Consider the following 210,530-nt stretch of genomic DNA (forward strand, 5'->3'; position numbering starts at 1 on the left):
AATCTCTCCCCTAAATCTCTCCCCTAAATCTCTCTCCTAAATCTCTCTCCTAAATCTCTCTCCTAAATCTCTCTCCTCTCTCTCCTCTCTCTCTCCCCATCTTTACTCTGCCTTTGGTCGTCACCCTAAAGGAAATACTTGGACATGGAATAATAATGATGGATTGGACTTTGAAAGTGTCTGTTAAGGTAGATATTGGGCAGGATCAAAAGGGTTTCAGTTTAGGACAAGACCTCATGTAAAAGTCTAGCCATGGCGTACCTACTGGGAATCCTACAAGGCAGGAAGGATCATCAGTCAAGTACAAAAGTACTTTGGTAGGTATATAGCAATTGAGGTTTTCACAAAGACACAAAGCCAGCCCCGGGGCATCAAAATATTCCAGGCATTAGTCTGGGCTCTACAATGATTAAATTCCTCCCCTCACGTCGGCCAGCCATGCCCACAACAAATCAAGTTAGGCGGTCAAGGTGGTTTGTAACGCCCCCGCAGCTCCCAAGACAGCCCCTCGGCCCGTCTGCCCACCGAGGCTCTCAGCTGTTAGTACCCGCCAGACCTTCCTCCAATACTGGTAGCAGAAACTCTAGTTCTGACTTCCAGTTACACCCTGGAACAACACGCATCATGACTTGGTTAACTTGCTCTTCCTCTACTATTAATCCTCTCTCGCTTTCCCAACTGTCCAAAGCCACGAAAGTAGGTAGCCTTGTCGAGAAGGTCAAGACGCCTTGGGCGGTTGCCGCGTCACATATCATGGCCGCGTCTCCAACAGTGTGCCTACATGGCAGATCCCCAGACAGGCACGACAGCTGCCAGAGGTCATTTGCAGCATCCTATGGCCGAGGTCTCTCAACCTGAAACAGGCACTTAACTATGTACCTAAGGATTTCCATGCGAAGGGCCAATAGGTTCTGGTCAAGGCGTTCAGAGTTTTTTCCAATCGAGAATTCAAGCAGGATCTGGAACATCGGGATGCGTGGTCTTTGATATACGCAGCCAGTCCCAGGCGTCTTGTTGTGATTATCAGCAAGTGACTGCTGCACCGTGTCACGGACGCTGTCAGGCAGATGACCTCGAGGTAGGAATGACAGCTCGAGACAGCTGGTGACGCCGTCAGATCCAGCGCATGGACCGTCTTTTGAAATTATCTCGGACAATCCACTGGGGAATCCTACCAAAAGAGGAAGTGACACGTCCACAAGTGGAAGCGACGTCCTGTCTTCTGGCAGGTACATTGATTGCACATATGCTTCTTCCAAGCTTGCGGTGGCTCTTCTCATTTCCCGTTCCACGTGAGATCAACTCTACACAGACCTTCTTGTCGAGCTTCGTCCTTCACATCCACCACACTCTCCCGTTGCGGTCACCAATCATGGCCTCCTCCAAGGCCGGATTTCTCATTCCGTCCTCTCTTCCTCTCTTCATCTCGTCGACCGCGACCACTTCTCCACGAGGCGCTGGCAAATTACCTTGACGTCTTATCGGTCCCCACGGACTTTCCCCTGCACCCATCCCCTATCTTGCCCTGGTGATCGAGCCTTTGTTATTGAAAAGCAATGTTCTTCCCAATCTGCTTTATCGATTGTTCCCATCAGCACTTTCAAAACAGTCCACAATAACAATAACATTGATCTGCACAGAGCCTTGAGCACCGCTCCCACCGACTCGTGCCCAGTCACGCCGGCTTCCCGTTCGCTGCTCGTTCGCTACGTCCAGCGGACCATTCGAGCATGGCCCAATCACACCAGAGCGGCTTTTCCCTCTTCCCTCTGCCGCCCACGCCCCCCGCAAACAAACAACGTGCTGTCAGGCTGTGGAGAGATCAGCAGCAACAGGCCATCGAGGCCCTGCCTCAAGTTGAGGACGATCTGATGGAGGATTCTCATGAGAAGACTCAATCCCGGCTCCGACCAGCTCCACTGAGACTACGGAAGAGACGATCCGCTCAGCAGAAGCACACGAGTGCGAAGCCAACGCTTAGGGTCGTCAATCCTGACCCAAAGACCCCAGACCAATCCGTTGTCGACCTCACTGCTCAACCTGAGCCAGCGGTCCCTGCACAGCCTTTCTCTTTCCCGGTTCCCGGAATCATTCCTCCAACGCCCCTCAGCTCTCCATCTTTGGGAAATGACGATCTGACGCCATGGCCCACGTTCGTCACAGAGGATGATCCCCTTCGATCGACCCCATCCGCTCCACCTTTGTTAAAACGCAAGTCTTATCGAAATAGCCAGTGGATTGATCCCAATGGTCAGGTGGACCGCAAAAAACTCTCCATCTATCTCACCAAAGCTTTGGATTCTTCTTTTCAGGTCATCGATACCGTGGACAGTGACGATCTCTTCCAGACTCCGGCGCTTCGAAGTCCTCGACCAGAAAGCAACTATGGCTGGTGTAAAAAAACTCTTGGTGGCGAACCTGAAGGCTTGAAGATTACTGCAAGCGAACCTGCGAAGCGAGCCCTGAGCTACTACGAAGATGTCGCCCCTCAGTTTGCAGCCTCGAAAACTCGTGCGCAAGTTCCCACTCTGCCATCATCGTACTCGGCGTCGAGATGCGAGTGTCCTCCTGGTGTTCTACTCTGCAAGACCTGTTCGTCCCAGGAATTCGAGAACTTCCGACGGCGACAGAGTGAGCACAAACCAAAGCCTAGCGTAAGCTCAACAAAGTGCTTGTTGGCTGTGCCTCGAGCCCGTTTCAGAACCACGCTGACGAATGTGGATGAATCTCCGTCGGCCTCATCTCCACCAGAACTGATGTTTGATTCTGATGAAGGTGAAGATTCGGATTGGTCGGTACCCAGCTCTCCTGACCGGGCTGAGACACCGATTCCAGCGATGCAAGAGACTCCGACGCCCGCTCCTCGGCCGGCTGCGGCTTTTGCTCGACCTAATGCCGTGTCAAGACCCAATGTTCCATCGTTTTCTCTACCCTTCAGTCACGGACGTCAGATTCGTCCCCGCATCTATCAGGCCGAGTCCAACAGAACTTCGGCACGCCATACCTTCTCATCCTCTCCTAGCTCAACGGTTCCAACCTTGGCTAGTATTTCTACCATTTCAACCTTTGCATTTGACTTCTCCAACACGGATACCCAGACTGATTATGATCCATTCGACGAAAACTATGAACACGGCGAAATCCGAACATACGAGCCTGTTCAGAAGGCGAAGCCAGTGTTGGTTCATTGCCGTGGACCAAGTCCGGTCACGATCAAATATGGAAATGCCACAAGCTTTCGCTCCCGTGGGCAGCATTCCGCAGACAGTGGATACAACACTCTATATGTATGAACAATTAGCATGATATTTGGGGACATGGCGTAGATATAGGAAAGGCGTTGGGCGATGGGGTAAGAATTAGATCTACAGATGGAGTCTGGGCTACAGCCCACAAAGAATTGAAGTAGACATGTATAAATATATAAGAGCAATCACTGCAAAACGTTGTATTCTATGGTGGCACATTCATCGAGTACCATCAATTCCTTGCTGGACACAACCGGTTCTTGACCGAAGGCCAGCGAGAAGCATCAGTATTATTGGCTGAGGGAAGGTAATTGCCGTCCAGCCAATCAAGTTGAAGAAACAACCACTTGGACACGCGACGCGACCGTAGACGCGTTGGTGGACGCGTTGGTGGATTCGCCGTCGTGCCTTTTCCCACCAACAAGACTTGAGACGGTCCAGACATCAATATCAACTCACAGACCCGTTTCGGCAGCGGCGGGTGCCACATCATTCGAATATGATGTTGTCTAATTCAAGGTCTCCTGACGATCCAAAGCTGTACGGCACTGTTGGAACTACCGCCTCCCAAATGACAAACACGACCCCGTCATTACCAAACGAAGTGCTCCAACTCATTGTACAGAATCTCGAAAAGGTCGATCTGAAAAATGCTCGCCTTGCCTGTAAAACGCTTGCCTCAATGGCTGAGCCAATCCTTTTCAGAGAACTTGTTCTCGTGCCTTATCAAGACTGTCTCGAAGAATTCATTCATTTTGACAAATCCGGTGTCACTAGGCATACTATCACTTTGATCTATGACACCAGATGGCGATTTGTATCGCGAACCCTGCGCAAACCTCATGTTCGCCTGGACTCTGACATATTACTCGAAGATTTAGCCTTTGTGGGGTTTCGCAACAGGGGCGATCAAGCCCTTGAGATACTCTTTCTGGTCAGTTGCCTCCAGGTACTTCCTGCATTACGAAGCATCCGAATCTTAGAGTCAGACGTCTCCACATGGCCTCGCCATGATACCACTCTGGCTCCTTCTTACTTTACCCGCATGTTGGGGACAGCCCAAATAACGGCCACAGTACCCTGGGCGCGAGATACAAACCCGCTCGGATACTCGGGCTCCATGGTGGCTCTGCTGGCTCTGTCGGCCAGTCGCAAGCCAATCACCAACCTTCACATGATGGGAGTCGATTCAGAATTGTTCCACTTTGGAGTATCTTCTGATGATAGTAGAGAACTCGCTTTACTCCGTAATCTCCTATCTCGAGTGGCTGTACTCGATCTGTCGTTTAAGTTTTGCATGGCTGGGGATATGGAGGAGGATTTCGATCGCATTGCATCCATTCTCCAATTGGCACGCAATCTTCGTGTCTTACACATCGAGTTTCCAGATAGAGATCCTCGAATCGCACATGACAACCCCGACGGCCACTCTTGCCTATCATCGCTCGTCCGCGACTTAAACTACGATCTTTGCGTGACTCCGAGATTCCCCAAGTTGGAGCATTTGTCCTTGGGATCCATGTTCTGTCAAGAAGAGGAGCTACTTGCACTTGTGCAAGGGGTCCAAAAAACTCTGAAAACTCTATCCCTCTCCACAATCGTATTATTGCAACCAGATACATCTGATCGGGAGTCTTGCTGGGTACGTTTCTTCAAGGAGTTGCGGAAATGCAAGATACCCGACGTTCAGGTTGGGGGCCTTCTCTACAATTGGAAGGCCGATGAGATGCCTAGTCAACGATGGGCGGTGAAAAAATCTCCCTCGGAACCGACCAGCCTCAAGTCTCGACTACAACGATGGGTGACAGCAAAGATCGACGGCGAATGTCCACTACATCCGTTGGCTGTCCGGAACTACGAAGAGGGATACACTCTGCGAGTTGAAGATTCTGCTCAACAACCAAGGCTAAGCGATTCTAGCTGGACTGTCATCAACGATCTTACCGAGGAGTCGACATGCTTCGTGGAAGAGGGGTTAGCGCCAACCGATCCTTTCGCGGACGCTCGCTCAGAAACGGGAAGCTTACAGTTGGATCGACCATACGACGAAGAGTACGGTTATGATTTTGATTTCAGGTTTCCTCTCCACCCAGAGCTTATGGATGAGCTGGAGGAATTGTATGACTCTGAATTCGAAGATCATCGAACACTTTATTTCTGAGTCTGAGCAACTGTTTAGATCCTGCGGTACGGAGGTGGCGACAAGTGCAACAAGTGAGATGCCACAACCGACAGGATTGCCAAGTATCAGAGAGGGGATTTATATAATGTTGATCATCCAGGCTGGCAGTGTGATAGGGAAGGGTACATATTGACAGCTGCAGGAACAGCAGTCAAGACCCAAGAGACCATGGAGATCTAGGGACACATACAGAAGGTGCTATCTCCCTTGTCGTTCAAAGGATCCAGCAAGACAGTTGGGCTTTGAGCCCTGCTTGTCTGCCTTTTATTAATCTGCCCACATCCAGGCATCTTACTACATTTCAGGGAAAAAGAGGTCGTTCGCCTTCCAACGTGTGAGCTGTCGATGCTTGGATGTGGTTGGGTGGCGCTTTTGGTCTGGTCTGGCATGTGCTGCAGCAAGAAGTTGGGTCTTGCAATGACGATCGAACCACGTTCAAGGTGAATTCGATGTCCTTTTTTTGTTATGTACTCATAAGAAAGAGACGTCTACCCACTGATGTCAATGTGTGCATATTGACAGTTGGTGATATTAAAAGCGGCGCGGGGTTCAGGTCGCGCCCACGTGAGTTACCACGCGCTTCGACGCTTGACGCGCAGTACTGCCAAGATTGTTTTGTTCAGTGACAGGACTCATTTCCATCAAAGTGGCTGCATAGAGCCAACTACCTATCTACAAGCACCGACTGGGAAGTACTCTTGCCTTGCAGCCTGCTTCATTAGCTCCCAGATATTGACCGCATACATGGCCTTGGGTAAGAAGTATGCTGGTCTACCAGATCTGGTATGACATCCAATTCACCCTGCACCCGCCTCATGTCAACCCTCTATCTGACCTCTTCGTAAAAGGATGCCGCCCCCGAGGTCTACGAGACTCCAGATCTAGCAGATGATGTCTCGACAGCACAGGTAAGCCCGGGTTGCACTTCCTTCTGGTCCAAATGTCGATATTGAATCTGCCTTCACTTAGACCACTACTCTCCGCACCCTCTCTTCAGATGGGTCCGACGCCTCCGACGATGACCAAGGCGAACGAGTCTCCAACCGACAAAACCTCGACAGAAGACCTCTGGATCGCGAACAAGCACGACGTCGATTTGCCGGGTCACGGGTCGATGCTCGAAATGTCGATTTTTCTGATCATGTCGGTGGTACGAGAGGGTCATATCGCACTCGAAGCTCGAGGCGAAGGAGGCGGGCAAGACGAGCCGACATTGAAGGCGAGGACATTGTCGAGTCCAGCGATAGTGAAGAGGAAGAGACCGTCTCTAGAAAGATCGCTAGATTGAGGAGAGAGGCTGAGGAAGTGCGGCTTGAGTTGGACAGGTTAGAGGCAGGAAACCAGAAGGACGCTGAAGGCGAGTTTGTGGATAGCCTCGAACAACAGCAGCAACAACAAACCCCCACAGTCGATACCTACCCAGAAAGGGATCAGGTTCAAGAACTCAGTCGACTTCTCGATGGATTGTCCTCCAAGTCTGGATCCGGCGGAAGAAAGAGCACAGAAGATCGGTTTCTTTCCCGGTTGAACGACACTTCAAGGTCAACAAAGCCCGAATCCACCAAACAGCCCGATTCCGAACTGTCCCCCCCTCAGTCTGATGCAGACTCTAAATCATCCGCCATGTCTGCAGTTGCAGCCTTTGCGGACCGACTGACGTCCTTGGAATCTGCATTGGGTGTCTCTACAGCCAGCACCGACTCACCCGCGACTTCGATCCTTTCCACTTTGGAACGGCTTTCGACGCAAATCAACACGATTCACACAACACTAAACCCCAAAGATGGCAATGGCGCTACTACCAATACCACGACCTCAACACCTACGACATATGACCCTGCCTTTCTCGAATCCATCTCGGCCAAGTTACGGACTCTGACGCGTGAATCAGCCGAATTAGATCAAAGCCGGCGGAAAGCACGTGACACGCTGGACGAGTTGCAGGAAAAACGGGCCGGTTTACTCATCTCAGCTAGCATTCAGCACGGTATGCAGCCTCGACGAGGCTACGGAGGTGCCGGCAGCGGGGCCGGTGTTGGTGGGACCAGCGGCGACGATGACAAGAACAGGGACCGAGGTCAAGAGACAATTGGCGAGCTGAACAGACCCGACGCCGAGTCGCAAGCCTTGACATCCAAATTGTTCCTCGAGGACCAATCGGCGCGTATCACGGCGCTGTACCAAACCTTGCCGTCAATCCAACGTCTTCAGCCTCTGCTGCCAGTGGTGCTAGAGCGGCTACGAGGCTTGAACATCGTACACGTTGGGGCCGCCGAGGCTAAGAACTCTCTCGACGAGCTGGAGAAGAGACAGGCGGAACTCAAGGCCGAGGTGGCCCAATGGAGAGAAGCCGTGACCGGCGTCGAAAGCGGCATCAAAGACCTCGAGCATACCATGAGGGATAATGTTAAGGTCGTGGGCGGTATGGTGGCTAACCTCGAGGAAAGGATGGGGGATTTGGACAAGGGAGCAAAGGGGAGGTGACACATAAGCATATCCTCGTGGTCTCCTTTTCATTTTCTTCTCCTTCTATATACGAATGACAGATGCCTGACTCCTGAAGTCAGTTCCTACCTGTTGGGAATCACAATCAAATCATGAAATTCGCAACCAAAGATTGTCCCAGTTGTTATCCAATCCAAGACGCAAACTTTTGTCATTCAAAATGGTACGACGTTCACGCTGGTTTGATTCCACTCTGTGACTTTTTGAGGATATATAGCTTTGGCTCCAGACTGCAATGAAGCCACCAGCCGGATGTCCAACTGAAAGGGGAGGGAAGTCCATAGCCTTCCCTCAGTAGATCGTGTACCACTCCGTAGAGATACTTGGGCCCTTGCCCGTATAGTTCGGCGACAAGCATGGCTAGTCCGTCGTCACCTCTCCTAAACTTGGTCTTGTCGTCGCCTTGGCTTCCATCGAAGACCAGCAGGCCTCGACCGACGTCGGGCGCGAGAAGGCGCATCTTGCCTAAGCCAGGCACACTGCTCACAATATCCCAGGCTCCAATGGCGAGCGCGGGGTCTTCGACCACGACATAGTCAAATTGATTCCAGAACGCCGGCGTGTGTAACGACGTTTCGTCATCGGTCTTGTCATAGATCCACCGTGTGCGGCGCATGGGCGCTGGAAATGTTAGTGGGGGTTTGCTGCCGTCGGCCGAGCCTGGCATGGTGAGCAGGGGACGGGATGAAGACGTCTGTTGGAACGGGTATGCCGGAGTCAGGAAATGTGTGACGCCAGTCTGTAGGGCGAGGTTGCTTAGGTGTACGTGTATTTGTGGCTGACCGGTGGTGGGTTCTTGGTGTTCGACGCTAGTGTGCAACAGCGATACAGCGTGGCCGCCGGGGTATGTTTGAGCTGAAAGTGGCAGCAGGACAAGGTGGGAGACGAGAGCAGTTAGGACGGTGCTACTGACTAGGATGTCGGAGACAAGGGTGTTGGCAATGCTGGTCATGGCGCTGACGGGCTTTTTGGCGTCAGATTGTGGAATTCGGGTTGTGATATGGCCGACGATGATAGCAATGGAGGCTGTCAGCGGCGGTACAATGGGGAATAGGAACCGTGTCTCTTTGTGGGGGAGGAACGAGTATAGAACAATGTATACCAGTGAAGGGGTGAGGGAATGGGCGACAGAAGATGCCACGGGCGTTGTCATGCCATAAGGGATCAACAACAACAAAAGGGGATTGAGGACCAAACGGGGAATGGCTGATGTAAAGTACCAATGCCATGGAGAAGTACCCCATGCAGAGGCTCCGAGACTGTGGTCCGAAGGAAAGATGTTGGAGACAAAGGATGCCAATTCAGGCCATAGGAGTGATTTGGACTGCCAGAAAAAGGTGTCGATTGACACGGTCAGACAGAGCCCAACGACCATGGCGGCGGCGATCGCAGGGATAAATGTCGTTCGCACCAATGAGACAGCATTGGCGATTGTGCTGGACCGGAACAGGATGTAGCTAACATGGGCGGCGAGCAGTAAAGCCAGCTCAGATCGGAAAACAACGGTGGCCAAGGTGAGGAGGTAGAGTGCGAGCCGGGTTCGTTTTGTAGGGGACATTGTTGATGTAGGAGATGGGAGAAAGAATCGAAGAGCGATGGTGCCTGTTCTGTTTTAGTCTCGCAGGCCTCAACTTGAAAGAGTGAGACTAGCTTAAGCACGACGTACTGATGCTAAATGCAAACATATTTGGAAGGGTCCGGGAGGAATAGTACATGATATGGAATTGGCTGGCCTGGAGGAAGACAAACCATTTGGCCGCTGCTTTGCCGAACGACTGTCTTACCCCAGAAGTATAAACGATCAAAGCGAATGAGTTGGAGAGCCCAAGCAGGGCACGGACTATTGCGGATGTCAGCAACACATGATGATAGACATAATGGTGGTTACTGACCCAAGAATTGTTGCTCTTGGTCATTGAGGTTGGCTAACCACACAAATGGCCTCGCAATCGATGCCAGGATGAGAGCCCCGACAAAGGTCCTCGGGACGGCACCGGGAAATGTCATATGGTCATACTGGGCCTTGAGTCGAAGATGGACATTCTTGGTTGGGACACCAAACGTGAGGATGTCATGGGTGGCTTGGATATTGAAGGACTCCTCGACTTTGGTGTATGGGGAGATGTAGAGGTGAACAAGGATGGAGAGGGGGAATATGACATAGGATAGATGCCAGCCCTCGAGCTTGACCATTGTGACAGGTGCTGATTGAGTGTAAATTCACCACTTGTCCAAAGGTGAGGTGAGGAAAGTCAATCAGAAGTCAGCAAGTGTTAAAAAGGAGTTGCAACTTGATATCACGTGATGACTTGACGATCCTGAGGCAGACCGCGACCTTCTGTCAGCATAATGGTCTGGAGCTGGTGATAACAGATGGTGGTCAATTGTGCTAGATGATGAGCATAACGAGGACTTTCGAAGAAATATGACGAGATTCTTTGTGATGGTAATGGGTGGACAAGTGAAATAGGTTGTGGACTTTCTTGTGGTGGTTAGATGGGGAGAGTCACGGGGTCTAACTTAAGTACTCCAGAAACGGGAAGCTGCCTGGAGGAACATCAAAAGTGCCGCCAATCTGTCCTTCTACCAACATCATTCTTTGATTCAAGTGTCACAATTGATCTCGACTCACTCACCCACTATTCTATTAGGAATTACATTGCCCTCCTCTGGCATTCACCGTCCAAAATCCCTAACCGAGGACAAAATGCTGAGTCTCTTTGGCTTCGGCCCACTAATCTATGGTGAGTCCGCTGGAACGGCTCCTTACGACCATGAGAGTCTTACCCGTCGACCAAACACTCAAGTCACTGACACTGTTCTTCTTCGTCTAGCGAGCTGTCTCCTCTTAAATGCCGTCGCAATTCTCTCCGAAGACCGTTTCCTCGCACGAAGTAGGTCCCTGCTCGCACCCCGCCTACCGTCCGTCCCTGTATAAGGTCGCAAGCGCGGCAAGTACTAACATGACTCAAAGTTGGCTGGGGCAAATCCTCTCTCAATGATCCTTCGAGCGGAGTTTCCTTTGGTGCAGTGGGCCAGGACCCTGAGAGTTTTCGTAGCAAGGGCATAAATCTCATTTCCAGTATTCGCACTCTGTGTCGAGGTTGGTTTCCCCCTCTCTGCCTCAGCTGTCCCGTCAATTAGGAATCAAGTTAACACGGAGGGTTGGTTTCTTTACTGCAGTTCCGCTCATAGGCGTCAACTTGGTCATCATAATCTACGAAATTCTCCTGGGGTAACATATAAGATGCCATTGTCGACCTTGGCCAAACACCCTGGTCTACACACATCAACCACAGCCAGGATCACAAAGTCTCCCTCCAGGCCTGGAGCGAAGCCCGGCGACTTTTTGCCTCCTCCAACTCGACTCCCTCTTCAATTCCACACCTGGTGATTCGAAAAGCGAGACCATACGGGCAAGTCTAAAGCGCACTGTCGCCTAGAATCTGTCGCTACTTCGACAGCCATCCTCTTCACAGATCCATATGGAAGGACCGCACCAGGACATCGAGTGCAGAAGTTAGGGCAGGATGCGACTCCATCCGACGCCAATAACTCGGTGGTTTGCCCACTTCCCCAAGTCTATCAAGAAGAGATATATGTCGAATACGCACCAACGCCCTGCCTCGTCCGTGGGGTTCAGGTAGCAAACACACATGGCAACTGCGAGGGACTCACGAGATTCGTCTGCGTAGCAGACTGACCTAGGCCCCGGAGACAGCAAGCTGAGGACTACGGATTCACTGGGCCAGGATGAGGCGTGCCAGGGACAAAAATATGATGGATAAATCTTCATTAGTTGATATGGGCACTGAATCCCCTCTATTCATCCCCATCATTAGCCTAGTCTTCTAGCCACAACATGGTCCCTCCTGTCACGCTGTCCCATGAGACACCCAATACCATCAACATTTTCCTCTCACTCTCCAAAGACGCCTGAATCGTAATAATCCAGTCATTATTGAGCCATTATACTTGTCATGGCCGAATCAATTCGCGCCGCCCTGACGTGATTTTTGAAAACAGGTCCAGCCTTGGTCTCCAACTGTGTCTCAAAAAAAACCGCCATGATGAATGCTGTCTATTCGTCAACTCGACATGGACGTGGCTGGAGAGACTCTCTCTCTCCACCCTCCCATTGATGCGTTGGCGATGTCAAAATTCGATATGGCATTTCGCTCAAGCTCGCTGGGTTGTATGCTGGTAATTGGTGATGCATTCGCCTCGTCAAGTGGCGTGCGAAGTTAGAGTGCCATGATGCCACAAGTTTTCAGGGGAATTTCCCCGATGACTTTTTCCGAATGCTAAATCGACTTTTCTTTTCTTTTTCCTTGTCCTTAGGATATTCCACGTCCTTGTCTTTGCCGAGGGAAGGCCCGTCGACATCCACCGACGTGCTCCCGCTGTGTTCCTCGCTCGATTTCTTCTTGGTTAGCGATCCAAAACGTAGGCTCTTCGATCGTTTGAATCGGTCCAGCCCTGACCCGCTCGACCCGTTGGGTTGATGCGTCTCGGCCCTTTCCAAAGCGAAACGCTGATCTTCTTCCGCCTTGGAGACTTTGCTCGCGTCCAACGCGGCCTTGAGCTCGGCCTCCTGCCGTCGGTGTGCCTCCTGTAGTTTGGTCGACAGATCCTTGCGGCGTTGTTTTTCTGCCTCTACCCTCTCCTTTTCGGCCTGCTTTTCCGCTTGCTTCCTCGCCTTTTCGTCTTCCTTTCGGGCTTTTTCCTCCTTGACCTTTTCCTTCTTGCTTTGCATCACCGGACTCGACGGTCTCACAGCTGCTAGGACTGGAGATCGTGGCGCCTCTACATGTCCATTGTACTTGAGCTGTGGTGGAGCGGTCATGGCATGGTCGAGGACGGCATATTGTGCCGCCTCTCCCGAGGTTGGCGACATGGTTGGACTCACCGTCTGAGTGCGATGGAGGTCGGCCAAGTTTTCAATGGGAACGCTGATTCCATTGGTGAGACTTTGCGAGGCCCGTCGCTTGCCCTCACTCATCTGCTCTTTTCGGATAGCTTCAATAGTGGTCTCTTGGTAGAATAGGACATATGCGCAGGCAAGACCTGGTTTGTCGCCAAAGAAGTTCAAGACGAAATTTCGGTCAACCGGTTCGACCATCTCGTCGTCGAAAAGAAGCCAGCCTCGATCTTGTGTCTTGATGACAGCAACATAATGACCGTGGTACGGGCCGCCTCCAATGTGCACGACTATGGCGTACAGCTCATACAGTCGATCGGGGTCTTCGGCATCATCTGTCGTGTTGAACAGTCTCATGTGATATGGATACACCACTGTGTGAAACAGCTTTTGGAGACGCTGTAAATCTTCCGTGTACTTGAATCGTTTAAGATGAAGGGCCAGGATCTTGGGCAGTCGTTTGATTTTCATCCTTTTCTCGGCCTCCTGAAGACCTCCGCAATTATCACAATGGAACTTGTTTCTCTCGCAAAGCATTTCCTCTTCGGAGAATCGTCGCAAGCATGCTGTGACGGATGAGTGCTGTTCTAAATCGACCGACAGGTCGAGGAAAGGTTCGTCACGCTGAGAGACATTCTCGCAGGTTAGGCACCTGGTCTCGGAGGTAAGTTTACCTTCGAAGAGCTCGTGAAGCCATTTGGTGGGTGATGTCGTGGAGGGCATCGGGAGGATGGAAGGGAAAGAGACGGTGGCCGACTCATTCTGAGCGTCCGTTGAAGGTTCTTCGGATTCCGGCGGAGGAGCTGGCTCCAGGCTCTTTTGTTCCTTGACAGTTTTATCGTGTACCTCTATATCTTCGACGACAGAGTTGAGTAAAAGGTTGAGGAATTCATGGGCGTCTTGATGCATCGCTGAACGAAACATCTCGTTGTCCTTCCTCAGAGTTTCGAGGAAGCGAGATGGACTGATGACGCCACTCCTGGATTGCTGAAGGACAACGGCTTCGAAGATGTCCTTCAAAGCGGTAAAGAGTGTTTCGGGCATGCCGTAATCTGCGGAATTCTCGTAGCTCATGTTTAAAATGGGCCCAGCCAACAATGCTTGCTTTTTCTTGTATTCGGGAGAGTCTTTGTCTTCTGGCTTCGGCTGCTGGGGTTGAGTACCAGCGCTTCGTGAGGAACTAGGGCCAGGAGGCTTTTTAGGTGCGCCATTGGACTGGGTACTCGGAGGAATCCTCTCTGGGGCGTTAGCTTGGGCTTGGGCGACGGATTCGGCTTTGGAGCGTCGAGGATATGCGAGGACACTTTCTCGAAAAGGAACAGAATAATAGAGGCACTGCAGTATCGAATTGCAATAACTGTTCGGGGTTAGAAATGAGGTCGGAGGATGCAATTCAGCACTGACCAAGTGTTCCCAAACTGTAGGGTCACGGTTAGCCACAAGATGATCGGGGAAGCAAGGGAGGGGTGCATACATTTTCCATGCCGAAGAATTTGTCACTTCCATCGTTACGGATTGGACCAGCATTGATGAGCATACGCTCGAGGGGTGTGGGGACTGGCGCATTGAGATTTTTCGCGGGGTTGGCACCGACTGCTAGAGTGGTGGCATTCTATACAGAGATATTGTTAGCCAGGCGGCAGCGGCAGGTTGTTATCTGAGTCGAGTCGACAAGTCACACTGGAAATGACCTGGACTGCATGCAGTCCTGGGCACAGGCAGAATATAGACAAGACGCACCTGGCTCTTCCGTTTCCCAAAAAAAGACGACATGGTGAAGGTGATTTATCTGCAGAAGCCCGTGGACATGTGCGGCAACGGTGACACCTGAGACTGGTGCATCTAGGAAGGGCGCAGGAGGAGACGGCGAGTGCGGGACTCTGCGGTTGAAGAACGCAGGTCAAAATGGAGTCGAGAGAAGGGTGGCAACTGTAACAAATGTGTAGGAAGAAAACTGAAAGGAGCTGGGTCAGTCGAGGCTGGTGTGATTAGAGGTGGATGGGTAGGAGTGTGATGCTTGTAGCTTCGAAATGTGAGAGAGCACAAGGCAAATCCAAACGGTCTTGGGAGGCCATCTTGTTGGTAGCGGTAGGAGTCGTCTACGCGACAAGTGGACCAATACTGCGACTGCGGCTGGACCGACCAACAGTTGCACCACTAATCCTAAGTTAGGTACTTTTACTGCTACCATACGGTAACCATGATGATCATGGTTAATGGCGGCACTAAGTAGAAAGGCCCCATGATTTGGCTCTTTTGCCAAAGACGTGGTTGGTGTGGGCGGGGGCGTCCAGGGCACGAGTGCCGCTCACGCTGTGGAGAGAAGAGGCCGATGGGGGCACGAGGGGGGATTCGGGTTGGTTGGTTGCGGGCTTCGACTGCAGCCTGCAGGCGACCTTGCCACACGTTGTCAGTAGTGGCCCGTGGCAAGCTAGGTAGGCTTTGGGGGCACAGCGTGGCAGATTGGCACTCTGGGGCGGCTGTCCCCTCAACCCCCTGGAGCATTCGACCCAGCTATTGGGGACGGGCACGACGGGCTGGTCTATTACGGCTAAAAGAGGTGCTTAGCGTCATAGCCCGCACATCGGCATATGCGTGTGGAGCTTGCCAGCATTGCTAATCGGTTCCCTCAACAGCCCCTCGGCCCACCCGAGTGAGTACCCATCCCTAGAAGTCAGCCCTTGTAGTAACGACAGAGCACGATTTGAGTACAAATTATGAGGAAAGCTACCACAGTTGATTAAGAAAGTCGATGGTCCTGCATTCCTCTTGTTGAGGCATTTGCTGTGATCGTGTTGCAGGTTGTCAACTAGACCCTGAAACTTCGTCGACGGACACTCCGAATGAGGGGAAGCACATCAGCCCATCAGCCCATCAGAGGGGCATAATGAGGAGCCCGCATACAAGGCGGTTGGATGTCGCGACTAAAGTGCATGTAACTAGAACCAAGAAAGATTGATGTCCGCGTTTGAGTGCCTGAAAAGCCACGGCTTACGGCTTGATTCACCGAACGTGGTTGAATCTAGCGCCCTAGCCAGTGGTAAGCGAGCATCTGAGCATCTCTGGAAAATGTCGGGACCTTAAGGATCGTTGATCACTACTGGTGAGGGGCATGATTTGCCCATCATTGTTGCCCAGGGTTCGTCATAGCGTGAATTCGACCGAGTGTCCGCCCACTCTTTCTAGCTGCAGACCACTTCGTGCAAACGCTTGTGGTGCAAGGTGGGATTATCAGAGCACCTCGTCACATCTGCATCACTATTCAACGCTCGTTTATCAGAAAGGATATTGGCCAACGGCCCAGCAGGTCCAGCAGGGCCAGCAGCGATGCCGACCTTCGGCCCAAGAATAGCCAAACTGGCATTCTTTAACCTGGGTGCCACACCAATTAACCCCCGGTCTCCCCCGTGACCTTCGTCACCTGAGTACGGAGTAGTTATCCCACTACCACTCGTGCCGTTCAAAGTCAATTCCATGGGGTCCTTGGAGTTGCGATTCACCTTATTTCCGTCTAAATTACAGTATCAAGCCAGCAATACAACCCCCACGGTAGAGGTTCGGGCATCTCTACTAATTCCCCCAGCTGTGTAGGTGTGCGGGTTGTACGTCACTCGGTCGGTGGAGTGTTCTGATGGCACCCAAGGAAAGAGACATGCCTCACGCGAGTCCCGACATGGCTCTAGTGACTTGTTTTGGGGATGACGCTTGCCCAAGGCTGTGAAGGTTCTACCGATGTTGTGAACGTCAGAACCCGGCCTCGAAAGCTGAGACGGACAGAGCCTTGGTCGAGCGAGGGCTTCCCATCATTGGTCCTGTATGGAACTGCTTCCCACAACGCATCCAAGCAGGAGCATCTGGGAATGGTTTCGATCATGGGTTCAACCCTGGTGCAACAATTCGGCACTCCAGCATCCGTTGTCAAGAAATGGCATGCTTGCGTCGTCGAGGGTTACTCCACAACTAGCCATCCGATGCTCGATCGAAACGTGGTGAGGAAGAGGCTTCTAGAGTGATTGGATCAGTCTCTCAGGCGGAGGATCTCGGTCAGAAACTCTTCAAAACTCAAGGTCACGTATCCATCACGGTCATCATCATATTTTTTGAACACATCCGTCATACGTTTCAGACTGATGCAGGCTTGCACAAACAGGTCAAAGTTCATGCCTTGACCTTGCGTAGGACTTCGGTCGTTGAAAGTGTTGTATAAGACTCCGACGAACGGCTGTGACAGGCGATAGCCAAACTCTTTCATTGCAGTGGAGAATTCGGCCAACGATACTCGGCCGCTGCGGTCTGAGTCAAACCTTTCGAACAGTTCGCGCCACTTGGCAAGAAACGCCCACAAGCTTTCAAATTCAACAAAGGTGATGGTGGGGCCTTGGGGGTGTCCTGGCGGAGAGGAGGTAAACATGCGCATCAAGGAAGTGATTGTGCGTCCGTCAAAGGGAGTGAAGTCGGCGTTGTACAAGGCAGAACCGAGCTCGGAGGTGGTCAGCGAGCCAGTGCCTGAGGCATTGGCCGCTCGAAACAGAGGCACAAGGTCGACTGAATCTGGGTCGAGGGGGCGCGATGCTGGTGGAGGTGGGGGATGGCCGTGCTCGTTAGAGGGACGACGGCCAGCGAACGAGTCGTTCGGTGGACGGGAGCCATAGTTGTAGCTTGGGGTGCCAGGCGACCCCGATGTCAAACGGTTATATTGACCATCGCCATATGACTGGTTTGGGCTTGGTCGTTGTTGATGGTATGTCTGAGGGAGAGGAGGTCGATATGAGGATTGTGGCGGGGGCACGATCCCTGCAGGAGATGGTCTTCGGCCAGTGTTCGCCTGCGTCTGAGGAGGACTTTGTTGCTGTCGTCGATTACCATCGAGCTGGCTGAGAGCTTGTGCAGCCTGCTCCGGTTCTGCGTGACTATGATCAAGGTGTTGTTAGCTGCGGGGGATCACATGGGAGATGCTGTTGGAACATGGAAGGCTAAGTAGCGGGGTTGATGACATACGCAGGGAGGGCGTCAGGATTGAAAGCCTTGTTGTAAGCCATTAGGAATATGAGAGAATGGGCAAAGGGCGTGAATCAGAAGAATATGTAGAAGCAAGAGATGGTGGATTTATGGACAAGTCATGGCATGGATTGTTTCACCTTCGCGTTGGGCTAGAGTGCACAGAATAATCGCTGTGACTGATGTTTGAACGTTGGCTGTTCGCTGTTCTTGTGTAGCGAGCAGAAAGTCAAGAAACAATGGTACGGATGCCTTCAGCAGCCTTGCCCCCGCGCGCCAATCCACTGAGTCCACAGCTGAGCCACTCTGGGTCCACGGGGGGTCACGGGGGTGCTGAATTAGGCGAGTCGGGGCTCCTCGGGGCCTCTCAACCATCATTGGGGCTTGTATGGTAAGCCGCATTGACGCAATGTGGACTCGAAACCTTGGATGATTTCATGGCGCCGTGGCGCTAATAAGTAGCAGGTACCTGAGGGAGGGCAAGCTGTTGGCAGTTGACAGTGGGCAGTGGGCAGCAGACAGTCACGACAGGAGAGGGCAGTGAAGGGCAGCCTGTGTCATCAGGTATTTTCATGTTTTTTACCCTAAGGTTACCTATATTGCAACATTACCCAGGTAGCCTACCTTAGGTAAGTTACCTAGTAAGTACGGAGTACTGACGCAGAATCAGACCAAATGAATACGGAGCAAGTCTGTCTCGTCCAAAGGAGCTGCCTGAGGTACTACTCACAGTACTACTACTTAAATCAGGTACCAAGTAGGTACCTACCAAGTTGGTACTTCTCTTGTGTAGTATGCATACATTCTCTGTAGGTCATAAACTGAGTCCTGAAGCAGTATATTAGATCTCTACCATCATAGCAATTATTAGGCATGTTTATTAACGTCAAGGTGGTGGGAACTTTCTCGAGAACTTCTCAAGAACTTTCTCAAGGTCAATGTCAGAGCCAGTCGATTAAGCAAGGCTGTCATAGTGATAGCATCAGTATACTCACCTCACATTCAAGATCTCAGGGTAGATTCGATCATCATTCATACCATGCCCTGGCTGGCTTGCGGCTCAGGCGTCACGGCAGAGATCCTTTCCCTTGCCCTTGGGCATGCTGGTTTAGTTCATTTCGTTGTGTTGTCCTCGACAAGACAATCCTCTGAGATGCGCAGAACCATGCTCCAAGAAGGCGTGCCGCTGTGCTCGTGCATAGGAAGTATGCTTCCGCGATGGCGGTTGGCGTTTCCGTGTGCCTAGGCATCAATTTCGGCCACACAGAGCCGAATATCTCTCAGGTGCTCCTCGCTAAATGGTTAAGCCTGCATGCCATGGCCTTAGACTGATCTTGCTGCATCTTCCATGACATGTTTTCCTGCACCAACATGGCCTCATCCTTCCCCAGTTTGTACACATTACAGATACGAATCCCAACCCCAGCCACTTTGTTTTGTGTTTCAGATCAATTGTTCTTTTCATTCCTACCATAGCTTCATCGACCCTTCGACTCCTCGACGCCTCGACGCCTCGACGACACCTCAACGCTCTTTCCACCCATCCCATATTCGCCCAGCAGAGGAAGGGCTGACCATGACCAATTCTTCAGAGGACTTTTGGTTGTTTGGCTACGGGTAAGTCAGAAGCACCAGAGGATGCCACCATCAGTGATTGCCTTATTGTGTCACTACAACTCTTGTTGCCTTTGCTACACAGCTGCTCATTTCTTGTCACATTCTTCAGGAGTTTGATCTGGAAACCGCCTCCATATTTTGGTACGAGCACTGCTGTGCACCTCTTAGGTACTTTCGACCTGTCACAGCTGCTTACATTCCTGTTTGCGTTATAGACCAGAGGGTTCCTGGCTACATCAAGGGATTCGTCCGTCGATTCTGGCAGGTACGGAGGACGAGCAACATCGTCGATCTCGTTCGAATGACTGATCCAAATGTCTTAGGCTAGGTGAGATTTCTCAGGCATCCAGTCTCGCTCTCGTCGCTCTGTTGAACCACTCTTAGTGAAGACCATCGCGGAACTCCCGAATCTCCAGGGAGGGTGGTCACGTTGATTTCAAGGTCGCTTTGGGAAAAGCTTGACGACCCTGTACGACCTCATCATGCCCCCTCCACACACCTCTGCGTTTGCGTCCCCTCCTGCTGACCTGAACCAGCAACGCCTCACTGAAGGCGACCGGGTCTGGGGTGTTGCTTATCATATCATTCCCTCCAAGGTTGCTGAAGTCAAAGAATATCTTGACATCCGCGAAATGTGAGTTCGTTGGACCCGACGCCCTGACGCCCCTGTCTGCCCCACTTGGTCAACCGCGCTGTACTGGCAACACCTCGTACCAATCTTACCTGGCTCCAAGTCTTCTGAGGTTGGTGATCTAATCCTCATCGCAATAGCAACGGCTACAGCATTCAATATACCCCTTTCCACCCAGCTGATACGGCGTCGCCCGACCTGAACTGCCTGGTCTATATTGGCCTGCCCAACAATCCTCAGTTCCTTGGGCCATTACTCCCCGAGACAATTGCCGAAACGATCAATGCGAGCATAGGTCCGAGTGGTGAAAATAGAGAATATCTCCTACATCTCGAAGACGCACTAGAAAACCTCAGTCCCCTCAGTCACGATGAGCACATATCTGATCTTGCCAGACGCGTCCGAGCCTTGACTGCTCCGGACCGCAACGTCTCCACGTCATTTCAAGTTGACAACACCTTGAGGAGAGTTCACAGCACCGAAGAACAAGAAGAAATCGAAAAAGCTGAAGGAGAAGATGTGTCCCGAAGTGATCCTACGAATGCTCACTAGCAAATACCGACTTGATTGCCACCACCTCGGGGTCACGATTTGCAAGACTTTGAAAGAACTGGTGCAAGCCAACCAATGCAGCCATGAACCAGGAAACGTCTTTTCATCACCAAATGACCCAACATTCCGCCCTATCCTACGCATCCACTCCTAATTAGGCTCCTGTTGATCATGCGGATGACCGGGCCCACGAGACTGTCCACCTCCATATTGAGGACCTGGCTGGGGTTGCTGCGTGTATGGTTGTCGGTACGTGGGTGCAGATGCTGTTGTTCGACCATGGGGATAGGGTGGCGGGTTGCGCCCTGGAGGAGTTGAGGGCATGTAGCCGACGGTGGGGCCTTGATGTGATATTATTCCACCTCTTCCAACGAAAGTGCTCCCACGCGTTCCGGCGGTGTTTCTGTTATTGTCCTGCGCGTGGTCTACACGGATCAGTCGGCCGTCGAACCTGAACAAAATGTCAGTATACCTTCGAACGGGTCGTTCAACCAAGTTGGCCCACTGTGTGCTGTGCATCCCTTCCAGCGCCGCGTCAGCCTCAGCCCTGGTAGCAAAGCGCACAAATCCAAAGCCACGACTACGATTGGTGTCTCGGTCTTTAACCACCACCTACTCGGACGTCAGCGATCATGTTAGAGAATATGAGACGATTCAAGGACGGCGCACGGCTTCCTCGACTTTGCCAAATCTTTGAAACCCCTCGAACAGCGTCTGATCTGTTGTGTGCCATGCTAATCCACTGCAGCCATCTGTTAGCTCGTCCGACAGAGTCGGGATAGCCTGAGCCTACCCGATGAACAGTTTTGCCATGGTCTCTGCAACGCAGACGTGACCCCGAGCTGACGTTGAGAATCTTTGCACCCGCAGTGATTGATGATGTGTGCAAATCGTCAGACCTCGATCAAGGCGTGTGGGTATTTGAAGATGGAGGGCAATACCGGTCAAGCCTGATTTACAGCTCAGACTGATTGGCCGAGCATTGTGGCGGCTGCTGCAGTCTTCCTGCTAGGTCGACTTTGCTTAGAACCTATTTGGAACTCCGGTGTCCATTCCGTGTTCGACGGCCGCATGATCATCATGGTGGCCATCAGCAGAGTATACTGGATCAGCCTGGCCCTGGCACTGGCCCTGGTGTGCCCCAGTCCAACTTTTGTTGATAACAGTAACTATCGGGGATTTCTTTACGCCCCCCGAAATGACGCGTTGGTAGGTTTCGGGAACGATATTATTCCTGAACAGGTCATTTGTTGGCTGCAAAAGCCGGTCGTCCACCAAGATCTTGACAGATCAGAAGATTTTGACACCCTTTGGAAGGTCAAGAATGCCGATTCGTCTTCCTCCCCTCATCTAAGCTACTTTGTTGCACGGTGTGCCCTCTCGCGGGGGGGACAGGGAAGACGCATCCACTGGGGTCGCTTCTAGCCACTCCCAACTGCTCGAAGAATGAAAAGGCAAGGCTGACAGAACATTTACTTTTGTCATAGCGCTGCGCAGGATGTGAAATCTCATTCCAGACTATGGGTCTCAAACACTTTGCCCACATGGGTCTCTTGCCTGGAACCCCATGTACACCCTATTTACCAGCCAGTCTCGCTCACACAAAAGCATCTATTCAACACACGGTGGGTCACTATCTATGGTTGAGAAATGGAGGGGTAAGGACACAACCGGGATAAATATGGCCTGGGGACAGCGTCATGTGACGCACACCAAGCCGAGTGCAATTCAGCAGATGCGCTAGTGATGCCCGCCGCGATGGCGCGAGACGGTCGCTGTCCAAAGACCCCTCCGGGGAACGCTATCGTGGAGCTTGTGCAGATAAATTTTCCCTCGTTGGCCTTGTGTTGTGTCGACCCGGCCATTCAGAGGTCGATCATTTAACTAATCGGGCCAGAGGGAAGGTAGTTCCGTTCCAGAATGAACGTGAGCGCCGACCATTGGGCATCTTGCGACTTGCTATATTGACATGTCATCCGTTTATAAGCGAGACGCCATCGCCGTTGAAAGGCGTTGGGAAAAGGTTCAAGTTGAAAGCTATTCGGCAATAAACAGACTCATGATCTCAACGGCTGGATATGAATGGGGATTGGCGGCCTCTCCTGATCGCTAGTTGTCGACTCGACCGATGGATTCGAGGAATTATTGCTGAGGCTCATGTAGGCAATTGAGCCCACTGGACCTTCATGCCGTCCTTTGGGCGAAAATCCATGCAGACCTTCGAAGCTAAAGATGTTTGGTCTTCCCACTGATCTTCCAATTGCAGAAGCGAGAGTGTAGGAAGAGTCGTATCTGGGGCTTCGCTTCGAAAAGTAGCTCCATCAAATGCCGCCACTAGGTTTAAATTGGGAAAGGTCGTGCCCTGTCCCCATGAATCAGAAGAATCAATTCATCATGGGAAACCGGCTAGATGCTAGGCGTTGTTGGCATCAAAATCATTTCGTCTGGCCGGGCTTTTGCCCGAAAGAAGGAAGCACGAAACTCTCCACGAATGACGATGCCCAAGTTGTTTCTGTGAGACGCATTGCTAATTTTAAGGACGTCATATTGATTGACACGCTCGACATCAAACCGTCGGCTTCTTCAACTCGTCAGAACCAAAGACGAACAAGTTGATTCGCCCTCACCCCCTGCGGATGGCGTGATTTCGTCAGAAGTCACCGCCGACGAAATATCTCGCAGGACACCATAATGCCCATTTTGTCCTGTATGTGCTCTGACGAAGGAGACAGCTTTTGATAATTTCTTTCATATACGATAAAATGCTGGAGATACAATGAGTGCATCGATCCAGGGAATCGAGTGGAGTGAGTGATGCCACGTCATATATCGCCGACGATGACAAGAGCTGGAGTCATGAAGGGAAAAGAGTCTTCATTTGCAAGGTAAACAATCGATGTATGCGCTGATATATGTTGATATAGGCTGATATATGCTTGTGGGTGTGCTGTTTTCATGATTCAAACGAAGGCAGCCACCAACGTGACATGATGCATTCGCACCTTCCTACACCCACTTGGGCCGAACACGCTTCAAGTTCTTTCCCATTCTTTGGAGGCGACCATCACATCGTTCAACATGCGTCCCTCAAGATGCCTGTATCTTCCTTTCAACACCAATCTCTATTTCGCGCCTCGCTTACTAGGGAACCCTCCTTACCCGCACGTTCCTCATGATGTCGTCCCAACATCGCCAGCCTCCTTTTGACGCGAATGAATTCATTGAGAGATGGCTACACACATCCATGAGCAATGACTTTCACCCCAACAGCCCTACCGACCACTGCACTGTCCGTACAGATGAGCATTTTGGTCGCAGAGACCCAGATCAAAACTCAGCTAGGAGGCATGACAACTCACCGGACCGGCACAATTTCCAGAAGCCTGCTATCTTAGGTAATCCTCATCTCCTGCGAGCAATACTTCTATAGCGATTGATTCATGCCATAGACCCCACAACCACCGAACATCCGAGCCACCAGCTTCCCGATGATCAGTCTGCGAATATCCCAGATCCTGCAGCCAAGTATGCACGTCAAAAAAGACACCCGACCAGAAAAGACAGATATAATGTCCAAGAAGTGAACAAAATGCAACCGACCAACCCCGGCGCTAGGAGAAAGAGGCGGAAGAAGTCTGGGCCCGAGCTGATAGACCATTTTGAGGCTCCCAACATCCACACGCAGCGATTGACATTGAAACCGAGTATTGGACCAGGATTGTTCAACAAGGCTCGGTCGTCAGCACAGGTTGGCCAGAGAGGTCTCCCAGACCTCATCTTTTCTGAGATGAAATTCCTCGCCAACAAGTTCAATCTCGTCCATACCAACAACACAAGCTCCGTTAGGCAGCCACAGACAGTGACCCGGAACAAGTTGCCTGACGAAGGGGTTGACCCTTTCTCTTCCCGATCGATCGATGCTTCTTCAAGAATACGAAATGCGCCTGCTTACACAGCTGATAACCCCACCCCGCCAGCGATCACCAGCAGGAGGGACTTTATGAATAAATTATCATCGGTTCATTGCATGCTTCAAACACCCCATTCGAGGCCGTCAAACCCTCAAGAACCAGTGCAGGTCGCCCCATGGTCATTCTCACCTGTTAAACCAATGAATCATCGATCACCACGAAAGCGGCCTGACATGCTCGATGGCAATGCTTCAAGATTATGGACGAGTTCGGTGGCAGATCGCCCAGAGACGATTCATCCAATGAGTTCAGCGAGCAACCAAATGGTCAAGGACCAGGTCAACAAAATGCTTTTTGGCGACATCAGTTCCAGCACTCAGCCCTTGAAGAGATATCTCTCCTTGGAAGACTTGTTCCTCCTTGCGAGCAAGGAAGCAGAGGAACGTCCAATGCTTGTTCCCGTTTTAGGGAGTCCAGGTTATCCATCAAAAAGCAAACAACTTAGGCCTCCCTCAGTGGGTTTCAGAAGAGACGGCGACCACTACAGATCTAGTGTCTATACTGATACCGGCAGTAGCATACAAGCAGGTAGGGAGTATCGACGCGGAGCACAAGGAATCATTGAAACGTCAGGTTTAATTGCCTACCGTCCTGATAGAGCCACAGCCGAGACGCAAACTCACCACCAGGCGCGTTATACAGGCCAAATGGGTCTACCTTTGAGTTACACCAGACGTCTTGGGGCCGTTGATACACCCGAGCTTCCTCCATTACGATCACCATGCAGGCTCACATACGGATATCAATGTCCATCCATCGAACAAACTTCAGAGATGTCCTGCTGTCATGATATTGAACAGGATCCAGCACTGGGTATGAGCCCAGGTCACGATAGTTCTAACAGCTTGGATTTATTTGACAAGCAGCTGCTTGATACGGAGTCCGGGGAACATTTGGAGGTCCAAGTTTCACCTCATTTCAACACAAGGCCTCGCGACGAAGAATATCAACGGCAATGGACTTCCAGTCAACCGAGTATAGTTGAGCCGGAAATCGGAAGTAAGCTTGATAATCATGACGATTACGATGAAGCTGGGCATCCTGGAAGGAGTGGTAGACAGATATTTCCTGGACTTGAGACGAAATGGGCACCTGACATCGGTGTATTGGGATCCCCAATCAGGACACCATTTAGAGGGTTTGATCGGCCGCACATTCTCTACTGATAAACACGCGATCACTCTGGTACAGCAGTTTCAATCTCATTTTGCTGGTGAGATTTTGAGCCATCTAGGCACCAACGTGAAATTCGACTACATGAAACAAGCACCCATGACAAAAGGATGAGAATCTAGACCATGGGCCCAACCACAGCTCTTCTATGCAATATGCAGTCACCATCCGTGAAAACCAGGAAAGAACCACGTTCAGTGGCTAAACATCAATGCCACTGAATAAACAATTTTGACTGCGACCATCGGGCGAACTTGACCACGGCGGCATCGACCCTGGAGTAATAATCCGAAACAGTGAAGATTATTACAAAGGCCACAACAATGCCTGGGAAAAAAGCGAGATAGCTGCTGCCCAAGGTCGCCTCTCTCCAGGGAACGAGAAACTTGTAATAGGTGTGCTATGATGGTGGGCACGTGGGTGACGTAGATGCCAAAAGATATGTCGCCGAGGTACTGGCTGAAGCGCCAATGCAAGGGACGTTGTAGAGCAGGATAGAACTCCAAGGCATAACACAACAAAAAGGCGCCGGGCCCGACGCAGAACATGCGTTTGCCGGAACAGTCCCACCAGTAGGGTTCCCAGGTCCTCAGGTAGCCCCAGGGGAAGGCACCCCATATGCCGAGTCGGTGTAAGTCGGTCTGGCCGAGGAGAAGGATGCCCAAGACTAGGAGGATGATGTGACCAACCTTGGAGAGGAGGCTTTGATGGCGTGATGAGGTCGAAGAGGAGGCTGCTGAGACGGCGGGATTGCAAGGTAGATTCGAGTAACGTTCGGGGTGGCGGCTGAGGGAGAGGTCGGCGATGAAGAAACCGCCCATGAATCCCGAGATGTAGCAAGCCTGCCAAATGTAACAGAAGACGATGATGACCCAGGTCGAGATCATGCGGGCCCGGGTAGTCATTTTACATGCTCCTGTGCAAAAGGCAAAAAGGGCGATGCTGCCACGGTACTCGACAGGGATGGACCACAGCACGCCCAGATAGCTTGAGTCGAAGACGCCGGGGTTGACCCAGCCACGGATGTCGCCAAAGGGGTTCATAAAATGAATCACGTCACCCATAAAATCCACGAGTTGTAGCCACAGAGTATCGCGATACATGGGCTGGTGCATTCCATTGTACAGTTGTAGCCGGACCAGGACCATGGCGTAGAACATGGCGACGATGGAGGACAAATACAGGCGAATGTACCGGCGAAACGTCGAGGATGCGAGCGAGTTGAGGAGTTTTTCCGACTCGTTTCCGGATCATCATCAACATGCGGCAGCCCAGGGCCTAACCCGAGATGACGAAGAAGAGTGCGACCATGCCAGCCCCGTTGAAGACGATGCTGACAAAAGGCTGTCGGCGCCAGGTAGGTGCTTCGGAGTTGAATGAGTGGGATATGAGACGCAGCAGGCTGCGTAGCCCCGCAGAGCGTCCAGATACGATGTCGGGCCAATCTTGCGATGTCTAAGACCACCAGGCTGTGCGAAGCGAGGTAGTGAGGCGATCAGTCGTGCCTTGAGACGATTTCTCCTCGATACATATTTCTCTCCGACGTCAATGTCCAGGGCTCGACCATATCGCCACCCGAAGCTAGACCCTGGTTCACCAGAGGCACATAAGCCGCCATCGTACCCACGGCCGCCTGGTTGTTGTTTTGAAGGCTCAAAGGGTGGGAGGGGCGGTGAAAAGCCGAATATGGAGGAGATTCACGGAAGAAGGGGACTGGGAACACAGATTAATACCATGTTGTACATTTGCGTACCAGGAACCACAGTGTTGGGCGGCATCCAATTTGAATCCCTTTCCTCGAGAGACGGAACTCTTTGCATGGTCGTTAGGGGGTGGTGATCCACCAGCAGCGATATCATGTGTGGAATTGGACATGTCAATCGGCTGTCAAAAGGCTTCAGCTTCTCAAGCTCGATGAACGAGGGGCTGAGGACGTGAAGATCCGCGTGCTTGAGGCTTTCATTCTCGGAACTGAAAGGCCATGTCCTGATGGGAAGACGCCGAGATTGTCCATAGCAGGAGTAAGCGTTGTCGATCTCTACACGAATGTCATGGTTGAGGAATGGGATGGAGAGGGACGCTAGGGGAGGACTTTTTTTGCTTGTATCGAAACAAGAAACGGACAAGAGTATGATCGTCTGCAATAATTAGGGACGCACAGAAGCTACGAGGGTAAGGGTTTAAGCATGTCTCAAGCATTGTGACAGTGGTGTCAGGAACTGTCAACCAGAAACAAGGTTGGATGCTTGTCCTCTGTAGAGTTGAGACAGGACTGTTTGCACGGACCATGGGCAGAGGGGGCCCCTCAGGAGTGTTTTGTGGATCATATTTCGCTCTCTGTCATGGACACATGGGATATGAAGAGGCAGAGTTTGGCGGAGTTTTTCTTGCCAGTTCAATTTTGTGGTTGAATTGATGTCGACAGAGCAAGTGCGAAGGACATGAGACAAGCAGGAAGGAGCGGCAGGGGGGGCAGATGTGTCAACCGAGGAAGGTACATCATTGGAGGCAATGGGACACTGCAGGAGCAGGAAGCTGGCGTTAATCACGTGATTTACTCTCACCCTTTATCAAGACATTGCTTGACAGCACCTGTCATCCCATCAAAGGGATCATCGGAGATTCTGTTCCCGTTCAGCCCATCGATGCTCTGGAGCTCTAGAATTGACCATGGATGAGTCGCACCACATGGTATCTCACCCCTGTGAAAAAGCCGAAACAACACCAAACATGCATCAAGCATCGCAGAGCAAGTTGGTCAAGTTATAGCGTCCGCATCACCCTGATGGCCGTCCGGATGACTTTTGCCAGCGCCGTACCGTGGCCCCATATATCATTATGGGCACCGTTGATTTCGATGACCTGAAACCCAATTGGGACAGATTGCTCGCCAACATTGAGGTCGCTACCCTTGGGATGACCAAAAACTTTCTCAATGGCTTCGACCTGTTTCCAGTCCACCAGGCCATCGTCTTTGCTATGGGCCACGATCAGGGCCGTCTTCTTGCCGCTGTGTGCCCAGATCTCGTTGTAGTCGGTCAGAGGGTATCTCGCTGGGCTGGCAAGGTCTATGTCCTCGGGTCGGCGGATAGCGTTTCGGGTCAGTTCGTCGTATCCACTGTCTGGGTTCGAGTCGTGCAGCAGGCCAAAGTCGTAGATGCCCGACACAGCGAGGACGGCGAGTGGAGGGTGGATCCTTGGCGAGCAGACCGAGATGTCGGAGGTCAGAGGCTTGGTCGAACTCAGCGTGCTGAGCAGGGCCATGGTCGCCCCAACGCTGTGTCCAACCAACAGGTAACGATCCTCAAATCCATATTTATTCTGCAGGTGCGCAATGGCCATGAGGACGTCGTGCACGTGGTCTGGCCATTCTGCGTTGCGAAGTTCATACGCCGGAGTCTTGGGTCCCTGTGGCGATTTCTGGGGGCGTGGACTCAGCCGGTAATTGATGCTTGCGTATGCCGCCACGTACGAAGATATGTCTTCCTGATCGTCGCCAAGCTTGGCCAGATGTGACAGCGAGAGACCATATTTTGGAGTCTTGATGAGCTGGGCGAGGGCAGGCTGGAAGCTGGCGGCCGTGACACTGTCATCACGGAAATAGCCTCCGTGGATATACAGGATCCAGAATTGAGGGCTCTGGTCGACGGTGTGGCTAGGAAGGTATAGTTCATACGACTGCCAGATGTTATCTGCGGCATATTGGTGGCGGGTGATGTCCCGGTGCAGTCGTTCCAAGGTCGACGCTGAGACGGTTCGGTGGTGAGTGTGGAATTGTTTGGCATGATCCAGCGGCCGATTCAGAGGTAGAGAGGTGTGATTGGTTTGGGGCGGCACTCGATTGGAGTGATCCGTAGACGTGGACGTCTCGTGATGGGGAGGCCGAGAGTCATGATCGGGCTCTTGTTCTCGCGGCGACAGGTATGCGGTGCCAGAGTGCTTTTGTTCAGCAGCTTGAACAGCTACAACATCCTGTTAGTCATTGTTCTCTCAAGGGGGAACCATGGCAGAATCAGATATGGTCCACGGTCCAACAGTGAAGTCCATGTTTAGTCCCAGATGGACTGACTCACCTTGGTCTTGCATGTAGCGGATGATCCTCTTCATGGCTGCTGTTCTACACTTGAAGCTTTATGGGTAGACAGTCGAAGCGAAGGCGTTTGTTACATAGTGTGTCGGCGACAACGAAGAATAACGTGCCCCGAGGAGATGGAAACCTTGTCAATTGTCATGATACTTGAGTTGATGCTGAGAATTGACGGACCACGTCAAGTCACGAGGTCAGCCGCCGAATCGAATCACACAACAGCTCGTCTAATTGTCAGAACTAGGATTCCATCAACAACAGCATCTGACCAGCCCGAACAGAGTAGGTTGGTACCAGACAACCGTGGCAAGTCTTGTTTGATCAAGAAATCAGATGCCCTCCCGATGAGTGATCACTGCCGGACTCGTCCTATAGGCTATAGGCTTCATTCCACACACTGAAGACTAAAGATTACGAATCAGAATGACGACGAAACGCCCAAGGCAACTCGATCTTGAGATCAATGTGACGTGCTTGATTGTACCAAGGCCTCCTTTTGAAAAACAACAATTACTGATCTGATCATCCCTGCTTATGGTTGTGGAGGTATCCGTCCAGAACCACATCCCCACGCATCAGGGCAACAATCCTTCCAACGGCCGTTCTGCCCTCTCACGAGACTCTGAGCGGGTCTCAATTCTTCCAATCGATCCAATCTGATTGATATTCATTCGCAAAAAAAAAAACATCTTCCACACTCCACGCTATGCATAGTAGAGCATCCCTGGTCCAGACTGGAGCTCTTGATGTAGTGCCTTGTCACAACGCATTCAAGACAACCTCGCCAATTCCTTGGTGAACAAATATCCAGTTGAGTCCTCCAATTCCGCATGTGCAAGTCGTAATAGGTCGTCATCGCAGTATGTTTTCAATATCCCACCACATATCATCAACGTTGTCGCTCGGCAAACCAATTCTAAGCTTTGACCTTTTTCGCATCGCCTTCTCGCTCATCTACACTCCCTTTCCTTTTCTCTCCGCTGCTCTCATTTGCCTGGTCTCGACTGCCGAAACCTAGGCCCCGATCATTCGAAGGCGTCGGGAAAACCAGTGGGCTTGGCAGGACTGCAGAATTCCGACCATTGTCATACCACTCACTGAAGAAATTGCTCGGACTCGGGAGGAGGTCGTTGTTCATATAACGACTAGGCAGGGCTGAGATGGGTGTCTCGATGTTATTACGGTTGTCCCCATATGCATCTCGGTTCTGATTAGAAGCTGGCGGAGGGGGTCGTGCAAATGGATTGGGCGGGCCACTCGCTCCAGCCGACATAACCGCCGACGCACTCGGCGACGGAGGGGGGAGGACAATATGATCTCCACTCCGGGCCGGGTTGGCGGATGGGCCCGCTGACTGCAAAGGTGATCCTCCTGTGGGAGAGTCGTTGTCCTCGGCCTCTGAAGGTATCTGTAAATTCAATTTGGGTCGAGCGCCAGACTTGGACCCTGTTGTGTTGGTCCTTTGTGGGGGAGCAAATTCAGGCACAGAGGTGGTATGAGATCGAATAGCGGATTGAGTGGTGGGAAGGGCTATCTGAGGAGATGGGATGCTTCGGGGCGGAGGCTTGATATCGAGGGACGGCACATCGTCTTCGCGTTGGCTTCTTGGGGGATCAGGGGCTCCGAAGAAATGTTGAGCCAAGACGGAGCCTCCCTCGTCGATGGGTGTGAAGATACTCCTAGACTTGGACGATCCATGCTTCGACTGAGGTGGGCTTGTCTGTGGAGGCGGCCGCAGGGACTGGTTTTCTGGTCGAGGTGAGGTGCGGGCTTGAGGGAGAGCAGGGGGCTGGAGGGTGGGTTGAGTCACGGCGGGAGGCGGATGGATCTGGCGCTGCTGCTCTTGTAGATACTGTTGGTGGGCCTGTGGCATCTGGGTTGGGGGTGGAGTCGGCTGAGGTGCATGTTGCTGTTGGGGAGGGAACTGTTGGTATTGAGGCTGAGGTGAAGGGTGAGGAGGCAGGCTGGGACCTGCGCTCGGGTTGTAGATGGGCGGATTGGGAGTGTAGGCATATCCGTTTTGGGGCGGGGTTGGCGTCGGGTGCTGTTGCATGGGCACCAGAGTCGAACTCGTTCTTCGAATCATGTTTTGAGAGGGCGGCCTCGAGACCATCAGCTGGGGTTGAGGGGTTGAATGTCGCTGGAAAACGCCATTGGGCATGGGCGGTGAGACTGAAGCCATTGGTTGCTGGACATGGGTAAAAGCGTTGTGGTGCGAAACGTGCGGCATCGCCTGCGCCGGTGGTAACGAGTCTTCCCGGGCGTGAGAAGGCTGATCATCATCCTCATCTTCATCGTCATCATCATCTCCGCCTTTTCCTTTGAAGTCTCCCGGACCCTTATGTTCATGAGGAGGACCGTAATATGAGTAGCGTCGGAGGGTTTCGTTGATGTCGCCGGAGGAAAACTCGTATAGTTTTTTGTTATGACCGAAGATGATGACGGCGACATCGACGGAGCAAAGAACGGAGAGCTCATATGCCTTTTTAAAGAGACCTCCTTTGCGTTTGAGGAATGTCCTAAAGAGTGGTTAGCATCGAGGTTTGAGGTGGCTGTTCAGGTGATTCATCATACACTGAGCGATTGCGATCATCCTTGATGGCTCTGATTTCAATCTTCCTCCGACCCATATTTGTCAAATATTTTGAGCATGCGCGTCAGGAAGGAATATGGGGGGCGAGAAAGGATGTTACGAGTCGTGTGTGGATGAATTCTCTCAAAGCAAGTGCCGGTTGCGGGGATGGGCTCGAGGGCTCTTTTGGAACAGAGTGAAACCCAAAGCGGTTGCGACGAACAAAGAGGTAGCGGCGGAAGATTTGACAAGACTGTTGCCACGATAGCAAGCCGAGATGGCTTTGTGATGGGTGTAGTTGGAGAGCGCAGGAGTACAGAGAGCGGCAGGACAAGGTAAAATGACGCTTTGACGACCAAGACCCTGGGGTGCGGCAAGGATGAATGGCGTGGTCGAGGCAAAAGACCAGAAGCTACCAAAGCAGCGGGTCTAGATGGAGGGGCGTCAATAAGAAGCAAGTAGGATAGGAATGGACGAGTTTGGTAGGCGGGATATGCGCGATGAGTATTGGAGCGGATGTGGGTATGAAGGATTGCTAAAGATAGAAAAGAAGAGTTGGAGGAATCGACGTGGAAGGAAAAGAGGGAAGACGAGGTGGGTGGAGGATGAATGATGGGAGGCAAGCGGCGAGGAATAATGGGCCTATGAGGGTCGGAGGGTATGAGGGCAGAAGGGTAGGAGGAGCCTATGGGCGCTGAGCAAGGACTTTGCTCCGTGCTCAATACTGAGGCTGGCACCTGGAGGCCCTCGGCCTTCTTGAGTATCGTTGAGCTGAGATGCTGCTTCTGTTGTACTGTAATGCTGCAATGCATGCATCTCGTCCCAACTAACCAAAGTCTGCTAAGACTGATGCCCGGAGGGTCTAAAGAGCCCGATGGCCCCCTCGGCCCCTCCGCCCCTTGGTCCAAGCGCAAGTTGCAGTGATCAGATGTGGTGCTGGACTCTTTCATCAGGTTCGCGTCAGCTTGGACATCTCAGCATCTCGCAGACAGGTGTTGACGGTGGCTGTGGTAATTGGTTCCATTGGGCCCCTAAGGCCCACCACGGCCCGGAGGACCCAGAAGCACCCGAGTTTCGGGGCATACTAAGGCTTAGAGGGTGTCCTTGCTGGTAGGCGGTGCCAACTAAATAATCCCAGCACGACCAACCACAGTTGCGCCCGTTGGGTAGGCACGTACTTGATTCGTTTGTCATGGACGACAACCATGGGTAAGACAGTGTCAACAAAACTTCCCTCCATTGCCGGCGTCGTTGTCGCCCATAGGGTATACTACTGTGCTAACTAGAGCGTTAAGTTCTAGAGTTTTACGAGTAAAAGTAAGTCGTATGGAGTGGAGTGGCTACCTAACGAAGAATTGATTGAAGATGTGACTCTGAGGAGATTTGCACTGCACCACTTGTCGTTATCAAGCACTGGCTAGCTGGCCGTTAGGCCCCTCTGACACCCTCTGCCACTTTCCCGCTGGACGCAGGTGCCCGGAGAATTCTTTCCATACGAATCTCGAACCTCCTCAACTTCACTGAGGTTGGCCCACACAAGCCACCATCACGATCCTCTGATTCGAACTGTTCGAGATTGTTGGTAGCCTCGAGTGTGATTGCAGGGGAGCCTGCCCACAGAGTACTCTCTTACATATTCGTACTTAGATAAGGCGTTTGTTTCAGCATCTCGGTATGATGGACAATCATTTCTCAATACGTACACATAATAATGGAGACTATAGATGGCCACTACATGCTGTGGTGGTACGAATAACGAGCACATACAGCAGTACCTTGATAGGCATGTACCTTATGTGCAGAAGACTGATAGGTAACACCGACAGGCTCCCAGGATTCGTCGAATTAAGCGCCTGAGCATGCCCAGCAAACTTGTGCCGGTGACCAAGTGCTGCCAGAGTGGCTTGTGGTGGCTGTGAAGCCAAGTGACCCGCAACTCTCACTAGCGTTTCAAGTTGGTGACGTGGTCGATAGAATGCGTTCACCTACCATGTCGTGTCGTGTCAGGGTGCTTCTCGTATGTCGAGTAGGGTGGCATCTGCGCCTAGGAGTCCGAAGTACTGTACCTCCTCTAGGTACCTAAGGTAGTCTGATGCTCCAGCATCTTATTAGTAGGTGTATGTACCTAATTCACACCCATTGTTGCACTTCCGTCAGCCATTCATCGACTCATCACATTGTCCCTCATGCATTTCCCGGACCTAGTACCTGTCAGACTGTCATATGTAGCTGTCATCTCAAGGCCCAAGAATCTTCGTTTCTGTCAGCCATGCTTAACTATCCCAAGAGAGGCTCTTCTCGTACGCTTTCCCTAACGTGGGAATGCACGGGATGGATCCCACCATGCAAGAATCAAGAACCTTTGCAGTTGGTATCAGCAAGCTTGTACCTATTTAGCCCTGTTTTTAACATCCCATTCCTGACCTCATCCACTCACATCCATCTCACACCACCACCATGACCGCCAGTGCCGCACAGTAGTATCGTAGTATACTCCTGTGTGTCGTCCAACTTATCCTTAGACGAATCGGATATTAACATTCATATCGGCAAAGCCGCATCTGTACTTCTTTGTATCTGTGCTTCTGATTCCGCACCTGACTGTGTGCACCATGTCGTATTGTATTAATCTCACGCTGCTTTATCATGACTGTGCGGCTACCCTCTATCTTAGCAGCAGACATGGCTCTAACTCATTATTATTACTCCATCAACATACTCGTATGCACCACCGTATCATCCACAATATCTTGGACGATAGTAGACGCATATCTTGGCTTCTCTTAAGAGTCTTCAATCGTCTTGATTTGCATCACCCGTCTCGCACATTGCTTTCTCTAGAACTGATCGAACCCCATCTCAAGCCCTCCGCCCACTTCCTCCACAAAAACAATCAAGCATGCGCTAACCGGTATTTGCTTGCTGGACAGAGAATTCTACTTTGAGGGCGTGGCTGTTGAATGCATCAATGCAAGTCTTGCTCAATCAATCAATGCACGCGCAAAGGTATGTGACGCTCAAGGTGGTATCTCTTGTACAGCAGACATGAGCAGAGCAACCAACTCTGAAATATAATAAGCAATGTCCCAAAATACAAGGAAAGATAACCGTCATCTCCGCAGAAACGCCTCGCTGTTGACCGTCGGAAGCCCATCGGAAGCCTCTTGTGCCCGGTCAATGGGAATTAAAATGGTCAGCAAAAAAGTCATCGTTGCTGTCGATGAAGCCATCCAAGGTGTGGTGTAATTATCAAGTCGCTCCGTCGTGAACCAATTACAAGTCGGCCTCAAGGCAGATATGCTACCTTCTGGCCGCGTCCATGTTCCCTGTCAACTCTGCCACACGCGCTTTGATGCGTGCTACGCGCGACTCGATGGCTATGACTGATGTTAGCCAACCTCCTCGATACGCCAGTTTAACGTATACTTACTTTCTTCACCGCTCGTCTCGCCGTCATCAGTACGAGTCTCAGTGCGACTTCGTGTCGTCTGTTCTTCCGACTGCCTCGCCGCGCGATCTGCCGCGTTTTTGCGGATTTGCGCCCACCGGTCTGACGGATTCACCTGCTTCTCAAACTCGGGCGGCTCTTCCTCAATCACCTCAGGCTCTCCTCGCTGGTACGAATGCACGCTCGCAGACGTCTGCCGAGGTGGAAACTCTTCCGCCGGCGTCAGGAACTCACTTCTTGGTGGTGTCTCAGATGGTACAAACGCGGGCTGGTCCAGCAACGGGCCTTGATCGAATGTAGAGAATTCGCGATCAGCATGCTCGCGTTCGTTGGTGTCCACCCTTGACAGCTGGTCGTATTCATCATCGCGACGAGTTCGTGGTGGCTCGGGCGCATCTCTACTCAGTTCTCCGTAATGCGGAATACTCTGAGCAGCTTCGACCTCAACCAGACCTTCTTGGTCATCTGCCTTTGTCACCTGTGACGCTTCTCTCTCGTCCACTGACGCCGGCTGAGGAGTGCTCCCTTTCGCCGTCTTGAACCGGTCAAAATGATTGGGACTTAGAGGCGGCGATGTTGGCGCGTCTGACGGCAGTGCAGGCTCGCCCTCGAGTGCTCGTCTCGCAGCAGCTACGGCTGCTTCGTCCTCTTGTTGGAGGACTGTCGTGGACGCTCTTGACTCCAAGTGCTTGTTCTCTTGCGATCTTCCTCGCTTTGTGCCAAAAAGCCGCCTGATTCCGCTACTCTTTTGCACAGGAGGCGGCCCAGGGGTTGCCTTGACTCGAGGCTTCTTCTGCTCGGGGGACGTTCTCTTCCCATCTACCGATTTGCGCAATTTTGCTGGTTGATGCTTGACATGTTTATGGTCTGCCGGGTCTGGTGTGGCAAGGGGCAAAGGAACTTCAGCTGCTTCTGTTGCGGCAGTCTCGTCCACGGGGATACTTTGCTCCACAGGCATAGCGGCACTTTCGATCACGACCGGCCTGGTGACCGCTTCCGAGGAACGGCTCTTCTCCAGTGCCGGGTGCGAGCCATTTTCTTGGGGCGGCACTGGGAGATCCTTGTTCCTGCTCACATTCGAAAGGGACGAGGCAGACCGAGTGACCCCCAGGCCATTGGAGGGGAGATTGAGGAGCTCTCGGGAGCCTCTGCCCGCCATCGAATCACCCAAGTACTTGGCTCGGATTGCCTGCTTGTCGTATCGACTCGCCCATTGCAGCGCCGGAGAAGCCTCATCTTTGATCAGAGGGCCCAGGGTAAAGACGCTATTTGTTTTCGAGGCGTAATCGGTGTCCTGGTGGCGACCACGACGAGCTGCGAGCTCTGCCTTTTGACTGCTCTCTTCTGCAGCTTTTCTCCTCGACAATTCTGCTGCGGCTTGCTGAATCTTGGCCTGCTGATCTGGAGCAAGAGTGGTTCGGACGCTACCTGTAAGCTGTGGATCAGGTGAAAGCGGGCTCTTTTTGTGTCCAGATCTTCTTCGGGTCAGACGGCCTCGTCTAGTCGTGAAGCCCAAAAACGTCTTTTTCTCCGCAATGTATGCTCCGACCGCAGGTTCTGGCGCAGCGCCTTTGACCTGCTCTTCCATGACCATCCATTGACCATCTTCCAAAGTAGTCTCGATCAATGCACATCGGCCAAATACAGCCTTTCTACTCGTGACTTCTTCCGGGGCCAAGCTACTGATCCATACCCACCAAAATGCATCGTCCATGTCAATCTGTGTGATGCTTGCAAGTTCACCGGGATCCAGGTTTGCCTGAGTATCCAGATTGCGTCGGTGAGACTGAGAACTCTGTCCCCTGGGCATGATGGAATCGATAGGAGGGAGAATTTTGTCAGGGGGCAACAGAATGGGTGGTTGAGCTTTGGAGCCATTCTCATCGGCAAATCCAGAAGACAAGAAGTCGGCCCACGATGGCGTTGTTGGGCGTGCCAGGTCTTGAAACCCCCCTGTATTAGATTTGCGTGGTGCTTTGCTGACGATGGGTCTGCGTCCAAGTAACCCGTCACCATCTTCATCATCCTCGTCAGTCAACGAGCTTGAAAAGCCGATATCTTCGAATCTAGACCAAGAAGGGTCTGTCAGGCTGGTTGAAGTCTTGGAGTTTGAGACGTGCGATTGATTAGCGGAAGAAATGGATTTCAAGACCCGCCTACATTCGTCCGTCAAGGCCGCGACAGGGTCATCGAAATCTGAAAACTGCTGCAAGGCGCGATCATCGTCGCGGTACTCAAAGTGTTTGGTCCTTCGTAACAAGGCATATGGAGTAGGAGACACAACATCGACAATCATAACGACCTTTGTTGTGTGATATGAGAGAAGAGCACTTTTTGGAGGATAGATTGTGGCATCCAGCAACTGCTGAAGGGAGCGAGGCAATGTCATTATGCCAGACTGTGTTGGTCCCCCAGAGAGTGACCTCAGGTAGGCGAAGAACAAGTGCGAGGAGGCATCGGCGGCACTGGAGACGGTTAGCAGGGGAGGATGCGACGTTGAGGCAGCGTACCTTGACCAGGATTTGTATCCCGATTCGAAGCCCTGCCCATCGTCATAGTGGTCAAATGCCCACCAGCCGGCAAATCTTGAAAGTTTATGACCGCCAAGGCCATTGGCTTTACCGTGTGCTGCTACGGCAGCGAGCAGGTCGAAAAAGTCCTGAATGATCTGGACACGGGCAGGCGAATCTGTGCTCAGAGGGATGAAAGTGCTGAAAGCATCGCGGGCAAAATTCGAGTCTGGGCATGGTCAGCATGTGTTTTGCGGTTCGCAGGCGACGATATTTCACCTTTTTCTCCAACCCTGAAAGCCTCGTAGACTTCCCAGGTGACAATACCTCCTGGAAGTCGTGCCCAACACCATTTCATGACACTGATCAAGACCTGAAGGAGTTAGCGGGTTGGTTATCGCAGAATACCAAACAGCCTACCATGACTTCTGTCATCCTCAATTCATTTTCCAGAAGAGTTCCTTGTAACTGCTCTCGATCTTGTGGGGGAACGAAGAAATTGCGCACAAAAGTCCTGGCGGCGGAGGGGTCTGAGGAGGGCCTAAAGGGAAGGAGAAGGAAGGGAACGTCCAACGCTGAAGAGATATTAGTATAGATTGCAACTTCAAGGCACGATCCACTGACCCCTTGACTTTAATTCCACGGTGCACAAATGCAACAACTCGACAACCTCTTCTGGGTCGATCCTCGTCCTAATCCAGGCATCGGACCATTGGGGTATTTTCTGCGAGTCTCCCTTGGCCAAGGGCACAGTGGATTTCTTAACGCCGACATCCCTGCTTTTGAAAACTTTTGAGAAGAAGGGCATCCTTTCAGGTGGTCTCGAGAGGGATCGATCGAGGGTCCTAGCCGGTCCTCATTACAGTTGGAGAGCAGATTGAACGAAGCGGGATGGCTGCGGAAAGGGTTTGATGTGATCTGTCGCGGGAGAGATTGGCGAAGGGTAGAATTAGCGGACTGCGGAGATAAAGGAGCAGTGAGTCTGTGAAGTGTTTGCGGTCTGGCAAAGGTGTAAATTTAGTTGGAGGGCGTAGAAAGGCAGTCGTATTGGGGCTCAGGGGGTACGCTGGAAGCCCAAGCCGGGGCAGATGCAGTTGCGCAAGATGAGGCGCTTGACTGGGGAGATGTCGAAACTCGCGAAAGGAGAAGGTACACGAGGTAAATTGAGGAAATGAGATCAAAGTCGCACGAGGGGTGTTGATGTTGATGTTGATGTCGAAGTCGGGGCAAAATGCGAAGGAGTGGATGCTGGCAGAGTGGACAGCGCACAAGGCAGACGAGACAAAAGGATGGGCTGGCCAGGCTGCGAATGAACTGGAATAGATGATAGTATGAGAAGACGAGAAATGGCCGGCTGCAAGGAACAAAGTGAATGGCTGCACTGCTGCAGTACCTTTGGAAGGATGACCAGGGCAAGGAGAAACGAGAACTAAACAGGCAAGGTGAATGGATGGAAGTTGGATTGTGTGGTTGTGTGTTGTGTGTTTGTGGTCGTGGTCAGGGTCGGTGGTCAACGGTTCGAAGATGAAGTTGCAGGAGTCGCGTTCGTTCATTTGACGTGTCGACCTGACCTAATGGTTTGTGAATTTCAGGGATTCTGATGGACCTCAAGCCTCCCGGAACGCCCCCTCGGCCCTGGGCCTCGAGGCTAATCATAAGTGGGCCGAACCTAAAACCATAGAAGTGTAGCAGGCGATCAGAGGGGCATCGAGGGGCACCAACGCAACCCACTGGGCACCCACTGGGCACCCACTGGGCACCCACCAAGTGCCACCAAGTGCCACCAAACACCAGGCACTACCAACCAGAGCCCGAAGAAACCCCAATCTGGCACCCTAACAGCACTCAATCAGGCCAAGTCATCTTTTGGATGCCCAGGCGAGCGGGTGCCCGAGGTGCTACTGGTGCTACTGGTGCCCAGGCAGCCAGGAACAAATGAACAACGTCCATCGGCGCCCAAACAGAGGATCAGGATCAGTGTCCAGGAGTTCTGCTTTCCACAGCTTGGTGGATGATGTTGGGACTGGCCCAATCAATTGGACAACATGGTCTGGGCAGCATCGTGGCTCCAGGGACCAGAGCGGGCTTTTCCCTTTTTCTCCAACCAATATTGTTTTTCGACAAAGATGGCTAGGTCATATGGTACCTACCTATAGTAGCTACTGTGCTAAAGCACTCGTGCGAGGATCCCTTTTTTCCCCTTGCCTCGTCAGTCAGTCGACATCCGAAGACCCTGAGTGTGACGAGACGGTAGGTAATTATTAGACCCATCACGGCCCCTCGCCCACCTCGAGGCTGCAGAACAGAGTCTTGGACTGGGGCGGTTGATGGTGGTAGGTCAGCTTGACTAGGATTGTCGTCATGTCATCAACAAGCCGAAGAAGCCTCTGACCCAGACCTGTCATACGCATGGCCACGGCGTGGTTGTGGTTCGACACGAGCTCCAGCCACATCCCGTCACGTCACGGTTTGATGTTTGCGGGCGCCACATCCGTCTCATACTACGACAGGTGGGACTGCACGCGGCTGCTGAAATTGCTGTCGGACAACATCAGCCGCCGACTTCAGCACATTGCCGATTTCTGTCGACTTGTTGGCAGGGCTCAATAATGAGAGTCATGATGATGTTTGTTATATACAAGAGGCATGAATTTTACTATCCTTGACGAATGTGGGTCGACTCCTTGCCTCAAGTTTGCACCCATGTCATGTGATATGTGTCCTCTGACATTTATCATAGACAACTTGTATGTTAGCAGCCAGGGCGAAATCATAAAGAGATTCAAGGCTGTGGCATGCATCGTGCACACGGTATACATGCCACAACCAAGTATAAATATTCGCAGTGCTTTGACTTCATCACTGACTTACGTCATGACTCGATGGGCCGTGTCACGGATTACATTACTAGATACCCGATGGAGGTCATGGGTCCATACATAAATTCATCTCCAGGTATCTGACTGCCAGATCCCACATACTACCTGTATCCATACCAAGCCTCCTATCCGCGGTACTTGTAACCGCGTACACTCCAATATGGTGAAGAGCGACCAAGATGTCATCAAGTAAGTGAAACGTGAACGCATCGCTGTGGTATCCTGCTAATGAGTGATACGACAGGGATTTCAACAAGACTGTCAACATGACAGCAGACGAGCTGGAGAAATGGCTCAAGCTAGAAGCATCTCAGAATTCTGGTTGGTCCAAGGATGACGGCTCGGGGGAAAGTGTCGGACACGAGAGGTAGGAACGACCAACCACAATCCCAGCAGTGCTCCTTCCAGAATTCAGCGTGGAGTGACGTGATGATACAAGGTGCGGTAAGATATCTTCTGGTGACTTGGAAAGGCTGACTTTGTGTACAGCGGGAGAAAAATCATCGCAATCCTTCAAAAGAACCCCAAAAAGGATCCATCCAAATACGACCAGGATGACATTGCCCACATGAGAAAGGTCGCAGCTTACAACAAAAGACATCTCGCTCAGGAAGAGAAGGCCAAGCAGGACACAGAGAGCAATTCATACAAAAGTTTGAAGAACTGGGGCCATGATGCCCAGAAGTCATAGAGTCCGCAACGACATTAGAATTAATTAAACGGGATAATAGTGAATGACACTGGAAGTACATCAGTGCGTGAAATCGTCAAACCTGGTCCATGCATCATGTGGTGTGCTCAAATGAATCCGTTGTCTGTTTTCACAGATCTGGTGGGAAGATAAAGTCCTTGACAATAATTGATCCCGCATACTCGGGGTTGAGCATAACACAGTTGAGAAAATAAGCCAAACCTTGGCGTCTCTGTTCCAGAAATTTAGGTCGGAACTTGTATATCGCACTTTTTGGAGGCAACGGGGGCAGAGATGACTTTGTTGAGAGCGGAAAGGCGGCGACCAGCTTTTGGCGCAGTTCATCAAATTCCGAGTATCGCTTTCGGATCATCATGGGGCCTCCGTCGAGAGTCTGCACTTTGCAGTTCCAAACGACATAGGCTCCAATCGAGTGACGGCCGTGGACAATGACATAGTCGTCGATGGTTATGGATCTCGCCCACAAGCCACTACTCGACGTGGGCTTGGTCAAAGTGTTGTCCTCAAGAATGATGGCGGGGAGATGGTCCGAGGTGGAATCGTTGCTGTATGACGGTCCCCTGCTGTGTTGCCAATAAGGTGGAGGAGTATGGTTTGATATTGGTGTCATTGGATTGTTGGGATTCGGAAAACCGGGGCCTGGATCGGCATCATTGGGAGTAGAGGTTTTGTCGGCCATGCATGTGGCTGATGCATGAGTTCGCACCCGCTAGAGACGTAACAACCTGTGTTGGGAGTGGGTCGACGAGATCGTGTTGGCCATGAATTGGGTGGACAAACCAGGAAGACAGACGTATGGTATGCGTGTGAGTGGTTCGGTGGCGAAAGACTTGGTCAGACGTGCCAGTTCGTTCTGGCGGAGATGATATTGTCTGGCTGAGAGTCTGGAGTCTGGACGGAGGTTTGGGTCAAAGAGACACTTGAAAACTAAAAGCATGGCGTCGCTGTAAAGGACAAGACAGTCTGGCACAGCATGGATGAGCGAGTCTCGCCACAGATGCGGGAAGCTGAGTCCGACCTCGGGTCTAAGCCTAACCTGGCGCCAAGCCACCAGACGAGGTCCACTTTACAATTGACAAGCAAGACAGTCAAGACGGTGTGACAGAGTGATGAAGTTGGGAGCGTTTATAATAATAATAATAATAATAATAATAATAATAATAATAATAATAATAATAATAATAATAATAATAATAATAATAATAATAAATAAGCAGTCCGTCGACGTCTCCCTGCGCCCGAGGGCCCTCTTTTCCCTTCCTTTTCCCTAATTTCAAGAACTCATAATCCACCACGTCCAGTAACTGTAGGCTGAGCTGCTCTATAACGCCCATTCACACACATTTTTCCTTATTCAAATACCCAGCAGATCACATAGCATATACGTCTAATCTGATCAGATTCCATTGACGTTCGCCACGTCTAACTTCGTATGCATATAGCACGTCAAAATGCCGCTGGGAACTAATTTTGGCGAGCCTCGCGGAGTGGTTGAGACTAGTGGCCGGGCGGTGGGATCCAAGAAAAAAGAGACTCAGGCAAGCCTCAGGCCTAAAGCCAATAGATCTTTGGGCCTAGAGCCACTGGCTTACTGGATTGGAGGGCCGAGGTGCCCCGGGGGGCACGACGGGGGCATCCTTATTATTTAGCTTCCCCATGTCACCTACTCCGTAGAGTGATTCTCGCCGCGTCTGTGGTGATTGGGTCTAGACAAATGACTTGACTCGATATCATGTCCTCACAACGTCCATCTGCATGCAACTGTCTACAAAAAGTCTGACGGCCGACGCACGACTGAGACAAGTCACCCTACCGCCACCACATACACCACATCCACAATGTTGCCGTCCTCTGTTCAGTGTGCTTCCTCGATCCTTCAAAACTCTTGTCTTTTTATGATCTGGAGTCTGGAGAGCCGGGTGGCGGGTCACCATCTCTCGCCTAACCATTGAATGGGGACAATTTGATCCAGGATTATCCCATGCCAGTAGGGTACGTTCTCCTTTTCTGTTAATATCCGAAGGTATTTACGGAGGAGTGACTGTACGACTTGCTGTATGTAACACCATCTGCTGTCCATGTGCTTCAAGTTGCTCCTTCTGCGTCCTCTTCCCTTGCTCATTCCTTCCACAACATCAACATCGTTAGTAATTCTTCATTGCCTCTTCTCATTCTTCTGCACCAATACTCTTTATATCCTTAAATCTCAACGCCGTGTCTTCTATCTACATCAGTCGAATTTCTAAACGTGATCAATCACCCTCTCGACATGCATACTTCACTACCTTCAATTCTTCTGGCTGCCATGGCCACATTGGTGGTTTCACAAACCATCGACCCCAACTCAGTATCCCTAGACCTAAGAGGTATGTACAACCTCATCTCTCCACGTTAATCATCTCGCAATTTGCTGATATCGATGACAAGAGGCTTGGTGCAGTTCCCAAGAAGCCCAATGTCCCTTGATCTGTCTACAAGAGGAGGGTAACAGCGCAGGCACCTTCTCAAACACGTGTGATCCAGTGACCCTGTCCTACAGCTGCGTCTGCAGCAACGGCTTGTCTCCCAATGCTTCTGGTAGGTTGGCCGACTGTCACCCACCAAGACCCCGTTGCTGATACCGTTTACAGAATATTCCCTCACCATTCCCTACTATATTTGCACTCAATACAATACCAATTGTCAAGAGGCTTGTGGCCTGGACAACACTTGTGCAGCTGCCTGCATACAAGACCACCCCTGTGGTGCAACGAACCCGACAAGAGTCAACACCACATCAACCTCAACCATGACCACTTCCACTTCCACGGCACAAGGAGCAGCGTCCACCGTGTCCGATGGGGTGGTATACACTGGTTTTGGCGGCAGTAGTACTGCAACATCAAGTCCTGCATCTGGGAGCTCATCCAACTCGGCTCCCACCAGGATGTTGATTGAAGCAGGTCGCATGTATGGCATAGCCACCGTCGGTGCCGTCATCTTTGCTGGCGTCATTTTCGGTCTATAGTCTGGAGAGAGCAAAAGCGTGGAATCCTCAATTTGTCATCAATGTCAGGTATGGTTGGGGCAGTCTGACCAGTTGAAAGCATCTTTTCTTGTTTGAGCAAAGCGTTTGTCACAGCATTTTGGCGGAGGCGCAGGCATATTCTGGTTATTGACTGGGTGTCAAAGGCCTGAGTCTTTGCATCCGGACTCGTTGTCGAAAGACTAGGCTAATTAATGGATGGCAACAACATAAGACTGTTTCCGGTATTCCAAGTGCCTGTACATCTTTCGTATATCTTCCGTGGTGCATGCAACTGAGACAGACTGGTGCATGCATTTACAATAAAGCCTGAGGTGGTTGCCGTGACAACGTATGTTTTCGGAGAATTCCGAAGATTATCCGCCAGTTCCTCGCCCGAGTCGACTCCACGTCTCAGCTTTCTGGCCTTCTCTAAACAGAATTGATCGCGTCCGATGCTGATGTATACCAATAGAACCAACTTGCGCGCATGATGAGCTTTAGCACTGCTATCACTACTGTTGAATTATAGTCTTACGCCATGTCAGCTCACTTGTCGCCCACTCCTGCTGCCCTCGCATCCTCCCTCAGTGCATCACGAAGGTCTCATCCCAGGGCAACCACGCGCACAGCTCCTTTCCACCCACATCCAATCCCTCAAACCACCACGATACCTCACAATGCACATATGCGCTCCAATTTGACGGGCGATAGCTCCGACGACGACGATCTTGCTCCAATAAAGCTGAGTGCCGAAGCTCAGGCAATCTTGGGTGAAGACAATGCCCGCCTCGAATCAGACAAGGAAAACCTGGAGCCCAGACCGCGACGAACAAGAATTAGCACCTCCAAAAGGCTGAGCAGAGTAAACCCCGTTGACATTGTACAAGAATCAAGTCCCCAGTTACATCACGACGGGAGTCCTGCAGCGCGGGATATCCGGCCTGCACCACGATTAAGACCTGGCCCTCCCTCGGCACTTGCGAGAGATGGATCTTTTATGTACAAGATTCATGACAGATCAGCAACGCGTCCGCACGATATTTTGCATGCTACGGAGACGCCAGCGCCCGGACCACGAAGAATTCGTCTTAGCGATTCAAGACGGCTTTCGCGATCACCACCGACAGAAAAGCCAAACAGTCCAACAGCATACGAATCGCCAATCCAAGAGCCTCATAGTGGCGCTCGCAACCGCAGCCCACCTCAAGAAGAGTTGCAGGCCAATCCAGATGACGAATACGGCGCCGTTCCATCGACCGTAACGCGCCAACGACGTGGTGAGGACAATGGACCTCAAAGCACTATGCGTGTCCGACGTATTGGAGGTGCATTGCTCCACCGGCCTGTCCGTAGGGGAATGGTTCGACGACAGAGTGAAGAGGAGGAACTAGAGGCATATCAGCCAGAACTCGAGCAGGGCACTCCTGAGATGGAAGTCGGTCGCAGGGCGAAGGAGATGGATCTGCAGGACCTGCCAGACGACCTCCTCATATTACAAGGAAGCCCTGTACAACCCAAGCAAGTCCCATTTCCCTCACGACCAACATCTCCAGAAGGACAGAGCAATCCAAGACTCCCTCGGTCGCTGCCAGACACAAATGGAAGGCCGACACCAACACCGGCAGGCCCATTATCATATCGATCCTCCAAGTCATCAAGCTCATCAAAGAGGCCTATATTCAAGGTTCCACCATTGCCTAATCCAAGCAATCAAGACCAGGAAAATGAACCACCACCGACATTTCGCAGAACGAAGCCGACCCCTGATGTTTTGAAGATACACGAAGATGAGCTACAAGTTGAGCAAAAGCCCGCCGACCTTGTCGCCACTCATGCCTCGCCCTTGAGAGCGCCCTTGGGACAAAGGTCGAGCAACACTCCTCACAGGCCGGCACCAGCCCCACCGCCGAAAATGTCATTACTCGACGCGGCCACTTCGAATGCCGGCTCGCGCAACAAAAAATCAGTCCACTATGTCCTCAATGGCAAGACTTACCGACGACTCGACTGCATTGGAAGGGGCGGATCGTCACGAGTGTTCAGAATCATGGCGGAGAACTACAAGATCTTTGCCTTGAAACGGGTCAATCTCGAAGACGCAGACATGGCAGCGATCGCTGGGTACAAGGGCGAGATTGATCTGCTGAAGAAGTTGGAAAATGTTGATCGCGTAATTCGACTGTACGATTACGATATCAATGAAGAGAAGGGGATTCTAAGTGTCATGATGGAGCTTGGAGAATCAGATTTCAACAAGATGCTCAATGAGCAGCTGAAGAATGATGGCTCCAGGTTGGACATCACTTTTACCCGACACTATTGGAAAGAAATGTTGGAGTGCGTGCAGGCCGTCCACGACTATGACATTGTGCATTCGGATCTCAAACCGGCCAACTTCTTGCTGGTCAAAGGGCAGCTCAAGCTGATCGACTTTGGCATTGCCAACGCCATTCAAGACGACACAGTCAATGTCCACCGAGAGAATCAAATTGGCACGCCGAACTACATGTCGCCCGAGTCGCTTGTGTGCCACACGCCCGCTGGTGCCGCACCAGGGACGAAACTTCTCAAGCTCGGCAAGCCCAGTGATGTGTGGAGTCTGGGCTGTATCCTCTATCAAATGACATATGGACAGCCACCCTTTGCACATATCACCAAGCAATTCGAACGCATCATGAGCATTCCCAATCCCAAAGTGGAAATTCAATTCCCCACGACTGGGGTGGGTGGCGCGGTGGTGCCGTTCGGTCTGATCAAGACGTTGAGACGATGCCTGACACGGGAGCAAGCCCTACGGCCGACCATCAAAGAGCTGCTGGGTGACGCGGACCCGTTTCTCAACCCGGTCGCCATCAGCCCAGACATGCTGGGTCGCGTCATAGGCAACGTGGTCAGCTACTGCAGACGCCGGGAGGATGCCATGCGTGCACGCGGCGAGCTGACCACCGCCGATGGGGCGAGCTGTTTGCCAAAGGACGAAGAGATGAAAGGTTGGCCCTGGGCGTTTTATGAGAAACTGAAACAGGCTCAGGAGGAAGGGACGGCTTGGTGATGTGGTTGTTGTTTTCTTAGGCACCTGTGGGTGGGCAAGTCAAGAGACGTGGTGGTTTGGTTAACGCGCACCTTTCGTTCTATGATAATCGAGGGTCATTCATGCTTCATCAGCCCTTTGGTAATTGCTGGTTTGAGGAAGCACAAGATCATGATGGGCGGCACTTTCTGTGTGTCTGTCTGGTTTTCTTTGCAGTACATATAGCACTTTGAGCGTAGGCATAAGTAAGCGACTTTTTCGAAGTTTTTGATCATCAGCCACAGCGATGATTCAAAATGAATAATTTTTATTCACAACACCAGAAATTTCTCCGGTAGACCAAACACTCCACCACACTCAAAAAAATTAAAAACATGACACCCATGACATCTATTCGCACCATGAATACTCCTTATGTCGACGGTAGAAATCAACGAGTCACAAGCCAGGCGTCCTCATGCAAGCCAGCTGCCAAACACATCACAATGGTACAGTGACAGCCTCCTTGTTCTTCGTTTGTCGATCCGACACCTGCTTCACAGTCCAAGTGACCAGGCCTCAACGGAGCAACAACAGCAGTAACAGTAGCATTAACGGCCTCTAGCAAGGTCCGTGGTAACATGTCCCTCTCAAATATATAGTAAAAACCTCGCTTAGCATACCTACACAATAATCATAACGAATCGCCGACGAGTCATTGCTAAAGCAACGGCATCGTCTCATCTTCGGCATTGGCATTAGCACCACGCTTCTTGCGCCTGCGTTTCTTCTTTTTGGAACTTGAATTCGTCGCCTCGTCTAGGCCACTGTGAGCTTCAATCTGTGGGTTTGAGTCTTTGCCTTGAGAAGCTTTCCCGTTCTCAGTGTTGGAGTGAGCTCTGTTGGCCCCGCTATTATCTTCATCTTCATTAGAGTCACTGCTCGACGTTGTTTCGAGAACGACTTTCCGAAACCCATTCGTATCCACGATGCTCTCAGTAATGCTTCCGCTTCGGGCAGGACCCTTGCTATGGTAAGGGCTTCGAGACCTTGGACGAGCTTCAGGAAGGCTTCCGAGCGTACTCTGGCTGGCAGACTTTTTCAGATTGGCTTGTGTCGGCGGAGAAGCTCCTTGACTCCGTGATCTGACATCGGTCGGCGAGAGTAGATCTGCCTGGATACCCTTGGTCGCATGCAGAGGCCGTTGGTGATCTGGCGAGGCATTTAATGTGCCATAGCCTTGTTGGAGCGCCTGAACACCATCGCTGGCCGGCTTTCCACCCGACTTCAACAGACCTTGGCCGATGCCACCCTGATAATCCGAAAATGTTTCAGAGACCCTTCGGGCAGGAGTCGCGACTCCGTCGATATTCGATTTAGTCGTGCTATTCTCTGCACCTGGTTTGATCTTGACCGCGGAATATCTAGTGGTCTTGGGTCGGCTTGCAAGATTGGATGGACCAAGGTGTTTGAGATGTTCCTTGATTTCATCGGTCGAGGGCCGTTTGATACCCTTGATGTCACTGCCGACGCTGTTGCCCGCACTGGACCGGCGACGAAGATTGGACACGACCTTGTGTTTGACAAGTTGCTGATCACCGGTCGTGGTCGTCCGTTGGAGGTCTTCGGTCAGCAGCGCGTCGCTCTCATTGATGTCGATTAGGTCAGCACCAGGGGCTTGGACACTGGGTGGATCTGCAACAAAATGATTTCTTGAGATCCTCCGGGTGGGAGCAGGTTTAGCTCTGCGGATTGCACGATGAACATCAATGAAGACATCGGACTCGTCCACGATCTCCTCCCCGATGAGTTCTTCGATGACATCTTCGAGGGTGACCACGCCTAAAGCGCCGTGATCATCGCCCGGAAATTCAGAAACAAGGACCATGTGCGACTTCCCTTCTTGGAAGAAATTGACGATGTCGAGGCAGCTTGTAGAGGGACGAGTTTCCGGTAAGGTTGCCAAGGCAAAATCTCGGACGGGTTTGGCATCCTCTGGATCATAGGTAATCAACATCTTGACCAGCAACATTCCAACAAAGTCGTTGTCGTTGTCGGGGTGGTGTATTGGAATCCTGGAATAGCCTTGAGACAGAATATCATCCATGGTGGGTTCGTCGAGAATATCATCGAGAGACAGCGTAAAGACATCGTCCATGGGAGTCATTATGCTTCCAACAGGCTTATCCTTGAGATCGAGTACGGCACTGATGATGGTGACCTCGTCGGCGTTGAGTTGTTGGCCGACCTCTCCGAGGCTTCGATGTAATGATACGAGTGTTTTAAGTCCTGCCTTTTTGTACACCGTTCCGTGGTCCTCGCCCAAAAGATAATCAAGGAGTTTGGCGGTGGGCCAGGCAACGGGTGCCATGATGTACATGAGTGTGGAGACAAAGGGGGACATCCAGGCTCCGATCGGAAGTCCGAATCGAACGCAAATGGACTGTGGAACGATTTCTCCGAAAATGACTGTCAAGAGTGAGTGGGGATAATGAGACGAGAGAAGGAAGCAAACATACCGATTAGCACAGTGGAACCGAGAACGGCAGGCCAGCCGCCGCCCAGAGATCGATCAAGGACAATGGGGAGCGTTTCATTTGTGATGACGTTGCTCAACAAGAGGGTGACCAAAACCCAGTGTTTACCCTGTTTCAGTAGTCTTAACACTTTGGCCGCGTGAATCTTCTCGGCCCCCTCGCCAGAATCCCTGATGACTTGAAGATAGATCTCATCCTGCTAAAGGTCAGTTTCTGCTTCTAAGGCCCAACGGGTTACAGTGGGGGGCTGGAGTAATACCTGTCCCATGAGAGCAATGGTCAACCCTGCGAAAGCGCCTCCGAGGAGGACTAGGGCCGCAGCAACAGTCAGGTAAAGCCATAGTTGTTGGTTTTGTCGTCCATCTTCCTCAGCCTCTCTTTCTGATGAATGGAACAAGGTAGATGCGTAGATGGGTGCGGCGTTGGCGAGAGGTAGTTGTGTGATGAAAAGAGAGAGGATTTTGGCTAGACCGAGGACGAGGGGCCGCGCTGCCAGATAAGAGGCCGTAGCTGGCTTTGCCATGACTTGAATCGGCCTAAGACGACTATTTGGACATTGTGACGTGGAAAGCTGCATCTACCAAAGACCCTCCGCTGCTGTCGTGAAATGTGAATAGGGCCGGCAAATTCGGGTGGCGGATTCGTGGTGAGAAAAGATGGCGAGTGCAAGTGATGTGGAAGTGAAAGAAGCGAGGACAGTAAGAGTGTAGAGGCTTGGGGGGAAAAGGTGATCAAATAAGAAAGAGTCGAGGTTGAGGGTTTGGTTTGGAAGTGAAGAGAAGCATCAGGTCCGCATACTTTTGTCTACTCCGTAGCCTCTCGCAGTGGATGGCAAAGGTGCAGCTGCGACGGACACCAAAAGATCGTCATTCTTGCGCTTTCCCCGATACTCTTTCAAGCTCAGGACTAGTCAACCAATACTCCGTAGTAGGCCTAAGCCTTAGTTTGCGTCGTCAAATCAAGGGGCTCGTATTGTGATCCGCCGTCTGACATCACAGCCTTTAACTTTGGCGTGGCCGGCATCTCAGTCTCGCGCACTCTCAACTGACATGCGGACAGGTACAGGTCCCATTGATTAAACCTTCATTAAGCAGAACAAAATATATGAAATGGCTGATACATTGTAAGAAGTTTCTACCACAAGTTGCCCTTCCATAAGGACTCTCGGTGTTCAAGAGATCTTTCAGAAAGCTTCGTCCAGCCTTTGACCAGCCTTGTTGATAAATGAGTCGAGAGCGATGTCAGACCGTGGAGATTTTCCTGCATGATGAGGAGGCCCATGCACTAAACTTAGATAGGTAAGATCAATAGTGTCGAGCATGTGTGACTCTACTGCAGCTTTGGATCACGTGAATGTCCTCCCGGTCTTTGTGCCGCGTCCCGTCATCCGCAGTCTCGCTTATCCTCGGATGCACCACAACAAGGGTACTTTCTGATATACTACCGGCCTCTTCCAATGTCTCTTTCGTTTTTCTGGACTCATTTTCGTTGACTTCATGGTCAAATCATCTCTGGGGCTCTACGCACACGATGAATTGTAGCAGGATTCTATCGAGGAAGGCGACAACGCTCAAAACGGGTGGTTCAGTTCGTTTTGCAAGTCAAACCACGGGAGCCCGTCTGAACAAGCCGATCGACTTTAGGAAAACTCCCATTATCCACCAAACCCAGGCCAGTGCGAGGACTGCCTTTGGGTTGGCGAACGACGCGCCCGTGGACTTACTGAACCTACACGGCGCCATCAACAGTTCATTACACCACGCTCTCAAAACCGACGAAAGCGTCTTATTGTTTGGAGAAGATGTCGCTTTCGGTGGCGTGTTTCGGTGCTCCAAAGGACTCGCCGACGAGTTCGGTGCTAGCAGAGTTTTTAACACACCGCTGTCAGAACAGGGTATTGCTGGGTTTGCCATCGGCTGTGCCGCAGAAGGGATGAAGCCGGTGGCAGAAATCCAGTTTGCCGACTATGTCTACCCTGCCTTTGACCAACTTGTCAATGAGGCGGCCAAGCTACGTTATCGAGAAGGAGCCACTGGCGTCAACTGCGGCAATCTAGTGGTTCGCATGCCCTGTGGCAGTGTGGGTCATGGCGCTTTGTACCACAGTCAAAGCCCCGAAGCTTTGTTCACGCATATCCCTGGTCTACGGGTCATCTTCCCCCGAGGACCAGCACAGGCTAAAGGCCTCCTCCTTGCCTCGATCCTGGAATCAAAGGACCCGGTTATCTTTATGGAGCCCAAGATCCTGTATCGAGCTGCGGAAGAATATGTCCCCAGGGAAGCATACACCCTCCCTCTGGACAAGGCCGACGTGGTCAAACAGGGGAAAGACATCACCGTCATCTCCTATGGCCAGCCAATGTATCTGTGTTCTGCCGCTATTGAGGCCTTGGAGAAAGAAATCAAGGGGCTCAGCGTGGAGCTGATTGATCTCCAAGCCATCTATCCGTGGGATCGAAAGACAGTTATGGAGAGCGTCAACAAGACCGGGCGAGCCGTGGTTGTCCACGAAAGCATGTACAATGCAGGCGTTGGGGCCGAGGTGGCGGCTAGTATCCAGGAATTGGCGTTTCTTCGACTGGAAGCGCCTGTGGCACGAGTGACAGGATTCAGTACGCATACTGGCCTGATATTTGAAAAGTTCAACATTCCCGATGTTGCGAGAATTTATGATGCATTGAAGCGCACCCTGGAGTTCTAAGAGTATTATTGAGGTTGCTACGACGTTTTATACAGTCAACGAACGGTCCAAGAGTACCTATTAGGGTCAATTACATCTTCACAAATTTCTGGATTGTCTTTCTCTCAATTTAAGCAAAGCTATCGTTCGATGGCATTGATGCGACGATTGCCGCGATCGGCTCGGCTTTCCCAGAAAGCGAGATGAACAACATCTCATCCCCTGGCAAAGAGAACTTCTATTCTCTTTGGCGCCAATCTTACTGAGTGTGATGGAACATGGCCTCTTGCATGGCCCATGGCACTCGAGACGTGAAAGCAGAAACGACGATGACCAGATGAACATCAAGGACATTTGTCGCCGGATGCTTTAGCAATGTACATAGAGACTAAGACACGAGCCCTGACAAAACGTGTGCCCAACTTTGTCGTAATTCTCTGGATGAATCCATTATCCTTGACCACCTCCCCCCCTCTCTTGGCTATCTACTCTGCGTGTTTCTTTCTGCAATCAATAAAGTGCCCTCTCCTGCTTTTACCAGTCCTTCCCGTCATGCTTCGATTGCACCATAGGCATTGCTTGGTAGTCTTGGAGACGACTTCGATCAACGCGTCGGCGAGGCTTGGTTTTGATTGAACATCGGCGAAGTTGAGGCCATATTGTTCAATGAGGGATCTGTCAAGAATGATGCCTTTGTAATTGATCGAAGGATTGGAGGCTGAAGTCATTTTGCGCTTTGGAATTGGCTGTGTCTGCTTGCGTTCTTCAGATGATATCGATGTTCGTGTGAGGCTGGGGGCTGGCTGTGGAACAGGGAGGGGGCGGTATAGCCTTGTGGTGAAGTTATCGTCTCAACAAGAGCTGAGATAAATGTGACGAACGAGCTAAGATGTACTCGTCAGTGATGTTGGATGTTGGAACAGAGGTACAGATGTCTGTGGGATGAATGTATGAGCTCTTAAAATGATATATATCTTGATCGTCAAACAAAGGCAGGAGCTTCACACTAGGCGGCAGGCGCGAGTGACGCGGTGCCACAATGCATCTCTTTGTCTTAACAACACGTCTTGCATCAAAAGTGAAGTCATGGCCATCATATTGCTGTGTTGCTGTTGGGAGTGCCAAAGATAGCCCGTGAGACAGGTATGCCGCAAACAAACACCTACACACATGGACTCACCATAGTGGTCAGACATCAGTACTCGTCCCGAAACACACCAACACGTGGCACTTCTTGACCCTTTTCATTGTCTTGATAGTACGCCCTGAACAAACCACCACAGTTGAAGTCAAACACAATCTTGCCTGTCTTCCTAGCGCCATGGGTTTCCAATCCTTGGTCGATCTCGATTCCGATGATGCCGCCCTGGCCTTCACCTGTCCGACCCCATCGTTCTCTAGCAGAACGCTGCAATTCACCACCTGGTCCTGCAATCGATGTGACGGCATGAGAAAGAGAATACTTATTGGAGGAGAATCGAGATATGGATGCTGCCGTGCGAACGGCATTGGTGCGGAGGAACGAGTCGCCGTTTCCAGTGCCGGACATAGCAACAGCGCGACGGCGTAGCGCAAGACCAGGTTGGTCCGCGAAAGACATGTGTCTTGGGATGATCGCGGGTTGTTGAGTCACAAAAGCATATGGAGGAGGCAATTCTGCAGGGCGGTGGGTTTTAATCAAAGGGTTCTGCCAGACGTCAAAGCACTCGGTGGCAGCCCGAGCATTCCTTAACACAGTCTCGGAGATTTGTCGAAGTACAGATATCTCGGAATTTGGCGACGCATGGGCAAAACAAGATTCTGCATGCTGGTCCCATGACTCTGCCCAGAACCCTGCACCGACGGTGGGAGTGTCACCAATTCGCCCGGCCTTTTTATTGGTCAAACCACCAGTCGAAGTTGCTGTCGCAAGGTTTCCCCACGAGTCAAGGGTGACGGCGCCCACAGTACCTTGACTTGGAATACCGATCACGTCCAAATCAATGTCAGAAAACACAGTTTTGTACTCCCCATTCTGTTGTGGTGCGTTAACTGATTCGAGCAGGTCTTCGTATGTGTAGAGGTCGGGAGATGGTGACTTTGACAGTCCGCGACGGTGCTCCTCCCACCGTTTCTTGGTCCAGAACCAATGATCTGGTTTCCTCTCCAGACCTTTCTCATTCCAACCCCATTCTTCGAGTTGTCGACCACTGAGATGAGTGTGCATCGCAGCTGTCCCGCCCAGACCCTCGTCATCATCAGAAGCAATCAAAACTTGCTTGGCGAGGAGAATGGGGTGCCGAGTGTTCTTCACCAAACTTACCGCTGCAGCGCGCTTGACGTAGCCTTGCGGCGGTCCTTTGGGGTCAATGGAAGTCACCATGAGACTGGCTTCCATTTCGATGGATCCACTCTCTGTGAAGACGGCGCCTCGGCCACAATTGAAGAGAGGATCATCTTCGAAAAGAGTGACGGCATGGGTAGCCGCATCCAGCGCGTAAGCCCCTGCATCTAACAAGTCGCGGGTGCTTGTCAGGTACTTGAGTAGAGATGCCTTGTATTGAGCCCAAAGAGCTGGAGGGAGGTTGTCTCTCGAGAGAGCTCCGGCGCCACCATGAAGGATGACCGTCGGTCGATAAGGACCGGAATCAAGTGGTCGTTTCCTTTGTGAAGTCATGGTGGCCTGGCATCAAAGCAGTGAGGCAGAATTACTATAGCGGTGTAGATGGAGCTTTGGCCCAACGAGATTGTTGGATGATTATCTCTGGGCCAGGACCTGAGCCAGGACCTGCTGGGGGCCGAGGTGTTAGGTAGTAAAAAGTACTTAGTCTAAGGGATGTGACTCGGTGCAAAAGAATGTGCAACCTGAGGCGCCCATCACGCCATCGCCGGGCTCAAGGCGGTGATTGTTAGTGGCTCAGGGGGTAGCCAGGGCTTGTCAGATACAAAAAAATCAGCGAGGCTCTCGAAATCCCTTTGGTTGGCGATCTCTGGGAAGATGCAATGTATCAACGTCACGATCAACTCGAGCAGTAGTACAAGGCTATCTTCCTTCTAGGTCAAGTTGTGATGAAGTCGTCCAAAGAAGAGTGAGAAAAGCATGTGTCAAATTGGCGAATCACAGTCGGCGCCGCGCCAAACTCAGTTAGACGGGAAGGTACGACTACAAGATGGAAATACCAGCAAGAACGACTTGGTTGACATCGTTCATTAACGTCCATCTTCCCTTTTTCTTGTTATAACAACTCATGTGTCTTGATTGATACTTGATGCCATTCTTTTGGGATGGCCACGGCTGACAGAGACTTTTCACAGGGGTTGCCACCCATCCGCACCAGCACCACTCGTGAACCAGCCTCGACATCCCCATCCCCATCACCATCGCCATCGTCATCCTCCAACTCCTCCACCTTGTCCCATCAGCGGACCTCTGATAAAGCAGATCCTCGACTATCACCGTCCGTAGCTGCCTTCCATGAGCTCAGTGACAAAGATGTCATCCACCGCATCCAAGCCCCCGGCAGTGTTCAGGCCGTCGTGGTTGATGACGACGTCCTCTTTGCCGGCGTCCAAGGGGGCAACATTGTGGCATGGTCGCTCGACACGTATGAGCTACTGGCAACCATTCCCGCCCACCGAGAAAGTGTGCTAGCCCTCGCTCTGTCTGATGATCGCTCCTTATTGTTTTCGACTGGTGTTGACTCTGTCGTCAATGTGTGGTCGACTCAGACGCTACAGCGTCTGTACTCACTTCATTCGCCCTTTGAGATTGGCGACATCTTTTCCGTGGTCCACTCTACCAAGAACCAAACCTTGCTGTGGGGGGCTCAGAACTCAAGTGTACAGTGGTACAACATCAGCACCGACTCTAATACTGTTAAATCTCCCACTGCCACCTTCTCCCCGGGCGCTAGGAAACACCGCTTTTTTGACTCCCTTGGTCCCGGTGGAAGTGTCAATGTCATTTCAGACGAAGATGGCACCGCCAGTCTCTTGCTCAACAGTCACGGTGGTCGAGTCTTAACCATTCCAAATCGGAATTACCTGCCGTACGCACACAAAAGCTACGTCTACGCCATGTTGTTGATCAAAGGACTCTTCACTCACGATCGCGAAGAAGAGGTCCTCGTCACTGGTGGTGGCGATGGCACCATCAAAATCTGGTCATTAGATTCCCTCGCATCTACTGGGCCCGTTCAGATGGCCAAATTCAAATCCCCCGGCTCTAGTGTCTTCAGTCTCTCGTACAGAGGATCCTTCCTCTACGCTGGCTTGTCCGATGGAGTGGCCAATGTCTACAACCTCGCCTCCAACCAGCTTGTGCAGAGATTGCAATTTGAATGTGGCGATATAAGCCAGATTCTCATTAGCACTGACGGTATTCTCTGCGGCACAACTCGAGGCATGATCAAGGTTAGTGTCCCTGCCCTGACCCAATAAAATGTTCGTTGCTGACTTGACTAACTCACGACAGCGATTTAACGATCACTTTTCCCAAACCGAATGTTGGAAGGCCGCTGAGGGAAAGGTCCTGGCGATGGCCTTGACAACGGATCGGCAGCATCATCTTCTGATTACCGGGGGCAACGATAATATCTTGTCATTCTGGGATGCTCAAGGTGCTTCGCACACCGCTCTGGCAAATCCTGCCCGAAGCAATGGTATGTCATCCGCCCTCGCTAGATCGAGTACTTATTCTCTTAGATGAATTGGTCAACACTCTCCGGGAGTTTGTCTCGTTTCGTTCTGTCGCAGCCAACCCTGGGTGTGTTCGTGACTGTCACGACGCCGTGGCCTTCTTACGCAAGCAGTGCAATGCTTTTGGAGCTACCACGACCCTGTTGTCTCCCGATCAAGGCGTCAACCCCATCTTACTTGCCAAGTTTCCAGCTTCTCAGCCATCACAATCTGTCAAATCAGTGCTTTTTTACGGTCACTATGATGTCGTCGACGCAGAGTATGATCCAACCAGCCAGAATCCAAGCTGGACTGCGGATCCGTTTGATCTACAGCCTCTCAACGGGTTTTTATATGGTCGAGGCGTGACCGACAACAAAGGACCTATCCTGGCCGCAGTCTACGCCGTAGCAGACCTGATTCAACAGCGTGCTCTCTCGTGCAACGTGACTTTTCTAATCGAAGGCGACGAAGAGGCAGGATCACGAGGATTCCGCAAGACGGTGGAATCCGCGCACAGGGCAATCGGACCAGTGGATTATATTCTTCTGTCCAACAGCTACTGGCTTGACGACCACATTCCGTGTCTCACTTTCGGCATGCGAGGGGTGATTCATGCATCCATCACCATCAACTCTAACAAGCCAGACCTACACAGTGGCATGGATGGGAAATCCGTCCAACATGAGCCCCTCAAAGACTTGACGCTTCTCCTCGCAAATCTCATTGGTCCGTCTGGAACCAAAGTGACAATACCCAACTTTTACGACACGGTCGATGAACTGTCGGAAGCGGAGATGAGGGCATATGCTGCCATCACCTCGTCTCTTCTTCCGGGCCACCCAGAGATTCGCAACGAGAAGTCATTTGCTTTGTCTCTCATGCAGCGGTGGCGCTACCCCAACTTGACCGTTCACCGCATCGAGGTACCTGAAGCCAAAACAGCTGTGACAATCAGCGGCTCAGCGACAGCAACCATTTCAATCCGCATCGTTCCCTCTCAGACCGCAGAACAGATAGCCTCTAGCCTGAAGGATCATCTATATGATCAATTCTCCCGACTGCAAAGCTCCAATACCCTCAATGTCAACATTCGGTCCAAGGCCGACCCGTGGCTGGGAGACGTCAACTCGGACCTTTATACGGCTTTGAAGTCGGCGATTATTGACGCGTGGAACCCTAACGGCTCGGCTGCTTCACAACGGTCGTTTCCAGAATCCCGATCATCAACCTCGTCTGCTGGAGCGGCTCCTATGGCCAGTAGTGGGTCCATGTCCCAACAAGTGGTATCGACCAGCAATGTCAAGTCTACCACACAACACGCTTTACCGCACACCGACTTGGCAGGGTCTTCGACATCCAGCTCGACCTCGACCAAGGGCACTCAATATGATCAGCAGCAACCACATCGGCCGACACAACGACGAGCGTCGACACTTGAGTCGCACGGGAACTTCACCATGAACAACTTGCCACGAGAACCGCTGTTTATCCGCGAAGGGGGTTCAATTCCGGCAATTAGTTTTCTGGAACACGAGTTTGATGCGCCAGCGGCCATGTTTCCCATGGGCCAGGCCAGCGACAACGCTCACCTGGACAACGAGCGGATGCGGGTCGAGAATCTGTACAAAGGTCGAGAGGTGCTGAAGCGGGTGTTTGCCGTTTTGTAACATGGATAAGGGCCCAGCAGGTGGGTCAACAAATGACTGCAGCGATCAGAGGCTCTCTTGTCTTTGACCATGGGGAAAATGGGCAGGAATGACTTCGGAGCCGGGTTTTAGATGGCGGTCTCAACGATTGAGATGGTTCTACGGGCGAGACAAGAGCATCTCAAATAGACACGGTGTGAAAATAGACCGAAATGGCATAAAGGACGACAATGATCGAGCAAGACGGACGTGAAGTGTGCTAAGCACTGAATAAGGCTATTGAGGGCATGGTGATATTGTTGTGATCACAATGGTTTTCCCTCAGCAAACAGTTTTGAATTAGCATGGTAGGTTATAGCCGGATAGGTATATATATATATGTGAGGCTGTAGACAGCGCACATAGGTGTCACCTGATCAAGATGATCTCGAAAGTTGAAGTGGATCTCACAAGTCGTGCTCGTGTCGGCTGAGCTGACGACGGATGGTCAACGCTAGAACCGAGAATATCATGGATGTGTATGTCATGAAATGAGGGCGTGTCGGTTGTATTTGTATTTCCCCTGATGACCAAGTCTCCGAACTGCTTCTTACCCAACTCCCCTCGAGTGTCGAAGCGAGTGCGGGTATCCGTGTCAACATCTCTGTTACCAACGCCGTTGCCATGCTGATGCCAGATAATCGCAGACCTTTTATATCGTGGGTGGCGCTCCGAATGTGACTTTTTTGCTCCAAATTAGAACCAACCCTGCCGAGCCATGACCGGCCATTCGAACACATCAAAACGGGTCTTTGGAGCAAACCTGTGATTTGCCCCCTTTCCAAGGCGGCATCGCCATATCATAAGGTCATCATAGAGAATGTCGGCCAAGGACAAATCCCCCAATGCTAGGGCTGTGGTATCTCTTGCAAGCCCGAGCTTCATGAGAAAGAAGCGGCCCCAAGGATCCATGGAAGAACTCGGATGGAACAATCATCACTTCTTACCCAAAACATTACCACCACTGAGGTTGATGCCACCAAAACTCCATCTCCCAGCGCCCCAGATCCAAGCTCCCAGGCTGGGATCTTCACCATTTTGGACCTGATTGTTCAGGTCGACGACACCGGCAAAGGAACGTTGCTGGGCATCGCTGACGCTGGAGCTATTTTCTCGGGGTGGGGGCTCGGTTCTTCCGACAGGTGTGATTCCATTTATGGTGTCTACAGCTTCAATGGCAGGGCCTTCGTTGAAGAAATCGACCAAGGTGAAGGTGGGGATGCGGCCATATTCGGAACGACAGGCGGACAGGGCAGCGCCAAGCATTCCTTGTTCGGAGCCTGGAGCGTTACTAACGGTGATGTTGTCCACAGCGGGAATTTGGATATCGAACAAGGCCTTTTCGTACAAAAAGTGGTTGGTAAAGGGCATGCGGTTGGAGGCGACAGCAGCTTGGGAGTTGCCGCGGACGGATGAAGGGCGATCAGGGGTACAGCTAAAGTCTGACATGGCAGTGTTATCAAAGGAGTTCTCAAATATGAAGGTGAATTCGTCCATGAGGTAGTTTTCTGACGCCGAGATCTGCGATGGTTCGAGCGAGGCGACAAAGACCATTAAGCGAGTATCAGCGTCGATGAGGCTCTGGAGGGTGGGCCATGACTCGGGAGCGACGGTGGTGGAGGGGGGTCGGTAAGCGTAGTCAACGATGTTGGCCGAGGTGAAAGACTGAGCAAGATCCGAGGGGCTAGCATCATCAGAATTTACGAGGAGGATGGTGACGACGTCGTTTGGGTTGTTGTCCAACCAGGCCTTGATTTCTTGTAACCACTTGGAGAGGGTTCCGGCGTCAAGTAGGTCGCAAGAAGAGTGACACAGATGGTAGCCTCCGTTTTGTTTATGGACTTGGCCGGAGAGAAGGCGAACGCCGGCGCTCAATTGCACGGTGGAATTGTAATATTGATTCCCCGAAGTCGAGAAGCGGGTTGAGGAGTCTCGTCGGAAAGGTGAGTTGTGGGCTCCCAGATGTAAGATGTTGTTGTAGGCCCTGGAGCACAGGTCGGGTGAGTTGTTACAGGCAGTGGACTGGCGCTTGAAGGGACTCAGTAAGGAAGCGGAGGAGATGGAGAGAAGGGCGACGAGGGCGGAGAGTGGTCGGAGCATGGCTGGAGGTCAAGGATCTTTGAAAACAAGGAGGAAGGGCGGATGTATGTGTAGACCGCAAGGACTTGGTGGGATAGAGGGCGTTGTGGCAGTAGTTCAATGAGGTTACCGCAGACGGGCTATGAGCATGGCCGCACTAGAGAGATTTGATGAAGTTGGATGTCAAGAAAGAGAGTCTAAGAAAGAAAAGACTCAACTGAACATTGTAGGTAGGGGAGTGTGAGTGTGTAGGGTGTGAATGGTGAGTGAGATGAGTTTAAGGATGAAACCTGGGGACGCGTGGACTAGAGGGCAAGAGCAGACGTCAATTGTGGATATGGGAAGGAACGATGAGGGAAGTGGATTGGCAGGAGTGGTCCTTGATGGTCCAATTCGAGACTCGAAGAGCTGAAGCAGGAGCGATAGGAGTGGCATAAGTCTCAGGATTGTGGTTTGAGAGACGAGGCGCAGTCAGAGACACGAAAGACACCAAAATGCACCAAAAAAAGACAAGAATCTATTCCAAGCCTTGCCTGACATGCCTGGTGCCTGGTGACTGGTCAGTGGTTAATGGTTGTCAGGCACAGGATGTTGAGGTGGGGTTGAGGGGCCTTGGGCCTTACGGAGTATGTAAGAGTCTAGGGAGTGGCAGGGAAGAACGGACGCCTGGTATGCACCGAGAGGACGAACTACCTGCCCACTGGGACAGACGGTAGGCGTGCATGGTGCAGTACTCCGTACCTACCTATACTCCGTAGGTACCTTAGGTCAGGTACCTACCTAGGTACCTAGTAAGGACCAGTGCTCTCAGTCGTGGCCAAAAGAGCGATCTCCAGGCCCTGAAACTGGGATTTGGCTGGCAAATGAAACAAACAGATTGGTGGATTCTGTCCGTATATGCGGAGGTACGTGGGTACCTAACACCGCCCTCACGGCCCTTAAGCGTACAGATTTACAGCTGGAGCCGCACCCTGACGCACCCAGACGGACAGAGCCTCAGGCCCAGGGTCTCCATACGAGGCCCTCGGCCCCCGGCCCCCTTCTCCTTCGCCTTCATACGAGAAATGTTGTGACTGTCCGTTGGCACGGCCACCTGGACCCAAGGATCCGTCGAACCAGCATGAGCCTTAAGTCTTCTTCCCACTCGGCGATCCTTTCTGTCTCCTATTTTTGGGTCGACTGGTCTTGTCAGTATACTCCGTAGCACTACGTGTCGTGCTCGCTATTTCCCGTCCTTCTAAGCCCTGCAGATACGAATAGTGACTGAAAACCGAGGCCCGTCAGTGTATATCACACAAGTCACAATGTCCTGGTTAAGGATTATAATGTAAATAAATCCACCCATATTTCAATCAATCTGTGTGCACTTCTGGCCTGGCAGCTTGTTGGTTCTTGTCTGGCGGCTAGTCGTGGCATCTTTACACCTGACGATTATTTACTTTTGGTTGCATTCACGCTCACCATTCCACCGACCTTGTTTTCCACAAGTGGATGCTCTCCCCATCAGCAGATCAACCTCTCCGAGTCATCTTCTTCTCCTGCTTCTTCCGCTGCTTCTCGTTCTCGCGATCCAAGAACTTGCGTTGTTCCTCCGCGCTCATCCCTTTCATCTTGCGATCTCTCTCATCCTTCTTCATCTTCTCCAATTGTCTCTGTCGTTCCTCCTCGGCCTCCCTATCGCTGACCTTCTTCAGCTTGGCCTTTTCGTTCTCGCGCGTCGCATTGATCTTTTTCAAGACCTCGGGTCGTAGTCGGCCCATGCCCACAACAAAGTCGGGCAGGCGGAGGAATGCTTGGAAGATGGGCAGTGTAGGTAGATAGTCTCCGTTGGAAGGGAGCTTCAACCCAAGTTGGAGGCGCTTCTTGGGCGTGGTCTCACTGAGCGTTGTCGGCTTGTCAGCTGGTTGATCGCTGATGATGAGGTATTCCAAAAGATCTCCGGCCTTGGTGACCGCAGACACCAGATCGGGGGTCAGGAAATTCTCCGTCACTTCGGCACTTTCGCTCATGACCGTCGCCCAGTCGGGTAGCTTGGGGTGGTCTTTTGTAAACGTCAACGACAGATCGTATCGTTCGTCCCTCAAACGTCGCATGCTCAGTTTATTGACGATGCCAAACACAAATGGATCATAGACCGAGTTTCCAACCGATTTGAGCTTGCCAGTTTCTTCAGATCCAGGCACAGCGGGAGGGACAAATTCCTTTTCCTTGCCATCAAAGGTATACATGACAATCTCCACTCTCTCGCCCTTGGGTTTGAGAGACTCGAAGAAAGCGCCCGTGATCTGTTCGGCAATCAACATTGGGGGATTCATCCTCCTCTTGAGCAGTATCTTGGCGTCGAGAAATGCCACGTTCAAGCGGCCTGTGGCATACATCTCATACTCCCAAGCCGCCTTTTTCTTGTACAAGTCCTCTGACACATTGTCGCCAGTCAGCTTGGCACTGGCCTCCAGGAAGCTGTCGCCTTGAACTCCCTCGGCGTAGGGAGTCACCTTTGCTGTGTGGCCGTAGCCGACCAAGGCGAATTCACGCTCCAACAGAGGAGCATGGACAGCAACCCACTTGGTGGCCTTTTTGCGGTTCTTGGTAGTGCCCCACAGATGGACAAGGAGAGCGACCAGGAGGATGGGGATCATAATGGCCTCCATGTAGAAGTCGGACGGCTGTGTGCGTTCCCATACCCGGTACCATTTGGTGTAGACTCCACGAGTGCCCAAACCTGCTGTGGGTGCGGCGGCCTGCGCATCCGCGGGGGAGGCTGGAATGGATGAGGGAACTGGGGCAGGTGCTGCGGCAAAGTCTGCAAAGTCTGCAAGATGGCATGGTTAGCTCGTCAATCTTAATCTCAGTCTGAATCTCAGCGAGAGGTAGTTGATATTGTCATGGGCAGTCCCAGTCCAACACAAGGGAGAGACCTACCAGAGTCTTCGGCGGCGAGTGGCGCCTGCGGGGGCTTGCCACCGAACAAACCCTGTACAAAGTCCATGTTGGACAATTTGAGCAGACAAGTGAGCGGTCAATCACTAGGATGCAAGTCAATGATCCTGTTGAGCCTTGACGCTTGAAGTCTGGAATCGAGCAAAAGGATGGCTTGGAAGAGATGATTAAGCTTGGTCTCGGTGGTCTCGGTCGAGTTGCTTGAGCTGCGACCTGGGACTGGCGACTGGCGACTGTGGGTTGCATTGCCAGATTGACTACGGAGTACTACTGACAACTAACTACCACTGACTACCGACCTAGGTACCTAGGTACCTACCTAGGCACTCCCCACAATCACTTTGCTTAGTTGCCATGCTTCCACCCACGCCTCTCGGCCTAATCAAAGTATCTAATCAAAATCGACCACCTGGCAAAATGAGATGAAATGTACGGAGTATGGGGCTTCGACCACATCTCGATCGAATTACATAAATCTCCGTCCTCCATCAGCTGTACTTTTGTGACTACTGTACTCCGTACATCCTCAAACAGTTTGTGCCTGTATCTATGTTTGAGTATAGCTCCAGCCATGCTTTACATACTCTGTACATCGACAGCCACTCGACAAGCATGCTGCCCACAAAACTTGACAGCCAAGGCTTTTCGCACATCCCACAAACTTCTACACACTGACACACCCCAGTGGGCCCCTCAAAACGCAACTCTTCTCAATCTCATCTTCAGTCATTATTCGCCCCGCATAGGCATCCCACACATGTTCTCATCGACAAATGAGTGGCACAGGGCACAGTGGTCATTCGCTGGGTACCTAGGTAGGTAGCTATATTTATGTAGGGATGTTCTACTCTTCCTACCATGACAACAATGTCGCTTACTGCTCGTGTAACAAAGACATCCTGGACACCAGCCACTCAACATGGCTACAAACACTCGTTGTCAGACCCAAGGTCGCTGTCCATCATGCACACTATATAGAAACCCCAATCCTTTCAAACCAATCCATTACGCATACATCGCTGCCCCACACATACCCATCTACACGCATATGCCATGATATCGTATGCCTCGTTAAACTTTTATTACATCCAAACACGCTCAATCATTCAAATTTCAACGCCTCCTGCCTTTTGTGACAATTCCGTCTCACCTCGCATATGCTGGTGGCGGGTGTCGCTCGTCAGCAGAAGGTGAAAAGGGCCCAAAACTCCCTTTGCTTCTCTCCTCTTCATATCTCTTGGCCATTTCGCTGGCCATCTTCATCATCCACGCCCTTTCAGCGATGCTGCTCCCATTTGAGGGGTCGGTCACAAATTGAAAGAAGTTGGGGATCGGCGCTCGTGATGATCCGCCTTCGCCCTCGCTCTCGATCGGGCTCTTGTCACACGAACCTGTAGCCCTTTGGCTCGCCATCTGTCCGCTCAACTCTGTGTGCTCTGGCAAAAGCATTGATCCTCTTGGTGTGGGGTCGTCATCCAATGTCATGGCTGGCGGTTTCCTCGACCTTACACGTATCGTCGCATCGCGATGAAATGCCCTGGGTGTTTTATGTATGTCCACGGCAGGCTCTTCGACCAAGGGCGTCGAGGCTGTCCCATTCTGACTAACACTTCGTGCTCCCCTCATGTGATCGTCATTCAAAGACAAATTATGCCTCGTGGCTGCCGGACTTTGGGGCGGTGTCACGGGGTTTGGAGATCGTGTAGGGTCTGATGCCGTGGTAGCTGCCGGAGCCGACAACACTGATCGAGGTGCCGACGTACTATCAGCGACGCTTGCCGTATCTGCCGTCGACCCGTCTTCGCTGATCAGCTCCATCTCACCAGTCTCGGGCTGTCGCCGTAGATTCACTACCCTCTTCTTCCTCTTGCGCGGGCGATGACCCTGTCCATGCCGGCCTCCGCCCATGCTCAGCCCATGACTTGCTGATTGGAAGCTGGACAACCCAGGCCGGCTCTGCGGTGAAGTGTCAAATGTAGATGTTGTAGCCGCACTAAGACTGGCGGCATACGAATGTGTCCTCGATAATGCCGGTGTAGCGCTCCGACTGTGTAGACCAGTCATCTCGCCTCTTTCCAACGGCCCAGTACACGCCCGGAATACGGCTTCCCTGATGGTTGGCGTGAAGAGCGATAGAGTGCGGTTGGAATCCGTCAGTGTGGCTAGTCGAATCAAGTTCTTTTGAGAAAACAACGACTGCGTCTCGAGTGACGAATCTAGAGAGAGTGCGGCGATCTCTGACGGACTTAATACGGCACCAGTAGAATCAACAGGATCCTGGGGAGGGCTGGCCAAAGGATCAATCACCACTTCGTCATTCGCCTTGTTGGTTGTGTTCATTTCCCGTTCTTCCCGTGTCTCGTGGTCTGGCACCCAGAGGCGCAGGGATAACCGGTGTATAATAGCTGGAAGCTCATCCATCAACAGGCCTCGCAGTTGATTTTCAATCTCCTTTTGTAGAAAGTTTGCGACGAATGGGATCGAGTCAAAGGTCGAAGAAACTCGCAGCGATTCGAGCGGATCATTTCGAAACACCAGCGTCAAGCCCTTTTGTCGAGAAAAGACCAGGATGATGAAGCCAGAGAGTCGAAATTCCGACAAGGTGATCTGAAGTGGGATCGTGAGTCCAGTGTCAGCAGCCAATGGTTGGGGAGCGGCAAACGGCGACCTAGTTCCCAGGAAGGTGTTGAGAGGGTTTGCTTGGACTTTAGTCTTCAATGTCAAAAAGGCATTGCCTCGATACATCATCTTGAATGTGCCGCGGAAGCGGTCTTCTGCGAGATCGCCAATCTCGAGGATCTCCAGCTCTGGAGGAACATCGCCGAGGTTGAGTTCATTGACAATAATGTCGTCGACGATGATTGCAGGCTTCGGATCCGCCCGGTTGAGAGCATTGGTGAGAAGTTCTTGGGCCCGGGGAAGGAACCCGACATCTGTCGACAGAGGAGACCAATTAAAGTTGAAGGCCATCTTGGGGACGATCTATGACCAAGGTCGTTGGATTCGTGCCCAAAATCAACGATTGTCGATAATGGTCATGGCGTTCAACGACGACAACCCTATACAATAAGGAATGAAAACGAGGGGCCGAAGGATCGTGGGAAACTATCGTCCTAGGCTGAGCACATGTCACGGTGGTCAGTGTGGTGTGATGATGATGTCGCGTGATAAGCGGAGTGACAGAAGCACCGACGAGATTGGTGAAGAATCACGTCCTGCAAAGTCTCTGGACAGGTTGGGGCAAGTGGAGGGTGTGGGTGTATATGTGCGTCTCTTGTGATAGAAATTTTGAGAACGTTGACACGTTATCGAGCGCGGTTGTTGCGTGGAAGATAGCAAACAAAAGCAAAGAAACCGGAAGATCTGCCGTGGAAGAGGTTGGCGCAGTCAGAGCAGCAAACCCAGTTTCCTCAATAATGATGGTGCAGTTCCCCTGGATTATCGTTCCTCCGACGCGGCGTGAGAAAAATGAAACCACGGGAAACTTCGGAGGAAAGGGGCAGATTTGTGTCGGTCGCACTTACCCCGAATGAAGGTAGGTGGATTCTAAATCTGGGGAAGGAGCGACACTATAGAACTGTACGATACTTGTACTTTCCACTCGTCTCAGGAAAAAGAAACCAAATAAGAATGAATAAGAACAAGGTATCTTGATGGGATTTCACCACAGCCATAATTTATCCAATCTGCGACTTTGTTGTGGTGATCGGCACTTGGTCAATCTCACCGTGGCTATGGAAGTGATGCCAGTGCTCTGGGTTCTCACTGCACGTTCGTGGCTCCACTAACGTGTCACGCACCGCAGTTCCTCCACTGTCTAGATGTCACATTCCCTCTTATCTCAAGCCGACTGGCGATGTTCCACAGTAGGCTTTTCTTCAATCGAATATTCCCCTACTTTGTCAATGTCAATGCGTGCAACCTCAGCGTCTTCGCCATCAAAGATTTTGGCAATCTCCTCGAGGGTCGGCCCGCGTGTCTCCACGTAAAGGAAGTAGACGAAGCAGAGTTCAAATGCAATCCAGCACTATTAATGGCAATGGGTTAGCAAAGACTCGATGCATGTTAAGGTGCTGACAGATCAACTCACAGTATATATCGTATACAGTTTCCAATTCGGATTAAGATGCTGGAAACCCAGTGGGTTGACATATTGGTTGATGACAAGGGCGACCTGGATCCAGAAGTTCAAGATCATCAAGCCTTTGGCACGGATCTTGAAGGGCAATATCTCTACCGTGTATCCAACCAAGAGACCAGACCAGGCGAGAGCGTAGGCGACCCCGAAAATCCAGATAAAAGCCACCACAGCTTGGCCCGCAGCCTTGTTCTGGTCCTCCTGATATATAGCCGAGCAAATGGTCCAGGGGATGAAGCAAATCAACATACCAGCTGTGGCAGCCAGAAAGAGAGGTCGTCGTCCGAGACGGTCGCACAGCAAAGCACACGTGACTGAGACGATGAGGGCGAGAATGGTCTGCCCACCGTTCAAACCTAGCTGCGTGTCGGTGGAGGTGATGCCAATGGACTTGTAAATGTCGGTGGCGTAGTATGAAACAAGCCCGTTGCCAGACCACTGGGAGAAAAGACCGAGCGACACAATTAAAAGGGTGCGATATCGATTACCCTTGGTCTTGAGGAAGTCAAGGTAGCTTGACGATTTCCTGTACTGGAACTCGAGCCGCAACGTTTCACGGATCTCGGCGTATTCGAATTGGACGGTTGGATGGTTGGCGTTGCCGTTTGCATGATACTTGGCCAATATCGCCAGCCCTTCGTCAGCGCGATCCTTCGAGATCAGCCAACGGGGAGACTCGGGGCAGAGAAAGATGAAAGCTAGTTGAATGATCGAAGGTAGTCCCTGGACAATGGTGGGAATCCGCCATGACCATTCCGATCCGATTCGCTTGGTGCCAAACGACAGCCACGTGTTGACAATCGCGCCCAGATTCCAAAGGCAATTGTAAATGGCTGTCACCTTACCGCGATGCTGGGGATGGCAAAGTTCCGTCAGAAGAAGAGGTGACGACAGCTGGGCCATGGAATTGCCAAAACCCATCAAAAACCGTCCACCTTTGAACATGGCCAAGTTCTGAGATGCTCCCTGGATGGCGGCGGCAATGATCATGATGACGCATCCGACCACAATGGCGGCCTTGCGACCCCATCGGTCGGCAATGAAAGGGCTAATATTAGTCAGTCACTACTGATGATCATCACAGACCAGGGCGTTACTCACGCAAATGGCAGACTTGAAATGCTTCCAATGCTGTACAAAGCCGTCAGGAGCCCGAGATTAGACCCCTGAGGGTCATTGAAATAATCTGTCCATTGAGGTAAGATTCGAATATTGTTCAACATGGACCTAAACAATCATCTGGTCAGCCTAGGGACAGCTCGTTAGTATGCTATGAACTGTATGCATCTCACCCATCATAACCAGTGGTGGCCGATGCCACACAAATGATGGCAGCATAAAAATAGAGCTTCCTCAAGCCGGGGTCCCTTCGCCAGTTGACACGCTCGAGCTCTGGTGCTTCTGCTTGGGCAACTTGCGCTTCTGCGGTGTGGGCTGGTGTCTTCTGGATCTTGATCTTGACCATGTTTGACAGATGGCCGAGGTCGTTCGTTCTGACAGAGACAGATTATAGCTTTCTGCTATTGAAATGCTGGTGCTAGAGGCTAGAGAATTGACAAAATCATCTCTCAGGAGCACGAGGAGTTTTTATAGTAGGCGGACTCTACAGGCGAAGTCCACCATAAACCCAGAAACATCCTGTAGGCTTCCCTGATGGAGACGGCCTTTTACCCAGAGACGCTGGTCCGGGTGAATTGCGGCGGGGAGATCTGGAGAACTAGCATTAAACATGGAGAGGTACAAGACCCTACGCCACGTAGAGACCTCTTTGACCACAGATAAGGCATGAGGTTCTATGTGGCCCGGCATTTATAAGAGTATGCCGAAATAGGAGGAGTGCAACGAAAGCCAAATTAGCTGAAGCATGCCGCTGACAGTCCATAGGAATGCTTGCCGTGGTTCCATTCGAAAGCTAAACACGAGGTGGGGAGGTGCTTTGGTAGGTTCAGTTCATACAAGGCGACTAGGATCAGTGGATTACAAGAGACATGTATGGCCAATAAGTTGATCTTTGTGGACCACACGCCTCCACCAAACACTCGAACAGTGAAGTGCGGGCTCCTCGACACGACCAGCCCCTCAACATCCCTCTTTGCCGTTTTGGACGATGATGGGAGTCAAGCGTTGCGAACGAGCGGGAGCAGTCAAAGGTTCAGAGCGATAATAGGGAGCTTTCAACACCTCGATTCAAGCATTTTAGAGGATCTTGGATTCTGACAAGGTCATACGCTAACCATGCTTGGCATGGCAGGATCTAAGCATCGGTCTGCATTATGCAATGCGTATGCATCCGCCTTGGGATTTAAAGTAGAAGAGAGGTCAAGCAAGTAGAAGAACTTCATCTGATTGATGAGCCTAACTAGGTCCAGCTTCGCCGACACACCCGTAACTCCAGTCATTGGACGGTTTAGGTGGAGATTTGAAGGCAATCTAGAAACTCAATGTGCTTTGTAGTGCCTGCACGCACTCAGAACATTCCTGATTATTATCTAGAGCTTCACTGTTAAACTTTCAACCCCGGATCACCAACGTAAACTCTGGGTCTTCACGTCCAAGAGGTAGGATAGAGGCTAAAATCCAAAGTCAAAATGTTGCGCCACCTTCGCGGCCATTTTGTTGTGTCCAGTTGATACCGTGCAAATGTGGCTGGAGGCATGGCGTTAAGATTCCAACCGACGTGAAGGAGGCTTAATGCGTGCTCACTATTTAATCGGCTGTTCTGATCAGAGGAAACAGTTTCGTTTTCGGCGCTGGGCTTTCAGGAACCCTTCTCTCACGATCCTGCTTTCGGCTCCATTGGCCGAGAAGAGAAGCGTGGCAACCGGTTAAATTCGTGACCATGTGGATAAACTCCGGAGGGGTGTGCAGGATCTTCCGAAGCTTTCTCTGACATTCATCTGGAGTAAGGGGTCAAGACTCTATTCTTTTCGTAATGATACAGTGCTCGGTCAGAAGGGATCACGTTGGCAAGTTCGTAACGCGGACAAGACTGCTCACCGATCACGTCACTGGAAATGCCGTGGCCCATGCTCTATAGTCATCATTTTTCTCGAGGCTTATCTTACACGAACGCCGCTACTATTAAGGGAAGTCCGTCGATGGACGCTGAGGGCCACCAAGATCTAGCTCGATCGACCCTATACAGTGCATCTCCCATACTCAGAGATCCAATATTTACCCTCGGCATTTTTGTATCGGTACGAGGCTGTGATTCAAGGGTCACCCGTTGATCACCACACAGGGAGCAAAGCTTGGACAACGAAACTAGCATAGGACGATCAATTTTCAAATCTATGGAGTACCGTTGATGACAGTGATGATTTAACAGAGATGTTTATCATCATATTATACCTAGTTGTAATACCGCTTGTTTGGTCGAACCCACATCATCGACCACACTCGATCTATACGGTCTCCTTGGATGGCGGGACGACCTCAGACTTTGTGATTGGTTCATTGGACTCGGGAGTTGCAGCGCGATCGTCTTCGACATTCTCTGGGGTATCTTCAAACTCCTCGGGTAGAATCAGGTTGAGGATCATAGAGATGAATGCCGTAATCGCAAAACCAGTCTCCATGACAAGGGTGATGGCATCATAAAACCCTCGCAGGGAGTGGTTATCACCCGAATAAGTGAAAACACCGTCGAACCAGGTAGGCACCAATGTGGCACCGTAGCCAATCGCCAGCGACGCAGTTAGGATGAATCGAGTGCGTCGGTTGAATGGTACTCGGTTGACAATGGCCATACCAGACACGGCGACGGCACAGAAGAGGAAGGTTGTCATTCCTCCCAAGACAGGACTCGGAATAGCAACTAGAGCTGCGGAAAATTTGGCAAATAGTCCCATGACAATCAGGAAAACTGGAATCAGGTCAGCGTCATTCATGACTCAGTCGCCTGGACCTCGACTTACAGCAACAGCAGTATCCAGCTTTTCGATTTGCGCAGCGAGTCAGTGCAATCACACCGTTATTCTGGGCAAATGTTGACATTGGGGTAATAGTACCTGTGATAGTTGTGTTAGCGACAGCCAGACTGATCGGTGTTTTGAAGGCGCTTACAGAGGGCAGCGATCATGCCATTAAGGCCATCTGCCAATACACCACCCTGGATGCGAGACTCAAACTCAGGACCCGAAACTTCAAGACGGGAGACATCGCAAGTTGCGGTGACATCACCAACAGCTTCGCAGGCACAGATGATAAATACTGTCATGATGGGCAAGACCAGAGGGCCGTAGAGTGACAGATGGAAGGTCTTGACCCAAATGAAGGAAGCCACAGGAGCACTGGTGATTCCCGAGTCGTCAAAGTAGCCAGTGGCGGCAGCAACGATACAGCCTGTAAGCAGGCCGAGGATGACACTGGTGGACTTCATGATTGGAGAACCAAATCTTTCACAGAGTATAATCGTGACAAAGACGAGGAATCCAAGCCCGATGAACTCAGCACTACCCCAGACGAGCGCGTGAGGAGCAGCGATGTTAGGACACAGTCGGAAAAAGCCGTCATCCGGTTTGGCGGCACAGAGGCCATTTCCACCAGCCCAATTCATAAATCCAGTCTCGATGAGGTGGACTCCGATCAGCATGACGGTTGGTCCAGTGACAATGGGTGGGAAAATTTTCTTGAGAAGCTTAGGTGGCATGAAAGCAATGGCAACTTCGGTCAACGCACAGATTGCGCAGGTTCCAATGAGGGCGCCATATGCATCTGGGCAGGGGAGACGAGTGCCGTCTTCAGCAAGTTGGCAAAACCCATTGGCATACATCTGATTGAAGGCACCGGTGGCGACGGGAATAATGGCAAAAGATGTTCCAACCACGGAAATCAATCCTGTGCCGATGAAATAACTGTGGGAGGATCAGCGCATTGTTGAAGGGCCCGAGATGGTAACACTTACGGAGTCTTCCAAATATGGAAACGGGTGATTTGGATGGACGAAAGGATACCACAGACGATTAAAGACGTGGACACCAAATACTGCTGGTAGTCGGTATCGAGATTGACACCGCCTTGTCCAGAGAGAATGATGGGAGGGGTCATAACGCCTGCCAACATGGCGAGAGCGTGCTGAAACCCTAAAAGTAGAGCCAGAAACACCGGCATACTATCGTGGAGGCCGAAGAAAGGGCTGGCGCGTCGAGCCTTTTTGAGAAAGGGGATGTTTGGTCGGAAGAGGAAAGCATAGTCATAGTTGCCAATAAGGCCTTCCTTGGTGAAGAATGCTTTGCGGACACGATTTGCTCGGTCGGCCAGAGTTTGTTTAGGGCCTATGTTAGGGCCGATTTGATCTGCTTCGCCCATGATTGAGATTTGACGTTAATGCTTGGTAGAGAAGAGTAACTACGAGAGCTAGATGCCGTCGTTGGATAGGTAATGGATACAACTCGAGGGGTGGGAGGCATGGAGAGGTATTATATGTCGTCTTTACAGGGCTGGCCAGCAGAGTCGACATGTCCATCGGACACTGCCAGGGTCCGCCTATCCACAGAACAACCTCTCCGGTATCTAGACTGGTGGGGTAGATGCCGATCAAAAGCCTCGTGGTGTGTTCGATTCAACAACCGGGGCAAGCCATCGCGGGCAACGGCGACCAGTCACAAGAGCGGCAGACCCATACATACATAGTTTTCACCTCCAGATCCAGTGTCGGGGCCGGCCATGAACGTTGGTCTCGAGGCATCGCTTAGGGAGGACCCTTGACCCTGGATTGCACGGTAGGGGTCGATTTACGGTCTGTGATTGGCCCGGCGCCGACCGATAGGACCAAGCGGAGCCCAGGGCTTGGCAAGTCTCTTATCTTTTTCATCACCAAATCTTTGCATCTGCTCTTTATCAGAAGCATTTCACAGGCTCCATCTACTCCGCCTTATCTTGCTTTACGCATAGCTTACACCTTCTGGGCTTAATCTTGTCTGGTCTAGAGTCTTGGACAAACGAAGAGCCAGCCACATGTCCACTCCGCGATCTCGTTACTCGCAAAAATTCTGTCGGAGCCTCAAATCATATCTCGTGATATGTGATGCATGCTGCGTGAGCACTTTGTTTCTTTAGCAGAGGTTCGCATGCGATGTCTTGGATTTCCTGCTATTGCCGCAAAATCCTGCTAGATTTATCAAATTTTCGACCGGGGCCCCCTTTGGAGCCCATCTGGCATCGTTGAAGTGTGAACGATGAAGATCTCCAGAAGTAGAGAGGAACTTGGGCCAATCACCAACCTCTCACTTCCCTGACTCGGTCTACCCTTCTTCGGATAGAACTTGTCCCTTTGCGCTAGTACAAAACCGCTGCTTGCTTGCACCTAAAGCGAAAGATTCATCTCGATCAGAGGTTGATCCTTGACGCCGAGAACCAAGATCTACATTTTGAAAGTGTTCGCTTATCATGACTTTCTGTCTATCCCTGTGCACCCACGACGCCGTCGCCCTCCTATTCACTACGAGCCCCGCGACCAAGATCATCATTTTTGGTAAACAGCCACAACATCGTCAACGCTTCCCATGATGTGAGTAGGACAGTATGTGGCAAGATTTAATAAGCTACTCGGCATCCGGCATAGTACTATCTTGCCCATATTGACAAAACGACGCTATCGAATGTCAAGCAGACTTGAGGGTCTTGACCTCGGCAACGAGTTCTGACAATGTCTTGGTCAAGGTGCTCAGCTGTCTGGATTGCTGTGCCACCAGGGCTTTTAGATTCTTGATCTCTCGGTCGATCGAGTCTTGGCTTTCAGGGTGAGCAGTGACCTCATTCACGTCTTTGTCGGTAGTCGGTTCTGCTTCCGCCTTTTAATCCGTTAGCACTTTGCGCTTAATTGCGTCCGACACAGATACTCACCTGAGATGGGGAAGATGGCTTTGGCTGTGGCACTTCAACAGTAGAAGCTTTGACTGGAGAAAAGGCTCGGGGCTCCTGCCTGGCATCAAGAGGTGCTGGCTTGGCGGCACATGTACGCTCGACCGGCTTCTGCACTTCCTCAAATGGTGACTCGTCGCCACTTTCCTCTGCTGGCTCGGCGTCCTGGAACTTACTGGCAGCAGCCGCCATACCGACGCCTTGCTCCTTCATCGAAGGTGGCGGCGATATCAAAGCAGGCTTTGAGGCTGGTGCTGGCTGGACAATTTCCTTTTTGGGCTCCGGTGCCTTGACAGGCTCGGGTGCCTTTTTGACGGGGAGTTGATCCGCTGGAACTTCTTTGGCCCCGCTGCCATCGTATAGACCTTCTAGGGAGATCTTAGGAGGAACCCCATCGGCGCCACCAAACCATTCCTTGCTACTAACTGCAGGTTTCAATCCAACAGTCGGCGGATAAATGTCTTCCTGGAACGTCTCGGCTCTCCGAGGAACGATGAAGGAAATTGGTTCGATATAGCTGTCATTGACCGTCTTATAGCCGCGAGCGATCTCATTTTCGTGGAGATTGACCCCTCGTTTCGGGACAAATGCAAAGCCCCGTTGGGCGTCGGCAGACTTGTACTCTGACAGGTACTCGAACGCGTCGTTCTCGTACTCGTAATATCGGATGTTGCCGTCTCCTTTGCCGGCGAGGAAGAGCATGCTTGTGCCATCATCCCAGAAGGGCATGCACACTCCAGAGATCGAGTCCAGCATCTGGAACCCGCCAAGAGGTTCGCCGGCTGCCCGGAAGTCCCATAATGCCAATTGGCGATCACTCATCCGCGAGAACCCAGTGGTGGCAATTCGATCGTGCTCACCAAGCCAGACAGCTCGGCTGGACTTCGCCCCAGCATGTCCAGGCCCTTCGTGCGCTGGCCTTTCTTGTCGGGGATCCCAAATCCTTAGTTTCTTATCTCGAGAAGTCGTCACAAGGTGCTTTCCATCAGCGCTCCAGGAGAGCGACTGAATGACATCGCCGACCTTGATCGCAGATTTGGACGATCCAGCCTCAATATCCCAAAATTTGACGGTGAAATCGCCAGCAGCTGAAGCAAGAACATTCTCGGCTGCAGGGTTGAACAACACATGACCTACTTTTCTGCGGGTTGTCAATTTATGGTACATCACCGTGGCAACATGACTGACTTTGGATGTCCGCTCAATTTCCCAACCGGGGCAATATCTTCAATTTCGTCGGCAGGAATGTCTAGGTGGAGGGTAAAGTCGTCGGGAACTCGCCATAAGAAGACCTGTAACTGTGAGCATCAAGATTATTTGTCGCGGAATCACCATGTACCTTGCCGTCATCAGAGCCTGAAGCGACCAAGGAATCGTTGAACGGATTCCTATCCCATGTTAGCATTGCCCTCCATCCTCACGTGCCAATACGCCTACCAGTCCGTGTCTAATACCACAGCCGTGTGCCCTCGAAACAGTGGAATCCGTTCTGGTAGACGGCCTTTCTCTCGCGTGGGAATCACAGCAAAAGCTCCTCCTCCACTGCTGTCCCAGTTGACCGCGAGATATTCGGGATTCGCCTGGAAATAAAGGATCAGGAGAGCGCTGTAAGGGTGGCCGTGAGGGGGTGTACCTTGATCAAATTGGTATCCCAGGCATTCTTAGAGATCCTCACGTTGTCATAACATTGTTCCTGAATCTCTTAGCGCGGTGTCTTTTAACCTCTGAGCGAAACAAGGCAACCTTTCGAGTCGGGCGGCCAAACACGTGGCGATACTTGGAGGAGCGGACGAATCGACCCGCCATCTTAGGAGGTATTTGTTGGGTTTCGCGGGATAGGTTCAGTGTGTAGCGATGGAAAGAGTCGACCTTCTCTTGCTGAGGACAGCCAGAACTCGGGTTTCAGCGGCTGATGCTGCTCAAGGGGCCATTTGCTCCATTCCAAGCTGACCGCAGGGTGGTTATTCGCAGCCTGCCCATGGTCGAGTTTCCAGGTCCAATCCGGCCAAACTCTTGGCATCATCTCATTTATGGTTTAGTGGATACGGCGGAGTACTTTGACGATAAATAGTCGTCACGTGTTTTATCTGTTCGTCTAGATTTGTTGTCCCTTAGGCTCGCAATCCATCATGCGACATTCGTTGCAGAAGCATTGTTGTCCAACGCCAACTTCTGAGCAAGCTGTAATAAGCGTGCGTGTAACATAAGTGCTTCAAGGAGAAATAGCATGACAACCTTCTTCCCTCCCCGCTCGCTCCACCAAATCCACCCCTATAAGGTCTCTAAGATTGTGGAGTTCCAAAACCAGCTCACGTGTCGCGAAACTCCGATCTGAGTACCCGGAGAATTGTGGAGCCTCTATGGATGCCACATATGGATACCCATTATGTAGTGACACGAGTGGTAGGTAAGATTGTAGGAATGAGATAATTCCCGTGATCACCAGCGATGCATTTCCATTGCTCCGGTATACTGCATAGTGAATGCAAAGGACAAAGGACACAGGTGGTTCTTCTCAACACATCCACCGCTCACTTCGGTATTTTCTTCCTCGACCGCGAAGAATACATCTACGAAGAGCCATGTCTTGGTTACATATCGACGAGGCCTCTGACTTCTCCCTTCAAAACCTTCCGTATGGAGTATTCTCATGTGAAGGGCGGGATCAACGAATTGGGGTTGCCGTGGGGAGCTATGCTCTCGATATGAAAGTCCTGGCCGAAAATGCCGTCTTCTCAGCAATAGATTTCGATGTTACTGCTCTGCAAGAAGAGAATCTCAATCGATATGCAGCACTGGGTAGGCCGATCCACCGCCAAGTTCGCAAGTTATTACAGAACTTGCTGGATGTGAATACTTCTTTGGGCCATGTGCTGCGGGATAACGAGACCTTGAGGAATCTTGCATTCCTTCCACGAGCGAACATCAATCTGCACCTCCCCATGGCCGTGGGTGATTACACTGATTTCTTTGTGGTCCCATACCATGCACAAAATGTACGTCTGATGTAGAGCAGGTCGCACTGACACATGAGCTAACCCATACCTGGGCTGTAGTGCACAAACATCTTTCGACCAGGACAAAGCCTGCCTCCTGCTTTCTTCCAACAGCCTCTAGGCTACCATGGCCGTGCATCTTCTGTTGTGATATCCGGCACGCCGATTCGAAGGCCCAAAGGACAATTTGTGACAGAGGACGGCAGGTCTGTATTCGAACCGAGTAACAAGCTGGACTATGAGGTAGAGTTTGCTGCCTTTATTGGACAGGGAAATGCGTCAGGTGAAGGAATCAATGTCGAGGACGCCGAGGACTACATATTTGGGCTGGTCCTTCTCAATGATTGGTCAGCCAGAGACATCCAACGGAGAGAGGCGGCGCCACTTGGCCCGTTTAATGGGAAGAACTTTTCTACCAGCGTGTCGCCATGGATCGTTTCACTGGATGCCATCGAGCCTTACCGTGCATCTTCACTGCCAAAGGTATGTAATGCTGGCTCAAGTGACATCAACCAAGTCTAATTTCTTCCAGAAGGGACCTCTACTAGGATACTTGGATGAAAAGAAAGAGGCTTCTGTTCATGATATTCCCATCGACGTTCAAATCCAAGGTGCGTGATCCTGACGGTTTCGACTTGTCGACGCTAACACTTTTAAAGCCGACTCCGAGACCTTTGTTGTTGCACAAGCCAACGCCAAAAATGTTGTCTTCTCCTTCGCCCAAATGCTAGCCCACCACACAGCCGGGGGATGTCCCATGCGAACGGGAGATCTCATCGCCACTGGAACGCTCTCAGGTGTTCGGCCTTCAGAGTATGGCTGTCTGTTAGAGGTGACTCGGGATGGCGTTGACTCTGCAGAGTTTCTCGGTCCCAACAATCAAACTTTGAAGCGGACATTTCTGGAGGATGGGGACAACGTAATTTTCACTGCTCACCTACCTGGCCGGGATGGCTTAGGTGCTGTTGGCTTTGGATCTTGCGAGGGCAGGATTCTTGCTTCTCAACCATGATGAAGGGAACCGATCTCCTGCCTATGGCTGCTTATATCCTCTTCGGCGGATCAGATACTGCCTAGAGTAAGTACAAATACGATGGAACCGTGGCAGAGCCGGTGCTCGTGAGGTGGGGTGTCTCAAGTGTAACTGACACGCTATATCCATCTAAGATGATAGACCGAATAAAACGAGCCGTCAAGCGGGCCGAACTTGATCGTCATTTGACCTAAGCAAAGCCAGCATTTGTGGTGAATAAACACCTCTGCCTATCTTTTTGTAGATTTTCTGTCTCTGACGTCCTGAGCACACCCACCTTAAGTTTGGGAAACAACTCCAGGGCATTCATCCGTCCAATTTTGGCGACATCTGTATGGCTGATTGGTAGAGTATCTAGCCACGTCGCCCCTTCCGTGATGTTTTCATAAGGAGTATCCACTGAGAAAAGCACCCTTCCAACCCCTATCTCCGTGATTGCGTGGATCAAGGCTGGTGTTGAAAAATCCCCTGCTGTGGTGACGTAGATGTTCTGCTCGAAGTATTCGCGGAGCGTCTTCTGAGATGGTAAGTTCCGCCCTCGGTTCCTCTTCTCTAGCCAGTGGTCCATTCGGTGTAAGTGATTGAGAATCATTTCCCCTGAAATCTGTCAACCATGGAACTTGGACCTCCCATATGCAAAAGGGGACAGCAAACTCATGCACATACCCATGTGACCCAAAATAATCTTGACACGCGGATGTTTATCGAAAAGCCCACTGGTAAACAAGGCTAAAGCCTGAAAGCTGGCATCTCTCGCAAAGCTGTAAGTGGGACCAAGAAGCCACGGTCGGGTCTTGAACAGTCTCATGTCTCGTGGAAGTGGATTCTTGGGATGTAGGTAGATAGGAACTCCCAATTCCTCAACCTTGTCCCAGAAAGGCTCATACCTAGGCTCGTCGTAGTAGAATTCGTCAACTTGCCCATCATCTCCAATAAACTCTTGCCCGCCATGTAACATCGCTCCCAGCATTCCCAAAGTCTCAACACACCTGACAAGCTCCTGTGCAGCAACTTCGGGATCATGCATGGACAAACAGGCAAAGGCACCGAACCTCTCGGGGGCTTTCCCAACTAGGTCCGCGATGTAATTGTTCGACTTGACTGCGAACCTTTCTGCTTCGACCCTGTTATGAATGCCTTGAGGCCCGGCTGGGCTTTGCGAAATGATGGCGTACTCGACGCCGTTGGCGTTCATCTCTTGCAACCTCTCGCCATGCAGATCGACCAATGCCTGAAAAAGATCACTACCGTTGCGAGACGCCCGGCTCAAACCTGGAATCAGGTCTTGATCTGGAAGGCAGACATGCTCTTCGAGAATGATTTTGCCACGCATTGTGTGTGTCCTACGGCAAACCAATTTCTCGTAGTCAGTGACGAAATTTCTATTGCAATATTTCATGGACAGGAGCCTTTCACAAGCCATGCATTTTGATGGCTAGGTTGCCTATGATATCGCTTAATGAGGTTTCTAAGTATGATCCTACATGAGAAACCCATATGCCTAGTCCAATACCATCTCGGCTGGTCTCCTAACTACAGATCCCGCTCACGTGGCTGGAAAGCAGACGCTCGGCATTATTTGACCGATCTCCCAGGTGGAATCTAGCACAATGACCGCGGTCTGAAAGGGGCACATGTAGTCTTCGATTCAAAACATTTCTGATGAACTTAATAGTATCTTTAGTCGATTCTGATCAAATGACCTTGGCTAACTTGGAGATATTCTGGAACCTCGGGGTCACACCCGTTCCTCCGCGAGATTTCAGATTGACTCCACAATTCTATCTGGACTATAACCGAATGCCTTTAGCACCGCTGGTTTTGCAGCTGCCAAGTCGATGCGGTCGATCTTTGTTTGCAGGGTGCTTCTCGTTTCCAGGACTTTCTCAGCCAGCTCTGACCATTTCAGGGTTGAGTTCGATGTACCTGGGGACCAGTCGAGGCCTGAGTCGATTGTGTGAATAGGCTCCAATCGGCCCGATTGTTTCCTTACAATGCCATCGATCATAGTCATGACCACATCTGCCGGGGTTGAGTGCATTACAATAGCCGTGACCGGGTCTTGCTGGGCACCACATATCATGTTCGGTGATAAGCCATCCAGGACAATGATGTCTGCGAGTTTCCCCACCGCAAGGCTTCCTACCTGATTCTCCATCCCGATGGCCCGAGCGCCGGCGATTGTTCCTAGAGCATATGCCTCTTGGACCGTCTTGTAAACTCGGGCTGGCTTCTTGCCGTGTTTCAAGAACTTTTCGTTGTACAGGCCTCTGCTGGTCTGGAGTGCAGCTCTCATTTCGGCTGGTACGCTGGCTAATGTAGCGTTGTGACAGTCGATGCCCAGGGAGGAGGATCCTTGAAGATCTCTGTCGTGGTCGAAGCAAGCTGGAACTCCCATGCCCATCTGTAGCTCTATTGAAGGTGTTGATGATACATGAGCATTGTGCTGCTTAATAAGACCAACGTCCGCTTCAGACAGCATGTTTGCGTGCGAGAGAATAGCGGAATCCAAAACCCCGCAATCTTTCATCTTCGAGATTGACGATGGGACGCCTGGCAAGGGGCATTAGAGCAGGCACACTGACAGAGAAATCGATATAGCTTTTACCTGGTCGTCCTGGAGAATTGTGGGTTGTCAAATATTTGATGCCCATTTGCCTGATGTCGTCGAAAAGAGTTGAAATACTTTCCTTTGGCAAGAACCAGGCATCAAATGCAACACCCAAGGATACACGACCGTTTCCTAATGGAACCTTCTCGGATAAATCTCTTAGGGTTTCAAGCGCCCAAGGAGCAATGAACTCTGGGTAGGTGGCGAACGGAGCCCAAGAAGCGACGCGAATATTGAAACAGTAGCCATAGATGGATCGTAGACCAGAAGAGACTGTCGCAGACAGCGCTGCCTTGGCTGTTTAATATTAATTTTCAGCTTGAACGTTGGTCTACTGAGGACAAGGCCATGACTTACGGTGGTCTGGAGAATAGTTCAAATGGCTGTGATCAACAACAGTGGTTGTTCCCGCATTGATTGCTTCCACGCATCCTGCAAGTTGGCCCCAGAATATCTCGCTAGGGTCAAAACTCGAGGCCTGAAGAATACCTAACTGAAATGAACCGCAAGAACGGTATCAAATTGATTTGAGTCTCACCTTCGACCATGTAGTCCTCGAGCAAATTGTCCCCATGTCTTCCCCTGAGACCAATGGTGTACATGTGGCGATGGGTATCGATAAATCCAGGAGCAATGATTTTGTTCTTGCAGTCTATTATCTGCGTACCTGGAGAAGGGTCAATATCCTCTGAAATCTGGTATATCTTATTGCCTCTGACAAGAACATCAAGCCGTGAAGGGATGGCTTGGTCTTTCTCATCATGGATGACAGCGACACCGCCCTTGAGCAAAATCGAGGTGTCCATGAGTCGGCTCTTGGAAATTACACAGGATCGCGAAGAAACGGGAATAAGTTGGAGATATTGGAAACGTTGTCTATACTTCGCGACGATTCCAACGATTCTACAGATTGACAAGACTCCTGGGAGATGAGGATCTGTACCTCGATAGTCCACCTGCGTAAGGTCACGTGAGCTGAAAATCAAAATCCTCCTCCGATGGGGCCAACTGCGGAGGTTGAGGTTCCACCATTAGTGACTTCAAGAAATAAAGCCACCGGAGGCCGCCTAGTAATGTGCTTGCCTCTCAAGACCAATTTCCTGCGGGGAAATGCCTTGGCTGAAAGGAGTAGTATGGCCAGCGCTTTGTGAGCCATCCATGCAAGGATTGTGAATTTAAGATGAAGAGAAGCTATTGTTATAAGGCTCCGTGTATTTCTCTCCGGGGATCTCACAATCGACGAACACGAAATATTACTTTCTTGACTCACCGTTTTCTACCCATCAGTATTCGCAATGCCTTCGACTCTGCCATCATCTTCATCACCCTCGGATCTTCCCACCGTACATCGACACATTACTACACACAACGATGCAGGCAAAGCGATCATTTACTCCTCCGAACCTGGTCATTGGCAATCAATGCGAAATGATACAGTGGCTTTGGACCTTGTCTACACTACGTCGGAGTTTCCCGCACAACTAACATGCGAGGCTGATATAAAGGCACACGAAAGTCGAATGGTTAAGGGCGGCACCGGGCTGGCTGTGTCTGGCGGGAGCGTATGCCGGCTGGTGGACTTTGGGCCCGATAACGATCCCATGATGCACCGAACGAAAAGCCTCGACTATGGGGTGGTGTTGGAGGGTGAGGTTGAGATGATCCTGGATTCAGGGGAGGTGCGTGCGATGAAAAGAGGTGATATTGCAGTCCAACGTGGGACCATGCATGCCTGGAAAAATCCTAGTAAGACCCAGTGGGCACGAATGATGTTCGTTTTGTTGGACTGCCAGCCTATTGAGACGGGCGGGGCGGCTTTGAAGGAAGCTCTCGCACCTGGACAGCACGAGATACCCGCGAGTGGCAATGATGGGTGAAAATGAAGACCAGGAAAAGGGTATGCGTAATGTGGTGGCAAGAATGAGGTTAGCGAAATAGATAGAGAACAGTGGGTGGAATCCTCGATAGTCGGAGGGAGAAAGGGGTTCTATGCTAGGCCACTTTACTGTGCTAGTCGAAGTGGAGTACGGCCTTACCACATGTTCTTGACCATCTTTCGCTCTTCATGGACTGTCTGTGCTCTTGCAACTCTTAACAGGACGTGATTTGGACTGTATGTATCAGCTCATTGTGATAAGACTCCGGCCAGATCCAACTGGAGCGAGGGAGTCTTGACAATACTTGACGCTGGATACAGTGATGTGCAACCCTTCGCCATGTCCACCCATTACAGTAGTAACACCATGTCAACCTATCACGTCGGCAATGCCACACACAAGACGAGGTGTTCGCTCAGGTGGCACGCCTTGGTTTGTGTACAACCGTGTACGAAGTTTGCCCGCCTTGTCATGCTACATAGTCGGCTCCCTAATTGAATCCGATCACGTGAGCGGCACTTTTGTCAAGCCAAGGAGCGTAGTCTGTGTTCGGCAAGAATAAGCTTCTATGCTGGAGGCATACGCGAGTCGGGGGCATCGCGAATGAGGGTTGGGGAATGGATGCAATGTCATTCGCTGGTTCCTGCTCAGAGGCCTAGCCCTCGGTGCCATGTAAAGTGGTCCGGTCATACGAGAACTTTGATGCTTGGCGAATTCTAGATATTCTGGCTAATGCTCCATTGTCAAGTGGTGCAATAGGCCAAACAGGAACTCTTCAACCGATACAATGTCCGCACGAGTTATATACATCTGACGGCCACTGCACAGGGCAAAGACTAGAATCGCGACCTCGAATCCATGGTCTCATAACCAGGCAGGCATTTGTGGTAATCATTATGTTGTCATTCCTAGGCTCCTTTGCGCTCGCCCTCTTCAGCCTTTTCGCCTTTCTCGCTCTAAGGACACTCTACACGGCGTTCCGTGCCGGCATCAGACAGGTTCCTGGGCCATGGCTCGCCAAATTTACTATCTTTTATCGCATCTCCATGGTCACAAAGGGGAAAGGAGTCCAGGAGTACCGTCAGCTGCACGAGGAGTTTGGTGATGTAGTCAGAGTTGGTCCAAGTCATGTCTCCGTAAATGATCCCCACGCCATCCAACAAATATATGGTATTTCAAGCAAGTTTAGAAAGGTAAGCCGTCATGTCAGCCTCAATCTACTCTCTGACCCCATTCAAGTCAGACTTCTACAGTGTCTCTCCTCCGTTTTACGAAGGGAAGCCGCTTGATAACATGTTCACTGTCCGAGATTTCAAACAGCACAGACTTCTGCGCAGTGCGACTACCCAGGTCTATTCGATGACCAATCTACGCAACTACGAGCCTCATGTGGACGAATGCACCAGAATTTTCATAGAATTGATGAAAAAAAAGCAAGGGAAACCGGTGGATGTCGTCACGTACGTCCACTGGTACGCCTTCGATGTAATCGCCAGCATAACCTTCCAGAAACGTCTGGGATTTCTCGACAATGAGGGCGATGTTCTGGGCATGGTGTCAACGCGCACATTCAGTGCCAAATACTTTGCCTTTATTGGGCAAGTGCCGTGGTTACATCAATATCTGCTCGGCAATCGACGCATGGTTTTGCTGATGAAGAAGATGTTCCCCAACACTCCAGATCCTCACGGCACTCTTTTTGCCGTAAGTCAATTGCATGATCGACGTGAGACGTGCGGCTGTGGTTGACATGCATTTTAGACTATTTCTGAACAGATTGATCAATACGACCGCGAAGAGAGACAAGGTCGCACTGATTTCCTGCAACAACTCAGAAGAAAAGACGACCCTGACCGATTAAATCACAAACGAGACTTGATGAATCATCTGTCGAACAACATGTGAGGACCTTTAGTTAAGGCGCGCTTCATGACTAATCCCTATTCAGATTGGCTGGTAGCGACACCACGGCAATCGCCATTCGAGCGATTTTCTATTTCTTGGTCAAGACACCTCAGGTATATGCGCGTCTTCGGGAAGAAATCGACCAAGCAGAGCGTGATGGGAAGCTATCTGAGCTCGTCACATACGAAGAAAGCCAGACTCTGAGATACTTGTATGTCTGCCTTTACAGCTCATGAACTGTCATCGCCTCTGATCGGTAGGACTAACAATTTGCAGGCAAGCAGTCATTAAAGAGGCTATGCGATTACATCCGTCAATAGCTTTCCCATTGGAGCGAGTGGTTCCTCAAGAAGGCGCCAGAATCGGCAACTACAGTTTGCCACATGGTACAGTGGTTGGCGTCCTACCACCTCTGATCAACCGCAACAAAGCTGTCTTTGGCGATGATGTCGATACTTTCCGACCAGAGAGGTGGATAAATGCTGATCCGGAACACCTCAAGACCATGGAAAGATTTTATACCACGGTAAGTCCACACCATATCCTACCGTGCTGGTGGTCGTGTGCCTGAGTATGATTAGTTTGGCCATGGGTCTCGCGGTTGTATTGGCAAAAACATAGCTTTGCTCGAGATCTGCAAATTCGTTCCAGAAGTGTTGAGGAGATTCGACTTGGAATGGGCGTCCCCATCTGATACATGGACACTGACAGCAGGATGGTTCTGGAGGCAGAAGGACATCACCATGCTATTCAACCCACGCGACTAGTCAAGTCGCAGGTGTGGGTTCCTCTTCTACAAATTTCATGACTGGGCCAGAAGCTATGACTCACTACATTGGAGAGCACAGAAGCGCCCACCAGGATGAAGGCATCCGGGTTTAGCGGCGCACCGCCCAGCAAGCGCAACCCAAGGATTGGTTATGCAGGGAACTTTGGGCAATTACTCCGTAATAGCTAGCAATCCCCCCAACTGGAGCTTGTGGGGCCTTGGGGCCGAGGGGGCCCCAAGGGTACAAATGTTCCCTTTGTCCTCGGTTCTTTGGTTCTTGGGCGTAGAGTCACCCGAGCCCCTCGGCCGCCTCGGGCCCACGCTCCCCTCTCCCAAACCCTTAGACTTTCAGAGATAGCGTCCACGTGCACGGATAATTCTACCCGCCCACTGGCATCTCCCGGACCCCATATCCCTCAACAACTACTCCGTAAATTGCTGTTTCCACTCCGGGGCACGATCGCTGATCCTTGACCTTGACGACGACGGCAACACGCGGGGTAGTCACTATCTCAGTCTCCCAAAGTGCTGTACGATGACTTGCATATGGTGACAGATAATCAGACGAGAAACAATCGAACAGCATACCATTCCTGGTCAGTCACCATCATGGCAACACGTCGTCCAAGAACGAGTTGCAACCCTTGTCGACTTGCAAGAATTGGATGTGATGCAGCGTTACAGAGGCCATCTCGCTGTAGCAACTGTATTCGACGAGGACGACTGTGTGATGTCGCATCTCAATCTGAGTCGATCGCTTCAGATCCACGCAACAGACAAAGTGTTGTGAGTGTACCTCAGCCGCACTGGTCTATAACTAATAATTGACAAGCAGGTACAGATTCGAGCCCAATCTGATTTCCGAACCAGAACCCCATCAAATGGGCACTATCCTGACGAAAGAGACACGACGTCGCAGCTCCTGGAGACCATGACGCCGCCCGACTTTGACGACTTCATGCCGTTGACGCCGATTTCGTCCGGCATAGAAGGCTCGGCTTGTCATCGCCTCCAAGCAAACATGTTGAACGACATGCTATGGAGCATATACTTCTATATCTTTGAAATGCGTTATGCTATCTGGTTGGGTGATAGCTGCTGCCCGTACCTCGAGATGACACCTGTGAGTCCGCTACGTTTCACACACCCAGAAAATCCACTCAATGACCTCTTTTACAGAAGCCTCGGGCAGCGATTTCTAGATTAGTAATAGAAATGGATGCCTATGAGAATGCCCATGAGCCCAATTCGCTGCCCTACCGGTACCAGGCACCGCATCATCAGGAGCGTGATAAACATAACAATGCAGAAAGCAATCTACTGCTGGACGATGCACTGAGATATGCAATCTACGCTTACTCAATCCGATGGCTGCACACCCGCTCAGGGCATGGCACTTCGGTATCGTCGAATATCAAGGAAAACCAGCAGAATGAACAAGACATCCGCAATTACGTCTGGCGCCGGGCTAAGCGTGCTGTTATGCCTGCGTTGACGAAACCTAGCTACAGGTCGATCTTGGCCTTGCTCTTACTCACTATAGCAGAAGTGCCTGCTCAAACTGACGACATCGGATTTGCTCAACTCTGTAATCATGCCCTTTTCGGACATCTGAACACCCTGAGATCACCGGTCAAGTGGAGAATGTCACAGCAAGTGAGTGCGGCATCATTCCCACAGTCAATGCCTGAGCAGTACAAAGGTAATGTCCTCCAAGGGTGCACTCAACAATACAGCGAAGAGCACCAGCATAATCGCGATGTCGTCTTCTGGCTGTGTGTGGTCAGCAGCTGCAGCCGCACATTGGTCCAGCAACTTCCTTCAGTCATTCTCCCTGCTCGTTCCGCCAATCACAAAGTCTGGCAGTTTATACGCCAGAGAACTGTAATATTCGATCAGTCCTTTAAAACTCTTCAAGGTTCTCAATCTCCACTGCCAGGTGATGTTGCCGAAGTGGTCCTTCAGCATGCTACTGCCTGCAAGACTATGTACTTGAGTGTCATCAACCAGCTATGTGATTCACTCTTCTACCACAACGTGTGGTCGGTCAAGGACGATGCTCAGGATGTTGTGGATGAATCTCGACGATTTCACCAGGTGTTTGATCATCTCCTCTTCATGTGTGCAAGAGACTATACGCTCCTCAAAGAAGAGGCACAGCTGAATTACCGTAGGCTGTTTTCTTTTTCACCTTGAAATCATGCTCACTTGGCTAACATTCCCCTCTTCCACAGTCCTGCTGATAGCTCACTACAACCTTGGCACTTTGATTCTTGCCGATATTGTGGAATCTTTGGACTCCTCCCCTGAAGAGCTGAAAGAACCTTGTTTGTCTCGATTATATGCCTGTCAAGCAATCACCAACACGCTCAGCCTCGTGATCAACAACGATAGGTACTCGAATGGTGGCTCAACAAGCAAGAGCAAACTGCTTCTCGACCCTGCCCCAGACTTGATGGCGGAGGTCCTGCTGCGCACTTGCAACGCCATATTCTCTATGCTTGGAGCGGCCGAAATTCTACCGCTCGTTGCTCAAACCATGTTGTCAGTCGTGTTCAATGCACTACATGTCTTGTCTGAAGTGTCTAATAAGGCTTCATATGTGCTCTCACTATGCGGGAATTTGAGCACCGCACGAGGACTCAAGGTTATGTACGACTACGGGTCTTCGGCCTCGTCTGACATCCAACCTGCTCACGATTTCGTCGCCAGCAATGATTACAGCATAGATATTTTGCATGACTTTCTGCACTTGATGCAGATTCAAGCAAGTTTGGACCCGTCACAGTTTGAATCCATGATCAGAAAGGGCGAAAGCACCCACATGCATGCCAAAGACAACCCAGTTATGTAGAGTATGGGACTACTAGATACTCAATTTTCTACATCAACTGCTCGATGGGAATCAAACAATGCTAGTCTCGTTGTCGAGTCCGATATGATAAAATTGACTGAAACGATACTTGCTGCCTGCATAGCGCCAAACCCATTTCTATGTCCGATTTAGCGATCCTCCACCCACGGTTATATTAGGCACCTGTCAAAGATGTCCATTGGATGCGCCGTTGGTAGGAGGAGCATCAAACAGCTCTGCAACCTTGGCCCACTGTGGAATGGTGGCTCGACCAGTTGGAATCCGCATGCTCTTGGGTCGACTGTACTCTCGCAATGTCTCTATGCAATGTTCACGTCCGTAACCACTATGCTTAGCTCCACCGAATGGAGTTCCCAACGCCATGCGGCTATAGTTGTTGATGAAAGCCATTCCAACATCGATCTCACGTGCCGCTTGCAAAGCCTTTGTCGTGTCTCGAGAGAAGACGGCAGTCACAAGGCCGTAATCTGTGTCATTGGCAATTGAGATGGCTTCGTCGTATGTCTCGAAAACATTGACAGTCACAATCGGACCAAACATTTCTTCTTTTGCAATTCTCATGTCGCGTGTCACATTAGTGAATAATGTGGGTTGCACGAAAAACCCTTGTTGCAAAGCCGGATCGGTGGGTAGTGGCGCCTGTGCCTCAATCTTTGCTCCTTCGGAAACCCCTAGTTCAATGTATTTCAGTACCTTCTGTTGGTGCTCCTTCGTTATCAGCGGTCCAACATGAGTTTCTTGGTTTGCTCCATTTCCAACCTTAAGTCGCCTTACTGCACCCGCCATCTTTGAGATAACTGACTCGGCGACGCCTCGCTGCACAAGGATCCTTGAAGCTGCGGTACATGCCTCTCCTTGGTTAAAGTAACCGCCGTCGACGGCACTTCGGACGGCAGAATCGATATCAGCATCATCGAAGATGATGAAAGAGTTTTTCCCACCTAATTCAAGAGACATATGGGTGATGTTGTCAGCGGCAATTTTGCTCACAGCTGCCCCGCCTCGGGTTGAGCCAGTGAAGGAGATTTTCCGGACATCTGGATGCCCTGCAAGGGCAGCTGGAACTGCTGTACCGGCGGCGGGAATACCTTGGATAACACCAGGAGGCAAAACACTCGAAATGATTTCGATGATTCGCATAACTGTCAATGGCGCCTGCTCGCCTGGTTTGATGATGATGGTGTTTCCTGCTGCTAGCGCCGGTGCGGTCTTCCCTCCCACATGAATCGGCGGCCAGTTGAACGGCAGAATGCCTACACATACACCGTATGGCTCATGAACAATAGAAGCATAGATGCTGTGCTGGTCATACATCTCATTGGGGATTTTGTCCACGAGAGAGGCGAAGAAGCGGTAGACACCTATGACGAAGGTCACGTCGGCTTGTCGTGCTTGAGATACTGGTTTGCCATTCTCTAGCGACAGCAGACGCGCTAGCTCATCGGCATGTTCTTCTAGGCGATCCGCTGCCCGAAGAAGTAACTGCGAGCGCTCTCGAGCTGACCTCCAGCGCCAATCCTCCTGGAATGCCTTTTTAGCAATTGCGACCGCCTTTTGTACTTCTTCTTCCCCACAACCTTGCACTGTTGTGATCACTTCCCCCGTGGCTGGATTATGGACGTCGAAGAGATGGGCTGGGTTATCCGAGGAGAGAGGAAAACGAGTGATGGCCTCATATCTGAGAGGTGATTTCTTGGGCGCGGGCACTTCGGTAGACCCCATGACGATTGTATGTGTCAGTCAATGGCAGAGAAAATCGGGCAGTCTTCGTGTCTAGTCCAAACTGGCTGAGAAGCTGGAGAGTCATGGTAATAATATAAGGGCTCCCTGAGTACTCCGGGAAATCACTAGGATCGTCCTGCGAGGCGCCGGTCTTGACCTGCTAGTAGGTGCTCGGCCAAGTGTTGCGGTCCCGCATTGCTTCTACGTCGATACAGTCCGTATGAGCGCCCATTGAGGAAGAAAAGATAACGGGATTCGTGCATAGAGTACTCGTTTCCAAGCACGTGAACGGAATTTGTTTGCGAATATTCAGTCGCCTGGTCAAGTGGGACGGAGTCTGAGAAGGTCCTCCATGTGGGTCACTTGCCTCTACCATATGGACCGACACCACCCGCAGTGTAAATTATCCGAGGCACAATTTACAGTGGGTTTCTGAATCCACCCACCAGAAAGTTACCTGCCGAAATTCCAGAGTGGCTTCGTACAGCACGAACCTTGAGATTCGTGTCCGCTCGCTGTCCCGGCACACCAAATTGATAAGCTGATTTTCCGTTGCTTCTTTAAAAACAAACAGACTGGTATTGCCTTGTATATGACGGCGATGTGGCACTGGACGATCACCTGATATGTCGGGAGAACAACCCTCAGACTGTGCCTGAAGATCTCTGAAGAGCTTATAAGGTCAAGAGGCGGAAGAAGGTATCGACATTTCAAGTCGTCTCCAAACGAACAGAGCGCAACTCGGAACATCATGGCGGAGACTTACGACTTCATCATCGTCGGCGCTGGTAAGTTTCCGAGACGCCAAAGATGAACGAGACTGACGGGCTCTAAGGAAACTCGGGTGCTGTGATTGCTGGTAGAATCGCGAACTCAAAAAGCCGCCCAAGGGTCCTCTTGATAGAAGCTGGCGGCGATAATCAAGATGATGATCTCTATAGGCCATGCGACAGATTCACTAATGTTTATCTTCACCCTGAAATATCATTTGATTACTCAACAGTGCCCCAGAAGCATCTCGATGGGAGAGTCTTGGGCTATCTTCGAGGCAAGGGACTGGGAGGGTCTAGTCTTGCCAATTTCCTTGGCTATATTCGTGGCGCCGCATCCGACTACAACACATGGGCTCATATGGTTGGCGATGATGCTTATAGCTGGGAAAATGTCCTGGAACGGTACAAAGAGATCGAAGCACTTCATTTCGAAGACGATGGAGATGAAGAGCAATGGGTGAAGCTGAAAGACGGCGCCCACTCTTTTGATGGGCCTCTTGACCTGGAATTGTTCTCGAGGAAGCAGTGGCCTAAGGGCACCGATATCTTGATGAAGGCTGCACGAGATTATGGATGGCCAATCAATCGTGACCAGAACAGTGGTCATCTAGTTGGTGTTGGCTCGGTCACAACAACAACGTATCGCGGGAGGAGGACGACGAGTTCCTCGGCATTCCTCGCTCGTGCTCCAAGTAATCTCGACATATGGACAAACACCACAGTTCATCGCGTACTTTTCGATGAGACACTGGCAAGAGGCTCCTGTCAAGCCATTGGAGTGGTTCTCTCGGATGGCCGGGAGATCCGTGCAAATAAGGAAACAATCTTATCACTAGGAACAGTTGACACGCCAAAGCTACTACTCCTCAGCGGCATCGGCCCCGTCCAGGACTTACAAGCTTTGGGAATTCCTTGCCGGCAAGATCTACCAAATGTAGGCAAGGAACTGATCGACCACTCCTATGTTGTCCTTCGTTGGGGCACCACATCGGAGCTGTCAGACAGGACAGCATTTGAATTCAACCCCAAGCTTGTCGCTGCAGCACGAGAACAATGGAACAAAGACTTCAAAGGTCCTGATGGCACTCGTCATCTGGGGAACCTGATAGGTTTTCTAAAACTCGATCCTCAAAAATACTCTACGGAGGAGCTCGACAAATTAGATCCACAAACTAAGAATTGGATTGCACAAGAGGACACGCCACAATTCGAGGTGTTCCTCGCAGGAGCATTGCCTTCAACGTGGGATAAGAAGAACGGAGACGAAGCCCTTGGAGTTGCAGTCATGCTGATGAACCCTCAATCCCGTGGTTCAGTGACGATCAAGTCAAAGGATCCTAGCGATATGCCCGTCATTGATGTCAATTTCTTGGCACATCCTTATGACCGCAAAACTTGTGTCGACTCAATTCGGGAAGTTATTGATTTCATCAAATCATCCCACTTATCGAAGTACATCGTTCAAGCCGTGAACGTGCCCGGCGTGGAGTCAGATGAGGAGATCTTAAAATGGGTCAAGACCAACATTATGTCAGTCCTACATGGCGTTGGAACTGTCAAAATGGGCCGTGACGATGACCCTAGCAGTTGTGTAGACACGGACATGAATGTTCGAGGGGTAAAAGGGCTTCGAGTTGTCGATCTGAGTATTTGTCCGGTTATCACAAAGTAAGTTTCCCTTCGTGACAAGTACATAAATCAGTTGGTGGACTAACCCTTCGCAGTAATCATACCCAGTCGACTGCATATCTGGTAGGACAACTTGGTTATAAGAAGGTCGCAGAAACATACGGTCTTCAAGAGGTCGCCGCAGCCCGTCTGTGAACGACTCCGGACAATGTGATATAAATATATTTGCAAGACGCCACTATGAACATTTCAAGTATGCTGCGAGGAAATGAAGATGACGGCTACATGAAGGCGCGAACAAACACTTTTGCGTGAAAGTGAATAGAAGAGGACTGTCAACATCAGCTGTCATCCCGAATGGGCTAAGTTTTAGCCAGAGACCATCTAACCCTGCAAAATTTTGTAAACAGGACCGATTGGAGATTGATAGAATTCTGAGATGAGTCGAAGCCCAAGATAAAGCTTCTAGAGTGACGAGATGTCCCACGGACTGACTTTGAACGTACCCTACAGACCTTAGATAATTGCCGCTTCCTATGTATGGCGAGGAGGCAGACATCAATTACCTCTCGAGGACTGTCTCGCTAGAAATGATCCACCCCTCATGTTGATGAAGTTCAGGCGCGTCTGAAATAATATCGTCTTACCACATAACCACAATGGCAGGTACCGAGACCTATGCACCGGAAGTGGCCCCACGAGACTGTGAAAGAGGAACAATGCCTTCATGTGGCGATAATTATGATGTTCGTCTAGGTGCAGTGGCCAGGCCCTGCATGAGTTCTTACTCCACCAGCCATGAGGGAGACTCACTCTTTCCGCGGTTTGTCAGCCTCTAGGGGCAATTCTCCATTATCCTTTGCCACATTCCTAGTATTGTCCGCGGACAGTATGGAAAATCTGCGGGACTCTTCATTGTCCGATCTGAATAAAGCATTTCGGGATTTGCCTTGATCAAGTGCGGTTTCAGAGACACCGACACTGCGGGTGGCAACGTGGCTTGTGCCTTGCAAAAATCTAGAAGACATGTCAACAAGCAAAGCATTGGCAGGACAAAAGTAAACTATGTCTCTCTACTGATCCAGGAAATGGCACGCACTATCTGGGTGGAGATGAAAGTTGTTCAACATAAGTCGCTTGAGCCCGGTCTCAACTTGGGTGCAATAGGGGCAAGAGCCTTATCACGTGACAGCATCGCATAGAAGACAGTATGCAGCCATCTGTGTAGATTTTCTTCATTTAAAATCCCTTACGATATCGCGAGCCGGGAGAATTGGGGTATGTAGTTGAATACACACTGGTCCACGGTTCCAGTGCCGGTCAGTAACTTAGAGTATCTTCTGTGGGATAGGTCATGGCGGCTACGAAAGAGTATTCGTGCAAGTGACACGGATGGACAGCTTGACTTCTGTGTTGGAGAAAAACCCAACGGCTCGCGGCTCGCGTCTCGCGAAATGATGCGAGTCCATTTGACCATTTTGGATGATTGTCGGTCAGTGGGGATGAAGATGCAAGCCCTGCTTTGGTAGGGTGCCGTGTCCGATAGAGATTCCGGTCACGTGCTCGGCACCTATGCGGTCTTTGAGAGGTTTCTTCGTCTCGCTTCCTGAATAGAGCCCACTTTTACTCGCACTACTAAAGTCTAAACAAACACAAGGTCGAGTGATTATTGTGAGGTCGGCAATGACTCTGTTCTGGCCAAGGAAAGTCCGGGGCAAAACGCAGACAGCCGTCAGACAAAATTTCGTAGCAACTTTTGAGATCTTCTCCCTACCTAATAATGTGTACAACAGGTCGTGGGGACTCCATGTAATCTGGGGTATCAAGTGAATCTTATGCGGAATATTGTGGAGACGCGCCTTGGCCAGCTTAATTGACGACTTGTAACGTCTTCCTTGACCACAGCATACAGATCTTACTAGAAAGCCATGTCGCAGCATTCTGTCTATATATTAGTTTCTGTCTGAGAACCCCGGGATTTGAAATCGCACAACTCCTCTAAACACCCAACTAAAACAGAGCCGCAATCATATTGCATCATCTTCGCACCTGTCAGGATGTCCTCTCCGGACAAAACAGTCGAAAAAGAAGGCGTGGACCTCAACGTCGAAGAACAAGAATATGGAACAAAGGGGGCAAGTGGAACCTCGCCAGAGTACTCGGATGCAGAGTCCAAAGCATTCGATAGGAGCCTGATTCTCAAGCTCGATCTGCTCATCATTCCACTTCTGACCATGGTCTAGTAAGTGCCTGTTTATTTGAAGGATGAAGTCTTGTGCTAGATTCTTACTCATTTCTCAACAGTCTCCTGGCATTTTTGGACAGAGCAAACATTGGAAATGCACGCGTCGTGAGTGTCTTCCTCTGAAATCTCTTGATGGCCTGTCCAGCGTAACTGACCATCGTACACATTAGGCGGGCCTTCAAACTGACCTGGGCATCTCGGATCACCAGTACCAGACCGGTGAGACGATGTTTATGATCACCACAGAGTACATTTATGGCTAACTTTTGAATTAGCCATCACTGTGACTTATGTTCCCTATATTGCTTCCGAAGTCCCATCGAACTTGATAATCAAAAGGGTTGGACCAAGACGCTACATTCCCTTCCTTTGCTTTGCCTGGGGCATCGTGACGACACTCCAGAGCCAAGTGCACAACTACAGCGGCCTTCTCGCTTGTCGGTTCTTCCTCGGATTGATGGAAGGTGGCCTATTTCCAGGTGAGCATCGCTGCCAGTCTCTGTGCTTAGCAAATACTCATACATGCAAAGGCATCATCCTCTATCTCAGCAGTTTCTATCGCCGTCAAGACTTGTCGCTCCGCATCGCCTTGTTCTGGTCCGCAGCGTCCCTCAGCGGTGCCTTTTCAGGCCTCCTCGCCGCAGCGATCGCTAAAATGGACGGGATTGGGGGAATGCGCGGGTGGCAGTATATCTTCCTCCTTGAAGGCCTTTTCACCGTCGTGTGGGCTGTCGTCGTCTATGTATTCCTCCCCAACAGTCCTCATTCGGTAAAACTGTTCACACCGGAACAAGCTGCTCGCTGCGTGGAGCGCCTTAAGCTTGACGTCGACATTCTCGAGAACGAAAAGGTCACGACTAGGAAGGTTTTGTCTATTTTCAAGGATCCTCAGATCATCCTCGTTTTACTCTGCGCCATTTGCTCTGGATGCGTCATCTTCGGCCTGGCTCTTTTCACGCCATCTATCGTCCGTGGCATGGGGTACAGTCCGATCCGTACACAGTTAATGACTGTCCCCCCTTATGCGGTTGCATTCGTCCTTAGTATCGCCGTGGCTTATTTCTCGGACAAGTACAAGATGCGTGGCATTCCCATGATCCTGACACTGCTGCTCTCCTTGGCCGGGGTCATCATCTTCTACGTCGGCCGATCAGTCCCGGTACGGTACGCAGGGCTTTTCCTGCTCCTGGGGGGCATCTATGCGAATGGACCGTGCCTGATTGCATGGATGCCTAATAATACAGCCGGACATACACGACGAGCCACAGCTATTGCCATGAATTGCGTTTGCAATAATGTTGGTGGTATCATCAGCACGTGGATCTTCCCTAGTCGTGACGCACCGTACTACCTGTTTGCGGCCAGATTCATGCTTTCGATGAACGTCATTTTCCTATTCCTTACCGCTGCGGTTATGTGGGTTCTTCATCGCGAGAATACAAAGAAGGAGGATCCTGAGTATAGGCAGAAGCTACTGGGTGATATCAGTGATCTTAGCTTCGCGGATCAACTCGACAAACTGGGTGACCACCATCCAGACTACAAGTATGTCTTGTGATCTACTTGTTAGACTAGTCTGGGGATGTCGGAATTGTGGCAGTGTATGGCGACTTGCATGCAGTCACCATATAAAATGGATACAATCACTACGATCTCATCCTTCCAGCTCTTCACTAAATGTGATATCCTTGTGATGCAACCACCTGAATCCTAGATTCCTTCGCTTCTTCTGGTTGTCTATTGAGACGGGAGCTATCAAGTATCTTCGAGATCTCGATTGCACCTAGAAGCTAGTGAACAGGTCACCGGTGGTTAACAGTTTGATCTATCACGCGATGTTTATGGCCTTACCTTTATACCTGACAATAGCCACACTTGCCAGAAAACAAAGCCATTTGCTATCCGAAATGATAGACCTGTAAAGCATGTCACCAGAATACGATAAGTTGACTTCTCGGCGCTTAAGGCCAATGGAGACATACAGGGTCGCCCTTGTCTGCTATCTTCACAACGCAGTGAGGTGTCTTAGTGAGTACTCTATGTGTCAGAGTACTTGATTTGTTTGCGACCAAGATACGGAAATGCGTGCGCGGATATTGAGTGTCAGTGAGTGCGTTTGGCTATCCTGACTAATGCACATCTTGATATAATCCCTGATTGATTTGCCAGAAGTTTTTTGGGTTTAAAAGCGTGCGTCTCAAAAAGAAGCTAACATTGTTCTTGAATCCTAATAGCTCAGAGACTTTTCGTGGATTCCATATGTCGACACATTATGATTACCGTGACCATCCGCCGCGATATCAGACACCGTTGAACAAGATGGCAGAACGAATCCCTTCGACGAGACCCATGTATCCACTGAATGTGGTTGACCCCGAAACCAATACTGTCTGGCTTCCTGAGAGACCTGCCAAAAAGACAAAGTATGAAGTTTTTTACAAGATCGGTTCCATCGTGAGCTGGATCATCATCATCATCCTAGTAGGGGTGATTGTGGTGCAAGCATTGGTGAGGGGTCCATGATCATATCTGTTCAGTCATGCGATGGATTCGAACTTAAGACTCATTGAGTTCTAGAAACGACCTTCCACGGCTGAAACAAGTCTTGCATCGGTGTCCGGGCCAAGCGTGTCCACAGTCACTGTCACCAGCTCAGTGTTGGAATCGCAAGTTGAACCAAGCACCTTGATCACAACTCAAGTTGAGACCACCACCGCCACCTCTCTGGCGACATCATGGTTGACCACTGTGTCCCTATCAACGGCGACCTATACTCCACCTCAGACCGTTGTTGTAACGACGCGAGAAACCATGACGAATACCGCAACAGCAATTAGCACCGTGGTCTCCAGTACCACATTGAGCTCGACGCTGACCACAACAGCTTCAAACCCAGACAATCATGGTATGTACATATCTCTTATTTGGATCCCTGGCTTCTCTATTCCTATCGCTTGAATTTCTCCGTATACGCCCTTGTGTCGTTGAGTTTGAGTGGAGATGAAGGCGATCAGGTGTATGGGTTTTGGACTAGGTGGGTGTGTGCGTGTGTCTTGGTGAGGTTCTGCTGTCGCAATACTAACATAGTCCGATTAGTGACAGCGATAGAGATTGTTTCGTCCACGCAGACCTTCATAACCACGGCAATTGGAGTTGGTAACTTGAGAGGACCACGAACACAGGACAGTTAAGTCTGGGTGGTTGTTGGGCTGTGTTGAAATCGGCACCTTGGACGCGGATTCTGATGGAAACTCTGAGTGTGGAAACATTGCGGATCTTGTTTCTGATCTTTCATTCATTATCTCGGCTTGCTTGGACATGTCTTGTCTTGAACTGACCGATAGTAGTTACAATAACGATGTCGATGTCGTCAAAGCCTCCAGAGACCACTAAAGTGATGACGAGTACCCGCACCCAGGTGGTATCAACGACACTGGGTGCGGAGGCAAATGAATGTCGGGCCAATCCTACCGGGAGCAGATGCATCTCGATTTGCAAGCGATTGGATTGCAACAAGCTGAATCAAAGTGTTCTGACGGATGAAGAGATGTGCTGTATGTTTTGTCGTTGTCACGAGGTTTCCAATTGATGATAAAAGACACAGCAGGACCAGGTGTCGAATCATGATCTAGCCCTCCCAATGGAGAGAACTAGCTTTTGTACTTCCATCTTGTCTCCGTGGCATTGTTCAATGATAGAGGAATACTAATGAAACAAAGTCACTGACAGTGACATCAGTATATTGGCGTTCCCAAGCGCCCTGTCTCTTTTGTACCAACATATCTGGCTTACCTGATATAAGGAGGTACAAACTTATAATATACATGTACATAAGTAGTTCTGTCGATATGTACAAGAATGGATGTTCCTATGGAGGAGTAGCACGGCCAACGAAATGCCTGGACGGAAGCAATTCTAACCGAGATAGTGGGGCTAGTCAAGCCACTTGTGGCGAAGTGGTGTGTGGCTGTGTGGCTGAGCAAATCCTGCTCTGGAAACACTGTCGCTCAGTGGCTGCTGGTATTGCCGCTGGGCTGATCCAACCGCCAAAGGGACACGAGGGGTTCCGGGGGCCGGGGCGAGCCTGCGACGCCTGGACCAACCCCCAGGCTATCGCCTGACGATCACAAAGCCCAGGCTCAAATGGATGGTTTTGTCACTCTGTCAAGTGAAGCAACGCGCGTCATGCCGTGGAATGGCTCAGGGTCTATACCTCGATCGTCATGGTCGACCCACGCCTATGCGGATTCGCCCTGCCACCGCCTAGCCTACGAACCTTAGAACACTCGTATCTACAACTCAGCTGTCTCCTCTCAGTCGCCTCGTCACCTTGTGCCCAAACCAAAACGTGCCAGAACAACTCGAAGCGACCACTACAGTGTCTCCATTTTCCTCTCCCAATGACACCTCGATCCCAAGCCTCAAGCAATCAGCCTGCGACAACTCATGCCAGCATTTGATTTCTCCAATCCGAACGTTTTATTCGTCCCATCTTCCTTCTTTATCTTGCCGCCCGACTCCTACGTTGAATTTGCCTTGTGTGGGAAAAAGAACCGCAGGCCTGCTTCTCTTTGTGCCTGCGCACCAGCCCCATCAATGTTCATTGTTGACTTTGATTGAAAGTCCTTAATGCTTCACCGCCCAACTCCCGCAGACATGCTATCCTAGACCCAACTTCAGATTGCCTCTTATCAAGAATAACCTGAGCATTCCACATCACCAGACTCCTATATTCTCCTCTACTGCGTCAGCATCTACATAAGCATCGCCGAACGTTGTCTGTGCCACCATGGCGGCCATTCACCAGACCATTGCAATTGTCGATCGATCCAATAAAGTGGTGGGCACAAGCAAGCAATTGAAGAATGTCTTCAAAGAGGCCAAGATGGCCTACCTCGAACGAAAGGCTGAGATCGTCGCCGAGAGAAGAGCTAGGGAAGACAGAGAATTGAGAAAGGCACTCAAGGCAGCTTCCATTGCGGACGATGCCCGGTCACAAGATTCCCGACGGCCGACAAAGCACAGGTCTCACCGAAGAGAAGATCATCGTCACCATCGAAGCCCCTCAGAACATACCCGTCGCCCACCAGAATTAAGAAGACGAAGCCATCAAAGCGATTATCACGAATCCCACCGCAGCCATTCTGGAAGTGTCAGCCCCTCCATTGTTCACGAGCAACCTAGTCGTCATGTCGGTCTCGCTGACTTCAACGAGGATTTGCAAAGAAGCACACGTGCTGCACCAAGTTCTCCACCCGGTCCTCAACTAGTTCGCCGCAACACAGAGATGCCGGTCGAGCTTCACCGAGCATATCCTCCCTTGGCTCGTGCCAATTCGACCTCGGAACTCGATCATGTTGACATGGATCTAGCCTATGGTGAATATCATGCCGACTCACTCCGCCTCGCCCCACAAGTCGAACAAAAATTGCAAAAACAGGAGATGTCTTCCCTTGTGACAAAGTGCAAGATCCTCCTAGATGAGGCCAATTGTGCTCAGCATAGTGTCAAAGCAATCGTCGCACATTTGCAGAAGAACCCCGATGCCATGGCTGCGGTAGCACTAACTCTAGCTGAAATCAGTAACCTGGCCACCAAGATGGCTCCCGCCGCTCTAGCCTCGTTCAAAACCGCAGCACCCGCCGTTTTTGCCATCCTCGCCTCGCCCCAATTCCTTGTTGCCGTTGGCGTCGGTGTTGGGCTCACCGTTGTCATGTTTGGCGGTTACAAAGTTATCAAGAAGATCAAGGCAGCCTCTGGGAATGAGCAAAATGAGGGGGCTGACGAAATGTTGGATGTCCAAGAACTCGAACGGATCGACAACTGGAGAAGGGGAATTCCGGGCGCTGAAACTGCCAGCGTTGCCACCAGCGTCGAAGGCGAGTTCATCACCCCACTGGCAGCTGCTAGCGTGCGAGATCTCCGCCAATCCCGGCGCGATGTCGATGACAGTCGTGAAAAGAAGCGGAGTGACAAGAAAAGGCATCAGCATAGAGCCCGAGATGATGATGGAATGGCGAGCATTGCGGACTCGGAGAGCACCTCACACTCTAAGCATAGCAGCCGGCGCAAGGCCGAGAAGAAAGAAAAGGCCTTGGTCAAGGTCCACAAGCCGAGCCCGCTGCGCAGGATATTTTCAAGTAGGGACTAGAAACGGTCAAATGAAAAGTCACGGGTGGATGCCTTGATCTTAACACCTCCTGATGGTGTGCCCCAGGACCAGCGGATATGATGACGGCGTTCCGGATCAGGTTTTCATTTTCCAAGATAGGTGGATGAGGTTACGAGATTTATGAAGAGCGTTGAAAATGCCCAAATACCTTCATACGATTTTTCAGTAGCGTACCACGATATAGATCAGCTGGTTAGCATTGCTCAACCACACTAAAATGTTGATAGGTGATTAATACAAAAACTTGTCTGGGGATGGCGATTCCTCGGAATGCCTGATTGGTTGTTACCTTGGGCTGGTTCGAATGATCTACCGTATCTATCACGTGATCAGATTCGGCTGAATTTTTTGATGGGCGCCGTCAATCAAAGAAGATTCCGAGAGAGCCTCACCATACATTGCTCTGGCTTTTCCTCGCCATCTAACCAAGTTGCTCTTGTGGCAGATCTTCCACTACCGACTTCTCCAAGGCGTCCTTAAGATATTCAGAACTTCCCTCGGCGCCTGAATCAGCAGTCTTGCACCACCCCACCGACCCAGCTTTTGGTTGGTACACCCGACCACCGACTATAGCATCTCTGTCGAAATTCTATCCACCCTCTTTGCCCTTCATTCCCGTTCCAAGTCAAGATGGATCATTCAAGAGACCCGTGTCCATGGGTGGCACTATCGGATTTTGGAGGTGCTTTCTCAATGGGTGCACTTGGAGGTAAGAGACAAGAGTGCCATCTACTGAGCTGCGGCAGATTCTAACACAGCCAAAGGAACGTTATGGCACGGTATCAAGGGCTACAGAAACTCCCCATACGGCGAACGGCGGATAGGCATGATCACTGCTATCAAAGCACGCGCGCCAGTTACAGGAGGCAACTTTGGGGTCTGGGGCGGCATGTTTAGTACTTTTGATTGCGCCGTCAAGGGCATTCGAAAGAAGGAGGATCCATACAACTCCATTATTGCAGGGTTCTTCACCGGAGGAGCCCTGGCTGCAAGAGGAGGCTACAAAGCAGCGAGAAACGGCGCCATCATGTGTGCCATCTTCCTTGCTGTCATTGAAGGTGTAGGCATTGGTATTCAACGATTTATGGCTGATAGTACGCGGTTGGACGTAAGCATCCACCCACAAGACGACCATCAAGTTCATCTGTCGCTAATCGAGAACAGCTTCCCCCTCCCAATTCACCTGACGCTGGGCGAGTCGCGGCATGACTGGAGATCGCCACCATTCCACATTTCATCTAGGAGGCTTTCCTTCTGGAACACCAGTCACATCTTGAAGCATTCGCCGCTCACTTCTCTACTCCATTTGGTTGATGAAATATTTGCATGCATAGCGGGCGTACAGACGGTTTGTTTCCGGACGTGGGTTCAGAGCAGCAACGATCCCAGGTGTGGTGGTGACATATTGGGTGGTAGAATTCCGGCAGTGAGGTCACGCTCCGTTCCGCCGTTGTGTTGACAGCACAGAACCCTTGGAGTGGACATTGACGCTGTACAAGTGACATCTCAAGAGAATTGTCGTCTGTCCCACATTCAGTGTTCATGTATAATAATGTATCAAAGAAGATATTGCGGAACTGCATCCGGTTGTCCAACGGCCTCACCAGCACAATCCCTGTGAGGGATTCTCTACACAATGGAAGTCGCATCTCAACTAGCTATTTGATTATAGGAAATATGTGTGCGTGTGCTGTATTGTTGGATTCTTGTCTATAACACAAATTAAGGACTCGATGGGGCAGGAGCAGGTGCAGTGAGGCTGGACTGTCGTGCCTGCCTTGATTGATGTGCATGTGACTTGTAATGACCTGCTGCGGCAAGAAGTCACCAATGTGACTAAACGGGCAAGGGCGATCCATACCTGTCCATCCCATTGACTCTCTCCTTCGCCTTCAATTCTGTGTATATTCTGTCAACCTAATTTCTCACCAGGGGGAAACCTGCTCATCCCACATCTCACCCTCTCTCTCCCCAAATGCTTGCCATTGATTGCTTGACTCCTTGTCATGCATTATGCGCAGCCGACAAGCAAGTCCGGGACCCACGATGACCACGTCCCCGAACCCCACGACTCCAAGTTCTCTCGAGCCTCAAAGATATCGGCCGACCTAGGTTTCCACGTCCCAGATCACTTTTTATCCGATATCATCCCTCTACCCGACCCGAAACTTGACTACGTAGCCCATCACGCGCAACGTGATCGAACGCTACGTTTGCTCATCCGACGTTACACAAACCAAGTTCAGTATGGCTGCAGGAATGTCAATTGCGCCACCCCGACATGCCTAAGCTACAGAAAGAGGAACTGTGCAAGTCCCTTGAGACGGTACACTGATGTGTCTGCCCGTGCCTTGGCCTGCCATTTGATCGATGACTTTGTAAAGTCTGGAGCCGATGCCCGCGGTGGCTTGTGCCAGAACGACCCGGTGGTGCCCTGGTATGAAGATCCTGCATTGTCTAAAAAGAGACGGAGCAATGTCGAGAGGCATGCGCGCCTCCCTAGCAATGCCTCTGAGAACGGTCATGCAGCAAAGTCATTTCCTTCATCCAACACCCATCGTCTTAAGGACACCCGGAAGCTTTCGCCCTTAACCGAACACCCCATGCGGAGATCCAGCCAGGAGGACATTGTCCAGGCAGGAAGACGACTACGCAACCCAGACATGTCTACTGGCGCAACCCGGCTCAATATGGATCATGCTTCTGATCCCCTGAGTCTGCCAGCCGACGACCTGAAAGAACTCGATACATCGACTCTTGATACCCTGCGCCACGCCCAATCTTTTGATCATGCCACGATTTCGCCTCCTGCAAAAACAAAGGATCTTGCCTCCTTCACTCAGACACTTTTTGACTTGCTACCTCTACGAATGCTTAATTGGCTACCCAGCGTTAAACCGATGGCTACACAACAACCTCCCCAATCGCACGAGCACACCTCTGCCCAATCCTCAATCGGGGGCGCTGAAGACAAGGCTCCCACACATGACTTAAAACAGGCCAATGTTGATGAAACTCAACCATGCAAACTTCAAGCCAAGCAGCACGAGTTAGCCCCCACAATGACTGCCGCCTGTCCACCGACGTATACCCTTCGAAACCTCGAATTCGGCCACCTTGTGTGGCTACAATCATTTACCAAGTCCTCGAGCTCGCAGGGAACATATGATCGACAAGTTCTTCCTTTTCTTCAGCAGAGTCTCATCTACTGTTTGAGTGACCCGGAAAGATTAGTCACGACTGTCAAAACCTTGCAGGCCACTTATGGACGATCCACGCAATCAACCCGACCTGACGACCTCAACCAAGTTGAGGAAGTGAGCCAAGGGGATATCGACCCTACGCCTAGCAAAGATGCCCCTAAGTCGCTACTCCGTCGCTCTCTCCCCACCCCATGGCCGGCATTCAAGTCCTCAACAAGGACCGAAGTCAAGTCGCTGGTAAAGTCTCTTGCTCATCTGGACCAACTAGAACAGCGGGATTTGGTCATCAACAGCATATTTACTGCACTGCAGTATTCGTATGCTCTTCCCACTTGGCTACAAAAAAGCACCCGCTTGAGTAGTCCTGCTTGCAGTACCGGCGGTGATCGGTCGCCCAAACCAGCAAAGCGTTTCAACCTTGATAATGCGACGAAATCTGCGAGCTTGGACATCTTGCACAACATTTTGTCGCAAGATATTGAGAATCCACGGCCCGCACTGAAAGATATTCAGGTCTGCGAGTTGTGTTTAGTGGGGTTGATGACAATCGCCTCGTTGATAACAGCTGACAACTACTGGGCTCACAAGTTCACCTTTACTCAGCTCAGAATTCTCCGCAATAAAGATCGTGCTCATTCGCACTGGCCCAAGCTGGCGAACAGAGGTCCCGAAAGTTATAGCACAGATGTCTTACGGTTTGCCGGTCTCATGATCAGATCTATCGATACATTTGATGATTGGAATATTCTGCGCTTACTCAAGGCAGTCATGGATGTCATCAGTCATCGACTCACAGTGTCCAAGTGGGCCGCCGCCGTCAAGGGCGCGAATTTGCCAAAAGAGAGAAAGACAACAATTGTCGATCTTCTAGTTGCACGCCTAGACAGAGTTGCTCTGACAGATGATGAGAGTGACTATGGCGACTCGCTTAGCTGGATGGGAACCGCCATTGTTGAGATGGTTAGAACGGTTATGCTGAGAATCTGGGATCGGAAACCCGTCATTCAGCGTGCTGGCTCAGTCAGCGGCGCCCTGGAACTCTTGGCCGGTATCTACAGGGCTCGATTGTCGTTGAACTTGGACGAACAAGTCTTCACAATGCCTTTCATTGCCGACAGTTTTGACGATATTGCTATGCCAAATGACTGGTTGGCGTTTCGACCCGACACTCGGCAGACACACTTGCTGTCCTTCTCTTTCCTCTTCGAGCCGGCGACACTGGTCAAATATTTCCGAGCCATCAACGTTGAAATCATGCGCAAATCACATGAGCAGGCTACCCTCGTTTATACTGAAACTAGGCATTTCATGTCGGCCTCATCCATCCCGTTGTACGGCGGAAAAGAGATTCTTTCGCATCTACGCCCCCACATGGCAAAATATTTCGTCCTCACGATTCGGCGGGACGACATCTTGAAAGATGCAATCGATCAAATTTGGCACAGGGAACGCATGGAGTTATTGAGACCCCTACGCGTCCGGCTAGGCCAAAATGAAGGGGAAGACGGCTTAGATCATGGCGGTGTGCAACAAGAGTTCTTTCGCGTGGTGTTTGCGGAAGCTTTAGACAAAAACTTGGGCATGTTCACCATCGACGATACCACTAGGATGGCATGGTTTCAGCCTGGCTCCCTGGAACCGCTCTACAGCTTCGAAGCCTTGGGCGTTCTCATGTCCGTGGCTGTCTACAACGGTATCACAATCCCTGTCACCTTTCCTCTGGCATTCTATCGCAAACTGCTCAATCTCAAGGCCAAAAGTCTTGATCATATCTCTGACGGCTGGCCAGAATTGACCAAAGGTTTGAGGACGCTACTAGAATGGTCAGATGGGGATGTAGGTGATGTGATTGCGCGGACATACGAATTCAGCTACGAGGTATATGGAAGCGCTGTCACTATCGATTTATCGCGTGTTGGGCGTGAGGATCCTTGGCCGCAGTTGCATGGTGTAAATGGCACCAGCGCCCTCAAGAAGCGAACTAAATCTACTTCTTTTGAACTTCCACCTCCTACAAACCGATTCGGACCCACGCCTCATCTGTCTCCTCCTCACCAATGCACTCTTGACACTGGGCTGGCTCATGTTTCCCGGGCTGCTTCACTGAACCTCAAAGGCTGTGGCACTCCTAACAGTCTCGAAGAGTCAGACATGCCGACATCTCCACAAGATGATGAGGCGCCACTTGTGACGAACGCAAATCGCGAACAGTACGTTCTCGATTACATATACTGGCTCGTTCACAAATCCGTTGCTCCCCAGTTTACTGCCTTTGCCCGAGGGTTTTACACATGTCTGGACCGCAATGCTTTGAGCATCTTCACTCCTGAAGCACTCAAGCTGGTGATCGAAGGGCATTCGAAAATCGATATCAACGAGCTGGAGCGCACAGCGACTTATGACGACTTTGAACGGGACTCGGAATACATGCACTGGTTTTGGGCCATTGTCCGCAACATGTCACCCGAACAGCACAAACATCTGCTCGAGTTTGTGACCGCAAGTGATCGTGTTCCCGTCAATGGTCTGGGCAGTGTGACGTTTGTGATCCAGAAAAATGGCGACGGTGATGTGGATGGGAGGCTGCCGAGTAGTAGTACCTGTTACGGCCGCCTGCTGTTGCCGGTGTACAGACAGCGGGCGGTCTTGGAAGAGAAACTGACCAAAGCCATAGAGAATCATGTAGGCTTTGGCATTTTGTGATGCAGAATCAGGAAGAAAATTCCGTGGTTCCTTTTGCAACCAATGGCTGCGCCTTGGAGATGGAAATGCAGACTCAGTGGCCTTTCACTCGCTAGGTCTGGTCATACACTGAGTGCGAGTGAACTAGTATAGAGTGGGCTCTGGTGGAGACCTGTGGCTTTTGTTTTGTTTAATGAAGGAATGAACTAGCTCAGCCTCGTTTTTCTCACTGCTAGGGTTGTTCTCCGACCGAGTGATATTGGACGTGGTGACTTTCTTGAACATTCGAGGTTTTGTGGGGCAGTCTTCTGTGAAAGTAGAAGCCACTCCGTCGAGATTCGGGCAGAACTAATCCTTCTGGTTCATCAACACCCAGAAGACAATAGTGGTGATCAACATTGCCCCGCTCACAACAACGGCAATCCAACCAACGGCCAGGCTGTAAGCAGCAATGCTTAAGCTAAGAAAGACAAAGGCAAGACACACAAGGAGCATCAGCCAGAGACCGGCCCCGAGCACCACGATACCAAACACGACACCTCTCTCGCCAGCAGTGCGAGTGCCTGCGCCACCGCGCCAGGATTTGTACCCTCTTTCGAAGGCGTCCTTGACATGATGGCGCTGGAACGTCAGTGCCATAGAGGTGAGGGTCGCCAAGGCCAGTGAGAGGACGAAGAAGAGCCAGGCCAGCGAGATAAAGGTCTGCAGCTCCGAGTAATAGCGACGAGGACCGCCGTAGATGCCCACCGCCGTAGTGAAGGTGATGAGTCCTCCAAAGCCGGACAACATGTAGATCCCAGGCAGCAGAGTCTCGAGCCAGCGCAGACCAGCAGGGTCATGCGGATCAGATGCCATTTCGAATCGTTGCATTGGCTTCTGTTGAGGAAACGAAGGAATGAGGTAAGGGGTATAGATTCAGCTGTTCCTGGCGATGGTGCAAGTATTTGTATCGTCTGGTCATGAACTCACGATGGCTTGGTAACAGGATTGATGTTCAGGTGTCGCAAGAAATCGAGCAAGACCATGAACTGTGGAATTATAGACAGCAATAGAGATTCTCGAGAGCAGATGGCGTGGTCATGATTGTTCTTGGGGTCGGGCACGACCACCGTACGTGAGATAGGCCAGGAGCGACCATCTCGCCTCATGTGACACGCTGGGTTGCGGCAGATTTGCGTTTCCCTGGTGCAAAAAGAAGTCCTTTCAATAGGACGTGGTCTTAAGCTGGAGTTTTGCTCGTTTGGGTAGAATACGAAACCGGTTTCTTTCGGGCGCGCTGCCCAATATAAGCCCGAACAGACTAGGTATCGTACAATGCTTGACACTTTGCGTTTCGAGACGGTCTGGCAGGGGCCGAGATAGGCGTTCGTTTACTGGCTGCTGGGTGACTCCCTTTAGAGCCTGAAAACAGAGACGAATCCGGGCAGACAAAGGAGTCCCTGTTAAAGAACCTCACGCAGGCAGGCAGTTCGTGGTGTACAAGATAGTGAATGATAGCCTGGACATACCCGATTACCAAGGACTCTGGGTTCAGTATGATCCACATCTCTGCGATAATAATCGAGAATTGTGCGGACAAGATCAGGGTTTGGATAATCACTACTTACGGCAGTCTTGATGAGGTGAGTTTTATTTTGTTGTATTGCTGAATCCTTCCTACCTACTATATCTCTCTCTACATACTGTACATTCCTGAGGTGAGTGCCACAAGTCCAATGTACTGTAAGTTCATGTTGCAGATATCCCGCCTTTATCTCCAAATGAATCATATCGCAAAGTCAAGCGCACAGCTACCCAAATACTCTGGCATTGTATAAGTGCCCAAGGGAGCCCAAGTGTAGGCATTTAGAAAGTGAGATCAAAGGCAATCATCGACTGATCTAGGTATTCACGAAGTTAGTGCGACAGCGAGTCATGCACAGTCTTCGTTTGGCATTAACAGGAAACCTTGGAAGCCAATCCATTTACGCGTCCAGAAATGCATCGTGCACGTATTACACAAGAAAAGCAACGTGAAATCAATAAATCGCCCTCCCTTCGTCCCATCGTCGAACGTCGGTTATACCGCTGCCGTCGTCGGGACCAACGCCAACCGCAGAACCAGCGTTCTGAATGAGTCCACCAGATCTTCGACCTTCCAAACCTGGAGCGAGATCAAGAGGTCCAATCCACTCCCACACTCGACTCCATTCCCCTGTTTTGCCACCTTCGCGGGTTGACGCTCTCACATTAGAATTGCCTTCGACAACCTTCCTCACATTCTGCCATACCCTCTCTCGCTCATTCGGACTAAACACGTTTCGAAGTACATCGTCCCTCAGCTGGCCCACACTAATGTATGGCTCTGAAGTCCGACCGTCCTCCTTCAAGGCAGCCTGTGTCGCAAGACGATCCAACGTCGTGGCTACCAGTCCCGGGATTTGAGCCGTAGCCCGCTTCCGGGCGTCGGCTTGACTGTACAAGTATGTTCCCGCTCCAACGATGACAATCAAAAGTCCAAGAGGGATTCGATTGTGCGAAATGGTTCGAAGAACCGATTTTCGGATGGCACAGGAGAATGGGAGTCGGGCGAGAGAGGAGCTGCTAAGGAATCGGGTTCCAGATCTGCAAGGGAAGAAATTGGGACACTTGGTCAGTCAGTGAATCGCAAATGAGATTGGCGCTGGGCTTGAGATGACAGGAACACCAACTGCGGACGTGGGAAACGACAGGGATGAGAACAAAACTGCTTGAGTGAACAACTTACCCGTCGTGAGTAACATCAACCTCGTCTCTTTTGAGAACATTTCCCAATGCGCCTTCCCACAGGGCGTCAAAATCCTGGTCAGTCATCCCCTTTCTTCGCTGCTTGGCGATGGTCTTCTTGAGTTCTTCATCCGAGATTTCAAGCTTCGCTGAGCTAGATGAAGCGACGGGCTGTTCTACTTCTATTGACCCGGTGCCGATCGACTGTGCATTAGGCACTTCCCCTCCGCACTCATATGCTGCTCTCCGCTGACGCAGCTCCTCGATTGCCTTGTTTGCCACAGCTTCAATCTTCCTCTCTTTCTCGCTGTCGGGTTCACATGTTGGAGGAATAGGAATCAACCCGTTCAGCGACAGTGGGTGCGGTTTAAGGACGAAGTCGCTTTCACATTCCGCTACCATGTTCGGTGAGCAGTAAGCATGCTGAGGACACGGTTCGCAGCTTGGCTGCAGGTCGTGGACCCAAGGTGGGACTTGAGGGTAGTTGGCCAAGGACCATTGAGCGTCACCGACGTCGCAGTAACCAATGTTGATCTTCTCTTGCCTGTACCAGCCAGCCGCCGCAGCGAGCACTGTGGTGAGAAATGCAAATGGTGCAGCCTTGACAACTTTGTTGGTCGCCTTTTTCTTGGGTCTACGCACCAATTGCGATCTGCGACCGGGCACAACTTGTCCATTTCTCTCTTGCTCCGCTAGCTCCTGACTCTCCTCGGCCGTGAATTCCTCGGTCACTGGAACATAGTCATCAGACTTGAGTCTGGAGATGGGAAACTCTACCGAAGTGTGTTGTGGCGATGCACTTTCTTGCTTGATGATGGGAGAGCTGGTTTGTCGACGTTTGGAAGGGCTCTTGTTGGTGGAGGTGGAGGCGCCTAGGGACTTTCTGCTGCGAGATGAGGAGGACAATCGCTTGGAGGTAGTTGTAGGACTGGAGCCGGACTGGAAAGGATTGTCATCTGAGAATGGACTAGTTCCTGTCTCCAGAGACTCTCTTTTCAACCTCGCATCCGGCTCATCAAGTGTAACAGCTGGTGCCAGTACGGCTTGCGCGGGTGCACTTTTGCGAGACTTGCGTACCGTAGTTTCCACATCAGGCTCTGTGTCTGAAGCGCGTGGCGTCCTCGTCGCCCGTCGGCTGGGTGTTTTTGATCTCCGAGAGGTAGATGGTGTTGCAGTTGTCGAGGTCGATGACCCCGCAAGGTCAGACTTTGATTTTCGGCTGCGCGGGGTTTTGGGACCAGGAGGAGGCATCAGCTGTCGATCGAGCCCGCCTTCATCGTCCGCGGTACTATCCTGACTGCTGGGAACATCTGTGATGCCTCGACTAGTCCGACGAACCCGATCCTGCGCCTTAAGCAACTTTTTGGCTTGTGGTAAAAGGTCATGCTGTATCACTTCAACCAATTGACCCTTCTTAGCTGAGGAGGGGAAATCGATATCGTGCTTGACCAGGATATTGCGCAGCTTGGGGACGGTGAGGCTATTCAGGTCGTAGCCTGGTTGGAGATAGGCTAGGTCATCTTCGTCGGCCATGGCGACCACCCACAGGTATGGAAGGCTGTTGCGATTGAAAGTCGCGGGAGCGTCGCCGGTCAGAGGCGGGAAACCAAAGGCGCTGAGGTGGTCGTAAGACGAATGGCAAGACAGGGTAACAATGACGACGTCGCAGGTTGCCAGTTTATTCTGCACCGCCTGAGTGTCGAAGAAGAAGACACTGAATGTAAACAAAGAAAGCAAGGAAACCCCACTGCGGCGATGCCTGAAATCAGCCAATCACAGAGACCATGGACCAGTCATGTGACTGTGATATCCACGTGATAAATGGCGGTCTTGGCAAATGTGGCGAACTCGAATGACGTATTTCATACAAACCGATCGGCAGAGAGAGGAGGGGCGAACGTGAACGAGAGTGACGAGATACAAGGAACGAGTTGCACGAAAGAGGGGTGTGATGATGTTTACACCACGGATGAAGTCAGTGGACTGAGACTTCTCATGACAGAAGTCCGTACCATGGTGCTTCGACTCAATTGAGGCGATCTAACTAGTAGATTGTTACCTAGATGACGGAGAATACTGTTCAAGTTCTATGCCCCTTCAAATGCACCCGTCTTGATCATGACTCGACGACATAAACACCACTGATAGACAATAAAACCGTGTCCGAGTCGTTAAATGATGCCTGTTCATACAGTCGTAAAGTGCTGCAACAGCGATAAATGCCCAAAATGTGAAGTGTGAGAGGTGTGTCGCGTTACCCATGTGCGATGCAGGTCGTGCCCGAAATAGATCATTTATACCTCTCCCCATGCCCCTCCACTGGCGAGAATGGAAGTCCCCGAATTGACGCTACCTCCAATGTCCCAGTAGTTCCGGCTCGAGCTGCTCCTGGCGAGAGATGCCTTCCTGCTGCTGAGTACACTTTCGCTCGCGCAACTACTTTGAGGTCGCCGCAGACTGGCCCGAGAATCTTTCCTCGTCCTCACGGGGGACCGATGAGCTCGGGCAACTAGTGGATGATGCTGGCGGATAATGGCAGCCCGTGTCGCAGCATCTTCCACCACCTGCTGTGCTGCTTGCTGAGGCGGTGCTGCAGTTGATGACCTAGGGACGAACCGGTCTTTCAGATAGCGGAAAACCATCTTAAGGTCCAGTTCCCGCTCCCAATACGCACGCTCCTTCTGTAGATTCATGGCTGATTCAAGAGGAGAGGTTGTTGGTGATGGTTCTTCTTCGAATCCCCAGTTCTCGGCATGCGCAACGTCACGGACGGTTGGGGGGAAATTGGGCGTGAGAGCTGAAGCGGCTGTTTCTCTTGTGGAGACGCGAGCCGCTTCTGCCATCTCAGGTGTTGTCGAGGTTTGGGGAGCCAATGAGACAGGCATGCCTGCATAGTCAGGGCTGCTGGAATATGAAGTAAATGCGCCAGGATGGGGGGTAAGCTGATGAACGTATACACCGAGCTCCCGGGCTATCCGCTGCAGTAACCGATCCCTCCATGAGTCGTCGCTCGTCTGTCCCTCTGGTCCTTGTTCGAGGATGGTTGGTAATGTGCCACCAGATGACGGGGGTCGACTTTCCACGTCTTCTGGCAGGCTCTCCCCGAAAATAACCGAGAGCAAAGGCTCGTCAATGCCGACAACGTCCCTGATGAACCTCCTAGTGATGCGGCGCCAGAATGGCTCGTCTTCAGCAGTTTCTCCTTCAGACATTGGTAGATAACTGCTCTGCTTCGGCGTCGAAGCAAGCAGATCGTCATTCAATGACATGAAGGACTCCTGATTCGAAGAGACCCGAGAGCCTCGGCGAAAACGACGCCGTGTTTCTCTTTCTACCTCTTCCATCAAAGCCTGACTCTGTTCCAGTCGCCATTTTTCTATTCGCATTCTCTTCTCCTCGTTGGCTTGAGCCTCCATCTCATCAATGGTGTCGAGTCGTCGCTGGATGCTTGAAGGTCGACGATGGAAGCCATCGTGTTTTCTTTTTGGGTTGAATTGTTCGTGCTGCCAGAGTTGTTCCAGTACTGGTGGGCTTGACGCAGGAAACGTCCCCAAACCATCATGGGCAGGTAGAAGGGGACCTTGAGTCTGATGTGAAGTGGAGGGGTATAAAGGGGGGTCTCTGAACGCATGCAAGCCATCGTCCAGGCTATCGAGATCGCCATCTTCTGTGGCCTCGTCTTCCAACACCGAAGAACCAAGCCGACCTGACCTTGCAGCCGTATTCAGTGACGCCTCGCTGGCTCTGACCGAAAGGCCAATGGTATGATCTGTACCAGTGCGAGTAATGGTTGACTCTGCGGTGGATGGTGTGAAAAGCACCCATTCTTGAGAGTCTTCGATGGTAGAGTGAACTTGAGAAGTTGAGGATGCATTTTGTGATCGTGGTTGGCTGATGACAATGGGACGCGGGGCAGCGGATTGTTGGAAAGCCATGGCTCCCAACTGGATCTTGCCAAACAAATGTGAGGACTATCGGGCGACGAGTAGGAAATAGCGGCGATCAAAGTAATTAGAAGCTCGTCGCGAGAGTTGAAGGGCGGTAGGATGGCTGGAAACTGAGCCGAATCAAGGAGTGAGTCAGTTGTCCACCTTATCACAATTGCTTGCCTATTGTAAAGAAGCAGAGTGCATTAGGATGAGAATTAGAGACGGAGTGCCAGCTCCTATGGGTGCAGGATAACAAGGTCGTGTCAAAATCGACGGTGAGAGTTGACTGTGATAGATGATGATGGTGACAGGGTCGAGGATGGACGTTGAGGACAGACGGAGGGCGTACGGCGTTTTGGGGAGTCGGAAAGCGATAGTCCACAGGTGGAACTGTCACACGGACAAAGTCGATGGGTGGGGATGATAAAGACGGAACTCTAAATGTCGCGGTGATCTCAACCGCCTTGGAACAAAGAGGTCCAAGTTTCCAACTCAGCAGCTCGAACTGAAGTGGAAAGAATAGAGAAAAGGACGAGGCTCAAGACACAAAGGAATAATGAGATGTTGAGGATGAGTTGATGCCATTCAGGTCTCAGTCAGGGGGGGTGGGATGGATATCGCTCCATCTGTTATCTTGTAACCGGTTGGCGGCGCCTTAGTCGTGTCGATATGACAAGGATTAATCAGGAATATGGTGACACGTCGCGAGGCCCAGGTCCGGCTGAGCTAGCACTGGGTGACTGGACAGTCTGGCAGCCTTTCTCTAATTAATCTCATTCGACCGACATCGCAAGCAAATCCTAATAATTATTACATCAACCCTGGTTGCATCCGGCGCCTTACGGATCTCAAGCGGATATTTGTCAGATTTTCAACTGACATGACAATATTGATCCTTTTGAGCCAAGCAGGAGTCATCTTGAAAGCATCTTCGCATACAAATATACTATTCAGCTTTTCGAAAGTGGGAAAGCGGGATAAGCAACCATCAAAGGGCCAACAAAAAGCAACATGGGGCAACAAAGTGATTTGATCATGAGCGACTCGCATTCTCAATAATTAGAATGCTGCACGGACAGCCGGGGCGAATAGGCAATGGCCCGAAGGTGCCCCGACACCTAATTTGGGCGTGGGTACGGGCGCGGGCGTGGTCACCCCCAACATCAACATGAAGGAGCCTGAACCTTCAAGGCCTGAAGAGGCATGAATGACCTATAGGCTATAAGTGCTACCTAATGGAAGCCGAGGGGCCTCTACGTTAGACTAATTCTCCCGCTGACCCGTAGATTGCATGGCATGGGCAATGACGGAGGGCACGTCATGCTTCCCAAGTGGCACTCTAAACAGATCGAACGCAAACCTCTAATGTCGGTTAGCAGCTGTGACCATAGGCAAGCCTGCGCTGCCTACTAATATCGTTATCGTTGGAGCCTGAAGGGGTTTGAGAACCTTGTGGCTTTGCGCCTATCTTTGGGCAGGCTGACCCCCACAGCGCCTGGGTTTGCTATCCGCTAGCTGTACATATGCATCATCTTCAAGTTTCGTCCTCGTGGCCATTGACCTCATCGAGATAATCATAATCAGTAAATGACATCGCTGCTACTCGACATGAATTTCTCATGCTAGCACTTGGGCCTTTGCCTTCTCGTTTTGGAAAGGCATCTTCCCTCACGCCATTGCCGTTCGAATCATGTCACAACCAACCTCTCATGTACACCCATCTGGCTCATCAGATTGTGGCGTGCATGAAAGCAGATATCACACAGTGGAACAACATACAGCACGCCTTGTCATCACCTGTGTTTCTTTAGCAGGATAGTTGTATCAATTTCTCAGTGGTACATCATTGTAGTCTAGACTACTTTTGCACATCCTCCGACACAGTCCTTAGGGAGAGAATCTTCGAATCTGGTACATCCTGGAATTGAACTTGATGGTAAGCATGACTTCGTTGTGTGATAGTCTCCTCGAGCCAGCGCATCACTATCAATGGGGTGATGACCGACTTCATTGTTGCGCTATCTAGTCCCATCGTACCACCCCATGCCTGCCAATCTGTCCTGGCGCGATCTCTCACTCCCATAATTTCATCAGAATCAAGGTCGTGCTGAAAATCTATGCCTCGCTGGCGGTCTCGTAGGCACCGGGGAATCGCTTGATGTTCTGCTCGATGCTTCCCTTGTTCCTCAAGAACTGGACATATGCACCATCAATCAAGACGCGGCCTTCCTGCTTCAGCTTGACATACTCGTCACGTCGCAGGGGAGTGAAGCCCCAGTTCTTGCTGACGATGATCTTCTGGCGACCGGGGAACTTGTACATGGATCGGCGAAGGGCTTCAATGGCTGTGGCTCGGTGGGCATCTCGGGTGCGGACAGAAAGGAGAATTTGACCAATGTTGACACGAGCAACAGTACCGTTGGGCTTACCCCAAGCACCTCTCATTCCAGTTTGAAGTCTATCAGCGCCGGCGCAAGACAACATCTTGTTGATGCGCACAACGTGATAGGGGTGGGCTCGAACACGAAGATGGAAGCCTTCCTTTCCGGCAATCTTGACAAGATACCTGGTTGAGATCTGTTAGCTACGCCACTCCTCCAATGCTTGATGGTTGTGGGTTTGTCACATACTTGTTGGCGCAGATGCGGGCGGCTTCGAGGGCCTCAGAGCTCAGCTGTTCATATTCGTTCGAAACCATGTGGACACAGAGGGGGAACTCGTCGACATTGGCGCGCTTTCTTCCAAGATCGAAAATACGAATCTTGGGATCAGGGACACCACGGTTGAATCGTGACTTAGGGTAGGGCTATTACTCGTTAGTTCATCAGCACATAAATGCCGATATCATCATTCCTGACCTTGTTTTTGCAGTAGCGGTAACATCTTGCGGGTCTTCTGGCCATCTTGACGGTGTTGTAGATGGGTTTCGGTTTAGGTGGTGGTGATGGTGAAGAAGAGAGAATTGGAACAAGGCCAATTTATGAGGGGATCGTGGGCGGCGAAAGCCAAAGTGCATTTGTCAGAACACTGTTGTGTGGAAGATGGACAATGCTTGGCGTCTCACGTGAGTCATCCCATGTTCAAATGTGGCAACAAGGCCGAAAAACTGGCCATGTGAGCCAGCCAGTCGACCTGCATTTGATTGCTATCTACGAACTACATATGGATTTGAGCAATCGAGCCATGCCGAGTAAGAGAAGCCATGACTCGTGCGGTCAGCTCAGACGAGCAGTACGAACCATATGTTCCCGGCCGCTCATTTGAAGTCGCAAGATACGAATCTTCCTACAGAATGAAAAACATCGAGCAGTGAAGAAAGTAGACGCATGGTGTTGGAATTGCCTGCATTGAATTCGCTACAAACGGTGAACAAGCTCACCCTTCCGATGCAAGAGCGCTCGGGACATTCCTCTGAGATAGTGGAAGTGTTGCAACCCATGACTAGGTCTCGGCCCACAGGCCTTCCCGATTGCTTGGAGTTGGATCTGACGCGAGGAGTTGCATCCCGCAATCCGTACTCGCCATGCATTGATCAAGCTGGCTGAACGTAGAAGCACGCCATGGGATGCGTCTATGCAACGGTACCGCTGAGGATATCGGAGTCACCGGCGTCGAGAACGGCCAAAGTTGAGCATCGGTAGAGCTTTCCGCAGGCAGTGCCGAGTTCGATCTGATAGACAGAAAAGGTCAGCTGCTTGTCCCTCCAAAGCCCGAACAAGGCTTCTTCGCAGGGGCTTGTTATTTTCCACTTACGTTGTTTCCAGCGAAATGATGAACATTTGTCTTTGCCAGCATGGAGTAGTACTCGAGTTCCGACTTTCGCAGGGGAGGAGTGTTGCCAGCAATGATCACCAGCTTGGCCTTGCCAGATCTGAGGGTTTTCAAAGTCGATTTGTAGCCGAGTGTGACTGGCAGCCACGTTAGCAACAATGTTGAAATTAACGATTTCAGATTGTCCACTGACCTTTGCCAGACTTCATCACAAGCGCCAGGCGCGAGTTGATGCTGTCGGCCGTCTTCTTTGACTTTTTGGGTGCCATCGCTGCGCGCTACTTGTTCAAGTAGAAAATAGTTGAGTGCGCTCCGGTCGAGGAATTTGGGTGTGAGAAGACGAGGGAAGGATAACGCAACCAGCAGTATTTTCGAATTTTGGTCGGATGTGGCCAGTGGAGTGGGTCTCCCAGCCTTGGCATATGTCGGGTTGACTCACGTGACGGGTGCAGTCCCCTTACGGTGGAGGAAATGCGGTGATGATGCAGTATGGCAGACCATTACTACAAACCTGGTATGTGCTCACTACACGATGGTCCTAGAGCATTGGATAGCCGGTTGATGGCGCAGGTGACACTGGTGAAGATTCTTTGAACCTGGCATTGTCAATGGCTGGCACCCTGAGACCATAGATAGTTGGTAACAGGTAGTAATTTATTCCTTTGGGGTCAAGGGTTCCAGCGAGATGGTTGAGATGGTTGAGACGTTTGAGTTTGGAGATGCGCCGTCTGGCGGCCGGGGGCGGGAGTCAGGGCCCAGGGCGCAATCCCCTTTGATCCAAGTGGCATGTGCACACACCTCGATTTGGATGTTATGTCCCAAGTCTGGGTTGCTCTCTCTGTTGATTGTCCCTATTCGCAATTAAACACCTTGTTTGAAAAACTCGACTTCATCACCTTCCCAATTTGCGTAGTAGACAGACAGAAAACGCATCGCAGGTCTCTAGGCAATTGGCAGTGTTTCTCTCCCTTCGTCACCGGACGTGACTCTTGAGGCGCAGGGGTCGAGCGAGCCAATGACATCGACGACTTCTATTTGATTTCGCCCTCTCGACTGCCACTTGCCCATCCTTCATTCTTATTATTTCTGGGTCGACTGCCGTTCTTTCATCTGCGGCCATAAGTTAAGCTTGTCCGACCGATGCACGCTACGCTATAGAATATCCTCTCTGCCCCTGAACCCATTCGACCATGTCCTCTCCAAGCGCAAAGAAACCTATATCCGGCCCTACCAATGGCACACCGAGTAGCCGCAACCACGGTGACAAAAGCCCGAATCGGCCTGCGATTGGCAGCGCGGTTCCGGCAAGCACTGGGCAGGGTCTCGCCCGCACTCCGTCGCTGCGACAAACTCGGCTTGCCAGGAAGCCAACTTCACGCACGAGCAGCACGTTCGTCGCGCCAGACAGTGAACAAGAAGATGAGGAGACCAAATCAGCCAATGCACAACTGATATCAGGCTTGAAGGAGCAGGTCGATCGTGCCGAACAGGCGTCGGAACAATACAGAAAGCAACTGGAAATCATGCAGCGACGGCTCGACGAAGCCGCGGCCGAGCAGACTACGGGAGAAGAACGAGACTATAAGCGGCAAACGGAGATCGACAGACTTCGCGCAGAGATAAGAGATTCGGCGCGTGAACGTCGCGAGCTCGAATCAACACATGAGCACGAACGCAAACTTTTTGAGCAAGAACGCGAGAGGCAGAGCAGCCGAGAGCTTGAGCTACAAGATAAAGTTCACCGGCTGACCGAGACGCTGCGCACGAAAGGGTTAGAGAGGAGTAGTGTCGATCGAGTTGGTAAGTTTCCGATTGTTTTGCCCTCCATGGATCAACTACTGATACCTGACAGCGTCGTTGCCTGAGAATGAGAACGAGGTCGACGATGAAAGTGGCGCGGCTGGGACATCGTCATCTTCAGCTATGGTCCAGGCTTTGCGGCAAAAGGACGCTGCGATCGAGAGCCTGCGACTGGAGCTGGCGGAAACGCAACTGAAAGTTGCGGAGCAGGAACAGTTGGGCGATGGACAGGTGCAGGGGTTGGAAAAAGCCATTATGGAGATCAAGATGCAAAATGCACGACTCATCGAGGAGAATGAAAGCTTTCAGGTGCTCTTGAGTGAGAAGACACTCAAAGGCGACTTCCTACGCGATCACAGTGGTGAAATGGCCGGCATGAGCTCACTTGCAGACGAGCTGGCCGGCACCGGAGAAGATACCGAGGGTCAGACTGACCCTGACCGGCGGCTTGAAGCTGAAGTACGAGCTTTGCGAGAAGAAAACAAGGCTTTGACTCTGTATGTGGATAAGATTGTCGGTCGAATCCTCCAACACGAAGGCTTTGAGCACATCATCACAGGGAGAGAGAATCTCCCTGAGCCACCCAGCAAACAGACTCCATCTGAGAAAGCTCTACCGGCTATACCGGATCACCAAGCCGCACCTGCAGCTGCCGCCACTACTGCCACAGGGGTTGCCAGCGGATTCTTGCAACGAGCTCGATCAGTAGTTTCACGACCAGGGGGAAGGGGCCGGCCCATGTCATATGCCCAGCCTACAGCGTCAACTCCTATGGTGCCATCCGCAAACGAAAACCCAGAAACGGCGCCCAGCATCCCCATGGGGCGATCACGACATCGTCGAGCGCGATCTGATCAGGCACAAACAGATCTGGGAGCGGCAGCGGTGGTGCATCAAATGAACCGAGGATCGCCGATGAGGACGGTGTCTGGAAACCCGTTGAGCCCTGGGATTCGCCCATTGAGCCCACAACAATCGCAAAATCGACAATCATACTTTGGAACTTCGAGTGCACGAGCGGTTTCAGGCTCTGGAGGCACCGGTGGTAGTTCAACCAACAGTGTCAACAGCGAACATAGTGAAGAGCAGCGATCTACGACCGAGGTCAGCTCCACGGGTCCCGGCAGTTCTCAGGGCCAGGGCCAGGGCCAGGGAAGCATCCCTGGGGCAGTGATTAAGCAGAACCAGCTCCGGCCATTGAGATTGGTCCAGGAGCAGACGGCCGAGGAAGAGGCCCAGAAACGGGCGAACCGGGGCAGTTGGATGGGCTGGCTGCGTGGAGGTTCAATTGAGGCGCAGAATGACTAGTATTCATTTATAGTCCGTCCTGGGGCATGACTGACGAACATGGATAGACCACGACTGCGAGGTAGACCTGTCAGTTTCCTGTTGAATAGAAGCGTCTGAGTCTTTTGGCGGACGCATTACAACTCTCTGAAGCCATGATTCATGTTGTATTGTCGTGAACGACGGGCCAATGTCCGGCGCAATAAAGTCAATCGCCCCGGGGGCCGCCGCGCTTAAAGTAATGGGTGACTCTCGTGGGAGACTAGGCCCGAGGGCCACCATTGCGAGTGTGTTTGGGGGTTGGGGAGGGTATTGGGACCCCCCTAAATCAGGAGGTTGCATCCCTCGCCAGACTGCCTAAGTTGGTGCCTACCAACCTACCTACCTACCTAGGTACCTTAGGTATGTGGGTAGGTAGGTTAGGGAGACAAGGTTTGCTGAATAATATAGTCATGGCCGTTCCTTCCATCGTTCTTCGTCCTGCGCCGGTCATGTCCGATTGATCCGACGTCCGACGTCCGATATCATTTTGAGTCATCATCAAATCACGAGTCCCCAACATTATAGATTTTAACAATTTTATATCAATCTTCTCTCCTGTCCCACTCCCTCTTTGCAATTCTCGCCACTGTCCTCCTTGTCAGCCCTGCTCGCCGAGTCTTGTCTTTGATCGCTTGTATCGTTCGTGGCCCCAATCAGGTCCGCATCTGGTTGCTGGTCCACAAGTGTTTGTTCCATTCATTTTTCTCCCCAGAGTGTGTTTGGTTGAAATAACATCTTTCGAGACAATCCCTGACCTCAACCTCCATCAAGGATGTCGACTGCCGTCATTCATCTCGTGCGACATGCTCAAGGCTTCCACAACCTCGGCCTCGAGTTCTCAGACCTGCTAGATCCGCTGTTGACACCTCTTGGCGAATCTCAATGTGCCCAACTTCGAGATGCACATTTCCCACCAGAACGACAACAGTCAATTAGTCTTGTTGCTGCGTCACCAATGTCCCGGACATTGCAGACCGCACATGCGACCTTTGTCTCAGCACTATCCAATGGCAAGTGTCACCCTCATATTCTTGCTATTCCCGATGCTCAAGAAACAACCGACTGGCCTTGTGACACTGGGAGTGATCTGCATGTGTTGAAAGACCGTGCAGCAGAGCGCAGCTGGCCGGTCGATCTTTCTCTCGTCTCTGAAGACTGGAATGTGAAGACAATCTCCAATCGCTATTCCCCCGCAGGCCCAGCTATTCAACGGCGCGCTCGCGATGCTCGAGCCCTTCTACGTGAAAAGGCTCGAGAATTGGCCAAACAGGGTGATGAGAATGTTGAGATTGTGCTTGTTGCTCATGGCGCATATATGCACTATATCTCGGACGACTGGGAGCACGCCGACAGATTCTTGTCTACAGGCTGGGAAAACTGCGAACACCGGACGTATACTTTTGAAAAGGACTTCATGACAGACGATGATCCTGAGGCGTTTCTGACCGAGACCATGGATTCACGCAGGAGAAGGGGCAAGGAGCACCCAATGTTCGACCACGATCAACAGGTGAGCTTGTGCCAGGAGATGATGGTGGCCTGGGAAGGTCAAGGTTGCCAAAACCCAATGAAGATACCAATCCCCTCCTCATTGCAGCTGGGCAATGCAGTCCCCTCGGGTAACTCAAAGAGCTTTGACCCATATGGGCAGGATACCGCCCCTCAAGGATCTAGCCATCAGGAGACTGGTACCGAGATTGAAGTAGAGGCCTAAATGTCATGATGGAAAAAGCGTACCACCGACATATCTCCCTGATCCGACTCACCTGGGCAGTATCAAGACTGCATTGGGCTGTTGTTACGCTTCTGTCATGGCCACCAAGGAAAATAGACATACATGGGTCGAGCCAAAACAGTATATATTCGACTCCCCAACTCCCTTTGTACATATCCTGACCTGATTCTCCTTGAGCATATCAACTGGATAGAACGCGTCAAAGGGGATAGTGACTTCCTCGGTAGGGGAGCCCTGTTCAGAACAATGTTCACTTTCAGAATTGAGGATTTGCTTCGGCCAACTGACCTTTTCGCTTCACACTCTCTATCCCACACTGGTTCCTTCCTGGTACAAGTCCAAACACGCGTGGTGGGTTTGATAGGGAAGGTGCCATGTGTGTCCGCCTTCAAACTCCCAAGGATTGTTGATTTTGCTTCTTCTTCACCATTTACCCAGTGCTCCCATAGCCATCAGACTCGAATCAGCAGCACGACACCATCATCAACTCGCGATCAGAACATCATGGAGGATCCAGGTTATTAAAGTCCTCCTTCCACCATCTCTTGCGTTAACAGGTGGACGAACAGTGACCGAGATTCGTGACCTTCTCCCTATCCTATACACTGAAGCTCCCGATGTCCAACGCAACGTCGTAGCAAACTATTTCACTTCAGATGCCTCTTTTACTAATCCATTCTTCCGGATTCAGGGATTCCCTGGCTCAATCTGGTCCATCCACATGATCTATCGGTGGTGCAAAGTCCTGAGTTCGCATCTCAAAGTTGGAGTGGAAAGTGTTGGTAGGCCACCTCGTCTGTCTCTTGCACCTTCTCATCTAACAGTCATATAGCATTCGACGAGGAAAACCTTCTGCTCTACGTCTCATTCCGCCAGAATATCAGGCTACGCTTTGTCCCCTTCTACAATTCTTCCGTCAAGCTCACTACGGTCCTTCAACTCAGCACACAGCCAGATCCGCAACCTACCTATGATGACCTAGCAATCATCCAGGACTTTGTCGGCACAGATACAATAGAGCTGATAGGGAGCGACGTCGTCAGCGCTTCCTCCCGCCCAAACCACACGAAGGGAAAGAATAAGAAGAAGCACATGGCGGCAACCCCAAACACTGCAAGGAAGCCATCAGGGTGGACTGGGGATCCATACAGTACGCTCCCATCAGCTGAAAATCCGCTTACTCCGCAGGGTCCACAGCCCAAGGTTAAGTACTTTATTCAATCGCAGAATGATGTCTATCAAACCGACGAGTGGGTCAAATTGTTGACACCTTGGGGCGTTGGCGCCTTTGTGGTCATCGTATTGCAGACATACCTCGCCATCTTTGGCATCCTCGGCACTTTGATGCACGAGTATGTGACTTGGGCAACACTGAAGTTCTCTTGGTCTTCAGACGAGACGGATGATCCTATCAAGCGCGAGGAACAGTTTGTTGAATAGATTCGAACGCCTCGCGTTGGCTCAACCTCGAAGGAAACTATTATGGTACCATACTGTGTCAATACGACCTGGCCGGGACTCAGGTTAGCCCATAATTTGGGGGTATTCCAACATTGCAACTAAGGTTGTGGTATTCCAGTATGAAAAGTCTGGCGCGACTCGGTATCTAGCTGAGGTTCATCGCTTGAGAGGGGTTCGGGTACTTGGTGACGGATAGATCCCCTTACTGCTTAAGTAGCATACCTAGTCCATCTTAGGATTGCAGAATAGTAGCTGTATCAATCCGGGCTAGAAGTGTATGTCATTAGATGACTGCTGCTCGCCGTCGATGCGCCTATGTCTTTCACAGTCATCTGGGGGATGATTGATGTGGAAACAGGGTATGTGGGGAAGTGAGTTTGAAGTCAACGTCGATTTCGATGGCGTCACTAAATAGTACCTTAGTATTGTCAAAGTTGAGATGACATTCTAATCAGTCATCACTGATTACAGAGTCGCTACCTATCACAATCCTTTCCACAGTATACCATCAGCTTAGCATTACTAGACTGTCTGGATGCCAGGCTCAAATACCAGATCCTGAAAGACGTGGAGGAGGCAAAATTGAGGCACCTGTCCAAACATTCAGACACCCAGGGCATGTCTTCTAACAAACCCCTGCCCTCACAAGAAACCTCTGATAATGTGCTGGGTGCTGTGATTTTCTTTTCGTATATTGCCGCTGCATTAATTTTGTCTACTTTTCTCATCAATGACTTGGTCATTGTGCATGCAAGAAGACAGGGCCTTTCTCTCCTCACGGAAACGGAAACGGCTACGACCAAATCCGACTATGGCAAACACATTGGTGACAGCAAATATTCCCACACCAATTTCAAGATCAACATGCTTTGTGTTATGTCAGGCCTCAGCTTTGCGAGCCTATCCTTTCACATGCTGAAATTTCTCATCCATTCATACGCACGGTGGCGCAACGGAGAGAGCATATTGGTTGGAAATGAGTTCCAATATCAAATCCACTACAACCCACGAGAAATCCGGGATACGATCCGAAGCTTGGAGATCTGGAAATGGGCGACAGGATCGACACTTTTCAAGGACTTTGCGGAGGCCATTTGCAACGACCCCAGCCGGTTCTGGTGGACACAGCTTGTACTACTGTACTCCATAGCATGGAACTTGTATATGAGCTTTGAAGGTGAGGCGACCTTCGACCACTGGCTGACCATGCTATGACCAGCTCAGCTGACGGTGAAAATGAAGGCACAAGACTTGCGATCCCACATCTCTGGGCATATTTTTGCCTCGATCAGATTTTGCCGGTCTCTTTTGCACAGAACCTCTTTCTCACCGCGGTGGTGCTCCGGGCTAATACAGAATCTTACGATGATGGACAGACGCTCAGACGTCTACACACACAGCCTGCGGCATCGGGATTGCAATTCTTTGTAATCCTGACTTATGTCGGTGGCGTTGCCTCTGCCCCTGCGGCGCTCCGGAAGAGTTTGCCATTATTTTTCCTGGTCCTGTTCACAATCCGTGCTTTGCTGTTTGCCCCTGTCATCATATCGCAGCCTTCATTGCGGCAGTCCGGCCCAAAGGTTTCCAATTCTCGGGTTGCTCGCGTCCTCCACGGTTACAAGCGAATCTTTGTTACCCATGGGGTGCTCATTGTGGGTATGCAGACACTACAATTGCTCCAGTTGCCGGGAAACAAAGTTCCCTGGGCGGCTCTGGATGATAATTCCGCCATCAGTGCAATTGGCTACGATCTTTTCATGGCTATTGGGGGGCTGGTTTTGTTTTGGATGTGACCGTTGCTCTGTCCCATCCACCATGTCTGCGACTGCCTACTTCGCTTGGGCTTTGGTCTCGTTCTGCAAAACCCATAGAGTGTTCGCTTGTCAAGTGAAGGCCCTGGGGTTTTTGTGGGGCAAGGAAGATATCTGGACCTGGCGCATGACAAAAATTACTTACAACGAGCCTGCGACATCTTTCGTGGTGGAGATGCTGTGTACTGGGCTAGAGGCCGCATCATCCATGAATAGTGGTCACCACTTAAGATCAACCTCCAGGGGTTTCAAGGAGCCTGGGTGCCTGAGGCCCATATTTAGGCTGCCCAAGAGCAGAACTACATCTGTTCAGTCTAGATGCAAGAGTATCTCTCATCATGTAAAGAGCAGGCCCAACCCTTGCCTACGGCGAGGACAACCTATGACCGGGGGAAACTGGTTGGCCATCAGTGATAGCAGATCCGTTACACATTTGCCCACAATGACGACACGTGTGAATGTGACACGTCCTGACGCAAATGAAAATTGCGGCCGCATTGTGATTCTTGACATGTTGTGTCATTGAGAGCAACTTCATTAGGCTTTGATGATTTTAGCCGACGTACAGTAACGGCTGTGAGGAAACCAGAAAAGGAGGGGCCTTTGCGTGGCTTCAAGGAAGCAAGGAAGCCCACTGTGATGTAATACCGGCGACCACTTCCGGTATCTGACGACAAAAACAATCCTGCACAAACAGGGACGTTTTGCCAAGACGGAAATTCCTGTTTTGGTTTTGGTGGATAATGAAGATTGCTAACTATGCTCCTGGATGTGGCAGCCTTTCGTGCATGGCTAGGTCTTCAGGTTTGGATCACTAGGGCCTGCCATACCTGAGGAACAATGTCCAACTGAGCATCGTCAAGGTTGTCCCTCGGTAAGCCATTTTTTGTGTCAATTTCAGTCAAGCTGGCCCATCATTTTCTGATATTTTGTTGTCGTCTTTAGTATAGTGGATGATGAAAGGATTCACATGGTCGCACTTCATATGTCAGAGCGAGGCTAGAGTCGGCGTCAGTTGGTCGAACTTTTGAAGCTCGATGGCTCTGTTATCCCCCTGGGCAATCGTGGCCATTTAGATGTGCTGTGAATCATCTGCGGATCTCTGCTAGGGAATTGTGAGGGTTTGAGGAGAGGGGCCGACCGAATATATCTGCCGGAAAAGTTTTCCAGATCCTGGAAGCAGACTGCAAGTCTGGAACCACTTGTTCTCTCTCTCGCTTGGTCTGAGGCCTAATTTCAAAGCCTTTAGACTCGTCAACATCCACATACTCTCACTTCCCAGCGACAGTCCAGTTGGACAAGGCAGACCAAAGAGCGCTTCGTCGTTCGTCAACAAATCCATGACATCTACCATAAACTCCACAGGGAGCCCTTGTGGTCTGCATGGTGTTCTGTATTGACCAACGAGCTAGACTTGAAGCTCAGCAATGTCCCTCGTGGTCGTGTCCACCGTCTCATCTCAGCACGACGACCAAGGCTATATGTCCAGATAGACGTTTTTATCTTGTTTCGTCACTCGATTCTCCTATAAAGGTGGTCATGCGATTATCACTGTTTGACTCGGATTGGCTGCGATGCTTCAAGACTGGAGGGTAGGTTTCGTTGAGCAATTGCCCTGGTGAAGGCAATTCCTTGGGCCGGTCGATGACGAATTCGATCGCTTCAAATGCCTCTTGGATCATCATATCGGCGCGACATTCGTTCCGAACGTGAGCTGCTAATTGTGAAAGGTCCACGCCGCTTCTGATGACACGAACGAGGTCCGCGTTTGCTTCAGCGTTGCCGGCTCTAATCGTGGCGAGGATACCTCCAAGAAGGTGTCGATGCTTTTCGAGGTCGTTTTGCGTGGATGCGAGGTCTTGGACGTTACGCTGGTTCGCGATCTTGCGCCGTTGATCCGAGCTGGCATCGTAGTGACATGCGCTTCTTCTCGTTGTACATGCTTCGCATGGAGTACCACCTGTACACTGTGACCTGTCAGGCGCTTCTTTGGGGCACAACGTGCGCTACTGCTTTGTACTCACTCTTGTTTTTCGCTGTTTACACGCGCCGCAGGCGGTCGAAATCTTGCGAGATCGCTGCGAAGAAGGGATGTCGGAAGCGTGTATGCTAGTTTCATGCTGCGGCCTAGGAGCCAATGGTTGAGACATTGAAATGGATGGACACTTTGGACATGGCTCAAAGAGTCTCAATTTGTAGACGCAAGAGCGAGGTCAGGCGGCTCGGTTGTAGGGATATTCAGCGCGGGAGATCATGAAAAGAAAAAGGAAAATAGTGCAGACTTTCTCTTCCTGGTGCCATGGCTTCCCAGGAATGGGTTTGCGCAGTCGAGCAGTGTGGCCGCAAGGACAAGAGGCGGCAGAGAAGCCCAAAAACTACCTCGGACCTGATATCCGGTCAGAGAAGCCCCCCCTTGTACTAAGCAATAAGAGTACCCACAACCGCGACTCTCGGTGGTGAATCCCATCCAATGGATCAAGACAATGAAGATGTCCCAAATTCCTGTTTGCCACAGCCAAGACGGGCCTGGGGTCATAAACTGCGATCTTTGTTGAGCCGGTCTCCATTCCATTGTCCTGGTCCGACAGGACCGCTTGGACTACATTGCTTCCATGCTGTCCATTTGAGAGAGCTTTGCTGTAGCCGTATCGCTCCATTCTGCAGTGGCACAGACACATGTTGGAGCGGTAGCTGGATATCACCATAATTTGCATCGCGATTCGCCTGTACGAAGCACAATGAGCTGAATAGAGGTTTTCCTTGCCGCTTGTGAATTTGACGTGGTGGCAATGAAACAGGGTGTGTCCGTGACCAAGGCACAGAAATGAAAACCTCACTTGATCTGTCCCAGTTGACAGGTCATGCACCGAATATGGGATGTTTCGAAGAGCATGACTATTCTTGACTGATGCTTGCTACTCTGACTCGGTTGCAGTCCAATGACGAGGACGAGTGGAGGCGATCCCAAGGAGACACAAGGCCCCTCGGCCATAGCATTACGATGCACTTTGGGGAGATGGGCACCCGTAACTTGGAGATACACAGATCAGATGATCGGATATATATCCGGATAGTTAGTTTGATTTGGATGAGGTTCGATATGAGCCGAAAGTCTAGATGCTGAATGGCGCTTGGAACTGATCGACGAGATCCCTGCTTGATTCTCTCACATGGCTCTACGTATTGTACCTCCCTGGGAAGAATATTCTATCCCACCCTCGGGATGTTGGCACCTTGTAGATGCCGGAGAGAGTACATTGCTCGCGCAGTCCTTGAGATCACATGACTGATATAGACCTAAGTCGACTTAGGTAGGGTCACTTGCGGATAGTCTGAGCTCTCATCTAGATGTCTGCAAAACCACCATCACTGAACCGAGACTGGTCACTTCATATGATGCAGCATAGACATTTTGGGCTGAACATACATGCCCATTCTCGAGCAATAATTGAATGTGGCACGATCTGAATATCTATCACTGCGGGAGGCATTTGGTCTTTGAAAGAACCCTCAACTGATTATGGTTAGCGTCTTGAGGCCGGAGCGGATAGCATTACCTAAACCCCAATAAGGGACACCAAGGAACGCTAGGGAATTAGCAAACTACTATAACCAATGATAATGCTACCGTTGACGCTGGTCTTGTTAGTACATACTACGGAGTACATAGACGATTAGAATTGGGTTCCTAGGCCCCAGGCAAAGTGATGCTCCAGTGTAACTGCCAACAGACTGCGGTCCATTATTACGTCGCATTGTGATTGTAGCCCAAAATATTTTTTCTCCCCAACACTGGGCAACTTTTTGCTGCAATTTCATCATTTCCTTCACTTGACCAGAACCTCGTGTTCCCCCGAGGGCACATTGCTTTTTCCTGATCCTTGTGGTGTCTTTGCATTTGCGGATTCACTTTGGATCTTTTCTCAGTCAATATCCCACCACCTCTCTTCCACCTCTGAACTTGATCCCACTAGCAGCCCAACCCTCCTGGGTTGAGGGTAGATTGTTCTTGCACAGGGCCGCCATGGACCAACAGAAGTTCCTTGAGCAATTGGCGATTGTCCTTGACCCCAAGAAAGGCAATCTTAAGACTGCCACAAATATCCTCCAGAATGAGTTCTACAAGCAGCCAGACTCCCTTCTTTTCCTCATCCAGCTCATCATCTCTCATGATAGCCCGGAGCTGAAGCAACTCGCTGCCACTCAAGCAAAACCTCTCGTCTCCAAACACTGGACGAAAATCTCCCCCAACCAGCGTCAGCATGCGAGGTCGCAGCTGTTCCAGGCCACCCTCTCTGAATCTTCCTCCTTGGTCAGGCACGCTGGCTCCCGCTTGATCAGTTCGATCGCCCAGGTCGATCTCGACGACGGAGAATGGCCTGAGCTGCCAGGTCTTTTGCAGCAGGCAGCAACAAGCGCGAATCCCGCCGAACGTGCCATCGGCGTTTATGTGCTTTACAGCATTCTCGAAACAATGGGTGATGGATTTAGCTCAAAGTTCAAGGAACTCTTCGCCTTGTTCAGCAAGACTATAAAAGATCCAGACAGCCTAGAAGTTCGTGTCAATACCCTGTTGGCAATAGCCAAGATGGCTCTCGTCATTGACGCCGACGAAGATCCGGCCTCGATCAAGTCGTTTCAAGCCATCTTCCCTGACATGGTTGCCGTCCTCAAAGACACCATTGACTCTGGCTCTGAAGATAAGGCCATGTTGGCTTTTGAGGTCTTCAATACCCTCCTGACAGCCGAGTATCAACTCATGTCGAAACATTTCCAGGATCTCGTGGCCTTTATGAATCAGATTGCAACCAATCTTGACGCTGCTGATGAGACGAGGACTCAGGCCATCAGTTTCTTGATGCAGTGTGTCGTCTACAGACGTCTTCGCGTTCAAGGGGCCAAGCTGGGCGAGTCCCTAACCAAGAGCATGCTCCAGATTGTCACAGAGATTGATCAAGAGTCCACCGATGTTGACGATATCACTCCTGCTCGCTCGGCTCTAGGTCTGATTGACACCATGGCCCAGAGCCTGCCAGCAAGTCAAGTGGTCGTTCCCCTTCTTGACGCCCTTCCACAATATTCCCGCCACTCTGACCCTAAATACCGCCAGGCGGCAATCCTCGCCTTGGGGTTCGTAGTCGAGGGCGCCCCAGACTTTTTGAGCTCTCAATTAGCCTCAGTCTTGCCGATTTTGTATGCCTTGTTGGAAGATTCTGATGTTACCGTGCGGAAAGCCGCACTGCAAACTACTGCGAGACTGGCGGATGATTTGCCCGAAGACATCACCAAACAACATGAGAGATTGATGCCGCTGCTGATCAAGAACCTTACCGCCGCTATGAGTGCCTACAATGGAGAAGACGAAGGCCCATCTATCGATATCATGAAATCTGGTACTAGTGCTATCGATGCCGTGGTTGATGGTATGGACGCTGCTGATGCAATTCCATACTTGGACAAGCTTGCACCCTTTCTGCAAAAGCTTTTCAAGCATCCCGACTTCAAGATCAAGGCTCTTGCTGCTGGTGCTCTAGGTTCATTGGCCTCTACCGTCGAGGCACCATTCTTACCTTATCTCTCTGACTCTATGAACGCTATGCAAGAATACATTGTCAAGAAGGAGAATGAGGACGAACTTGAACTCCGTGCTAGTTGCACCGATGCCATGGGCGAATTTGCCGTGGCTGTCGGTGCGGCAGAATTCAAAGACTATGTGCAGCCTCTGATGCGCACCAGCGAGGAGGCGTTGCACTTGGACCATTCGAGGCTCAAGGAGAGTACCTACATTCTTTGGGGTTCGCTTGCAAAGGTCTATGAAGAGGACTTTGCCCCGTTCCTTGGGGGCGTTGTCAAGGGTTTGTTCGAATGCATCGACCAGGAAGAAGCCGATCTCGAGGTTGAGCTAGGTGACAGCGCCAAAGATCTTCTTGGGAAAGAAGTCACCATCGCTGGCCGTAAGGTCAAAGTCGCTGGCCCCGAAAGCGACGCTGAAGATGACGATGGCGATATCGAAGACGTCCAACTTGATGATGACGACGACAGCGATTGGGGCGATCTCGCAACCGTTACTCCACTTGCTCTCGAGAAGGAGATCGCCATCGAGGTCATTGGGGATCTGGCATCCAACACAAAGACTGCATATCTCCCGTACATCGAGAAGACCATCGAAAAGATTCTTCCCTTGACTGAGCACAGCTACGAGAATGTTCGCAAGGCTACCCTGAGTACCTTGCATCGGGCCTACGCCGCTCTGTACGACATCTCAGAAGAGTCTGGCCAAATTCAGAAATGGAAACCCGGACTACCACTCCAGGTTGAACCTACCAACGAGCTGAAGAAATTTGGTGAGGTATTGATGGCGGCAACCCTCAACGTTTGGCCAGAGGAGGAAGATACGTAAGTGGCCTGTCTCCATTCTCTGTTATCCTTAGGCTCCCACGCCATCATGATGAATACTCTTCGTTATCCCAGCTCACTCCGACACAATTTTGTGGATGAAGCGAAAGCGATCTTCAACCCTCTGAAACCTTATTCTCATTTCCTCCTCTCCGTCTCGCTAAGGTTGATACCTGAATGCTGACCACGAACGCAGTGCCACCGTCACCGAAATCTCCCGAGCGCTGTCCGAGAACCTGAAAATGACTGGTCCGTCGTTGCTTTCATATCCTGACGTTTTGACCAGCATCGTTCAAGTTGTCGGCAACATCATTACCAAGAAACACCCCTGTCAATTAGATCTGGGAGAAGATGAATTCGATGACGAAGACGTCGAGGGCACGGAGCTGGAGTGGGTAGTGGTGGACAGTGCAATGGACGTTATTTCTGGTCTTGCCTCTGCGTTAGGGGCCAGCTTCGGCGAATTGTGGAAGATCTTCGAGAAGCAGATCTTGCGATATGCAAGTGGGCCAGAGTCCCTTGGTCGGGCTTCTGCGTGCGGTGTCCTAGCCGAGATCATCACTGGCATGGACGCTGCGGTTACGCCATACACACCTCAACTCCTGAACATCCTCATGAAGCGTTTGAGTGATGAAGACGCACAAGTCAAGTCAAATGCTGCATATGCCATCGGAAGGTTGGTTGAAAAGTCCAACGATGATACAACCATCACAAAGGCATACCCACAGATCCTTCAAAAACTCGAGTCTGTGCTTCATATTACTGAAGCCCGCTGCACAGACAACGCTGCCGGATGTGTGTCTCGACTGATTCTTAAGCACAAGAGCAAAGTTCCCGTGTCTCAGGTGGTACCTGTTCTTGTCGAGAGCGGCATTCTACCGCTCAAAGATGACTTCCAAGAGAACGAGCCAGTTTGGAAGATGATTATCCAGCTGTACCGTGATCAGGACGAGACCGTACAGCAGTTGACACCGAAACTAGCTCCCATCATGCTCAGTGTGCTCGGAGAACCTGAGGATCAGTTGACAGATGAGGTCAGGGAGCAGTTGCAGGCACTAGTCGAGCACTTAAAGTCCATCCACTAGTAAGGGTTCGCACTACGTTTGAACATCGGTTGAGGACTACGGTTATGTTTCATGATTGAATGACCACCTTGAATAGAAGGGGAGGAGAAGAAAACAATGACGAGTGATACTAATACAACCGAAAGACCTTGATTCCACTAATCCAGTGATTGTGTGCTGAGGTGGACTTTTGAGGTGTCAGTAATTCTCGGGCTCTTTTACTGTGCCAACGAGGAGTCATGTAGAGGGATGGATTAGCATGCTTCGCGAAAGGAACATCTCGTCTTTTGAGTTGGCGATTACCCTCGTTTAGAAGCCAAAAAGATCCATGACCTTGACATTGACATTCTTGGTTTGTTACTTGTGTGTCGCAGTATAGAGCCACAGTGAAGTCTGGTCATTACCAGCACAGCACCAACATGAGACAACGGCATCCCAGCCTATGTTGATTCATTGGTCACGAAATCCTGAAGAAAGACGATGACCCATACCAGACATGGCAAAGCAGTCACAGATAGATACCGGTGAGTATATCTCGCTCGATTCATTGAAGTGGGAAAGCAGCCTCAGCCCGACAGGTTAGCTATCTCGAAGGCTCCTCTATTTGACCTCAGAAAGCGACAACCTCCTGTAACGATGATCCAACTTGTATATAATCGAACTACGTCGTGGAGCTGAATGCTATCGCCATCTATTCGAAAGACAGTGTCGCATTCTGAGTCTGATCAATATGAAACGTACATCTTTGCTCTGAAACTAAATAGGCACCATGTCTTCTACCAGGCGAACTGTTCTCTCTTGGACGATTTCACGATCAATTTCTGGTAGACTGTAGGATAAAGACATTAGAAGAGGTTCATAGTGTATTAAAGAAACAGTATGGACTATAGTTAGACCCGAAATTGGGAAGCTAGGAAATTAAAGAAAAGGTCGTAAGTCGTGCCATCGAGATTCATCAGGCCGACCATTAATCTATTTCGGAAAAAAATGTGGCGATAGAGTTCCAACCTGTTCCAAGGGTTTCAAAGAAGTCCTGGGTCTTGGGGCCACGTGTGCCACCTCGCTGACGTTTGTCCACATCCCTTCCTTGCAAGGAAGAGCTTGCGCCCCGTGGGCCTATTTGTTGAGTGGTGGCCGCCCACGCCGCCTTCATCAACCGCGTGTTCTGGAGCCAACAAAGCAAGCGAACTGCCAATTGCAGTCTCTGCTGTGGAATACCAAGGCGCATTATGTGAGACTGACCTTAAGAGGAATGGTAATGCCTTTATGCTGACGAGTAACCTTCTGATTAAGGTGAGAAGAAGCTCGAGTCGTCGATCTGTACCATGGTCGCGGTGACCGCTTGTTTGTGCAACTGTGACTATCCATATAGAAGGGACAAGCGCTGGGAAGGTTGCACAAGACCGACGCTTGTTGCGCAGGCTAGGAAAATCATTCTTTGGATGGCGATCTGATTGTGCGTCGGAATACGATAAACCTTGCAAATCAGGTCACCAGGTGCCGCTCCAAATGCAGATTGCGCAGGCAATCGTATCCTCGGCTTGAAACCCAATGGTGCATGAGTTGTTAGGGTGTCAATCCTTTCATTACAGGGTTTGGTGCGGTAACGAGAAGGAGCGAGTCGAAATGGCATCTCCCTCGCGTGGGGTTATTGGTACAATAAAGTACACACATAACACAGTGCAAGACAATAATGGAAGGTCCAATAATAGGTCCAGGCAGTACAGAGTAGCAGCATGTACTAGTACTGTTGAGAGTGGTGCATGATGCAGACATGATGCAGAATGATCCAGACATGGTGCAGAGGCTTTCAGCCTTAAGCGAAGACGCATCGTAATGCGTTGGCCCTTCTGATTTTAGTTTGAATGAGCCGGTAATTGCCCAGCGAGAATGGAGGCATCAGTGATTGATTGGTCCAAGCGGACCAGGAGCTTGAGGTTTCCTGGTCAGTGGGGCCAGTTCGTGTTCTTCTTGGACCAGAAGGTACTCGCAAACAAAGGGGGGTGTGAGCTGCACAAATAGGTCGCCGGTCCCGAACCCCCATTTTCCCTTCCCGCCACCTCCTCAACCCAGAATTCACACAACTTGAAGTTGCAAGTTCAACACATCATCGTCGACATTACATCTTCGCATTATCGACGATTCTCGATTTGGCAGAGCAAAGCCCTGATGGTCAACTCTTTGTCCTGATTGGTCCACTCAAACTTGACCTTGGAACAGCTCACTGGTTGAAATGTCCCAAAACAGCTGGAGGCATTGAGGCTCTGCGGGTTGCCTTCCCCCCCCCCCCCCGAGGTTTTTGCTGTGCGGACGAGCGATGGGGGTGCCTAGGCAACCGCCGGATTGCTTGCCGGCATGCCTCTCTCACCAAAAAAAGGGAACAACTTTCCTCCGGTAGGATTTCTGACACGTGACAGACGCCCTGTTGTGCCTTCTCGAAGCCAAGGAGAGGCATGAGAGGCATCATGTATGAAGTTATGAAAAAGGCGAACAAGAACATGAGACAGATGTCCAAAGATGTGTTTTGTCAGGCTTCTGGGAAAATCCAAGCCGCACTGCGTCGACACCAAAAGCTGCGACTTGTGTGACTGAGTGCCTCTTCACCTTATTAGACGAGGCCGACAACAAGACCGAACGAAGGGTCCAAATTAATACAAATGAGATCTTGTTGTGACACTCAAATCAGCAACAGATACTGGGGCGTGGTGTCGCAGACTCACAGAGAGAACAGAACTCCAACCGCTAACTCTTCCCCCTTCTTCTCATTCATTGTCGATGTGTTTGGAAACTTTCACTGATGTCTTGCATCATACTTTTCATTCTTGCATAGTGATGACGCCTCCGCTCGGCCACATTTTGGCCTGAAAGCCATACCCCATCGAGCCTGGGTTCCTGTAACATTCGCTGGAGGGCAAAGTCGTTGTGACTCGAGCCACCCGAGTTGTAACCACCAGTATTGTCGAGGTTGCTATTCGAAGATGCAATCGAGCCGAAGGACTGTCGAGAAACAGTAGACAATGAAGGAGTTCTAACACTGTCGACGAACATCAGTACAATATTCTTTCCATGGATTGCAATTGATGCGAACACAGACACTGCTGGCTGTGTATTGTACCGCCACTGACCGACGAAGGCCATTCCACAATGCGGACATGGAGCAAGGCATGACAACAGGGGTGGGGGAGGGATCGGACACACTTCATCTTTGCGGTAATGGTAAGGCAGGAAGAAGTGCTGCCTGGTACTGCCACCGCGAAAGTGGAATGGCAATTTCGTTGCGGTGCTGGGAGGGACGGAAGAATTGTTGTTGATGAATTCAAAGACCAGCAAGAGGAAGTAAAGAAGCACAGGGTTGATTTGGGGCTCAAATTACTAAGAAGAATGAGTATCCGAACGCAGGAGATGAGGGTTGGTGGTGATGTTCACAATTGTTGAGGTGCCAACTCTAACACAAATGGGGGGGAGTGAGGAGGGTTAGAATGTGAGGAGAGATATCATGAGGCGAGTGCAGGCTTAGTGCCGGGGGCACCACCACGGGCACCACCATGTTGGTCTTTCTCGGCTAGCCATTATGGATGGTCATCACAAACGCAATCCACACTTTGCTCTTACACCGGCCCTTTGAGCATGCAATTCTCGGGCTCAAAGTTCCAAGTCTATCCTTTCAGGTCGTCGAATCTCTCAAGTTGGTGGCTAATTCTTGGGCATCTGTCCTCGCATTCTGCAGCTTGAAAAGCGAGTGTGATGCGAACTAGAACAGTCCTTGGCCATACAGACACAATTCTGTCCTTCTCTACAGTGACCTCTGACTGCCGCTCTCGTTCTCGAGAGACTCGTAGGCATCAGGTTTGATATGGGGATCATCATTGTGGAATAACAGGCCGAATTCACTACACAGGTTTCCTACGCCACCACTGACCTAACTCATAATGACCCAAATATCCCAACTTGCGGTCACCCAGCGTCCCTATTCTCATAACACTTTATCCATTGGTTTGCGCATCTGCGAAGGCTATCTAAATGGCTATGCACAACCACAACTTCACCCACCGACTTGATCATCAGCCCAGATTGACTATAGAGTAGTCAGATACTTTTTGGACGTTGCTCGTCGGACGCCATCGCTCGCTGTCATTGTGGGGAATGATGATTTCATACTGTAGGTTGCCGCCCGTGCCGCCTTCTCGAAGCACGGATAGATGGCGGACGCGTCGATCCCAAAGCTTCTTTGGCCACTTTCTGTTCGTGCGGGCTTGACATTCGTGTTTTTAAGTTAACCTCCTGTCAAATGCCTGCTCATACAACTCAAATGCGATGTAATTTATCTGCTGCAAGGCGAAGTTGCAGGTGTTGCGGGTGGACTGAAGAAGGATGCGGTGAGTTTATTAGATTATCATTTGTCTGCCAGGCCATTCGGCCAGTAGTCTCAGACAGAGGCTCAACGGCTTGTAGAAAAGGCGGTGTGGAGGATTCGGTGTTCTTTTTCCTGGAGGGGCAACAACTGTCTTGGGGGTCACGGTGGCCGCGGGGGAGGGGGGGGCCTCCCTGCCACGCTCTGGTTATCGATAGGGGCAGAGGGGCCCGGGGGCTCTCCCCGATTGCGAGCCAGGCAGTCCAGACTTAACTACAATTATTGAGCTTCGCTATAGGTACCTTAGTTGGTAGGAGTTGTCGATATTAAAGTCCCCATACCTAGAAATCAAACCATCTCCCAACTCCAAATATGCACAGACTCCTGGATCGCGAGACTACCGACACAGTAGCCATGCCGCTTCTTAAAGAACAGATATGTGACCGCCTCACCTCCCACGTTTCCCTCTCCACCGGCCACCTCGACCTCGACCACGAAAACTAGACTCTTTCCTCGCATCTTCTTCCCTTCGCTCTAGCTCCTGAACCCTCTCTCTTCTTTGTGCATCGCCATCTTTGTCGCTGGGTGTCGTCCCTCTCCTGAGGTGCACACCGTGTTTACAGTCTCTCCCGTCTGGGCAGAAGCCTGCAACATAAAACATGCATATCTTCCTCCGAACATGTCTATTGGGGCACCGAGGACCTTTCTCGCAGAATCCCTTGTTGTAGTCCTCGCACATTGGAAGTTTTGAATCTTCCTTGACATGAACATAGAGACATTCATCTCCATTCTGGCAATACCCGTTCTGATTGAAGAACTGGCATTCGCTCATCTTCCGAAGATTGTATTCATGTAGATAATCACACGCATCTCCTTTCTTGCAAAGCCCTTTGAGCCAATGTTTGCAGACGTAGTTGTCATTGTTGCGTCCGTAGTGGTGTTGGGGTTGTTGGGATGGGGTCGGGTGTCGGTCTGGACAGCGTCGTCCGCGGGGGCATTGTCCGGTGGCAGCGAAGTCGGGACAGACTGGAACAGTAGAGGTAAGGGCGGCAAGGCCGTTGGCGCGAAGGAAAGGAGCGAAGCTGAAGTTGTAGGCTGGTCGAGGAGGGTGTTGGATTTTGGTGTTAGCGCTGGGAACAGGCGCAGGAGTGCTTGAAGCCACAGATGCCATTATGATCACTGTGCAAGGTGGCCAAGAATGATTGCGATGACTCTTCAGCAGCAATTCTATTCATGTCACAGTTGTCGTACCCTGAAAATGGTGTACGAGGGACCAGGATTGAGTTGTTGTTGCAGCCAGACTGATTCCTAGCACGATTGGAAATATGGATATGGTGGCAAGTGGCATTCTGCCGAAGTTATTCCGAAATCCTGAGTTCATGGGCGTGGGCACCTTACTTGACTTATTTGAACTTGATTGCCTTAATAAACAGCCCCTCAAACCCCTCATCTTGTGGAGGCAGGCCTACGCATGTCTGAGGCCCATGGCACCTACAGTAAAACTGCGTTGACCATTTACCTTTGTTAGGTACCTAGGGTTGGTCTTTCCCCCAAGAAATGCCTGCTTCCCTAGCCGATGTGCCTGATGTGCCTTGCGTGCCTGGATTACTTTCCCCCTCTAATCAAACATTTCCAGCTTGATACTCACACACAGTGGAAGGATGCTGTCCCGCTCATACTATGCCAACCTATCCAACAGGAACTTCTGATCGTCACGCTCATGCTTGGGGCATGATCTCAGGGACCTGCGTGCGTACCTTTGCGACCGGATCAACATGTCTGATCGGAACAACTGAAAAAGGCGACCAAGAGAATCGATGCGGGGCTGAGGCTTGTCTCCTCCCTCCCCACGTCATTTTTGGGAACCAAAACACCCTCCATCGGAATTCCCAAATATCTCACCCGGTCTGCGTCTTCCGACGCGAATATATATTATTTCCACGTAATCCCCACCTCCTCATCAATACTTTCTCTAGCAGCCCATCACAATGTCGGTCAACACAACTGCAACTATTGCCTCATTTGGGGGCAAGCTTCTCAAGCTTGCTCACCAGTCCTCTGTCATCGGTGGTGAAATGAAGTTCAACTTGTACCTTCCCCCGCAAGCACTCGACAAGTCGAAGAAAGTCCCGCTGTTGATCTACCTGTCTGGATTGACCTGTACAGCCGAGAATGCATCGGAGAAAGGGTTTTTCCAGCATGGTGCGAGCAAAAAGGGGATCGCAGTCTTGTATCCTGACACCAGTCCAAGTAATCTATTCCCCGTAAAAGCGCGCCTCAGCTATCTAATATCGCCACAGGAGGGTTCGGTATCAAGGGCGAAGACGACGCCTACGACTTCGGCACTGGTGCTGGCTTTTATGTTGACGCAACCGTTGCGCCGTGGTCGGACAATTACAAAATGTACTCTTATATCACCGATGAACTCCCCAAAACCGTGTTTGCCGCATTTGACCAAATCGACTCGAGTCGAGTGAGTATCACTGGCCACAGCATGGGTGGCCATGGCGCCCTTTCATTATTCTTGAAGAATCCTGGAAAGTACAAGAGCGTCAGCGCGTTTGCCCCCATCTCCAATCCTCTCAAAGCCCCTTGGGGAGAAAAAGCATTTAAGGGCTACTTTGGTGAAGAGCATTGGCAGAAGAAGGGCGCAGAACACGACTCTACGGAGCTTTTGAAACTCTGGAAAGGTGGTCCCCTAGATATTCTCATCGACGTGGTACGTGGCCACCCTTCTGAATTGCTGACAAGCTGACCTCGTCCTCAGGGAACCGGTGACAATTTCTACAAACAGGGTCAACTCCTACCTGAGAATTTGATTGCTGCAGCGAAAGAAATTGGTCAAGAAAAAGGAGTCAATGTCAGATTCCAGCCGGATTACGACCATAGCTATTATACCATGGCAACCTTTTCGGACGATCACATTGATCATGCAGCAAAGCACCTTTTTGCTTAGTATGTTGTCCGTGCATACCAAGCCCATCCTCCATTGACTATTGCAGAAGCGAAGGAAGAAAGGACCAAAAGCTGTGAGCTTTTTTACACCATGTACATCGATAGGCATGATCCAGAGAAGGCTTTGACCGTCATTGCGTCTCTTCCCTGGTTGTTTGTCCTCACTCGTTTCCATGATATGAATCCTAATCCACCATTGGCGTGCCGTTTTTCCTACTTAATCCGGTCATTTGGTTCCACCGCCTTGGTGTGGGTTCGGACGTTAGATTAGCATGTGTTTCCAAGGAAACAGCAATCTTCTACTGCACTTCCATTATTCGAAGGTTGCTCGTTGCAACGCAAGGCAGAGCAAACGCAGAGCGCCATTTACATTTGATGTGCCACCAGAGCTACAGTCTTTGTTTTCGCATCTGCCAAATAAGCGCCTGGTTCAACTCATAATCTTTCTTCGACGTTCAAAGCCCTGTGACACAATCAAACAACGCATGTCTTTATTGTCCTCGCGGCTGTCCTTTCAATCTTTGTGGGTCAGGCATCTTCGAGGCAATGACCTCTCAACATATAACGGGCATCATGTCAGACTCCACAGCCAGGGGTGTATTTTGCGCGTGTCTCTCGGACAAGACTCATCACTATAATAGAGCTTAAGCAAAGTCAAAGAAGAAATCCTTACAATGGCCTTATCAACCGACTTAAGCATGAGCCATCACCAATCATACGAAGTACTGATTTACCAGACACTCGAAGAGGTGCAAGGTAAGTTAGATGAACTCTATCTTGAAGAAAAGGTGGTCGCATATGCTGTCCAAAAGAAAGGTGCTCTGCTGCTAGCGAAGCGAAAGCATCTAATCAACATATCCAAATGCATGAGCACCCGCCCCAAGCTATCAGTCGCTGATTATTTTGCGGCCCAAAAAGAGAGCATCGCTCAAATGGTGAGGTGTAACGAGCTTGAGGATGCCGAGGTCGAACTAACAAATCTAGAACTGGATCAACAGGCAATTGCAATTGCGATTGAGGAGCACCAAGCAACCCAAGCGGCACTGCAGGTGGAGCTGCAGATGCTCCAAATGGCCATCGGTCAACAAGGAAAAGGTCCACAGAGACAAGAAAGCTACAAAGAAGAATTTGACAAGGCCCGAGGATTCGATGTTGAGGACGATGCTGTGTTCTGCCCGCAGCTTGATGACGAAATTGCCTTCTGAGACAAGGTCATTCAAATCGACTAAATAGACATTTCAATATCTAGATTGCTGAGAAAAGTATGCCCATGATTGCTTACCTAGAGATGTGACAGATGAAATAAAGCATGGCAGGCTAGTAGATACCTAAGATACACCACACGATGACTGTAGTTTTGTTACATGTCTTGTTAAACGTCTTGTAGAACCGATTTGCATATCTCGGCACGATTGATCCGCCCAAATGCCAAGATATTCTCTGGGCAGGATCATAGGCGCACCCACGGAAAATCCAGTTCCCCATTGTCTGCCACACTCATCACTCAGGTACTTATAGAGGCACGTAGAGATTATTAGGCGCCTTTAAGGGTCAGGCACCTTTCTATTCACCCGACACCCTGAACATTGAATCACGGCCCCACCACAACCCAGCGCCTGCAGCCTGCCCGCTTAAAGCCCACCACTGGTTAACCGTGCACCTCATCTTGCTACTTAGCCCGTTACTCTACTTGATGAAATCACTTGTTTCGCACGACTTGTCCACTACACACCTAACAATCCGTTCCATCCTCTCGTCTGTCCTTTACAAAAGTCACTGTCCAGATCTCTATCATCCCCTCGGTTTCTCTAGTCGAGTCATGGAATAATCCCGGAAGCACGTGCTTCCTTGTTTCCCCTACAAATGCGGTGACTAGCAATCTCTACCAGTGTTCCCAAAGTCTCTCACTGGGCAAGGAACACTGGCATTGTCTGATGGAGGACCAGGTCAGTCTACCATCCCTCCAGACCTCTCGTCCTCCGCTTACTGACGTCGCCTACAGATCGTCTCCGCGATTCAAATCGCATACGACCCTTCCGCTGACCAGACCCTCAAACGACAGGCATTTGACTACGTCAACCGACTGAGGCAAGAACCCTCAGCCTGGCAACCATGCCTCAACCTTTCCCTCCAAGTCCCCCGCCATCCTCCTGTCATTCGGATCTTTTCTCTAGACATTGTCAACAATGCCATTCAAGCCGGCGTTGTCGATGACCAAGGCCTCAAACTCGTGAAAGAGCAGCTCCTCGCCTACCTACAAAAGTTCTACACCGCACCGGCTCAAGAGGGCGCTCCAGACAGCGGGAACATGATCAACAAGTTTGCTCAGACCATTACCTACCTCTTCTCGGCTTTCTACGCCTCTGGCTGGGAATCCTGCTTTGATGACCTGCTTGCCCTCACATCCACCCAAGCCGGCTTCAGGGCAAATTATTCTGGTGTGGTCTTCTATCTCATTGTCCTCAACTCCATCCACGACGAGATTGGTGACCAACTTCTGTCCAGATCTCGGGCTGAACAAGATCGAGCAAACTCCCTCAAAGACCTCATCAGGGCAAGAGACGTTCAGAAAATTGCTCAATCATGGCAGGAGATACTTACCCACTGGCACACCTCGAACGATTTCATTGCAGAACTTTGTCTCAAGGCCATCGGCAAGTGGGTCAGCTGGGTTGACATCTCCTTTGTGGTCAATCAATCGATGCTCGAGTTATTGTTTCAACAACTGGAACGAGCCCAAAAGGTCGAATCCCGGGTGGGGGAGGAAGAAGCACGCGATGCCGCTATCGACGTCTTCACCGAAACCGTTGCAAAGAAGATGCCTGCAGCCGATAAAGTCGCAGTGATTGAATTTCTAAACCTCGAAACGGTGGTCTCTCGGCTGGTGGCTTGCCCACCACTGAGTAGTAGCAGAGCATCTAACTACGATGTCGACCTTGCCGAGACTGTTGCAAAACTGGTCAATACTGTCGTCGTTGACATTGTCAAAGTCTTGGACACTGAGGCCCAGAGCTCTGCAACCTGGGCCAAAGCCGAGCAATTGTTGGCTGCTTTCCTCCCTCACCTTCTTCGCTTCTTTTCCGACATCTTCGACGAGGTTTGTTCCACTGTTCTAGTCGCTATGAATGACGTCCTTTCGTTTTTGCGTCGCACCTCTCAAGGTGAAGCCGCTTCTGCTCAGCGCGCTGCCATGCTGTTGCCCATCTTGAAAGCTATCTTTACCAAGATGCGCTACGATGACACTTCTGATTGGAACCCAGAAGACGATCAGACGGATGAGGCTGAATTTCAAGAACTAAGAAAGAGATTGGCAGCATTGCAAGCCGTAATCGCGGCTGCTGACGAGGAGCTTTATATCGAAGCAATCTCTACACTCGTGCACAATACTTTGCAGCAACTGCATACCAAAGACACCCAGTTAGACTGGCGAGACTTGGACTTGGCCTTGTATGAAATCTTCCTCATTGGAGATTTGGCTGTCAGGGGAGGCGGCCTGTACCAGAAGAACAAACCAAACTCTCCTGCTGCCGAAAAGCTCATCCAAATGATGCTGGAGATGGTCCAATCGAGTAAGCTTCCAATCATCACCATGGGTGTGTACAATACTGACCAACATTAATAGACATTGGTTCATATCAGCATCCTGCCATTCAGTTGCAGTACATGGAAATTTGTGTCCGATACAGTAACTTCTTCGAAAGGCACACAGACTACATTCAGCCAGTGCTTGAGAACTTTCTCCAGCTTGCTCATCACACCAGTCTCAAAGTCAAGTCACGAGCATGGTATCTCACCCAGCGTTTGATCCGACAACTACGATCTCATGTTGGAGGCGCCGCCGAGGCGGTGGTACAAAGTCTGCAGGACTTGCTCACCGTTCGAGCAGAGCTGCCGAGCGACTCTGACAAGGATGACATGTCTTCTGATGGGGACTCCGGCAATGACTCAACCTTCACCAGCCAACTCTATCTGTTTGAGGCCGTCGGCTGTGTTTGTGGCTCTGTTTCGGTCCCTACAGAAAAGCAAGCCCAGTACGTGACAGCTATCATGCAACCGATGTTCTCCGACATAGAACGAAATCTTGAATTGGCACGGTCAGGGAACGAACTCGCCAATCTCCAGGTCCACCATGAGATCATGGCTCTTGGAACCATAGCTCGTGGTTTCTCTGATTTCACGCCTGGAGCAACGGGACAGAATGCTAGTGCCGAGCCATCTTCGCAAGCCAAACAAGCCTTTGCTCAAGTCGCCGAGGCGACACTCGTCGCTTTGACTGCCCTGAAGTCCTCCTTCCAGATCCGAACAGCGGCTCGATTTGCCTTTTCCAGACTGATTGGCATAGTTGGCACTGGAATGATGCAACAGCTCCCACAGTGGGTAAATGGTCTTCTCACAGAATCATCCTCCCGTGACGAGATGGCTTTGTTTTTGCGTCTACTGGATCAGGTCATCTTCAGCTTCAAGAATGACATCTCAGGCTTCCTAGACACGATTTTTTCAAGCTTAATAGAGCGAGTTTTTGCCGGAATCTCCGCACCAACGTCGGGGACTGATGACGAGATTGAGCTCGCAGAGCTCAAAAGAGAATATCTCAATTTCCTTCTCGTCATTCTCGGGAATGAACTTGGCTCCGTTCTTGTCAGCGGCACCAACCAACCAATCTTCGAATCAATCATTGGCTCGATTGAGCACCTTGCACGAGATGTCGAAGATTTCCCAAGCGCCAAAATGGCGCTATTATTACTCTCTCGGATGTGCACGACTTGGGGAGGACCTGATGTCATCTCTGTGACAGGTCAAACCACGTTAGATACGCCCACTCCCTCCCCCGCGCTTGCAGGATTCGACGAATTTATGATCACACGATTCTCTCCACTCTGCTGGGCTCTTCCCAGTAACCCATCATTCAATAGCAAAGATGCGCAAGCACGACAAGCCCTCGCCGAGGCTGCTGGTTTGCAGAAGACAATCTACACAAAAACGGGACAGCAATATTTGACCTGGTTGCAGAACAATGAACTCAGGAACATGGGCATGAATGACGCCATGATCAACGACTACTTACAAAAGCTAGCCACCATGGAGATGAAGAACTTCAAGGCGTTTTTCCCAAAGTTCATCGCTCAAGGAGGCCAAATGTAGCTTTAGCGGCAGCATAGGGAGTCGAATTAGGCACATGGTCAAGGATATCAGGATGCATGTTGAGAGAAGTGATCATGTATGTCATTGCAACCAAGTCACAGGGATGCAAATATATAGACCATATGTCAATGAAGTTGTGAGAGCATGGGGTTTTGACTCCGTATACTACTAAGTATCGCCTCATTAAGTCTAGAGTCGTGGCCCGTTTTCTTTTGTCATTGTGAAAACGGTCCAATTGGTTCTCTCGATGATTAGGCAGATCGTGAAAGTACCAAGCTGCAGGATAGACTCTCTAGCCCAACCAAATTTGGCGCCTCCGTACGCGAGCGCTACGTACGTCTCAATTGACGGTCCGAGAGGTAGATTACTAAAAGTACTACAGTATTATTTTCACGAAGGCCGAAGTCGTAACGGATATCTATGTACCTTGGGTGAGCTGACAAGACTCGCAAAGATTATAATCATGTCACATCTGAAAGGGGTGTGAAGGAACCAAGAGGAAAGATTATTTAAGGTGGATGCACTTTATTGGGGGGCAACTATGATAGGATACCACGGAATTGCAATCACCACTAGTACAAGCAAAAGGTGTCTATTACCCGAGCCACGGCAGCAAGGACAGACAGATTCCTGACGAGACAACCATTTTTCTCCGCCTCAAAAGCCCCCTTGCAAACCGGTTCATTCATTGCTGGGATATCGCTGAAAGCAAAAGAGATACCGAACGCCATGGTGAGATGATACAAAGACAAGCCCAAGTAGTCGAGCAGGTCGGTGTGGAACATCTGATAGCGACTTCTCTAGTCAACTTCTTCCATGGTGCTTTCGCCAGTGGCCTCGGCAGCCGGGGCATCAGCTTCGGCCTCCTCGTCGGCAGTCTCGGTGCTATCATCAACATTCAAACCGAGCGAGACAAGCTTGTGAATGCGCTCGGCGAATCCAGCGGGCTCCTCAATGGTGAAACCTGAAACCAGAAGTGAGGTTTCAAAGAGCAATTGAGTGATGGACTTGACAGTGCGGTCATTCTCGCCATCCGCTTCAACCTTCTTCTTGAGCTCCTTGATGATGGGAGATTTGGGAGAGATCTCGAAGGTCTTCTTTGAAGACATGTATGATGACATGGAAGTATCGCGGAGTGCCTGAGCCTTCATGATGCGCTCCATGTTTGCAGACCATCCAAACTGGCCTGTTCGGATGGCGCAAGGCGAGCCAGTGAGTTTGTGAGACACGACGACCTTCTCAACCTTGTCACCGAGAACATTCTTCAAGCTCTTGGCAAGACCTTCATATTCCTTCTCCTCGGCCTCACGCTCCTTCTTCTCCTCCTCGGTCTCCTCGAGCTCGAAGTCCTTTGTGATGTCGACAAGCTTCTTGCCGTCGAATTCTTTGAGTTGAGTCATAGCATACTCATCGATAGGGTCAACCAAGAACAGAACTTCAAACTTCTTCTCAGTGAGCGAGTCAAGGAAGGGAGACTTCTGGACAGCCTTGAGAGACTCGCCAGTGATGTAGTAGATTTGCTTCTGGTGCTCTTGCATGCGAGTAATGTAGTCTGTGAGGGAAGTTGTCTCCTCGCCAGACTTCGTGGAGCTGAAGCGAAGAAGCTTAGCAAGCGATTGTCGATTCTGGGAGTCTTCGTGGATTCCAAGCTTGATGTTCTTGCTAAAGGCAGAGTAGAACTTGTCAAACTGCTCGCGATCTTCAGCGATCTCATTGAAGAGCTCGAGGGTCTTCTTGACAATGTTCTTCTTGATGACCTTCATGATCTTGTTCTGTTGAAGAGTCTCTCGGGACAAGTTCAGAGGAAGATCTTCAGAATCGACCACACCTTTGACGAAGCCAAGCCACTCAGGAATGAGGTCGGTAGCATCATCGGTGATGAAAACTCGTCGGACATAGAGCTTGATGTTGTTCTTTGTCTTCTTGGTCTCAAAGAGATCAAAAGGAGCGCGCTTTGGAACGAATAGAATAGCGCGGAACTCCAGTTGTCCCTCGACAGAGAAATGCTTGACAGCCAAATGATCCTCCCAGTCATTGGAGAGCGATTTGTAGAAAGAGGCATACTCTTCTTGTGTGATGTCGGATGGGTTGCGAGTCCAGATGGGCTTGGTCTTGTTGAGCTCCTCTTCCTCAATCTTGGATTCCTTGATCTTTTTGGTCTTTGGTTTCTTCTCTTTGTCTTCTTCTTCGTCGTCGACTTCCTCGATCTTGGCCTTCTTCTCATCATCCTCCTCGACTTCCTCTGCATCCTCATCGGGAACTTCTTTCTCGGTCTCTTTGAGGACATGGAGGTAAATGGGGTAGGAAATGAATTCGGAGTGCTTCTTGATGACTTCCTTGATCTTGGATTCGTTCAAGTAGTCGGTCTGTTCATCCTTGAGATGCAGAATGATCTTTGTGCCTCGGCCAAGATCTTCACCTTCGGTGTCCTGGGTGATGGTAAAGGTGCCACCAGCGCTTGACTCCCAAACGTACTGCTCGTCGTCATTGTTCTTGGAGATGACGGTCACTTTATCGGCAACCAAGTACGCCGAGTAGAAACCAACACCGAATTGGCCAATCATGGAAACATCAGCACCGGCGCTGAGAGCCTCCATGAACTGCTTGGTGCCAGATCGAGCAATAGTACCGAGGTTGTTGACGAGATCCTAAAATCTGTTAGAGGTATGTTGTCAAAAGTTGGGGAAATAGTGTGTCTTACAGCCTTGGTCATACCGATTCCGGTATCACGAATGGTCAGGGTCTTGTTGTCCTTGTCTGGGATGATGTCGATTCTGAGATCCTTGCCGGAGTCGAGCTTGGAAGGATCTGAGAGGGCTTCATATCGAATCTTGTCTAGAGCGTCTGAACAATTGGAAACCAATTCTCGCAAAAAGATCTCTTTGTTTGAGTAGACGGTGTTGATGATGAGCGAGAGGAGCTGAGAGATCTCAGCCTGGAACTCGAAGCTTTCGGAAGCCATGGCTGCAGAGCTGTGAGGAGGGAGTGGTCTGTAAGGAATTCAAGTCAGCACGATAGTTTTTGCGATGCGGGATTGTCTAAATGGAAGGACTGGATGTGAGTTTTGATTATGCTGAGGGGTGTCTCCAAACCCACATAGCGGCGGAGACAGCGAAACTAAAAGATTTGGAGAATCGGGCGGAAATACAATGGGCAGAGGAAAGACAGGACTTACCAAAGAGGCGTATGTATCAAGAAGGAGGTGACAAGGACAATGCAGTGTCTTGGAGAAACAAGGGAGAATTGAAAAGTGGTTGAAGATGAAGACGAGTCCCGACAGGATTGGGGAAGAGGCTGGAGGATGTTTATGTAGAGATAAAAATCTTAGTGGAAGAAACTCATGGAAGACCTTCAACTTTCTGAGAGTGAAGGGGAGGAGCCAGGCTGCACCCGCATCTGCAGCTACACTGGGTCGCACTTGCTTGTGCAACTGGGGAAACTCGCCATGCCAAGCATTAAACTTGTCCAATAATGGACCGAAAGGCTCGCTCGACCTGCCCAATGTAGTTGATGGATTTCTAGAATCTACCAGCCTTGCATTCACCCCCCGTCTTCCAACTGGCTCTTCAATAATGACAACGGACGCTAGAAAGGCATAGATGCCATATAGGAAAGACCACTAAACCCTGAGCCTTGTGTCTGCTTGTCTGGGGACATGCCATGACTTGATGGTGCGCTCAACTTGGCTTGAGACATGGAACGAGGACATTTACGTTGCAAATCATTTTTTGATGACAGTCTACACTGGGGGGGCACCATCCACTCTCATATAGTTAATCGCATCCAATGCATGCCAAAGTCACATTGTAACCTCAAGCCCACAACCAGCGCTCAAACTCCTAATCTCTGTCCGCATAGCCTTTGCGCCTATCCTCTTCTCCCGGGCGCTGCATGAACGTTCCCTGTAACCAGCCAGAAAAATTATCGCGCCTGGTGCCACTCCCTCTTTACTCTCCTCTTGCATCAATCTAGCTTAAGATACATTTCTACACACAATGCAGCATTCAGCCAAAGATCAGAGATTAGAAGGTGGGTGATAGGTTTCCTCATGGTTGAGACATGGTGTCCGATTGTAAAAATTGTGTTTGCACCCTACATTTCCATCATTTTCCACCCTATAAAGGTGGGTGGGTACCAGGTCATGTGACATTTACACAGATTCATCAGTCAAGAAGAGACGTGTCGTTACTAGTGCTATCTTTGTGATTGTTTTTATGGCAGCCATGGTAGAGATGATGTGTGATATTAATTGCACACATTGTTTAACAGTCATGAATGGCCAGAAGGCGCCGATTTATGGCAAATTTATGTGATAATGACAATGGTGATTGGCGACCTTGTCTTTCCGAGTGATCTTTGAGTACCACGTGAGTGCGCTGGAGAGAGAGTATTGGAGTGATTTCCTGAGCTCTGTAGGCGACTGAGAATTAGTCGCAGCTGCTGCTCGCTACGTATATTTTGACTATAGTTTGGGTTAGTTGTGGAACTAGGATTGACTCATGGAGCGTTGTGATGTGAACTAAAGGACACACGAGAAAGAGTAACGGCATCCTTGAATTCCTGGAACACAAGTCTCCTATTACTACACTTGTAACAAAGACGCGATTTGTTGGCTACCCCTTCTCAATTGAGCCATGAGGCAGACTACCAGGCGTTAAATGAAGCAAGCAGGATTGTGCACCATTTCTCACTTGGTCGTGAGGACTTCTGTCTAATGGTATGGCCGTTGAGAGGAGTGAAGAGTGGTCTGAGAGGCGTGAATGCCTTTGTTTGCTCCTGGGGGGATTCACAGCCTTGTCTGGTAACAAGGACAGCATGAATAAAGACGTCAAAGGGAATTCCAGTAACGATTAAGCTTGGCTGAGAAGCGTGATATGGTCTAGTTAGTACGCCATTCAGTGACTTCAGCATTATTTCTTTATCACCAAGGCAGAGACAACAATGTCGCGAGTTTGTCACGCTGCCTCGACAGAAATAATATAAAATGCATCCTCGTTTCGCAGGAATGAAGGTTTGTGTTTTTCTCCACCCTGCTAAACAGAAAACAAGAGCCTCACGCAAACTCACCATCAAGCAATTCTAACTCCAGTGCACAAGAATATAGCTTGAGCAAGTCAGCAAACACCACACAAAATTCACTCATACCGACAACACAATACAAAAACAATGATGGGATTCATCAATAAAACCATGGCGGTCTCCGCTGTCGTGGCAGTCCTTTCCTCCTTGGGCCCGGCCTTGGTTCATGCTGGAGACAGTGATTTGGCGCAAGCAGAACTCGTTCACAATTGCCCATATCCTGTGTATTGCGCCACGGTGGTGGGATACCATCCAGACGACTTGACGCCACAGGAAGATCGACCAGGTGTGATCTGGCACCTCACATCGCCCCAACAGGTCATTACTGACTCTTTCCATAGCCACGATGTCGACACTGGGGTTGCTCTTATGTGCACCCGAGACCCCACAGCGGTTAAACCGATGGTGACTCAGATGGAGTACACCTGGAGACCAGACCTTGGACAGACCTTCTTCGACCTCAGCAATGTGGAAGGAAATCCCTTTGGCAATGAAGGATTTGCTATGACGCTTTGGGATCCATCGACCGTCATGGTTGGCGATTGCTCGGGTGCATACTGCGCGCCAGGCCAGGCGGATTGCGCCGAGATTTACAACAAATGGAACGACGATTTCCAGGGTATGAGGGCATGCTCAGACCAGGTCAAGATTCGCTTGCACCTTTGCACTGGTACATGGGACGAGTAGAACTGGGCAGGGTTAGTGCTAACAGCTCAAGGGAAGGGGTCCAATTTGAAGTGGTGAAATGAAGCGAAACTGCTGGGCACACCAGATATGGTGGAGTCGTTTTCGCATGCCAATCGCAGTCGATCCATAATGAAGTATGGGTGGTTCAGTCGACTGCCTGATCAGGAGACATGGGAAAATGTAACAATAATGATCGCAAGTCGAGACCATCACCAGAGGGAGTCATCGAAGTGGATCCAGCGGGACTCAGGCACTCAGGTTGGAAGAATCTGGTAACTGGAAGATGTTGCCTTGGATTTTTTTTGGAGGCGCAGGGACGTTATGACTCTTATGTGCCAAGATTGTCTCCCAATGGAGTTTAGAGCACCGTTCTGGGGGTGATCGGGCCTCGGAGTACGGAGTACATACGGGATAGTTGAACAACGTAGGCCCTCAAGCATGCGCATAGGTAAACGGGCGACCCTAGAGTACGAACTTTAGGGAAAGAACCTTAGGTAGAACCTAGCCCAAAGAACTCTCAGCCAGTCCCTAGCTTCTCACTAAATTAGTTATAGCTCCAGTAAAGTACGCCACGGCAAGCCTACCTAACCCACAGCCTTTTGTTCGCCCCAGTTTGGGCCACTCAGCCCTGTTTTCTCTGTCGTCATTGGCTCTAGCCCATGATTCCAATTGCATTCGCTGACTGATGAACGATGATGGATGGACATTTGGTAGACCAACAACGCCCACATTTGCCTCGCTGAAGATATTTGTCGACCACGTTCGACATCCTTTTCTTGTGATTCAGATTCGCCTCTTGCCCGCCTCCCTCACTCCAACATTTGTTCCGGTCAAATTCATACACACATATACCCTCTTGTCTCCCTCCCTCCCCTCCAGTTCTCGTCACACTCACCTCACGCACACACCACACATCGATTAATTGGAAATACAATTCCTGTCTGCGCCTGGTGCCACCCCCGCCTTCCTCCTCCCACCAACAATTACTTCTCCCATTCTCTTCCACTCCCCTCCATCCTCTTAGACCAAGTCCAATAACACCCCCAGACCACTTAGATCATGGCGGTTCGAGCACAGGTAGGACTCTTGACACTCGTTATTGTCATACCCTCTTCTCTAACCGCATCATCAATAGTTTGAAAACTCCAACGAAGTTGGTGTCTTTGCAAATCTCACCAATAGCTATTGCCTCGTCGCCATCGGCGCATCCGAAAACTTCTACTCCATCTTTGAATCTGAACTCGCAGATCTCATCCCCATTGCACATTGCACCATCGCTGGCACCAGAATCGTTGGCCGGTTGACCTCCGGCAACAAAAATGGTCTCCTTGTCCCCACCTCCACCACCGATCAAGAACTCCAGCACTTGCGCAACACCTTACCGGACACAGTAAAGATTCAAAGAATTGAAGAACGTCTCTCCGCCCTGGGGAATGTGATAGCCGCAAACGATCATGTCGCCCTGGTCCATCCAGATATCGAGCGAGAGACGGAAGAAATCGTGGCAGATGCCCTCGGGGTAGAGGTTTTTCGACAGACCATCGCAGGCAATGTCCTCACCGGCTCATACATGTCTCTTTCCAATCAAGGTGGCATTGTTCATCCCAAAACTAGTATTCAGGACCAGGACGAACTCAGCTCCTTATTACAGGTTCCCCTTGTTGCTGGCAGCGTTAATCGAGGTAGTCCCGTGGTCGGAGCTGGCATGGTCGTAAATGACTGGCTGGCTGTCACGGGTATGGACACCACAGCGACCGAATTGAGCGTCATTGAGAGTGTCTTCAGACTTGGAGAAGGAGGCCCAGCCGGTCTCGACGCAAGAATGAACGCCAACAAGGACAGTATTGTTGAAAGTTTCTATTAGTCGGCTACTTGACCATCCTTTTACGACCAGACCACCATCTCAACCTTGCGCCCATTACCTCTTGCTCCGTTTTTCGGGCATACGGATGGCTATGCTCTAACTCCATGTCAAATATGACCTACTTGCCACCTCCCGGCGTTTGGAGATGGTGGAGTCACGACTTATAAACCGTCTTTCCGCTCTCGGCAACACGATGCCCATTCATCTTCAACAACGATGCGAACGCGCTCTCCATGAGATGCCCATGTGAGCGCTACCAAGCACGAAGCAAAAACATCGCTGGCCTTGGGCAGTCTCAGATACCTGCATTCGACAATGTGCATGTATCAAATCGACGAATGACTTTGATTTTCAAGGTCACTCATTGGGAAAAGTCCTTTGTCTGACGTCTACAATACCTGTATTGGGAGGGGCCAATGGATGAATGAGGAAATGCAGCAATGCTGGCTAGGAAGCCTATTTATTTCAAGGGCATGTCACGATTAGGGAGAGAGAGAGAGAGGACTGCAAAGCTGGAACAGGTCGGTGGGTCATCGGTTGATACATGGGCGTTACCTGAACGGCCAATTCATCATGACTCACCAGACGTGACATATTCTTCCTTCAGGGATTAATCGTTCGAGCTTGTTCCCGCAGAACGGATCGAGGGCCACATTCCAATTGTGATGTAATCTCAATCAAACCGTTTGGTGCCAGCAGATGGTTTAGATCGGCTGTCATGCTCCCCAACAAGTCCCCTGATGTTCCACCACCTGATGTCGTGCCCAGGAAACCCATAGTTATGAGCTCTTGAGAACCTACCTACTTGAAAAAATGACACGACACTCCAGTAACCATGCTAGATTAAATGAGTACCTCAACGCGAGCTTGGAGCTCTTGTCGATATTCCAAGTTTCCGCCTTAAACATACATACAATGTGCTAGCAGAGCTTGCAACGATCTGGCCGCATTCTTGAAGTACGTGGGCTTCATTGTCAATATGCTCCCGCCCCGTTGAAGCACTGTCAGAAAGAAGCCCATGCATTCCAAGCATTTGGCTGCGTGCCCACCCAGTGATATTAATATACAGAGTGTTGCAATTCCGTTTCCAACGCCCCAAAACAGACAGCAGGGGATCCCACTTCCTGCTCGTCGACCTACATGTCTTGCCGTGGCCAATTCCACTGACCAATTGGTCCTTGTTATCAAATGGAGTGTCGACGAGTTTTCATGCCGAGACAAATCCTGCCCGTGGGAGCTGTTCGTTGGTCGCTAGTCATCTCACCCCTGATCTGTGCCCTATAGCGACGCCTGGCCTCTATTATCTTGTCCCAACTCAATCTCCATGTCCACCGTGTTCTCATCCAGGCCCTCTTGTTGAGCCTCGGCTAAGACGTCTGCCATACTTTTAGCCCGAAAATTGGTGTCGGCGTGAATGTTGGTGTGATTATTACAGACATCCATGTCGACGTCGTGGTCCACATTGTCCTCGCGAGGGGTGCTAGCCGGCGGCGTTTCAATTGGGGGCGCCGGTGGTGGAGGTGGCGGCGGGGGTGTGCTGCCTTCCACGGCCACATTGAGACGTTTTGCAGGCGACGCTGTGACATCTTCATCCCCGTCATTGACTGATGAGTCAGCAGGTTCAGCGTCCTGTTCCTCGATGCGTTTGCGCTTCAACGTCCCATTCTGGTCCAAAGGGCTTTCGCTTGGCCCAATGTCGACTTCATCCTCGGACATTTTAACGTCGTCGGCGTCATCATCTGCCGCAGCAGGAGAAAGACCAGGTGAGGGGCCAGAGCTACTGGTCGGCACATCTGGCTTGGGTTTCCGACCTTTCGACCCCTTTTCTTGCTCATGCTTCTTGTGTTTCTGATAAGCTTTTTCGAAAAATTGCTTGCAGAATTCCTTAACCTTCTTCTGCTGACGTTCGTCGATTTTGGTGGGATCTTTAACCCGACCCGCCTTATAGTCCGAGGCCACGAGTTTCTTAGCGATTTCCTTTGCAAATCGCTTGAGGTCATCTTTAGGTATCTTGTGCTTGTACCTATTCATGATATTCGAGATATGAGGGAAGAGCTAGAAAGGTCAGCATTAGGTATGTGCACAAGGAGCGCGGAGAAGAAGAGAAAAGAGCGAGGACGTACCGTGTTTTCGTACAACTTCTTCTGTTTCTCTTCATCGTAGGATTTCCATCGCTCTTCCTTCTTGACTTTGGTAGGCTCCGGGGTTTCGGGGGTCGCAGCTTTTGGGTCCTTCTCTCGTGAAGTGACGATATTCTCAATGATGCTCTTCAACACATCCTGCTCCCGAGGTTGTTTCGGTTGCGGGGGAAGTTGATCAGCAGGGTGAATCGGTCGAGTCCATGTGGTTTGTCCAGTGGCGGAGTAAAAGTATGTCCTCCCTTGATCCTGAGCCGCGTACCAACCCCGAGGTAGCGGAGGCGGCCCTCGCGGAAATGGTCTTGGGCCAGAAGAGAAATTACCCGAACGCTGGAGCGATCTTGGACCAGATGGGGCTTGCAAAGTTGGTCCGCGGGGCGGGCTTCGTGACCGTGACCGTGATCTTGAACGTCTCCTCTCTTGTGCTGACTCTCTCCTCTCAAACGGCGTAGATTCAATCTTGTTCAACGTCGTGTCCTCACGTTTCTTGCGGGGGATTCTGTAGGCAATCTCCAGTTTGGCCCAGTCTTCGACCAGAGCTTTTGCTTGTGCTGCTACGCGATCGTCTGGATGCTCGGTCAGAGGTTGCAGTGTTTGATCGATCTTTGCATCAACAATTTTGTTTCTTGTCAGGCGAGGAAGTCGATCTAGAACATCAAGAATCTGGAGAATGATATTCTCATCGTCTCGCCAAGCGGAAAGTTGAGAGTTGAGAATCTGGTAGCCATGGAATCGGACCACCCTATGCCAAATCTGGTCGTCGTTTGAGCGTTGGATGCGTTGCAGGAGTTTGACCGCGATCCATTTTTCTTTGCACTGCATTAGAGCAGCCATGACCTTGGTGACACCGTCGGTCTCTAAAGACTTGGCTTCGACACTATCGACATAGTCCTCGTCATCTTCGGCTGTCTTCTTCTTACGGGGCCGCTTCGCAACAACGGTATCCCAGGAGTCGGCGTCTTCAATTCCCAGAGCCTCAATGATAGCCGCAGGGAGCTTGGTGGCTCTTTCAGTTTGGGTCTTGCCGCCAATGAAGCCAGTACAGTTGGACTCGCCACAGTAGCATGGCTGGGGATTTGCGCCATAGCGGTCGACGTTGTAGTTGAAGACGAGTTCCTCGCCGGCCTTGATATGACGCTCGGCAAAGATACCCATTCGCAGCTTGTCGCCAACCACCCACTTGTCGACATAGCAATTTGGATTGCAGGAATGATTGCAGAAGCGTCCAAGATTGCCACGCTTGGTAGCATCGATGAATTCGCCCTTACTAAGGGACATAAAATAGAAATGCTTGATGCCTTCATCATCATAGGCGATCATGCGTTTGCGAAACGTGGCTTCGGGAATGGTCTCGCCGATGTACTCGAAGATGAAATCGTTAGGGCCGAGGTCGGTGTTGGCACGTAGGCCATAACCTTTGTTTTCGGTTTTTATAACAGAGACATCAGCATAGCGACGGCGGAGAAAACGTTGGTTCTGGCAGGACTGGCCGCAGCTACAATCGTCGGCGCATTCCATTTTACAGGCACGGTTGATGCAGTCGGAATCATCTCCGCATGCATGATTGATATTTTTGATGGAATCTGCGTCTTGAGATCAGCATCAAAGAGTCAGCAGAGTATATTGAGACTTACCCCATTCTTCGGAACAATCACAATCCAGAGCATGATCACTGAAACCAAGGTACTTGTTTTGATAGGTACAGGCGTCGATGACTGTGAATGTCGATGTGGCTTCTGCTGTGGCATCAGGGACGTGGTCAAACAAAGGAGCGATCCGAGGAGGGAGTTTGGAGGCGGTGCGGGATGATTTGGTGGGCTTGACAGGCTCTCTGGGCTCTGTTTTGGCAGGCGATGTGACGCCGTTGGCTTCCTTGGGTTCTTTCTTGGCATTCGAGCTGTCGTTCCTGGCGGTGGCGGGAGGTTTGGACAAGGACATGGAAGTGGATGGAGACGCTGAAGCTTTGAGACGCATGTTGCCTAGTGAAGGGTAATCTGAAGGGCTCTGAGATTGCTCCTTCTTGACTGTGGCTAGAAGTGCGGCTGTTGAGCTGGTCGCCGCACTTTCCTGGTCACACTGGGGTGAGTCTTCGCGTTTGAGTGAGTTGGGCTCACCATGGCCTACAAAGTCGCCCGGAGAAGGCGTTCGGTCTGGAGAACTCATGTCGATAGGAGAGGTGCAACTAAGCTCGGATTCGAAATGATTCCAAGTCTGATGTGGGGGTTGTGAAGCGGTGAAAAACCTTCACGGGCAGGGCAGTCATGGAAAATGATGTTGCAGGAAGTTTCCGACAAACTCAACTTCGCAAATGTGAACAGGCCGTAAATTGGACTCTGCGCTCGGTGATGAAATAGGAACTGCGAGGTCTTCTTGTTGACGATTCAATCCTAGGCCAGCAAGCAGGATTGAGGGAGTTGGGTGAAAGAACAGATTGGTGGCTCTGTCGATAGAGGTTGAGAGGGGCAACTTGACACCAAAAACTTAGCAGCGTGCAGGCGAGGAACACAAATCTGCACAAGCAGCGACTTGGTCGGGGGTCGAGAACAAGTTGGTCACTAGGTGTGGGTGACGCGACCTGACCAAGAATAACACAAATGGTAGTTTGGTGAAGTTGATCAGACAAGTAGAGCAACAGTGAAGGTCAGATGGCACTGTGTTTCATTTTCCTGCCACGCCCACGCTGCCCACGCAGTGCACGCGGCAAGCACAGATATGGAGACGGAGACGGAGGAATTGTCTGCAAGGCACTAACCACTCACACCCAAGCCATCAAGAGAGCCTAAACCGACAGAGGATTGACAACCAGAAAGAGCGTAAGTAACGAATTCAAGTGCGAGTGAATGAAATGGTCTGTAGATGGAGACAAGCACAGAGTGGATGAGAGTCGATGAGATGACCTGCAGATTGCCCTGCCGGCCTTGAAGGCTTTTTGCGGAAGAAACATCACGAAATGCCAAGGCCCCTTCAACTTTGCCTCCGTGCCTTCCTTGCCCTGCCTGTCTGTCTCCCATGCCTTCCCTCGCCCATTTTCGCCTCCTTCTCCTCGCCTCTCCTCTCATCTCATCGCCGCCCTTTCTGTCATGTCATCCAATCTCTGGCCTCTTTTAAGAAACGCCTGGGCCACTGAGTGCTGTGTGTGTCTCTCTCTCTTGCCAGTTCGCTGCATACCAACCAAGGCTCGCTTGATGCCCTTCCTCCCATCTGTTCCGTCTTAAACCCTTTCTCTCTCCCAGGAAACTATCCGACTTTACGTCTTTGTAATGCCCTGTGTGAGGAGCCTTGTTCATATCGTGTTTCCTAGCAATAATCTGTCAGGCATGGCTCTCGCACCAAGCCTGATGTCCTTAGAAGGATTCGACGGCTGCTGCCTACCAGTACATGACGTGGCCCAAACTCTGCCATGTCGAGCCAACAGGAATATATATAATGAGACTTGCTCAATGACCTTGCAGGTCATACCCCCATTGAATATTCGAGCTGAGGTGCTCTTCATCTGTGGCGCACCAAAAATCCTTTTTGTCGGTCGCTCCTGCACGATTCAAAACGCGCCATGAAATTATTTCTGCTTGAATCAGGTTTCGTCATCCCCTGATCTGCTTCGATTTCTGGTGAAATTGTCCACAAGTCCTCTGAATGACGTCTTGGCTTGCCGACCTTTATCTACCGCCTTACCTTTCCACGCTGCAGACCGTCCTCCAGGCGATGGCGGCAGGCCAGCCCCCGAATCTACATCTGATAATGTCGATTGAGACGACAATGCCACTCGCTGCGTCTCACGACTGCCGCTCTTGTGCTCTGCCCGTCGTAACTTCTCCGATGCGATCAGTTCGCGACGTTCTTGCTTGCGTTTCTCATATTCTTCCCGTGCAGCTTGTCGTAAGGCGCGACTGACCTCGGTCACTCGCGCCTTCCGTGCCGAAAATTGCGTGTAGTCCTTGAATTGATTCTTGGCTTCTTCGCTCCTTGCTGCCCATTTCCCGGCAAAGCCGCTGATCGCCATCAACCGCGCGTCAACCCGACGCGTTAGGTAGACGTTGGGTTCCTTGTTTTGCTCCTTTGCTCGTGCCATGATTCTTTCAATCTCATCGCGATACGCCGTTTCATAAATGTCCACGTCTGCCGCACCTGGGCTTTCACTCACCACTGGCACCGTATCTCCATCTGGCACGAAAGAGCCCGCCTCGTCATTATACGCACTGGTTCCTGCAAAGGTGGACGGCCCAATGTAGAGAAATAGCTGCTCTTGCAAAGGGTCCCTGGCATGTCCGCGAGTCCCAATTTCGTCCGTGGTGAAGGCGTGCGGAGGTCTTATCGAGCGGAACGGTGGCAGGCTGTTGGGCCCGAGCAAATCCGTGCCTTCGGCCGCATCCATCCGGGTCATCGCGTCATCGGAGTCAGTACTGGTGTCGCTGAGCAATGCCGGCGGAGGGCTAGGCGCGTGCGAAGTCCCAGCTGTCTCAGTGGCCGTGCTCATGTCATCAACGCTGAGGGTAGGAATTGGCCTCGATCTCAAGTCGTTCAATTCTTCATCCAAGCTCTCCATCTGTTCTTTTCGTGCCTCGTCCTCCTTACCAAAGCTGGCGAAGCTGTGAGATTTGGCTGGCAGAGCGACGTTTCCCCCTGACATGGCCGTCGGCGGGTAAGAAAAGTGCGCGTCCGCACTATCCCCAAGAATAGACATTAGAGGGGCAGGTTTGCTTTTTTCCAGTAAACCCTTAAACTTGTTTACCGCTTTCACCTAAATTTCATCAGCTTGTTGTTTGTGTCACAATAACCTTGGTCACCACTCACGACTGTCAGCAAATTTCTCATGTTATTAGTGATTGCTGCATTCATTTCAGCCTCAGTTGGTGGTTCCAAGAGATCAGAGGTGTTCTCTGCCTCTGGCAACAACTTGTCGTTTCCTCTCTGGGTCACCCACGGGTGTTCCTCCACACTGTCAGCTTATCACCCGCACTTTGAGTCATTACGACCTACCCGTAACTCCGGCATTTTGATTCTCTTTGCCGGATCTTTCTCAAGCAGTCTAGTCATCAGATCTCGGAAATCATCGTCCTTTTCGTCATCCAAATTGGGTGTCTCCGTTTTGATAGCATCATAAAGCTCGAATATGCCGGCCTTCTCAAATGGAATTCTCCCGTATTTCAGACAGTACAAGGTGACACCCATGGCCCATATGTCTGCTGCCCTGCCAGAGACGTCTCCGTGACGAGCAATGCACAGTTCAGGTGGCAAAAAGGCAGGACTTCCAGCGGATTTGGCGGTCAACATCTCAGAATCCTTAGAAAACATTTCCGAAACCCCAAAATCGACTACCTTTAGTACGTTGTCGTCGGTGACCAAACAATTGTCGGGTTTGATATCTCGGTGCACGACTCCCTGAGCGTGCAGATATTCAATGCCCAAGATCAAATCTCTGAACCAATATCGACAAACATGGTCAGGGTAAGGGTCTGCCCTCTCTTCCAAGCCAACCCTCATGACGACGCCCTTTTTGCACATTTCCATTACCATATACATCGAGTCTTCGGTGGGATCGTCAAGCACCTCGATGAGGGATACCAAATTCGGGTGGTTGAGCTTCTTCATGATGGCAATTTCTTCCTTAATGAGATCGATTGCATTCATCTGATGGACGTCTTCGCGAGGATTTCTATGCAGAGGCGAGTTAAAGCCCTGGAGCGCCCCCTGCTTGCGTTGAGTGAAAGGTTTGCGGAGTATGTGAGATTGTGCGCGTTTTCGTAGGCGAGCTTTAGAGAACTCTTTGACAGCCTAGCCTCGTGTAAGCAATTGGGACAGTGAATACCAGCTAGACTCACATATTCGGTGCCATACTGGTCGACCGCCAGGTGAACGGCGCCAAACGATCCTCTTCCAATTTCTTGCTTGATTATATATTGATTGATGCGATGCTCTGCCACACCGTCATCTTGGCTGGTAACGTATTCCGATCGGGCATTGAGAGACTCCTGAGATTTATTCTGTCAGCGACAGCGATTGCAACTTCTTATTCGGGAGGCGTAGGGGAATACCTTGATCTGTCGTGGAGCAGAGGGGGTGCGGCGGTGGTGACGAAGAGGACTGGAATACTCGGGACTTGATCTGGATCAGAGAACATGTCAGTAGGCCTGTCCAGAGGGCGTGGGATATCAGAAACTTGCAGGTGCTTGACCACTGGAGGCTTAGGCGCTTGAGCAGGTTCATTCGGTGGTCGGTCATCGACCTGTGTTTGCGGAGGAGGCACGGGCTTTCGAGGAATCACAGGTAGACTGCGAGCGGGTGCGGCGTCCTCCGCCAATGTTGATGTAGGGGACGCAACGAAATCCATGCCGCATCCGACATCTGACAATCAAAGCACTTGAACGCCAGAGCATGAGAGCGCTGACGGCTCAAAGGCAGGGCGATAAAACCGCCAGGATGTGAAGGAATAAGAGTCTAGAGAAGAGACTGGATTGACGTGGTGTTGGACATGGTGTTGGACATGGTAGAGGAGTTAGTGAACGGTAAGGCTGCCGGCGGTGTGATTGTGTCGCGAGGACAGGATCAAATCATGCCACCTCGATCCCGCTGCACCTGTCTTCCTATTGTGAGCGAGTCAAACGGTGCTGGGACAAGACCTGTGAGACTTGCAGCCTCACAATGATGATGGCGGGGTCGAGGTAGAGGTACGAAATGGTCAGTTGGCGTGCCTCTGTTGGAACATGGAAGCACCTGCGCCAGGACCAGCGTCAGCTCCTGCCATATGATAAAGGCCAAGGAATAGGACAACTTGTCGCTGCTCACCAATCTGTAACTTTAGGGCCCTTGAGCCTGTAGGTGAGAATCCTTAGGGGAGGCTCTAAGCAGTTTTTTACATTGCTTGAGGGGTCGATAGGGCCAATCATTGACATTAGGGTCCAGTGCTTACCCCTCACCCCGCTCCTTGAGTGCCACTGGTGATTACGGAGTGAGTACTACAGTGGGCGAGTGTGCACATGTACGGTCGAAAGATAAGAAAGGGACTGGGGCCTGCGTTGGAGGCGCCCCTCAGACTACAACCCATTTGGAAATGCCATCGAGCAAGCGCAGGCTGCGGCCACCTGGTGTAATACTTGCCCTGGATGAACTCTAGCCAACTTCACTTTCCGGCAATCTCTTCCGAGGGTCTGTCGACAAGACATTCGGAGACTTTACCCTTCTGCGAGCGCGTGTTACGTGTACGTCAAAACCAAATCATCACGACGTGACCGCCACGGCTCCGACAGGCACACCGCCGTTCCATCCACGATGGTGGTCTACTCGTTCTACATCTTCGACAGACATGGTAAGCGATGATCAAGCCGCCTCGAAAAAGGAAGGACTTCTGTGCTGACAGACTGCCTTTGCTCCAGCCGACTGTATTTACAAGAGGCGATGGGCCAGCCCTGCGAATTCCACAACAGCCAGACTTCCTAAGTCATCTTCGCAGGCATATATCAACGGTACTGCCGCAAATCGCCCTACTCTAAGCGCAGAGGACGACGCCAAACTTGTCTTCGGCACAGTATTCTCTCTACGAAACATGGTCCGCAAGTTGGGTGGAGAAGATGATAGGTGGGCGGGCTCTCTCTCTCTGTGGTGGAATGCCATGATCTACCAGACTACTGACGTTAATTCTATAGCTTCTTGTCCTATCGCACTTCCCAATATAAACTCCATTTCTACGAAACTCCAACCAACACAAAATTTGTCATGCTTACCGACACAAAGTCCGGCTCGATGAGGATAGCCTTGCAACAGATATATGTCAACTGCTATGTGGAATACGTGGTCAAGAATCCCCTTTCGCCAGTCGAGCATCCTGGCGGTATTGGGGTCGACAACGAATTATTCGAGGCAAGCCTGGAGCAGTTTGTGGTAAGATCTTCAAAGGGGTGATTTTCCGCCCGACAAAAATTGATCAATCGTTCTAGGATCGCGTTCTAAACATGTCGTGAAAATGAGACAAGGAAACAGTCTGTTGCCACAGATTTGTAGTGATTCAAGGGAGGGTGGTGTTAACGTCACGAAAGAGCATATACCATTCATCATTCAGAGGTAATGATGTTCCTGACAGACCCAGGAACTCCTTCAAAATGGGAATCTCTTTACCTGAGGTGCCTTGTTTTCACAAACGCGCCCCCCCTGGCAGAAGCCCCTGCATGCTCAACACTGCGATAGAAGCCTGCACAGTTCTCATGTGCCAGGCCAAAGGAGGGACCGGAATGACGTGCTTGTGACTAACGATTTTGGGGGAAATTCAAGGAATATGCATTCAACGTGGAAGCACTATGAGCATACGAATTCATGGATCATTCCCACCAGCTCCAATTATTGCTGGCTTTGTGGAAAGGCCTCAGGTGATGAGGAAGAATTCAGCCAATGCTCTTGGTGATTGCAAGTTGGAGGTTATGATTGGCCCAGGGAATACGAAGCTAGTCGATTTCAACGATCACGGGCATTTGTGTTGTTAGGTCTGACCCATGGCATATTGAACCACTAGTAATGAGCCGAGTTACAAGACGCGTGACTTGCTTTGCCGATAGCTCAGCCAAACTACGGAGATGTACTCGTATTTAGGATGAGTTGATCCTACGGACCGAAGTGGAGTAGGTACTAATACATCCTGTTCTTTATGGTCAAAACCACCGTTCGGATAAACTTTCAAGGGGATATGATTGGCCTAGAACAATGATTAGCCAACAGTAAATCTTAGCCTATACATATTCCTCAGTAAAATAACTGGAGTCGGGCGAGTTGTAATCCCGTGACTTAGCGTTAGTTGCAGCTGCTCCTCGCTACGTGTATCTTACAAGATTCAGTTCTTACAAGGCAAAGGCCAATGGTAGGCTTCGTGAGGGCTAGAAACCAGTGAGATGTATCCGTGGTTGTGGTTGACGTGACATGCGAAGGGTTCATCTCAGCCGTCCTGGGGGTAGACTTATTCTCCACATGTTGCCTGTACACATTTGGGTGCATTGCACGATTTCACACAGGAGATGTTTCTCTATGCAAGTATGTATGTCATGCGATAAGCGAGGGGATCGCAACATCTTGGTTGAAGGACTATGTAGTCGATAGAATGCCAGTCGCCCTTTCTCACATTGGGACATTAGGCAAACTACTTTAAGTAACGCATACAAATCGTGGGTCGAAGATTTGAAGATATATCCATGGCCCGGATGATTCCAGACCTTGGAAGAATAGCAGGTTGCCACTACCGATGATTCGAGGTCAGTAGGCGGTGAATGATACTACAAGAACAACCGGATTGTGGAAGTGTGGTATGATGTATGAAGATAACATGTACAAGTCCCTAAGTGTCTACGAGTATGTACGTACATACCCGAGTGATCGACTTGATAACTGGAGAATTGGTCAGGAGCAAGAACACATCGCGGCCGTGGCCGACTTGATGGGTCGGGGAGGCCCGGGGAGTATATTGGCACTACCTGTGATTGTCGCCTGTGCAGCTGATTCACTCGCCTATTGTTTGTTCAGAACGCCCGAAAAAGACGCCTATCAGGTGCTCCGTGGGACGCATAAAAGCCCAGCGACAGGGGTTCTACCTAAGGTGCCTACTTTACAGAGGGAAGTACATACAAGAGTCCCGAGGTTTGTTAGAGAGCTCGAGCATACCTAATTTTGAAGGTGCAGTCCATCACGCCTTCCGCATGAATCTTGACGCGTGTTCTTCGCGAACACGAACAACTGAAGAATCTTTTCTCGTGTACAGACCACCTCTCTAAATACTCATGTAGAGATCCCTCGGGCTTCAGGGATCCTGGCAAAATCCAGAAGTCTGACAATCGAACAATACCTGATGCCTGGTTCCGCTCCGGCCGCTAATCTCAGCCACCATTTCAGGGCAAGTTCCTCGGCTTTTCAGGAACGGGCGCGGTGCATCTGCATCCCTGTCGTCCCCAGCATCCTGAACATCCTACAACCGACAACGATTTCTAGCCTACTCCGTATGTGCCCATGACACTATCCCTGCCATGTACTACCCATTCCACTCTTGGACTCTTGGTACCTGGCCGTCAAACCCCTGTCTCATGCGCCTCCACCTGGAGACTTCCATCCCTGGTCGCCCGACCTCGACGTCGCATTTCACGAACATGCCATCCAATCCTACGCTGAACATGCCTCCTCTGTGCACCATTTGTTGCCATCTTTTCAGGTAATGTTGCACTCTGTCTCTTGCCATTCGTCCCCATCAACACAATTTGAGACTAACCCTCCCATTGGCAAAACACGCATGCATTGTGCAGCAACAATTTCGTCAGTGGCCATAGCCCTCCGTTGATTGCTCGATTTGCCCTCTTCTCTGCCATATTCTTTCACCTTTGCCTCTCAGGCCAGCCTCCTCAACGCCAGTAGTTTTCCTCTGAGCCCGCTATGAGACCAAGGCAGCCCTCCTCGTGACGGATCCATGGAAGAACCCCCGAAGCCCCTTAGCGCCGCGGCCCATTTCCACCGACACGGAGCGTGGATCTGACGATGCTCCACACAACACTGTTCGTACTGATCCCACGTCGCTGGAATTGGCTTCTTCTACACAAAATGCCACCAAATTTTTGTCGAATGCCTTTGACCAGAATGCCCTTTTCCCTCAAACGGGCTGCAAGGCAAAGAAACCTGTGACACCACTCAACACCCCGGAGCCCACAATCGCCAATCCTCAATCCATACCCACCGCTCAAATCTCCTGCTAGTCATAACGCCTATTTCGTTCACGTCCTCTGTCCTCTCGTGAGTCGTCACCTCTCCCTGACTCTTAGGTCTAGAGCCCCTCCCCGGACTTCTGCAGTCACCGGTTCCTTTGCGTCCCGTTACCTGTCATTCATATGCTAGCCTGTCCGCATTTCTACTCGGACATCATCTTTGCCATTTCTCATTGCCGCCCATTTTCTCATAACGGTCCTAACCCTCTCACCAACAAGAAATCCCGTTCTAGCTATTCTGCTTGCTCCGTCGCTGTCATGCTCGTGTAGAGATCGAGGTCGCTTTGAACCTTTGGCAGATAGCCTCAATTGTGGTGGGCATGTCTTCGCCTACAGATACGAATCTGCGCGGATTTTGTCCTGCGCCATTCCTCCAGGAGGCTCTCTTCCCAGAGACCGGGGGATGTATGTAGCCGTCCCACCGTCTCAAACGGCCGAGAGACTGGCACTGACATTGACGCAGTTCTTTCGGGGAGATTTTGCATGCCCATTGCCGCACTCGGAAACGCAACTTGCTGTCTCCCATGCCCGGTTACGGATTGGACCTATTCCCAGGGTAAGACCAACAGTCTCTCACGACCAAACTGCCATACTCGAGTCAATACTCAACGTCTTTAGGATTTGAACAGAGGACCTCCATTGCCAACTGGGTCAATTTAGCAGCTTTCATTCTTTCTGTCTACCTAGTGTTATCGTTCATCGTTCTCCCCGTCAAGTACACGCACCGACACTACTTAAGTGTCTGTGCCACGCTGAGCGTCATATCTCTTGAGGTATTGCATACTCCAGCCGGTCCGAGAAACCTTTCCACTGACATGAACCGTACAGCTTGCGTTCATCATTCCCCTGGGTACCAAGCCAGAACAATGCTTCAACGAAATCACCCCTAACGACATGAGGTCCAACGGCTCTTGTGCCATCAGCGGCGCATTTCTGCTTTTTGGAGGCTGGGCAATTGTCATCTGGATTTTTTGTCGAGCATTGGCATTACATTTGCAGATATGCTGGGAAGTTGTTCCCGGAGATCGTTTCTTCTACGCGGCTTTGGCCTTTGGCTGGCTTGTCCCTGCCGCCGGCCTCACCGTCACTCTCGCTTTGACAGGGGTTTCATACCGCTTCGGGAATGTCTGCCATATCAACCATAAGTACGCGCTACAGGACTTTTGGGGCCCTCTCCTTGCCTTTGCGGCTCTGGCATTGGTATTACAATTCATTACCATTGGATATTGCATCCAGGTCTATATTCGGAGTTTGCTCGACGACAAGACGACCACCAATACGAGCTCTCAGGCCCCAACATATTCTGGTAGTGTCAGAACGCTCTCGGCCAGACAAGCGTATAGGAGGGTGAAAAGGGTCGTGCAGCTCCAGTGGCGCGGCGCAACCATCGTTCTAGTCATCATTGGAGAGGTCGTCTTCTTTGCTGTCGTCTTTGTTTCGATGGACAACAGCACTCAAGTCAACCCAGACATGCTCAGGAGGGCGGAATCTTGGTTGCAGTGTTTGGTCGCCACACAAGGGGGCAGGGACCAATGCCTGCAGTACACCAGAGATCTGGTCGAATCTGAAGCTGTCGTCCTCGCTGTTCTAATAGTACTAGGGGTGAGTAACATCATTGATCTGGATTTTGTATGGCGAGGATGCTGATGGCTCTACAGCTGAGTGGATTTTGGTGCCTGGTGTTTTTCGGCCGATGGTCAATGGTCGAAGGATGGAAAGACTTTTTCCGGACCAGGTTTCGTCGAAAGAACGAGTTCGTTTCGGCTGATGCCAGACCGTTGCCTGAAGACCCTCGTACGTACGAATTATTGGCCGGCAATCATCCGACGCTGAAACCCACCTCTCCAGATCGAGCGCTGACGAGCCCACTCGCTCGCTCACCATATACACCCGAGCCTGATATGAAGGGAGACTATTTCGGGGGGGCCCGTACATATGTCAATCCAGTCTCGAATTTTTCGTATCCACAAACCTCTGCTCCAGGCCGGGATTGGGACCCAAGGTCGACACACGCCGCTTCATCCGAGTTCGAATCTAAATCAAGCCATCCTATGGCCAAGTTCTCTTGATGAGACTGACGAGACCACCTATCTCCATCTAAGAATCTGCAAAATGGCCTTGCGCGAGAACGGCCAGAGCCATCCAACGCCGGGCATCGTGCAAGCATAGTCAAAGCCAGGTTTATGGTGCAACACGCTGGCATGGCTCATTTTATCGGTCACGAGTCCCGTACTTTCCGCGACACAATTATGAAACCAGCAACAGCTGATGGTTGACGTCCTCAGACTAGACGAGCAGTCTGGTCTGCTGAGGGGGTCTAAGCTCACCAATCATTAGACTGGGGAATACATGGATCGACAAACATGATAGGACAGGAAATACAACACCAGTCACTTTTGCGACGGCGCACCGGGTGCTCATCTTTTTGATATTGAGTTTTCTTGGTTGGAGGAAACAGCGCGACGCCCCACGGCGAAAAGCATCAAGTAGGTCTCGGTGGCCATATACCCGAGACTTCATCTGTATCGATAGGAATATGCTGCGCAGGCCTTCCCTTTCGGCCGCTTCGAGTCCTGATTTGACGGGACTAGATGGACAGATCTAAGAAGTTCACTGGCTGCAAGGCTGTGACCAATGTATAACAGCGATCTGAAACTATGGCGATGAGGAGATGAATAAGAGGCCTGTGGTAGTGAGATTCAGAGCCTTGAAGACTAGCAGTGGCAAACATTCTTACAATATACTTTGTCGAGCATTTGCCAATTAGCTAGCGTCTTGTGAAGCATAGAAACACCACCGAATTGGGCATGAGAGCTTTGATGGCTCTCGAGCGTGTATGCACCAAAGCGTTTCAATATCAAACTCTACGTCATTCACCACATTTTTTTCGCGAGGAGTTCTATCTCGGCTCGTGGATGATTGTCTTCGCGGGTTTGATCTGCCACAGCCTCAACGGGAATGTAACGGACGCCGGTGTGATATGCTTTCAAACCACCTATCAATATTGCCTCTCCTGGCATGCATGCTGGTAGCAAGCATCATGATAGATCAGTCACCACCCATCAGTCACATGGCCCTTGACAGTAATAGTAATCTCTAGGGGTCCCTTGGTTTCGGGTCAATAACACGTCTATTTGTCAGGCCTGTGTGGATGGAGCTGGTAATGTGAGATTGATAACTTAGATCAGTCAGCGTTAGCTGAATGTAGCCATTTCAAAAGTGTCATGGATAACAAAAGAATTAATTTCTGGTTTCGATCATCATCCATCCTGGTAGCTACCATTCTGGGTTCGGGGGTGTAAAATTCTCCGACCAGTCTTGACAATTTGTGGAAAGCCACAAAGTCTTAAGAATTGATGCATGTACAAATCTTCAAGTGGTTAGGGCATTGCTGCATTCAGTACTGTTGAGGACTAGTAGTGCTGACATGGTCCAATCCTCCAGACTCAAGTTGGTGATGATGGACATGATCTGCAATTTCAGCTTCTTGTGGACCAATTAGGATATCAGGGCCAAAATGTATTCTGTCTATGTACACAAAAGTATGTGAACTACTCTCCAAGATTGAAGCTCATCTGCCATGACGGGATAAATTGACTGAAAAGGGGGATCTGAAAATGATAGCAGGCTGACATGACCTGCTTATGTATGCATCTGTGTGTAGAAGTTTTACCGAGTACGCCATTTTAATGAGGAACTCACGTTCTTCAAGGTGTTTCAGGTCGATGACACCACGCACAAGCACTGATCAGAAGGCCAAGGGCGACAGGGAAGTGGGTACTTATGGTCAAGGTTTCACAATACTGACGTGTTCGGGTGAGATGACGGAATACCAAAGGCCTTGGTCGAAACCCTTACGCCACCCACCCTTGATCCCATGTCCTTCTTAAGGCGACTCCTAACTACGGAGGACATAATGATATTGACTTTACAGATATCCCATTTGGACATGTATGCCGAGGCCAGAGGAAGACGCTCAAAGAGATGCATGAGAGCCACTTCCCCGCTACAAAGTCCATCAAGTCCGCATCCGCGTACACATACTAGTGATGGGCTCCCCTCGCCTAACATGATGAACATGTGCATACATACGGAGCTAATATGTCGATTGAGAAGCGGCATCCTGAGCCGAGGATGTGTCTGTTGACCCCTAGCCAAACGGGGGTACTAGTAAACGTCCCCGCCGCCCAGGGCTATCAACCATCAATCGTGTATCCGTACAAGGCACTGCAGATATTAGACCCTCATGTTGAACCACGTGCCCTGTCAAGCCATACTGACACTATCAGTGCCTAGGATGTATGCATGCATGCGGCATAAAAGCCGTGGAAAAGGGTCGGACTGCTTCCGGTTAGCGGAACACAGCAAGAACATCCTCGCTGTCTCCATACCGCATAAGCATATTCGTACTCATACGAAATGCCGGGGTAGAAGTCTGCTCACGTATACTCCGTAAGTGAAGCACCTTTAGAGTTTGGATCCAGTTCTAGTGTGCAACTTAGCGTACTTTTTTAGCGTTTGTCCGGCCGTTTGGCTCTTGCTGTCAGACAGCCTAAATATTTGCAGACCCAACCGAAAGGCAAGAGGTGTGAATTTGATCCTCGATCGTGCCTTCCATGGTCGTTCACTTCAAATAGCTTTTTCAGGCCCGAATGGAAGGAGGAGAGGAGGGAAAACGGACTTTCCGTGGCTGTCTCATCTGAAGCCTACATGTCAACAATCTTCTCATTTCTCCTGCCTCAAAACAGACCATCCCCTTCAGATGCTAGGTCTTCCTCTGCCACTAGGCGATTCATCCCCTTCTCCCTTCACTACAGTACTCCGTACATACAAATATGGATGATATCTCGATCTTTGGAAACAGTGGATACACCTTACTCCGACCAACTAGTCCAGGATTGGAATGAATCCCTAGCGCACATTCCCCTGCTCAGTTTTTTTAACATCGCCGAAATGCTTGATCCTTCGCGGATGTCATTCCATCCTCGTTCCTGCGTACTAGTAGTGAAGTAGACAAGGTTACATGGTGGCACCATAACTCGACGACCCCGGCTTTCGATGCCCCAGTAAAATGTTGCAGTCCCGCGCAGACACTCGTTCGAGTCATTACAGCTTGCAAGGGCAGCGCCATTCCTACCGTTCCTTCCCGACGCACATGGGTCTCATGCACAGAGACATCAACCTTGTGTAATCATTCCTTTTCGTTCTCAACCCGGGCTTCTCATGGGACCGTGCCACGGGAATGTGCAAACCCATCAGAGTTACGCATTTCCTATGTAATGTGATATGTACCTGCATTATGTATACATCTTTTAGCCAGTGGCTCTTGATGGGTTTCAACTTGACTAGACCAAGGTCAGTCTAGGCGTGTCTCGCTCTACTCGATACACGTACAGTACCACATGGCCTGCTTCAAGACATCTCGCTTAAATTGTAGCTTGCAACGTGCGAAGGCCAGCATTCATCATGGCGTTACCAGCCCCCTGCCTCGCCAATTATCACAGAGCCTCAGGCGAGAAGAGCCGACCAGACCAGGCTATGTATGCACGTACTCGTACAAGTTCCTCATTCATGTCACTGCATCAATTTGTCGATCCTGGCTTGTGGAGATTGGAGGGTAGAAATCGCGGCACGATCATGAGATGGGTATCGCAGTGTTCAAATAGCGAGCGAAGGGGATGTGGTAGCGACTAGTGCTCAGTCAGACTCATACGTAGTCAAGCGACTGGCATTGAGACAGGGCAACCGGCTACCCTTCTGAATTGTGCAGAAGGAGAGACAGATCTCCGTCCGATATATGCTCACGTACACAACATAGTCGACGGGCTATTAGCCCCTACAACCGTGATGCCTTGGCGGTCCAAGGATCATGCCTGTAGACGCAATGAGCCATTTGCGTTCGAGAGTCGCAACTCTGCTGGTTCAACAGGGCTTCAATTGTTGCCTTCCGTCCATGCACCATCCTCCACCAGTAATTGAAAGGTAAGTGTTTGGTAATTGGAAGGCAATAAAACATTCATATAGGCACGATAGAAAATTTCCTTCAGACATCGCGCATGGAAGTAGATAAGCACGATGCTGTACACACAAATGCCGTAGGGTTTTCGGGAATTGGGGGGAGATGGAGAGCCAAAACAAACTCAAGGAAAATGAAACTTGGATGACCTTGGAGTATATCAATTGCTGCCTGATCAATCCTGTCCTGATAAGTTGGTGACACGACTCTTTGTATCCGAGGAAGCGGGACAGTGTCGCCGTCATCGACTGTCGCGGATCACTGACGCTGATAGAAAGATCCGAATATCTTGACCGTCGCCGCTCATGTGGATCGGGGTTGTTGAACCGGCAAAACAATGCGTTGATATTGGTCGTATCGATTCTCGATTCTCGATCTTCGTGCTAAAATCTTGAAAAGGTCCCCCATGCGCGATTTACACCGTGTCCCTCTTGCCCTCCTTGGCCTCCTTCAACGCTTTCATCGTTCCGTGCAAAGCATGTCTGTGGTTTCTTCGGAACTTGGGATCTGTGCCCTTGAGGGAAGGATATCTGTTGGTCTTGGGCTTCTTGATACTATCATGAGAAGCTCCAGTTAGCTGATCTGTTTTGATTCTTCGCAGGTGGTGCCCGTGTAGCAACGAGAGATCGCATACCCGTTTCGGTGAGCCTTCTTCGACTGGTTGTGTTGAGACGAGTTCTTGGATTCTGCAACTAGTTAGGTCTACAAGTCTCGATCATCTGTTGCGCATACTCACTGGCCATCTTGACGGTGCGTGTGACCTGAATGAACTCTGAGAGATCTTCTGTGTTGGCTACAGGATTGTAGTCGCTACCTGGCCAAAAGTTTGGCGCTGAATTGTTTGTGGGTGATGGATGATGTGGAAAGTCGGCCGAGCCTTGGCAGGACTATAGTCACGTGTACGGCTGGATCTCTAGTGGGACCTTTGAGATTCACGATCCCTTGAGACTCCCGGCCCCTAGTAAATTCTCCGGGCTCACGTCTTGCCCGAATCGAACATTCTGTCCACTTGAACAGACAATGCGTGGAATCGCTGCTAGCCCAACTCTCCTTACAACCAGTCATCCCGTGCTATAATGCTTTGATGTTTTGGACGCTTGGAACTTGACCTGTGGCGTTTCTGCGCTTCTGGCGCGTCACATTTATTCATCATTAAAATGCCTGTCAAATCGAGGTTTACCCGCCTCGATGCGTTCACCAAGACCGTGGAGGACGCTCGGGTACGGACCACGTCTGGTGGTGTTGTGACGATTACCTCGATTCTTCTCATCTTATACTTGATCTGGGGAGAATGGGCGGACTACCGCAGGATACTGGTGCAGCCTGAGCTCATCGTCGACAAGGGACGTGGTAGGTGGACCCCAGACTTGAAGTGGGAAACTCCCTTCATTGTTCACAGACTGACACATATGGCCTGGCAGGAGAGAAGATGGAAATACATCTCAACGTCACCTTCCCTCGAATCCCGTGCGAACTTTTAACGCTCGACGTCATGGACGTTTCCGGCGAACAACAGACAGGCGTTGTCCATGGGGTGAACAAAGTCAGGCTATCTCCCAGAGCAGAGGGATCACGAGTCATCGATACCACGGCGCTACAACTACACCAGCAGGACAACGCCGTCCATCTCGACCCGAATTATTGCGGCTCGTGTTACTCCGCCCCAGCGCCTCCGAATGCTGCAAAGCCAGGGTGCTGCAACACTTGTGACGAGGTCCGAGAGGCTTACGCTCAAAATAGCTGGTCATTCGGGCGTGGAGAAGGTGTTGAGCAGTGTGAAAGAGAAGGTTATGGCGAGCGGCTCCTAGCTCAACGAAACGAGGGATGTCGGATCGAAGGGGTTATCCGTGTCAACAAGGTCGTCGGGAATTTCCACATCGCCCCCGGGCGCAGCTTCAGTAATGGCAACATGCACGTCCACGACCTCAACAACTACTTTGAATCGCCTGTGGAAGGAGGCCACACCTTCACCCACGAGATTCACTCGCTTCGCTTTGGGCCGCAGCTTGACGGAGAAGGGGCGCAAAAATGGAGTGATCATCATCACGCCGATCCGCTCGACGCGAACCTCCAGGAGACTGACGAGGTGGCGTTCACCTACATGTATTTTATCAAAGTGGTCTCGACTTCATATCTTCCCCTTGGCTGGGACGAAGACAGATCGCTAAAGAAACACTCGAGCCTCGCGGACCTCATTCCGCTGGGGATGCAGGGCAAGGGTGCAGGCAGCCAAGGATCGATTGAGACGCATCAGTACTCTGTCACGTCACATAAGAGATCATTGGCGGGCGGCAACGATGCTGCAGAGGGGCATAAGGAACGGCTTCATGCACACGGGGGCATCCCGGGCGTCTTCTTCTCCTACGACATCAGTCCCATGAAGGTCATCAATCGTGAGGTGCGACCAAAGACTTTTGCCAGTTTCTTGACCGGAATTTGTGCCGTCATTGGAGGCACACTGACTGTCGCGGCTGCCATCGATCGCGGTTTGTACGAAGGGTCTACCAGATTGAAGAAGTCGCACACCGGTTAAAGATTATGAGATCAAAAGTGGTGCACCTTGTCTTTCTATAGAAATGAAGCAATTTAGAAGCAGCCGCCATCGATCTTTCACGATGGGAAGAATCACTCCATTGCGTTCTTGCTGCATCTAGCATGGGCGTCGTGGCAAAGAGCGTTGCAAGAAGAAGCCATGTAACACTAGCACACGGGAGTTCTTGGAAGCCGTGGAGGGCTAGAATCCCGTGCAATGTACGCATCGTAAGAATAAGAGCATGTGAAGGGAAAACCTATAGCGTATTGAAAGTCAGTCCATGATGTTCCTCGGCATAACTAGAGACAGCGGTGCGTTGAGAAACAAGGGGGACTTGAGGCGTGTTGTCAGAGAAACTGTTCTAAGCATCGACGACAGTCCAAGCTAGGACGATATGATATCGACCAAAGGAGGGCATTTGACGATGCCTCCTTTTTCGCTAGACATGCATCCTTTTCCGGCTCTTCCTAATGCAGTGAAGTTTCTTGAAGTCATCATGATGGGAGTTTGGGAGCGTTTCGAGAATGAGACCATTAGATTGGGGGTAGAACGTACAATTATAGAAACTTCTTGTAGGAGATTAGTCTAGAGGGAGACGAGATGGTAAGATGTTAGTATGAAGTCTCCTGTACGCCAGAAGTGCTGATGATACACAGAAAGAATATCTGATCATTGATGAGGTCGCATGAGACTCTGGTTCAAGTAAACCATCGACCTGGAAAGGTGTGAATTAGAGGATGAAGTTAATCACAATTGGGATCGGAAATATTTCATGCTGTCGCCAAGCTTTTATATCACTAACCATGATAGGTTAGCTACGCGGTACAGTATAATAAGAATACGACGCCTACCTCCAGGCCTCTAATAAGTAAGGTGATAGGTTAAGCCATGCGTGTCACTAACAGAAGTTGTTTCTTATGAAGGGATAAGCTTAATCGGTTGACCACAAAAGAACGATAGTCTAATCAGTCCGCGCAATAAGTAGTGTGCAAGAGGTGGTTCATAGACATAAGGAAAGTTCAAATTCGATCCCAGTAGCCAGGACAGATTATGTTGGACTGTTGTGTCACGTGGTGTCACGTGTGGTATCCAGACCTCTCCTCCAGCGTCGCTCATGACCTCCCACAACTCCTTCTCTTCAGTCAGATAGAGACATAGAAATCATTCAAATCATTGAAAATCAGTTGACTCATTTTAGAGGCCTCCAAGAGCCTACAGATTAAAGTTTCGGACTTGAGGTGGTGGATGACAAAGTGCACGCTCCTCGGCCTTGAGGCCTCTTGGCCGTGATGACCTCTGATGCCTTCCCCTCCACGTATCCCCGAAAAGCTGCCAATATTGTTCGGACGGTCATTGCCGTAGCGTGAGAATGCATTCGGAGTACTAAGCGTGCCCAAAGACAGTGGTCAAAGTTTCGAGAATGTTTACAGAACGCATATAGTCTCTTGACTCGCAAGAGTTCCTGGGTACGAAAGATCGTCGTTGTTCAATCGGCGCCAGCAAAACGACCATCTCGTACACGACCACAATGGGCTTGGGGCCCACAGAAGTTGTGTAAGCTACAATTGCAAGGCGGACATTTCCCAACTTGTAAACTCTAACCGATTCGTGTATTACCAGGATTTTGACTGGCGCGGGCAATGGGATCGGCCTAGCAATCACCAAGGGACTGTTAAAATCCGCAAAAGTCGCTCATATCGTCGCCGTCGATCTACAAACGCGCCAGTTGGAAATACTCGAGAAGGATAGCGCTGGACGACTTCACATTCTTCAGGGAGATGTAACTCAGAATAAGACGAATGAACACGCCGTGCAGCTGGCAGTCGAGAAAGGTGGTCAGATAAACTCGATCATCCTCAATGCTGCCGTGGTCAGGCCGATTGGGCCGCTAGCTACACTTGCTCTCGATGACTGGAAAAAGACATTTGACGTCAACTTCTTCTCCTCTATTGATCTTGTGAGCATTTCCTGCGCTGCAACATGTACTACAGCATGCACATGAAGAGACTCCTGTCTAATGCAAACCTTCAGATTCAGCAAGCTCTGCCAGAGCTGAGGAAAGTGAATGGTAACATCCTCATGACAACGACACGAGTTTGTTGGTCCCCAACTGAGTCCTGGACCTGCTATGCATCCACGAAGGCAGTGGTCAACTATTTCTGCTCATGTCTGCCCCTGGAAGAACCGCAGGTGAGAAGCATTGCCATATCTCCCGGCGCAGTGGCTACCGAGAATATGGCTGGAATCACCAAAGATCGTAAGCGAATCTGCTGTAATCGATCTGCCTTGGATGCTAACAACGCACTCAGCTGGATTTTCAAAGAATATCAGCCAGTTTCTGCAAGACCTGGAGTTGAGTGGGAAGCTACTGTCACCCGATCAGCCTGCTGCAGCGTTCGTCAAGTTGGTGGAGGACGGAGTCTCGGAAGAGTTCAATGGCAAGTCAGTCAATTGGGACCAGGTTCTTGGGATTGGGAAGACCCAGACGTGGAGGCAATCGTGAGATAGCGTACTCCCTCCGATCACACTTCGGAGATGTGGTGGTACAGCAACACAATCCAATGGTGATGACACAACATACAACGCAAGGCACCGTAGAAAACAAATGACTACTATTATTCGAGATGTGTTTTAGCTGAACATTATAGACTCTAATCACATGGCCTCATTACTTCTGACCAACTCATCTCTCTAGATTCTCTTGGATATTCTTATCTCAACAACGACAGTGTTCGGCGTCGAGATCAGTGCCAGGCTCAAACCATGGACAAACTACCATCATTTGGAAGAACTATCGGGCAAGTGGTCCTACCAACGTATGGAGTCTATGGACCATTGATTGCGCAAAATGCATCGAAAATCCAACAAACAAAACGAGAGACGTTCAAGTATGGACCTCACCCTCGTCAAGAACTCGACGTCTATCAATCATCGTCAATAACGACGACAAAAAAGGACACTCCCAAACCGCTTCTTGTATTCATGCATGGTGGTGGTTTCGCCAACGGAGACAAAGTCAACGAAGCCCAACCCCTGTTCTACAAGAATCTGGGTCACTTCTTCGCCGACGGCGCCGGCATCGAGACCATCTGCCTTAACTATCGTCTCATCAAACATGGCGGGAAGTTCCCCACGGGCGCTGAAGACATCGAGGCCGCGCTCAAGTGGATCGTGGACAATCATCAGGGCCAGCCATGCGACGCCTATCTCTTCGGCAACTCAGCTGGAGGGATCAACGTGGCCCATTGGTTGTTTGAGCCTGCGTTTTGCGAGTTCAGACGCTCCATCGTGGCTGGGAGTGGAGGCGTGAAACTGTCTGGCGTGATCATCCTGGGTGCGCTTTTCAGTTTCAAAGCTTCCTCTGCTCCCCTCCGACAGGCTCTTGCCGCATACTTACAAGAGGACGTGGATGATCGTTCCCCGGTCGCATCGCTGAACCGATGCGAAGAATCAGGCGAATTTTCCGCTGAAATTTGGCCTCGTCTGTTGCTTAGTAGTTGTGAATGGGATCCCGACGACATCATTAAAACTACGGAGGAATTTGTGCAGATTCTGCAGGCCAAGAGGGGTGTCGAGGTCGACTATTTGAAAATCAAAGGTCACAATCACATCAGTCCGCCCTTGGCATTAGGATCTGAGATCGAAGCAGAGGAAGCATGGGGTCACGAAGTTGTCGCTTGGATCAAGAGGTGATGGTCAGTTCTGTATCCAGGAGTGCATGCAATAAATGATGAATTGGCTTGCCGTTTACATTTGTCACTTATCCTCATCTCCATGACAGAGAGTGTTTCTAGAACACATTCGATCAGTGTGCATTGCCTAGCAACGCATTTTCCTTTGCCTAGAAAAGAACCCCTACACCAACTGTACAACTTGATTCATTTCATCAAGGCAAGCCCCATCCCTTCATCTCGACCGTGGCGTGATAGATACCCAGAGATCCTTTGGAAGCGCGACCATAGTCGTTTCATAATCTAAGGACTTTTCCGGCTTCGCTAATCGCATCTGCAATCATTGTCAGCCCTTCAAAAACGGCGTTGTCCAAAATGGTTTGCTTAAAGGGAGAAGACCTGCCTCATAATTCAACAGTAGTTCTGGTATCAGTTTCTTCATCTCTATCCAAGCAATGTGTTGGCCAATACAGACTCGTTTTCCGAACCCGAAGCCGTAGAAGGCACGTTCCATCTTGGCCCTGGTGGCCGTGTCTGCTTCGATCCATCGCTCAGGCCGAAACTCTTCAGGATTTGATCCCCAAACGTCTTTACGAAGTCGGAGAGCAGCAAAATTCAAAGCAACGGCCGTGCCCCCCGGGACGTAGACACCGGCAATGTGGGCGCCGCCGGGAGGAACTTCTCTCTCCAAGGGCGCTTGATTCACAGAGTGTAGTCTCATGGTCTCTTTGATAGTAGCGTCCAGGTATGGCAGTTTCTGTACCGACTCGAACGAGGGAGGCGACTTGAGATCTGCTGATTTCAATTCTTCCAATAAGGCCGTGAACCGCGATGGGTGGTTCAACAAAAACCAGATAATTTGAACCATGGTTGATGCGGTGGTCTCGGCCCCAGCGTTGATGGTTGAGATGACAAGTCCGACCACCGTTCCTTTATTTATCAAATCTGGTGACTTGGTCTGGCTTTCAAGGTACCATTGTAGAAGATCCGACTTGCTCTCACTTTCTGCTTTGGGGGCTCGTTCGTCAATTCTTTTCAAGGCTTGCAAACCCAAGAGACTCGTCCCTCTTCCTCGAACAAAGGCGTTTTTATAGATGAGCCTCTCGAGCCAGGGAGTAGCAAACCATCGGTACCAATGATCAAATCGCTGTCTGGCTCCCGCGAGTATGGTTTCAACTTGGTGTTCGGCGAGATCGACTTCGCTGAAGGCGACTCGGCAGATAGTCTCAAAGGCAAAGAATTTGATCCATCGCACCAAGTCGACGACGGGTGCATGGGAGCGGAGTCGCGAGTTCAAAAGATTGATTCCTTCGTCCACATGTGTCTCATACTCGCCAATTGCCCGTGGAGTAAATGCCCCGTTGATGTGTCGTTTGATCGCCGAAACTTTAGCCTCGTTTCTTGTCGTTGTAAGTGAATCTTGAAGTACTCCATTGATGATTGGAATTGCCGGTTCATAAGACACAGCCTAGGATTTGGTAATGATCAACACGTGGACGACTCAGGGGTTTCACTCCAGACACCTTACCTTCCTCCAAACGTTGCTAGTGGCGTAGATAGTCGGAATTGCCAAAGGATCACTAAACAACACATTCCTGGATGACCATTGCACGACGGGACCGTATTCTTTGTCAAGTCGAGTACAGAGGTCGACAAAAGTCTCGTTGCCATAATGGAACCTCCATGTAACCCCAAAGCTGGTCAGTTTGGCCCATCTGGGCCCCGGTATATGTCGGAGGCGGTAGTAATTCTGAAAGCTCGAAAACAATACCCACGAAACGAAACAAAGTACCAAGGCTAATAATCCCAACACGGCTGAAGGAGCGGCGAGGGAGATGGACGTCTTCAGCATTGCTAAGGGCGTCTTGATGGCTAAACAAGACTCAATGTTGTGGGAGTTCGGGAATGACCGTGAGCCGTTATCGTATAATTTATGTGTTAGGTGTACTTAGTCCAGTTTTCCCTTGCCTCCGATGAGCACGAAAAGATCATGGATTTCCGCACAGGTAACAACTTATTAGAACCACACCCACAAGGCGTAGGCTTTCCTCCATCGGCTGACCCCAGGTCTCCGGAAACCTTGACTCTTTTACTGAGGGACGGAACAGCTTGGCGGGGCGAGCTGACATCCACGGAGCACCGGGTGCCTGGATATGCCACCACATCTCCGAGATCGACTATGGGGCTAACTATGCAGACTAGGAATCGTGAGAATCAGAATGGATAGAAGGCGTAAAGTCCTCGTCATGATAAGCGATATCTAGGCTTGGTTCAAGCACACAACCTTGTCTTCCCAACTCAGGTCGCCACTTCAAGTTTCGAGGCCAGCAGAACAGCAACCGCAATCACAATGGCGATAATTCCAGCAAATCCTTTACCGCTGCTTTCCAAGAAGCCCAAGAAGTCGATTTTGGAACGACTGCCTGGGAAGTTGCCCACGTCGCGGATCCCCGCAGATTTAGATATTGAATCCGTGGCCAAGTCGATGGTTGAGAGGTTTCCCGCGTTGACCAAGGAATGCTTCACCGAGGACGCCTTGTGGCGTGACAGTTATGCACTGACAGGAACATTCCGAACGTTCTACTTTGACACCAACGTGGCGCAACAGTGGTTGATATTGCAGGAACATCGACAACCCACGTCCGGGCGATACATTGCAGGGAGCGGTAAAATCATTTCCACTGGTCCGGAGTCGTCGTATCTGGAATGCAAGTTCAGATTCACCACCAAAAACCCTGTCACGGAATGTTCGGGTTTCTTGTCCTTGGTTTCAACTCCATCTGGTGACGGATGGAGGATTTGGGTTTTGAGAACGGTGCTTGAGCAACTACCCGGTCACGGAAATGTTGATATTTACCAGCCTCCAGGCTCACCAATTTCGAATGGCATCTCATCAGAGCAATCGAAAGATCACAGACAGAATGGAAATAGAGACTCTATGATGAACGGCAATGGCGATTCTCATGATAACCCCTTATCGGACAACGCTGCCGATACGAATGGAACATCTGCAAAATCCAACACCCAGCATTTTCATGCCGTCGTTATCGGCGGTGGTCAAGCAGGTCTCTGTACTGGAGGCCGTTTACAAGCACTCGGTGTCTCGTATGTCGTGATTGAGAAGAATGCGGAAGTTGGAGATGCGTGGCGTCTAAGATATGAGTCTGCGAGACGTAAGTCATGTCTGCATGGGTCAACACTTCGTGACCGACTTGAACCACTAACCTATTGGCTCTTGATACAGTTCACACGATCCGCGAATACTGTGAGTCCTCTCTGGCATACATGAACCAACATCAACTAACATCAACCGTAGCGCATCTACCCTTCGATAGGACATTTGGGCCCTCCTATCCAGAATATCTGGGCAAGGAGGACCTTGCCAAGGGCCATCGGGAGTGGGCTCAGAAGTATGGGATTGTAAGTCATCAGAATTGGACAGGAGACCGATAACCAATATGTTAACGACGCTCATGACATCACAGAACATCTGGCTGTCGTCGACGGTTACTTCAGGTCAATGGGATCAGAAAACAGGCCTCTACACTTTGGCTGTGAACAGAAAAGACACTCCTATGGTCATCACGGCAAAACACGTTGTGATTGCCACGGGAGCAGGATCCCAAACCCCAGTTGTGCCACTTCTCGCAAACAAGGTAAATATACACTCAATGTACAATTTGAAAAAAGGCGTTTCGAGCTAAATGGACTCAAAGGATAAATTCCGGGGTCAGGTGTTGCATTCTGCAGACTACAGTACGGCTGAACCGTGGAAGGGCAAGGCTGGAATTGTCTTGGGCACAGCAAATACTGGTAAGATAGAGCTTGATCTATGGATCTTGCTAGTGAGTGGCTGACCGGTGAATTTAGCCCATGATGTGGCCGATGACATGTATGAGACAGGCATGACTGTCACAATGGTGCAGAGAAGTCGAACATGTGAGTATGACTCTCAGCTCAGTTTGCCGAATCCTGGCAATAGCGAACTACACAGAAGCTTAAGCTGACATTTTCGGGGGACACAGTCGTGCTACCACTCGAATATATTGAAGCAAGATACCATAGTAAGGAATTTACCAAGCGCATGCAGCCCAATTTACCAGTCCAAGCATCGACCTTGTTTGGCAGTATCTGATATGGTGATGCAGCATTATACAATACCAAGCTACCGACTGAAGCCAGCGATCGAATCATGTTCACGAATCCCGTGTCTATTGCTCGTCTCACATCGGCCAACACATTTCATGCCATGGCCCGAGCCGAACCTGAAAGATGGGATGCTCTTGAACGTGCCGGCTTCAAAGTTGATCCCTACGGTGACATCCAGGATGCGATCAATGTTCGCCTAGGTGGACACTATATCGATGTTGGAACCTCCGCCAAAATCTCCAAAGGATGGGTGAGTCGATCTCCTTGAGTTTCATCTCTTTTCATGCTCAAACTCACACATTCTACTTCATACCAGATCAAAGTCAAATCAGATGCTGCCGCGGTTTCATTCTACGAAGAAGGATTAGAATTTGCGGACGGAACAAAAGTCGAAGCCGACGTCGTGGTATTTGCCACTGGATTCCTGGGCAACCTGCGAAACCACGTCGAACAGATTTTTGGAAAAGATATCGCCGATCGAGGAGGCGATTGTTTCGGTCTCAACGAGGAAGGAGAGATTCTTGGGGCGTTCAAGCCTGTGCCGCGTAAGTCACTCCCAAATCGATTGAGTCTACTACTAGCTCCTTCAATCGCCTCTATATAGCAGGGCCAATCCACGATGACAGCTAACATGATCTATTTTGTCTCCAGAACCAGGTCTTTGGTATATTGGAGGCGCGCTGGGTCATGCCAGGTGGTATTCTAGATTCTTGGCTCTTTCTATCAAGGCCGACGAACTCGGTACGCCCTTGCCAGTATATGATGGATGTAAGCATAGATTAGTAGATGAATAGTGCAAGGTGTTATATGACAGCTACATTTAGAGATTTTATGCGATGTTGTGGACAATACCAGGATACAACAACACAAACAGCTATCGAAGGTGAAGACTAAGTATATTTCATGAAACACGCACTGTGCATCTGATATCGGCATTCCGTTGGGACTTTCAAGCGTGGTTCGTTACAGGCTCTGATCTGTAACCTATCTATTAATGCCGCTTTACTGACGCTGCTCTGGGGAAGCTGATCCTCAGGATGCTGGTCGAGATCTCCTCTAGAAATGAAAACAATCAGATATTCTCATCTACTCTGATTCTCCGTGCAAACTGTATCCTGCAGTCCGAACCCCGGGAAATGCACTATAGCCAATGTCGGTCGGAGCTGTGAGTGGGAGTGGGTACCGAAGAGGGTCAAAAGCTTCGGAGCAGAGGTGGTGTGGCTGTGTGGTGAGCAATAGGATTGGTTTGCATCGGTGTTTTGGAACTCATTCCACATAATATCAGCGATTCAGGGGCAAACGTGACCTGGAACAGATCTCGGCAATGGGCAGTCGTAGCTAGACCGACATATACAGTTCCACCTTCTGGTAGCAGGTGGGCCTTTTATCCAGCGGACTGCAAGGCCATCTTGCTGGGGATTGTATAGGTGGAACAAACGGGCTGTGGTTATCATTTTACGACTCGTAATCGACAGTCCGACCGAGCTTGAAGCTCATGCTCTCGATTCTCCACAATGGCCAGGGGAACAACCATGAAGGCACTCCGCCAAACAGCTCAAAGCACCGCCGTCGTTGACCAAGTGCTCATTCCTGTTCCCGGCCCAGGGGAGGTTCTCGTCAAAATCTACACGGTAGCATTGAGCCCATATGACTGGAAGATGCTCTACGGCCGGGCTCCGCCAGTGCCAACAGTCTTGGGTTGTGACTTTGCGGGCGTGGTTGAGACCGTGGGTCTGAACGTGACGAGACTGAAACCTCAAGACCGTGTCGCAGGAATGGTGCAGGGAAGGAACATCCTGAGACCTGATGATGGCGCGTTCGCTGAGTATGCTGTCGTCCAAGCACATGTGTTGCTGCATCTTCCTCAAGATTTGTCTTTTGAGGATGGCGTCACAGTACCCATTCCCACCTTTACGGCGGGATTCTGTCTCGAACATGTCATGGGCGTTGCTGTGCCGAAGCCGGCGTCAGAGCCTGGATCATTGTTGCAGGGAGGGGAGGGCGGAGCGGCATCCGGACCGAATGGACCCGTAGAGTCTGACAAAGGGTCAAGCAACGCTCCAATGCTGCTCGTATATGGTGGAGCGTCATCGTCAGGACTGATGTTGGTCCAGATGGGAAAGTTGTAAGTGATAAGAGTTTTCCATGAAGAAGAGCAAAACTATCAGTCATTCAGTCACTGACATCTTGAGTTCGGCAGGGCTGGGATGAAGGTTATGGCCGTGTGCTCCAAGGACAGTTTCGACCTGGTAAGGAGTTTTGGTGCCGACGTACTCTTCGACTATGTAAGTTCATACCTGAATCCTCTGGGCACCATTACCATCGTAGGAGCAATTCTGCTGTCACGGTTTCGCGCCTCAAAGGAAGTTAATCGCTCACTATTAGTTTTTCACAGCGTGACGAAATCTGCGAACAAGCCTTGCAGGCCTTCACGGCTGGACGCGTACGGTACACGGTTGACTGTATCGCCGACGCCCAGTCTGCAACGATCTGTTCGGCAGCAATGGGCTCGGAGCCAGGAACATACATTAGCTTCACCTCAGCTGGACCAGCACTGAAGCACGAGAACGTCAAGTCAGTCAAAATTGTCTCATTCACCGTCATCGGAAGGCCGTTCTCCTTTGGGCCCGGCGCACCAACGTTCCCCGTGATCGACGACCATGTTGCGTTCGGCGAGAACTTTGCCATCAAGATCGAATCTCTGCTCGGCAATGGACAGCTACAGCCTCTCAAATCCGAGGCGAGATATGGAGGGTTGGCGGGGATTGTGTCGGGTTTGGAAGATTTGAAGGCGGGACGAATTAGAGGGCGAAGACTGGTATATTCCATCTAATTAGATACGGATACTTCGTATATACCTGCCACTAATGATGCTCCTAGCGCATCGCTCCACCTATCTGATGATGATGGGTTTGCAAGTGCGCCGACTCTCTATTCAGCAGCTGCCGTAGGACATTCACAAAAGCCATCGACAAATCCCAGCTGCGCATGTCCTGAAGAATTCGAATCGTTTCATTCAGTGCTTGCACGGGGCTATGCGGATTGCCTAAAACTGGAACTCCATAAACACCGACTATGACATGATCTCCGCCTTCTTGAATCCATTTCGATATCCGCAGGTGCTCAACATCTCCGGTCGTGACGGGACGGTCTAGAAAAATTGGCCGTTGGTTGTCGTGGTTGTCGTGGTCGACATGGTCGTGTTTTGGTTCGGCGAGTAATGACGCGACGCACCAGAGAGCCACACCGGCGTAAAATAGATGAAATGGTTCGTAGGGGGCATTGAATGGGAAATCTCGACTAATGGCCATGATCTGGGCACTGTGATAAGCTACTTTCCGCAGCCTGATCGGGTCTTCTTGACCCCAGATTTTCATCCGTTCTTTGGCTGCCATATTCATCCCCGATGTGCGCAGCAAGGCGGGAAGCCAATCCATGAGATCACTGGCACCGTACAGATGGCATATGTGGATAATTGATGTCCGTTCAACCTGAAGGGCCAGCTCTTTTTCATCGACCGTCGCTCGAAGGTTGCTTAGCGAGGTTGAGTAATTGTCCATCGTTTCTAGAAGGTTATTTTTGTGCGCTACGAGAGGCCATTGTTCCGGCACAACGTCCATGAGAGGGGAATTCTGCAACTCCTTAATAGACCAGAGGAATCGAGCCAGCGTTATCACCATCAGGTGAAAATGTTGGGGATCTCGGAGCTCAATGTCCAAGGCGAGCTTGGTGTCAAAGGAACTTCGCATAGCGATGCGGAAACTAACTGGGTCATTGAAAGTCGATGTTCGAGGAACAAGAGCCTTCCAAGCATGGGCTGACGTCGCTTCCCAGCGGGCAGCATCCTCGGGCAGACTGAGTCGGATATCACCTACGCTCATTGTTGGACGTCGATTGTGAAGGAATGAAACCGAGGCATCAAACTCCTGTACACTGCGTTAGTCATACTGGGGATCGATCGACCAATCAATCATGACAATTGCCACATGGTATAGGACATACATATATTGCCCAGCCAAGTCGTTTTCGACGCTCGGAATAGATCCATGCCGCCCATTGAGATTGGGTGTTGTTTTCTACCGTTCGTGTTGGCTTGTAGGGAGAAAATAAACCTGTGTTCCTTGCATGACGGACCAAAGAGCATCGTACCGACTCGCTGTTGTTGAAGAGGGTTCGATCGCCACTGCAGTAGCCGTATTTTCCCAGTAACAGTTGTGCGGTTAAATATGGTTCCGACTTGATGATGTCAGGATCGGACTCCACCTGGAGACAAGTGTCAGAGATCATGCAGGTGAGAAAGATGTTCGACGTACCACTGATATGGAAAGACGCCGAACGATTTCGGCGAGAGCTGTTGCGAACTGGGGGGCGCCGCTCAATCGTGTGAAGCGGGCACCGATACTTGCTATTACAAGCACGAGAAGCTCAGGGGCGCCGTTTGGATCGAAGGTGGGCCGATGAACGAAACTGACAGCCTGAGGATTGATCAACACAAGGTTCAAAAGCACAGCTCTCGACGTACCGGACGCCAATTGGCGAAGAATAGGTCAATACAATGGTCGAGTTTCTCCTTGGATGGAAAATAATCGGTTGCAATGCTCTTCCATAAGGGTCGTTCGAGGGATAATTTGATATAGTGCTGGACTCGTTCTCTGTCTAACTGGGTCATGCGTTCGATTTGGTAGTGAGAGCCCAAGGCTTGATGATCCACTCGATCTGCTCCTAGCTTCGGAATAGCGAGCGGTCGCCCTGGTAGCATTGCATGGTCCAACAGCCAGTTTTCCGAGCTCGGACCGTTCTCTTGGTAGGTTGATGCAGGTTCTTGAGCGTTTAGAGGCGTTTCGGCCAATGAGGCTGAAGAAGTCGAGAAATTATGAAGGTCTCGCTCTGCCGCGGGACTGGGAAAGTTGATTTCATCATCCTCACAGATGTTTTGAAAGATCCAATCAAGGTCATGCACTTCGTAATCATGGAACAGATCCTCTGAGAAGTTTCTATGAGGTCCCATACTTCCGAAAAGATCGAGTGTTTGCTGAGGCGACGGGTCAGACGTTAGTTGCTGTCCGTCAGAAGCCCAATTCATTGACGGCGTGGTGAAGTCTGGCGGGTTGGGTATTATATCCGTGATTGAAGCATCCCACAGCTCCGTTGCCGACGTGGTTGGCGTCGGTTTGGATGTCTGACTCGAATCTTTCGTGATACGGCCAGCTGGCGACCTGGTTGGATATGTGCAAGCGGCAGAACTGCGATGGCAAGCCAGGCATTTTGGTCGATCAGCAGAACACTTGATTTTGGATCTTGGATTCGTTAGTACAACGACCACAGATCTCCAAATACCAGCTGTGAGTACCGTTGACAACGATCGCAAGACCACCTCTTTTCACTTCGACCTGCCTCATGCAACTTCATGTGGCGGTTGAAGCTGTCTCTAGAACAATTGGTCAGCAGGTTGACTTGGGTCGCTGTTTATCGGCGCATACTTGCGAGAGAAGTTTTTGAGGCAGACTGGACACGAATGCATGAGGTCTTTGCTACAGAGAACTTCTAATGGGGTGAATTTGGTGACAAAGATTAAAAGTCCCTTTAACGTAGGATAGACAAGACGTGTGAGCGAGAATGCTTGGTGGGGCACCAGTGAAGCGAGCATCGCAACTGCGGTTTATACGATTCCATCCTTCCTTTCCCCAGCAGAGATTTTCCGGGCATACGTGGGGAGAGAAATGTGCGGGGAAGAAACAAACGGGCGCGATTCTTAGGGGAATGCAGGGGTTGTTCTTAGAGGCCATCGGGCCCGAGGCCCCCTCGGCCTGCACGCCAACGAAGCCTAAATAATCCTACCACATTCACCCTCAGTTACTGTAAGCGGATGACTTCAAACTCAACATACAACGCTGCATAACGCATGAAAACTCGCCTATTCCCCATTCTGCTTAAGAAATAAAGGCAAGTTGAATTTCTGGCCTTTGAAATCTACCCTCTTTCACAAAAGATTTCGTACCTCGGGTCCTGGCTGTAAGTATGATGCGGATGAAGGGCGGCTGTCTCCGACGCGGATCGCCACCCCTGACCACGGAAAGGAGGTTCTGATACGAGCACAAATACATCACCGACCATCATGAGCTTGGTGCACGACTAACAAGAGCGCCATCTGGTCCGCCTGTTCTTTCTTCTGAGCCATGTTGGTTTGCATTAGTCTATCACAGATCGCGGGGTTGAAGTGCATTCCAAGTCGAGAGATTTCAGCGGATCGAGGTCCAAACCACCACCACCCGCCACCCGAACTCCGAGATCTGCACCAAACTGCCCCTTGGCGAAATGATTGTCTAAGGGACGGAGTAATTAGTGCGACGCATGATCTCGATACATCGAAACTGGGCTGACAGGGTCGCTCGCCTTGCCTAGCTTACATGATCTAATCAAATACTTGATGGTCCATCAAGTTAGAGGACTGTCCTCTTCCATTGAAGCCTTCCGACATCATCACCAGACACAGAGTCGAGATCTATAGTCAACATGACCAAGCCCACTGCAAAGACCGAGTTTGTATTTTTGACGGTCCCAGACGATGTCAAACCAGAAGACCCATCCAACCAACAAGGTCAAGATTTGCTAAAAGCGTTTCAGGCAGTCAAAGAGCAGGAGGGATTTGTACTGTCAGGTTGGGGAAGGTCCGAGGAGGACAAGAACGCAATCACATGGATCACTGGTACGTCCTCGCGATGTATTCAATCCTTTGAAAGGCCTTGTTGACTGTGCAAAAACAGAATGGTCCAATAATAGTGCAACGATGGACATCGAAGGCTTGAAACCTCTGGCTTTGGGAACTCCTGAGATTCTCAAGATCAAAACCGTTTTGGAGCCTACCTTGTCTGAAGTGGGTGGACTAAAAGCCAGCGCGTGTGTCGATGTCACCACATTGACGTTGAAGGGCAATCGTACCGAAGAGGAAATCGTTGCAGATTGGGAATGTATTCAGCGGATGAAGAAGTGTGTTACTCAAGATGTTGCTGCCGAAGTCCAGCCGGGGTTTTACTGCCTGAGCACCACCGACACGTTTCCCCAGCTCGACTTCGACAAAAGTCCGACGAGAAAGGCAGATCTGTGCGTTGCGGTTGTGGGTTGGACATCCATGCAGCAGCATCTGGATATGTGGAAAACAGACGATTTCAAAGCCATGATTCCCTCCGTTCGGGGTAGACTATTGCCGTACCCGCAGGGAGCTGGAATGAAGCATAGCCATTTCCATCTGATTTGAGGTTTTGCATAGAGGTTATCAATTCACTTTCACCCGACTCCGCGTCTTGGAGCCGTAGACTTCGGCTCGCAACCTGGGGTATTCGTAGACAGGCATCTAACTACTCCGTAGTGGGGATTGGTATGACGCCACCACATCAACCCCGGTTCCGAAATGTCCACACTTATGAACGGGGATCGGAGAGATGGAGCAACATTTACACTCGAGCCAAACTGTGAATAAACTGGGATGACTAAAAGCCGTACATGGTGAGGCTGATCTCAACGAAAAGAGCTTCCCGTAAACAGCTGCTCTCATATAAGGACGGCGATCTGCATTGTCATCCGTGACCGTTGCAATCAAACAACACAGACAATACACGTCAAGCTTGCCCTGAAGAATTGATAATCTTCCACTGCCAGATATGGGTTCAGTCGAACTGAGCCTACCCGTTCAAGACTTGAGGGCGTCGTTGAAGGCGTCGAAAATTTTAACCCCGGACTCAGAGGGATATGCCGAGAGTCTTCATCGATGGTCAGAGGCGGCTGAGAAGCGAGCCGTAAGTCAGAGCACCTTCTCCGACGAATATCAGCGATCACCCGGTTCTAACTACAGATCTTCCATGTTCAGGCTGTCGTCGTACAAGCCACTACAGCGGAGGATATTGCCAAGAGCCTGCTATTTGCGCAAGACCAGGGTCTAGAAGTTGCCGTCCTGGGCGGAGGACATTCCACGTCTGGCTCCTCGTCTACTGAAGGAGGGCTCGTGGTTGATCTGAGTAAGATGCGCCAGGTGACCATCGACACCGAAAACCAGACAATCACGGCGCAAGGAGGCACCATTTGGGAGGATGTCGATCTTGCCGCCGCCAAATACGGTATGGCCACCGTGGGAGGAACAGTCAACCATACGGGAGTCGGAGGTTTGACACTCGGTGGTGGCTATGGATGGCTGACTGGGAAGTATGGCCTGACCATCGATAATTTGCTAGGAGCTGAAGTCGTGCTGGCCGACGGACGCATCCTGAAGACATCAGAGAAAGAAAACGCCGACTTGTTTTGGGCACTAAGAGGCGCGGGCCAAAGTTTTGGAGTGGTGACCAGCTTCACGTTCCGCGGTTACAAGCAGGAAAATCCCGTCTGGGGTGGCTTGCTCGTCTTTCCAACGTCCAAGATTGAGAAAGTAGTGGAATTCGCAAACCACGTCGTCGCCACGACCGAGGGTCAAAGTGGGATGGTGTTTGGTATTGGAGCTCCAGCGCCGGCCCGCAAGCCTGCCGTCCTGACGGTGCTATTCTACAATGGCACCAGGGAGGAAGCATTGAGTTACTACAAACCGTTATTCGACCTGCAGCCCATCGTCGACAGAACGCGCCAGATGCCCTACGAGGAGGTCAACGCCATGCTCAACATGGTCTCGACCCACGGCGATCGCAAAACCCAAAAAGGCGCAGCGTTCACGGTGCCGTTATCCGGCAAGCTAGCAGAGCAGGTTTTGGATGATTACCTCAAATTTATCACCGAGATCCCCGATGCCATCAAGACCATTATCTTGTTTGAGTTCTTCTCTCAAAGAGTGGTGAACAAAGTCTCCCAGACCGCCATGTCCTTTGCCAACCGAGGCGAGCACTACAATATTCTTTTCAGCACACGATGGGTGGGAGAACAAAATGACATTGCGTGCAGAGAATGGACCAGGAATGCGGCTCGAAAGATCGTAGACTCCCAGGATGTCGAGAGGTCGGGAGATGGGGTTGGGCAATATGGCAATTATGATGGTGAGTAGCGGCACACAAGGCTCATTTCGTCTCCTTTTACTGACTATATGACATAGGCATTGCCTCTTCATCAGCGAAAGACATCTTTGGGGTCAACTTCGAGAGAGTACTGGCCTTGAAGAAACAGTATGACCCCAAAAATGTATTTTCCAAAGGCGCTGGTAAATTTCCACTAGTATAGCTTTTTGTGCTTGCCGCTATATAAAGAACGATTCAAGTGGCTAAACCTTTCATCTTGTATTCTACACATCGTTAAGACAAGATCAGGGGTCTGATCTCGCTCGAATATCAGATAGGAGAAACGGAAGCGATATCCACCTATCATTTTGTTAGGTGATTGATAAGTCCACCAGCCCACCATAGAACGTGGTTGGCATACACTGCTTGGAAATTTGGAAATTTGAAACACTCTAGCATAACATAGGAGAAACACATTGTTCAAGTCAGTTCGACTATGTCTTTTTTATCTCCTTGTCTACTCGTCCAGATTGGACAACTGCACCTCCACGGAGACTCAAGTTTTTGACTGATTGAGCCATCGCAAATTATTTCATAGGATGTTTCTTGTGGCTCGACAGCAAACAGTATTGTTCATCCACCCAGGCCATGTAGAGCACATTGACCAGCCAAATAAGCGGTCTCTAGATTCACCGTGAGCTGTCCACCGTGTTAGGAGAATTTAATTCGGTGATGATGTGACGTCGGAATCTGGGTGGTGGTCCAGGTGGATGTTGTTTGAACCACCACCGGAATTCCAGGGGCTGAACCTTTCCTCTAGACTATAATTGAGTACACGTTAAAGCCGAACTTGAGTTTCACCAAGTTCTTAGAGCTCGGCGACCGTCAGATGGTGTGAAGATTGACCCTTTTCCGGTTTCTGGACCCCAGTCGTATTGTCGTGGACCACCCGCTCCCGGGAACCACATCGTATCCACTTGAAAAGGAGGATATAGCTCAAGGAAGACCCCATCCCCATACTTCTCCAGACTTCCCCGTAAACAGCTGGTATAAACCACTTTAGCCATCGGTAACCGAGACTCACTGTTCATCCCTCGACGATCTGACCTTCATCGATACTTTATAGTTCGTCGCCATGACTCACCCGACTGAAAAAGTCAACGACATCCACCAGGAGTACTTAGACACCACACAAAACGAAGAAGGTGCCCCTGAACTGAAAACGGTGGTTCCAGATACGGTGCACAATGATGAAGCGCTCAAAGTTCTGGCCAACTACTCTGGAGCCTCGACATGGACCGCCGAAGAAGAGAAACGCCTTGTCAGAAAAATCGATCGTCGGCTTATGGTCATCCTTACCATCACGTATGGAATCCAATTTTACGACAAATATATGCTATCGCATGCTGTAAGTCTATATTTTTCACTTGTGCACTCTGTCTCCATATGAACTATTGCTATCACGAAATACGTGTCTCTTATCCTGACCAGTTCGCAGGCCATTTTTGGACTGATCACCGATTTAGAATTGACTGGAAATCGATATTCGTGGTCTGCATCCATATTCTACCTGGGCTATATCGTGGGGGCGTATCCACAGGTTCTGTTGGCCCAGAGGTACTCGGTCCATCGCGTCATCTCGGCCATTGTACTGCTGTGGGGCCTCTGTGTGCTCGCGACAGCACTGTGCAATAACTACCAAGCACTCTACACACAACGATTCTTTCTCGGGCTACTCGAATCCGGTGTTTCTCCGGTGAGGACTATGTTCCCGAGAGGTTATGTGAATGTTGCTGACTTGACGCGGCTAGGTCTGGATGACTGTCGTTGGAAGTTGGTACACCAAGCCCGAGCAAAGCTTCAGACAGGTTCATTACATCTCATCGCCAGTATAGTAAAGATTATACTTACACCTTCGTGACAGGGCTTGTGGTTCGCCGCAGCTGCTATTGTAGCAATTCCCGCGCCATTGATAAACTATGGATTTGGTCATGTCCAAGGCACGCTTTCGCCCTGGAGATACATGTACATTTTTGCAGGAGTGGTCACAACCCTGTGGAGTTTAGTTGGTAAGGAAGTTACTAACACTCTTGCATAGATTGAGCCGAGCTGACAATGAAATAGTGAGTTGCACCGGTCCTCGCCTCCTACAATGTTTCCAATGTCCTTTTGAAGAAGGCTATTGGCAACCTACTTTTTCATCATCAACGATAAATATAGTTTGTTATCATTCTAACAAGAATAGATCTTCTTCTTCATGGAACCGGAACCGGTCCATGCCAAAAGCCTGAACGAAAGGGAGAAGTTTGTCGCAGTGTCACGTCTTCGGAGCAACAATACGGGCGTCAAGAACACGCATTTCAAGGCGAAGCAGGTTTTTGAGCTCTTGACGGGCATTCAATTCTGGCTGCTGTTCTTCATGGCCCTGTTTATGAATACCATCAGCAGCACAACCACTGTATTCCTGCCCCTTCTTATTCGAGGGATGGGATTCAGTGGGCTCAACTCAATTCTGCTCACTCTCCCCACTGGTGTCGTTGGCACCATCACGACCCTGGGACTTTGCTGGACTCTAGGGTTCCTGGCGACTCGAAACTTACGACTTGCCGCATTGCTCATGTGTGAGATCTTCATGCTGTTGTCGATTCTACTCGTCTGGAAACTGCCGATCGACTCACATGGAGGAAGGTTGTTCGCTCTCTACTGGTTCAACTGGTTCCCTGCCGCCTACGCCATCTTGATGAACGTATCCATGATCAATGTCGCGGGATACACCAAACGAACGCTCACGTCTGCGGGCCTGTTCATTGGCTACTGTATTGGTATGTTCACATCTCTTCGGCTGACGGTCCGGTTCAAAGACTGACTTCAGCCTAGGAAACTTTGTTACGCCCTTCACGTTTTTGACCGAGGAAGCCCCTCACTATAACACCGGTTGCACCTTTGTCATGGTCTCGCAGGTGGCAATGGTTCTTCTCATCATCGCGTACTACTACTTTTGTGCACACAACAACAAGAAACGCGATGATGCAGGATTTGTAGAGAATTTCGAGCACGCATACGAAGACGACTTGACCGACAAAACCAACCTCAACTTCAGATACTCATATTAATGGGCGACCAGACCATTGATATGGAAACAGTAGGGTTGATTGCACCACAGATGAAGCTCAGAGATGTGTCAAGCATGCAAGTGAAGTTGCTATGGTAAATGATTAGTAGTATACGTAAGAGCTTTGAATGTTGCATAAAGTGTAGAAGCACGTCTCTATAAGTGTGATGTAAAAGTTTCAGCCAGTCTTGCTTTAAAAAGTGAGCCGGCTTTTGTATTTGCAGCGCGCGTACGGTGTGTTGTAGGGGAGATCTCTATAGTCAAAGAAAGTGTGCGGAGAATCATAGCAAGATGCACCCCGAGAGCCCCTTTCAATGTCAGCCTTGCGATAGTACCGCGTCACGTCCAAGGCATCATGGTTACATCTAGTCAATGAGATCCCTCAGCCCATGACGAAGTTAGTGTCACTTTATTCTCCGGACCTGTGTTGCTTTGTCGAGTGACCTGCTCTCCCCATGTGTTGTTGAGGTTATGATTATAATGAGAAATTGAGAGCATGGTTTGAATATACTGTATTTATTTTCTATTTGCACGTATTTGGCAATAAGTCTACCACCTGTTCTGTAACCAACCACATCTAATCAAGTGCTGTGTCTGTCAAAGTGGTTTTTAGACATTACTCACATGATTCTCTTCGCAATAATAGAACACCCGGCGTCTCTATGACTTTGCTAGGTCCTGTAATAATCTCTCCAGACTCCTTAACACATCGGCGATCCACTGACCGTCTACGATGCCCTCCAACCAAGTCACTGCAATGTTGAGTTCTCCGTCAATGCCAGTCACAAGTGATGTCTGCACGGCAGCACCGGTGACACCAGCGCTTTGGCTAAAGACGACTCGTCCAAGTGTCCAGGGAGAAGGGTGGCTTTGATTATCCGCGCCTTTTTGTTGTAGCTTCATTATTCCGAGATTCGAAACTTCGAAGCCTGTCTCTCTCGCTTGTCCAATGCATCCGTTGAAAAACTGGTGGAAGTCACTGACCCAGCGCAACAGAGCGATCTCAACATTGGTTCCATTTTTCGCCAGCTCTGATGCAATAGTCGCCTTGACGCTGCGCGATTCGTCCCAGGAGAAATAGTCTATGAGATTCTCGTTCTTTGCTCCTTTGCCGGTCAAGCCTGTCGGCCGGTGGTGGTCTTGCACATATCGGGAAACAAATGTGCCCATCGAGTCGTCATCAATCACATCCGGTGGAAGCAACCTTCTGAGTCCGACTGTGCCGTTCCCGCGTAGGGTCGAATACTCGTTGGCATCGAGATGTGCAAATAGAGCGAGTGCAATGGCCACTTCGATCGTGGCAGTGAGGGTGGTGGAATGAGCTCGAGATGCGGCCAGGAGCCCATTGGTGATGCTTCGGGAGAATCTCAAGGTAGACATCCGAGTCGTACGGACTGAGGGATCGTCGCTGACGGCTCGTCCTGCCCACAAACCCCGGGACTTTGCTGGAAACCATTGACCCCACAGTGCCCGGGCTATGAATGGTATCGTCAACTTCAATGGATGAAGAGCTTCTAGGTTGGGAAGGAGTGGAACATCAGGGGGCACAATTCGAGTTACAGCCTCACTCTCTTCGCTCGTTGCCATAGTATGCGAGACAGTAGACAGTGCCGAGAGGAATGACCGATGAAACGCAAGCGCCGAAGCTCCATCTCCGAGGGCATGGTGAACAATGAAGGCAGCCACAAAGCAGCTGTGATCGTCTTTCGATTCAATGATCAACAGACGCCAAAACGGGATCTCGCCTAGACTCTCTTTGAAATTGAGATTATGTTGCCGCTCAAGTAGCTCATCAAGTTCTGCGTCATGCTCTTGGCTCTCGGATGTCCAAGGCTTCTTTCGCGTGAGAAAGGTGACAGCTCGAGTGAGGTCGATGCTGGGTAGGCGCACAAAATATGGCGATTTCGTGTCTTCATCTAAGGGCACGGCACTCAAACTAGGATGCATCGCTATCACTTGAGCCACAGCGTCGTAAATGAGACGTCGGAATTGGCTTTGTGAGGTCAAGGAGTCGGCGGAAGCCGAGTAAACTCCTGTAACACCAAGATTGTTATAAAATCCGAGAGCATGACGCGCGGTAGCATGTTTCTCGAGCGGCCCTACGAAGATGCGTCAATATTCGTGTCGCGATCGCCTTGTTCTGTCCCTGGCAACGTACCGACAAGTCTCAGTTTTTTCATTGAATGTTGAGCCGCCATCTTGATCGTTGGGTGAGTCTAAAACGTCTGAAGATCTTTAGAAACCTAGAGATTGCAGCTGTTGCCCTGTGTTCACCTGCTTTTTCATGACTCGATGAGGAAATATTATGATCGAAGATGACTGATTGGTGCCTGAGAAGATCTCCGAGGCCCGAGATGACAGGATCCGTTAACTGTTCTTTTCTTCCGATGCCGTCGAACAAGCCCCTCGGCCCCCGATTACACCGTAGGTGGAGGCGACGGCTCCAATCCCGTTTCGAATTGCAATTTCAAAACGACGGCCAAAATACCTCGTAGACCAACCAAAGCATACAAAACAGATGGACATGCAACAGTAGAATGATAGGAGAAATGATATTCTTAGATGCAAGGAACGACAACGCATGTCCGTGATCAGTGGTTACAGTAGACCAAAACGCTTTATTAATTCGTCACATTACCAAGTACCTAGTAGTAATATATCACGCCTCATGCAACTGTAAGATATTACCCATCCCTCGTATATCATCAAATCGTCAGGCGTACTTCGCCGACATGAATATCAAGTAGATAATTTGAAATCAATCCTCGCACACACCCTTCTCTAGCAACGCTAGGGCGGCCTCATATCTCCCAGGACTGTGGTCGCCAAACATATCTCGTCCGAATCTCAGTTCCCCAAACCTTGTTTCCACGTCTCGAATCAATTTCAATTGTACTCGTGTCGCTGGTCGACCCAAAGCACGGTACAATTTCTCGGTTCGGTCGTCCTTGGAATCATCAGGTCCAAAAACTGCTTCCCTGGCCACATCAGGGTCTAGCCGATCAAAAACTCGACTGGTTTCGACCACAAAAACTTCACCTGGCGGCACCAGTTTGTCATTGATCATTGCTGCGCGAAGAGTCTTTAGAGCGGACCAAGCCCATGTGTCCTCACCAAGGCCATCACCAGCCACATTTTCTGGAGGCGGGGGTCCATTGGAATTGTTGAAGAAGGACGACATGACGGCATTCTTGATGCGTTGCCAAACTCGAGTCTTGAGCGAACCAAAGGCGTCACTGGTATCAGTCTTTAGATGTAAAGCCACCGTTCGAAAGTCGTGCAAGATCCCGAGTGACAGACAAGGCACAATATCGGCATTGTTGACGATCGTTGTAATGAGGCCACGGGTCGCTTTTCGGAGTAGCTCTGATACACACGCTGGCGTTCCATATGCATAGACGTGTACGGGTCGTCCAGCGGGAAGCGTAATGGGTCGTGCTGCATCTTCAAAGAACTCATTCGTAGTGGTGCGTTGAGGCAGAAGTTTTGGCATAGAGCTCGTCACAAAACCAGTCTTGGACTCATCTTGTGATGGTTCAGATATCAGAATGGCCAAAACCGCGGCGACAGCCCCGCCAAGCGAATGGCCGCACAAAACGAGCCCGTAATCGGGATACTGTTCCAGGGTTGCGCGGATTGTGGCCATAATGCGGCTACCATTGCCTCCCAGTAGTCTTCGGGCAGATGCATGAATGCCTTTGTGAACCTTGTACTTCTGACCTTGCCAAAGAAGATCATCGTAATCACAGGTCATGTCAGTGAGCACGTCCTCGAAGCCAAGAGTTCCACGGCAGGTGAGCACCACGGCCTTGGAATCGTCATCGATCGAAATGAAGTGGATCAGCGGCGAAATGGCCGAAGGCGACCAATCAGTGTTGCCAGTCACACCCTGGGGGTCCAAAAAGGAAGAAAGGAGGATGGTGTGGGGAGGCAAACCAGTGTGAGACGAGAATGAATCGTGCTCATGGTGCAGATTCAAGGCCAAGAGCTCAGTAGAATTTCGTAACTGCTCCTCGTTGGAACTCAGGCCCATGACTCGAAGGAAGTTTGAACCGTAAGATGCTGATGCGAAGCGAGAAAACCGTCGCACGGTCCTCACGAGATGGCGGTCCGGGAAGATGCCCGGGACCTTTCCCTCAGAGGCAAGGGCATTCAAAATGTTCTGGTCTTCATAAATTGACTTGCGTGGGAGTGGAAACTTTGGTGCGAGGATGATGGCCTCGTGAGAATCTCGGGTTGCCATCGAATATAGGCTTGGAACGAAGGATCTGGAGCGACGGTGGTGGGTGCTGCCATTGGGAATGTCTACTTTCGTGTCGGCCTCCTTCATTGAGAGAGCGAGTTCTGACTTTGTCTGAGCTAGACCACTGACAACCCGGGTATGAGTTCGAGTAAATGTGGGCGAGCCTGGGCGGCTGTCGACGGAATGCACAGAAAATGTTTCGGTGGTCTGGGACACAGATGAATCTCTTCTTCGATTTTGGATGGCAAAATAACTCGATTCCTGATGGGCCGTCCGGTACAAGCTTGGACTGGTGGTCGGTGACTGTCCGTGATTGAAAGAAGCCATCCCTTTTCGAGGTGTTGTATCGCCTCGTACGACTGACGATGCACGCTTTCGCAAATCATTCGTCTGGGTGAATGCGGGTTGTGACCTCTGAGGTAAGTCTGGCTTTCGGATATCTTTGATTGCGGTAGATGATTGAGTAGGGCTGAGAGACTTGAGTGCTTTTTTGAGGACTCCACCTTCTTTCTTGTCTGCATGAGGATGCTTCTTTTTCTGGCTCTTGTTCATTAAAGGAATGTGGTCTGAAATTTTTGTGGTTGATGATTTACGGTCTGGGAGAATTGGACGACGACTTCTTTTCTCGTTGGCATTGACCCCCGTTGGGATGATTTTGGGAGGAATAGGAGGTTGCACTGCATCTATGACCGTGGAGTGATCCGAGTCGCTAAACGTGGTCGGCTCGATGTGTATTGGGTTCTCTGCAATAGAGATTCGTTTTGGAACAGGACTCATTTCCAAGATGTCCTCAGGATCAGGCTGTTCATGAGTATCATCATGGATAGTTTCTTCACTTGTAAGCCGAAGCAGCTCTCCGAGAGGCGGATCAGTCGAGCTGGACCGTTTCAGTGCGGTTCGGAATATGACAGTCTGGCGAGGATGAGAACGGCCCAACCCTTTGTTTTCCTGTTCGTGATTCAACTTTTCCGCGACCATGACGGTGCCAGGCGGAGGTTCGATGTGAGTAGTGTCTGCGTCGTAGATGTCGACTTTGATGGTTTTCGCCGTGACGGTCTCGGCGGTGATGACAGCTCGAGCGCCTGGAGGCAGCTGTTTCTCGATGAGGTCTCGAACTTCTTCTTCCGACAGGAGAGTCTGGCTGTCTGGGGAGGTGGAAAGGGCTTGAACATCATGCAAAGTTGCTCTCTCCACGGCCTCAAAGTCATCTTCGCCGTCGGGAGATCCAAAGGTCATTGTGGGGCCTGCTGAAGCGCCGTGAATATTGATCAAACCTTTTCTCCTGGTGCCGACAACATCAGCGCGAAAACCTCTATCATCAATAACTGCATCCCATATTGTCTCTTCTCCACCGACATTCCTGAAATCCAATTGTGTCTTCCGCCTGCCCCATCGTTGTAGTAAGACGAAGCCAACGGTGCCGGTGATGAGATCGAGATAGGAGACGACCTCTCCCCGATTTCCGGCTTCAGGCCTATTAAGTTCATCGCGGATCAGGGTGATGATGGCAGCTACGGCGCGTGAAGACTCTGTCTGGCCAAGGACAGCATTGAGGGTTGACAAGCCCTGGATTGAAAGACCAGAAACGGAGTTGAGAGAGGCTTCTGTCAAGAAGAAACTGGCTGAAGCGATGAAAGAGGCAGTTGATATGGTTGTATAGAGGGCGGAGATCTGGGAGAAGGTCAGTATGAGAGCGAGGCACAAGGTGAGATGGGGTGTCCGGTGCAAAAAACATACACTTTTCTCGAGGAGGTTCTCTGCCTCGGCTCTCCCGAGATCTCCATTACTTCGATATGATACATCTCTTCCAGCGGCAATCAAGACGGTCTCCAAGACACTGCGGCTTACGGACAAGGTCTTCAAGGTAGCCTCCCTCGTTGCGTAGAGTCCCCATCCGCCAACTTTTGTTCCGGCACGAATATAAAAGGAAGTCAAGCCTGTAATGCCACTGACGAGGGCGGCGGCAGGAGCGGGCAGAAGGGTTCTTCCCTGGGGAGAACGCGCAAGGACGATGTCGTGTTGGTTGGGAGGGGCGTATTCCAACTGGTTTTGGTCATTCTGGTCGTTTTGGTTGTCTTGATCGTCTTTGTCACTCTCTTGAGGCGTTGTCCAGAACATGGTGGTGCAACAGGCACGACAAGATGCTTGGACAAGATGGCGGTGAATAAAGGGCGAAGGCGACAGGGTTCGGGGTGATGAAGAGAGCCATGTAGAGATGGAGCGTCGGGCCTCGGGAGGGTGGGAATTCAACAATGAGGAAGAGGGAATATGCAAGGTACGCGTCAAGGATCTGATGAGAAGGATATACCAATCATAGTCGACGCTGAAGAATAAGAGAGGTGTGAGGTGAGTTGGCACTGTTGGCTGCGATATCCAAGCCCACGCCCACGCCCACGCCCGCACAGATCCACAGGCCCAAGTCGAATATGGGTTGTTGTGACGGATCCAATCGGCAATGACGTTGTCACATGTAGGCGGCTGAGGCTGCAGAAAGCCCACTGTAGGTCTGGCCCGATGACTTTGATAGCCTTCACGAAATCTATAACTTTATGTCTATGTGCTACTACTGTAGTGAGTTGGGTTTTCGAGTTCGAATGTCTTCTAGAACCAACATAATCAAGTTGACTCACACGCGTGGCAGTTAGCAATCATTCGAAGTTCTCTTTAAATGTGAACGCGGTAGTGCCACTCGTAGTGGTCTGACGGATATATTTATTTGTTGATGGGTGGAAGGAGACCGCCCGGGCAATTTGTTCCGGTCAATCCATGTGCGTCTGACAGCGGCTATTTCTGCCTAAGTGGGTGGTTGTTAGAGCCCACGAGCGTACTGCACCCCTACCTGGATACCTGGGAAGATATGTATAGAGATACTCACCAACCTCAAACTCTCAACCTTGCCTTTTACATTTTAATTCTAGCCACACCCTGTCTCTGCAAATGTGTCCATCAAACTGACATAAGGCTGACGGCGCCCATTTCACTGTGCAGTCCAATAATACAGCCCTGTCAGGAACCTGAATTTGTGTCGTGGAATGTTTGGTCAAGTCTCAATGTCTACCCTGTCACCTTCCCCTTTATCCTGGGTGCTGTCTAATCTGAAGATTGAAGCAGTGGTGGTGTCTCGTTTTCGCTTGTGCTTGGCTGACATGAGAACGTCAAGCACCTTGGTTAGTGTGTCTTGTAGTAGTCGTCCTCTCTCGTAAGCATTCCTCGTTTATCGTACCTGAAGCAGGTCCTCAGTCTAGTTCTTCTGCAGTTGGTGAGTGACTGGTAACCAGCATGTTTCTCTCTTTAATTATGACATAACAGATGCTTGATGACTTGAGCACAAAATTGGCGGGTGAGCGAGCCTACTAAGGGTTCCCAAAGGCCGTGGGGCGTGGCATAGGTATCGAAGGGGGGACGAGGGCCCCTCGGGCGTAACGCGGACCCTAGAGTTCCCCCCAAAATTAGGCGCCCGGGGCCACTCGGTCCACCGTCAGACCGTGTTTCCGAACATCAGACACTCAACTCGGGAAGCCCAAAGCTAATCAGTCGTTGACGACATAAGACACCATCTATTCTGATTAGAAATGTACCTTTGTTGTACCATTGCAGAAGGCTATAATACATTGGTAATAACCCACCTCAACCAGGTAAGCGCTGTTTCTTACTTCTTTCGTACAAATACTGTGAAGATTTCAGACCTCAGAGTCCACCGTTTACCCTTGGAGCCGCGGCATGTACTCAATCACACCCCGGTAGAAAATCATGAGCCAAAAGCCCATCCTCATCTCCGGCGCCGGACTCGCCTCTCTCCTCCTCGCTCGTTCCCTGCTCCGCTCACGAATCCCTTTCCACATCTTTGAGCGTGATGCCTCCCTCTCCTTCCGGGGTCAAGGGTATCGCCTTCGCCTGTCGACAGAGGGACTAGATGCTATTGAAAAAGTCCTTGGCCCTGAGGAATTCCAGCGCTTCTGGGAGCGATGTGGCAAAACTGGGGGGAGTGGCTTCGTCGGACTAGACGCAATCACAGGTCAAGTGTTTGAGCAACATAAGATGAATGAGAGTCTTAATTCTCGAGAGGGTCTGATTGTGGGCATCGCAAGAGGTGAGATGAGACGTTTCTTCATGGAGGGATGTGAGGAATTCGTGCAGTTCAACCGCTACGTAAAAGGCTATGAATTGACGGAGGACGGTGTGCGTGCCATTTTCGCCGACGGCACCAAATCCATCGAGGGCGCTTTGCTGGTTGGTGGCGAAGGTATATACTCGTCGGTCGCAAAACAGGTGTCTGGTGGACTTCTCAAGGTCTATGATCTGGGTGCGCGAGGTATCCACGGCCAGTCCCCGACTGCAGCCTTTAAGACGTTGGGAGAGGGGGTGTTCCGAGTGGTGGACGATGTAAACCCTCGTGGCCGCGTCTCCATCATCACCAACGTTCGTCCCGATGACATGGATGATCCCAACGTTGAGTTTGGATGGACCATGGTTGGCGTCCCTGGCGCTATCAAGGCACCCAACGACGATTACAGCATTGTTGGAAAAACCGCGGCCGACATTGCAAAGGAACTAACCAAGGATTGGAACCCACGCTTCAAGCCTTTGTTTGATCAGATGAACGAGTCCGAGGCGGCGTTTTGGAAGATCACGTGTTCGACACCAACCGGGGTTCCAGAGTGGCCCAATGAGGCTCGAGTCACCGTGATTGGTGATGCAGCGCATTCAATGACCCCTGCCGGCGGCATTGGTGCCAATACAGCGGTTAGAGACTCGGCCTTGTTGGGACAACTTCTTCACGATGCTGGGGGTTATGCTCCGAGCGTGACGGCTGCCTACGAGAAAGGAATGAGAGTCTATGCCAGTGAGGCGGTTAAATCAAGCTATGGAATGGCGACCAAGGCTTTCAGCGCGCAAATAGATGATTCCACAAAGACGGTGTAAGATGATAGATGCTAGAGAATGACATTGTTCAACAACCACTGTACGCTCCATGGGATACATAGACAATCATTAACCAACGCTAATGATAAGTGTGTGAATAGTGCCTTGGAGCGAAAGGACCTGACCAGTAATATTCACAAAGAAACACCAAAAGCGGCGATTGTGGGGTTAATATCAGATTCTTTGTCAGACAATGGGAGCAACATGTCTAATCGGCATGTCGTGGGCAAATACTGCAATATAAAAGATGCAGGAGGGTTTAATTATCATTGTCTGACAAAGGTTCTCAGTGCACCGTCGAGAGTGACAGGCAGCCACTGCATCGGGTATAGCGTCATGATCACGTGCAACCAGGCGCCACTTCGCCTGGCATTGTGAATCTTGGATTGAATTCGTCTTGAGATGTGAATGAATTTCCACACTCATCGCTCGTCTTCCAACACATTGACACAAATCTGTCGTCCTTCACGTCAGGTGCCCGGTGCTGGGTACTCATCATATCAGTTGCCTTGTCAGTCGGTCTCTTTTCTTTTCAGCGTCAATCTCACATCGTTCTTTCGCGCATTCGCGCCATCATCAACTTTTTCCAATCTTTTCCATCACCTACGAGCACCCATCTTAAGCAATCTTGGTCGAGATATCCAAAGTCATCGCCACCCACCGCCTCCGCGCGATAGCATTCAATCATGTCCCTGGCCAGCCGAGTCACAAATGGCAATGACTCAACTCACCAGATTGCCGTCAAAGGCTGGACCAGCAGTAAATTATCCTCCAACAAAGACCAGGGTCTAGAATCACTTCTAGTGTTTTTGGAGAAGAAGGCCGGCCGACCTTTATTACAACATCGACGTGCTGGGCAGACGGTACTGATTATCACTGTCAACTCACATGACAAAGACCGTTTTTATCATCTCAACGGCTTCACCTTTGCCGGCGCAACTCTTGTCCTTGAGGAAGCCCGTCCCCCAGGCAATCGGTCGCACAACCAGAATTCCAGTGATGGGCGATATCCCCACCAGTCTCACAACAATCACTCCTCTCAGCCTCAAAGTTCACCCTTTTCATCCCAGCAGCCACCGCGAGGCCCACGAGCGCAACAACACCATCGACAAAATGACTCTGCTACTTCTGAAGCGGAAAATCTCATCATCTCCATCATCCGTGCTCGTTACAATGCTGCCGACAAACATCTAGTCCTAAACGCCCTGGCTGCGGATCCTCTCATCACTGGCTCCGAACTCGTCAATTCTCCTCCAGACAAAGTATGGAAATCCATCTTTGCCATGTGTGAACGGAGTGTGTGGGAGACACCCTCAAAGCGGCGAGAGTCCGTCACCAGTGTCAGTTTACGAGACGATCACATCACATCCGTCAAGGAGATTCTGAACCTGTCCAGCGTCTTTCCCACCATCCAAAATCTCGACCTGGCCGGTAACCAGATCCCCAGCTTAGAGGAGATGCGCTTCTGGAAAAATCAATTTCGGGAATTGGAACACCTCATCCTAACCGGAAATCCTGTCGCTGCTGATCCAAACACATTACCCACACTGCTGAAGTGGTATCCCAAGCTCAAAATGTACAACGGGGAGCCTGTGGCACAGGTAGCTCAAGTTCCAGCCGGCCCAGCCGTAACCCCTTTTGCAAACCCATCTCCGATACCACAACAACCCGAGCCAACAGCTTCGCATCCTGAATTCCCACCAGGCTCAACTTTCGGCCTGCCACAAGAGGGTAAATCCATGGAGCAGCTACAGCGGGAACAAATGGGACTTCAATTCTCCTTTGAAACCCGCCTCAAAATGCAATGGGTTGAGAATTGTCTAACGGCAAACAATTGGGACTACGCCGCCGCCATCCGCAACTTTCAAGACCTTCGAACCGCGAACCAAATCCCTCCAGAGGCATACATCACTGGTGTATAGTGGCAGATCGGAAGCATCTCATGTAACCAGGGTCAACAATCCCTACAAAAGATACCGTCATCCTACCGAATGAGGAACAATCCTCCACAATTGTATCACCACATCGACCAAATCTCACCATGGTCCCTACACTTGAAGTCAGTCTATGACCAGAATCACACCCTTCTGCCACAACCGCCGAGGTAGATCAAGTCAACACGGGCACGACGACTCTCTCGAGAACGGACGGAATCCAATAAGAGGATACAACGAATCAAAGATCGATCCATCGATCGAGCATCAATCAATTGAATGTATGGATGGATGAGAATTGGAAAAATCGAGCAAGGGGGCAAATCAGAAATCCTCGACAAAGTTTGATCAATCGATATGTAAATGTACAAAAAGCACGTAGACGTGATGATCAGGTCCATCATCGTCATCGTGACCATGACTCATGTCTCATGAGAAATCATTCATTAGCCATTAGCCATTAGCCATTAGCCATTAGCTAGCCCTTGGACTGTGGCCCTTGGCCAGACATGCATCCCTCCAAATTGGTACAGGTCATCCATAAATACATGTATACAAACAAACCCATGGTCCAACTATCTTGAATTCTCGACGTCTCTGCCACTCTGTTTGTACATCTAACCGTAAATCGGACATGGACACAGACACCGACACGTAAATTCTCTGACTACTTGACTCTATACATGATCCCTACAGGCCATTGCTGACAAAGTCCCACGTGGACCTGTCATCTCTAGAGTGTGTTCACTCCGTCACCATCGACCATCCAAATACATGATCAGGCCCGGTCCTCAGGCGGCGCTGGACTCACGGTTTTACTGCCAAATCGACCCATGCCTCCAAAACCACCGAGGTCTCTTTTGAAGAATTTGCCGATATTTCTCAGGTTCTCGTTCAATTTAGCACCAGCCTCGGCGCCCGAAAAGCCCCCATCTCCTGTGGGAGCATGTGATGCCATTCCCATGCTTGACCCTCCGGTCGCAACAGAGGCGGCCATCGAAGGGGGACTGTGATTTCCATCTCGAGGAGTGCCGATCCCAGGGAGATTGACACCCAGCGCGGGACTACTGAAACGGTCGATCAGGGCCGAGGCATCGAATTTCATGTTGGCAGGAAGATTGGCCGTGCTCAAGCTGGCTGCGGCCGAGTTGCCCAACGAGGAGAGGTTGTGCAAGGCGACCGCCGGCGTCGATGTTGCGCCACTTCCCAGTGCAGAAGAACTGCCTGGAGCCGAGGTGGCCGACATGTTCAACGATGTCAGAAGCGGTGAGCGCTCGACTAGACTGTCCTTGTATCGAGGGCTGAATTTATGCATCTGAAATAATTCCACCAACTGGCTCTGGTCTGATTTGGTGCGGATTCCTTTCAGTTCAAGGATCTTTCGGAAGTTGACCTCGGATAGATCGGCAATATGGATCAGATACGCTTGTACGACAGCCTCGGGAGGGGATGGGCGGACTTGGAGGACTTTGAGCAAAGGCTCGATTTTGTTAAACGTGGCCGAGACACGTTTGAGGAAAAGTGGAGGCGGCGTGCCGGGCAGCAAATGTGTCAACGTGTTCTTGATCTCATGAGTGTCAAGGAGCATCTGTTCTGCGCCACCTTCTGAAATGGGTTTGCACAAAGCCACGTTGGACACGTAAGCGGACGCAACCAGCTCCACGAGGTTATCGGCGAACGCGCGCGCATATTGTTGCTTGTGAAGCATGGCCAGAATCTCAGCCGAGCGTTCCTTGATGCGAGATTGTAGTCCAGCGATGAATGAACTCTTGTCCTCACAGCTCTCGATCTTGGACCACGAAATATTGCGCATCTCTCTCCAACTTGGCTCCAGATCGACTTCGACCCTACGGACCAAGCCTCGAACTGCTGCACTGGCAATTCCCATAAACGCATCAGCCTGGCTTTGCAAGTCAACTTGGTTCTTGAAGTTCTCATCGATGCGACTTTTGATCTTCTCTTCGAGGGAATTTGACGTGTTGAAGCAGTAATCGGCGGTGTTGAGAACCAAAATGACATCCTCGATTGAGGGAATCCTAGAAGGGGTGCCACCTGACGGCTTCTCGGATATACAATAAAGAAGAACCTGCTGGGCATACTGGTCGAGATAGCGGCCAAAGACGTTGGCCAAGTCGAGGAGTGGCTGGCCCGTGGAGAGTTTGGCGCATTGGGCCAACGAGAGACGGTAAAAATTAAACAACTCTGTGGAAGAAGCGATGACTTGTTGTGAGGAAAAGTCTTCATCTGGAGGTTTCGGGGGTCTTTGTCGGTACTGGGGGATGAGATTTCCCAGTTCCTTGGATTGAGCGTCTACCCATAAGCTAAGATAGGGTTCAAAGGCATCTGAGATTGGCTGGCCGAAGATCGGTGCATCACTTGCAGATGCCATGGTGTCCATGGAAGTTCTTGATGTGTGATTGAACCTCCTTTCTAGGCCATGTTCAAAGTCGAGAGTTTGTTGAAGACATGAGAGAAGTAATCGAACATCTATGGTCTGACCATTTCGAGTGGTTCGATTCAAGATACCTTTGTAATCGTCGCGAGTGCCTTCAGCGAAGACATTAGCCAGGATCTCGTTGACCCTCCAATTGCTAGGGAAAATGGCGGCGTGTTCTTCATCGTAGATCTTGAGGGTTTTCTTGAACCATGCGTATCTTCGATCAATGTTATCAAGGGAACCGGCTTCTTGGTCGCCTTTGAAGATATGTCGATACTGACGAAGCTGTGTGTTGCAGTACCATGTGGTCAATCTGGATCGGGCTGAGTCGCCCAAAGCATCAACCACCAAGCATGCCTCTTGAAGCAAGTCTCGTTTCTGGCCAACTTCTTCCTTGGTGAAAGTAATTTCAAAATCCTCACAAACCTGTTCCAAAAGCTCTCTCTGTATGTCTGCAACATTTCTGCTCAGCGTTGCGATCTGGTCAATGGATCGGTATGACTTGAAGTGGGCCATTAATTGAATGACGGCTTGAAGCAATTGAGCGCATTCGCGGTATTGTCGAGTCTTTGCCAGGGCACGGAGTTGTTCGTAGGCGGTTGTCAGCATCTGCAAGCGTTTCAAGGCGGTCATAGACAGTGTCAAGTTTCTCTTTGTATTGTCTAGTTGTTTGATGTCGGCGGTCATCTCGGTGATGTTGCGCTCGGTCTGAATGGCTCGTTCGCGGACACTCTCGATGCGCTGGAACAACTCGGAGAGCTCGGACTTGGAAGCCTCCATGCGGCGAAGACATTCTGCATTGGATTGGATTTGCTCTTCCTCAAGCAAGTCGATCTCATCGTCCAGGTCGTTCTGGTAGACTTGGAGAGCATGGGAAGTCTGGGTGACGGAGGAAAGGGTAGAGGGGTGGGAGAAGATTTGGTCTAGATGTTCGATGGGGTCATAGTTGTCTGTTGGATTGGTTTGCGATCAGAGCCTTGTAATGGGAAAGATTCTTGGGTTCTCACCAGAGTCGAGATAGTCCACGGCGTGGTTAATACCGTTGGAGACCGACATGTGAACAGGTGGCGGCAGGGCCAGAATGGACGAGGTGTGAGCGACAGTGAGGGTTGCATGACCTTTCCAGGAGGAGCCGTGAATATGATCGATGGGAGTATTTTAGATATTCATTGCAAGTGAACAGCAGCAGTGTCGTAGCAGGGCAGCTAAAATGAGTCTGTTGAGTGACCCCAGGGGTCTTGATCTATTGTGTAGCATACGGAGTATGTTATGCGCAGTTTATGTATGGTCTGGCGTGTCAATAACCTCTGGGAATGGGAAGACTTGTACTCCTCCGTATAGGAAGACTACGGTAGGGTTTAAAGCATGATGATGCAGTCGTGATGAAAATGAGGCTGGAACCCCTAATACGTAATGACCCTAATGACCCTAATGACCCTAATGACCCTAATGACCCTAATGACCCTAAT

The 210,530-nt window shown here is 50.6% G+C and overlaps 64 protein-coding genes across 74 annotated transcripts; 33 read left to right on the forward strand and 31 right to left on the reverse strand.

Moving 5' to 3' along the window:
* Positions 1-1,730: 1,730 nt before the first annotated feature.
* Positions 1,731-3,293, forward strand: PV10_07759 (uncharacterized protein; the record flags this gene model as incomplete). Its single annotated transcript, XM_016372694.1, has 1 exon — positions 1,731-3,293. One exon carries the CDS (start codon positions 1,731-1,733, stop codon positions 3,291-3,293), a length of 1,563 nt encoding a protein of 520 aa, XP_016222026.1.
* Positions 3,294-3,747: 454 nt separating this feature from the next.
* On the forward strand, positions 3,748-5,409 carry PV10_07760 (uncharacterized protein; the record flags this gene model as incomplete). The annotated part of the gene is made up of 1 exon (XM_016372695.1): positions 3,748-5,409. The coding sequence occupies one exon, from the start codon at positions 3,748-3,750 to the stop codon at positions 5,407-5,409; it is 1,662 nt and encodes a 553-aa protein (XP_016222027.1).
* Positions 5,410-6,098: 689 nt separating this feature from the next.
* Positions 6,099-8,010, forward strand: PV10_07761 (uncharacterized protein). The gene is made up of 3 exons (XM_016372696.1): positions 6,099-6,213; positions 6,279-6,338; positions 6,400-8,010. Exons 1-3 carry the CDS (start codon positions 6,175-6,177, stop codon positions 7,912-7,914), a joined length of 1,614 nt encoding a protein of 537 aa, XP_016222028.1. The 5' UTR covers positions 6,099-6,174; the 3' UTR covers positions 7,915-8,010.
* On the reverse strand, positions 7,957-10,160 carry PV10_07762 (uncharacterized protein). The gene is made up of 3 exons (XM_016372697.1): positions 9,828-10,160; positions 9,602-9,775; positions 7,957-9,537 (listed from the first exon to the last, which is right to left on the reverse strand). The coding sequence occupies exons 1-3, from the start codon at positions 10,126-10,128 to the stop codon at positions 8,108-8,110; spliced, it is 1,905 nt and encodes a 634-aa protein (XP_016222029.1). The 5' UTR covers positions 10,129-10,160; the 3' UTR covers positions 7,957-8,107.
* A 334-nt stretch (positions 10,161-10,494) lies between these two features.
* PV10_07763 (uncharacterized protein) lies at positions 10,495-11,857 on the forward strand. The gene is made up of 4 exons (XM_016372698.1): positions 10,495-10,679; positions 10,770-10,829; positions 10,910-11,038; positions 11,119-11,857. Exons 1-4 carry the CDS (start codon positions 10,643-10,645, stop codon positions 11,172-11,174), a joined length of 282 nt encoding a protein of 93 aa, XP_016222030.1. The 5' UTR covers positions 10,495-10,642; the 3' UTR covers positions 11,175-11,857.
* Positions 11,712-15,038, reverse strand: PV10_07764. 2 transcript variants are annotated; one of them, XM_016372699.1, is made up of 4 exons: positions 14,597-15,038; positions 14,331-14,468; positions 14,261-14,274; positions 11,712-14,213 (listed from the first exon to the last, which is right to left on the reverse strand). In XM_016372699.1, exons 1-4 carry the CDS (start codon positions 14,627-14,629, stop codon positions 12,206-12,208), a joined length of 2,193 nt encoding a protein of 730 aa, XP_016222031.1. In that variant the 5' UTR covers positions 14,630-15,038; the 3' UTR covers positions 11,712-12,205. The 2 variants fall into 2 exon arrangements, with proteins under 2 accessions (XP_016222031.1, XP_016222032.1); XM_016372700.1 differs by having other exon boundaries at positions 11,712-14,274.
* An 886-nt stretch (positions 15,039-15,924) lies between these two features.
* On the reverse strand, positions 15,925-18,026 carry PV10_07765 (uncharacterized protein). Its single transcript, XM_016372701.1, has 2 exons — positions 17,855-18,026; positions 15,925-17,766 (listed from the first exon to the last, which is right to left on the reverse strand). Exons 1-2 carry the CDS (start codon positions 17,893-17,895, stop codon positions 16,875-16,877), a joined length of 933 nt encoding a protein of 310 aa, XP_016222033.1. The 5' UTR covers positions 17,896-18,026; the 3' UTR covers positions 15,925-16,874.
* Positions 16,341-17,980, forward strand: PV10_07766 (uncharacterized protein). Its single transcript, XM_016372702.1, has one exon. It carries the CDS (start codon positions 16,555-16,557, stop codon positions 16,867-16,869), a length of 315 nt encoding a protein of 104 aa, XP_016222034.1. The 5' UTR covers positions 16,341-16,554; the 3' UTR covers positions 16,870-17,980.
* Positions 18,027-19,953: 1,927 nt separating the features above from the next.
* PV10_07767 (uncharacterized protein) lies at positions 19,954-20,654 on the forward strand (the record flags this gene model as incomplete). The annotated part of the gene is made up of 2 exons (XM_016372703.1): positions 19,954-20,105; positions 20,243-20,654. 2 exons carry the CDS (start codon positions 19,954-19,956, stop codon positions 20,652-20,654), a joined length of 564 nt encoding a protein of 187 aa, XP_016222035.1.
* Positions 20,655-20,804: 150 nt separating this feature from the next.
* PV10_07768 (uncharacterized protein) lies at positions 20,805-21,467 on the reverse strand (the record flags this gene model as incomplete). Its single annotated transcript, XM_016372704.1, has 4 exons — positions 20,805-21,105; positions 21,160-21,266; positions 21,324-21,396; positions 21,448-21,467. The coding sequence occupies 4 exons, from the start codon at positions 21,465-21,467 to the stop codon at positions 20,805-20,807; spliced, it is 501 nt and encodes a 166-aa protein (XP_016222036.1).
* Positions 21,468-23,826: 2,359 nt separating this feature from the next.
* Positions 23,827-25,791, forward strand: PV10_07769 (uncharacterized protein; the record flags this gene model as incomplete). The annotated part of the gene is made up of 2 exons (XM_016372705.1): positions 23,827-24,049; positions 24,104-25,791. The coding sequence occupies 2 exons, from the start codon at positions 23,827-23,829 to the stop codon at positions 25,789-25,791; spliced, it is 1,911 nt and encodes a 636-aa protein (XP_016222037.1).
* Positions 25,792-25,992: 201 nt separating this feature from the next.
* Positions 25,993-27,112, reverse strand: PV10_07770 (uncharacterized protein; the record flags this gene model as incomplete). The annotated part of the gene is made up of 1 exon (XM_016372706.1): positions 25,993-27,112. Exon 1 carries the CDS (start codon positions 26,956-26,958, stop codon positions 25,993-25,995), a length of 966 nt encoding a protein of 321 aa, XP_016222038.1. The 5' UTR covers positions 26,959-27,112.
* Positions 27,113-30,072: 2,960 nt separating this feature from the next.
* PV10_07771 (uncharacterized protein) lies at positions 30,073-33,051 on the reverse strand. The gene is made up of 2 exons (XM_016372707.1): positions 32,460-33,051; positions 30,073-32,404 (listed from the first exon to the last, which is right to left on the reverse strand). The coding sequence occupies exons 1-2, from the start codon at positions 32,513-32,515 to the stop codon at positions 30,802-30,804; spliced, it is 1,659 nt and encodes a 552-aa protein (XP_016222039.1). The 5' UTR covers positions 32,516-33,051; the 3' UTR covers positions 30,073-30,801.
* Positions 33,052-35,091: 2,040 nt separating this feature from the next.
* On the reverse strand, positions 35,092-39,926 carry PV10_07772 (uncharacterized protein). The gene is made up of 6 exons (XM_016372708.1): positions 39,040-39,926; positions 38,836-38,990; positions 38,695-38,788; positions 38,416-38,644; positions 35,888-38,370; positions 35,092-35,834 (listed from the first exon to the last, which is right to left on the reverse strand). The coding sequence occupies exons 1-6, from the start codon at positions 39,221-39,223 to the stop codon at positions 35,758-35,760; spliced, it is 3,222 nt and encodes a 1,073-aa protein (XP_016222040.1). The 5' UTR covers positions 39,224-39,926; the 3' UTR covers positions 35,092-35,757.
* A 1,454-nt stretch (positions 39,927-41,380) lies between these two features.
* PV10_07773 (uncharacterized protein) lies at positions 41,381-42,019 on the forward strand. The gene is made up of 3 exons (XM_016372709.1): positions 41,381-41,483; positions 41,539-41,661; positions 41,784-42,019. The coding sequence occupies exons 1-3, from the start codon at positions 41,455-41,457 to the stop codon at positions 41,983-41,985; spliced, it is 354 nt and encodes a 117-aa protein (XP_016222041.1). The 5' UTR covers positions 41,381-41,454; the 3' UTR covers positions 41,986-42,019.
* PV10_07774 (uncharacterized protein) lies at positions 41,970-43,000 on the reverse strand. Its single transcript, XM_016372710.1, has one exon. It carries the CDS (start codon positions 42,683-42,685, stop codon positions 42,116-42,118), a length of 570 nt encoding a protein of 189 aa, XP_016222042.1. The 5' UTR covers positions 42,686-43,000; the 3' UTR covers positions 41,970-42,115.
* Positions 43,001-43,918: 918 nt separating this feature from the next.
* On the forward strand, positions 43,919-45,292 carry PV10_07775 (uncharacterized protein). The gene is made up of 3 exons (XM_016372711.1): positions 43,919-44,372; positions 44,434-44,583; positions 44,637-45,292. The coding sequence occupies exons 1-3, from the start codon at positions 44,276-44,278 to the stop codon at positions 45,011-45,013; spliced, it is 624 nt and encodes a 207-aa protein (XP_016222043.1). The 5' UTR covers positions 43,919-44,275; the 3' UTR covers positions 45,014-45,292.
* Positions 45,293-45,551: 259 nt separating this feature from the next.
* PV10_07776 (uncharacterized protein) lies at positions 45,552-48,322 on the forward strand (the record flags this gene model as incomplete). The annotated part of the gene is made up of 1 exon (XM_016372712.1): positions 45,552-48,322. One exon carries the CDS (start codon positions 45,552-45,554, stop codon positions 48,063-48,065), a length of 2,514 nt encoding a protein of 837 aa, XP_016222044.1. The 3' UTR covers positions 48,066-48,322.
* PV10_07777 (uncharacterized protein) lies at positions 48,299-51,387 on the reverse strand. The gene is made up of 3 exons (XM_016372713.1): positions 50,820-51,387; positions 50,543-50,756; positions 48,299-50,492 (listed from the first exon to the last, which is right to left on the reverse strand). Exons 1-3 carry the CDS (start codon positions 51,135-51,137, stop codon positions 48,745-48,747), a joined length of 2,280 nt encoding a protein of 759 aa, XP_016222045.1. The 5' UTR covers positions 51,138-51,387; the 3' UTR covers positions 48,299-48,744.
* A 608-nt stretch (positions 51,388-51,995) lies between these two features.
* On the forward strand, positions 51,996-53,704 carry PV10_07778 (uncharacterized protein). The gene has a single exon (XM_016372714.1). The coding sequence runs from the start codon at positions 52,091-52,093 to the stop codon at positions 53,258-53,260; it is 1,170 nt and encodes a 389-aa protein (XP_016222046.1). The 5' UTR covers positions 51,996-52,090; the 3' UTR covers positions 53,261-53,704.
* Positions 53,705-53,708: 4 nt separating this feature from the next.
* Positions 53,709-56,033, reverse strand: PV10_07779 (uncharacterized protein). The gene is made up of 2 exons (XM_016372715.1): positions 54,420-56,033; positions 53,709-54,123 (listed from the first exon to the last, which is right to left on the reverse strand). Exon 1 carries the CDS (start codon positions 55,893-55,895, stop codon positions 54,435-54,437), a length of 1,461 nt encoding a protein of 486 aa, XP_016222047.1. The 5' UTR covers positions 55,896-56,033; the 3' UTR covers positions 53,709-54,123; positions 54,420-54,434.
* Positions 56,034-56,433: 400 nt separating this feature from the next.
* Positions 56,434-59,959, forward strand: PV10_07780 (uncharacterized protein). Its single transcript, XM_016372716.1, has 3 exons — positions 56,434-57,631; positions 57,693-57,879; positions 57,923-59,959. The coding sequence occupies exons 1-3, from the start codon at positions 56,504-56,506 to the stop codon at positions 59,563-59,565; spliced, it is 2,958 nt and encodes a 985-aa protein (XP_016222048.1). The 5' UTR covers positions 56,434-56,503; the 3' UTR covers positions 59,566-59,959.
* Positions 59,816-62,106, reverse strand: PV10_07781 (uncharacterized protein). Its single transcript, XM_016372717.1, has one exon. It carries the CDS (start codon positions 61,681-61,683, stop codon positions 60,520-60,522), a length of 1,164 nt encoding a protein of 387 aa, XP_016222049.1. The 5' UTR covers positions 61,684-62,106; the 3' UTR covers positions 59,816-60,519.
* An 840-nt stretch (positions 62,107-62,946) lies between these two features.
* PV10_07782 (uncharacterized protein) lies at positions 62,947-64,750 on the reverse strand. Its single transcript, XM_016372718.1, has 2 exons — positions 64,585-64,750; positions 62,947-64,474 (listed from the first exon to the last, which is right to left on the reverse strand). Exons 1-2 carry the CDS (start codon positions 64,649-64,651, stop codon positions 63,174-63,176), a joined length of 1,368 nt encoding a protein of 455 aa, XP_016222050.1. The 5' UTR covers positions 64,652-64,750; the 3' UTR covers positions 62,947-63,173.
* A 432-nt stretch (positions 64,751-65,182) lies between these two features.
* On the reverse strand, positions 65,183-67,970 carry PV10_07783 (uncharacterized protein). Its single transcript, XM_016372719.1, has one exon. It carries the CDS (start codon positions 67,570-67,572, stop codon positions 65,749-65,751), a length of 1,824 nt encoding a protein of 607 aa, XP_016222051.1. The 5' UTR covers positions 67,573-67,970; the 3' UTR covers positions 65,183-65,748.
* A 473-nt stretch (positions 67,971-68,443) lies between these two features.
* Positions 68,444-70,205, reverse strand: PV10_07784 (uncharacterized protein; the record flags this gene model as incomplete). Its single annotated transcript, XM_016372720.1, has 4 exons — positions 68,444-68,629; positions 68,693-69,788; positions 69,842-69,967; positions 70,033-70,205. The coding sequence occupies 4 exons, from the start codon at positions 70,203-70,205 to the stop codon at positions 68,444-68,446; spliced, it is 1,581 nt and encodes a 526-aa protein (XP_016222052.1).
* Positions 70,206-72,004: 1,799 nt separating this feature from the next.
* Positions 72,005-74,220, reverse strand: PV10_07785. Of its 5 annotated transcripts, XM_016372721.1 has the most exons (4): positions 73,647-74,220; positions 72,806-73,596; positions 72,658-72,750; positions 72,005-72,605 (listed from the first exon to the last, which is right to left on the reverse strand). In XM_016372721.1, the coding sequence occupies exons 1-4, from the start codon at positions 74,048-74,050 to the stop codon at positions 72,145-72,147; spliced, it is 1,749 nt and encodes a 582-aa protein (XP_016222053.1). In that variant the 5' UTR covers positions 74,051-74,220; the 3' UTR covers positions 72,005-72,144. The 5 variants fall into 5 exon arrangements, with proteins under 5 accessions (XP_016222053.1, XP_016222054.1, XP_016222057.1 ...); XM_016372722.1 differs by having other exon boundaries at positions 72,005-72,750; XM_016372725.1 differs by having other exon boundaries at positions 72,658-73,596.
* Positions 74,221-74,894: 674 nt separating this feature from the next.
* PV10_07786 (uncharacterized protein) lies at positions 74,895-77,576 on the reverse strand. The gene is made up of 7 exons (XM_016372726.1): positions 77,348-77,576; positions 77,238-77,297; positions 77,042-77,184; positions 76,944-76,992; positions 76,793-76,896; positions 75,587-76,745; positions 74,895-75,534 (listed from the first exon to the last, which is right to left on the reverse strand). Exons 1-7 carry the CDS (start codon positions 77,408-77,410, stop codon positions 75,346-75,348), a joined length of 1,767 nt encoding a protein of 588 aa, XP_016222058.1. The 5' UTR covers positions 77,411-77,576; the 3' UTR covers positions 74,895-75,345.
* A 3,819-nt stretch (positions 77,577-81,395) lies between these two features.
* On the reverse strand, positions 81,396-83,050 carry PV10_07787 (uncharacterized protein; the record flags this gene model as incomplete). Its single annotated transcript, XM_016372727.1, has 4 exons — positions 81,396-82,186; positions 82,242-82,541; positions 82,602-82,733; positions 82,783-83,050. The coding sequence occupies 4 exons, from the start codon at positions 83,048-83,050 to the stop codon at positions 81,396-81,398; spliced, it is 1,491 nt and encodes a 496-aa protein (XP_016222059.1).
* Positions 83,051-85,017: 1,967 nt separating this feature from the next.
* Positions 85,018-86,793, forward strand: PV10_07788 (uncharacterized protein; the record flags this gene model as incomplete). Its single annotated transcript, XM_016372728.1, has 6 exons — positions 85,018-85,314; positions 85,361-85,825; positions 85,883-86,022; positions 86,070-86,237; positions 86,303-86,552; positions 86,608-86,793. The coding sequence occupies 6 exons, from the start codon at positions 85,018-85,020 to the stop codon at positions 86,791-86,793; spliced, it is 1,506 nt and encodes a 501-aa protein (XP_016222060.1).
* A 548-nt stretch (positions 86,794-87,341) lies between these two features.
* Positions 87,342-89,649, forward strand: PV10_07789 (uncharacterized protein; the record flags this gene model as incomplete). The annotated part of the gene is made up of 4 exons (XM_016372729.1): positions 87,342-87,581; positions 87,628-87,918; positions 87,975-88,965; positions 89,030-89,649. 4 exons carry the CDS (start codon positions 87,342-87,344, stop codon positions 89,647-89,649), a joined length of 2,142 nt encoding a protein of 713 aa, XP_016222061.1.
* A 5,943-nt stretch (positions 89,650-95,592) lies between these two features.
* PV10_07790 lies at positions 95,593-97,597 on the forward strand (the record flags this gene model as incomplete). 2 transcript variants are annotated; one of them, XM_016372730.1, is made up of 5 exons in its annotated part: positions 95,593-96,036; positions 96,099-96,144; positions 96,210-96,258; positions 96,315-96,518; positions 96,570-97,597. In XM_016372730.1, the coding sequence occupies exons 1-5, from the start codon at positions 95,852-95,854 to the stop codon at positions 97,595-97,597; spliced, it is 1,512 nt and encodes a 503-aa protein (XP_016222062.1). In that variant the 5' UTR covers positions 95,593-95,851. The 2 variants fall into 2 exon arrangements, with proteins under 2 accessions (XP_016222062.1, XP_016222063.1); XM_016372731.1 differs by having other exon boundaries at positions 96,249-96,258.
* Positions 97,598-98,358: 761 nt separating this feature from the next.
* On the forward strand, positions 98,359-99,230 carry PV10_07791 (uncharacterized protein; the record flags this gene model as incomplete). Its single annotated transcript, XM_016372732.1, has 3 exons — positions 98,359-98,547; positions 98,617-98,944; positions 99,136-99,230. 3 exons carry the CDS (start codon positions 98,359-98,361, stop codon positions 99,228-99,230), a joined length of 612 nt encoding a protein of 203 aa, XP_016222064.1.
* Positions 99,231-100,373: 1,143 nt separating this feature from the next.
* Positions 100,374-102,464, forward strand: PV10_07792 (uncharacterized protein). Its single transcript, XM_016372733.1, has one exon. The coding sequence runs from the start codon at positions 100,829-100,831 to the stop codon at positions 102,188-102,190; it is 1,362 nt and encodes a 453-aa protein (XP_016222065.1). The 5' UTR covers positions 100,374-100,828; the 3' UTR covers positions 102,191-102,464.
* A 140-nt stretch (positions 102,465-102,604) lies between these two features.
* PV10_07793 (mitochondrial import inner membrane translocase subunit tim17) lies at positions 102,605-103,953 on the forward strand. The gene is made up of 3 exons (XM_016372734.1): positions 102,605-102,920; positions 102,976-103,319; positions 103,376-103,953. Exons 1-3 carry the CDS (start codon positions 102,842-102,844, stop codon positions 103,418-103,420), a joined length of 468 nt encoding a protein of 155 aa, XP_016222066.1. The 5' UTR covers positions 102,605-102,841; the 3' UTR covers positions 103,421-103,953.
* A 187-nt stretch (positions 103,954-104,140) lies between these two features.
* Positions 104,141-108,489, forward strand: PV10_07794 (uncharacterized protein). The gene has a single exon (XM_016372735.1). It carries the CDS (start codon positions 104,218-104,220, stop codon positions 108,115-108,117), a length of 3,900 nt encoding a protein of 1,299 aa, XP_016222067.1. The 5' UTR covers positions 104,141-104,217; the 3' UTR covers positions 108,118-108,489.
* Positions 108,445-108,951, reverse strand: PV10_07795 (uncharacterized protein; the record flags this gene model as incomplete). Its single annotated transcript, XM_016372736.1, has 1 exon — positions 108,445-108,951. The coding sequence occupies one exon, from the start codon at positions 108,949-108,951 to the stop codon at positions 108,445-108,447; it is 507 nt and encodes a 168-aa protein (XP_016222068.1).
* A 943-nt stretch (positions 108,952-109,894) lies between these two features.
* On the reverse strand, positions 109,895-112,542 carry PV10_07796. 2 transcript variants are annotated; one of them, XM_016372737.1, is made up of 2 exons: positions 110,843-112,542; positions 109,895-110,700 (listed from the first exon to the last, which is right to left on the reverse strand). In XM_016372737.1, exons 1-2 carry the CDS (start codon positions 112,372-112,374, stop codon positions 110,115-110,117), a joined length of 2,118 nt encoding a protein of 705 aa, XP_016222069.1. In that variant the 5' UTR covers positions 112,375-112,542; the 3' UTR covers positions 109,895-110,114. The 2 variants fall into 2 exon arrangements, with proteins under 2 accessions (XP_016222069.1, XP_016222070.1); XM_016372738.1 differs by having other exon boundaries at positions 109,895-110,723.
* Positions 112,543-112,808: 266 nt separating this feature from the next.
* Positions 112,809-115,351, reverse strand: PV10_07797 (uncharacterized protein). Its single transcript, XM_016372739.1, has one exon. It carries the CDS (start codon positions 114,774-114,776, stop codon positions 113,136-113,138), a length of 1,641 nt encoding a protein of 546 aa, XP_016222071.1. The 5' UTR covers positions 114,777-115,351; the 3' UTR covers positions 112,809-113,135.
* A 621-nt stretch (positions 115,352-115,972) lies between these two features.
* Positions 115,973-117,763, reverse strand: PV10_07798. 2 transcript variants are annotated; one of them, XM_016372740.1, is made up of 3 exons: positions 117,629-117,763; positions 117,401-117,576; positions 115,973-117,336 (listed from the first exon to the last, which is right to left on the reverse strand). In XM_016372740.1, the coding sequence occupies exons 1-3, from the start codon at positions 117,671-117,673 to the stop codon at positions 116,886-116,888; spliced, it is 672 nt and encodes a 223-aa protein (XP_016222072.1). In that variant the 5' UTR covers positions 117,674-117,763; the 3' UTR covers positions 115,973-116,885. The 2 variants fall into 2 exon arrangements, with proteins under 2 accessions (XP_016222072.1, XP_016222073.1); XM_016372741.1 differs by having other exon boundaries at positions 117,401-117,763.
* A 100-nt stretch (positions 117,764-117,863) lies between these two features.
* PV10_07799 (60S ribosomal protein) lies at positions 117,864-119,146 on the reverse strand. The gene is made up of 3 exons (XM_016372742.1): positions 118,735-119,146; positions 118,524-118,678; positions 117,864-118,440 (listed from the first exon to the last, which is right to left on the reverse strand). Exons 1-3 carry the CDS (start codon positions 118,808-118,810, stop codon positions 118,342-118,344), a joined length of 330 nt encoding a protein of 109 aa, XP_016222074.1. The 5' UTR covers positions 118,811-119,146; the 3' UTR covers positions 117,864-118,341.
* Positions 119,147-119,401: 255 nt separating this feature from the next.
* On the forward strand, positions 119,402-121,780 carry PV10_07800 (uncharacterized protein). The gene is made up of 2 exons (XM_016372743.1): positions 119,402-120,341; positions 120,394-121,780. Exons 1-2 carry the CDS (start codon positions 119,732-119,734, stop codon positions 121,647-121,649), a joined length of 1,866 nt encoding a protein of 621 aa, XP_016222075.1. The 5' UTR covers positions 119,402-119,731; the 3' UTR covers positions 121,650-121,780.
* Positions 121,781-122,442: 662 nt separating this feature from the next.
* Positions 122,443-123,384, forward strand: PV10_07801 (uncharacterized protein; the record flags this gene model as incomplete). The annotated part of the gene is made up of 1 exon (XM_016372744.1): positions 122,443-123,384. The coding sequence occupies one exon, from the start codon at positions 122,443-122,445 to the stop codon at positions 123,382-123,384; it is 942 nt and encodes a 313-aa protein (XP_016222076.1).
* Positions 123,385-123,909: 525 nt separating this feature from the next.
* PV10_07802 (uncharacterized protein) lies at positions 123,910-124,845 on the forward strand (the record flags this gene model as incomplete). The annotated part of the gene is made up of 3 exons (XM_016372745.1): positions 123,910-123,922; positions 123,963-124,187; positions 124,238-124,845. 3 exons carry the CDS (start codon positions 123,910-123,912, stop codon positions 124,843-124,845), a joined length of 846 nt encoding a protein of 281 aa, XP_016222077.1.
* A 5,619-nt stretch (positions 124,846-130,464) lies between these two features.
* On the forward strand, positions 130,465-134,510 carry PV10_07803 (uncharacterized protein). Its single transcript, XM_016372746.1, has 2 exons — positions 130,465-133,073; positions 133,270-134,510. The coding sequence occupies exons 1-2, from the start codon at positions 130,702-130,704 to the stop codon at positions 134,156-134,158; spliced, it is 3,261 nt and encodes a 1,086-aa protein (XP_016222078.1). The 5' UTR covers positions 130,465-130,701; the 3' UTR covers positions 134,159-134,510.
* A 4,200-nt stretch (positions 134,511-138,710) lies between these two features.
* PV10_07804 (uncharacterized protein) lies at positions 138,711-139,772 on the reverse strand. The gene has a single exon (XM_016372747.1). The coding sequence runs from the start codon at positions 139,657-139,659 to the stop codon at positions 138,937-138,939; it is 723 nt and encodes a 240-aa protein (XP_016222079.1). The 5' UTR covers positions 139,660-139,772; the 3' UTR covers positions 138,711-138,936.
* Positions 139,773-140,476: 704 nt separating this feature from the next.
* Positions 140,477-141,444, forward strand: PV10_07805 (S-formylglutathione hydrolase; the record flags this gene model as incomplete). Its single annotated transcript, XM_016372748.1, has 3 exons — positions 140,477-140,738; positions 140,789-141,207; positions 141,256-141,444. The coding sequence occupies 3 exons, from the start codon at positions 140,477-140,479 to the stop codon at positions 141,442-141,444; spliced, it is 870 nt and encodes a 289-aa protein (XP_016222080.1).
* A 673-nt stretch (positions 141,445-142,117) lies between these two features.
* Positions 142,118-142,648, forward strand: PV10_07806 (uncharacterized protein; the record flags this gene model as incomplete). The annotated part of the gene is made up of 1 exon (XM_016372749.1): positions 142,118-142,648. One exon carries the CDS (start codon positions 142,118-142,120, stop codon positions 142,646-142,648), a length of 531 nt encoding a protein of 176 aa, XP_016222081.1.
* A 398-nt stretch (positions 142,649-143,046) lies between these two features.
* PV10_07807 (uncharacterized protein) lies at positions 143,047-146,757 on the forward strand. The gene is made up of 3 exons (XM_016372750.1): positions 143,047-143,389; positions 143,446-145,012; positions 145,066-146,757. The coding sequence occupies exons 1-3, from the start codon at positions 143,378-143,380 to the stop codon at positions 146,583-146,585; spliced, it is 3,099 nt and encodes a 1,032-aa protein (XP_016222082.1). The 5' UTR covers positions 143,047-143,377; the 3' UTR covers positions 146,586-146,757.
* A 351-nt stretch (positions 146,758-147,108) lies between these two features.
* PV10_07808 (hsp90-like protein) lies at positions 147,109-149,935 on the reverse strand. 3 transcript variants are annotated; one of them, XM_016372752.1, is made up of 3 exons: positions 149,761-149,935; positions 149,287-149,575; positions 147,109-149,233 (listed from the first exon to the last, which is right to left on the reverse strand). In XM_016372752.1, the coding sequence occupies exons 2-3, from the start codon at positions 149,545-149,547 to the stop codon at positions 147,386-147,388; spliced, it is 2,109 nt and encodes a 702-aa protein (XP_016222084.1). In that variant the 5' UTR covers positions 149,548-149,575; positions 149,761-149,935; the 3' UTR covers positions 147,109-147,385. The 3 variants fall into 3 exon arrangements, with proteins under 3 accessions (XP_016222084.1, XP_016222085.1, XP_016222083.1); XM_016372753.1 differs by having other exon boundaries at positions 147,109-149,575; XM_016372751.1 differs by having other exon boundaries at positions 149,287-149,935.
* Positions 149,936-153,103: 3,168 nt separating this feature from the next.
* On the forward strand, positions 153,104-155,153 carry PV10_07809 (eukaryotic translation initiation factor 6). Its single transcript, XM_016372754.1, has 2 exons — positions 153,104-153,428; positions 153,487-155,153. The coding sequence occupies exons 1-2, from the start codon at positions 153,411-153,413 to the stop codon at positions 154,213-154,215; spliced, it is 747 nt and encodes a 248-aa protein (XP_016222086.1). The 5' UTR covers positions 153,104-153,410; the 3' UTR covers positions 154,216-155,153.
* PV10_07810 (uncharacterized protein) lies at positions 155,091-158,516 on the reverse strand (the record flags this gene model as incomplete). Its single annotated transcript, XM_016372755.1, has 3 exons — positions 155,091-156,270; positions 156,339-157,936; positions 157,988-158,516. The coding sequence occupies 3 exons, from the start codon at positions 158,514-158,516 to the stop codon at positions 155,494-155,496; spliced, it is 2,904 nt and encodes a 967-aa protein (XP_016222087.1). The 3' UTR covers positions 155,091-155,493.
* A 1,408-nt stretch (positions 158,517-159,924) lies between these two features.
* PV10_07811 (uncharacterized protein) lies at positions 159,925-162,681 on the reverse strand (the record flags this gene model as incomplete). Its single annotated transcript, XM_016372756.1, has 6 exons — positions 159,925-161,091; positions 161,145-161,282; positions 161,331-162,125; positions 162,173-162,322; positions 162,386-162,455; positions 162,515-162,681. 6 exons carry the CDS (start codon positions 162,679-162,681, stop codon positions 159,925-159,927), a joined length of 2,487 nt encoding a protein of 828 aa, XP_016222088.1.
* Positions 162,682-163,397: 716 nt separating this feature from the next.
* Positions 163,398-164,989, forward strand: PV10_07812 (uncharacterized protein). The gene is made up of 4 exons (XM_016372757.1): positions 163,398-163,656; positions 163,724-163,925; positions 163,994-164,228; positions 164,285-164,989. The coding sequence occupies exons 1-4, from the start codon at positions 163,620-163,622 to the stop codon at positions 164,306-164,308; spliced, it is 498 nt and encodes a 165-aa protein (XP_016222089.1). The 5' UTR covers positions 163,398-163,619; the 3' UTR covers positions 164,309-164,989.
* A 2,141-nt stretch (positions 164,990-167,130) lies between these two features.
* On the forward strand, positions 167,131-169,808 carry PV10_07813 (uncharacterized protein). The gene is made up of 6 exons (XM_016372758.1): positions 167,131-167,479; positions 167,538-167,630; positions 167,693-167,847; positions 167,903-168,676; positions 168,733-168,868; positions 168,923-169,808. The coding sequence occupies exons 1-6, from the start codon at positions 167,395-167,397 to the stop codon at positions 169,141-169,143; spliced, it is 1,464 nt and encodes a 487-aa protein (XP_016222090.1). The 5' UTR covers positions 167,131-167,394; the 3' UTR covers positions 169,144-169,808.
* Positions 169,809-172,996: 3,188 nt separating this feature from the next.
* PV10_07814 (uncharacterized protein) lies at positions 172,997-173,335 on the reverse strand (the record flags this gene model as incomplete). The annotated part of the gene is made up of 1 exon (XM_016372759.1): positions 172,997-173,335. One exon carries the CDS (start codon positions 173,333-173,335, stop codon positions 172,997-172,999), a length of 339 nt encoding a protein of 112 aa, XP_016222091.1.
* Positions 173,336-174,093: 758 nt separating this feature from the next.
* On the forward strand, positions 174,094-175,900 carry PV10_07815 (uncharacterized protein). The gene is made up of 2 exons (XM_016372760.1): positions 174,094-174,440; positions 174,512-175,900. The coding sequence occupies exons 1-2, from the start codon at positions 174,248-174,250 to the stop codon at positions 175,621-175,623; spliced, it is 1,305 nt and encodes a 434-aa protein (XP_016222092.1). The 5' UTR covers positions 174,094-174,247; the 3' UTR covers positions 175,624-175,900.
* A 1,251-nt stretch (positions 175,901-177,151) lies between these two features.
* PV10_07816 (uncharacterized protein) lies at positions 177,152-178,126 on the forward strand (the record flags this gene model as incomplete). The annotated part of the gene is made up of 4 exons (XM_016372761.1): positions 177,152-177,177; positions 177,244-177,580; positions 177,655-177,880; positions 177,933-178,126. The coding sequence occupies 4 exons, from the start codon at positions 177,152-177,154 to the stop codon at positions 178,124-178,126; spliced, it is 783 nt and encodes a 260-aa protein (XP_016222093.1).
* An 8,193-nt stretch (positions 178,127-186,319) lies between these two features.
* Positions 186,320-189,090, reverse strand: PV10_07817 (uncharacterized protein; the record flags this gene model as incomplete). Its single annotated transcript, XM_016372762.1, has 6 exons — positions 186,320-187,369; positions 187,446-187,706; positions 187,757-187,918; positions 187,966-188,740; positions 188,794-188,871; positions 188,924-189,090. The coding sequence occupies 6 exons, from the start codon at positions 189,088-189,090 to the stop codon at positions 186,320-186,322; spliced, it is 2,493 nt and encodes an 830-aa protein (XP_016222094.1).
* Positions 189,091-196,042: 6,952 nt separating this feature from the next.
* PV10_07818 (uncharacterized protein) lies at positions 196,043-197,808 on the reverse strand. The gene is made up of 2 exons (XM_016372763.1): positions 197,683-197,808; positions 196,043-197,623 (listed from the first exon to the last, which is right to left on the reverse strand). The coding sequence occupies exons 1-2, from the start codon at positions 197,720-197,722 to the stop codon at positions 196,185-196,187; spliced, it is 1,479 nt and encodes a 492-aa protein (XP_016222095.1). The 5' UTR covers positions 197,723-197,808; the 3' UTR covers positions 196,043-196,184.
* A 333-nt stretch (positions 197,809-198,141) lies between these two features.
* Positions 198,142-202,119, reverse strand: PV10_07819 (uncharacterized protein). Its single transcript, XM_016372764.1, has 2 exons — positions 201,505-202,119; positions 198,142-201,438 (listed from the first exon to the last, which is right to left on the reverse strand). The coding sequence occupies exons 1-2, from the start codon at positions 201,883-201,885 to the stop codon at positions 198,283-198,285; spliced, it is 3,537 nt and encodes a 1,178-aa protein (XP_016222096.1). The 5' UTR covers positions 201,886-202,119; the 3' UTR covers positions 198,142-198,282.
* Positions 202,120-203,448: 1,329 nt separating this feature from the next.
* On the forward strand, positions 203,449-204,713 carry PV10_07820 (uncharacterized protein). The gene has a single exon (XM_016372765.1). The coding sequence runs from the start codon at positions 203,518-203,520 to the stop codon at positions 204,688-204,690; it is 1,173 nt and encodes a 390-aa protein (XP_016222097.1). The 5' UTR covers positions 203,449-203,517; the 3' UTR covers positions 204,691-204,713.
* Positions 204,714-205,029: 316 nt separating this feature from the next.
* PV10_07821 (uncharacterized protein) lies at positions 205,030-207,153 on the forward strand. The gene has a single exon (XM_016372766.1). It carries the CDS (start codon positions 205,377-205,379, stop codon positions 206,610-206,612), a length of 1,236 nt encoding a protein of 411 aa, XP_016222098.1. The 5' UTR covers positions 205,030-205,376; the 3' UTR covers positions 206,613-207,153.
* PV10_07822 (uncharacterized protein) lies at positions 207,142-210,295 on the reverse strand. The gene is made up of 2 exons (XM_016372767.1): positions 210,069-210,295; positions 207,142-210,011 (listed from the first exon to the last, which is right to left on the reverse strand). The coding sequence occupies exons 1-2, from the start codon at positions 210,115-210,117 to the stop codon at positions 207,403-207,405; spliced, it is 2,658 nt and encodes an 885-aa protein (XP_016222099.1). The 5' UTR covers positions 210,118-210,295; the 3' UTR covers positions 207,142-207,402.
* Between the last annotated feature and the right edge of the window lie 235 nt (positions 210,296-210,530).

This window comes from Exophiala mesophila (assembly GCF_000836275.1).
Source record: "Exophiala mesophila strain CBS 40295 unplaced genomic scaffold supercont1.5, whole genome shotgun sequence".
In the NCBI taxonomy this organism is placed as follows: domain Eukaryota; kingdom Fungi; phylum Ascomycota; class Eurotiomycetes; order Chaetothyriales; family Herpotrichiellaceae; genus Exophiala; species Exophiala mesophila.

What these genes read in the sequence shown, in the direction of transcription:
- PV10_07761 (XM_016372696.1), top strand. Translation starts at nt 6,175, where the DNA reads ATGGCCTTGGGTAAGAAGTATGCTGGTCTACCAGATCTG. An exon ending in ATGCTGGTCTACCAGATCTG is followed by an intron (nt 6,214 to 6,278) that starts GTATGACATCCA and finishes TCTTCGTAAAAG; the next exon opens with GATGCCGCCCCCGAGGTCTA. An exon ending in ATGATGTCTCGACAGCACAG is followed by an intron (nt 6,339 to 6,399) that starts GTAAGCCCGGGT and finishes GCCTTCACTTAG; the next exon opens with ACCACTACTCTCCGCACCCT.
- PV10_07762 (XM_016372697.1), bottom strand. Translation starts at nt 10,128, where the DNA reads ATGGTCAAGCTCGAGGGCTGGCATCTATCCTATGTCATATTCCCCCTC. An exon ending in CCAAGAGCAACAATTCTTGG is followed by an intron (nt 9,776 to 9,827) that starts GTCAGTAACCAC and finishes CATCCGCAATAG; the next exon opens with TCCGTGCCCTGCTTGGGCTC. An exon ending in TATGTTTGCATTTAGCATCA is followed by an intron (nt 9,538 to 9,601) that starts GTACGTCGTGCT and finishes AAAACAGAACAG; the next exon opens with GCACCATCGCTCTTCGATTC.
- PV10_07763 (XM_016372698.1), top strand. Translation starts at nt 10,643, where the DNA reads ATGCTGAGTCTCTTTGGCTTCGGCCCACTAATCTATG. An exon ending in CTTCGGCCCACTAATCTATG is followed by an intron (nt 10,680 to 10,769) that starts GTGAGTCCGCTG and finishes TTCTTCGTCTAG; the next exon opens with CGAGCTGTCTCCTCTTAAAT. An exon ending in TATTCGCACTCTGTGTCGAG is followed by an intron (nt 11,039 to 11,118) that starts GTTGGTTTCCCC and finishes TCTTTACTGCAG; the next exon opens with TTCCGCTCATAGGCGTCAAC.
- PV10_07764 (XM_016372699.1), bottom strand. Translation starts at nt 14,629, where the DNA reads ATGTCGTCTTTTTTTGGGAAACGGAAGAGCCAG. An exon ending in TTGGGAAACGGAAGAGCCAG is followed by an intron (nt 14,469 to 14,596) that starts GTGCGTCTTGTC and finishes ATCTCTGTATAG; the next exon opens with AATGCCACCACTCTAGCAGT.
- PV10_07766 (XM_016372702.1), top strand. Translation starts at nt 16,555, where the DNA reads ATGACGCTTGCCCAAGGCTGTGAAGGTTCTACCGATGTTGTGAACGTC.
- PV10_07765 (XM_016372701.1), bottom strand. Translation starts at nt 17,895, where the DNA reads ATGGCTTACAACAAGGCTTTCAATCCTGACGCCCTCCCTGC. An exon ending in AATCCTGACGCCCTCCCTGC is followed by an intron (nt 17,767 to 17,854) that starts GTATGTCATCAA and finishes CCTTGATCATAG; the next exon opens with TCACGCAGAACCGGAGCAGG.
- PV10_07771 (XM_016372707.1), bottom strand. Translation starts at nt 32,515, where the DNA reads ATGGGTCGGAGGAAGATTGAAATCAGAGCCATCAAGGATGATCGCAAT. An exon ending in GATGATCGCAATCGCTCAGT is followed by an intron (nt 32,405 to 32,459) that starts GTATGATGAATC and finishes ACCACTCTTTAG; the next exon opens with GACATTCCTCAAACGCAAAG.
- PV10_07772 (XM_016372708.1), bottom strand. Translation starts at nt 39,223, where the DNA reads ATGCCCTTCTTCTCAAAAGTTTTCAAAAGCAGGGATGTCGGCGTTAAG. An exon ending in CGTGGAATTAAAGTCAAGGG is followed by an intron (nt 38,991 to 39,039) that starts GTCAGTGGATCG and finishes ATATCTCTTCAG; the next exon opens with CGTTGGACGTTCCCTTCCTT. An exon ending in GGATACAAATCCTGGTCAAG is followed by an intron (nt 38,371 to 38,415) that starts GTACGCTGCCTC and finishes AACCGTCTCCAG; the next exon opens with TGCCGCCGATGCCTCCTCGC.
- PV10_07773 (XM_016372709.1), top strand. Translation starts at nt 41,455, where the DNA reads ATGGTGAAGAGCGACCAAGATGTCATCAA. An exon ending in AGCGACCAAGATGTCATCAA is followed by an intron (nt 41,484 to 41,538) that starts GTAAGTGAAACG and finishes GTGATACGACAG; the next exon opens with GGATTTCAACAAGACTGTCA. An exon ending in GAAAGTGTCGGACACGAGAG is followed by an intron (nt 41,662 to 41,783) that starts GTAGGAACGACC and finishes CTTTGTGTACAG; the next exon opens with CGGGAGAAAAATCATCGCAA.
- PV10_07774 (XM_016372710.1), bottom strand. Translation starts at nt 42,685, where the DNA reads ATGGCCGACAAAACCTCTACTCCCAATGATGCCGATCCAGGCCCCGGT.
- PV10_07775 (XM_016372711.1), top strand. Translation starts at nt 44,276, where the DNA reads ATGCATACTTCACTACCTTCAATTCTTCTGGCTGCCATGGCCACATTG. An exon ending in AGTATCCCTAGACCTAAGAG is followed by an intron (nt 44,373 to 44,433) that starts GTATGTACAACC and finishes ATCGATGACAAG; the next exon opens with AGGCTTGGTGCAGTTCCCAA. An exon ending in CTTGTCTCCCAATGCTTCTG is followed by an intron (nt 44,584 to 44,636) that starts GTAGGTTGGCCG and finishes TACCGTTTACAG; the next exon opens with AATATTCCCTCACCATTCCC.
- PV10_07777 (XM_016372713.1), bottom strand. Translation starts at nt 51,137, where the DNA reads ATGCAGCTTTCCACGTCACAATGTCCAAATAGTCGTCTTAGGCCGATT. An exon ending in CCATTGCTCTCATGGGACAG is followed by an intron (nt 50,757 to 50,819) that starts GTATTACTCCAG and finishes GACCTTTAGCAG; the next exon opens with GATGAGATCTATCTTCAAGT. An exon ending in CGGTTCCACTGTGCTAATCG is followed by an intron (nt 50,493 to 50,542) that starts GTATGTTTGCTT and finishes CACTCTTGACAG; the next exon opens with TCATTTTCGGAGAAATCGTT.
- PV10_07778 (XM_016372714.1), top strand. Translation starts at nt 52,091, where the DNA reads ATGAATTGTAGCAGGATTCTATCGAGGAAGGCGACAACGCTCAAAACG.
- PV10_07779 (XM_016372715.1), bottom strand. Translation starts at nt 55,895, where the DNA reads ATGACTTCACAAAGGAAACGACCACTTGATTCCGGTCCTTATCGACCG.
- PV10_07780 (XM_016372716.1), top strand. Translation starts at nt 56,504, where the DNA reads ATGGCCACGGCTGACAGAGACTTTTCACAGGGGTTGCCACCCATCCGC. An exon ending in CAACTCGAGGCATGATCAAG is followed by an intron (nt 57,632 to 57,692) that starts GTTAGTGTCCCT and finishes AACTCACGACAG; the next exon opens with CGATTTAACGATCACTTTTC. An exon ending in AAATCCTGCCCGAAGCAATG is followed by an intron (nt 57,880 to 57,922) that starts GTATGTCATCCG and finishes TTATTCTCTTAG; the next exon opens with ATGAATTGGTCAACACTCTC.
- PV10_07781 (XM_016372717.1), bottom strand. Translation starts at nt 61,683, where the DNA reads ATGCTCCGACCACTCTCCGCCCTCGTCGCCCTTCTCTCCATCTCCTCC.
- PV10_07782 (XM_016372718.1), bottom strand. Translation starts at nt 64,651, where the DNA reads ATGGACTTTGTACAGGGTTTGTTCGGTGGCAAGCCCCCGCAGGCGCCA. An exon ending in ACTCGCCGCCGAAGACTCTG is followed by an intron (nt 64,475 to 64,584) that starts GTAGGTCTCTCC and finishes GCCATCTTGCAG; the next exon opens with ACTTTGCAGACTTTGCCGCA.
- PV10_07783 (XM_016372719.1), bottom strand. Translation starts at nt 67,572, where the DNA reads ATGGCCTTCAACTTTAATTGGTCTCCTCTGTCGACAGATGTCGGGTTC.
- PV10_07785 (XM_016372721.1), bottom strand. Translation starts at nt 74,050, where the DNA reads ATGGGCGAAGCAGATCAAATCGGCCCTAACATAGGCCCTAAACAAACT. An exon ending in TTCCATATTTGGAAGACTCC is followed by an intron (nt 73,597 to 73,646) that starts GTAAGTGTTACC and finishes ATCCTCCCACAG; the next exon opens with TTATTTCATCGGCACAGGAT. An exon ending in AGCTGGATACTGCTGTTGCT is followed by an intron (nt 72,606 to 72,657) that starts GTAAGTCGAGGT and finishes ACCTGATTCCAG; the next exon opens with TTTTCCTGATTGTCATGGGA.
- PV10_07786 (XM_016372726.1), bottom strand. Translation starts at nt 77,410, where the DNA reads ATGGCGGGTCGATTCGTCCGCTCCTCCAAGTATCGCCACGTGTTTGGC. An exon ending in CAGGCTCTGATGACGGCAAG is followed by an intron (nt 76,897 to 76,943) that starts GTACATGGTGAT and finishes TCACAGTTACAG; the next exon opens with GTCTTCTTATGGCGAGTTCC. An exon ending in AAATTGAGCGGACATCCAAA is followed by an intron (nt 76,746 to 76,792) that starts GTCAGTCATGTT and finishes GACAACCCGCAG; the next exon opens with AAAAGTAGGTCATGTGTTGT.
- PV10_07792 (XM_016372733.1), top strand. Translation starts at nt 100,829, where the DNA reads ATGGCGGCCATTCACCAGACCATTGCAATTGTCGATCGATCCAATAAA.
- PV10_07793 (XM_016372734.1), top strand. Translation starts at nt 102,842, where the DNA reads ATGGATCATTCAAGAGACCCGTGTCCATGGGTGGCACTATCGGATTTT. An exon ending in CTCAATGGGTGCACTTGGAG is followed by an intron (nt 102,921 to 102,975) that starts GTAAGAGACAAG and finishes ACACAGCCAAAG; the next exon opens with GAACGTTATGGCACGGTATC. An exon ending in CTGATAGTACGCGGTTGGAC is followed by an intron (nt 103,320 to 103,375) that starts GTAAGCATCCAC and finishes AATCGAGAACAG; the next exon opens with CTTCCCCCTCCCAATTCACC.
- PV10_07794 (XM_016372735.1), top strand. Translation starts at nt 104,218, where the DNA reads ATGCATTATGCGCAGCCGACAAGCAAGTCCGGGACCCACGATGACCAC.
- PV10_07796 (XM_016372737.1), bottom strand. Translation starts at nt 112,374, where the DNA reads ATGGCCGACGAAGATGACCTAGCCTATCTCCAACCAGGCTACGACCTG. An exon ending in GTTGATGTTACTCACGACGG is followed by an intron (nt 110,701 to 110,842) that starts GTAAGTTGTTCA and finishes CTTCCCTTGCAG; the next exon opens with ATCTGGAACCCGATTCCTTA.
- PV10_07797 (XM_016372739.1), bottom strand. Translation starts at nt 114,776, where the DNA reads ATGGCTTTCCAACAATCCGCTGCCCCGCGTCCCATTGTCATCAGCCAA.
- PV10_07798 (XM_016372740.1), bottom strand. Translation starts at nt 117,673, where the DNA reads ATGGCCAGAAGACCCGCAAGATGTTACCGCTACTGCAAAAACAAG. An exon ending in ACCGCTACTGCAAAAACAAG is followed by an intron (nt 117,577 to 117,628) that starts GTCAGGAATGAT and finishes AACGAGTAATAG; the next exon opens with CCCTACCCTAAGTCACGATT. An exon ending in GCCCGCATCTGCGCCAACAA is followed by an intron (nt 117,337 to 117,400) that starts GTATGTGACAAA and finishes GATCTCAACCAG; the next exon opens with GTATCTTGTCAAGATTGCCG.
- PV10_07799 (XM_016372742.1), bottom strand. Translation starts at nt 118,810, where the DNA reads ATGGCACCCAAAAAGTCAAAGAAGACGGCCGACAGCATCAACTCGCGC. An exon ending in TGTGATGAAGTCTGGCAAAG is followed by an intron (nt 118,679 to 118,734) that starts GTCAGTGGACAA and finishes CGTGGCTGCCAG; the next exon opens with TCACACTCGGCTACAAATCG. An exon ending in ATCATTTCGCTGGAAACAAC is followed by an intron (nt 118,441 to 118,523) that starts GTAAGTGGAAAA and finishes TCTGTCTATCAG; the next exon opens with ATCGAACTCGGCACTGCCTG.
- PV10_07800 (XM_016372743.1), top strand. Translation starts at nt 119,732, where the DNA reads ATGTCCTCTCCAAGCGCAAAGAAACCTATATCCGGCCCTACCAATGGC. An exon ending in GAGTAGTGTCGATCGAGTTG is followed by an intron (nt 120,342 to 120,393) that starts GTAAGTTTCCGA and finishes GATACCTGACAG; the next exon opens with CGTCGTTGCCTGAGAATGAG.
- PV10_07803 (XM_016372746.1), top strand. Translation starts at nt 130,702, where the DNA reads ATGGACCAACAGAAGTTCCTTGAGCAATTGGCGATTGTCCTTGACCCC. An exon ending in TGGCCAGAGGAGGAAGATAC is followed by an intron (nt 133,074 to 133,269) that starts GTAAGTGGCCTG and finishes CCACGAACGCAG; the next exon opens with TGCCACCGTCACCGAAATCT.
- PV10_07804 (XM_016372747.1), bottom strand. Translation starts at nt 139,659, where the DNA reads ATGGCATCTGTGGCTTCAAGCACTCCTGCGCCTGTTCCCAGCGCTAAC.
- PV10_07807 (XM_016372750.1), top strand. An exon ending in GCTGGAGATGGTCCAATCGA is followed by an intron (nt 145,013 to 145,065) that starts GTAAGCTTCCAA and finishes CAACATTAATAG; the next exon opens with ACATTGGTTCATATCAGCAT.
- PV10_07808 (XM_016372752.1), bottom strand. Translation starts at nt 149,547, where the DNA reads ATGGCTTCCGAAAGCTTCGAGTTCCAGGCTGAGATCTCTCAGCTCCTC. An exon ending in GAATCGGTATGACCAAGGCT is followed by an intron (nt 149,234 to 149,286) that starts GTAAGACACACT and finishes AACAGATTTTAG; the next exon opens with GATCTCGTCAACAACCTCGG.
- PV10_07812 (XM_016372757.1), top strand. Translation starts at nt 163,620, where the DNA reads ATGGTGGTCTACTCGTTCTACATCTTCGACAGACATG. An exon ending in TTGGGTGGAGAAGATGATAG is followed by an intron (nt 163,926 to 163,993) that starts GTGGGCGGGCTC and finishes TTAATTCTATAG; the next exon opens with CTTCTTGTCCTATCGCACTT. An exon ending in CAAGCCTGGAGCAGTTTGTG is followed by an intron (nt 164,229 to 164,284) that starts GTAAGATCTTCA and finishes CAATCGTTCTAG; the next exon opens with GATCGCGTTCTAAACATGTC.
- PV10_07813 (XM_016372758.1), top strand. Translation starts at nt 167,395, where the DNA reads ATGTCTTCGCCTACAGATACGAATCTGCGCGGATTTTGTCCTGCGCCA. An exon ending in CTTCCCAGAGACCGGGGGAT is followed by an intron (nt 167,480 to 167,537) that starts GTATGTAGCCGT and finishes ACATTGACGCAG; the next exon opens with TTCTTTCGGGGAGATTTTGC. An exon ending in GGATTGGACCTATTCCCAGG is followed by an intron (nt 167,631 to 167,692) that starts GTAAGACCAACA and finishes CAACGTCTTTAG; the next exon opens with GATTTGAACAGAGGACCTCC.
- PV10_07815 (XM_016372760.1), top strand. Translation starts at nt 174,248, where the DNA reads ATGCCTGTCAAATCGAGGTTTACCCGCCTCGATGCGTTCACCAAGACC. An exon ending in CATCGTCGACAAGGGACGTG is followed by an intron (nt 174,441 to 174,511) that starts GTAGGTGGACCC and finishes ATGGCCTGGCAG; the next exon opens with GAGAGAAGATGGAAATACAT.
- PV10_07818 (XM_016372763.1), bottom strand. Translation starts at nt 197,722, where the DNA reads ATGGCGGCTCAACATTCAATGAAAAAACTGAGACTTGTCG. An exon ending in GAAAAAACTGAGACTTGTCG is followed by an intron (nt 197,624 to 197,682) that starts GTACGTTGCCAG and finishes GCATCTTCGTAG; the next exon opens with GGCCGCTCGAGAAACATGCT.
- PV10_07819 (XM_016372764.1), bottom strand. Translation starts at nt 201,885, where the DNA reads ATGTTCTGGACAACGCCTCAAGAGAGTGACAAAGACGATCAAGACAAC. An exon ending in AGAACCTCCTCGAGAAAAGT is followed by an intron (nt 201,439 to 201,504) that starts GTATGTTTTTTG and finishes ACCTTCTCCCAG; the next exon opens with ATCTCCGCCCTCTATACAAC.
- PV10_07820 (XM_016372765.1), top strand. Translation starts at nt 203,518, where the DNA reads ATGAGCCAAAAGCCCATCCTCATCTCCGGCGCCGGACTCGCCTCTCTC.
- PV10_07821 (XM_016372766.1), top strand. Translation starts at nt 205,377, where the DNA reads ATGTCCCTGGCCAGCCGAGTCACAAATGGCAATGACTCAACTCACCAG.
- PV10_07822 (XM_016372767.1), bottom strand. Translation starts at nt 210,117, where the DNA reads ATGTCGGTCTCCAACGGTATTAACCACGCCGTGGACTATCTCGACTCT. An exon ending in CGTGGACTATCTCGACTCTG is followed by an intron (nt 210,012 to 210,068) that starts GTGAGAACCCAA and finishes CCAATCCAACAG; the next exon opens with ACAACTATGACCCCATCGAA.